At 43.9% G+C, this 243,793-nt stretch overlaps 3 protein-coding genes and 1 pseudogene across 11 annotated transcripts; all 4 read right to left on the bottom strand.

Annotated features, from left to right (window-relative positions):
* Positions 1-1,161: 1,161 nt before the first annotated feature.
* LOC119843004 lies at positions 1,162-45,798 on the bottom strand (annotated as a pseudogene).
* Positions 45,799-59,129: 13,331 nt separating this feature from the next.
* On the bottom strand, positions 59,130-87,217 carry LOC119842794 (myosin-1B-like). The gene is made up of 39 exons (XM_043496362.1): positions 87,082-87,217; positions 84,957-85,196; positions 84,728-84,871; positions 84,479-84,635; positions 83,627-83,654; positions 83,387-83,525; positions 83,228-83,320; positions 82,980-83,043; positions 82,786-82,884; positions 82,096-82,199; positions 81,794-81,932; positions 80,695-80,813; positions 80,447-80,596; positions 79,574-79,744; positions 78,400-78,706; positions 78,197-78,270; positions 77,229-77,316; positions 77,017-77,134; positions 76,629-76,752; positions 76,409-76,545; positions 75,228-75,483; positions 72,280-72,522; positions 71,996-72,172; positions 71,764-71,909; positions 71,596-71,686; positions 70,669-71,058; positions 69,702-69,828; positions 65,790-65,908; positions 65,327-65,523; positions 64,780-64,963; positions 64,534-64,699; positions 64,258-64,382; positions 63,700-64,008; positions 63,396-63,599; positions 61,855-61,980; positions 61,591-61,761; positions 61,402-61,506; positions 60,996-61,091; positions 59,130-59,462 (listed from the first exon to the last, which is right to left on the bottom strand). Exons 2-39 carry the CDS (start codon positions 85,158-85,160, stop codon positions 59,310-59,312), a joined length of 5,844 nt encoding a protein of 1,947 aa, XP_043352297.1. The 5' UTR covers positions 85,161-85,196; positions 87,082-87,217; the 3' UTR covers positions 59,130-59,309.
* Positions 87,218-103,760: 16,543 nt separating this feature from the next.
* On the bottom strand, positions 103,761-136,066 carry LOC119842795 (myosin heavy chain, skeletal muscle, adult). Of its 8 annotated transcripts, none has more exons than XM_038371398.2 (39): positions 135,863-136,066; positions 135,634-135,777; positions 135,385-135,541; positions 134,536-134,563; positions 134,326-134,434; positions 134,137-134,229; positions 133,876-133,939; positions 133,682-133,780; positions 133,478-133,581; positions 133,260-133,398; positions 131,012-131,130; positions 130,763-130,912; positions 129,896-130,066; positions 126,407-126,716; positions 125,988-126,004; positions 124,671-124,724; positions 123,233-123,320; positions 123,021-123,138; positions 122,049-122,172; positions 121,828-121,964; positions 120,483-120,738; positions 118,354-118,596; positions 118,070-118,246; positions 117,838-117,983; positions 117,670-117,760; positions 116,700-117,089; positions 111,235-111,361; positions 110,856-110,974; positions 110,350-110,546; positions 109,719-109,902; positions 109,473-109,638; positions 109,197-109,321; positions 108,640-108,948; positions 108,336-108,539; positions 107,547-107,672; positions 107,283-107,453; positions 107,096-107,200; positions 106,682-106,777; positions 103,761-104,018 (listed from the first exon to the last, which is right to left on the bottom strand). In XM_038371398.2, exons 1-39 carry the CDS (start codon positions 136,064-136,066, stop codon positions 103,866-103,868), a joined length of 5,814 nt encoding a protein of 1,937 aa, XP_038227326.1. In that variant the 3' UTR covers positions 103,761-103,865. The 8 variants fall into 8 exon arrangements, with proteins under 8 accessions (XP_038227326.1, XP_038227328.1, XP_038227325.1 ...); XM_038371400.2 differs by lacking the exon at positions 125,988-126,004 and adding an exon at positions 125,696-125,700 and having other exon boundaries at positions 126,410-126,716; XM_038371397.2 differs by lacking the exon at positions 125,988-126,004 and adding an exon at positions 126,089-126,108 and having other exon boundaries at positions 124,671-124,742; positions 126,422-126,716.
* Positions 136,067-147,056: 10,990 nt separating this feature from the next.
* On the bottom strand, positions 147,057-183,174 carry LOC119842793 (myosin heavy chain, skeletal muscle, adult-like). 2 transcript variants are annotated; one of them, XM_038371388.2, is made up of 38 exons: positions 182,971-183,174; positions 182,742-182,885; positions 182,493-182,649; positions 181,079-181,106; positions 180,870-180,978; positions 180,674-180,766; positions 178,011-178,074; positions 177,817-177,915; positions 177,139-177,242; positions 176,922-177,060; positions 176,437-176,555; positions 176,189-176,338; positions 175,107-175,277; positions 171,921-172,227; positions 171,740-171,810; positions 167,819-167,906; positions 167,606-167,723; positions 166,926-167,049; positions 166,704-166,840; positions 166,347-166,602; positions 163,812-164,054; positions 161,098-161,274; positions 160,869-161,014; positions 160,699-160,789; positions 159,826-160,215; positions 159,394-159,520; positions 156,084-156,202; positions 155,347-155,543; positions 154,716-154,899; positions 154,470-154,635; positions 154,197-154,321; positions 153,640-153,948; positions 153,336-153,539; positions 152,555-152,680; positions 152,291-152,461; positions 152,105-152,209; positions 151,868-151,963; positions 147,057-147,309 (listed from the first exon to the last, which is right to left on the bottom strand). In XM_038371388.2, exons 1-38 carry the CDS (start codon positions 183,172-183,174, stop codon positions 147,157-147,159), a joined length of 5,811 nt encoding a protein of 1,936 aa, XP_038227316.1. In that variant the 3' UTR covers positions 147,057-147,156. The 2 variants fall into 2 exon arrangements, with proteins under 2 accessions (XP_038227316.1, XP_038227317.1); XM_038371389.2 differs by having other exon boundaries at positions 171,740-171,807.
* Positions 183,175-243,793: the final 60,619 nt, after the last annotated feature.

Genomic DNA, 243,793 nt, shown 5'->3' with positions numbered 1-243,793 from the left:
TTCCAAACAATGCTTTCCCAGTAAACCCAGTCAAACGTTTGGTGGTGGCAGTGGAAGTCCAAGGGCAAAGGGTAAAATAGTTTGTACCTTGGGGAAGTTTTAACTTAAGCTGGTAAAAGTAAGCTTAGGAGGTTTTCATGCAGGTCCCCACATCTGTACCCTAGAGTTAAGAGTGGGGAAGGAAACTTGAAAGAGGTGGTCTGGCAGCACAGCTGGTGCACAGAGGCCACAGGTAACATGGGAAGAGTGTCACATAGGTGAAGGGGATTGTGTGATGGAACTTCCAAGGCATGTAGACAGCTACAGCTCCTCCTTCCTCATTGTCTCCTCATTACACATGTTAAAAACACAGAGAAATTGCCTTTGTACCAGCAGGTCACTGAGAGCGAATGATGCCATCCAACCCCCTCCTTGCCCAGGAGATAGCCATTAACCCACTGCAGCATTTGCCCGGCTTCTGAATACTGAGTGCCCACCCTTTCAGACTGCTTGTCGTGCTCCCTGACCACACCACCCGCAGCCTAATCCCCATTCCTCTTGCTCACAGGCGATGGGTAAGTGTGCAGGGTGTGATCCCTCCTTGCCTTTCTGACATGCTGGCAAGAGCAGTGAAGTTAACCATTTTGGTGTATGAGGTGTCTTCATTGATCTGAGGTAATGCTCCACTGAAATTAATGGAGCAGAATACCTCAGAGTTATTGTTTCAGGCTCTACACAAACTAAGGAAGGCATTGCTGTATCAATTACACTTGATTCAAGTTCTGAAGGTTTTCTTTGCATAGTCAGTCTCTAATCGCTAGAGACTGACTTTAAAAAAAAATGAAAGCTGGAGGACAATTGAGATGCCTGTCCAGGGCCCCCCCCCCAAACAGCCTTTTGTGCCCCTCCTTGGGGGCACATGCCACACTTTGGGGAACAGTGGCCTAAATACATCAGAGATCCCTCTGTCAGGTACAGAGATGTATACTGTTCATCCCCCTACAAAATCAACATTTTAGACACACTCACCAAGACAACCTTAATTTTGCCCTCTGTCTGATGCCAGTGTCCTTGCAAGATTAACCTTTTATTTCCCATAGGCCTTCTCCCAGATAATAACTCTTCTACACAGGGCAGAATAAAGGAGGCCAGAACAGAGATCACATGCATGCCCTTCCATTTATTTGAGTCAGCTAATGTACATCTACCCTGACTGCAGACATCCATATTGCATGGGAAACCTCTGCAGTCGCACTCTGGGACCTCATTCCTCCAATTTCTGTAGATAAATAAATAAAGATACTTTAGAAGTTACTGGGATAATGGAATTGCCACGGGGGCTAGAATCTCAACATGATTTTAAGTGTGCAGTTAGGGACAACAATGTGCAAAACTGCAGGCAAAGAAACAATGATTTCCAGGCCTGCAGCCGGCAGGCCTGCAGCATGACAGGAGGGGTCTATAGGCAGATCCTGGCTGAAGGCAATGCAGCTTGGGGATTTACAGCAGCTGACCGGCCCCATGTTTTGTGAGTGCTCTCCGTCCCCTTAGGTTGGCTGACATGGCACAGCAGACTGCCACTGTACAGATGAGCCAGTCCACCAGAAGCCCAGTGAGGTGCCAGAGGCAGCATTGTAGAGACAGCAGGGAATGCAGTGGGAACAAGTACATGGTGGCTCCCTCTAGTGGGAGTGACAGGACATGGGCCAGTGAAATGCCACACAGCTACTAGGGTAGGTGCCTGCTGAAGGACTCATTTATATGGCTTTTGGGGCTCATGTCTTGCCTTCACCAAATGTGCTCTCCATGCTGGGGTGAGAAAGACTGTCCCTGATAGAAAACAGACAGAAGAGCCTCACTGTCCATAGCACCTCCAGCTCTCTCCGTGGCCAGTTTTTAGTCCCTTTAATATGGGCTCCATTGATTTTGTACATTGCTAGTCTATTTATCTGAATGGCTGGTGGCGTTAAGTCAAATGTCTTACTGAAGTCCAGTATATTCCATGGGCACAGTTCCCTCTACCAACCAGCCAACCTTGAGAGCATGACAAAGAGCATTAATTCATTTGACAGGATCTATTTGCCATCAAACCAGGTTGATTGGCATTAATTACATCATACAGTCAGATTCCAAGGCCAGAAGGGACCATTGTGACCTCCTGTATAAAGCAGGCCCTCGGACTTCCCCAAATTAATGCCTACTTGAACTAGAACAGAGCTATTAGAAAAACGGCTAATCTTGATTTTAAAATTGCCAGTGATGGAGAATCCACCAGGACCCTTGGTAAGTTGTTCCAATGGTTAATTTCCCTCATTGTTAAAAATGTTCACCTTATTTCCAATTGGAATTTGTCTAATTTCAACTACCAGCTGTTGGATCACGTGAGACCTTTTTCTGCTAGACTGAAGAGGCCATTAGACGGGGACCAAATCACCCCTAAACCTTCTCTTTGTTTTGATAAGTCATTCTTCATTGATTGAATCCAGTATCAGCCTTTTCGTGACCTTGCCTAGGAATGATGCCAGACTAACTGGCTGATATTTATCCCAGGTCAGCCCTGTGGCAGGGTGCAATATGTCAGTATCAAACTATAAACTCCATTTTGTATTTTATGTTGAATACATGTGTGATGCAATAGGGAGCAGGGTGGTGTGACACAGCGGGGAGGGGGGAGGGAAGACCTGGGAATGTGGCAGGGGAGTTTCATTGGGGATGGGATACCTGAGAGCCTGTAACCTGAGCCAGGAGGGGGATGGGGAGGCAACACCTCTGCCTGGGAAACTGGACAAAGGCTGCAGGAGAGAGCCTGCAGGAGGGTTTTTGGTTTCAGTTTTGTGCTGGGTGGTGGAACGCAGGGAACCCCAAGGCTGGGGTCTAAGCTCCCTGCCCCCCGAAGAACTTGACTGAGGGGTACCCACAAGCTCTGTTTTAGACTGTGTTCCTATTGTCCAATAAACCTTCCATTTTACTGGCTGGCTGAGAGTCACAGTGAATCCCAGAAAGAAGGGTGCAGGGCCGGACTCCCCCACACTCCATGACAACATGTACAATGATAATAATAAATGTGCCAGGGCAGCTGCTTGAATTGCACTCCAGACAGCAGTCCCGACCCCAGAGAGTGTTTGACACCTCGATGGAGGACTATCACTGGGAATGACTCTTCCCTACTTGCCCATTGCTGTGGAACAATGGTTTTCTCTGCAGGTGACGGAGGGGGCTGCAGTGTGCAGGGAAGCACATGGCAAGGAGCCAGAGATTCTGTGAGCGGGGTGCTGGCTGCTCCTAGCAAGGGGCCACCCATCGCACCACGTAGCGGGACGTGCAGGAGAGGCTCCGAAAAGGTGACAAACCTTGAGCTGGGAGAAGGGGTGAGCTCAGGATGGGGGGAGGGCATGTCTCAGGGTTTTGTTATTTTCAGAGATCTGTAACTCTGAAGTGCTTTAGGAATGAAGTCACTGTGGATAAGAAATTTGGAGCCCTGTGATCACCTTGCTTCCGATGTCACGGCTCTTGGGCCGCAGCTTGTTGACCTGGGATTCAGCGATGTTGGCTTGTTCCTCAGCCTCCTCTAACTCATGCTGGGCCTTGCGACACCACGATAGGTGGGTGTTGGCCTGCTCCTCCTGTAGAGCCAAAAAGTAACGTCAGCACCATGTCCGCCCAGCATCCTCAGTACCCGGGCCCCGCCCAGCACCATCAGTGTCTTGCCCTACCCAGCGCCATCACTGCCTGCGCCCTACCCGGCACTGTCAGCACCATGTCTCACGAAGCACCCTCGGCTAATGCCATGTGTAGCCGCACTGTCCTGCCCAGCACCATCAGGGATGGTGTCCCTAGCCTCTGTTTGCCAGAAGCTGGGAATGGGCAACAGGGGATGGATCACTCGATGATTATCTGTTCTGTTCATTCCCTCTGGAGCACCTGGCATTGGCCACTGCCAGAAGACCAGATACTGGGCTAGATGGACCTTTGATCTGACCCAATGTGGCCGTTCTTATGTTCTTAGCAGTGCCTGCACCCTGCCCAGAGCCCTCTGCCTACCCCATCTGCACTCGCATTCTGCACCGTACAATCACCACCCACACCTGACGCAGCATGCTCAGAATCATGCCTCATCCAGCACCAGCAGTGCCCTGCCATGCCACACCCAGCCCCCTGCCAGCAGCAACCACCCCACTCAGCATCAGCAACGCCCTGCTATGCCGTCTCCAGCACAATCAACCCTGTGCCCCACCCAGCACCAGGCCTCAGAGAATATCACAGCTTTCCTAGCACCCTGCACAGCACTGTGCCCCACGCTGGGCCGGCTTTAGGTTTTTTGCCACCCCAAGCTCAGGTGGGGCTGGGGCTCGCAGGTGGCGCTGGAAGAGGAGGGAGTGATGTCACCTTCTCCCAGTGCCTGCAGGGCGTTACCCCCTCCCCTGACCAGCCACGCAGAGAAGCCCTGAGATAAGGGTAGCACAAGGCAGCGCAGCAGCCAGTGCGCAGATGAGGTGGCCCAGCCCTGGTTCCCCAGCAGGACTCGCCCTCTCCTCCCCAAGTAGCAGCTGGGCCCTGCCAGCTCAACATCCCACAGCTGGGGCTTCCCCTTCCCGCTGCGGCCAGGGGCGCAGCACCCTCGCCCCGTCTAAGTGGCGCAGCTCCGAGAGCGCAACTGCCCTGAAAAAAAAAGGAAGGCCAGAATGCCGCCCCTGGAAATGTGTCGCCCCCAGCATGTGCTTGCTTGGCTGGTGTCTAGAGCTGGTCCTGGCCCTGCCCGCTAGTTACACTTCCCCGAGTAGATGCGCCCTAAGTCTGTAAGCAATTAGGAACTTAGGCGGGGATTTCCAAAACTGCCTGTGGATTTGTGTCCTCACCCCCGTTCCATCCACATGAAAGGATTTGGGTGTCCTGAGGCCTAGGCAGCTTTGCAAATCTTTGCTCAGCAGATTGGCGGATTCTGCACTCATGGCCTCCTCCGCTTGTCTCTTGTAGGCTTTCACTTTCAGCTGCAGTTTGTCTACCAAGTCCTGGAGCCGGACAACATTCTTCTTGTCTTCTTCAGACTGCGGGGAATGCAATAGCAATATGGTCAGGCTGGGGAGGCCAGTGTCTGCGATGTGCTTGGAATGCAGCGGAGGTGCAATGGGAGCTGCTGTTCCCAGTGGTACCTGGTAAGTGATTTCCTTGAGCCTTCTTTTGTATTTGTGTACCCCTTTAATGGCCTCTACTCCTCGCTTCTGCTCAGCGTCAAGCTCATTTTCCAGCTCCTGAACCTAAGCACAGTAAGATGGTGAAGAGAGCAAACAGCAAAGGAAAGAGCTGCATGTGCATATCGGCCCTGGGCCCTGATGGCCAAGGTGTGGGTAGAAGACACCTGTTGTGCCTGTGGATGGGCCAGGAGACTTGGTGACTTCAAGTGAATCCTCTGGCCGTTGCTCTGGGGCATAGGGACCGATGGGGTCTGGCCCAGTCACAGTTATGCAGTGCCACGCCTGCTTGCATCTTACAGCCAAAGACAGCAATGGGCCCATGGCTCTATTGCAGCCAGAGAGGGCAGGGGAGGGGAGGGAGCAGGGGGTGAGGTGTTGGCAGGGAGAGCTCAGGCTGTATTTGCCGTTTTCGCTCAGGTTTTGCTACTGCAGTGCAGGTGAACAGGATACGTATGTTCCAGTAGATGCAAAAAAAAGCAAACGCTAAGCCCAGCCACTCCAGATGAGCAGCCCGCACCCAAGGGCCTAGACACATCCCCAGGAGAGACCTCCATGGCCTCATGCCAGCTTGAGATGGGATTCACATGAGCTCCCCCAAGATCCATCTGCGCAGCTCTCGAGGGCCACCCCACCCCTCTGGGCATGCTGGAGCACCGTGCTCAAGATTAGGAGTCCCTAACACCAAGTGGACCAGGGTTCACCCCAGAGGCAGAACAATTCAGCCCCTTCCCACCCAAGCAGAGGCGTCTGTGAGGCCTGCCACCACCACCTTATCACAGCCATGATGGAGTGGCCATAGTGAGGGACCCCCGCAGAAACCTCAAACGCGGTCCATCCCCTTCCTCAAACCCTGCCTGGCCCTGATTCCCAAATCCAGTCTGGCCCTGATCCGCAAACCCAGCCTAGCCCTGATCCCCAAATCCCCAAACCCAGACCAACCCTGATTCCCAAACCCCCAAATCCAGCCCAGCCCCAAACCCAGTCCCTCCAAACTCAGCTCAGCCCCTAACCCAGCCCCCGATACCCAAACCACCAAACCTAGTCTCTCAAATCCAGCCCGGCCCTGATGCCTGAATACAGCCGTACTCTGGCCTCCAGTTTCTGGATTTGCTTCTTGCCACCCTTCAGTGCCAGCTGCTCTGCCTCATGCAGATGGAGCTGCAGGTCCTTCACCGTCTGGTCCAAGTTCTTCTTCATCCTGTCCAGGTGGGCGCTGGTGTCCTGCTCCTTCTTCAGCTCCTCTGCCATCATGGCCGCCTACTTACGTGCACAATTATCCTATGAATGAGCATCGTCTCTCTGTGCTGCTAAGGCCATCATTGGGAGCTCTGTGTCCACATTCATGCTCTCTTCCCAGGATCCAGCTCCTCAGAGAAACCACTCCCACAGGGAGGATAAAACCTCAGCCAGTGAGCCTGGCCTGCTAAGGGGACTCATGCACTGACAGCCATGGTGGTTCTGCTCATCCACAGGACAAGCGCAGTGGAGACAGTATCAGTTTCCCAAATACTACCTCACCAGAAGGGAGTTCAACCATCTGACTCACGCAGATCTTGGCCTCTCTGTTGAGAATGCCTGCAAAGCAGCCAGTTCGCACTAGTTGTGGAGGGCACCTGGCTGCTAGGAAGTGCAATTAAGTAAAACACAAGAGATGGGGCCAGAACTAAACTGGATCCGAATAGCCCTGAGCACTGAGGTGGGTCTCATCAGGGCTCAGGGCTGCAATTCATAGCTCAGGCTTTTCTGCAATCCGCCTCATGAAAATCATCCACCTGAGGGGACCTGGTCGTGATCTGCACTGGGCATGTGAGCAGCATCTCACCGAGCAACATGGCAGGACAAAACTGAGGGAGGGGCCTAGGGTCTGACACGGGGCAGTCCCCTTAATTTGTGGCAATGATATGAATAGGCCTAGTCTGGCTGATTCCTGTTAGCCTAGTCTGGCTGAACGCTGCCAGTAGCGTGGGAGGTGCAGGAGGAGAAGGGAGAGGGAGCAGGATGGCAAAGACAAGGTTGGCACCCTGACTCCTCAAGGCCCGAGGAGGGTTGCACAGAAGAGCTGCTCATTGTGGCCCAGAGGCAGCAGGCTGGACCGCTGGGATGCAGCTCCAGAGTTTGGACAGTGGGAGCCAATTAAACACCAAAACTGGCAGAGCACATGCTGCCCTCTGTCATGTAGTGAGGTCAGCCATCACTCCTGGCTCCAGGATTCCTTTCTGGGAAAGACCTGACAGAGAGCTAGTTGGCACAGGGCTCATCCCTGAGGCCCCCCCCCCAATCTGGACTGCTGAACAGGGAGGGCCAATGTTGTTATTGCACCCTCCCAATGTTCCTTTCCTAGCACACAGAAGTGAGAGTGCGATGCAAGCAACAGAACTCACATCTGTAATTGATTTCTTGGCTTTCTCATCTGCATTTCTCGCCTCCTGGATGGTGTCATCTACTTCATTCTGCAACTGAGACATGTCTGCTTCCAGCTTCTTCTTGGTGTTGATGAGGCTAGTGTTCTGTTGGCACATTGGAAGACAGGTTATCCAACCTACATTTCACGACAATCCTATTTGTCAGCCTATTGAGAAGGGTAGGAGAAAGTATCTGGGAGTGCAGGAGCTGCACTTGCTCACTGGAATCTGTCAGCTCCTGCTCGGACACTTTCTGGGCTCACTCTGTCTGCTCCAGAGCTACTTGCATCTCCTCCAGTTCAGTCAGCATCAGGTTATTTCAATGTTCTACCATAGCCAGCTGCTCCTTCAGGTCCTCGTTCCTTCTAAGAGCATCATGCAGCTGGAGCTGGGAATTCTTTTGGGTGAAACACACAGTAAGACTCACAGCTAAACAAGGTAAGGTCCATGGTAAGGTATGAGAACAAACTCTATTGGTGCCCACCTTGAGCTGTCCCTGCCCATTCCAAAAGTGCTTCTGTGTCTCTACAGCCAGGGGGTTGGCATGGCCCACCTGGATCTCCGTTTCATTCAGATTCCCCTCCATCTTCTTCTTTAGCGTCAGGGCTTCATTTCTGCTCCTGATCTCAATGTACAGGGTGCTCTGCATGGACTCCTCCACCCGCTGGTGATTCCTCTTCAGCTGCTCAAGTTCCTCATCCTTCTCTGCAATCTTCCTGTTAGTATCTAACTTCACCGGGGTCATCTCCATCTGGACACGCAGGATCTTTCCCTCTTCGTGTTCCAACGAGCCCTAGTGGGGTTAAGAGAACATTGATTGTCTCAGTGCAGTGCCCCAGTAAACCTGCCAATCAATCTCCTATGGCAGTGTGGAACCACAGATACAAACTGCTTTGCCAGGCATTGGAACAGTCTCCAAGGAAGTAGTTGAAACCTACTTACCTGGGAAATTTAGAACTGGACTGGACAGAGCACTGAAGTACAAAATGTTATTCCCAGACCAAGTACTTCACTAAGCCTGAACTGAGCATGTGTCAGTAACTTAGAGGTAAAACTCCTTCCAGGAACATCCCCAGCACCCAAAACCTAGGACATTCAGCGATTAGTTTAGAAAGTATGAAATACGCAGATAAGGCAGCCAGGTTTCCAGCATGGAGAAAGCAGATGCTCATCTCCCCTCCACACCTGCATATAGTTAATGTCAAACCTCAACTCCCATTTAGCGACAGGAGACCCAGTGAGCTCACTAGCTGTCTCTCCTCTCCCACTTTCTGCCTCCTGTGGAAGGTCTGGCCAGAGACACTCCTGCCGCCTTCCCATCCCCAGAGCAAGTGCTAAGGCCTGTGCCTGTCTGAACAGCACACACTGCCCAGTGCAGATGCGTGTATCAGACCATGCACAGCTCTATGAATCCTCATTAAAGCATACAGCTCCCTGCATGCTCTAAAGTCTGGAGAGTCCTTGCACACTGAACAAGATATGGACCACAAGTCTTTCCCTGCTCATTACTCAATGAGGGGGAAAGACAATAACAGAAAATGTGGAAATGGCGGAAGTGCTAAATGACTATTTTGTTTCAGTTTTCACCAAAAAGTTTAGTAGCGATTGGATATCTAACAGTGACAATGAGGTAGGATCTCAGGCTTTGATTTTAGCAAGGCTTTTGACACAGTCCTACATGACATTCTCATAAGCAAACTAGGGAAATATGGTCTAGATGAAATTACTGTAAGGTGGGTGGAAAACTGGTTGAACAATCTTACTCAAAGAGAAGTTATCAATGATTTGCTGTCAAACTGCAGGGATGTATCTGGTGACGTTCTACAGAGGTCAGCCCTGGGTCTGAGACTAGTCAATATTTTCATTAATGACTTTGATAATGCAGTGGAAAGTATGCTTATAAAATTTGCAGGTGACACCACACTGGGAGGGTTGTTAACACTTTGGAGGTCAGGATTAGATTTCACACAAGCCTTGACAAATTGGAGAATTGGTCTGAAATCAATAAGATGAAATTCATTAAAGACAAGTGAAAAATATTTCACGTAGGAAGGACTACTCCAATGTAGAGCTACAAACTGAGGACTAACTGGCTAGGCAGCAGCACTGCTGAAAAGGATCTGGGAGGTCAAGTGGATCACAAATGGAATGAAAGAACTATGGGACGCATTTGCTAAAACGGGGTATCTTAACAGGCGTGTCGTATGTAAAACATGGTAGGTAATTGTCCTCCTCTACTTGGCACTGGTGAGGCCTCCGCTGCAGTGCTTTGTCCAGTTCTGGGCATGCTTTCGAAAAGACATGGACAAACCGGAGAGAGTCCAGAAGAGAGCAACAAACATGATAAAAGTTAAAAAAACGGGGCATGTTTCATCTTGACAAAAGAAAATGGTGGGGGCACCTGATAATAGTTTTCAAATATGTTAAGGGCTCTTTATAAAGAGAATGGTGATAAATTGTTCTCCATGCCCATGGAGGTAGGACAAGATGTATTCAGTTTAATCTGCAGCAAGGGAGGTTTAGGACACATTCTAACTGGAAGGACAGTTAAGCTCTGGAATAGACTTCCAAGGGAGGTTGTGGAATCCCTGTCAGAGGATTTAAGAACAAGGTAGACAATCACCTGCCAGGAATAATCTCGGTATACTAGGTCCTGCCTCAGCATGAGGCCTGGACTAGATGGCCTCTTGAGGTCACTTCCAGACCTATATTTCTATTATTTTAAGTGAGCCTGTCTCACTCTGGAACTGACACTGCCACCTAGCAGTCAGCAGTGCTGCACTGGTTGTGGATAAGAGGGAATTGTCTATGCTATTCTGTCCTGTTCAGGCTCTTACACTGCATCCCTCATGCTGGGATCTGGGGATGGGAGGGATACATCACCGCCAGGTCTCTTGCATCTCTAATATGCCTGAATTACAGAAATGCTTATCCAGGATACTTGCCTCTGCTTCTTCTAAGGCCGCTTGCAGGTCTGACCTTTCCTTCTCAATTTGTTTCTTTGCTTTTTCCAGTTCATGATTTGTTTTGCTGGCTTTGGCGATCTGTTCCGTGAGGTCTGAAATCTCTTTTGCGACAGAGAAAATGCACAATCTGCATGGGTTTTCACACAATGCCCGACACTCAACAATTGATTAAACTTAGGCTGTGTCTACGTGGTGTGCTAAGATGTGACTTCCACCTTGTGTAGACATACTAGTGCTAACTCTTAGGGAGCTAGCGTGCTAAGAGTAGTGTTCTGTGGTGGCATGGGCAGCAATGAGCAGCTGCATGGACTAGCCCCCTAGTATATACCCACAGAGTCTGGGCAGGTTTGTACTTGGGGCAGCTAGCAAGGTGCTGCCACAGCCTGTGCTAACATGAGCTGAAGTGAGCTGTAGCTCACGAAAGCTTATGCTCTAATAAATTTGTTAGTCTCTAAGGTGCCACAAGTACTCCTTTTCTTTTATTATTTCTAGCACGCTAGCTCCATGAGAACCAGTGAGAGTGTGTCTCTGTGAGCTAGGAATCCTATCCCCTGTTCTCATGTAGACATAGCCTTATATGCATGGATTTTCAGAGAGCAGTTCAGCTGTTAGCTGGCAAGAAACGAGAGCCTGAATGTTTTGTCATCAGGTCAGCACCAAAAGTAGTCAGTCTTCCCATTGAATTCAACCACGGCCTCCAACACCCAAGAGAAGGGCATGTGAGACGTGGCGGGACCATACACAAAGGATACTGCCACAGTTTGGCTTTAGGCTTATTTTAGTTAACATTGGCATTGACACTAACGTGACATCTTTTTTAATGAGATTTCAAGTTTGGTTGAGAAAGGTAATAGTATTAATGTAATATACACTTAGACTTCTAAGGCATTTGACTTGGTATCACACAACATTTTGATTGAAAAACTAAAAAGATATAGAATTAACATGGGATACATTAAATGGATTAAAAACTGGCTAATGGATAGGTCTCAAAATGTAACTGTAAATGGGAAATCGTCATCAAGCAGATGTTTTTCCAGTGGACTCCCGCAGGGATTGGTGTTTGGCCCTACGCTATTTAACATTTTTATTGGGGCTGTCAAGCAATTAAAAAAAGTAATTGTGATTAATCATGCGATTAATTGCACTGCTAAACAATAATAGAATACCATTTATTTAAATAGTTTTGGATGTTTTCTACATTTTCAAATATATTGATTTCAATTACAATACAGAATACAAAGTGTACAGTGCTCATTTTATATTTATTTTTATTACAAATATTTGCACTGTAAAAAACAAATGAAATAGTATATTTCAATTCACCTAATTCAAGTACTGTATTGCAATCTCTTTATCATGAAAGTTGAACTTACAAACATAGAATTATGTACAAAAATAATTGCATTCAAAAATAAAACAATGTTAAACTTTAGAGTCCTACAAGTCCACTCAGTCCTACTTCATATTCAGCCAATCACTCGGACAAACAAGTTTGTTTACATGTGCAGGAAATAATGCTGCCCTCTTCTTGTTTTCAATGTCACCTGAAAGTGAGAACAGGCATTCGCATGGCACTGTTGTAGCTGGCATCGCAATATATCTACGTGCCAGATGCACTAAAGATTCATATGTCCCTTCATGCTTCAATCACCATTCCAGAAGACATGCATCCATGCTGATGACAGATTCTGCTTGATAATAATCCAAAGTAGTGCAAATTGACAAATGTTCATTTTCATCATCTGAGTCAGATGCCATCTGCAGAAGGTTGATTTTCTTTTTTGGTGGTTTGGGTTCTGTAGTTTCTGCATCAGAGTGTTGTTCTTTTAAGACATCTGAAAGCATGCTCCACACCTCCTCCCTTTCAGATTTTGCAAGGCACTTCAGATTCTTAAACCTTGGTTCAAGTGCTGTAGCTATCTTTAGAAATCTCACATTGATACTTTGCATTTTGTCAAATCAGCAGTGAAAGTGTTCTTAAAAAGAACATGTTCTGGGTCATCACCTGAGACTGCTATATTGTGAAATATATGGCAGAATGCAGAAAAATTCAGAAAACTGAGCAGGAGACATAAAATTCTCTCCCAAGGAGTTCAGTCACTAATTTAATTAACACATTATTTTTTTAATGAGCATCATCAGCATGGAAGCATGTCCTCTGGAATGGTGGCCGAAGCATGAAGGGGCATACAAATGTTTAGCATATCTTGCATGTAAATACCTTGCAATGCTGGCTACAAAAGTGGCATGCGAATGTCTGTTCTCACTTTCAGGTGACATTGTAAATAAGAAGCATGCAGCATTACCTCCCGTAAATGTAAACAAACTTGTTTCTCTTAGCGATTAGCTGAACAAGAAGTAGGACTGAGTGGACTTGTAGGCTCTAAAGTTTTACATTGTTTTGTTTTTTGAGTGCAGTTATGTAACAACAAAATATCTACATTTGTAAGTTGCATTTTCACAATAAAGAGATCGCACTACAGTATGTGTATGAGGTCAATTGAAAAATATAATTTCTTTTGTTTATCTTTTTACAGTGCAAATATTTGTAATCAGATATAATAATAAAAAGTGAGCACTGTACACTTTGTATTCTGTGCTGTAATTGAAATCAATATATTTTAAAATTTTAAAACATCCAAAATATTTAATAAATATCAATTGGTATTCTATTGTTTAACAGTGTGATTAAAACTGTGATTAATTGTAATTAATGTTTTTAACCGTGATTACATTTTTAGTTAATCCCATGAGTTAACAGTGATTAATCGATAGCCCTAATTTTTATCAATGATTTGGAAGAAAACTTAAAATCATAACTGGTAAAGTTTGCAGATGACACAATAATTGGGGGACTGGCAAATAATGAAAAAGGCAGGTCATTAACTCAGAGCAAACTGCATCACTTTGTAAATTAGGTGCAATAAATAATATGAATTTTAATATGGCTAAATGTAAATGTATACATCTAGGAACAAAGGATGTGGGCCATATTTCCTGGATAGGGACTCCATCCTGGGAAGCAGGGACTCTGGAAGAATATTTGGGTATCATGTGGCTAATCAGTTGAACATGAGCTCCCACTTTGATACAAAGAAAAGGAGGACTTCTGCCACCTTTGAGACTGACAAATTTATTTGAGCATAAGCTTTCGTGAGCATAAGCTCAAATAAATTTGTTAGTATCTAAGGTGCCACTTAGAAAAGTCCTCCTTTTCTTTTTGTGAATGCAGACTAATACGGCTGCTACTCTGAAACCTGTCACTTTGATACAGTGGCCAAAAGAGCTAATGGGATCCTTGGATGCCTAAACAGGGGGATCTCGAGTAGAGCAGAGAGGTTATTTTACCTCTGGATTTGGCACTGGTGCAACCGCTGCGGGAATCCTGTCTCCTGCTCTGGTGCCCAGAATTCAACAAGGATGTTGATAAATTGGAAAGGGGTCAGAAAAGAGTCACAGTAATGATTAAAAGATTAGAAAACCTGCCTAACAGTGATAGACTCAAGGAACTCAATCTATTGAGCTTAACAAAGAAAAGGTTAAGGGGTAATTTGATTATCTATATGGGGAACAGATATTTAATAATGGGCTCTTCAATTTAGCACAGCAAGGCATAACATGATCCAGTGACTGAAAGCTGAAGCTAGACAAATTCAGACTGGAAATAAGGCGTAAATTTTTAATGGTAAGAATAATTAACCATTGGAAAAATTTGCCAAGGGTCGTGGTGAATTCTCCATCACTGGCAATTTTTAAATCAAGATTGGATGTTTCTCTTAAAAATCTGGTCTAGGAATTATTTGGGGGCAGTTCTCTGGCCTGTGTGCTATACAGGAGGTCAGACTAGATGATCACAATGGTCCCTTTTGGACTATAATGTATTAATCGAGTCCTGTTTCAGCTGTTTCACTGTCTTAACCAGAATCAATGTTAGGCTGACAGGTCTATAATCACAATGGTCCCTTCTGGCCTTGGAATTTATGAACTAAACTGGAAGGAGTTTCAAACATTAACAACAGAGAAAAAACAATGCAGAAAGATAGACAGGTCAGTAATATTGGCAGGAAATACCAAAGTGAGATTGATATTACGGGTATGTCTACACTGCAGCTGGGATTGTGCCTCCCAGTCCAGGTAGATGGACTCACACTAGCTCGAACAGAGCTAGTCAGCTAAAAATAGCAGTATGCATCTTGTGGCTTAAATGGCAGCTCAGGCTAACCACCTGAGCTTGGACCCTCAGGGTCTGATGGGCTTGGACTCAGGAGACTAGCCTGAACCATTGGCTATTCTGCAGTGCCCACGCAGCTGGTTTTAGTGTACTAGCTCATGCAGAGCTAGCATGAGTCTGTCTCCTTGGATTGGAGGCACGTGCCCAGCTGCAGTGTGGACATTCCCTAATACGTTCGGGGAAACGTGACTTAAACCACAGCTCTTGGCGATACTTGGCCAAGTCAGTGACAGCAGCAGCATGTTAGAGGAGCTAGTAATAGGATGTGGCAGTAAAGAAAGCCTATGAACTTTTTGGTCTGTATAAGCAGAGCACTCAAGTTACAGGACAGTCCTTGCCTTTTTTCAGAGTAGCAGCCGTGTTAGTCTGTATCTGCAAAAGGTAAAGGAGTACTTGTGGCACCTTAGAGACTAACACATTTATTTGAGCATAAGCTTTTGTGAGCTACAGCTCATTGCCTCCAGTTCAGGACACTCGCTGGAGCCAGTTCTTTGAGCCTTATTGAAAATGTGGGTGAAATTGGAGGGAATTAAGAGAACAACAACAATAATGACCCCCTCCCTATGTGTATCGCAGTTATGCCTCTAGGGCCAACCCTAAATATTTGCTGTGTTTTATTCCTGTTCACCCTGCAGATGCCACACAGCTCAAAGGTAGGGAGCTGAGTTCCTTCTTGTGAATCTTCAACGAACTTGTTCACCAAGTTCCGTCCCATTACACCAGGGAATGCACAAGAGCCACTGATGGCAGGGTCTGCAGACACAACAGCCTCCTGAACCTCTCTAACTGATGAGAAGAAACGATTCTTGCATGATACCCAGAACCCAGCTCAGTTTTCAGGATACCAGTTGGAGAGAACATCTGTCCACTGGTTGCAGAAATCCCCTAGTGGAACTCCAAAGGATCATTGATGCAGAGCCACTTTTCAGAACACAAATGTGCTTGGGCTTTTATAACACCCTGAAAATAGTTATTCTAAAGCTATGGAGTCAGTCCATATCTGGTACAGAAGCCTGACCTGTTAGTAGCAGCCCTGTAACCTACTGTGCACAGGGTGTACATGACATGATGTCAGAAGAGCCAGAGGAGAACAGAAACAGAAGGAAAACAGCACCAAAGGCTGCAAGATCTCATCACCATGCTACTCTTCAGTGTCCCAGAAAATTTCACCTTTGACAAACCTTCACAATGGACAGAGTGGAAGCCATATTTTGCATTGCTACAAAACTCCATAAAGAAACAAGATATTCAGGTATCTCTTTAATGTAGGCTATGAAGTAAGCACAGCATATCTCTAAGCCTTTTGTTTTTACTAAAGACAGTCACAAAGTTGACTATTACAGAGCTTGGGCTATGTTTGATGCACATTTTATACCTCAGAAATGCAGTTTATGAAAGAGTATGTTTTCACCAGAGATTCAGGAACAAAGAGAAAATGTTGATTCTTTTATAAGAGCTTTCAATGTGTTGGCTGTAAACTGTGATTTTTGGTACTGCAAAAAATGAAAATATCAGACAGAGGCTGGTTATTGGGTTAAGAGACAAGAACCTCTCACAACAATTACAATTAAAGACAGACTTTAATCTACCCATAGCTATACAGAGAGCAAAGCAGTCTGAACTAGTCAAATAACTGAACAAAAGGCAGAAGTAACATGAAAAATCTGAAACTAGCTGAGAAGCTGCAAACAGACACAGCATGAGTGCCAAAAGCCATCGTTATAAAAGCCCCAGGCTAAGAGGGACAAACTCCAGGCAAATTACAAACCTTTCAGACTAAGTGTACAAGATGTACAAGATATAGTGCCCATCTTTAAAAAGGAGGAGAAGAAGAAGAATCTGGGAAACTACAGATTGGTCAGCCTCACCTCAGTCCCCGGAAAAATCATGGAGCAGGTCCTCAAGGAATCCATTTTGAAGCACTTGGAGAAGAGGAAATGACTGACCAACCTGATTGCCTTCTATGATGAGATAATTGTATTCCACAGTATTCTTGCCAGCAAGTTAAAGAAGTATGGATTGGATGAATGGACTATAAAGTGGATGGAAAGCTGGCTAGATCATCAGGCTCATCGGGTAGTGATCAACGGCTCAACGTCTAGTTGTCAGCTGGTATCAAGTAGAGTGCCCCATCGGTCAGTCCTGGGACTGGTTTTGTTCTTCATTAATGATCTGGATGATGGGATGGATTGCAAGTTCCCTCAGCAAGTTTACAGATGAACTAAGATGGGGAGAGAGGTAGATATGCTGGAGGGTAGGGATGGGGTCCAGAGTGACCTAGACAAATTGGAGGATTGGGCCAAAAGAAATCTGATGAGGTTCAAGAAGGACAAGTGCAGAGTCCCGCACTTAGGAAAGAAGAATCCCATGCACTGCTACAGGCTGGGGACCACCTGGCTAAGCGGCAGTTCTGCAGAAAAGGACCTGGTGATTACAGTGGACAAGAAGCTGGATATGAGTCAACAGTCTGCCCTTGTTGCCAAGAAGGCTAACGGCAAATTGGGCTGCATTAGTAGGAGTATTGCCAGCAGATCGAGGGAAGTGATTATTCCTCTCTATTCAGAACTGGTGAGGCCACATCTGGAGTACTGTGTCCAGTTTTGGGCCCCCCATTACATAAAGGATGTGGAAAAATTGGAGTCTAGCGGAGGGCAACAAAAATGATTAGGGGGTTGGGGCACATGACTTATGAGGAAAGCCTGAGGGAACTGGGGTTATTTAGTCTGCAGAAGAGAAGAGTGAGGGGGGATTTGATAGCAGCTTTCAACTACCTGAAGGGGGGTTCCAAAGAGGATGGAGCTAGGAGGTTCTCAGTGGCGGCAGATACAGAACAAGAAGCAATGGTCTCAAGTTGCAGTGGGGGAGATCTAGGTTGGATATTAGGAAACACTATTTCACTAGGAGGGTGGTGAAGCACTGGAATGAGTTACCTAGGGAGGTGGTGGAATCTCCATACTTAGAGGTTTTTAAGGCCTGGCTTGACCAAGCCCTGGCTGGGATGATTTAGCTGGGGTTGGTCCTGCTTTGAGCTGGTGGTTGGAGTCAGTGACCTCCTGAGTCTCCTCCAACCCTAATCTTCTATTATTCTATGTGAAAAATGCATAGCCCAACAGATGAATGTTTAGCCAAAGGCACAAGGTGTAATAAATACACAAAATACAGACCTTTTGTAGCTGTTTGCTCTCACAATGCTGTCAAAGAACTGACTAATATTACATACAATCAAGAGCTAGGTTTCTGGGATCTATCGTGTGAAGAGACAGAGCCTGCCTCGAGAGTGAAACTGAATATTCATAGAAAGAGTATTAACTTTAAAATTCTCTCTGGAGCAGACAAGACAGTTATCTCAGAAGGGATTTTCAATCATCCCTTCCATAGATGAAATCACCTGACACAGCCCTGACTAGCCCTGGAGGTGCTCTGAACTGCATGGGCCAGTTTACCACAGAAACAACTTACAAACACAAAGCTTTACATTCAGAGTTCATGTGATCAAAGGATCAAAGACAAAAACCCTTCTCCGCTGCAACATTTCAGCCATGATGGGCCTAGTGAGAAACTCCAGAGTTTGGTGATAATGAAATTTTGAAAAAGATCCAGTACAAGTAACCTCAAGAGACAATGCTGAACCCTACAGTGTACAAACATCTCTACCAGACAGACCGTGAAATTCAGAGGACATCTTTACTTGCTTATAGTGGACTATTTTTTCCAGGTATATAGCAATAATGTACTTGAAATATAACATGTCACAGTATTATTGAGACACTGAAATGCAGTTTTGCTCACTTCGGTATTCCAGAACAACTAATGATGGACAACTGACACAATTCACTGCAATAGAATTTAAGTCTTTCCAAACAAAATATGATTTTCATCATATTGCTAGTAGCCCACATTACTCACAAGCGAATGGAGAGGCTAAGAGAGTTTTACAGACAGCCAAGAAAATCCTACAATAGGAACATCCATTCTTTGCTCTTCTGAGTACAGATCAACACCAATAACAGCTACTGGATATAGTCCAACACAAATCCTGATGGGAAGATGATTCAGAACTACTTTTCCAACTTTGGACAAGAAACTATCTCCAAAGTAGCCAGATATGATAAAAGTAGTCATATTGGCTAAAAAGGCAAAAAGAGCTTACAAACACGTTTACAACAGATGTCACTCAGCTGGAGAACGTCCAGGTCTAGAACCTGGTGACTGTGCTTGTGTCAAACTGCATGGAGAAAAAAGGATGGAGAACCCTAGATCTTGTAAAGAAAAATAATTAATCGCCCAAATTATACATGATCGAGACCAACAGTCTAGAGTTCAACAGAAACCATTGATATCTAGAATTCATTCCCCAGAAAGACTAATCAACAGAGCAAACTCTACAGCTGATGGATGCAGAACAAGAAGACAACTCAAAGATTCCAAACCGATCACAGCCAGTCATTACAACTAGTGGAGAGCCAGATGACCAAGTTGTAACGTGTTCAAGTCATGTAATCAGAAAACCAGTATGATTCAGAGACACTTAAAAGATTGATATGTACTGAATTTTGAAGATAGTGTATGTATTATAAAAGTTAGGAATCTACAACTTATATTGTTGTTATATTGTGTTATATTGTTGATCCATTAGATAGTGCCACATGTGACATACCTGACTTAAGCTCACAACAGTCATTCCTAGCGGTGTATTAAAGAATCTTATAGTTAACACATCTGATGGATCTCTCTAGGAAGGAACTAAGAAAGCTCTATAGCCAGTCCGTATCTGGTACAGAGGCCTGATTTGCTAATAGCAGCCCTGCAACCTACTATGCATAAGGTGTACATGACATGCCCCTCCTGGGCTACCTCTCAGCCCTGCTCTCTTGTAGAGTGCTGACTATCTGGACTTTCTCCCTGGAGTCCTTCCCTCAATCCAGTTCCCCGCATATCCTTATTCCCAGTCTTCATCTGGGCCATGTGCTTGGGGTTTTGCCCTCTCTTTTCAGGGCCAGTCACAAGAAACAACATCCTTCCGGCAGCTCTCATCCCGAACTAAGCTTTCCCAGCCCTTTATGGAAATCACTCGACTCCTTCCCAGGTGAGTCTGAATTGACCCAAGCCATCTGATCCCCAGTTGATCAGGATCAGCTGGGGTGTGGGGGTAGTTAATGCATCACAGGCAAGTCTGAGCCCAACTCCCCTTAAAGGACCAACCAATCTGTGGCAGCTTCCAAAGCCATAGGGCTGTGCCTAAAAGGTAAAAATTTGGCAATAAATCCTCTGCTGGTCCTGTGTGATTGTAGCATTACCAGGGCTATCTACCGTTTTGGGAGGAAACTGAAAAATTGTTTCACAGGCTCACTCATAGATGCTGTACAGATGACTGGAAGGTACCTAATGTAACACCAATTTTTAAAAGGGACTCCAGAGGAGATTCTGGCAATTACAGGCCAGTGAGCCTAAGTTCAGTACCAAGTAATGTAGTGGAAACAATAGTAAAGAACAGAATTATCAGCCCCCTAGATAAATATGATAAGTTGAGGAAGAGTCAATACGGCTTTTGTAAAGGAAAATCATGCCTCCCCAATCTATTAGAATTCTTTGAGAGAGTCAACAAGCATGTGGACAAGAGTGATCCAGTGGATATAGTGTACTTGGATTTTCAGAAAGCCTTTGACAAGGTCCTTCATCAAAGACTCTTAAGGAAACTAAATAGCCATGGGATAAGAGGGAAGGTCCTCTCATGGACCATTAAGAGATTGAAAGATAGGAAACAAGGGTAGGAATAAATGGTCAGTTTTCATAATGGAGAGAGCTGAACAGCAGGGACCCCAAGGATCTGTAGTGGGTCCTGTTCTGTTCAACATATTCACTAATGATCTGGAAAAGAGGGAGAATAGTGTCATGGCAAAGTCTGTAGACAATACAAATTATTCAGGATCCTTAAATCCAAAGCAGACTGTGAGGAATTACAGAGGGATTTCACGAAACTGGGTGACTGAGAAACAAAATGGAAGATAAAATGTAATATTGATAAGTGCAAAATAATACACACTGTCTGTTAGCTCAGATGGTCAGGGATGCAACCACATGCTCGGGGAGATCATAAACCTCTCACTGCCTGATGCCAGGAGTAGAAGACAGGGGTGGATCCATAATTGCCCTGTTCTGTACACTCCCCCTGAAGCTCTGGTACTGGGCACTGTTGCAGAGAGGATACTGGGAAAGAGGGACCATGGTCTGACCCGCTATGGCAGCTCTTATGATCTTATATAAGGCTCTGACCACTGCCATTTCCTTCGCTAGAGCTTCATGATTTCTAATGCCCTTAGTGTGTTGCTCTGTTTGTTTGCTGTGGTTTGAATTCTGGTCTCTTAGCTGGGGATAGATCGGCACTAATACATGATGCATCTGCTTTATGATATTGTTATTATTCCATGTATGTGAAGATGCCCAGCACCATGGTACCTGGACACACTTTACTTAGGCTAGACTGGGCCCAACCAAAGCTGTGAATAAAAGTAGAGCTTTCATAACTGCACAATAGCTTGTGTTGGGCTGTCAGAAATGTACACTACCCTCTTGAGACTCCAGGTTATTGGGAGCCAGTTTAGTCACTCCAATTGGGTGGGAACATCAGTGGCATTCTGTGATCTACAAAACCTTGCCTTTCTTTGAAAAATGGAATGAAAAATGGGATTGCTCTGAAAGGACCTTATCGAAATTCCTCTGCTTCTTATCAAACACTTCACAAGCTGCATTGGCTCTCTCCATATCAGTCATGAGGTCATCCACTTCCCTCTGCAGCCTCAGCTTCGTCTTCTCCAATGTGGCACATCTGGAACTGATGGCCTCAATCTGTTCCTCTGACTCCTGTAGACGGTGAGCAAGCTTCTTCGTGTAGGGCCAGACATCAGTGCTGAATGGAAACGTCCAGCCCCCTTGGGGAGCCCGTGTGAGGGAAGGGCTGGAAGGAAGTCAGGGGTGGCCAGAAGGGAGTTTGTTGTAAGGTGGGGAGAAGAGCATGTGAGAAGCTGGGACAGACAGCGTGGCTCAAGGGGCATCTGAGGGAGCCTAAGTTGGCTCAGGGAGGGTGCTGGCCTAGAGTTTGGGAGAGGAGAATGAAGAGCAAGGAGCAAGGGCATGTGGGTAGTTGTGTTCGAGGGATGGGGGAGGCTTGAGAGAAGTGAGGCATGGAAGAGCAGCTGCATCATTAACCAGAAGGGAGTCTGGTGGAGGAGAGATCAAAGGACTGGAGAGGATCCAGAAAACAGACTCTGAACAGCAAGGATATTGTAAACTCAGTGGGAAATAGGATGACACAGCTGCAGTTAACAATGGAATTCTAGGACATGAGAACTAGCACACTTCTCCTCATCCAGTCACAATCCCCAGAAAGCAGCCCGCAATCCATTACTGCCCACTCCAAAGCACACTGTTCCAGTCACTCCCTTCCCTAGCACAACCTTGCTTCTTCCATTTCCTCCCACATTCACATCCAGACCTACTTCCAGTCCTGCCCCCATCCCGGCACATCATTGGCCTCTTCCAGTCCTGCCCAACCCCAGCCCATCATTGGCTTCTTCCAGTCCTCCCCAACCCCAGCACGTACTTGGTCTCTTCCAGTTCCTCTGTGCGCTGAATGGCGTCTGTCTTATATTTGGTTCTCCACTGGGCAACTTCGTTGTTGGCCTTGGACAGGGCACATTGCAGCTCACCCTTGGCTTCCTGCTCCTCCTCATATTGTTCCTGGAGCAAGTCACAGTCATAACGAGCAGATTGCAAAGCGTGGGCCAGTGCGTTCTTAGCCTTGGGAGGTATAATGAAATTAATGGTGTCCAAACATCACACTAACAGATTTTTAAACTGCAGTCCTGTTGGATATTGTAATAAAAAAAGATCACATGCTGCCAGTGAGTGAAATTCACTAGAACAAGGGAAGAGCCAGTGTGCAGAGTGCAGTCCTTTTGAACATTACTCAGCAGAGGCCCTGCCAGTTTGGATCTAACTCATGCTCCATCTAGCTCAGGAGCCTGTCTCTCACAGTGACAGTACCAAGAATGTCAGAGGAAGAGACGCTGCAGCAGACAGATGTAGGATAATTTGCCCCTAGAGAAAGTTTGCCCTGGCTTCCTCATGTAGAGGTTGGCTCACAGCTGAAGCAGGAGAAGATCCCTTCAAACTTTTCAAATTCTGTGTATCTAAATTTGGGCATTCTTGTTATCCACCTAAACAGAGGATCCTTTCTTGAATCCTACAATGTTTTTTGCCTCATTTGTATCTTGTGGCAATGAGTTCCACAGACTAATTATACATCAAAAGGTATTTACATTGACTGCCTTTTAATTTTGTTGACTGTCCCCTTATTTTTGTGTTATGAAACACAACAATGAACAGAGGACTCCAGACCATTCATTATTCTGTACACATTTCTAATCTCCCCTTTGAGTCTCACTCTCAGACAAGGTTGGATCTCAGCTTTACTTATGTTATTGCCTCTTAGGTATGCTACCTATTCTAGAAAGGGACAGACTTCCTGACTGGTTCAGCTGGATTTTTAGCTCCAGAATTTGCTGAGCTTCAAGACATCACAGAAATCTATTAGGAGAAATCACCTTGTTTTCTTCCTCTAGCTGCCTCTTCAGCTCCTCTGATTGCTGAGTGAAGGCTTGTTTACCTCCAGTCAACTGAGAAATCAAAGATTCTTTCTCTTCCATCTGTCGAGTGAGTTCACCTAATGGAAAAAATTCACACAATCAGATTCTAGAGACACTAGTCACATGACATCTCCCTCAGCCCTTTCTTAAAACTTGCTTCTTCAAAGTGGCTTAAGCTCCTACAAACTAGCCAGGACTGAGATATATCTGTATAAGTCTCAAGGCATTTGTATTACTCTGCTCAGTGCAACATGGGATCTTCCCCGGCTTCCCCCCATTCAACCATTTCTGCTTGTGTTCTTTCCACTGTTGCTCACACCTTAACCTAAACTGTGAATTCTTCAAGGCAAGCGCTCCATTTATGTGAAGTCCCATGTACATCCATGGCACCATAAGAGTAGTACGTTATAAGATACACCAGGTCCATGTCCCAGGATTGTTCCCTATAGTTCATATGCTGTTGCTTGGTCCAAACTACTTTTAAATGGTGGTGGTGTTTTCACCACTTGCACAGGAAGAATATTCCTCAGTCTAAGCGCTGTGTTCAGTTACCATGGTGATGTACATGTTAAAAATGCATAGCTATTTAGACAGCATGTCCAGTATGTCAGCACAAAGAACTTTTACGGGTGGTCCCTGTACGTACCATTCTCGGTGTGCAGACACTTTTTCTGTGTGTTCAAATCATTGATTAGCCTCATATGTTCATCGTTTTTTGTCTTGGTTTCACTGAACTGGTCTTCGAGGGCTCAGCACATCTTCTCCAGGTTACTCTGTTAAAAAATACAAAATAGATGTTTTAGCTTATCTAACATTGTTGCAGAACAACTGCAGTGGGAAGAGTAACTCATTGTCCAGCTACCTTGGCTTTGGAGACAGTCTCCATGTTACTAGCCAGGTCATCAATCTCCACCTTCGCTTCACTCTTCTCCTTCTCCAGCTTCTGCTTGATTCGTTGCAGTTTGTCGATTTGCTCCCCAAGCTCTGCCGTGCTGTCCGTGTGTGTCTTCCGGAGGGCGGCGGCTGTGGCTTCATGCTGCAGAGTGGCCTCCTCAAGGTCTCTACGTATTTTCTGGAATTCTGCCTCAAGCTTCTTGTTCATCTCAATCTGAACCGCTGTGGCTCCACCAGCTTCTTCCAGATACTCACTGATCTCCTCGAGTTCCCTGGAGAGATCAGCCCGCTGCTTCTCTGCTTTCGCCCTAGAGGCATGTTCAGCCTCTATCTCCTCCTCCAGCTCCTCCGTATGGGCCTGTGAGGGTTAATTTGTGAAATCAATAGTTCTGAAGTTTGGAATTAGTATTAGGGGACAGCAGCACTTCCATTCCATGGTTGTAGGCACAAAGGATGAAGTTCATCCTTTAGGCCTCACCAGAAATTACACTGGCCTGTGGCCTCGGACAAACAATATGCATTCTGGAGCAGTGGCAGATTGAAGGCCTGATATTTCAAAAAGCTACATATCGGAACTCTATAGATTTCATAGAATTTAGGAGTAGAAGGGATCATTAGATCATCCAGTCTCATCTCACATATAACACAGGCCACTAAACTTCACCCAGATACTCCTATATTGGTGCAATGACGTTAGTTAGACTAAAAGATTCCAGGAGTCAGTAGACTAAATTATTGTGTGCCACAGGCAAAGAATAGAAGAAACCAAGATGCCACCAAGGCCTGAGGCCCTTGCAATGGCAAGAAGTTATATAATTAAAAAGCCAGCATTGCACCTTTGTAATGGATTAAGAGATTTGACTCTATCTCTTGTAAATCTTGAGATATTGCAACATTATTCTCGAAACTGTCAGACCAGAACAGACCAGTATCCTATCTCTTACAGTGACCAGTATCTATACTTCTGAACAAGATGAAAGAAATCCTGAATTGGGGAGTTATGGGATATCCTGCCCACAGCGGAAATATCTGCCTAACCCTGTTATTCAAAGGGTGATTTCTGTCCTGAATCATAAGGATTTATATCACTTTCATTTGTAACATTAATCTTGTCACTCTGGATGTTCTTGTTACTCTATAAATATCCAATTTGTTCTGGAAGCCTGCTAAGATCTTGGTCTCAACGATACCTTGTGACAATGAGTTCCATGGGCTAATTGCACATTACTTAACAACTATTTTCTTTTATAGGCTTCAAATTTGCTGTCTTTCAGTTTTAAAGAATGGTCCCCTAGTTTTGAAATATGACAAAGGATGAAAAGGAATACCTGGTTTACCTTCTCTGTGCCATTACATTATTTTGTATTTCTTCATATGACGGTCTTTCCTTGTCTCTGACAATTTTCAACATCTATCTCTGAACTGTCTCTATTTCTGCTGTATGGTTTAGATGGCCAGATCTTCACACACTATTCCAGAGGAGGTCATATAGTTGATTTATGTAATGCCATTAGAATATTTTCAGTGTTATTTTGCATCCTGTTTCTTATATATACCGACATTTCATTTTTTTTGTTAACCACCATGGCACACGGCAGAGGTCATCACTGAGCCATCCACAGTGATGCCAAGATCTCTTCCCTGAGTTGTTACAATTCATTTTGAGCCTGGTAAGCTACACAAGTAGTTTAAATTATTCCCTCCAATTTGCATTACCTGGCATTTGTCAGCACTGAAGTTCATCTGTCATTGTGTTGACCATTTGCCTAATTTAGTTAGGTCCCTCAGAAGTTCCTCACAGGCTTCTCCAGCCTTGACTAACCCAAATAATTTTGTATTACCTGAATATTTTGCTGCCTTGATGCTCATCCCCTTTTGAAGATCATTTATAAACAACACAGTCCTAGTCATGGAGCCATGGGATAAAGTGCACTTGGGTGAGTTATTAAATTCTGAGTCATGTTAATGTTTTCATTTATGTGCAGGGAATTCTTTCTACTAGAATACTTTAAGAATAAATACCTATTAATACTGCAGAGCATCTAATCAACTTTAAAGTGGGCTTTTATGAGCACAAAGACACGAATAGCTCTAAGACTTTACCTGCAGTTCCTTAATTTTTTTTTGTAGCTGAGAACTTTGAGCCTGTTCATCTTCCACTTTGTTTTGTAACTAACTGATTTCAAACTCCTTCCTGGTAAAGAAGAAAAATGTAAAAGTCAATGTTTTAAAGACAATTTTGGATCCAAATTCAGATGGATAAAAAACAGTGCTGTACTTCTTCAGTTTGTCATCCTTTTGCTGCTTGTCATTTTCCAAATCCATGATGGATGCATGAGACATCTTCAGATCCCCCTCAAGCTGTCTCTTTGCTCTCTCAAGGTCCATTTGAAGCTTTTTCTCTTGTTCCAGAGATCCTTCAAGCTAAAACAAAAAACACACTAGCACTTTGAGAAGAACAGATAAAAGACAAGCTGCCCCAAACTCAAACCACACCAGTGTGCCAATGGTTTTCTGAAGGCGTAAAAATTATTTGTGTGGGTTTTCCTGCTTTAAATACAGCTCATCCATCTAACCACACATAGTCCAGCCCTCCCCGAATCCACCACAGCATCTACTTATGGGGTTCACCCTCCCGAAAACCTTCCCTTATGTCATTCACTTGCTGTTCCGGCTTAGATTTTGTTTTGGACAACATATTGACTTTATCCTCCTCTGCCTGCAGGTTATCCAGTGTTTGCTGGTGGACCTCTTGGAGGGCTTTCTTCTCCTTTGTGAGCTTGGAGATATTTTCATCCAGAGCCGCCATCTCTTCAGTAAGATTTTTAATCTAGAAAACAACCAGCACCCATATTCTGAGGGGTAGGTGCAGAGTGTGGTATTTGGATGCATGGTGACCTGAAAGCACAGGGAGCACATAAGGAGGTGCCCTTTGCCAAACTCTTACACAGGAATAGCCAGTGTTCCCTCCAATGCAGCTCTGTAGGCAGTCAGGATGTGGGTGAGGGCCATACTCCTCTAGGCTTGCTATACTTGCTGGTAACGCTAGGCACCCCAGCATGGCATCCTTGTACTATCTGCAACCTGATTCTGCCTGTGCCCTGTCCTGGAGATCCCCTCCCCACAAGTGCCCCTGTAAGGACACGTGTTGAGGCCCCCAGGGAGGTTGCAGTCCATGCGAGCCCCCATCGTCCGCATAAGCCGGCTGTTCTGTCAGAAAGGGGCTATATTTTTTCCCACTGAAAAGCTAACATTCCTTCAGATGTGTCTTTTGCTGGTGAGTAACTGTAACCCCCGTCCCCAGCTCCTTGTATGTCAGTCTGATGTTGCTTCAGTTCAGCATACTTAAAATGAACAACAGTGTTCTAGAGCACCGCATGCCTTTAGTGAGCCCCCGCACACAGCATCCTGGGTAGGGTGACCAGGTGTCTGGTTTTCAACCAGAACACCTGGTCAAAAAGGGATCCTGGTGGCTCTGGTCAGCATCACTAACCAGACTGTTGACTGTCCAGTTGCCGGCGCTGCACAGTGGGGCTAGCAGGCTCCCTGCTAGCCTCCGCACTGCGCGGCTTTCGGAAACAGCATCATGTCCCCACTCTGGCTCCTATACATAGGGGCAGCCAGAGGGTTCTGCATGCTGCTCCCACCCCAAGCACTGCTCTGCAGCTCCCATTGGCTGGGAACAGTGGCCAATGGGAGCTGCAGGGGTGGCACCTGCGGATGGGGCAGCATGCAGAGCCGCTTGGATGCGCCTCCACGTAGGAGCCGGAGGGGGGACATGCTGCTGCTTCCAGGAGCTGTTTGAGGTAAACGCTGCCTGGAGCCTGCATCCTGACCCCTTTCTGGGCCCCAACCCCTTCCCCAGCCCTGATCCCCCTCCCACTCTCCGAACCCCTCCATCCCAGCCTGGAGCACCCCCCTGCACCCCAAACCCTTTATCCCCAGCCCCACCCAGAGTCTGCATCTTCAGCCAGAGCCCTCACACAGCCCCATACCCCAATCCCCTGCCTCAGCCCAGAGCCCCCTCCCATACTCCAAACCCCTCGGCTCCACCCCCCAGGCTGGAGCCCCCTCCTGCACCCCAAACCCCTCATCCCTGGCCCCACCCCAGAGCCCACACCCCCAGTTGGAGCCATCACCCCCTCCTGCACCCAGCCCCCTGAGCCAGCCTGGTGAAAACGAGTGAGTGAGTGAGGGGAGCGCGAGCGGCAGAGTGGGGGGGGATGGAGTGAGTGGGGTCCGGGCCTCAGAGAAGGGATGGGGCATGGGTGGGGCCTCAGAGGAGGGCAGGGCAGGGGGCGGGGCAAGGGTGTTCAGTTTTGTGCAAGTAGAAAGTTGGCAACCCTAGTTCTGGGAGCAGCAGGCCTCAGTGCTGGGCTGCCTCCCTGAGCTCCCGCTCACCTTGTTCTCCATCGCGTGCTTCTCCTTTTCCACTTTGGCCAGTGTCAGTTCCAGGTCGTCAATATCTTTCTTCAGCTCTGAACACTCATCCTCCAATTTCCTCCGCTTTGCTGCCAGCTCAGCGTTCATCTCCTCCTCATCCTCCAGTCTTTCAGTCGGCTCCTTAATTTTAGCTTCCAGCTGGATCTTGCTTTTGATGAGCCCTTTGCATCTCTCCTTGGCATCAGTCAGATTTTCACTTTCCTGAGGAAACATATTGGAGGCATGTTACATTTAGCATAAAAATGAAAGAGGCAACAGCACACACAGTGCTAATGAATCCCCCATGCCATGGGAACGGGCATGGCAGGATCCAGAACACAACCCCCCCACTCCAACCCCAACAACATGGGATAAGCCAGGCCCCCCATACTGACCCCCCAGAACCCCAATGACATGGGATCAGTCTGGACTCCTGAACTCCCCCCAAGCCCAGGGATGCCTGTTGCCAACTCTCTGTTATTTTGCAATGACTCTGGCGATTTTGGGTGGTTTTTTACTTGTCTCATGAAAACACAAAGGAAGGCACCAACTTGGGAGTGTTTGTGTGTTGCAATAGACCACCCTCTCATGTTCCTGTTGGAGGAGCTGCATCTAGCAAGGTGCCATTTCCCTACCCCGTCTGTATGCAGCGTACACAGTTGCCCTTTGGACTGACCTGTCTGACCTGGAAAAGGGCTTGGGGAGCTCGGCTGCTGACAGCTGTTGGTGCAATAAAGATCTCACCACCCCTCTGGCCTGTCTCCAAGCCCGGGCCCCACATGGTCATGATGACAGTGCAACCGCTCAGCAGAGATGGAGTGGGGCTGGGGGGGGGGCAGAAGGGACGGTTGTGATCATCTAGTCCCACCTCCTGCACTGCGTGAGCTGGGGAACTGCCCCACATATCCTAGCGCAGACCTCCTAGAACAACATCCCATCCTGATTTGGACATGGCCAGTGATGCAGAATCCACTAGGACTCGTTGGCTGACGTTTGTTGGATGCCAAACCCACAAGCAAAATGGCTGCCCTTCTATGATCCAGGGTATAGACAGGGCACAGGGAGGAGCAGCAGAGACCAGTGACGGGGGTGGAGAGAGTGACGAAGGGTGCAGGGGGATGGAGGAGACAGAGGGAGGCTGAAGGGGTTGCAGGGGGCAGCTGAGGGGGATGCATGGGGTGTGGCGGGGGAGGAGCAGGCTGAGGAGGGTGCAGGGGGAGGTGGGAGGCTTAGGGGCTGAAAGGGGTTACAGGGGGATGTGGGGGCAGGAAGAGGCAGCAACGGGTGCAGGGGGGTGTGAGGAGTGCAGGGGTGTGCGGGGGGCAGAAGGATGAAGGGAGACATGGGGTGCAGGGGGGCAGAGTGTAGTTGCGAGAGAATGTGGGGCAGAGAGAGCCTGAGGGGTTTGCAGGGGGCATGGGGGCAGAGGTTAGCTGTGAGAGGTGCAGGTGTGTGTGTGTAGGCTGCGGGCGAGGGGGGTCTGCGAGGGGATGTGTGGGGCTGAACTGTGTGCAGGGTATGTTGGACCAGAGGGAGGCTGAGGGGGCAGGGGTGCTGGAACAATTTGTACAGTGGGGGTGCTGAGAGCCATTGAACCAAACTGTAAATCCTGTATATAATGGAAACCACTCCCCATACCCCTAGTTCCAGCATCTATGGAGGGGGCGCAGGCATGTGTGGGGGCAGAGGGGAGGCTGCGGGGCCAGGAGGGAGGCTGAGGGGGAACAGGTGTGTCTGGGGGCCAGGAGGGAGGCTGCGGGGGTGCAGGGGCCAGTGATCAGGTAGGAGCTGGACAAGTTAGCATGCCAGTTCCCCCAGACGGGGGCCGTGGAGGGGAAGGGAAAGTCTGTGTCACTGGGTTGCCACTTCCTACTTGGAGGGATGTAGTTCAGCAACCTCTGCGACAGGGAGCAGCTCAGTTGCAGCAGCTGCTGTGGTACAGACATGTCCAAGCAAGAAGCCATCGCAGGACAGTCTAGGGCCAGCAGCTGTGATTGTCTCTCAACTGCAGCCCCAGCCCAATGAACTGTGGATTTTCTGCTCAGGGGACCAGCACATGGGAAAAGGAGTGAGTCTATTTTCGAGGAGGTGCCTCCTTGTGCAGGGGGAGCCAATTGTTGCCTCATCTAGGCAGGACTTGCAGCGGAAAGAGAAGGCAGGAGGGGCGATTCCCAGCCTGACGTGCCTATTACCCTTGGATGCAGCAGGGTGAGACCAGACCGTGGGGTGGGACGGGTCAGGAGTGGGGCTGAGTTTCAGGACTTTCAAAGCTCAGTACCTCTCCAGTGCTTCAAGAGTCAAGTGACTGTCATGTTGTCCCTGAAGGGGTTAAACTAGAAGACCAGAGTGACCATGGCCAAGGTGGGACTCTGAGGGAGTGTGTGTAAGAGTGCGTCTACACTGCGACACATAGCGTACATACCCATGCAGTCCCTTGAGCATGGGTATAACAGCAGTGAAGAGGATGAGGCATGGCTTGGGCAAGTACAGACATGCCTGAAGCCACTGGCTCTGTACATGCCCGACAGGCTCTGTACTCACTCACACCAGGCCTCCCCATCTGCACTGCTATTTGGAGCTGTGTGGTGTCCTGCTGCCTCACTTCTCCAGGGGGAAAGGCTCCAGCAGGGGGAAGGCAGCAGAGAAAGGGGCTCCGAGAGTGGGGAGGCAGCAGGAAAAGGCTCGGGGAGGGGGGAGGCAGAGGAGGGGGAAGGCTCTGGGACAGGGGAGGCAGCAGGGAAAGGCTCCGAGAGGGGGGAGGCAGAGGAGGGGGAAAGCTCTGGGAGTGGGGAGGAAGCGGGGCCTTTTCCTGCTTGAGCCTTTCCTCACTGCAGTGAAAGGCGGGGAGCTGCTGAAGCCTTTCCCCACTGTCTCACCCTGCCAGAGCCTTTCACTGCCATGTGTAGCTACACACCGCAGCATGGTCACGGTCTGCTTTTCACTGCGGCAAGTAGCTACATGCACCCTACATGCTGCTGACTGTGGTGTGTAGTGTAGACATAGCCCACGTGGCTGGGAGGCTCTGGAGGTCTGAGAGGCTGGTTTCAGGACCTGGGGCAGCTTAACCGCACAGTCCCATGGCCCAAGGAGGTGCTCAGTGAAGATTTCTGAGCCTGGGCTTGTGCACAAGAGACCAGGGCTCACAACGTTAACAAATAATTGGTCTGGAAATAACTACAAAGACTCTGCTTTACTGGCTCTTCACTCTACTAAAGGTACTGATCTGCGAGTGACAGCTGAAAAGCTTTTCCCAATACCTGGTTCTTTTCTTCTTGCTACAGACTTCAGCTTTGCTGGCTGCAGGCTTGTCTGGTAAGGCTGTGAACTGAGAACCTCTGAAGTATTTAGTACCTTTATGCACGGCTCTAGTGACACCTCATCTGGAATACTATGTGCAATTCTGGTCTTTTATGTGTAAGAAAGATTAATTCAAACTGGAACAGGTGCAGAGAACAGCTACTAGGATGATCCGAGGAATGGAAAACCTACCTTATGAGAGGAGACATAAGGAGCTTTGCTTGTTTAGCCTAACAAGACAAAGCCTGAGGGGAGATATGGTTGCTCTCTATAAATACATCTCAGGGATAAATGCCAGAGAGGGAGAGGAGTTATGTAAGTCAAGGGTCAATGCTGAAATGGATATGAACTGGCCATCAGCAAGTTTAGGCTTGAAATTAGATGAAGGTTTCTAACCATCAGAGGAGGGAAGTTCTAGGACAGCCAGCCAAGGGCAGTAGTGGGGGCAAAGAACCTAATTGGTTTCAAGACTGAGCTTGATAAATTTCTGGAGGGGATGATGTGATGAGATTGCCTACAATGGCATATTGGCAGCTGCTGGTAGCAAATATCTCCCATGGCTGGAGATGGGACACTAGATGGGGAGGGCTCTGAATTACTACTGTGAATTCTTTCACAGATGTTTGGCTGGTGTGTATTGCTGACACGACCTAACTGAATGCCATATTTGTGGTCAGGAAGGAATTTTCCTGCAGGTCAGATTGGCAGAGACCCTGTGGGGTTTTCACCTTCCTCTGCAGCTTGAGGCATGGGTCACTTGCTGGTTTGAACTAGAGCAAATGGTGGATTCTCTATAACTTGAAGTCTTTAAATCATGATTTGAGGACTTCAGTAACTCAGCCAGAGGTTAGGGGTCTATTACAGGAGTGGGTAGGTGAGGTTCGGTGGCCTGCAATATACAGGAGGTCAGACTAGATGATCACGATGGTCCCTTCTGGCCTTAAAGTCTGAGTCTATGAGTCTATAACAGTGACTAGACTCTGCCCAGACCTAGCAGGCTTGGAAGCACATGGGACCCAGTGATTGGGTACATTCGCGACAGACGGGTGGGTGACTGTACAGAGGGGGACTGGTCCACATTGTGACTGTTCTCAAGTCCACGTTCACAACCTTCTCCCTGGCTCATGAAGATTCAGTCTCTGCTGTAGAGTCCCCTCCTGCCAGCTGATGAGGATCAGTCTCTGCCCCATCCCTTCTCTAATGAGGTATCCCCTCCAGCATCTGCTGTAGGTTCTGCCCCAGCAGGTGTGGGAGCAACTTGTGCTCTATCTCACATTTCACAGACCCCAATGGAGAGTATGCTGTGTCTATGTGCCATGGCTGCAGGGGGGCTGGAACAATTTGTATAGTGGAGGTTCTGTGAGCCATTGAACCAAACTGTAAACCCTGTATAAGATGGAAACCACTTCAAGCCAGGGGGTGTGGCAGCACCCCCTGCACCCCTAGTTCCAGCACCTATGCATGGCTGATGCCTCCAGGGGTTATTTGCTGCTGGGTGGGAGCATTTTGTGCCCATATTATACTCACTTTGCTGAGGTGTAAGTGACAAGAGCAGGGGCAGAGCAGTGGGGAGTCTGGCCGCTAGTCTATGAGTGTTGTGGAGTAGGGAGGGAAGCAGGCAGGAAAGAGGCAGTTCATTGTATTTCAAGGAGTGGAAATTACTCACAGTCTGCACTTGGAGCTGCAGGTCGTTTTTCTCTTGCAGGGTCACCATTTTTTCCTCCAGTTCTTTCCTTTTTGCCTCAGACTTCGCAAGCTCCTCCTTCGTTTTCTCAAACTCTTCCTTCAAGTTGGCCATCTCCTTCTCAGCTTCAGCACTCTCCAGCAAGGGCTTGATCTGTGACTTGCTGGATTACACATCAGGTGCAGAGGACAGGGCATTTTCAATGAGGAGCTCTTGGCACTAAAATTCACTTGTACCACAGCGCCCAAGTCTGCTGGCTGTCAGTGCATGCAGCAAGAGTCATCTCTTTGCAGAAGCTTTGGCTGCAGGAGTGGGCTTGGCTGAGTTTCTTATGCTGGGTTATGGGTTTGATGCTGGCCAACTGTTACTGTGCTATGCAATGTGTGTGTATTTTTACATACACACTCAGAGATGTTTGATAAGAGCTATTTATACATCAAATTAATCACATTAAAGACTTTTTTTCACCTTCCTTTGAAGCATCAGTAACTGGCCATTTCTGCTTGGATGGACCAATAATCTGATCTAGTCTGACAGGATATGGGATACCAGACTAGGGAGAGTCTGAAGCGGTGTGACAGATCCTATTTACCTCTCATCCCAAATGGGAGCGGTCTCTAGACACAGCAGTAAGGATAAGAACTTGTCTGTTTCGTTCACCCATTACATCCTGTCTGACATGAACATGTCAACTGGGACAGGGACTGTCAGCTGTGTTGGGCCCTACGCCAATGGGCCCTGATCCTTGACTGGGTTATAGGCATTGCCATACTGTCACTCATAGTAATAATTAAAGACACACCTTTGTTTAAAGGCAGGAAATAGGATTCTGCTTGGGAACCCCTTCCTACAAATCCGGATGCCTTCCAGCACACTGTTACACCGCAGCTGGTGCATCACCAGGTGATGGTCCATTATACCTTAAACGAGATAAAACAGCAATGATGGTCAACACTTGCACACAGGCGCTTCTCATTCCAAAGGATCCCAAACTGATCAGCATTCGGAAATCTCTCCTTCTACTGAAATGCAGCCACCTCAAGGGCAAAAGACAGCAGCTGTCTAACAATGAGACTGCACAATGCTTAGGACAGGAAGTGAAGACGAAGGGAGGATCACACTGAAGCTGCAGAGGAAAGTTTGAGTAGCAACTGCTCAAGGTGGGAGTTGTACAGGACACTAGGGATGGCACAATCCTCCTCCCCCCCCTTGCAAAGAGTGGCTGGGAATCTCCATTGGCTGCGAGTTAATGGGGACTGAGCTCATCTCAAAGATAGCAGAACCAGGCATAGCCTAGAAACTGCCCTAACAGGCCAGCTGAGAACTCCCTACCTAGCATTGGGGTATCCCCATTTGGTGTGCAGAGCTGGCTCAGTGCCTTAATGTACAGGGTGTGTCAGGAATAAGGGTTGTGTGGGGAAGGGGGCATGACTGGGGTACACTGTGCCTTGGGAATTCTCCACAGAGTGGAATGGCCTGTTAGGGGCCATGGCAGCCAGTGTGAATGTGTAAGATTTGGTCACTAGTGGAGTATGACAATATGTGATCTCTGGTCAGTTTATTAGCATGTGTGTAGGTTCTTTTACTGTTTTTAATATATTTTCTCTGTAATGCTTTTATCTCAAGAATAAATGTGCTTTCTTAGACAGAGCTGGGTGGTAACTTAACTGTGGCAATTACACTGTTCGTAGCCTTCAAAGAGAAAGCAAAGCAGAGCAGGCTGGCTTAGGCAGTCAGACTTTGTTGGGGAGGTCACAGTATATAGAGAGAGCTAAGCAGCCTGGAAATACCCCGGTCAGGAGGGTCTGCCCAGGAGATGTGAAGGCTGGAGATCTGAAAACCTAGAATGGGTCCCTTGCTGGACCACAGAGGGGAAATACAGGTGCCATTGCCCTGTACGGTGACACACTCAATCCACTCCCCTATCCCACACCTCCTCATCCTGCTCACTCCTGGCCAGATACCCCTCCCTATATACACACATCCCTTCTGGTACACTGCTCAGGCCCCTGGCACCTAATGGAAGGAAAGGGATAATCCTGTCCCTAAGGCTCAACCGGAGACCAACTGCAGCATTCAGCCACATTTCCCTCCTTTTGGTTCCATTCCACAGCCACTCACACAGGTTCTGCACATGTGACTGTTCCCAGGGAGCTAATTTGTGGCCTAGAGATGAGCTTAATTTAAATCAAGAAACCAAACCATTTCCATGCCTAAATGGAATTTGTTTCAGGTGAAAGCTGAAGCCCATTAAAAGATGAAACTCACTGAGCAGGGAACAGAAACAACACCATGTGAGTTACATAACCAGAGTTTTCAAGTAATCCCAGATTGGAATGTGTTTGAGAAAGGAACCCGCCAAACAATTCTAAATGGTAGGAATGGTAAAAATTTGGAGGGAGCTGTAAAAGAATGTTAAACTGTATTGTAATGGTCAGCCACTGGGTGGAGCCTGTATAGCATACTTAATTTCATTGTTTGCTGTGTTGTTGTAGCCATGTTGGGCCCAGGACATTAGAGAAACAAAGTGTGTGAGGTCCTATCTTTTATTGGAACAACTTCTGCTAGTGAAAGAGACTAGCTTTCAAGCTACCACAGAGCTCTGCTTCAGGACCATGTAAGCTCAAAAGCTTGTTTCTTTCATCAACAGAAGTTGGTCCATGTAATAAATATGTTTCTTCACTTCAGCAGGTGAGCATTGTAGTTGTAAGAATGCATGATAGAATGCATGACAGAGCCAGAAGAGTACCCAGAAGTCACCTACTACAGGACAGGCCCAACAAAGAAAATAACAGAACGCCACTAGCCATCACCTTCAGCCCCCAACTAAAACCTCTCCAATGCATCATCAAGGATCTACAACCTATCCTGAAGGATGACCCATCACTCTCACAGATCTTGGGAGACAGGCCAGTCCTTGCTTACAGACAGCCCCCCAGCCTGAAGCAAATACTCACCAGCAAGCACACACCACACAACAGAACCACTAACCCAGGAACCTATCCTTGCAACAAAGTCCATTGCCAACTGTGTCCACATATTTATTCAGGGGACACCATCATAGGGCCTAATCACATCAGCCACACAATCAGAGGCTCGTTCACCTGCGCATCTACCAATGTGATATATGCCATCATGTGCCAGCAATGCCCCTCTGCCATGTACATTGGGCAAACTGGACAGTCTCTATGTAAAAGAATAAATGGACACAAATCAGACATCAAGAATTATAACATTCAAAAAACCAGTTGGAGAACACTTCAATCTCTCCGGTCACTCGATTACAGACCTGAGGGTAGCTATCCTTCAAAAAAAAAACTTCAAAAACAGTCTCCAACAAGAGACTGCTGAATTGGCATTAATTTGCAAATTGGATACAATTAATTTAGGCTTGAATAGAGACTGGGAATGGATGAGTCATTACACAAAGTAAAACTATTTCCCAATGTTATTTCTCCCCCCCCACCCCACCCCCCACTGTTCCTCAGAGGTTCTTGTTAACTGCTGGAAATGGCCTACCTTGCTTGTCACCATGAAAGGTTTTCCTCCTTTCCCCCCCCCTGCTGCTGGTGATGGCTCATCTTAAGTGATCACTCTCCTTACAGCGTATATGATAAAACCCATTGTTTCATGTTCTCTGTGTGTGTATATAAATCTCCCCACTGTATTTTCCACCAAATGCATCCAATGAAGTGAGCTGTAGCTCATGAAAGCTTATGCTCAAATAAATTTGTTAGTCTCTAAGATGCCACAAGTACTCCTTTTCTTTTTGCGAATACAGACTAACACGGCTGCTACTCTGAAACCTAATTAGACATGCATTAGATTCTGTTTTATTTAAATGGCTGATCAAATAAGTTGTGCTGAATGGAATGTATATTCCAGTTTTTGTGTCTTTTTGTAACTTAAGGTTTAGCCTTGAGGGATTCTATATGTTTTGAATCTGATTACCCTGTAAGGTATTTACCATCCTGATTTTACAGAGGTGATTCTTTTACTTTTTCTTTAATTAAAATTCTTCTTTTAAGAACCTGATTGCTTTTTCCTTGTTCTTAAGATCAAAGGGTTTGGGTCTGTGTTCACCTATGCAAATTGGTAAGGATTTTTATCAAGCCTTCCCCAGGAAAGGGGGTGTAGGGCTTGAGGGGATTTTGGTGGACAGACGTTTCTAAGCAGGCTTTTTCCCTGTTATATTTGTTAGAAGCTTGGTGGTGGCAGCAATAAGGTCCAGGGACAAAAGGTAAAATAGTTTGTACTTTGGGGAAGTTTTAACCTAAGCTGGTAAAAATAAGCTTAGGGGGTTTTTCATGTGGGTCCCCACATCTGTACCCTAGAGTTCAGAGTGGGGAAGGAACCTTGACAGTCCATTAAAATGATAGTACCTCACCCACCTTGTCGTTCTAATATCTCACAACAGCCATTCAAGGCAATGCATTAAAATGTCTTATACTGATCATATCTCTGGTATATCTTTCTGGAAAGGATGCCCTGTAACAAGTCCATATCTTGGACAAGAACCTGACCTGCTAGTAGCAGCCCTGCAACCTACCATGTACAAGGTGTCCATAACAAATCCTGACCCCACTGACAGCCTGGGACCTGACCTATTGACAGCCTTAGGACCTGACTTTCACCCTCTGTCCATAGAACAGGAAGCAGGGACAGCAGCAATATGCTTCTCTCCCATGCATCTGCCACATCCTGGAGAGGCCATGGCGATATGAGAGGAAAAGCATTCCCCATGGCCTCTGCTGATTGTTGTGCCAGGTGGGGAACATTGCTGCGAACATTCCCCCAGAGTATGTCAACCCAGGTGCCGCACTGCCTGACAGCTCTACCTTCTGTGCCATCCAGCTCCACCTGCTCTTCTTGTTGCTTCTGCTTGAACTTTAAGTTCCCATAGTGCATGACTGCCCCTGTCATCTTGTAGATTCCCACTTCTCCTCAGGGTTGAAGCCTAGGATTTCAATGGCACTCTGTGTAGAAGAACCAGGACAGTCAAACAGCACAAGGGTTCAAATAGACAGTTGCACTGTAAACCACTTGGGGCAGGGCTTTGACAGGAAAATGGGCCTTGCCCTAGGTTGGGTTCCCTGCACACAACCACCCTCAGCATCTTCCTTAGCCAATGCCTGTCCTGGCGCTTGCCAGGCGCTGTGAGGGAGGGAGTGCTGCAATTCTAAAAATATCTTTTGTTTTAATTCCAGTTCTCCTTGTGGTCAGGTGGAAGCAGCCTGACTCCTTACATTTCTGCCCTGGCAAGAGACAGCAGGGACTACTGTCAATCAGCAGTAACGGTGAAATTTGCTTTAGGGATATAATTTTCTCACTGCAATGATCATTAGACGCCACTGGGGGGCGAAAAAGGCTCTTCACAGCCAGGTTTTCCCGGGTAATACAGCAGTACTTCAGAGTTACGAACACCAGTGTTATGAACACCAAAGTTATGAACTGACCAGTCAACCGCATATCTCATTTGGAATGGGAAGTACACAATCAGGCAGCAGCAGAGACACACACACAAAACGCGAATACAGAACAGTGCTCTGTTAAAAGTAAACTACTAAAAAAAAAGGAAAGTAGCATTTTTCTTCTGCATAGTAAAGTTTCATAGCTGTATTAAGTCTATGCTCAGTTGTAAACTTTTGAAAGAGCCACCATAATGTTTTGTTCAGGGTTACGAACATTTCAGAGTTATGAACAACCTGCATTCCGGAGGTGTTCGTAACTCTGAGGTTCTACTGCAGCTGCCAAACTGGACAGTCTCTACGTAAAAGAATGAATGGACACAAATCAGACGTCAAGAATTATAACATTCAAAAACCAGTTGGAGAACACTTCAATCTCTCTGGTCACTCGATCACAGACCTAAGAGTGGCTATCCTTCAACAAAAAAGCTTCAAAAACAGACTCCAATGAGAGACTGCTGAATTGGAATTAATTTGCAAACTGGATACAATTAACTTAGGCTTGAATAGAGACTGGGAATGGATGAGTCATTACACAAAGTAAAACTATTTCCCCATGGTATTTCTCCCCCCCACCCCACCCCCCACTGTTCCTCTGATATTCTTGTTAACTGCTGGAATTAGCCTACCTGCTTGTCACCATGGAAGGTTTTCCTCCTTTCCCCCCCCTGCTGTGGGTGATGGCTTATCTTAAGTGATCACTCTCCTTACAGTGTGTATGATAAACCCATTGTTTCATGTTCTCTGTGTGTGTGTATATAAATCTCTCCTCTGTTTTTTCCACCAAATGCATCCGATGAAGTGAGCTGTAGCTCACGAAAGCTTATGCTCTAATAAATTTGTTAGTCTCTAAGGTGCCACAAGTACTCCTTTTCTTTTTTCATCTGAAGCAGTAAGTCAGCAATGTATGGGGCACTGGCAGCACTTCCCCTCCATGAATCAGAGACCCAACATCACACCCCTCCCCTTCCTGTGTCCCTGCCAGGTGCAGCAGTACTGCAGGCTGCACTGTAGATGGAGCACATGCAAACTGCCCATTGGGGCAAGACCATCTTCTCCGTGTTGTACAGGGCCTAGCACAGGGAGGTCATGGTCGGGACAGGGCTCTGAGGGGCTTTGGTAATACAAATCACAATGACTGGCAGAGCAGGAAGGGGATGGATCTGCACCTGCATTCTGCTAGTGCTGTTATTGCCTTTCAGACCATGCAGCTCCATCGCGTTCAAGTTACAGAAAGCCTCTCTTCCACGTATTGCTGAGGTTCCTGTGTGTGACTGCAAAAGGGTGTGTGGGAGATAGGGAACCGGAGGGCTGGGTGGCAACATTTCCCAGAACCTAGCAGCCCCTGCAGCTTTGGGCCAGCCCTCACTTCTCCAATCCATCATTCTCATGCACCGTGTAAAATGTCTATTAGTCAAACTCCTCCCTCGACTCAGGGGCTGTGCTGAGCTGTGATGCAAACTAAGGGCTTGTGCACATGCTATGTCAGGGGTGTCTTTAGCCCTGTGGGTAAGACACTTGCTAAGGATGTGGAATACCAGTGTTGAAATCCTAACTCTAAAGCAGCAACTGGAGCTCAGCTTTCCCCACTGGGAGCACCTATCTAGAAGACCATAGGCTATGCTCTTCTCAGTCTCACCTGCTGCAGGTGTTCCACTTTGTACAAGTACAGAAATATTCATTGCTCTAGATGTGAGTGAGCATGAGTCTATAGCCTGGTGACTGAGGCACTACAATAGCCCAGATCAAATCTGCCTAGAAGTTAGGAGACATGTGGATCCTGACCTGAGCTTCACAGCTTGGGCCCATGTATCATATTAACAGGTGCTGGGCCTTGGAAAAAGTTTGGTGAGCAAGATACGTTTTTGGATAAAACTGTAGGCCAAACAACGAATGAGTAACAATGTGTCCAGGTTGAAAAGGGTTTTGTCCTCTGAGCTGGTTGGGCAGCAGATCAATGGCACATCAGTGCAGCAGAAAGGGGACAAAACTCTGGTAGTCCCTGGGAATTACAGAGCAGGAAATAGAAAAGGAGTACTTGTGGCACCTTAGAGACTAACAAATTTTCCACTCTATACGGCTAAATTCAGTGCCTTGCATAATGACAGGTTTCAGAGTAGCAGCTGTGTCAGTCTGTATTCGCAAAAAGAAAAGGAGTACTTGTGGCACCTTAGAGACTAACAAATTTAAAATTTGTTAGTCTCTAAGGTGCCACAAGTACTCCTTTTCTTTTTGCGAATACAGACTAACACGGCTGCTACTCTGAAACCTGTCAGAGCAGGAAATGTTACTCTGGTATCAGCTGAGCAAGGCCTTTGTCAAAGTCCTTCTCAAGACGCTCTTAGCCTGTTAAGGAAACTGAGAGCCAGATGGTGGTCATGACTCCCCAAGGGCATAGGGTGTCAGGCTCCCTGGTGCCAGCTACCCACACTGCAGTGGAAGCCTGGGGGAGGAGAGTAGTCTCCTCTGGACCCCTGCCCCATGCAGTACATTCTTCACCAGGCATCATCACTGGCTGCTTCTTGGGCTACTCCTGGGGCAGCACAGCAGTACGTGGCAAAGAATGGACTGACCCTGGAGACGGGAGATAAACAAGATATAGAACACGATCAGGGGAAAGAAATAGTGCTCAGCAGAGAGCGGCAGGCAGGCTGAACAGAAAAGCCCATTTGCAAGCTACATGTCGGATGCTGTTATGCTAGCACGGGCCCTGGTATCGTTGAGACGGAGCCAGTATTCTAGTCCATCTAATAGGAAGATTTCAGACCGGAATAAACTCAGCAGAGGGCAGAGCAGGTTGTTGTGCATCTGAGAGGCTCCTACTTCTCCTTTACATTCAGTGCATGCTACACAGCCCCCAGCTCAAGTTGAGATCAGCTCCTACCTTGGGAGCAGCTGGCGAAAGCTGAGCTCAGGCAGGCCTGCAGTGATGCTGGTGGGAAGTGCTTCTGAAGAACTTGCTAACCTAATAACAGCCTGATGATCCAAGGCATCAGCCTCAGATTGCTAAGAGTCTCCTTGGACTCTGCCCTGCCTTTGGACACTCAAATACTCATGGAGCCAAAACCCCTTTGGACTGTGCCCCTTTCTCTCTGACCATGGCAATCCACATCCTGGTGCATCTGGGCCTGGTTAATGCAGTTCTCCGTATTTCCTAATACGCTGCTCTCTCACTGGCTCCTCACTGAACAGAATCCAGTTTGTGGTTGATGTCCTGACTCAGAAACCACAGGTGCCAACTCCATGGGTGCTCCGGGGCTGGGAAAAATTAGTGGGTGCTCTGCATAGGCACCGATTCCGTGGGGGTGGAGGCGGGGGTTAGCACCCAGTGGAAAGTGGGGAAGTCAGTGCCTATGTCTGAAACCCTGCATGGAATGGTCCCAGCTACCAGTGGTGCCAATCAGGGGCAGTTGCGGGGTAAATGCCCATGCCCGTTCAGAGTTCTGTAGGCCGTAGAGCTGGGGGGCCATGGCCCAACCACTTTTACATAAGGGTCCCATACTAAAGCAGTACAGCTGCTGCTGGTACAGTCCAGAGCATTGTTGTGTGGAAATTTGACTCAGCAACCCCTGCGTTGCAGCAGAGCGGGACTGAGCCAAATGGTGTTGTGACCTGGCACATGGGGAGTCTGTTCTTGTAGGGCATAGCATGGGGGGGTCTGCTGAGACCTCGACTCCAGGCAGCCTTGGCTCATGCACTATGTGGGTAAGAGGGGAGACTCCCCAGCCAAGGGAGACTTGGGGTCCCTGCAAGGAGGTGGATGAGCGGGGACTGAAACAGGGTCCCTCCCAGGAGCAGGGAACAGAGACCAGAATTTGCCTCCCTCCCACCCCTGAAATATCTGAATTGACACCACTGCCAGCTACCGCACAACCCTCCCTTCACAACCACAAGCTGACAAAGCAGCTATTTCCCTTCACAACCACAAGTTCCCAGAGCAGCTGCGTTTTGCTCGACTACAGATGGCCAACAACCAACAGAGGGCACCTGATGCTCTTGGGAGATAGCGCCTCCATGAGTAGAACTCACTGCCAGGGTGAAATAAGAGTGGCCACTAACCTCAGCGCATTCAGAGCTAAATGCAGCCACTAGAGAGTCCATACTGGCCCCCTAGCCCCAACTCTTCTGTTTTCCCTGGACAGGCATGTGCTGAAACAAAGAACTGGAAGCGGATGCTACAGATCTACCTGTATTTTGCTAGGCTGCTGATCTTTCTTCTTCTCCCCAGCAACTGCAATTGTTGCAAAGTACGGGATGACATGCTTGGTGTTCACAGTCTTCCCAGCACCAGATTCTCCACTGTTGGGGAAAAAAAGTATGCACTTGTAAAAAAAAAAATGAAATCTATTCTTCCATCTTACTCACAGGTACTGGAATATACTCACCTGATCAGGATTGACTGGTTATCACAGTCTGAAAATAAAATGGTACAAAGAGCTATCAAATGGGCCATAGTGCACATTGCATCTGAAAGCCAAACTCTGTCTTATCTCCACCTCCACAGGCTCCACCAAAACCAAGAGACTCTGGCTGGGGCAGTGATTTTAATGTTTCATTTCCAAAGTTGTGATCGAAGCTGAGGAAACACCACACTTGGCTGGAGCTTGGATAAGCAGAAGGGGCCAGTTACAGAGCTGACTGGGCTGGAATTAGTTGTTCACAAGACTCTGGGTTTTCTATCAATATTTAAAATATTTATTGACAAAGTCAAATTCCCTGCCCTGCTCTGTCCCTAGCTCCCATCTGGAATATGACATGTGTCTGCACTCAGTTGCAGGTCAGGCCCTTAGGGACAGCTGCCAACTGGTGCTGTTAGAGTCGTATCCAAGCTGTTCTAATCTGCACTGGAGCTAGGGCTGGTCAGAGAATTGGGGAGCTGTAACCAGTTCCTTGATGCCCCCCTTCTCTGCGGCACTGAATATTAACCCCTTAGGCCCTGATTCTGCCTCACTTAGATATGCAGAGCAGTGCCAAAGTCTGAACCGTCAGGATATGACGCAGACTTCAGTTTTTTCTTAGGAAGTCAGGATTTCTTGCTCTAGGCAGAAAATATCCTACCTAGTCTGTATTAATTTTGACCACTCCCAGAAAAACTAAACTTTCTGGCAGAGGGGATGGCTAACGTAATGATATTAGTGTGGTCTCAAGCCCATTGCCTCTAGGAGTCCCCAGGCAGCAGCCAAACACAGATGAGCCAAGATTCTAACTCCTCATGAGGGAAGCCATTATTTGTCTCCCCATTTTATAGCTGGAGAGACAAAGGTGAGAGAAGGGAAGTGACTTGTCCAAGATGACTCAGTGAGCTACTGGAAGCGCTAAGCCTAGAAACTAGAGGTGGGGGAAAATTTTGGACAAATAATTTGCCAAAAAATGCAGTTTTGGTGGACCCCAAAGTAGTCACAAACTTGACCTGATAGTTTCAGCTTGGAAAAAGGTTTTCAAACCATGAATCGATCCCACTTTATAATCTTTAGCTCAATGGTTACAGCAGTTGCCTAGAATGTGGGAGACCCAGGTCTGAATCCCCACTCTGGAACAGAGACTTAAGTGCACAGCTTCTGCCTCCCAAGTGAGCAGCCTAACCAGCAGGCTATACTGGGATTGGCACCTCTTAATCTTGCCTGTTGCAGCTGTTCAACTTTGAATACATTCTTAAATGTTTATTGGGCCAGAAGGAAAGAGAATGGCTCTATACCCTGGTGATTAAGTCACTCCCCAGGAAGGTAGGAAATATGGACTCAAATCATCTTGCTGCCTGATTCAGAGCTGAGTACCTTCATCACCAGGCTATGGTCTCTCACTTTGGTCCAATGAATATTTAGATCTTTTTGCTTAAATGCTGAGTTCCGTTAACTGGGCAGCCAGCCCTGAACATAGCTGCAAAATACTCGGCTTTTCCCCTCCAGATAAATGACTCACCAGTTAACATGAACTGATAGGCATTGTCAGAGATGGAGAAGATGTGGGGTGGGGCCTCTTAATGCTTCTTGCCCCTGTAGCCAGCCACCACTTCTGGGTTGTACACTGGCAGCCACTTGTAGGGTTGACAGTGACACAGAAGAGGCCTGAGTAGATCTATACAAAGAAGAATGGAAGGACTGTTAGTTCTCATGTGCCCATGAGAATTAAATATCTTTATTCAGAAAAGAAGTTTTAAAAATCTGTTTACATAAATCATCCAGGCCACATAACGCTCTTTGAGGTTATACAAGACAGCGGGCTCATGGAGGTGGGTCATCAACACCATGTCCTCGATTTTATTGTATTTGGGAGGATTCATGGGGAAGACTTGGTCATCCTTGGCAGTCACAATCTGGAAAACCAGAAGATAACAGGTGAAGAAAGCAAGCAAGGAAACTTTCTGAACTGCATGAAAATGACTTTAAGTGGATGGTTTAATTTCCTACTTACTCTGTCATCGTATGTTTTGACTGTGACTTTGTCACTCTCCCTGCTCTGGATGATTCCTTTCACATACATTTCTTTATCATCGATTACAAAGCAGGCTGCTTTAGCATCAAATGGGCGATTCTGGGCCTCAATCCTCTCCTTCTCAGGCTTCCGCATATAGGGAGCAGCATCTCCAAAGATTGACATCTCCGCATCCAAGCTCATGATTGAAGTTTGGCTGGGGAACCAAGGATGTGTTTGAAATTCAGCACTGTCTGTCAAAGGACAGTTTCAGTGCCAGGACTTCTGAACACACTCTCTTTTTTCCATATTTAGGGACTGGGCTGTGTAAACCATTACCAGAACTTATTGACAGGACTGGGGTCACTACAGGCCTAAGTTCAGTCTGGAATTAAAAGCAGATAAAAGAATACCTAGAAACAACATCTACATAAAGTCAGTAGTCCTGAATGATGGACATTCTAGGGCTTTTGAGGAATTAGCGAACGAAATAATGGAACCACTGATGATTGCTTTAGAAAGGGCTTGGAGAATTAAAGGTATCAGAGAAATGGGGAGAAAAGCAAAACTGAATCTATCTTAAACTAAAAACATGATCCTGAAATCCATCATTCTGTAGTCTAAAGGCTTGTCTCCATAGAGACTTATAGCATAGCAAGTCAGGGTGTGAATGTACAGGGCACTAAGGTGCTGCCAAGCACTAAATGTTCTGTAGTGAGTAGCTAGTGGAGTCCCATAGGATCCAGTACTAGTCAATATTTTCATTAATGATTTGGATAATGGAGTGGAAAGTATGCTTCTGAAATCTGTCGATGACACCAAGCTGGCAGGTGTTGCAAGCACTTTGGAGAACATGATTATAATTCAAATCAGTCTTGAAACATTGGAGAATTGGTTCACTATCCTGTTCACCAAAGCACCAGCATTTCCATGAGCATGAGGAAAGGAATTGCCTCAGGCTGCCCTGGCTCCATTAGCTCTGTGGGGAAGGTGGAGGGATTGGCCATGGCCATAACACTGGCCCCACTGGCCCCAGGACCTGTTATATGGGGAGGAAGCAAGATATGCATTGTTCTTCCTGAGGAAATCCTTCAAAGCTAATGCAGCCGGGGATTCACTTCTCGGTAGAACCTCCCGCACTGTGCTGCAAGCTCCTTTCAAAGCAGAGCTTCCTGTTCAGGGTCCAGTGGCGCTATTGAGGGACCCCAGCTTGCTCTGCTGAAGAGGGGTCATGGCAACCTCCACTCCCCCCGCCCGAGGGAATGACCTGGGGAAAACACAAACACAGGAACAGCATAGAGTTTTCATGGAAATGACCGGTCTGATCACCGGTGAATGGGGAGGTAAATTAACTATTTGGACTGCCAAGAATGTGCCCTATCTCCAGAAGGACCTTTCCATTCTCTTCAGAGCATTTTACTGAGGGACAAATGTGATTATTTTCTAAAAGCAAAGTGGAACCTGCGTGGAATAGAACTGCATTGTATTGGGAAGGCAGGTCACACGCTTCCACAAGCTGTATGGAGGCCGAGACCTCTAGCAAACACAATCAGCACCATTCTGAAGCAGAACAGGGGTGGGTGGGCTGGTGGGGGGTGGGGAAGACTTTAACAGGCTCCTCTCACAACAGTCAATGGTCTTTGCTGATCAACAGGCTGCAAACAGTTACACAGGTGCAGAATACCGTTGGCTGGTTTTGTTTACTTCATATAACAAACCTCTTACTTTTACTTAGCAAAACAGTGCGCTGGTCATGCCGGGCTCTCACAGATCATTTTGGGGTTTTGTTTCATTTCCGATGATGGGTTTTGTCATTTAAATTTATAACTCATATTTTGTATTCACCAAATGCGTGTTTGATGCCTGGCAGACTGCTTGTTGAATTCTCCTGACAGTTCTCTGCACCCCTTCTGCCCAGAACTGAATCATTCCTTATATTAAACACCATGGAACGCATTCTTGCCAATGAAAAGAGGACACACAATTCTGGGGTACTTGGTTTACAGCAACTTTATACTATTGGATCATCCATCTAGCGACTCGCTACCACATTTCCCTTGCATTTTGGGTCAGATCTTAAGTGTCTGCCCTATAACTGATCCAAGAGTCTGCCCTATCAGGGCTACAGTGCATGCCAAGCCAGGGTGTGACTCAACAGTGCGCTAGCCTGTGGGTACTGACCGTCCCTGTGGACCCTGCTACCACACCCTGAAAGATCTTAGTGCATTTTGATCTGCTGCTGTTTCAAAGTGGAGTCATTCAAAATGCACTAAGGAACTTTTAGTACAGGGTAGTAGGGTCCACAGGCCAGTTAGTGCAAAGCAGGTGTTCGTGCCCCACCTGCCATGTACTAGCAGACCATGTAGACAAGCCTTTACCGATCCATAAGACACTTTGCAATGGTCAGTTTGATTAGACTCTTGCAGAAAGATGCTAGCACTTGGCTGTAGTATGCTGATGTACTTACTGCTAACAAAACTCCAGCAAGTCTGTGTATTCCCATCGGGGCTGCCACCTGTCTCTCTGAGCAATATGGACCAGAGCTAATTAGCACAACATCTTACTTCTACCTTTCTAAGGTCTGCTTGCTCTGCTACAAGGTGGGAATTGCTAGTCTGGCAGGAAGGCTTTTGCCCATTCTGCTGACATTGGTAAAGCTAATCCTATTGGTAATTCATGAACAAATTTCCAGCTTTCCCAGGAGCTTCAAAGAGCAAGGGCAGCATGTGCTAGCTGGAGAGATCGGTCAGTACCGCACACCAGACAGCATTTCATCTTGTGTGTAAACTACACACATTGCTCAGGGATATCAGCACAGATATACACTTCATTTAAGATGACTCTTACCTTCAGTAACTCAAGGAGGCAAACTGTGTTCGGTATCTCCTTATGACGTTGAAAGGAAAGGACAAGAAAGTTAAATCCAAGAGAGTTCATTGTCTTGGTTATCTAGTAGCTTAATGTCTTTTACCATATACTCTGAGTATTACTGTACTACACAGCTGAATAATAGGATTGTGGAAAAGGGAGCATGTTTCCCATTTCATATATAATTGCTCTTAACCATTAAACTACATAGGAGTTCCTCTGGACTACCAATTTGGATCCAAGCCCCACTGAGAACCGGATGTATCCCACTATCTTACTGTAAACTGTTGATATTAGAATGCTGAACCAGCGAATTGAGGTGCTGGGAAAGGTCAGATGCATTAAATACATTGTCCTGCATCACTTGTAGTAACCTGCACTGTTAGCTTTTTTGTGCAGTTGGCAGGCTAAAAGGTGGTGAAGTGTGCTGAGGGGCTTCCTTCTGCTTTTATCACCACAACCACATGTGCACAGCATGGGACTGTTATCTCTTACACTAAATGTGAGTGTCTCCAGAGTGTCAGAAATGGGGAGTGGGGCAGATCTTGCTCTTTCCTGAACTCTCATGCTCTTCAGCTGAGCAACATCGAAGTCCAGGGCCCCAAAGTGTGGGCAGGCATCTGAGACTTACCTTGAGATGCTGAGCTGACAAAGAATAAGGGAGCCTTAGCCCTAGCCTCTTTATACACTGTCATCTGCCAACACAGCACTCTACCCCTCTATTTTTGGTGAATAATAATTTACTCTTTAGTTGTAAATGTGTTGAAGCTCTGATCTGTCACTCTCTGTTAATTACTGAGAGACATGATTGGCTGAAGGTTGCATGGAGTCAGCTGCCCTGAGATTTTTTCTTAGTCACACGCATTGCCCTCTGAAAGGCTGAGACTGGCCTGGGGGATGGAGGAAGCTGGAAAAAGGCCCTGATAATCCCAGATAAAGGAATTGTCTGCACACGACTTTGGGAGATTACTTCAACCGGCAAGAGATTTCTTTTCAAAATGTAGGTTTCACAGATTGTAGCTTTCTAGTGCAAATCACATCTATCTATCTATCTATCTATCTATCTATCTATCTATCTATCTATCTATCTATCTATCTATCATTTACAGTGATAGAGAAATAGGAAAAAAAAGCATGTAAGGCATGATTCTCATTTACACTATTCCCCCTTTTCACCTGTCTGCCAGGGTGAAGCACTTTGACTCATTCACTCCCATGTTAGGTTCCCTTTACACATACCACCATACCATGGCCCTGCCCCGCACTTGGAGTGATAGTGGAAGGGAGCCCCTCCCCTCCTGCAAATGCAGGAGTCTCAGCATGGGGTCCCCTCCTTCATCCAGGAGTGGCAGCAGGGCCCACCTCCCCTTAGGAACAGCAAGGGAGGCAACAAGGGGTCCCTTCTGCCCCTGGAGAGGCAGGGAGCTCCAGTATTTACCCCAGCTACCATGATGTATCTGCTTGGGTGAGTGAATGGGCCAGGCCTGCTGCACCTTCCCTTCCCACCCCACGCAAAAAAGTTTCTCTGCTGTGGCCCCCCCAGAGCATGAAGGGGGCTGTTTTCCCCTTACAGAGCTATTGTTTCAGGCTCTCTGCAGATGCAGGCAGTTGTCACTGCATCGGTTACACTCAGATCATAATCTCAAACTTTTGTTTGCAAACACAAGGGCTAGAATTTACTTTTTAAAAAAAGTGAAAGCTGAGATTCAGCTGGAATCCCTAGCCCTGTGTCTTAACCCTAACCTGAAAATATATGGAGAAGATATTTTCCTATTCCTATAATGTAGTGTGGGGAGGACCTTTTAGTAATGACATAAGAAAAAGAAAAATGCTTCCTTTATAATGTAGACCAGTAAGTGTGTGTGTGTGTGTTTGTACGGAGTGTGTGTGTGTCTGATAGTTTCATAGAGTTTAAGGCTAGAAGGGACCATTAGATCATTTAGTCTGACCTCCTGTGTATCACAGGCCACTACATTTCACCCAGTTACCCCTGTATTAATCCCAAAGATTTTAGTTAAACCAAAACATTTCAGCCTTTGGGAGACTAAATTGTGTGCCACAGGTGTAGATCAAGAGAGGCTGAGGTGCCAGCAGTGCCAAAGGCCCCACCAGTGGCCTAGGCCCCTGAAGTGTCAGGGAATTAATATAGTGAGTTATGCCCGTAGGGTCCAGCAGGCGAACCATGCTGCAGAAAAAGGTGAAAAACCCCAAGGTCCCTGCCAATCCAATCTGGGAGAAAATTCCTTCCTGACCTCTAATCTGCCAATCAGTTAGATCCTGAGCCCGTGAGCAAGACACCCCACCAGGCATCTAAAAAAAGGGATTGTCTACCATGTCACAGCATTGGCCCACCCTGTTCAGCATCCCATCTCCAGCTGTGGCCAGTTCTGATACTTCAGGGAAAGGCAAAAGTAACTAGAATACATCAGGTCAATCATGCCTCTGGCAGCGGGGAAGGACCCCTCCAAGCAACTGACTTAAGCCTGAAGCCTGAGATTTGATTATTGTCATTATCTTAAAGCAGAGATGCAAATGTTCTGAGCATGTTGAGGATAATACAGGCAATCCCATTCTCCCCACAGCCCATAAAGGAAGGGGATGAATATGGGGACTCATTGAAACACAAGCTCTAAAGCCAGAAGGGACCACCCAGTCCACTTACACACATACACTCATGCCGTAGAATATTTCCCAGAAACTCGATTAAAGTATATCTTTCAGAAAGATATCTTGTCTCATCTTGGACACTGAAAACAATAGTGAGTCAACCATCTCCCCTGCTAAGCAGTTCCAACCTTTAATTACCCTCACTGCTTGGAAATTGCATCTCATTTCATGGTTGAATTTGTCAAACTTCAACTTCCAGCCATTAGATCTTGTTTTGCCAATGTCACCAAGATTGAAAAGCCCCCTGCTCTCAAGTCTCTTTTCCCTGTGTCATTGCCTAGACACAGTGATCATGTCACCTCTCAGCCTTCTCTTCAATAAGCTGAATAAATTGAGCTGCTTAAGCCTCACATCATAAGGCTTGTTTGTTTTCCAGCATCTGGATCATTTTAGTAGCCTCTCCTTTGAACTCTCTCCAGAATTTCCACATCCTTCTTGAAGTGTGGTCAACAGAACTGGACACAGAATTCTAGTTGTGGTCCTACCAATGCAGTGTACACAAGCAATATCACTGCCCTTCTGTTACACAGAGACCCATTGGTGGTTCACTGCTCTGTGTCAGCATCTTGTGTCAGGCCTGACAGACTCACTACACCTCACACACTGGTGTCATGATATAGACCCAAAAAGTGGCCTGTAAGGTACCAGCTACAAACTAATAACATGCTGGTTCTGAAAATCCTTGCATGATTTATGTACGGGCTATGCACAAAAAGTTCTGGACATGTGCTGGAATTACATCCTTAAAATGTGTTTGGAAAGCAATGCCTAAGTGCAGTCTGCTCTAGACAAAGGACTATGGATATACTTGTCTGACCAGCCTCACAAAGACAATGAAAAAGCATTTACATAAACAAAGCTATCAAGCTAACAAGCAGGGGAGAAAAGTGCAAGACATCTCTTCCCAGCCTGAGTACAGGAACTTTATCTGAGAATACATGTAATGGGTTTACTGGTCTATAAAGGGTCTGAACCTCAGATGATAAGCAATTGAATAAACTGATTTTAAACAATATTAGTGTGTTTTAAAAGTATATTGAGTAAGGTCTTTTATGAAAGCCTATGACACACAAGTGGTTAATGTCATTGTGAAATGTCTGTATTAACTTTCTATGAGAATTATGGATACTCATTGATATTATGTTTAAGGTCTGTGACCATTTTTCTCTCAGACAGGAGGGAAGGCAGCTATCTATGTGTCTCCAATGTAAATTAAGCAGTGTGGAATCAAAACAGTGGAAGCCCTATTTACATACGAATCAAACAGGAAGAGAAGAGCAGCACGAAGCCATCCTGCTGCTTGGAGCTGGGTCAGTGAACTATGGGAAATGTAAACAGAAACAGAAAGCCTTTTTGGTATCCATCATTGGGGGATTAAAAGGGGCTAGAGCTCTTGAATTCACAGAATGTTGGATCCTTCAACCAAGGTGGTTGCAGTCTCTGGGAACTGACTACAGGTGATAAACCTGCTTTGTCAAAGATTGTAACTTGCTGAAATTAAGTTTTAGCCTTAGAAGCATATTTTTACTTTTGTTTGCTTGTCACTCTTTCTATCTTTATTCCTTATACTTGGTGTCACTTAAATCTATGATTTTTTGTGTAGTAAACTTGTTTTACTTTATTATAAACCAAATGAGTGCTATGATTGAAATAAGAGTGTTTGTCAAACCCCAGTTAAATTAATGAGATGCAGTGTAATGTCTCTTCATAGGAGAAATGAATTTAATAACTTCAGTAAGTGTTCAGTGAAAGGGCTGGATGATTTGGGGGAAATTCAGGACTAGGAAGGTGCTGGCATCATCCAGCAAAGAGTAACTGGGCAGTAGAAGCCTTGCTGTGACTGAATGCTTGTCTGCTGGCTGTTGCTGTCAGGAATGTGAGCTGCAGCAGCATTGCATTGAAGGTACCCAGAGTTGCAGGGCAGGTGGTGACATGATCCTTCACTGCTCTGTATTGAACCCCAAAGCGTCACACCTACTTCTACTCGATATTCTCTTTTTGTACATCCAAGAATCTCATTAGCCCTTTTTGCCACAGCATTGCACTGAGAGCTCATGTAGAAGCAATTATCTACAATGATCCCTTCTCTGAGGCACTGTTTTCCAAGATAGAGTCTCCCATCCTGTAGGTATAACCTGTGTTCTTGGTTCCCAGATGTATTATTATTTGGCTGTATTAAAAACCCATTTTGTTGGATTGTGACCACTTAACTAGGTGATTCTGATCACTCTGTAGCAGTAACCTGTCCTCATTATTTGCTATCCCACCAATCTTTGTGTCATCTGCAAACTTTAGCAGCAAAGGTTTTATATCATCGTCTAGATTGTTGATAAAAATATTAAATAGTGTTCAACTAAGAAACAATCCCGTGAAACCATGCTAGAAACAGCCAGACGTATTGATGTCTCCCCATTAACAACTACATTCTGAGATCTGTCAATGAACCAGATTATTTTTTATCAATTTATATGTGCCCAGTTAGTTTCATATAATGCAATCTTTTCAATCAAAATGTCATGTGGTACTAAGACAAATGCCTTGCAGAAATCCAAATATACTATACCAAGACAGTTACCTTTATGTACCAGACATGTAATCCTATCAAAATAAGGTTAGTTTGACAAGATGTACCTTCCATGAAACCATGCCGACTGGCATTAATTATATTTGTAGCTGCAGTGAGGCAGAGTGGCCTCCCTCTGGACTTAAGAGTGAGAGACACTACTTTCCCCCTGTTGGGTGGAGCCAAACTCTCCCCCCCTTCACCGGAAGTTCCAGGGTGGGACAGGAAGTATAAAGTTCAGTGGACCTTGCTTCTAAGAAGCCGAGCCTTCTGCAGGACCTGAGCAGACCAGCGCCGTACTGCCTGAAGAGACGCTGAGGCTCCCACCCTGTGCATCTTGGGGAATACCTGGGGAACTAGACATGGTGGGGAAGTCTCAGACTTGGGTGAGCCAATGCACTTGCCCAACTCCAAAAACAGGCTTAGGCAGCCAGAAATAGTTTTATCTGTTTGGGCACCTTTGACATGACTGTCCCATAATGTACTACAGCTTTGGCCAGGTGTGGACCGGGGAGTCTAGGGCCTGTAAGCAGCCCTTGGGTAAGGTGACAATTCCCCTCGATGTGGAGTGCTGAAGGCTCCCCTTGTCCTGTTGTCAGTGATTAGCACCTCATTCAAGAGGTTCACCATGGACCTCGTGGGGCTCTTCACAAAGAGCATCGTGAAGTTCAAATATATCCTGGTGGTTTTAGATTATGCCACCTGGTTTCCCCCAGTGATCCCCCTCTGAAACATCCTGGCATGAACCATAGATGAAAAAACATTAAATCAGTTTTTGGTCCAACAGGATTTAGTCAAATCACTGCTGATAAAGTATGTTGAAGACACAAAGATCATTGGGGCCCTAAATAATGATGAGAACAAACCTCTGATGCAGAACAATCTGGATCACTTTGAAAGCTGGGCAGTTAAACAACATGAATTTTAAGGCAGCCATACACAATCTAATAGATCTAGGAACAAATAGAGTAGGTCACACTGAAAGGCTGAGGACCTGCATCCTGGGAAGCAGAGACTTTGAAAAGAATGTAGGGGTCATGAACGTCTGGTGCGATACTGTGACAAAAAGACTTAATATGCTTCTTGGCTGTATAAACCATAATATCAACTAAGAACAGGGAGGTGATATTATCCTGTATGCAATGCAGGGGAGACTGTTGCTGGATACTGTGTCTAATTCTGGTATCCGCACTTGAACAAGGATGTTAAAAAACTGGAGAGGGTTATAAGAAGAGCTGCAAAAAACCCTCTAGCTTCTGGAGAATAAGTCTTATGACACGCGATTTAAGGTATTCAATCTATTTATCAGAAAAAAGGTGCTTACCAATTGCTTGCTGTTCATAAATTGCATAGTCAATTGCTTGGCCAGACGTTAGTTTGTTATAAAATATATTCATGAGACCAAATAACCAACATCAGTCAGGTTTATTGCTATAAGTCAGTAAAAATATAGTACAGGAAAAAGGTTCTATATGATACCAGTCTCCAGGAAGCTGTCTTATGCAGCGATGTTTCATTCACCTTACAGAGAAGGGGTGCACCCAGAGATACACATTTCAGTTGGTATTATTTATATAATGATTTTACAAGTTATACGTCTCTTTACGCTTCACTAAAATCCAACCCATCAGTTTATCCCAGTTACCTACATTGTTGTTACTTTCTTTTCTTTGTTTTGAATACTAGCATTCTAGGTACTGGTCAATATAGCTGTGATTCATTGAGGACCGAGGACTTTTGCTGCTGGATAGGGATAGTTGGCACAAAGAGGATTTTGCTTCCTTGAATGACCCCACTTGCTGAGGGACCATGCGTCAAGCTAAGCATCTTGGCATTATTTCCAACCACACCATTTCAATGGACACTGACAAGATGCAAAAAAATGTCAGCAGCAAACTTTGTGCACTTGTTTGTCCTACAAAGCCATTGCCCTTGTGGGCAAAAGAGCTGATCATTCACTTCCCGGTTTACAGGGCTGTCAGCAGGACTCAACAGTTGCTTGAAGATGGTGCAGAGTACAGCAGCACACCTGCTCGTAGCACGGAGCCGCTTTGATCACATTACAGCTACCCAGTATTCTTTACACTGCACACATGTGATGAGATGGCTGCTGGACTTTAAGTTGACCTTTTTTATTCTTAAAATGGGCTCTGGCACTGTCCAAGACCTCCTCTTAGAGCTTAGTCCTGGTGAGTATCTGAATTTTCACACACACACACACACACACCTTTCAGGTGTGTCATCATTCCACCATTGGAATTGCATCATTGCACCATTGCAGGTGCGTGTGTGATTACTGTGATGACACCTGAGGGTAGCACTGCCCTCCACCACATGTCCTCCTCCACTTGCATCTCCCCTGCCCAGTTTTTAACATAGTTGGAAAACCACATTTCTTCAGAGGTGTTTTCCATGTTCAGTGCTGTGGCCTCTATGTCGGAATCCCCCCACCCCCGCTCCCATTTTTAACAATTCAACATTTTTGGCCTTTTAAATAATTTATCTCTGTTATTTGTATCGTATCTAGCACTGCTTGTGAATGGGCCTGAGTGCCTCAGTGCATGCACTTTATAAAAAACATCATTGTTTATGGGGCAAATCAGTGCACTGTGTGTAAAGGAGCTGTGTGCTGGGGATTCTGTAGGATGGACTCAAGAGGAAGAACTCCTCCCCGCAGAACACAGCCCAGCAATATGACCTGACTGTAGCTTCAAAGCTGCAGTAGTCCTCACTGTACCACTTGGCAAAGTCCTGCCTATTGAAGCCTTAGAATCCTAGAACTGTCGGGCTGGAAGGGCCCTCGAGAGATAATCCAGCGCCCTTTGCCAAGGAAGGACCAAGTGTGGCTAGGGAGGCCCAGTTTCCAGAAGGGCTGAACACCTGCAGCTCCTGTCTGGGGCTTTATATAAAGTTGTGGGTGCTCAGCATTAATGAAAATCAGTCCCAAGTATCTGTTGTTGAGCACCCGAAATCAGCAGCAAGTTTTGAAAATTTGAGTCCAGATATTTGAGAGAGACAGGTGAAGAGCAAAGGGAATGGCAGATTAACCTCTGGCTCTGTGAATGGACAATTTAGGGCCTAATACAAAGCTGACTGTAATCAATGTAAAGACTCCCAGAGGTTTCAATGGGGTTTGGATCAGGCCCTAAGACATTTTAACCTCTGTTCTTAATGGTTATAATGATAAATTTATTTATAATGCTACTTGCCTTCTGCCGCCATGGGGTCATGAAATCCTGGCCCAGAGTAAGGAAGACAGAGAATAATGTTTATCTCCCCTGGATGCAACTCATCCTGCAGCAGTCTGCCAGAGAGAAGGTTAGTAAGAGAAGAGGAACCCAGACAGAGATGTAGTTTTTGCTTCTGCTGTTTCAGTTTCTGTGCTGTGGAAAGCAGTCACCCTTTGGAGAAACAGGAGACAATGAAAATGAGATGTGTCCATCAGAACATATGGGCACAGCCAGAGAGGTAAGGAAATAATCCAGGAACCATTTGTACTGTCAGATGTCAAGAATGACCCAACCCATCAGTTTGTCCCAGTTACCTACGTTATTGTAACTACATCTGAGCGCACAATGTCCGGTTTTGTGCCTGCAAATGTTCATTTTTCTGAACATAGTAGGAATGGCTATATTTTTCACAGACAGTTGTATTCAGCTTTGAAAATGTGGTGCTCAAAATTTTATCTGACATGAGAAAAGAATCTGTGTGTTTGACTTAAAATTATGATCTTTTTTCTTTCTGAAATAGTATTTTAAATTGCTCAAAGTTGGAGAGAAAATTAACCAATTTTGAAACCTCAATAGAAAAAGGTAGAGGTAATACAGGGTTGGCCCCGACCGGTCCACAAAAATCAAGTCAGAGCATTCCTAGGGATAGTGGGTTACTATCATAGATTCATCCCTCACTTTGCCATGAGGGCATGGCTGTGATGGACCTGATAAAAGCTCGGGGACCAAATATAGTAAAGTGGACCAATGTGGCAGAAGACGGACATGCATTTACAGATTTATCAATGGCCCTTTGCAGTCATCCAGTGCTCATAGCCCCAGCCTTCAAGAAGGAATTCATCCTACAGACAGCTGCCATCCTTTCGCAGATGGTGGGGGAGGAGGAGCACCCAATCCTGTACCTCAGCCGAAAACTCCTCCCCAGGGGGCATGGGACACCGTCGTGAAAAGGAATGTCTGGCAGTTAAATGGGCCACAGAGACTCTCCGATACTACTTACTGGGGCGGCAGTTCACTCTCATGACAGACCATGCTCCACTCCAGTGGATGCACAGAAACAAGGAGAAGAATGTGAGAGTGACTAGATGGTTCCTATCCCTACAACCCTTCCATTTCCAGGTCCAGGTACAGCATAGGGCCAGAAACCAACAGAGCAATGCTGATGGCCTGTCACAACAGCACTGCCTCTCATCCCAAGTAGCCCAACCCTGTGGAGTTGAGCGGGGGTGGGGGCAGGAAGATATGTGATACAGCAGGGCCAAAGGGAAGCAGGAGAGTGATAGATGGGAGATACATAAATCCCAGGATGATCAGAGCCTTAATCCCTGTGGACTGAGGAAAGGCTACTAAAGGTTAATTAGAGCACCTGGAAACAAGGCCCTGCCAGAGACCTAATAAAAACCCCTGCTTCGGTCAGACAGGGGAGGGGGAAGGAGAGCTGACTGTAGTTTGGAGGAGTACTGTTGTTAACCAGAGGATCAGCGTACCGGGGAAGGGAAACCCTGCTCAAGCAAAGCACAGGGACTCCCCAGGACACAAGACTGAGAGAAACCCTGCTCAGTCACTCCTTGTTCTGCACAAGCTGGCAACTGACAAGAATGACCCTCATTTGTGTGACTTCATTGAGGGCAGGAAGCCCACAAAGCTGAAGGAGCTGGGACCCGGAGCAGAGGACAGGCCCGGGTCCCTTCCCCGCTCCCCTTCTCTCTCGTACCAGGGCACTAGCAGAGCCCCCAATGCCCAAGAATAGGGGCAACAGGCAGCACCCTGACTCATCACACAAAGGGAAAGCAGGGGACCTACCATAATAGCATGGCCAGATCTGATTTGTGGGGTCAATTTAATGTAACACAACTTCAAGGAAGTTGAATTTAGAAAAATTCAAATTGGAAATAAGATACAACTTGTTAACAGTGTGAGTAATTAACCAGTGAAACAGATTACCAAGGGATGTGGTAACTTCCTCATTGCTTGGTGGCTTTGAATCAAGACTGGATGGGTTGACAGCATTCACTTACATCATACAGAAGAATAATTTCCTCTACTCCAAGAATTCCTGGGTTAATCCTGGGTTAATCCTTGTATTTGCATGAGGTCAGATTAGATTATTTTAATGGTGGCCCAAATTCTTTAAAAATGTAGGGATGACAGTTTACAAATATTTAGTGTATGTTTGGTTAGAAAAATATAAGTGCACAAACCTTAATAAGACTCTAGAGCTAATGAGTACAACACAAAAGCCACTTCTGGTTCTTTGTATGCAAAGCTCTCTATAATCTTTATTTACTAGACACTGAGGACAAAATAAACAATAATTACAAAGCAAAGTGACGGAGAGATTCACATTTTATGCATTTCTTCAGTCACTTTGCAGCATGGAGACATCCTCACTCTTCTCCTTCAATCTTCTTGTGAACCTCTCGGCTCTTCACCCGGAGCTTATTGACCTGGGACTCCGCAATGTCAGCCCGCTCCTCAGCCTCTTCCAGCTCATGCTGGATCTTGCGGAACTTGGTGAGGTTGACATTGGATAGTTCCTCCTGAGGATGGAGAGAGAGTGTTGTGAAAACCAAAAGGCTAACAGTTTTCCTTCTCCCACATTTGAGACTTGATTGGATGCAATTGTTTGCTGAAGGGAAGGCCCAGACTCTGTCACCCACTGACCACTTCTTACCTCATCATTTTCTAATTTAGAAAATGTATTTAAAACTAATTGAAATACCTTTGCAAACATTTAAGAGTTATGTATCTTTAGCTGTGTATGTTCACTGATAATGCTGGAGTCTTTTGCATTTGCAAAATGATGGTAAACATGATTGTTACTAAAAGTTTATCCTACGGTAGATGGGACAGTGAAGAAATTCAAATGCCAGATGCCACACCATTCTAGCTCATAAGCATTTTAAGGGAAACAGTTCAGATAAGCAGTCTAAAAAATCTCCTATTTGCTAGATTTTTTATTAGAGTCCCCAAAAAGTACCTTTCATACAATTAGAATGTGTACTCAAGGTTTTGCAAGAAAAGGGCAATTGGTACTTTCTAGTGAGATGCATCTTACAAGGAAGAGGAAGACAGAACTGAATGAAAGGAACAGATCAGTTGTGTTATATCAAAAGCACTATAAGCCTGTCACAAAAAATTCAAAAAACTTTTAGTTCCCTAGTGCAAATCTATCTATCTGTGTGAAACACAGACACACACACACACGGAGTAGCTCCTTATTTATGTGTATTGTTGCAGGGAAGTCAAAAGTATTCTAATAGATAGTGGGGATTTAAATAATGAGAAGAGCTACTGGACAGGTGATTTACATTCTGGGACAAGATAAGAGGGAATTTTATATTAAAAAGACTTTTTTTACATACATATTTACTGTATGTACTTAATATTTGAGTAGGTAGTGTATACTGTAGTTCAGGTAGCTTCCATTCTAACCCCTTTCTCAGTTGCTCATAACTTTCTGTTACAAATTCTTTTCAAGAAATGTACAAGCACCCCTGAAAAACAGGTGGAGTGTAAATATTCCACCAGACTGATAACACCATGCTAAAGAATGTATAAGAGTACAAACCGAGCAGGTACAGGCCAAAGGATGTGCAAGCTCTGCTATGATGTACACAAATCTTGATTTGTTCCAAGACCGAAGTACCTCAGCCATTGCCCCAGGGGAAGAAACATTCTTGGATAATGTGACAGCATTTTCTGGCTCTGGCAAAATTGCAACTTAAAGGAATTATTTGTATCTGAATGAAACTCTGTTTACTGCAGCCTCCCAGATCCATTGTTCTGGGTTGACACTGTGTTGTGGGAATCCCTCTCCCAACGATGTTGCTCTGAAGCCGTCCAGGTGTCCACAAGGGATGTTACAATGGCCAACACAAACTAATTCTCTGTGTAATTAAGCTGTTGTGCAAAAAACAACCACAAGGCATCAAACAAATTCCAGGGGCTTAGATAGGCAGACATACAGACAGACAATTAGTGGAAAACAACTTAATATCATTCTCCTCGAAGTAGCAGAATTTCTATCCTATCAGAGGATGAATATTCGCCCACCTCAGAATGATACTTACAGCCTCCTCAGCTTGTCTCTTGTAAACTTTCACTTTCAGTTGTAGTTTGTCTACCAGATCCTGGAGCCTGAAAACATTCTTGCGGTCTTCCTCAGTCTAGAAACAGTTTGTAATGGAAAAAAGTCATTTCATTTCCAAATTATTTGTCTATTTCCTTCATATTATACAGTGAAAGCAATGTTGCGTATAAAACATTTTGGTAAGTAGGATAATAAAGATTATAACATGGATATTTTAATAGTCTTTCAAATGATTTCCTGGTGAACTCTTTGTTTTTCCATAGTATTACTGTTAACAGTCTTGCTGTTTGAGAATGGCAATAAAAATTCTGCCCTGCAGGTTTACATGCAAACAATTCGTGCTCCCCGGAGAAGGATGTGACAGCACAAAGGGCCTCCCTCCTTACCTGATAGGTCAGTTCCTTTACTCTTCTCTCATACTTGCGCATACCCTTGATAGCATCAGCACTGCGTTTCTGCTCATTATCAACCTCACCTTCCAGCTCACGCACCTGGAATGAGAAATGCATTGTTGAGTTTTAGTGTGACTGGACATAGGAAATGCTCCTAAATGCACAAATATGGGGAATACGCACTCTGGCCTCCAGTTTCTGGATATGCTTCTTGCCACCCTTCAATGCCAGCTGCTCTGCCTCATCCAGACGGAGCTGCAGGTCCTTCACCGTCTGGTCCAGGTTCTTCTTCATCCTCTCCAGGTGGGCGCTGGTATCCTGCTCCTTCTTCAGCTCCTCTGCCATCATGGCTGCCTAGTGAGTAAAGAAAGGAAACTGGTCCAGAAAACCAGCCATTTCAGGTGCAAACACAGCCATGTTCTCCAAAGAAAGGTGCCTTCAACTCACATCAATGATTGCCTTCTTGGCCTTCTCTTCTGCATTACGCGCTTCCTGAATAGTCTCTTCCATTTCACTCTGGATTTGGGAAATGTCTGTTTCCAGCTTCTTCTTTGTGTTGATCAGGCTGGTGTTCTGTTTAACAACAACAGACAAGTCATTTTTACAGTTAGTCCCAAAATATTGACTCTGGAGCATGAATTGAATATTTGTACATAATGTACAGGTTACTATTAAAATTTTGTAAAGCAGAACTTTCCTCTAAATGAATTATCACTGCAGAACATTGGCAGATAGTTAGTAACGTGCTGTGAATATTTTGAGATAGAGCTCTCAAAAACATTACCCCTCCCCACCCAGTCTGTGAAAAACCCTGTATTCCAAGGCTGTGTGCTTGCAGGAGGGACAGAAGTAGTGAGTGAGTAAGGACTATATTAATACAAAGAAAAATCGTTCTCATTGCCTTAATAAAGGTAGCAGTAAGGAGTACTTGGGAAACAAACACAGAAAGCACCTCACATAGGTTTGATTATATTGCCATGTATTGACAATTTAATATAGCACATACTTCAATGTGTGTCATTACAGAAGGGTACAATGGGAAGATAATCTTTTAAGGTCTACCGGTGATATCATCCCTTGTGAAAATAGGTTGGAAATACCTGACAGGTGGTGCAATCTGGTCAACTACAGAAGCAAAATAATTGCTCTTTAGAAACACTTTCTCAGTCCCAAATATCATCTCTGGCAAAGATGATTTAACAGTATCCATCAACAGAAACTACGTCTGAGGCAGGAAACCCACCAGCTCTCCCTTCAGACTGGTTCAGAATGATTCCAAAAGGGTACCTGAGGCCCTTGATATCCCCCTCCATCACTCAACTTCAAGTAGTGCTGTAATTGCCTCTGACCTTCACAACCCCCGTGTAGCCTTCAACATGGACTTGCAGTTTTCTGCTTCCATTTCAGCAATGGTCCATTCTACTGAATATTGCCACAATGCTCATTTCAGAAAAGGTCTTTACTGCTTCTTAACACTGCCTATCTCTGCTCTTTGGAGAATATGCTGTGAATATTTTAAGAGCTCTCACAAACATTACCCCCATAGCTTGTGGCAAACCCTTTGTGCCAGTTGTTGTAAATCTGGTCCATTCCAAAACAAAATAACCACTGTGTAGAAATACTTCGTGAGCCCCAGGGAATGGCAGAGATGACTTAAAAGTATCCAGTGACGGAAACTGTATAAGAGGCAGGAAAGCCATTCCCAGAGCCTCTGAGACACTTGCCCCCCTCCATCACATCACTGCAATTATAACCGTTGTCATCCCTGTGTCACCTTCAACACAGCAACATGAGGGAAACCAAGGATGGCCTTGCAGCTTCTTGCTTTCTGTTTAACAAAGGTCCATCCTATAGACATTAGTGTAAAGGCCATTTCAGGAACAAAAATCTTCTAAACACCCCCTAGTGCTGCTCTTTGGAGAAGGATACCTACAGAGTAGTCTCCTGCTTAGGGATCTGTGGGATTTCTTTTTACACTAGACCCTGACCTGGGTGTGCAGGAGCTGCACTCGTTCACTTGCATCCAGAAGCTCCTGTTCAGCCACTTTCCTGGCCCTCTCTGTCTGTTCCAGAGCTGATCTCAGCTCCTCTATTTCGGCCAGCATCAGGTTAGTTCTGCGCTCAACCATGGCCACCTGCTCCTTCAGGTCTTCTTGGCTTCGGAGAGCATCATCCAAGTGAATCTGGGTATCCTGTAAAACGAGTGAGAGAAATTACCTGGAGGCGCAGACTCCTTGGCATGCTGAAAAGACCAGCTGAGCTATCGCACTAGGCATGTGTGGCTTAGTGTACCTTGAGCACTCCTTGTGTGTTTCGCAGATTCTTCTGTGCCTCTGCAGCCAGGCGGCTGGCATGGCTCAGCTGGATCTCCATTTCATTCAGATCCCCCTCCATCTTCTTCTTTAGCCTCAGGGCTTCGTTTCTGCTCCTGATCTCAGCATCCAGGGTGCTCTGCATGGACTCCACAATTCTGACATGGTTTCTCTTCAGCTGTTCAATTTCCTCATCTTTCTCAGCAATCTTCCTGTCAACTTCTGACTTTACCTGGTTCAGCTCAAGTTGGATGCGGAGGATTTTGCCCTCTTCATGTTCAAGTGAAGCCTTAACAAGAGCAAGTGAAGGATCAATAAAGGGACAAAAATAGTTTATTTCCTTCCAAATAATGTGTTAAATGCTCCCACAAACTGGAACATAGTGCTGTGGGTAGAATGGGCACTGAGTACATAGCTTCCAGCACAGCATGTGCTGTCCTCCTTTCCCTGTGAATTATCCCACCATGTTTACAATGGGATACAGCTCCAAGGTTTTCTGACTCCCTCTTTGTAAAGCAGTGACTAATGGCGTGCATACCTCAGCTTCCTCCAGAGCGGACTGGATTTCTGATTTCTCTTGCTCAATCTGCTTCTTCACTTTCTCCAGCTCATGCATGGCCTTTCCCCCTTCTGCAATCTGCTCCGTAAGGTCAGAAATCTCCTCTGTTGGGTTACAGACAAATAACGTAGTCAGAGAATGGGCCCAAAGAGAGAGAGGCTCCTTAGAAATGCCACAGGCACAGACAGATTCACTTTAGAGGGTTGACAAGCTTTCCAGAAGCCCCATGTTAGGAGAAGAAATCCAGGGACTTACGCTGCAAGTTCTTGTTCTCTCGCTTCAGAGTTTCAAGTTGATCCAAGGTTTCCTCATAAGCATTCTTCATCTTAAACAGCTCCGTGCTGAGCGAGCGAGACTCCTTCTGGGAAGCTTCCAGTTCAGCCTGCGTTTCCTCGTATTTCTGCTTCCATTCTGCCAGAACCTGAAAAATAACAGGACCTTAGTCTAAGCAACGGAGATCACTAGAGGATGCTCCATCCAACACCCATGAGGCTGAAATACCTTATCGAAATTCTTCTGCTTCTTATCCAGAGCTGCGCAGGCAGCATTAGATCTTTCCACATCAATCATCAGGTCCTCCACTTCATTCTGAAGTCTCTGCTTCGTCTTTTCAAGGGAAGCACATTTGGAATTCACAGCTTCGACATGTTCTTCAGCATCCTGCAGACGCTGGGCAAGCTTCTTCCTGGAAGATTGTAAATACAGCTCCCGCTTAGTGAGTAAATACAGCTCTCATTTAGTGAGCAATATGGGAAGAAATCTGTGTGCAGCTGCTCTGGGATTCGTGAGAGCATAAGTCACCTCTTCTAGTCTGTGACCCCAGTGCATACATAATATGTGCCCTCTCTTAATCTTGGAGACACTACTGCACTTGGACTTTCCCCCTATTGTTTCCCAGGAGATATATACACTTTAGTTTTTCTTTTTCTCTACCATAGATCACACCTGGGCCCCATATACTCCGTGTTCTGGGCATATTGTTGGCCTCTTCCCATTTCCACATTACATTCTTGGTTTCTTCCAGCCCTCCCCCCATCCCAGCATGTACTTGGCCTCTTCCAGTTCCTCTGTGCGCTGAATGGCGTCCGTCTCGTATTTGGTTCTCCACTGGGCAACTTCACTGTTGGCCTTGGACAGGGCGCGTTGCAGGTCACCCTTGGCTTCCTGCTCCTCCTCATATTGCTCCCGAAGCAAGTCGCAGTCATGGCGAGCAGACTGCAAGGCATGGGCCAGTGTGTTCTTAGCCTGGAAACACAACAGGAATAGCACAGTGATGTATCTAAATATCCTGGGGATCCTTCTGACAGTGTCCTCCATCAGCCGATGGAGTGGTAGAAACCCCATTGTAGGGGGCATTTAAAATTGATCTGGATAAATATAAATACAGTGTCTAGTTTCCAGACTGGTATGATTTTATTTGAGGTTAAAGCATCCTTTGTAGACGATGAATCAGGCATCAAATGAAACCTCCAACCTTCAGATGAAGACAATACTGTTACAAAAATCCTCACCTTTATCTCTTCCTCTAGGTGCCTCTTCAGTTCCTCAATCTGTTGGGTAAAAGCCTGCTTGCCTCTTGAGAGCTGAGAAACTAATGTATCTTTTTCCTCTACCTGGCGTGAAAATTCACCTGAAAAGGACAAAGTGAAATAGGATGGATTTAATGAGACTCAACTGAAAATGATGGAAACAATTTTTTTTTCACAAATGAAACAAAAACATGTTAGCTGTGAGAACTCCTGTTACATCATCCAGTCTATCTCTCTGCCAATCTTTTGTTCCCTACAGTACATTTTCTAGTCCAGTTTTCTAGTCCCATATAATTTTATAGACTCATCACCTGTGGAAGTCTAATACATCTCGCTGTCAGGAAGGTTTTCCTAATATTGAGTCTAAATTTTCTTTTCTTAGTTTCATTCCAGTAGTCTTACTTATACCCTTGGTGCATCACACTAAACATAGTCTTTCACCCTTCGTAAATTAAAAATAAAATAAAATAAATTAAAATAAACTAAGTTATCACTTAGCCACACTGTATGTTATTATCTTCTGAAATCATTTCTCATTACTAGTTCCTTCATCCCCTTGGTCAGGGTTGGATTAAAGAATTTTGGAGCCTTGTGCACTGTGGAAATTGGGGGCCCCTTATCTTCCTTAAACCCTAGACATAGCATGTGATATACAGTCTGTAAATATAGCAGCATGTCTCAGTTAGCTTGGCATTGTGCCAAGACTCGAAGAATCCAGATGTATATACAGAGGGAGAGATACAGACAACCTTCTGAGAATCAGGGAGAGAGCACCTGGATCCCAATCATTTCCCTCTTGCCCCTATTGATTTCAGAGTAGGACCATGGTTTGGTTTCAGGGCTCAGAGTGGAAGTACATCCCACTGTACAGCCACACAAGTTTGAGCTCAGTCTCCCAGAACTAAAATGAATGTCTGTGCCAGCCAAGCCCAATAACATGGTAGCTTTGCAATGAGGTTTGGTTGCTTCCTTTTACTCTTGACAATAAAGATGACTTCATAACCTCAGATCACCATAGGATTTAGCATTGTTTTTTTCACGTACTAGACATCAGAAATAATAACTTATCCATCTTGGGGGTCTGTGTACATTGCAGTGTAAGCCCAAGGTTAATAGAAGTCGAGTTAGAAGACCTTGGGCTTGTTAACCTAAGGTTTGAGCATCTACACTCATTTGTAACCTCAGGTTAGGAACTGTTGAATCCTGGGTCCCAACCTGGGGCTCCAATGTCTATGCTACATTGTGCGGGACCGAGTTCAGCCACCCATGTCCCAGACTTCTTAGTGCCATCCCAAAATGTGTTTTGTTCATGGTGCACTGAACAAAGAAAGTCAGCCTGTGGAGTTGTGTAGTAATTTTGGCAAACTCCCAGAGCATTAGTCCTGTGGGGCAGTGTCTACACTGCAAAGCAATAGGGCTTGGTCCCTGGGTCCTGGCTTGACTCAGGCTTGGACCCTCCATCCCCGTGGGGTCTTGGGACCCTGTGTCTGAACCCATGGTTAGTGTGATTTGTGTGTAGACAAAAAGGGGGTTAGACATGAGCTTGAACCCTGGGCTTCCTTTCAGCGTAGACATACCCTGAGAGATCGGATCTTGCCACCAGGACTTTCCCAAAATAACCAGATGAGATAACTATTCTAAACTGGTAGAGAACGTTCAGAGAAGACTTTTAAAAAATTGAATATGAAATATATTACTATTAATAGATCTAGAATATTTAATTTAAATATACATGGCCATTTATTAAAAATTTAATACCAACTCTCTGTCTCTTCTTTTGCTCTGGAAAACATTTGCTAAGTAAGCTAATTGCTGGGGTATATTTATGAAATGGGACTTAGAAATTAACGTGACTGTGCCCAGTTGGCTCTCCAGATACGGGGGAAAGTTCTCGATGAAAGCAAAACTTGCCAGAGACTATACAAATCAGAAAAGAGCAAGTACATTAGTGCATTGGAAACTGAGTGAGCCTCCTGAACCACAGATGCTTTGCTGCCTTTGAAAAACTGGCAGGGCTCAGAGAGGAACTTTGCCAGCTCCTCAGGGAAAGGGGCTCTGAGCCTCAGCTGGCTCTGGGCACATGTTGGATCCAAATCTATATAAATAAGGGACTGACTCTGAGACACCAATTGTGGGATTGGGCTTCACCAGCCGAGCAAGCAAGCAAGCAAGCTGGTTCTTTTCCCCTGAGAAGAAGGGTGGACTTGAGTACCAAGATGCCCAGCTCCCAGAACCCAAAGACGACAAAGAGGCAGAAGGAGACATGGACAAGCTGAAGACCAAAAAGCGACGCAAGAAACCAGACTCCTCCCAGAAGCCCTCTCCTCTTAGGTATCTCTGATCGCTATGGCCATTTGGGAGAGCACTAAGAGACCCAGTGCCTCGGGTGCCAGACCTGCCAGTTTATCTGCCTACAGTGCCAAACCTGGGTAGCCTGCAACCCCATACACCAGCTCACTACACCACTCACTGAAGTCTGGCCCAGCCACCTCCCCCGCTCCGTCATGACAGCGGGGACAGCCGGGCCAGATTTAAAGGGACCCAAAGGGGATTGCCATCACTGAGAGTCAGAAACACCAGCCACTGACCTCCGATCCCTGGACACACACGCCAGTCTGTCCCTCCTCTTCTTCACATAGACACCCCCCACCAGCCTGACCCCCCCCCCTTCTCCTCCCAGGTATCTCCCAGCACCCTGACCCGCCTCGTCCCCTCCCAGGCTTCCCCCAGTCAGCCTGATCCTCCTCTTCCCCTCCCAGACACCCCCTTCAGCCGGACCCTCTTCTTCCCCTTCAAGGTGCCCACCACCATACCACCCTGACCTCCCTAGCCCATGAGCCCCTAGACCCATCCCCTCCTACAAGCCTCAACCAGGTAACTTACTCTACCCTCCCAAGCGCCCCTGCCACCCCACCTTGGTCTCTGCTCCTTACCTATCCCTGCTTGCAGACTAAAGAATGCAGTGCTTTAAGGCCTATGGACTCTGGACAATTTGCATGGAATTGTGAGAAGTCTTTATTTCCTTGACAATAGTCATGCCAAAAGAATCTGATATACTCAAAGGCCTTGCATGTAGTTAATAAAGGTTTACATCATGTATTGACATTAAAAAGTTGAAGCCTAAAATGATTTTAAAAAACCCCAAAGTATAGTCCTAGCTCTGACATGCAAAGGAACATCCAAATTAACCCTTTGCTGTAAAAATGATCCCCACAATGTTCAATAGAGAGGGTTCAGAACCTCCCTGTTTTGTGACGTGATGCATTTGCCCATGCAGCACACAAAACTGCACTGAGCTTCTTTGTTGTCATATTAGTTGGCAAATGTAAATCTAGCCTGGGATCCAATGTGTCTCCCAGACCTCTCTCAACATTCCTGTTTCTCAGAGTTCCCCCACCCATCAAGTACATGTACTTTGGTTCATTTCCCTATAGATCTATTAGTTGTATCTTTCCAAAAAGCATCTTGTGTTATTATTTTCCTGCTCATCTTCCTAATCTTCCTAGGTTCCTTTCTATTAGTTTTATCCTTGCTGGGTTTTTTCTACTCTCCCCATTAAGTATCCTCTCCAAATTTCATTAGTGTTCATTCATTTCCCCTCTCTTCCTTATTATTCTTAGTAGGAGCAGCACTAGCAATGCATTCGGTGATGTGTTCAAAATAAAACAAAAATCTTTCAGTCTTTATTCTATTAGCATGAAGTATTCAAGAAGGGATTTCTACTTGGTAATGATCTGACATATGGTAATCTAGAGTGTTTATAGGCATCACATAGAATGGCAGGTAGATTCTAAGCCATAGAGAGATAAGTTCACCATTGTCAGAAGTATCCCAATTCTCAGGCAGAGACTGGTCAAATTTCTACCTTGAAGCAAACACTTATAAGTGTCTTACCTGCTTCTGTCTGTAGACGAGCTCGTTGAGTGCTCAGGTCATTGATCAAGCGCTGGTGCTCCTCTTCCTTTGTCTTAACCTCACTAAGCTGATCTTCCAGAGTGCGGCAAGTCTTCTCAAGGTTTGCCTACAATATGTGAAATGGACAAAAGGAAAGAGGCTACACAACTGGCTCTATTGTATTCTGAGATCACATGATCTGCAACTCTCATGGATCACAAAATGCTAGCCAGCATTTAAGCGTGAAAACAGTTCTATAGTAAGGATTTATATCACTAAGACTGCAGGATTATAGAAGATATGCACAACGATATGTAGTAGTGTGTGATAATGTATTGTCATAAATCATTCAAATATTATCTCACTTATTTAAATTAAGGAACAGATTGTCAGTTGAGATGCAGAGTCCTTGATTTTTATTTTAAATCATGATTTATTGTGTATTTACTATTCACAAAACTCATCACTTTACAGTGATCAGAGGGAGAGAAGGAAGGGCAGAAGAGAAAAAGGCAGGAAAGTAAAAAGAGTGATGTTGAGATAATTGATCTGTCACAAGTTTTAATGTTTTTCTTTTATTTTTAAATTTTAATCATTTAATTAAAGTTTCAGTGTAATAATAATTGTGAAGGTCTTTCCTGCTAATGTGGTACTAACCTGGACTAATAAAGGTAGAGGCCTTTGGATTCCAAGTTTCTTTCCTATCAAAACACTGGCCATCAGCCTTAGACTTTATTCAACCCTGCCTTTGGTTCTTATCTTATAAACCAAAAATACCCATTAGTTATCATTATATTAGTGCCAAAATTACTAAACACCAACTCATAGTAATACATGTACAGCTCTTACCCTTCTTTTACACCCTGCTTACATGTAAATTTGATATAATTAAATATAAATCCTCTGTTCTTCTCAGCTGCAATAACACTTAGGATAAAGACAGCACTTTCAATACACAGCTCTGTACCTTGGCTTTGGAGACAGTCTCCAGGTTACTAGCCAGGTCGTCAGTCTCCATCTTCAGTTCACTCTTCTCCTTCTCCAGCTTCTGTTTGACTCGTTGCAGGTTGTCGATTTGCTCCCCAAGCTCTGCCGTGCTGTCCGCATGCTTCTTCCGGAGGGCGGCGGCTGTGGCTTCATGCTGCAGAGTGGCCTCCTCAAGGTCTCGGCGCATTTTCTGGAATTCTGCCTCACGCTTCTTGTTCATCTCAATCTGAACCGCTGTAGCTCCACCAGCTTCTTCCAGACGCTCACTGATCTCCTCGAGTTCCCTGGAGAGATCAGCCCGCTGCTTCTCTGCTTTCGCCCGAGAGGCACGTTCAGCCTCTATCTCCTCCTCCAGTTCCTCAATACGAGCCTAGAGAACAAAAGGGAACACTAAGACTGTGGCTTCATTCTGCGGTCTATACCAGTATGGCTGTCAGCAGAGTACTGCTGGCATAACACCGTAGAATAGATGCAGCCTACACTGACAACAGGGGATTCTGGTGGCAAGGAAACACCAGCTCCCTGAACTAGGGTAGCTACGTCCAAACCCACTGAGAGAAATTTGGGTCCCTGGTACATCATGTTCACTGGGTCCATCTCTTTCCATTTCACTTTATTTACACAGATGTTAAGGATGTTTTGGGGGTCCCCTGAGCTCAGGGCCCTGGTACAACTGTCCCTCCTTTCTCCCTACTCTCATCCGCCTACATTGACGGAAGCTTTCTTCCACCAACACAGCTGGTGTGCATCTACACTGGGGCAAATCTATGTCAGTCAGGGATGTGGTTTTATCAAACCCCTGGCCAACATGACTATGTCAACCTAAGTTAGACCAAGCCTAAGAAAGATGGCTTCCTTTTAACTGAACTTGTTCTGAAGACCAGAATAGAAAGAATTAATGACTAGCCTGTAACTCTTTGATCTTCTTCTGCAGCTGGATGCCCAGGACTTGCTCATCCTCAATTTTGCTTTGGAACTGACTGATTTCAAAATCTTTCCTTTTTGCACAGGGAAAAAAAAAGTTAGTGCTGGAACAAAATGGATCTGCAGGATACCCCCTGCAAACCATACCTACTTCTTCAGTTTTTCCTCCAACTGCTGTTTATCATTTTCTAAATCCATTGTGGATTCCTGGGCCAGCTTCAAATCTCCTTCAAGTTTCCTCTTCGCTCTTTCAAGGTCCATGCGAATCTTCTTCTCTTGCTCCAGCGACCCTTCAAGCTAAACAGAAAAAGGTCATAAATTCTCTGCTAACAACAGCCTAATTTCACACTGGTTTTGTTCTCTTCATATGTTATTGTGCCTACATCGTCCACTTGCTGCTCCAGCTTGGTTTTAGCTTTGCTCAGTGTGTTCACTTTGTCCTCTTCTGCCTGCAGGTCATCCAGGGTCTGCTGATGGGCCTCCTGAAGGGCTTTCTTTTCCTTTGTCAGTTTAGCGATGGTCTCATCCAGGACTGCCATCTCCTCGGTGAGGTTTTTCACCTGCAGAGTTGAACAAAGGTAGTTAAAGAAAATGGATACAAAATGTTATTGTTTGTGAACCAGCAGTGTCATATTTTAGAATGTTCGTTAGAGATTCTGCCTTATACCTTGTTTTCTGTGGCATGTTTTTCCTTTTCAACCTTGGCCAATGTTAACTCAAGGTCATCAATGTCTTTCTTCAGCTCTGAACACTCGTCTTCCAGTTTCCTCTTTTTGGCTGTCAGCTCAGCATTCATCTCCTCCTCATCCTCTGCTCTTTCAGTCACCTCCTTAATTTTAGCTTCAAGTTGGATTTTGGTTTTGATCAGCTGGTCACATCTTTCCTCAGCATCAGCCAAGCCATCAGATTCCTACAGTGAATCCATTATTAGGATCTTTTCTAAAAGGCTGGTTTTTTTTAACTGGTGTGTATCTCATAATGACTTTTATTGCATTTTTATAGCATAGAATAGGTATTTTATAGTTATGGTTTTGATGACACTTCCACTTGTAGCTCATATTATCAGTTACTTAAAATTTTCTGGAAAAAAACCAACCATTTGGCCTGAAATTTCTCTAATTTCAATACAACTCAGAAATGAAAAACAAATATTTTTCAATTTCTGGCCATAAATGAAGCATCTCTCACCAGTTCATATTTTTGGCAAATATTTTTAGTGCTCAGGTATCTCAAGTATGGTTTAACTGAGAATATAAAATTTGGGGCTAGATCTTGAAAATGGAGCCCATGTCTTCCATATGACTCCATACAGCTGGACTCTGCACCCACACAGAGCCCCACTGACGTCAGTGAGGCTCCCTGCAGGCAGATCTGTATGCAGGGTCTAGCCTTGGCATCAACATAGTGTTCAAACTGAGGCCTAATCCTTCACAGGCCTGGCTATGGCTGAGAAATACTGGAGTTAAGCCAGTGCAAAATCATCTACTGAGTGATTTTTTTAAAGAAAAAAAATGAAATGTCCTTAACTTTTTATACACATCCTGTAGCTCATGCTCCAAAATTTTCTCTAATAGTCATTATTTTCACAGGGACAGACTAAGGCATAGGCACTAAAAGCCTGTATGTAGGGCTTCAACTCTGGACTCATGTGACTACAATAAAACCTCAGCAAACAGTCTGGAAAAAAAGGATGTTTCTATCCCATGGGGTTACGAAGAACAGTTTGAAAATGTGAGCCAAGTGTAACTGATGCAGTGACAACTGCCTGAGTTTGCAGACAGCCTAAAACAATAGTTCTGAGAGCAGGGCCATCCTTAGGATTTATGGGGCCACCCGCAGTATTATTAAGCTGGTGCCCCTATGCCTGACCTGGGGCACAGCCACCACCCCCGCCCGCAGACTCCCAGAAGATTCCCCCCTCCCATTCATATGCAGCAGATGCTGCGGCAGCCTGGGCTCACAGCCCGGTAGGGGAGAGACAAGGCAGCAAAGGATACCGAGCCGCCCGGCCTGCCTCACAGTGGCAGAGAGTCACAGTTCCCCTCAGAGACCCCTGTACCCTCTCCCTCACACAGAACACACCGCGCCAGTGCATTTAGCTCTGTGAATATGGCCCCTGCCAAAGGAGACTGCAGCGTGCACTGGGTGTGCAGGAGCCAACCCACTCTTACCTGCTGTCCTGGTGGTGCCCCAAATTTTCGGGTGCCCTATGCAGTTGCGTATGCTGCGTATGCCTAAGGACAGCCCTATCCGAGAGGGCAGAATGGCCCCAGTCATCTCTTTGGGGTTTGAGCTCCAAGCCCTGCTGCTTTGATGGGCTACAGAGACACCACCCAAGCAGAGGACTGTGTGGGGCCAGAGTGGAAGGATGCATGGATAGACACCCTGGATAGGGGCGTGTGCAGGAGTAAAAATGTGACCCTTTTGGGGTGGCACATTCTGTGCTCCTTCCCACTGCCCCTGGACCAGAGGAGCTTGCTCTCCCCCTGGGGCACCCCTGAGGACCCTGTGCTCCCCCCTCCTACCCAGCCCTGCCACGGGGTACCCTGTGCTCCCACCACCACCGTCCAGGAACACTGTGCTCACCCCTCGACTGATCCCTTCCTTGCCTGCCCCACCCCCAGAGGCACTGCTCACTATTGGTTAAGAGGATTGTCACTGCATATCATCTCAGCGCTAATTGATGGAGGCAGAGAAGGGGGTGGGGTGAGTGAGCTCCAGAGAACTCCGGCTCCTGGAAGAGGGGATCTGGCTGCCCAGTGTTGCAGCAAAGAACTCTGCATTACAAGCAGCCCTCCAGCATGAAACTCAGAGGGCAGGTCCCTACTCAACCCTGGAGCCGCCGGAGGAGTTCTGTGCCCCCACCAATTACTGGAGGGCCATGCCCCTGCTTTTCCCGCCTTGCGCACATCCTGGCTCAAAAAGCAAGTGCTCAGGGTGCTGCCACCTCTACTTCTGTGGAGCGAGAGAGGGAGCCCTACATCCGCCACTGCTGCTCCAGAGGAGAGGAGCTCCTTTCTGCCTCTTCTTCTGGGAAAAGAGGATCTCATACTGTGGCCACTGCTTCTCTGGGAAGGGAGGAGCTCTGCTGCCACTGCCATTTCAACTGTGTGTGTTGGAGGAGTGGGGGGGACCACATCACAGGGCTGGGGTTGTGGGGGTGGAGCCACAGACAGCCCTTGTCATGGTGTGTGTGAGGCTACAGATTGCCTTAATCCAGCCTGGGATGGCAACATCAGTGGCATAATACATTTAAAGGGTACAGCAGATGTGTAAATTCATCAGGGCTTGTGAATACACTGTCATTGTCACACTAAGTTGCCATGGATGAGGCAGGTGTACTTAAAGAGCATAACTTTGCTTCTCCGAATTTGCTTGCTCTCACCTTGTTTTAGGGCATGACCTGTCATATGTGACTGGGAGTATTGTTATTTATTTATACACCTATACTTTCTTTTCAATACTTTATATTTTAAACACGGGGAATATTTTATCTTGGCCAAACACTGACCCCAGTGCTATTAATGGGATGCTTCATGGGAAAGTTGCATTTGGAAGTTTCAGCTTGGACCTTTCTACTGTGCAATAAGGGTCAAATGCACTGGTGATACTCACAGACTGCACTTGGAGCTGCAGGTCGTTTTTCTCTTGCAGCAGGGTCACCATTTTCTCCTCCAGTTCTTTCCTTTTTGCCTCAGACTTAGCAAGCTCCTCCTTCGTTTTCTCAAACTCTTCTTTCATGTTGGCTATCTCCTTCTCAGCTTCAGCACTCTTCAGCAAGGGCTTGATCTTGAAGTACAGCTTCATCCAGGGCCAGTGCTTGACATTCATGAACGACCGAACATTGTATTGGATACAGAAGATGGACTCTCTATAATGTGATCAGAATATATGGTCAATGTTAAAGGCCAGATTCTGCAATGCTACTAATTGTGAATAGCATTTATTCAGCCAAGTAGCCTCATTTGAGTTCAAATGGGGCCATTCACATAAAAACATACTACTCTAAGGTTTACAGACTCTGGACCTGCTTGAGCCTCAGAAAGTCTAGGGGGAGTAAAACTCCACTGTCAGTCTCCTCAGTGTGCATGTTGAACTAAAGTCTTGACTCATGCTCACAAACCGGAATGAACTTTTGCTCCCTCTTTACACATCACATCTGTAACTGACCCACTCCTTCTGATGAGTGTTTTGGAGTCTAAGGGACTCTGAACTGGTGTAACTCACATGCTGAGGAGCCAAAGAGAATTTAGCATAAAAGTATCCAACTGGAAGGTGTAAATTAAAGTTGGCCACCCCTAGTCTAACACACAGACTTCTTCTACACCTTCTTCTTGCTCCTTGGCATACCAGTTATACCAATTTACACTCCCTGATAGAGCTGGGCAAATAATTGATTTGTTGGTTCACTGTCAGTTCCGAAAAATAAAATTAAAAAAATCAGTTTGGGTTGAACCAAAACTAACGTTGAACCAAAACTAACTGACAGGTATTCTGGGGCTCCTCCTCTGGTTGTTTTGTGAATGGCACCTAAGTCCCCTTGTGAATCTTGATCGGACATTTTCTTGGGCCTAAACAACCAGCAAATTCAATAATTGTTTTGGTTGACCTAAAACTGCATTTTTCAGCAAATCAATTATTTGTCTGAAAATTTTAATCCAGCTCTACTCCCAAGCGCTCACACATTGATACAGTGGATTAATGAGATCTAAATCAGACTGAGTCCATCCTATAATTTTGCTCATTTCACCCCTGTGGGGTTACACAGACCCAGCAGATATACAGTACATTGTTACCTTCTTTCCATCATTTTCTTGAATTCCACTCTCATCAGGAAGCCACGACACATGGCTTGTGTGCGGGTGATAAGCTGTGCCAGTTTATCATCTCTCATCTCCTCTAGAAGACCCAGAAGTCCTGCTTTGAAGAACACCTTGAGGAAGAGAATGTTAAAGACAATCACTTTCATTCGGTACAAAATACAAATAGACGGTGTTTGAATTAGAGTGTTTGTACCTTGGTGTGACCAAATTTATATTGGGTCTGATCAATATCAATGGACCCAAGTAGTTTCTCAGAAGCCTTCTTGCTGTCCATGAACTGTCCTTCTGGAACGGCACTTGCATTTAAAATCCTATATCTGTGGGAGAAAACAAAATATGAAGAAGCTCACATTGCTCACAATTCTGGCCACACTGGCCATGTCTCTGTCACTGCCTTTGTCCTCCCATGAAGCCCCTATTCTGAGGTCCCACAGACAGACCCATCATGAAATTCGGCGTTATGGTATTTAAAGAGCTACATAGTCACCTGGTGTGCTGCAGTGACTACAGTAGTTAAAGTAGTTAGAAAATGCAAGCTACTCAACAGAGAGAGAATGGAACAGGGATTGGAGGAGTCTGACCTCTGTTTAAAGTCTGCGTAGATGACTCTGCTAGGGAATCCTTTCCTGCAAATTCTGATCCCTTCCAGCACGCCGTTACACCTTAGCTGGTGTAGTACGAGTTCATGTTCCATGGCACCTTAACAAATCACAGCATGAATTAGTACCTTATTGTGCAGCCCAGAGGGAATGGCTGCATCTCACTAAGATCTCTGTACACTGGCGCTTCTTACCGGGTGTCTTCGTTTCATTGGGAATGATGCATCGCACAAAGTGAGGATGAGTGCTTCTTAGGTTGCTCATCAGCTTGTTTAAATTCTCCTGTGAGACCATAAGAAAAGATTTAGGTTAACCAATGTTACATCTATGAAGATATATGCAGATCTATGCACTGATAAATACAGTAAAATCTTTATAATGGGATCATGATTTAATGGACTGTATGTGAGGATAAAACACAGCCCTGAATGCAGACTCTCCACTGCCCATCACCTTGTCTAGTCATTGACACCTGAACAAAGTGAGTGCAAGGTGGGTGTCAGACACTGCCACTCACGAGAGGGAGCAAGGGAGGGAGGGAGGAATTCTGATTTGGGAGTGTTGTACACCCTTTTTGTACTCCTTTGCACCAGTGAAAGTGACACCCGAGGTGTCAGGCAGGGGAGAATCAGGACGATTAAGAGGATGAGAAAGGAAGGGAGCGAGAGACAGAAGGAAAGTGAGACACAAATGACACGCTCGTAACTTTGTCAGCTCTTCAGTTATAATCAGAGACATGAAGGGTGCCTACAGACCCGACCCCATTGCAACATCCACATTTTGGGGGAAGGGCTGCACAGTTTGTGGCCCTGGATCAATTTCCTCTGAAAGGGTAAGTAGAGGGAAGAAACATGTTAAGCCCATATCAGAGAATTATTTTGTTTTATATCATTTTTGACATCATCCAGAGGAGACAGTGACTCTGACATCATCCAGAGGCGACAGTGACTCTGGCCCTTATTCTCGTGTTGTTAATTAGGCAAAACTCCTAGTGACCTGCCTGAAAGTTTTGTTTGATTGAGGACTGCAGCCCTTTGCTCTTTATGAGCAAGGAGGCTTGTGCATGTCAGAACTAACTGGAAACCAGGCTTTGCAAAATTAAAGTGGGTCTTCTTTCCTCCTTCACGTAGAAAAGTGATTTATAATGACCACTGTACTGTACCCTGAAAAGAGCAGAGACGGTTTGGAAAGAAGAACCCTTCTTCTTGCCTCCCTTCTTGCCACCACCACCACTCTCTGAATAATACAAGAAAAGGATGCAATTAAAATGTAAGGATCTCATGAAGATGAACATTTTGCATATTTTTAATTATATAGGAGCCACCTACTGTGTGTCAAAGAAAATACTGATTTCACAGAAATTACCTGCATCTCCACCATACACGGCAAAGAGCAAAGCCAGTGTTTTCAGTGACGATTTCTGGTACAGCCCAATGACAGTTTCATTCAGGGGATCCTTATTCTTCTCGAGCCAACCAGTGATGTTATAGTCCACAGTGCCAGCATAGTGCACCAGGGCAAAGTGAGCCTCAGCCTTTCCTTTGGCAGGCTTGGGCTTCTGGAAGTTGTTGGACTTGCCAAGATGCTGATCATAGAGCTTGTTCTTAAAAGACACATCAGTTGCCTTGGGGAACATGCACTCCTCTTCAAGGATGGAGAAAATACCCATTGGCTGAAAGACACAGCAACAAAGAGAAGAGAGAGGAAAAAGAGATATTACAAATCAGCCTCCTAGACAATGTGAGCATCTCTTGGTTGCACTCAGAAGGGATATTGTGTCAGTAAATGTGCCTTCAACAAGATGAAACTAGGGTAACCTACCTATGGTATCTATTTGTAGGTTTGAAAATAATAAAGATATAGTACATGGAAAATCATCTTGCGTGTCCTAGACAGATTTTCTGTGTGTTAGAGAGTTAAAGTGAATGAAACAGGAATCATTCTAAACCTCTATGTCTAGGGGTGAGGCCGTGCAGTTCTTTAGATGTCCTTCAAATAGTTACTGTGTCCCAGTAACTGAAAAGAGTTCTAAAACTTACTCTGTCCTTTTCTTTGTAGAAGTGAACAGGGACAGGGATTGTTGCCATACAGTTATATGTGGCTGCCTTGTGACCCTATCCCAAAATTATGGATTGACAACTTTTCACAACCAATGTCCAATATATTTATAGGTTTCAGAGTAGCAGCCGTGTTAGTCTGTATTCGCAAAAAGAAAAGGAGTACTTGTGGCACCTTAGAGACTAACAAATTTATTAGAGCATAAGCTTTCGTGAGCTACAGCTCACTTCATCGGATGCATTCGGATGCATCGAATGCATCCGATGAAGTGAGCTGTAGCTCACGAAAGCTTATGCTCTAATAAATTTGTTAGTCTCTAAGGTGCCACAAGTACTCCTTTTCTTTTTGCAATATATTTATTTAATTATTTAGAGTATATTAAATAATTTACATGCACTTGAGCATGTATTTATTAATTATCTTAAATATAGCAAAATCATTTAGAAGCTAAAGAACCCTTGAACACATAAAGCATAAGAACCTTCTCAATGAGCTCAATACAGGCAGCCAAGTCCATCCCAAAGTCAATGAACTCCCATTCGATCCCTTCCTTCTTGTATTCCTCCTGCTCCAGCACAAACATGTGGTGGTTGAAAAACTGTTGCAGTTTCTCATTGGTGAAGTTGATGCACAGCTGTTCCAGGCTGTTGTACTACACAAAGGCAAAAAGAAGATATATCTTGTAAAATTCTGTGCACACCTGATATACCTAACAATGACTCTTCTTTCAACTCATCATGTCTGTGTAACTAACCTGGGCTTCAATGGGATTCTGAGTTCTCTTCCCTAAAACTAGCCAGATGTTTTGGGATTCGATCCTCAGCTCTTCATAGACATTTCTGCAATGTAAGGCCCAGGCTTGTCCAGCTATTTCTGTGCTCTGGGGCCCAGGCCTACTCAGGCATTTTTATGCTCTTGGTCATGATCATATATTAGGGTCTGGGCCTGCCCAGCTCCTTCTGAGCTCTCAGCCCTCCGGCCTACTAAAACATTTCCAGATACTCAGCTGCAAGCCTGCCTGGGAGTTAGTGAGCTGTCCTCTAGGTGCCATGAACACCTACAATAATTTGCATTAGGTGGAAGATAATTTCTTTGCTATTAGGCACCACCTGTTAACAATTTGAAGGCACTTTCAGTGTAGTTGCCATTTCTGCATGTACCAAATAAAATCTACCCAAAAATGAAATCATTGGAGGGTCATACTACTGTGGGGGAAGATCAAGAGACACCTGTTTCTGCAGAAAAGTCAGGCTTTTCCAGGAAATTATTTAATTTCTTTTTAAATAATCCTCAAAGTTCTCAGAACCCCTGAGCGTCCCTTCCAAGAACCTGCTGTCAAATCTCTGCTCCTTACATCAAAGATCTCAAAGCCAGCAATGTCCAGGACACCAATGAAGTACTGTCTGGGCTGCTTGGTATCCAGCTGCTGATTGATACGAATGACCATCCACAGGAACATTTTCTCAAAGACCGCCTTTGCCAGAGCACCCACCGAATTGTGCACCTAAACCAATAGGAGAGGGACTGGAGTTACCATACAAAGCAGAAGAAGAAACTCGGGTGTGTTAATTCAAACCAGAGTTCTAGATCACCAATTGTTACCTGCTGCACAGTTTGACCTTTGGTCACATATTCATTCCCAACCTTGACTCGGGGGTAACACAGGGCTTTGAGCAGGTCAGCTGAGTTCAGACCCATCAGGTAGGCAGCTTTGTCAGCCACTAAACAAAGAGTTAGAAGAATGAAGCAATAGCTCAAAAATAGACTTTGGTGTCTTTTATAATTACTAGAAAAGAGCAATGAGATCTGTTCGTGTTTCACCAGCTACCACATACTTTTAATAACTCCAGTAATTATGGAGTTTAGAGCTTCCTTTATTTCTTGATTTCTCGATTAATTGTTTTGCATTTGATTGAGAGGGTCTGTACATCAAATGATTGAAAGAATTTGTCAAAAAAAATCTCATATGGTCTGAATAAAAAATGTTAAAGGAGAAAGAAGCAGATGAACAGCCAGAATGAAAAGATAGTTTTGAAGCTCTTTCTTTGCCCCTTTACTGTGTAGCCTGTCTAGAGATTCTGATTTCTGAATGATCAGAATAAAGGACTTAGATTAGTGGCCATATTCCATGCTGTGCAACCCCACTGACTTCAACAGGATTACAAAGGAATGTATTTCAGTGCAGTATTTGGCCTAAAAACAAATGAGACTGTCTCTCTTCAGTTTCAAACCATGGCCCAAATTGTGTCCACAGAATGAACATGCAGCTTCCGTTGGCATAGGCAGGAACTGTGCATGCCTTCTGGGACAGAATGGAACTTCATGATGTTAAACTAGTATAACTACCCAATGCTGGCCCTCTCCTGCCATCACTTCCCTGCTGCCTGTCTCATCTCAGCACAATCCAGGGGCTGGTTAGGCAATAAAACACCTACATGGCCCCTTTCATATGTGAAGCCAAGCTGTTTTACAAAGATGGCCATTTTAGAGATGGGGAGGTTGAGATGCTTACACCGTATGTGTCATTTACACCCATGTTTAGCAGGTATGTTATAGTAGATATGCTATAACTTAGATCAGCCCTTATAGCCACCTCCCCCATGAGTTAAATTGTGCCAACACCCAGCTCAGCACAAGTGATGACTAAAGCTTCATTTTTTTGCTTGTATTATTGAGAGTTTGGCTCAGATTCTGCTAATACCTTCTGTGCCATCTGGCTCCGCCTGCTCCTCACGCTGCTTCTGCTTGAACTTCATGTTCCCATAGTGCATGACTGCCCCTGTCAGCTTGTATATGGCCATTTTTTCATCAGAACTGAAGCCCAGAATGTCAATGGCGCTCTGTCAACACAATCATGAAAGGAAAGATCTAGCACCTAGGTGATTTAGGAGCCAAAGCCCCATTGACTTACGATGGGAGTTCAGCTCCTAAAGCACTCAGACATTTTACCTCTTCCTCTGGTACAGTTAATAGTCCCTGTGCTAATTTCTTTGTGCTACTCACATCTGTGGCTATGAGTTCCTCCTGATCATCGATGCTGGCTACAGTGATCTCACCTTGACTCACAAAGGGGAAGTCATATGGGTTGGTGGAAATCAGAAGCATCTCTGAAAACAAAAACAGATCCCAATTTTTACCTGCTGCAGTTTGGTCTTTGGTCATGTATTTAGTCCAGACCTTGCCTCAGGGTAACACAGGGCTTTAATGATATGTCTACATTCCATTGTAAACCCTGGTCTGTGGGCCCTATGCCTACAGACTCAGTGTTTCCAAGCTTACATATGTGCATCATGCTGCATAGTAAACCCAGGTTTACAATTGAATGACCTAATTCTCAGAACCATGCTGATGTGTCTATATTGCTCGCAGACCCGAGTCAGACTTTCTGCTTCTGGGGAACCAGGCTTGTGCATGAGCCACACTGCAAAATGACAGAGCTTGGTCCCAAGTCACAGCAGGATTTGGGGCTGGACCTCCCACCCCACATGGGTCCTAGGACTCTGGCCCTGATGACTTACTGACCTGAGTCAGATAGATTTGAGCGTGAACTGTAGAGGAGTTGGGCTCAAATCTAAGTCTGAGCCTGGGTTTACAATGCAGTGTAGACATCCTCATAATTGCCCATGTAACAAAGCTTATCAGTTGATGTTATTCAGTGACCAGTTCCACCAAAAGAGTTAAAATATTTCATACCAATTAGTTCTGGCTTCTTGTTGGACATGATCTGATAAAATATGTGATAGCTTCTTTCCGCCTTGAGCTGGAAAGTGACTCTAGATTTCTCCAGCAGATCTGGCAAGGCAGGTAAAGTACAATTAGCCACAAGAAAACACAATGAGAAAGAAAGAGAGACAGAGAATTGTGACCCTTAAAGGGAGGTCCCTTACATGTTTCAATGTCAGCAGAAGCCAGTTTTCCTGTGGTACCAAAGTGGATTCTGATGAATTTACCCTTTAAAGGAAAAAAGTCAGTTCATTTAAAACCTTCAGAGGCAGACTCCAGAAGTGGGATTTGCAAAGCTGCTCTGGGGGTCCCTTCAGCAGGTTTGAAAACTCAGCCAAGATTCATATTATCAGAACATATATGGCCCATCATTGCACTTGTGACTAGGAACAATTCTGTCAAAAAGACTTACAAAACGAGAGGAGTTGTCGTTCCTCACGGTCTTGGCATTCCCAAAGGCCTCCAGAAGGGGGTTGGCACTGATGATTTGATCTTCAAGGGTCCCCTACAAAGTAACAATTATTGTCAAATTAAGGTTGTTTTAAACCAAATGGCAGTTTCAGAACAGAACATTTAATCCCTTCTCTAGTGACCAACTCACTTGCATTTTGCCTGGCTCTTCCTTCTTCTTCTCCGCAGAAACTGCAATTGTTGCAAAGTACTGGATGACACGCTTTGTGTTCACAGTCTTTCCAGCACCGGATTCTCCGCTGTCAAATCAAACAGAGAAGCACAGAACACATAACCAAAGGGTTTCTTCCTGTAGTGCACAGCAAAACCAACAAATATCAGGGCAGAGAAATATACATACGTGATGAGGATCGACTGATTCTCCCGATCTGTGAAAGAGACAGAACCAAAGAGACTTTTAAAAGAGTTACTGTGTAACATTGAACTCACTGAAAACTGAGTGGAACAAATAAGTGCTGGGATTTGCAAAGGGTCCTCAGGGCATCAGGCAACTAACTAAAGTCCGTAGGAATTCAGCATCTACCTCCCTTAGGCCTCTTTGAAAATCCTAGCCATAATAAATAATAAATATAAACTCATGCAGATCAATAGAGCCATCACAGGATACTTATACCCACTTCCCTTTCACAGAATTTCCTCTTACAGAAATCTGATGAAGCTACTTATATCTCTGGACAGCAAAGAGTTGTACAGAATAATGACCTGATCCTCAATTTATAACCATCTGCATAGCACCAGTGCAAAAAAAGTGCAAAGTGTGTGTGAATTACTGCTCAAGGTGTAAGGGAGTGGAGAATTCTGATGCACCACTTTGCACAACTGTAAATGACACACAAGATGCAAAGTCAAGAAGAATCAGGCTTCCTGAGAACAGAGTGTCATGATTTTTGACAGTTCTTCTTTGGGCCCAGCTAGAGCCAGAATGTGCAGAAGAAGATATGGACATTCTGTACTTTTTCCATTAACCACACGCTTGTGAACTTCCAAAAAGGTTTGCTTTGGGTTCTCTGAGAGCTGAGCTAATGTTTGGGTCAGGTTCAGTTTGTCTTTGGATGAATTCGTGTTTGCACATTGCTAGTTTTGAATGTTTTTGGTGTCTTCAGCTGCATGTCATATTTCCCGGAAAGAAGATTGTGATTCCTCATATGAAATTTTCACTCTATAATCACTTTTCAGGAGTTGAGCCACTCACCAGTTAACATGAACTGATAGGCGTTGTCAGAAATGGAGAAGATGTGGGGAGGGGCCTCTTGACGTTTTTTGCCTCTATAGGCAGTCACAACTTCTGGGTTGTACACTGGCAGCCATTTGTAGGGGTTGACAGTGACACAGAAGAGACCCGAGTAGGTCTGAAAGAAAGGGAGATAACGTGATTGGCTTCCACATGATTTAGTGTAGCTGTTAGTTTGGAAGTCCAGGAAAGACTTCAGCCTGTACTTACATAGATCATCCAGGCTGCGTAACGCTCTTTGAGGTTATACAGGACAGCAGGTTCATGGAGATGGGTCATCATTGCCATGTCCTCGATTTTATCATATTTGGGAGGGTTCATGGAGAAGACTTGATCTTCCTTAACAGTCAAAGTCTGGAAGGAAAGAAGAGACCCATTTCTATCAGCTAAGAACAGAGGAGGAACAAAATGCTGTTCCTTACTCCTTGTTTTTACTCACTTCTCCTTTTTCAGGTTTGACTGTGACTTTCCCTCCTTCCCGACTCTGGATTATGCCTTTCACATAGGATTCCTTGGGATGCATCACAAAGACCGAATTCTTAGCATCGAAAGGCTTGTTCTGGTCCTCAATTCTCTCCTTCTCTGTCTTTCGGAGGAAAGGAGCTGCCACCCCAAAGACGGCCATCTCAGCATCTGACGACATGGCTGCAGTTTATCTAGGGCAGCTCAGCAGTGAGCTCTGTTGGGGAGAAAATGTGTGACATTGATTCACGTGCTGTTCATTTCGAATACTCTGCCATGTCAGTTTCTTACACTTGTTTATCTGGCCACGTCACTCCCAACTGCCCCTCTTGTGATCTGAGTGAGAGGCTTTCCCAGCCATTTAGATCCAGACTCTAATTTTGGGCCTCTATTATCACACTGTTAATTCCTTCACGTATTTATACCTTTCCTAATCTATGGAACCAGAAGTCCTACAGTTCCAGTGGGATGTACACCATTGTCCACCCACCCATTGTACACATGCACACCATTGTTTATAGCAACAACGTAAGTAGATCCCTACATGAGGGACAAGAAAAAGCCAAAAACATACCAAGAATTTTGAAAGCCCTCTTAGGTCCTCTTTCCTGGGTACATTTTAGACTGTGTGTTGTGGTTACAATGAAAGGGTTGTTGGGAGCACTGGAAAGTGGGTGTGGGGAGAGGGACAAGATAGAGGCTGCTATTGTCAGTGCTTTTTTGCATTGAATAATAAAGATACTGGTTTTGATGTAATTTAAGCTATTCATTCAGGATTCCAATCCCTATCTTATAAGTATGACCGCCCTTCTTTATATTTGATTTTGTATTTGGCTATATTAAAACACAAGTTGTTCAAATGAGCTAAGATTTACAAGTGATCCAGTGTAGTCTATATAACTGACCTGTCATCATCATTTACCACTTCACCAATTTTAGTGTCATCTGAAAACTTGAGCATTGATCACTTCTTGAGATCTATTAGTTAACTAGTTTTTATTTCATAGTGCTTTTTTTGTTTTATCAGAATGTCATGTGGGACTAATTCAAGTGCCTTACTGAAGTCTAAGGATACTGGCTTGAAGTGGTTTCAATCATATACAGGGTATACAGTTTGGTTCAATGGCTCTCAGCACTATACAAATTGTTCCAGCACCCCTAGGCTAACCAGGTCATCTTGTTTTTCCTTTTTAAATATTGGCACAACACTGGCTTTTTTTCATTTCTCTGGAATTACTCCAGTGTTCCAAGATTTGTTAAAAATCACCATTAGTGGTTCAGCCAATTGTTTCAATACATTTGGGTACAAGTCATCCAGTGCTGCCAATTTAAGAATGGTTACTTTAATAGTTACTCTGTCTGCCTGCCTCTCCCATGCCAGTTAACCAAATATTATCAATATGCCTTGATTTCCCATTACTCCTTTTATAGTTTCCTTATTTAACTATACGGTACATTAGTGGCATTGTCAGACTGGTCAAGGAGTCAGTGTGAAATGGCCACTAGCTGCCTTAAACATTGCCTGAAATCCTCTTCCGAAGGCATTTTTACACATATAGCAGCTAAGTGCCACTCACTAAGCTACTTTGCACAGTAAGAGTTGAAAACTTGATTAGCATTTACCAGAGAAATGTGTCTCTTTTTCAACTGGGGCACAATAATTGTCAGTGATGTTTGGGGTGTGGGGAAAAAGCAAATTCTGGATACATGTTCATTAAAAGAATAGATTTATTCTGTGGACAAATAATTAAATTCTATCCCATGGTGGGTCTCCTCTTTTGGGCCACTCTGTCCTGGTTTATTAGGGACCTACAAGCTGAGGTGTCAGAGCTCACTGTGTACAATTATGTTGTGATGTGTATTCAGGAGAGGTACCTCAGAGAGGGCAATGGTCGGCCCAGCATTAGTGGTCAGTGGCTTCAAGTCCAGCCACTTTGGAGACCTGCCTGTCATGGGCAAGAGAGCCCAAGCGCAATATAAAGTGCATTTACACAATGGGCATAAATATTAGGGGATACAATGACTGCCTATGGAGCTATACAGATATCCCACCCTAAAGGGTCATTCACCCTCCCCTGGGAATTAGCAAATCAGGATCTTACCTCTTTTGTGATACCAGATGGATAGTATGCAGACTGGAAGCTGGTCAATATTCTAAAATAGAAATAGAAATTCCTCTCTTAGTGCTGCATGAAACTCCAGTGATAAACTGGAGATTGAAAATGTATAGATGCCTCGAAAAGTAGATTTAAAAGTCCTGCTGTCATAGGCAATCCCTCCTGGAAATGAGTGCTAGCAGCAGCAGGAATGCAGTGGGATGTGTGGAATGCAGAGTGGGCTCCCCCTCCCTTCAAACCCAAGTCCCTTACACTCTTACCGTAGAGCTTTCTGTGAAAGGACAAGGACAGACTGGTCCCAGGGGCTTAAATAGGGTGTGAGCTGCAAACACAGCAGTCGCCTCCTCTTTCTTGGTCAAAATATTTTCGGCAATCCTGTCTCCTAACCTAATTCCCATTCATATTAGATGTGAATGGATATAATTAGCCATAGGTCTGTGAATCAGTCTCCTATAAATACTTTGACAAGGGAGCTGGCAGGGGCAGTTGGGGAGGTGAAAGGGGCTGCCTGGAGTTTGTGCTTTAGGGGATCCTGAAATTAAGCAGAAGAAAAGAGACTGGGAAGAATCCAGTTCCTGTAATGGGAGACAGCCCCTAGCAGAGGGAGCGAGGAGCGAGACAGAGAGGGAGAGAGTTCCAGGGGCACGTAGCTGAAGAGGAAATTGGGGTTTCAGGGACAGGGATCTAGCAGTGGAAGAGGGTCCCTGGGTCTAGCAGGAGGGAGTCTGGGAATGAGGGCAAGGCTGAGAGGAGCAGGGGACCAGAGAGGATACAGATGTCTGGGGAGCAAGGGACCTGGAGGCTAAGGGATGGGGAAACAAAGGAGAACAGGGATCATTGGGGCAGTGGAATAGGGAGAAGAAGTAAATCCAGTACCAGAAGGGAGGGCAGTAAATGCAAGGGAATAGCGAGGAAATGGGGGCCAGTGGAAGGGAAAGAGCAGAGAAATTGAAGTCCAGACTCAAGAGACTGGAGCAGGAGTCTTGAAGAAGGAGGTCCCCACGTAAGTGGATGCAAGGGAAAGGACCCTGGAGATGGTGTGGATGGGGAATACTAAATGGATGCAAAATTATACATTCTCCTCAAAAGGGCAAGGAACAACTACCCCCAGACTGTGAGAGGTAGCCAGATTCCAACATCCCTGATATAGGGAGGGTACATGCATCCCACATTGTTATGGAGGGAGCAGGTGCATCCCAGACTGATATGGGAGAGCAGGAGCACCCCACATTGATCTGGAAGGGAAGGTGCCTCCTGATATTTTATGGGGAGATCATATACATCCTCCCATTGTTGGTGGAGAGTCAGGTGCACCTCACATTGTTATGGAGGGGCAGATGCTTTCCACACCATTCCTGGATGCACTGGGGTTCTAGGGCCACTTTTGCATACACCACAGAGTGATGGAGAGTCCCTCTCTTTTCCATCTGTCATTCCTCACTTTCTAGGTGTCAATTTCTATAATAAGCCAGGCAAACTGCTGTGTAACTGGGGTTAGTGCTGGGAACCGTATCATAGTACCCAGTACAGGGATCACTGCATACACCCCCATTAGCCCTTCCAGCTTGGGCTGCACACCCCGTTAGAGCTGCCTGCCTAGATGTCCAGCTATGAGGTTGAGGAAATGCTTTCCTCCTTTGCTCCCAGTGAGCTGTCTGCCTGGTACAGCATAACAGTGCTGGGGGTGGAGGATGGGTCCTAGGAGCCCTGCAGAGGTCAAGTTTCACATTTGGCATAAATCCATCTTGAAACTGTGCAGAAGATATTGAGCTCCAAGAACTTAAAGCCTAAGAGCCAAATTCTCAGCAGGTGTAAATCAGCATTGCTTCATTGACTTCAGTGGATTTATACCCACTGAGACTCTGGGCCTAAAAATGCTGTTGGATGTCAGCCAGCATATCAATCACTGTGAGCTGTCCTCACTCCTGTGCTGGAATGAAAATGATTAAAACCAAATGAAGCACATGTGTATCTCAGCACAGACCTACTGCTGACAACACCGTAATGCTCACACACCTGCAGAAACCCTACAACTGGGTGAAATTCTCCAGTCAAAACTTTCCTTTAAAACAACAAATTACTGTTTTCAAAGCCAAAACTTTCAAAAAAGCCTTCTGTTTTTCAAAGTTTGCTGGTTTTTCTTCAAACTGGACATTTTGTAAAGTTTCAAAGTTTGTTTTTGGGGTGGTTTTCCTCCATCCCTTATCACTTTTCCCCCCTTTTTTCCTGTGTCCCTTTTGCCACTGAATTCATTAGAATAAATTATATCTAGGGACTTGGGATCCGGGGGAGGGGAGGTATTTATTTATCTGTTTGTTTGTTTTTCTTTTTGCCACTCTCGAAAATTTCCACAAGAGCAAAAGGAAAAATTAACTGTAATTTTTTCCAAGTTGGAGAAGTTCTGAAAAGTTACAGAGTAGAAAAAGGAAAAACTGCAGGATGTGGGGGAATTAAAACATTAAATGGTGACACAGGGAGAACCTGGGTATCATTTTTTTTGTTGTATTAATGGCAAAAAATGAAATGTCATAAATTGGAAATTTCAGCTTTGTAAATTAAAAATTTCAACATTTTTCAATAAAATATTTCACAAAAAAAATCAAACAATTAAACATTGTTACATTTTGAACCCTGCAAAATAGAAACATCTTCAAAATTTCAAAATCTTTCACAAAACAGTATTTCGATTTTTCAGCTCACTCTCGTCATCTCCCTGCTGTCTTCTGTATGCCCTTCAAACCTCCCTTCCCACATCACCTACACACAGCCACATATACCGCTGCAGAGACCCACAAGGCCAAAGCCTCAAAAGGCTAGATTCACCCAAGGAAATAGACACGTAAGTCTGGGTTTAAACTCCAACGTCACAGCTTTGGCTCCCATGCAATCCACCAAACTCCTGCTGAACCCACCTAAACCCCCTAAGTTTTTGCAGTGAAAGTTCTCTAGGCACCTATCTTTCTGGCACTGGGCACATGCATTGCTGCCTCCTTCTAGATGTCTGTCTCCCACCTAAGCCCAGAATGATGCACAAACCAGGGAAGACAGATGGCTGGCCGCCTAAGGGCTTGTCTTCACTACGGCACTTCTTCTTCTTTCATATGGCTGGTGTAGAGCAGCAACTACAATTTCACCTGAAGTTGATTGAGCCAAATGGCTACATCAGGAGTAGCAGAATTTATTGCAGTAATGCCACCTTCATATTTATAAATTGGGTGGTAGGTGGTGATATGTTTGATGGTCTGTAGTGGAGAACCACACTCACACACCAGGCAGTCCTTGATTTTCCATTTGTGCATTAGATATCCGCATCCACCATGGCTGGTTCGAATTCAGTTCAGAGTTAACCAAGATGACCATGTGTCATAAACATACGGCTAAGGGTAGCCTAAAATCCTTCCTTTACCTGTAAGGGGTTAAGAAGCAAATAACCTATTTAGCACCTGATCAAAAGGACCAATAAGGAAAGAAGATACTTTCAAATCTGTGGGGAGAGGTTTAGTTTTGTGCTCTCTTTGGTGTTCTCTCTCGGACAGAGAGAGAGACCAGGGGAGGAAAAAACATCTCCTAACAAGATCCTGAAATGATAAATATAAAGTTATAGAAATTGTAAGTAATAGCAAGGAAATGCATTAGATTATCCTTTCTTTTAGCTTGTGAATTTTCCCTATGCTTCTTTTAAAAATCTGACTGATTTTCAGTGTCCTAAAGACCCAGGGGTTTGATCTGTGCTCACTTTGTAACCAATTGGTTAGTATATTATTCTCAAGCCTCCCCAGGAAAGGGGATGAAGGGACTTGGGGGGATATTTTGTGAGAGATAGGGCTCCAAGTGGCCCCTCCCTCAATGTTTAAATCCCTTGGTGGTGGCAGCAATATCATCCAAGGACAAGGAAAGGAATTTGTGCCATGGGGACATTTTTAATTTAAACTGGTGGAATATAAGCTTAGGGACTCTTTCATGCGGGTCCCCACAGCTGTACCCCAGAGTTCAGAGTGGGGAAGGAACCCTAACACCATGGAAGATCAAACCCAGGAACCTTCTGCGTGGGATCTGACACAAGGTGCTTCTTTTTTAAGTCTTGTTTAGCCCAATGTCCCAAGGTCGTACCTGCGAGTTTCTGGATTATGTTGGCTCTTGTGTTTATCTTTGCAGCTACCTTCTCAAGATGATCATAGAAGGAGAGGGTGCGGTCGAGTTTCATTCCGAGATATGTTGGAATGTAATCGTGTTGCACATTTTTACCACAGAAAGCTACTTTTGGTGTGTTTTTAGCATTCTTATTATCAAGATGAAACGCGCTTACTATTGTTTTTCCAGGGTTTGGTTTGAGCCTCCATTTTAGGAAATATTGTTCCATATTTTGGAGGTCCTCAGTTAATGCTTTCTCATTGTCATGGAGATTTGATGCTTGGATTGTCATGGCAAGATCATCTGCATATCCACATTTTCGTGATTTAGTTGGAGGCATGTCACTTATGTATACTGTATATTAAAAAGGGTTGGCGCAAGTCCAGAGCCTCATGGTAGCCCATTGGTTATGATATGGGGTGAGCTGGTCTTATTACCCAGGTATACCTCCAAGCCTCTCTTACTCAGCATGGTCCACAGCAGGTGAAGTGTTTGGTAGCAAGGTATAATTTTAGCAAGTTACTACGGCACTAAGTTAACGTAAATTATGCTGCTTAAGTTACATGAACTAAGTAACTTAAGTCAAGTAACCTACAATGACTTACTGCAATGTCTACACTGTGCCATGTCAATAGGAGATGCTCTCTGGTCAACATAGCTTCTGCCTCTCGTGGAGGTGGATTACTGAAATCGACGGGAGAATGCTTTCCCATTGACTTAGCATGTCTTAACCCGACCTGCTAAATTGCTCCTGCTGCATTGATGGCAGCTTCTTGTTAACAGCATAGGCACCTACTGCCAAGAGAAAGTTTGCAGCTGAGACTCGTAGGCAGACCCAAGACCTCCCTGCAGCCTGGACTTAGGTACCTATCTCTGAGAAAGGGACGGGCTTAAAACACATCCCTCTTATTGGCATCTCCCATTGGCCAGCTTAGGTGACTCCCTGCCTAGCTTGCTGCCTTTTGTGATTCGCAGTCTAAGATGTCTGCTTCTCCCCGTTCATTGTATAGGAGCTTAGGTGCTTAACTCAGCTTTCGGAATCACAGTGATTTTCAAGGCACCTTTTGTGCACTCAGGTCTCTATCCCTAGATGTATACATTTACTTTTGGCCATATTAAAATATCTATTGTTTACTCACTCTGTCAGTGACCTGTCCTCTTCATTATTTGTCATTCCCCCAATCATGGTGTCATCTGTAAACTTTATCAGTGATGATTTTATGCTTTCTTCTAAGTCATTGATAAAAATGCTAAATAGTGCAGGGCCAAGAACCAATCGCTGTGGGACCCACTGGAAACATAGCTACTCGATAATGACACCCTGTTTACAATTGCTTTTTGAGACCTGTCATTTAGCCAGTTGTGTCTGATGTTAATTTTATATCATTTTAGTTTTTTAAATCTAAATGTTATTCTGTACCAAGACAAAATGCTTCACAGATGCACTCACAAAATGCTGCACATCAACACTTACATCAATACTGTTATCTTTATCAACCAAACTCATAATCTTGTAAAAAAAATCAAGTTAGTTTGACAAGAACATTTTCCATAAATCCATCTTGATTGGCATGACATATATTACTCTCCTTTAATTCTTTATTAATAGAGTCCTGTATCAGACACTCCATTATCTTGCCCAGGATTGATGTTAGGTTAACAGGCCTATAATTACCTGGGTCATCCCATTACCCTTTTTAAATATTGGTACAACATTAGCTTTCCTCCAATCTGCTGGAATTTCCTCAGTGTTCCAAAACATATTGAAAAATCAATATTAAGGATCTAGTGAGAGCCTAAGTCAGCTCCCTTAAAACTCTTGGATGCAGGTTCTCCATACCTTCTGATTTAAATATCTAGATTTAGAAACAGCTGTTTAACATTCTTCTGAGTTACTATTGGAATGGAAATAGTGTTTCAGCATCATCATATGATGTGACTACATATACAGAACAGAAATATTTATTGAACACTTCTGCCTTTTCTATATTATTATTGACAATTCCACCATTTACATCTAGTAATGGACCAATAACATTATTAGGATTCTTTTTGTTCCTAATATACTTTTAAAAACTCCTAATTGTCCTTAATGTGCCTGGTCATAGATTTCTCTTCATGTCCTTTTGCTTCCTTATCAATTTTCTAAATTCCTAGCTTTTGAGTTATATAATTTACTATCAATTCTCCTTTCTTCCATTTGCTATATAATGAGTTTTTATTATTATTACTATTATTTTATAGATGCTTTCATTTCCTGTCTAAGCCAGATTTATTTTTTAACCAAAATGTCTTTCTCTGTCAATTGTGGGACTGCAGCTTTTTGGGTATATAGTAAAGTCTTCTTAAACAATTCCCAGTTATCTTTCTAATTTTTCTGTTTAAATACCCTTTCTCACATATTTTAGCTCATAATTGTTTTCGGTTTTGTGCAACTGGCCCTTTTAAAGCATCAAGTATGTATATTTCTAGTTTGATCTTTATTCTGCTTGCACATAACAAGTGTAATCAAATCATGATCACTTATATCGAAGCAATTGCTAAGTTTTAGAGCTGTGATCAATTCTCTGTATCTGTTAAGATGAGGTCTGTGTTAGATGTAACAATTTCAATGCCTCTTGTACCTGACTTCTAGTTTTGGTTACCCTGCCTTGTGTACAGGCAATTCAAGAATTTCTTCTCTTCATATCATTTGATTTCTTGATTCATTTTGCTCTAACATCTTGATTTTGTGTTAAATGAGTGCTCATTTCTTCCTTCTTTTTACCCTCCCCTTTTGTTTTTAGTTTAACATTCCCCTGACTACTCTAGTCAGTCTGTTCCTGAGAAGCTTGTTTCCCCTTCTACTGAGGTGGAGGCCATCCAAACTATATAGCCTCCTCTCCCATAGAAGATGGACCAGTGTGCCATAAAATCAAAGCCATCTATCATTTACCTACGCAATGGTTCACTTCCAGAATCTTCTGCCTTCTGTCCTCCTTTGCTTGTAGGACAGGAAGGATCTTTGAGAAGATTGCTTGGATGTTTTTCTCCTTCAATACCCTTCCAAAGTCAGCTATAATCTGTGAGATACCCCATGATGCAGAGATATAGAAAGACATCAAAGGTCATGATGTTCACATTAGGGGACATCAACCCCTAATTGTCGCATAGAGATTGGTTCCAGGCTCTCAATTTGAAGGATGCATGCTTCCATGTAGCCATCAAAAAGAGCCATGTCAAGTACCTCATATTCTTCATGAAACTCAAATACTAACAATGCAGGGTCCTCCCTATTGGAGTGTCCACAGCCATTGTATTATTACCAATAGCCTGGTGATGGTAGCTGTCCATGCAAGATATAGAAGACTCCACGTTTATCTTTACTTGGATGACTGGTTAATAAGGCCAGATCAAAACACAGCCACAGTCATCACAGCTGTGTGCAATGTATTCATACATTCATAGATCCCAAGGCCATCTAGTCTGAACAACACAGGCCATCAAACTTCCACAAAATAATTTCTAGAGTAGAACTTTTAGAAAAACATCCAATCTTGATTTAAAAATTGTCAGGGATGGAGAATCCACCACAGCCTTCAGTAAATTGTTATAATGGTAATTACTCTCACTGTTAAAAATTTACACTTTATGTCCAATCTGAATCAGTCTACCTTCAACTTCCAGGTATTGCATCATGTTAGTCCTTTCTCTGCTAGACGGAAGAGCACATTATTAAATATATGTTCCCTTTGTAGATACTACTGACTGTAAACAAGCCACCTCTTAACCTTCTCTTTTTCAAGATAAAAAGATTGAGCTCTTTGAGTCTATCACTATAAGGCAGGTTTTCTAATCCTTTCGTCATTCTCGTGGCTTTTCCCCGAACTCTCTACAATTAATCATATCATATCATATTGTTTGTTAACCAGGCCCCTAGCATTGATGTACAGAAAATTCAAGAATTTCTTCTCTTCATGTCCTTTAGTTTCCTGATTAATTTTTTCTCAGCATCTCAGTTTTGAGCTAAGTGCTCATATCTTCCCTCGTAAGATTTTAAGAATATAAGAACGGCCATACTGGGTCAGACCAATGGTGTATCTAGCCCAGTATCCTGTCTTCTGACAGTGGCCAATGCCAGGTGCTTCAGAAGGAATGAACAGAACAGGTAATCATCAAGTGACCCATCCCCTCTTTTTACTCTCCTCTTTTACTTTTAGTTTAACCCCCTCCTGACTACTCTAGCCAGGCTGTCCCTGAAGAGATTGGTCCCCCTTCTACTGAGGAGGAGGCCATCCAAACTATACAGCCCCCTCTCTGCATAGAATGTGGATCAATGTTCTACAAAACCAAAACCTCCACCCTACAGCAGTTACTTAGCCAGCAGTTCACTTCTAGAATCTTCTGCATTCTGTCTTCCTTCAGTCATGGGACAGGAAAAATGCCAGAGAAGATTGTTTGGGCATTCTTCTTCAGCATGCTTCCCAGTTCCCTGAAGTGATCTACTATTTTCAAGACATCCCACAGTGCAGCATCACCTGTGCCAATGTTAACTGTCACCAGTGGATACTTGCCCTTTGACTTCAGAACCCTATCTAATCTTAGAGTGATATCTCATGTCTTGGCTCCAGGAAGGCAGCACACTGTCCTGTTGTCCACCTATCCTTTGCAGAATGTTATTTTGTTTCTTTTTAGTACTGAATCTCCAACAAGGATCATCCCTTGCACAGCTGGAGAACACTTTGTGGGCAAGTTTGATTGCTTTACAGATTTGGCCAAGCTGCAATCAACAGATATGTCTTGTACATACCTCCATTCCCTTGGGCATGCTGGCTTTTGAGAGGTATCTTCCATGGTTTCCATGTTGGGGGCCTGGTATCAGTTTGAAACTTCCAGATGTTTGGAATTCTTCCTGGTCCTCTTCTCTCTGGTGGCCACAGCCTGCCCAACCTTCATCTGTCTGCAGCAGTGTAGAATGCCACTGTGACCTCTTGTTTTTGGTGTTTATAAACTGCCAGGCCTCCTCTTTGATTTCCTGTCTCTCCAATTCCTTGATGGCCAGCTCCATTCTTCATTGAACCTGGGGTACTGAGGTTTCCTGAACATGGCTGTCTAGGAACTCTTCAGGTACTCTGATTCTCAATAATGTCTCAATTTGCCCTTCTAATCCATAAGCCTTTTCCTCCAGCACACCCATCAACTTGCACTTCATGCACAGGAAATCCATTCTGGTTTCAAGCAGGAAAAAGAACATGGCACATCCTTTGCAGGTCACCACCGCTGGCCATTGTGATATCACAAGTAGTGCTGAACCTGAAAGGAAAGCCTTTCCCACACCCGCTCTAAAATCCCTCTGAAACTCTCCTGTTAGCTGCCTCTTTCTGTGGTTCTGGAATATGTCTAGCAAGTGACTTTTTATACCAATTTTTCCCTGCTTATCTCAGCTCAGCTCTGCCCCTTACCACCCAGGAATGATTAACCACTCAGAGACTCCAAACAGCTGGACTGATCTAAGCTCCAAGGTTTAGAGCCTCACAGTCTTTAGCAAGGCACCCTGCTTACTCGGGGGCCCATGGTATACCTCCATAGCCTGTACACAGAGAACAACAAGCAGTCAACCAAACAACTCACAGACAGACTACTCACCAAGTACTGCTACCTCCAAGCACAGAGTCTGCAGTTACTCCCTCCAAAACTATCCTGTTAACTGCCACTGTTAAGCTCCTTGGGATGAAAAACAAATTGAGAAAAGTCCATCCTGGGATGCACATTACATGGCCTGTAGAAGACCTGGTAATCTAAATTCCACACATACATGCCAGAGCTCAGGACAGTACGCTGGGCCCCCAAGGCCTTCCTCCCATCATTGTAACATCAAGAAATACAAGTTCTGACAAACAACACCATGGCTATGTACTACATAAATACACAGAGAGGAGCAAATTCACTTAAAAGCAATGAAGCTGTTGCTGTAGTATCTAAAACACTGGATATTACCCCATAGCTCTCCACATAGCAGGGAAACAGAATGTACAACAGACTCATTAAACAGAAGAACACAAGGCCAAAATGAGTGGTCCTAAAACAAGCAGTAATTGCTCCTCTATAGATGGGGACATCCAGAAACAGACCTCTCTGTGTCCTGGGCAAACATCAAATGTCCCTTATATTGCACCAAATCAGGAAGTGAAAAGAACTTCCTATCAGACACATTCCTCATGACTTGGAGTTCACACTTCCTGTATGCCTGCCCCCCAATACCTCTGATCCCCAATGTCATATGGAAGATTAGGACAGATAGGGCAAACGTCATGTGTCCTCATGTCCTCCATGTGGGGACCGACTGGCTAAGCAGCAGTTCTGCAGAAAAGGACCTGGGGATTACAATGAATGAGAAGCTGGAACAGTGTGCCCTTTTTGCCAAGAAGGCTAATGGCATATTGGCCTGCATTCGTAGGAGCATTGCCAGCTAATCGAGGGAAGTGATTATTCCCCTCTATTCAGCACTGGTGAGGCCACATTTGGAGGATTGCATCCAGTTTTAGGCCCCCCACTACAAAAAGCATGTGGGCAAATTGGAGAGACTCCAGTGGTACAGAGAAGGGCAGGAAGAATGATTAGGGTTATAGAACAGCTTCCATGTGAGGAGAGATTCAAAAGACTGGGACTATTCATCTTAGAAAAGAAGTGACTGCAGGGGATATGGTGGAGATATATAAAATCAGGAATGGTATGGAGAAAGCGAACAGGTAAATGTTATTTATCCCTTCAAATAACACAAGAACCAGGGGTCACTCAATGAAATTATTAGGCAGCAGGTTTAAAACAAACATAAGGAAATATTTCTTCACACAATACACTATCAACCTGTTGAAACTCATTGTGAAGGCCAAAAGTATAACTGGGTTCAAAAAAGAATTAGTTAAGTTCTTGGCGGATAGGTTCATCAATTACTCCTGGGGGGATTCTGCGCCCATGCGGTAGAGCAGAAGTCATATGACCCACAGTTTTCTGTACCCCCCATGCAGAAAAATGCAAAAAAAATCTGCCGGGGGACACGCGCTTCTTCCCCAGTAGCCCAGGCAGGGTGTCTGTTCCAGCATTCCTGGAGCAGCCTCAGAGATGGGGGGCAAAGAGGGTGGCTAGGCGTCTGCGTGATCAGTTTCGGGGGGGCGGGGTCTGGGCATATGTGCACACCAAAAGCGAGAGAGACTGTGTGCATGCCAACCTGGCATGTAAGGGTAGGGCTTTTTATTATGCACGAGGCAGGTTAGAGGCACAAATGAAGCAGCCTGTCTGAGTTAATTGATCTCATTCTCTGAGGCACAAATGTAGCATCCTGACGGTGTAGTAAAGTTGTTAAACTTGCTGTTGATGGTTAATTGATCTCATTCTGAGGCAAAAATGTAGCAGCATGCCTATTGTTCTTATTGTTAAGGAGTACTTGTGGCACCTTAGAGACTAACAAATTTATTTGAGCATAAGAAAATAACAGAACGCCACTAGCCATCAACTTCAGCCCCCAACTAAAACCTCTCCAACACATCATCAAGGATCTACAATCTATCCTGAAGGACGACCCATCACTCTCACAGATCTTGGGAGATAGGCCAGTCCTTGCTTACAGACAGCCCCCCAACCTGAAGCAAATACTTACCAGCACCTACACACCACACAACAGAACCACTAACCCAGGAACCTATCCTTGCAACAAAGCCTGTTGCCTACTGTGTCCACATATCTATTCAGGGGACACCATCATAGGGCCTAATCACATCAGCCACACTATCAGAGGCTTCGTTCACCTGCACATCTACCAATGTGATATATGCCATCATGTGCCAGTAATGCCCCTCTGCCATGTACATTGGTCAAACTGGACAATCTCTACGTAAGAGAATAAATGAACACAAATCAGACGTCAAGAATTATAACATTCAAAAACCAGTTGGAGAACACTTCAATCTCTCTGCTCACTTGATTACAGACCTAAAAGTGGCAATACTTCAACAAAAAAACTTCAAAAACAGACTCCAACGAGAGACTGCTGAATTGGAATTAATTTGCAAACTGGATACAATTAACTTAGGCTTGACTAGAGACTGGGAGTGGATGGGTCATTACCCAAAATAAAACTATTTCCCCATGTTTATTCCCCCCCCACCCCGCACTGTTCCTCAGACGTTCTTGTCAACTGCTGGAAATGGCCCACCTTGATTATCACTACAAAAGGTTCCCCCCCCTCACTCTCCTGCTGGTAATAGCTCACCTTAAGTGATCACTCTGATTACAGTGTGTATGAAACCACCCATTGTTTCATGTTCTCTATGTATATAAATCTCCCCACTGTATTTTCCACCGAATGCATCCGATGAAGTGAGCTGTCGCTCATGAAAGCTTATGCTCAAATAAATTTGTTAGTCTCTAAGGTGCCACAAGTCCTCCTTTTCTTTTTGCGGATACAGACTAACATGGCTGCTACTCTGAAAACTGTTCTTATTGTTAGTTAGCTGTTCCCATTCTCAGTCAGTTTCCCCAAGAGCATTAAAACCTGTGAAAGTTTTAAGGCCCCTACATTGTCAGAGTGATGTAAAGGAGTCTTAGGGCTTGTCTACACTTACATTTTATAGTGCTCTAAAAAAATCAACCCCCTTAGCACAGCAAGTCTGAGTGCTTTAAAGCACTAGTGTGAACAGGCTCTGAGCACTGGGAGTGGAGATGGATTACCAGGAGCGCTGGGAGAGCTCCCGTGCGACCACACTCGCCCTTCAAAGCACTGCCGCGGGAGAATTCCGACAACAGTGCTTTGCAGTTTCCAGTGTAGCCATGCCCTTGTTATAAATGACAGTAAGGCAATCCTCAGCTAGGAAGATCTATGTGCCGAAGAGGCACAATGGGGTTTGATTACAGCTCAGGATTTATTTTACTTACCCATTTAAAAAAAAGACTTTGAGGGCTGTCATAAATATAAAGGGAAGGGTAAACATCTTTAAAATCCCTCCTGGCCAGAGGAAAAATCCTTTCACCTGTAAAGGGTTAAGAAGCTAGGATAACCTCGCTGGCACCTGACCAAAATGACCAATGAGGAGATAAGATACTTTCAAAGCTGGAGGGAGGGAGAAACAAAGGGTCTGTATCTGTCTGGGTGATGCTTTTGCTGGGAACAGAACAGGAATTGAGTCTTAGAACTTAGTAAGTAATCTAGCTAGATATGCGTTAGATTATGATTTCTTTAAATGACTGAGAAATTAGACTGTGCTGAATAGAATGAATATTCTTGTCTTTGTGTCTTTCTTGTAACTTAAGGTTTTGCCTAGAGGGATTCTCTATGTTTTGAATCTAATTACCCTGTAAGGTATTTACCATCCTGATTTTACAGAGGTGATTCTTTTTACCTTTTCTTATATTAAAATTCTTCTTGTAAGAAATTGAATGCTTTTTTCATTGTTCTTAAGATCCAAGGGTTTGGGTCTGTGGTCACCTATGCAAATTGATGAGGATTTTTATTAAGCCTTCCCCAGGCAGGGAGTGAAAGGTTTTGGTGAGGATTTTGGGCGGAAAGACGTTTCCAAACAATGTTTTCCCAGTAAACCCAGTCAAACGTTTGGTGGTGGCAGTGGAAGTCCAAGGGCAAAGGATAAAATAATTTGTACCTTGTAGAAGTTTTAACCTAAGCTGGAAAAAGTAAGCTTAGGAGGTTTTCATGCAGGTCCCCACATCTGTACCCTAGAGTTCAGAGTGGAGAAGAAACCTTGACAAGGGCAAATAAAACATTTTACCAAGCAGTCAATAAAATGTCAGGACAATCATAACAAAGCACTTCCCAAAGTACCCAGCCAGGTCCAGGACAATGATTAGTTAAACTGTATGACTTTCATGTGTGAAAGTCTGAGTAATTTAAAATAACATTCTGCTTTATTTATTTATTTGTTTGTTTATTAATTTATTTTGCAGTTTGGTGTTCTGTAATGTAATTTAAATGAAAATCCAGGATTATAACTAGAATGCAGGGTATTAGTTACCAAGTGTTTGTAACTTAACTTTCATGTGTTTAGGAAATGCTGAATAGTTATTGTGCCTTTTTTCTGTATTGTAGTTTAAATAAATTATAAAACAATTGAAACTGATGTGATTATATTGCATTATTTTGACAAACAAAATATGCAGAATTTTTAATTTTCTGGCGCAGAATTTTGATTAATTTTTTTGGCGCAGAATCCCCCCATGATTAATCAATGGCTATTAACTAAGGTTGTCAGGGATGCAACCCCATACTCAGAATGTCCCTAAACCTCTGACTGCCAGAAGCTGGCCCTGGATGACAGGGGATGAATCACTCAATAATTGCCCGGTTCTGTTCATTCCTTCTGAAGCACCTGGCACTGGCCACTGTCAGAAGACAAGATACTAGGCTAGATGGACCGTTCTTATGACAGTACACAAATTAAAAGGACAAAAACCGACTGGTCAATAAATGAAGAGCAATAATGTTTCACAAACATAAAATAAAGAAAGATGATGATGACCAAAATTACTCAAGATGACTGAGTGATGACTGAACAGAAAAAGAAGTACAGGGCCAATCGCATACAAGAAAAAGAAGGACAATGACGACCAACTGAACAAAAACAGAATAACCCCAATGACTGGTTGCAGAAAAAGGAGGAGGATGACAATAACCACCAAAAGAAGAAAGGCTATGACAATGAAGATGACCAAGGCTAGAGAAAGACAATCAATAAAAGGACAAGGATGACAATGATGACTGAATACAAAATAGAAAATGATATTGGTGGCAGGCCACAAAGAGAAGAATAAAACGCATAATTTTGACCACTAAGCAGAAAAAGAAGAGAAAGGTGACAGGAAACTTTAGTGGATCATTGTGGAGGTTTCTGAAAGTGACATGGAGTGGGAAGGCAAAATGCATTCTGCTATAATTGTATAAAGCTTGGACTTTTCAAGAGTGCAATGATAGTAGTATGATCTTGTATTTCCTAGTTTGTGTGATTTTGACTTGGCTGCCATTTGTCCTTTGGAACTTTAATTGTTTTCTAAGGAATTTTTTGTGTAATTTTTGTAATATTGGATATTTGAACTACATTGTGTTGCTATTAGTGAGGACTGCTGAAGTGTTGCTGAATGGTTTATAAAGCATTTGTTATTGTTTATTAGGCAAGGGAGTGCTACCATAACTTTGCATTATTGCGTTAGGGTTGTCTGGACATCATGTTGGAAACCCTGGTTGCTTACTGTTGATTTTTTTGTAATAAGGATGATACGGAGTTGTGAGTGGGTTTGGGTGTGTATGTGTGAGAAGATGATATATGTAGCTATATGGCTTTCTGCTTTATTTTGTCATTTTTGTGGTTTTGAGCTGGACATAAATTACCCGTAACAACCTGAAACTGTTTGTAACAATTTTTTCTGTATGTTTGAATTTTGCTGGATTCTTTGTTTTAAAACTGAAGACACTGTAAAGAGGACACAGAGACCAACTGTAAAGTTTCAAGTTGCCCGCATGTGGTCCATCAGGCTGCTCCTCATGTCGCCATCCCCATCAGAAGTTTGGCCCAATAAATATGGATAGGTCAGACTGAGACTCTCAGGTAATTTGCTGTCTGGGTCTGCTGCACTTTTTCACATGACATAGCATTGTGATATCATTCGGTTTCTCTCCACTGTCCCCCTAGGTGTCTTTTGTAATTATTTCCTACAAGAAAATATCTGTTCTGTACTTTTATCCAGATGTGTTAGATTTCAGCCCATTGAATCTCATTTTGTTATTCCCTACCCATATTTCTAACCCTTCCAATCCTTTTGTATTGTAATCCCTCCCACATCAGTATCCTGTGTAGAATTCCATTTGCCCCATCTCTAAGTCATTAATAATCATGTTTAATAAAATCAGATCTTACACTGATCTCTATGACTCCTCACCAGCTACCTTCTCTTCCCAAAGTTACCAGGTTTAGCATCATGCTGCACTGTGTCAAATGCCACACTAAAATGCAGAATTACTGCATTTTTGTCTCTAATGCGGTACCTTATTAAAAAAATCAATCATATTTGTCTGGCATTCACTTGTACTTTATCATCTGTGCTGCTTATTATTATTGCACAGCAAATTCATATCCTTTAGATGTTTGCAAATTTTTTAAAAATATATTTATTCCATTGTTTTGGAGGAAATTATATTTTGCTTACCAGATGGTAATTGTCAGGAAAATTTCCATCCTATTTTAAAGCAAAACTGTCTCTATAATTCTATCTGGAGTGCTGCTTGAAACGGCTTGAAAGAATAAAGCCATGAATTATCTCAGAGGGCTTTGGCATCTTTCTCCATACAAGAAGTCTGATTCATTCAATTGACAGGAGTTCTGAAGCTAAAATCTGTGGAATTATTTGAAAATTTAGGGATAAGTGTTCAACTTAGGTTTGATTGTGCAAATGTATCTTGTAAATGTACAAACCTTCATAAAACTCCAAAGCTAATGAGTACAACACAAAAGCCACTTCTGCTTTTTTGTATGCAAAGGTCTCTACAATCTTTATTTTCTAGACACTGAGGACAGAATAAACAATAATTACAAAGCAAAGTGACAGAGAGTTTCACATTTTGTGCATTTCTTCAGTCACTTTGCAGCATGGAGATATCCTCACTCTTCTCCTTCAATCTTCTTGTGAACCTCTCGGCTCTTCACCCGGAGCTTATTGACCTGGGACTCCGCAATGTCAGCCCGCTCCTCAGCCTCTTCCAGCTCGTGCTGGATCTTGCGGAACTTGGTGAGGTTGACATTGGATAGTTCCTCCTGAGGATGGAGAGAGTTGTAAACCAAAGGTCTGAGGGTTCCCCTTTCCCTGCATTTGGGACTTAATAGGATGTGCTTGTTTGCTAAGGGGACAGGGAAAGCCCAGACTGTGACCCACTTATCATTTCATATCTAAAATCTAAGCACAGATCTTCACACTCTTGCCCTTTTCTGATTTTTTTTAAATCACTAAAAACTAATTGAAAATAGATTTCTAAACATTTTGGAGTGATTTTTCTTTAGGTTTATACATTCATTTATAACTCCTTTTTCCTAATTAGGCCACATTAATGCAGTAGTATATATTATTTTAAATACAGATAACTGACAGTAAACACATATTTGTTACCAACAATATGCTTGGTGATAAATACGGAAATGAAAGCATCCAATTTAGGAAAGCGACGGAATTCTAGTTTGTGAGTCTTTCAGGTCAGCAATTCCACAGGCTTAGAGTTCAGGGTTAGACAATCAGAAATTGTTCTTCCTCATAACAAAAAACTTAGGGCACACCCAGCTTCTACAATTGTAATGAGGTGCCCCATTCAAAGTGAGAGGGGAAGAAGGTGGCATTGAATTAATGGAGCTTGTACAGTATTAGAGGCTCTCTAACCCTATCACATAGGATGGAATTGAGCAAGGGATGTACATTTTAACTGTGCGTGTGCATGTATTATATAGAAAAATAATGCTAGTAATTTAATTGTAATGTGAATTTATTATAAGGGGGTTTCTCCATCCCATGAGTACAGAAACCCTGACCATGGGCAATGAGTTACCACAAACTAGCAGGGCTGGTATCAGTTGAGCTCAGTCTGCTGGTGGGGCTTGTCCCTGCTAATTGGTATGAGCATATCCCTTCCCCAGAAAGCTTTCTCTTGGGATTGGGGTTCAGTGGATCTTTTTGATGGTTCCCCAAAAACTGGGAGATGGGGAATGTAGCCAAATACCCGCTGAAGCCAGTGGGCTGGAAGCCGAGAGGTCATCGGGTCCCCCAGAAGAGCTGTGTGGTCAGGGGGAACTGGGACCTGGGAGTAGATGTGAGACATGGGACAGACAGCAGCACATCAACATGGGTCATGGGACATCATACCAAGAAGGGTAGAGGCAAGACATAGGGTAAATAGGGGTAGGGCCATATGGGGGCAGCATATGGGGTTAACAGGGGGGCGGCAGTACTTTGGGAGAGAAGCCGAAAATGAGGGAACAAACTCTGTATACATCAGCAATCTGTATCAGTTAGTCACCAAAACCATGGCCACGGTCATAGCAAAAGCTATTAAGAAGTCAAATCAGCATGATCAAAATGGCCAGCTAAGTTTAATCACTCTCTTCCTCTTCTCCACCCACCCCAGCTAAATTTAAAAGATTCAGTGGAGTTCTATTAATTATATAATTATATACATTAATATAATGAGCAGAGGGATGCTGCTCTTCTCTTTGGTGAAGAGATCCCTGTGAAGCACTTGGAAAACACCAATATTATTTTATGACCATTATACGTTCATCTGTTTGTTTGGTTGTGTTTGTGTTGGTTGCTATATGATTACTAAAGGCTTAAACCAGGCCTGGCTCACATGTAAGCAGGATGAGTTTCAGCACCATTCACCAGTATTTAAAGTGGGTGTCAGTCCCTTTGAAGTTTCCCTCTGACCATGCTGAGTTCAACATCCTGGCTTGGTACAGAGGAGTGGGTAACCCAGACAAGAAATGGAGGCAACAGAACTTAGGAGTGGGGGAGGGAGGAATGAGTAACTGCAGCACAGGGAAAGAGGGTGACACAGGGATTGTGGGAAATCAGGCTGTGCCCACTCCTATGCCTAGAAAAGGGGGTATCTGGATAAGCTAAGCCTATGTATGTTTTGGGTAACATAGCTCTGCGTGTAGACTATTGTGTTAATAACCATTTGCTCTTGTTACTTTGTATTCCTTCTGCTGAGATTAAACAATATATTGTTTTGAAAAGGCTGTTTTATGTCCTTTGTGTTTGCACCAATCACAGCTCCTGAAGAAAAGACTTGCAAGGCAGCTGACTGGGTCAGGCCTGATGAGGACTCTGTTGGTTGCATTACTGTACCCTGGGACCCAGTCTGGGAGCAGGAGAAACTTGCAGTTCTGCTGCAGAAAGGCAAAGTTTCAAGGCCTGTCACGCAAGGGGCTTGCACTCAGACAGACCAAAAGGGGTCAAACATGCAGTTAGCCCTGAACTGTGACAGTCCAACAGCTGTGACATCTGAGAAGATTCCCAACCAGCCTATCAGACTGTAAGTTTGAACTAAAAAAAAAAATCCATATCCCCACCTCCTGCATTTCAAGTAAAAGAGGTAAAATAGCTGCTTCCTCATCTCTCAATTCTACGTGATTTGTAGTAGCAAACAGAGCCTGCATCTCCAACCATGTCTAAGTGACATATGCAGATCCAAGTAGCGTGTCACTATAGAATTATGAAAACTGTTAAACTTAGTCAGATCTTTTATTAACCTATAAAAAAGTGATAGAGAAATAGTCAGAGTTCCTCACTAAGCTCTGCACATGTAAGTATTTGTTAATGAAAGCCAAGCATTTTTACCAAAGGAGACTTAGAAAAGGTGTATTCTGATATCCCCCAAAACATTCTGCAATATCAGAGGATGCATATCCTCCCTCCTCAGAATGATACTTACAGATTCCTCAGCTTGTCTCTTGTAAGCTTTCACTTTCAGTTGTAGTTTGTCAACCAGATCCTGGAGCCTGAAAACATTCTTGCGGTCTTCCTCAGTCTGGAAACAGTGTGTAATGGAAAAAAGTCATTTCATTTCCAAATTATTTGTCTATTTCCTTCATATTATACAGTGAAAGCAATGTTCCATATAAAACATTTTGGTAAGTATAGAAGATGGATAATAAAGATTATAATGGATATTTTAACATTCTCTTTCAAATGATTTCCTGGTGAACTCTTTGTTTTTCCATAGTATTACTGTTAACTGTCTTACTGTTTGAGAATGACAATAAAAATTGACCCCTGCAGGTTCAGGTACAAACAATTTGTGCTCCCAGGAGAAGGATGTGACAGCACAAAGGGCCTCCTTCCTTACCTGATAGGTCAGTTCCTTTACTCTTCTCTCATACTTGCGCATACCCTTGATAGCATCAGTGCTGCGTTTCTGCTCATTGTCAACCTCACCTTCCAGCTCACGCACCTGAAATGAGAAACAGATCATTGAGTTTCACTGACTACACATAGGAAATGCTCCTAATTGCACAAATATGGGGAATACACACTCTGGCTTCCAGTTTCTGGATTTGCTTCTTGCCACCCTTCAGTGCCAGCTGCTCTGCCTCATCCAGACGGAGCTGCAGGTCCTTCACCGTCTGGTCCAGGTTCTTCTTCATTCTCTCCAGGTGAGCGCTGGTGTCCTGCTCCTTCTTCAGCTCCTCTGCCATCATGGCTGCCTAGTGAGTAAAGAAAAGAAACTGGTCCAGAAAACCAGCCATTTCAGGTGTAAATACGGCCATGTTCTCCAAAGAAAGGTGCCATCAACTCACATCAGTGATTGCCTTCTTGGCCTTCTCTTCTGCATTACGTGCTTCCTGAATTGTCTCCTCCATTTCACTCTGGATTTGAGAAATGTCTGTTTCCAGCTTCTTCTTCGTATTGATCAGACTGGTGTTCTGTTTAACAACAATAGATAAGACGTGGTTACAGTTAGTCCCAAAATATTGACTCTGGAGCATGAACTGAATATTTGTATTTAATGTACAGGTTACTATTAACATTTTACTGCTGCAGAACTCTCCTCCAGATGTATCATCACTGCAGAACTTGACAGCTATTCAGTAATGTGCTGTGAATATTTTAAGAGCTCTCACTAACATTACCCCCCGCCCTCCCAGCTTGTGACAAACCTTATGTGCCAATTGTTGTAAATCTGGTCCATTCCAAACAAAATAATCACTGTGTAGAAATACTTTCTGAGCCCCAGGGGATGGCAGAGATGACTTAAAAGTATCCAGTGATGGAAACTGTATAAGAGACAGGAAAGCCACTTCCAGAGCCTCTGAGACACTTGCCCCCCTCCATCACATCACTGCAATTATAACCGTTGTCATCCCTGTGTCACCTTCAACACAGCAACATGAGGAAAACCAACGATGGCCTTGCAGTTTCTTGCTTTCTATTTAACAAAGGTCCATCCTATGGACATTAGCATAAAGGCCATTTCAGGAACAAAAATCCTCTAAACACCCTCTAGCACTACTCTTTGGAGCAGGGTATGTACGGAGCAGTCTCCTGCTTAGGGGTTTGTGGGATTTCTTTTCACACTAGACCCTGACCTGGGTGTGCAGGAGCTGCACTCGTTCACTTGCATCCAGAAGCTCCTGTTCAGCCACTTTCCTGGCCCTCTCTGTCTGTTCCAGAGCTGCCCTCAGCTCCTCAATTTCAGCCAGCATCAGGTTAGCTCTGCGCTCAACCATGGCCATCTGCTCCTTCAGGTCTTCTTGGCTTCGGAGAGCATCATCCAAATGTATCTGGGTATCCTGTAAAATGAGTGAGAGAAATTACCTGGAGGCACAGACTCCTTGGCATGCTGAAAAGACCAGCTGAGCTATCGCACTAGGCATGTGTGGCTTAGTGTACCTTGAGCACTCCTTGTGTGTTTCGCAGATTCTTCTGTGCCTCTGCAGCCAGGCGGCTGGCATGGCTCAGCTGGATCTCCATTTCATTCAGATCCCCCTCCATCTTCTTCTTTAGCCTCAGGGCTTCGTTTCTGCTCCTGATCTCAGCATCCAGGGTGCTCTGCATGGACTCCACAACTCTGACATGGTTTCTCTTCATTTGATCAATTTCCTCATCTTTCTCAGCAATCTTCCTATCAATTTCAGACTTTACCTGGTTCAGCTCAAGTTGGATGCGGAGGATTTTGCCCTCTTCATGTTCAAGTGAAGCCTTAACAAGAGAAAGTGAAGGGTCAATAAAAGAACAAAAATAGTTTTTTCCTTCCACATAAAGTGTTAAATGCTCCCACAAACTGGAATGTAGTGCTGTGGGTAGCATGGGTACTGAGTACATAGCTTCCAGCACAGCATGTGCTGTCCTCCTTTCCCTGTGAATTATCCCACCATGTTTACAACAGGATACAGCTCCAAAGTTTTCTGACTCTCTCTTTGTAAAGCAGTGACTAATGGCATGTGTACCTCAGCTTCCTCCAGAGCGGACTGGATTTCTGATTTCTCTTGCTCAATCTGCTTCTTCACTTTCTCCAGCTCATGGATGGCCTTTCCCCCCTCTGCAATCTGCTCCGTGAGGTCAGAAATCTCCTCTGTTGGGTTACAGACAAATAACGCAGTCAGACAAAGGGCCCAAAGAGAGAGAGGCTCCTTAGAAATACCATAGGCACAGACAGGTTCACTTTAGAGTCTTGATAAGCTTTCCAGAAGCCACATGTTAGGAGAAGAAATCTGGGGACTTACGCTGCAAGTTCTTGTTCTCACGCTTCAGAGTTTCAAGTTGATCCAAGGTTTCCTCATAAGCATTCTTCATCTTAAACAGCTCTGTGCTGAGCGAGCGAGACTCCTTCTGGGAAGCTTCCAGTTCAGCCTGCGTTTCCTCGTATTTCTGCTTCCATTCTGCCAGAACCTAAAGAACAACAGGACCTTAGTCTAAGCAATGGAGATCACAAGAGGATGCTCCATCCAACACCCATGAGGCTGAAATACCTTATCGAAATTCTTCTGCTTCTTATCCAGAGCTGCACAGGCAGCATTAGATCTTTCCACATCAATCATCAAGTCCTCCACTTCATTCTGAAGTCTCTGCTTCGTCTTTTCAAGGGAAGCACATTTGGAATTCACAGCTTCAACATGTTCTTCAGCATCCTGCAGACGCTGGGCAAGCTTCTTCCTGGAAGATTGTAAATACAGCTCCAACTTAGTGAGTAAATACAGCTCCCATTTAGTGAGCAATATGGGAAGCAAACTGTGTGCAGTTGCTCTGGGATTCACGAGAGCAGAAGTCACCTCAGTGACCCCAGTGCATACACAGATCAGGTCCTTTCTCAATCACTCTTATCCAATTCATATACAATACATTGTCTCTGATAATCCATCTGCCATCAACTCACATGCATTATCGACAGAGTACAGGGTCTCTCTCAGTCCTTCTAAACCTAATGAGCATATTTGCCATTTTCCAACCCATACCACTAAATGGATATACTGCATCTCCTCTAATCACCCTCCCCAAAGCACATCCTTGGCCTCTTCCAGTCCCATCCTGAGCATATCACTGGCCTCTTCACATTTCCCCATTTAGTTCTTGGCCTCTTCCAGTCCTCCACCCAGCACATACTTGGCCTCTTCCAGTTCCTCTGTGCGCTGAATGGCGTCCGTCTCGTATTTGGTTCTCCACTGGGAAACTTCACTGTTGGCCTTGGACAGGGCGCGTTGCAGCTCACCCTTGGCTTCCTGCTCCTCCTCATATTGCTCCCGAAGCAAGTCACAGTCATGGCGAGCAGACTGCAAGGCGTGGGCCAGTGCGTTCTTAGCCTGGAGACACAACAGGAGTAGCACAGTGATGTAGCTAAATATCCTGGGGATCCTCCTGACAGTGAGCTCTGTCAGACTCTGGAACGCTATCCTGGGGAAGTGGTGCGAGATTTGATGGATGGCAAATTTAAAGCTGGGACGGAATAAAATATTCTTAAATATACTGTAGGGAACAATCCTGCATTGGCAGGGGCTGGGGAGGACCTTTCCACTCTATTCTCTAGGGTGCTATGGTTTCATTTGAGGTTAAAGCATTTTGCTCTCAACAAGAATCCAGCTTCACAGAAAAGGCTGTTGGAAAAATCCTACCTTTATCTCCTCCTCTAGATGCCTCTTGAGTTCCTCAATCTGTTGAGTAAATGCCTGTTTGCCTCTTGAGAGCTGAGAAATCAAAGTATCTTTTTCCTCTATCTGGCGTGCAAATTCACCTAAAAAAGGTGAAAATGAAATAGAAGGGATTTAATTTCACTGACTGGAAAATGATATAGTCATTTATTAACTACAAATGGAAATACTTTAAGGAAAAGCAAATAACTTGAGTTCTGAATTCATCCAAGTCATCGTTCGAGAACTTCTAATAGCAGGTGGATATGCAGTTTTTCCATAGAATGGCAATTTCGTCCCTTTTGCACCTCATTTCTCCTCCATACACTCAAATATCTACATCAAAAATATGTATACATCTTACCTGATTCTGTTTGTAGACGAGCTCTTTGAGCACTGAGGTCATTGATCATACGCTGATGCTCTTCTTCCTTTGTCTTAACTTCGCTAAGCTGATCTTCCAGAGTGCGGCACATCTTCTCAAGATTTGACTTTGTGTAAAATTGACAACAAGAAAGAGGATAAACACATGGGCTCTCCAGCATTCTGAGATAATTGAGAGCTTTGTCATGACAAACACATGTGGGCTCAATTAGTGAGGAAACCTCACCCGTCATAAATTTGTGTGCAAAAAAGTGTGCAAAAGGTAAAATGAGATGTACTTCGTAGGGGAAGGGAGCAAAGAGGAGCCCTGGGGAGAGAGGGACAGGCTGAGACCTTAGTGAAATGGGACAGAAAGTCTGGTAATGGGAAGCAGACACAGGATGGTAGAGGTTGCGTCAGCCCTATCACCACCCCAGGAAGGTTCCTGGCACCTCTCCTCTGCTGACTGCCTGAGAAGCCGCTCCAGCCATTCCCTCTGATGTGACAAGTAGGCTCCTGCCTCCCTCCACCCCATCCCCAGTGCTCTGGGGTGCCCTGAGGCTAAGTGATTAAATAAGTGACTATTTCCCACTGGCAGGAAATGTCACATGGAGCCACACAGAGCTTGACAATTGTGGTCAGGGCTATGGGGTGGGGTGCTGATCTGGGAGGCAGGAGCAGGCCATGAGTTCTAGTTCCAGGTCTTTTACTGACTGAAGTTAATGTTCTATGCACTCCATAGCCCTTATTATTGAACAAGGATTCATGCCCTGACTTTGGGAGTCAGGCAAATATAATTTCCCCCCATTTTACAGATGGGAACTATTAGGTTGTACAAGTCACTTCCAGCAGACCATGGCATGGAATCCAGTGTGCTAACATGGAAAATACAAACTCCAGCCACTCTGCTTTGCAGAATGGATGTGGCAAGCCTATATGGTTGGCTGTGCTATCTGTAACTGCTAGCCCACACTCCCCTCCAAAATCAGGAATACAACCAAGAAATCCTTACACCTAAACTTGGAAGGATTTGATTTTTATCAGTAAATGTCAATAATCTTTGATGTCACCATGCACACAAACCAACAAAAAAATTTCCATTGATAATAAATGAAATTTACAGATAGGAAAAGTCAGGAAAATGTTGCCTGAAAACTTCTTAGAGTTTGATTTAAGGCTTTTTACTTTGTATATTTTGACATGTGATGCTGTCAGTTTGTGTTTTAACATTGACAAAGCTTTAACCTTTTGAATCTTAACCTCTACTGTCATTGAAAAATTGTCTGATCCCCTACGTTGTCTGACCCTTCATAATTTTGTGAAAATGTGAAAATCTAAATACATAAAAATGCTTAAAACCCACAATTTTGTACAACTGTTAAACATTAACTAAATAAAAAAATTTTAAAAATGCTTCAAAATAAACATCAATATTATCCATCAAAATTATTTAAAAAATATCAAATTCTGCCAACCCTACTCATACTTAACATTCCTCAGTTGTATCACAAAGTTGTATGACCCACTGATAAAACGTGTGTGTCATCCCTCTCTAGAGGCTGGTCCACATAGAGGATAAGAGCTTACTATTGCTACCAGTTATTCATTTAGCTCAGGTTGCTGTGGATCTAAAGGTTTCAACACTACTGATGACCATTTTAGGGGGATCAACATGATTACACTTGATGAAATTTCTGGTTTTTCAGTCTGCTTTATTTAAAAAATCCCTAAAATTTTGCATAACACCATCTCTCTACTTTAAAAGAGCTTTGCGATTGCAAACTGAAGCACTCAAAAGCTAAGTGATACCAGAATTAAGTTTGCCTCTCCATGGGCAGCAATAATTCTGGCAAATTCACTGCTGTTAGAACATACTGAGTCAGACCAAAGGTCCATCTAGCCTAGTATCCTATCTTCTGACAGTGGCCAATGCCAGGTGCTTCAGAGAGAATGAACAAAACAGGTAATCCTCAAGTGACCCATCCCCTGTTCCTCATTCCCAGCCTCTAACAAACAGAGACTAGGGTAACCATCGCTGCCCATCCTGGCTAATAGCCATTGATGGACATATCCTCCGTGACTTTATCTAGTTAATTTTTGAAGCCTGGTATAATCTTGGCCTTCACAACATCCTCTGACAAAGAGTTCCACAGGTTGACTGTGATTTGTGTGAAGAAATACTTCCTTTTGTCTGTTTTAAACCTCCTGCCTATTAGTTTCATTTGGTGACCCCTAGTTCTTGCATTATGAGGAGTAAATAACACTTCCTTATTTACTTTCTCCTCACCAGTCATGATTTTATAGACCTCTATCATATCCTCTCTTAGTCATCTCTTTTCCAAGATGAAAAGTTCCAGTATTATTAATCTCTCCTCATACAGAAGCCGTTCCATATCCCTAGTCATTTTTGTTGCCATTTTCTGAACGTTTTCCAATTACAATATATCTTTTTTGAGAAGGGGTGACCACATCTACATGCAGTATTCAAGATATGGGTGTGCCATGGATTTATATAGAGGCAATATGATATTTTATGTCTTATTATCTATCCCTTTCTTAATTATTCCCAACATTCTGTTTGTTTTTTTGTCTGCTGCTGCACATTGAATGGATGTTTTCAGGGAACTATCCACAATGACTCCAACATCTTTTTATTGAGTGGTAATAACTAATTTAGACACCATCATTTTGTAGGTATAGTTGGGATTATGTTTTCTAATGTGCATTACTTTGCATTTATCAACAGTGAATTTAATCTGCCATTTTGTTGCCCAGTAACCCAGTTTTGTGAGATCCCTTTGTAGCTCTTCGCAGTCTGCTTTGGAATTAGCTATGCTGACTAGTTTTCTATCATCTGCAAATTTTGCCACCTCATTGTTTACCCCTTTTTCCAGATCATTTAGAATATGTTGAATAGGACTGGGCCCAGTACAGACCACTGGGGGACACCACTATTTACCACTCTCCATTTTGAAAACTGACCATTTACTCCTACCCTTTGTTTCCTATCTTTTAACCAGTTATTGATCCATCCTTCCCTCTTATCCCATGACAGCTTACTTTGTTTAAGAGCCTTTGGTGAGGGACCTTGTCAAATGTTTTCTGAAAATCTAAGAAAACTTGTTGACCCCCTCAAAGAATTGTAGTAGATTGGTGAGGCATGATTTCCCTTTACAAAAACCATGTTCACTCTTCTCCAACAAATTATGTTCACCGATGTGTCTGACAGTTCTGTTCTTAGTTTCAACTAGTTTGCTTGGTACTGAAGTCAGGTTTACTGACCTGCAATTGCTGTGATCACCTCTGGAGCCCTTTTTAAAAATTGGTGTCACATTAGCTATCCTCCAGTCATCAGGTACAGAAGCTGATTTAAATGATAGGTTACATACCACAGTTAGTAGTTCTGCAATTTCACTTTTGAGTTCCTTCAGAACTCTTGGGTGAATATCAGGCAACGTATTACTGTTTAATTTATCAATTTGTTCCAAAACCTCGTCTAATGACACCTCAGTCTGGGACAGTTGCTCAGATTTGTCACCTAAAAAGAATGGCTCAGGTTTGGGAATCTCCCTCACAGTCTCAGCCCTGAAGACCAATGCAAAGAATTAATTTAGTTTCTCCGCAATGACCTTATCGTTCTTGAGTGCTCCTTTAGCATCTCGATTTTCCAATGGCCTCACTGATTCTTTAGCAGGTTTCCTGTTTCTGATGTACTTAAAATTTTTTTGCTATTACTTTTTGAGTCTTTGGATAGCTGTTATTCAAATTTTTATTTGGACTTCCTGATTATATTTTTACACTTCATTTGCTAGAGTTTATGCTCCTTTCTATTGTCCTCACTAGGATTTAACTTCCCCTTTTTAGAGGATGCCTTTTTGCCTCTCAATGCTTCTCTTACTTTGTCGTTTAGCCATGATGACTCTTTTTTGGTTCTCTTACTATGTTTTTTAATTTGGTGTATACATTTAAGTTGAGCCTCTATTATAGTATCTTTAAAAGGTTTCCATGAAGCTTGCTGGGATTTTATTTTTGGAACTGTACCTTTTAATTTCTGTTTAACTAACCTCCTCATTTTTGTGTAGTTTCCCTTTCTAAATTAAATGCAACAGTGTTGGGCCACTGTGGTGTTTTCCCCGCCACAGGAATGTTAAATTTAATTATATTATGGTCACTATTACCACGCGGTTCAGCTATATTCACCTCTTGGACCAGATCCTGTGCTCCACTTAGGACTAAATCAAGAATTGCCTCTCCTCTTGTGGGTTCCAGAACTAGCTGCTCCAAGAAGCAGTCATTTAAGGTGTAAAGAAACTTTATCTCTGCATCCCGTTCTGAGGTGATATGTACCCAGTCAATATGGGGATAGTTGAAATCCCCCATTATTACTGAGTTTTCTATTTTTATTACTTCTCTAATCTCCCTGAGCATTTTACAGTCACTATCACCATCCTCAGCAGGTGGTTGGTAGTGTATCCCTACCACTATATTCTTATTATTCAAGCATGGAATTACTATCCCATAGAGAATCTATGGTACAGTTTGGTTCATTTGACATTTTTATTTCATTTGATTCTAGGCTTTCTTTCACATATAGTGCCACTCCCTACCAGCACGACCTGTTCTGAACTTCCAATATATTTCATACCCTAGTATTAGTGTGTCCCATTGATTATCCTCATTCCACCAAGTTTCTGTGATGCCTATTATATCAATATCCTCATTTAATATGAGGCACTCTAGTTCACCCATCTTATTATTTAGACTTCTAACATTTGTGTATAAGCACTTAAAATAATTGTCAGTTTTTAGCTGTCTGCCATCACGTGATGTAATTGAATGAGACTCTTTTTCTTTTGACTGTATCTCATCAGATACTACCTGTATTTTATCATCTTCTATTCTCTCTTCCTTACTAGGACATAGAGACTCTCCATTAATAGATTCTCCCCTAACTGATGTCTCTGTCTGAACCACATGCTCCTCTGCACCTGTTGGTTTCCCCCAGCCCTTAGTTTAAAAACTGTTCTATGACTGTTTTTAATTTTGTGTGCTTGTGCTCGACTCTGCAACTTTAATATTCTTTTAAGCTAGTTTATAAGATGTAGACTTGCATATTCAGTACTGTATGGTAGAGTAATATGTTTCATATAAATTTTAATAATTCAATTTAAAAAACAATATTATGCTAATTATTATCATCCTCTAAGTGTGATGGCTATTTAATTCAGTAATAACGGTATTTGGAGCTTATAAACTTCTTGGTCCTGTTTGAGATTTTATGTATGTTTTATACAAATTAAACTGTAAATAATTCTGTTAGAATCCAACTTACAGTCAGCTCATATCCTGCTCTTACAATCTTTTGTATAATTAAACATGATAAAATGATGATTAAAAACCTTTCATTCTTTTACACTGCAATAACACTTAGGATAAAGACAGCACTTTCAATACACATCTCTGTACCTTGGCTTTGGAGACAGTCTCCATGTTACTAGCCAGGTCATCAATCTCCATCTTCAGTTCACTCTTCTCCTTCTCCAGCTTCTGCTTGACTCGTTGCAGGTTGTCGATTTGCTCCCCAAGCTCTGCCGTGCTGTCCGCATGCTTCTTTCGGAGGGCGGCGGCTGTGGCTTCGTGCTGCAGAGTGGCCTCCTCAAGGTCTCGGCGCATTTTCTGGAATTCTGCCTCACGTTTCTTGTTCATCTCAATCTGAACTGCTGTGGCTCCACCAGCTTCTTCCAGACGCTCACTGATCTCCTCGAGTTCCCTGGAGAGATCACCCCGCTGCTTCTCTGCTTTCGCCCGAGAGGCACGTTCAGCCTCTATCTCCTCCTCCAGTTCCTCAATACGAGCCTGGAGAACAACAGAAAACACTAAGACTGTGGCTTCAGTCTGGGGTCAACACCAGTATGGCTGTCGGCAGAGTTCTACTGGCATAACACCATAGAATAGATGCAGCCTACACTGACAACAGGGTTCCAGTGGCAAAGGAACATCGTCTCCCTGAACTGGGGTAGCTACATCCAAAGACCCATTGAGAGAAATTTGGGTCCCTGGTGCATCATGCTCACAGAGTCCACCTCTTTCTTTCCATTTCGACAAAAGCTTTCTTCCACCAACACAGCTGCATCTACACTTGGGGGTAGGTCGGCAAATCTATGTCAGTCAGGAATGTGGTTTTATCAAACCCTTGGCCAACATAACTCTGTCAACCTAATTTAGACCACTTCCCCCATCTGGTTAAGAGTAGCAGCCGTGTTAGTCTGTATTCGCAAAAAGAAAAGGAGTACTTGTGGCACCTTAGAGACTAAAAAATTTATTTGAGCATAAGCTTTCGTGCCACAAGTACTCCTTTTTCTTCTTCCTAAGAAAGATGGCTTCCTTTTAACTAAATTTGTTCTGAAGGCCAGAAAAGAAAAAATGTATGACTAGCCTGTAACTCTTTGATCTTCTTCTGCAGCTGGATGCCCAGGACTTGCTCATCCTCAATTTTGCTTTGGAACTGACTGATTTCAAAATCTTTCCTTTTCACACGAAAAAAAAAAAAAGTTAGTGCTGGAACAAAATGGATCTGCAGGTACCCCCTGCAAACCCTACCTACTTCTTCAGTTTTTCCTCCAGCTGCTGTTTATCATTTTCTAAATCCATTGTGGATTCCTGGGCCAGCTTCAAATCTCCTTCAAGTTTCCTCTTCGCTCTTTCAAGATCCATGCGAATCTTCTTCTCTTGCTCCAGCGACCCTTCAAGCTAAACAGAAAAAGGTCATAAATTCTATGCTAACAACAGCCTAATTTCACACTGGTTTTATTCTCTTCATATGTTATTGTGCCTACATCGTCCACTTGCTGCTCTAGCTTGGTTTTAGCTTTGCTCAGTGTGTTCACTTTGTCCTCTTCTGCCTGCAGGTCATCCAGGGTCTGCTGATGGGCCTCCTGAAGGGCTTTCTTTTCCTTTGTCAGTTTAGCGATGGTCTCATCCAGGACTGCCATCTCCTCGGTGAGGTTTTTCACCTGCAGAGTTGAACAAAGGTAGTTAAAGAAAATGGATACAAAATGTTATTGTTTGTGAACCAGCAGTGTCATATTTTAGAATGTTCGTTAGAGATTCTGCCTTATACCTTGTTTTCTGTGGCATGTTTTTCCTTTTCAACCTTGGCCAATGTTAACTCAAGGTCATCAATGTCTTTCTTCAGCTCTGAACACTCGTCTTCCAGTTTCCTCTTTTTGGCTGTCAGCTCAGCATTCATCTCCTCCTCATCCTCTGCTCTTTCAGTCGCCTCCTTAATTTTAGCTTCAAGTTGGATTTTGGTTTTGATCAGCTGGTCACATCTTTCCTCAGCATCAGCCAAGCCATCAGATTCCTACAGTGAACCAATTATTAGGATCTTTTCTAAAAGGTTTTTTCTTTTTCTTTTTTTTAACTGATGTTTGTATCATAATGATTTTTACCACATCGGTTGGGATGAAACTTCTATTTTTAACTCATACTATCAGTGATTCATAATATTCTTTTAAAAAAACAACCAATTGGCCTAAAAGTTCTATGTCTTCAACACAATTTAGAAATGAAAAATGAATATTTTTCAAATATCTCACCATAAATGAAGCATCTCTTACCAGTTGACATATTTGGCAAGTATTTTTAGTGCCTCAAGTATGGCTTTACTTTTAAGATCAAATTTGAGGCTAGATCCTGCAAATGGATCTACTCTCATGAAACCCACGACTTTATAGGAGTCCACACGGGTGGACTCTGCACCCACACAGAGCCCCACTGAAGTCAATGAGGCTCCTTGGGGGCAGATCCATTTGCAGGGTCTAGCTTTTACATTTACATAATGTTAAAACTAAGGACTAATCCTTCAAAGAACTTGCCTGAGAAATAATAGGGTTACAGCCAATGCAAAAATCTACTGAGCATGCACTCATCTACCTTCCTTAACGTTTTATGCACATTCTGTGGCTCATGTTTTAAAACTTTCTCTACAGTTCATTGTTTTCACAGGGTGGTAACTGAGACAGATTAAGGCATAAACACTATAAACTCATGTATAGGGCCTCTACTCTGTCATATGATTTCAGGAAAATCTCAGCACACAGTTAGGAAAATAAAGTAAGTTTCTAGCCTTCATGGTTATGAAGAACAGGTTGAAAATGTGACCCAAGTTTATCTGATGCAGTGTCAACTGCATGAGTTTGCAGACAACCTAAAACAAAAGTCTGAGAGGGCAGAATTGCCCCATTCCTCTCTATGGGGTGTAAGCTCAAAGACCTGCTGCTCTGGTGGGCAACAGAGACCCTGCCCCCAGGGAGTAGCCTCCCTGCTGCTGCCACTCTAAGTGTGTTTGTGTGGGAAGACCACATTATGGGGTGGGGATGTAGGAATGGAGCCACAGAAGGCTCCATGTCATGGTCTGTGTAGGGTCCCCAACTGCCTTAATCCAGCCCTGAATGGTAACATCAGTGGCACAATAAATATAAATAGTACAGCAGATGTGTGAATTCATCATGGCATGTGAATACTTTGGAATTGTCACAGTAAGGGTATGTCTCCACTGCACGCTTCTTTCGGTAGCCCCTAGCATGGATAACAAATAGCAGTGTAGACAGTGAGGCCAGGCTGAGGCAAGTAGAGTACAGACATGCCGGAAGGGTGTGGGTATGTCCTCACACACATACACGGTTCTCTACTTGCCCAAGCCGGGCCTCCCTGCTTACACTGCTGTCCTCTGCTTTCCCCACACGGAAAGACTCCACCAGTGGGGAAAGGCTCTGGTAGAGGAGTGGCAGCTGAAACTTTTTCCTGCTGTCTACCGTCTGCCAGAGCCTCACACGACACATGTAGCTGCACACTGCAATGTGGCTGTAGCCTGCTTTTCACTGCCATGGGTAGCCACGTGAACCCTACAGACCACCAACCATAGTTTGTACTATAGATGTAGCCTAAGTTGCCATGGATGAGGCAGGTATTTAAAGAGCATAACTTTGCTTCTCCAAATTTGCTTGCTCTCACCTTGTTTTAGGGCATGACCTGTCATACGTGGCTGGGAGTATTGTTATTTATTAATTTATACATCTATACTTTCTTTTTGATACTTTATATTTTAAACACGGGGAATATTTTATCTTGGCCAAACACTGACCCCAGTGCTATTAATGGGATGCTTCATGGGAAAGTTGCATTTGGAAGTTTCAGCTTGGACCTTTCTACTGTGCAATAAGGGTAGAATGTACTGGTGATACTCACAGACTGCACTTGGAGCTGCAGGTCATTTTTCTCTTGCAGCAGAGTCACCATTTTCTCCTCCAGTTCTTTCCTTTTTGCCTCAGACTTAGCAAGCTCCTCCTTCGTTTTCTCAAACTCTTCCTTCATGTTGGCCATCTCCTTCTCAGCTTCAGCACTCCTCAGTAAGGGCTTGATCTTGAAGTACAGCTTCATCCAGGGCCAGTGCTTGACATTCATGAATGAGCGCACATTGTATTGGATACAGAAGACGGACTCTCTATAATGTAATCAGAATGTATGGTCAATGTTATGGGTCAAATTCAGAGGTGAGTCCAAAGGTCAGATACTGCAATTCTACTAATTGTGGGTAGCATTTATTCAGCCAAGTAGCCTCATTTGAGTTCAAATGAGGCCACTCACATGAAAAAGTTCTATTCTAAGGGTTACAGAACCTGGACATGCTTGAGTCTTGAAAATCTAAGAGGAGTAGAACTCCACTGTCGGTCTCCCCAATGTGCATGTTGAACTAATGTCTGTTCTCTGTAGACTCAGGCTCACAAACTGGAATGAACTTTCGCTCCCTCTTTACACATCACATCTGTAACTGACCACTCCCTCTGATGAGTGTTTTGGAGTCTAAGGGACTCTGAACTGGTGTAACTCACATGCTGAGGAGCCAAAGAGAATTTAGCATAAAAGTACCCAACTGGAAGGTGTAAGTTAAAATTGGCCACCTCTAGTCTAACACACACTTTATTACACCTTCTTCTTGCTCCTTGGTATACCAGTTATACCGATTTACACTCCCAGATAGAGCTGGGCAAATAATTGATTTGTTGGTTCACTGGCAGTTCCGAAAAATAAAATTAAAAAAAATTCAGTTTGGGTTGAACCAAAACTAACGTTTTTCTGAATTTTCAGTGAATTGAAAACGGCGGAAAATTTCATTTAAGATTGAATAAAACTTTTTGGTTTGAGTTCAGGCTTTTTAAACTTTCATTTAATAAAAGCAAAGGAAAAGAAGGGCTAGATTCCCAGACCACAGGAGAAGGTGGATGTGGTGCTATGTCTCTACCTTCTCCTCTGCTTGTCTATATATCGCGTTTAAGTTTCCTTGTGACTCTAGCCCCAGTTTTTGGGACTAAACTATCAGCAATTTTGTGACTAGTTTAGGTCAACCTGAAACTGCATTTTTCAGCAAATGAACTATTTGTCTGAAAATTTTCACCCAGCTCTACTCCCAAGTGCTCACACATACAGTGGATTAATGAGATCTAAATTAGACAGAGTCCACCCCTCCAATTCTGTTCATTTCACCTCTATGGGGTGACACAAACCCAACAGACCAAATGCAGTACATTTCTACCTTCTTTCCATCATTTTCTTGAATTCCACTCTCATCAGGAAGCCACGACATCTGGCTTGTGTGCGGGTCATAATCTCTGCCAGTTTATCATCTCTCATCTCCTCTAGAACACCCAGAAGTCCTGCTTTGAAGAACACCTTGGGGAAGAGAATGTTGCAGAACATCACTTTCATTCTGTACAGAATAAAATAGATGGTGTTTGAATCAAAAAGTGTTTGTACCTTGGTGTGACCAAATTTATACTGAGTGTGATCAATATCAATGGACCCAAGTAGTTTCTCAGAAGCCTTCTTGCTGTCCATGAACTGTCCTTCTGGAACGGCACTTGCATTTAAAATCCTGTATCTGTGGGAGAAAATAGACTATGAAGATACTTACATTGCTGAAACCATAATCACATGTGGAACTAAGAGGCCCCATTGTTAGGATTCTCAACAGTAGAATCAAGGAGTGAATGGATCTGTGAAGAATGAATTTCCTTCTCATGCTTTGAGATGACATTCCAGGTCAGAAGGAAGCACATTTTCAGGGCAAAGTGAAAAAGCTTGCACTATGACTGCTTGCAATGTATTTATATTAACTACTGTCAATGCATAGAGGAGATTGGTCTCCAGGGATGTCAGTCTGATATGTTTCACCATCTCCAAGGGTAACAGTGTCATCCCCAAGTAAAGAACCTTGTGTGCAGGGAACTATGCAAGCATGTAAGTGGAGAGAAACCAAACCCGAAATAGGAAACAGTGCATCAGTGCAATCTAGCTGCTAATACAGCCCATGAGAATTAGTAGTAACCATGTCCCACTGCACCTACATTATCCACAGCTGTGATTCAGTGGGCCATAGAATTGTTGGCCACACTGGCCATGTCTTTGTCACTGCCTTTGTCCACCCATGAAGTCCCTATTCTGAGTTCCCACAGATAGTCCCATCATGAAATTCAGCTTTATGGTATTTAAAGGGCTACATAGTCACTTAGCATGGCCACTCCAGTGACCATCCAGCCCATTCGCTTCCTCACACGCAGGAAAAGTGTGGCATTTTTGCTGCTTTTTGGACTATACCAGTTTGGTCCTAAATTTCTTCTATACACACAGCATGTGTGGGCGCTGCAGTGACTAAAATAGTTAAAGTAGTTAGAAAAGGCAAGCTATTCCACACAGAAAGTGAATAGAACAGGGATTGGAGGGTCTGACCTCTGTTTGAAATCTGCGTATATGACTCTGCTGGGGAATCCTTTCCTGCAAATTCTGATCCCTTCCAGCACGCCGTTACACCTTAGCTGGTGTAGTACGAGTTCATGTTCCATGGCACCTTAACAAATCACAGCATGAATTAGTACCTTATTGTGCAGCCTGGAGGGAATGGCTGTATCTCACTAAGATCTCTGTACATTGGCTCTTCTTACCAGGTGTCTTCGTTTCATTGGGAATGATGCATCGCACAAAGTGAGGATGAGTGCTTCTCAGATTGCTCATCAGCTTGTTTAAATTCTCCTGTGAGACCGTAAGCAAAGGTTTAGGTTAATCAAAGTTGCATCTGTATCTGCACCGATAGACACAGTAAACCCATAACCAATGTAGACAGACTAGCTTGCAGAACGTCCCAGCTGGGGTCATTCTTACCTAAGGTGCCCTCTTTCTTTGGATCTTGAACACGGTCATTAAAGTGACATATAAAACTTTGAAAGTAGCACTACTTGAGCAAGCTGTAAAAGGCTACTAAGACAGGACCAGAAACTAATGGGAAATGGCCACAAGGGCTGTTATGGAAGCCAAAGGAGGAAATTTTCAGAGAAAGATGATTATCTGCAAACATCAGGCCATCATTCTGAACAAGGTATTTCTTTCTGTTGATTATATTGGAAAAGGCAGAGGGAATGGGAGAGGAAGGGAGCAGATGCAGTGGCAGAAGAGGCTAACAAATGACACACTTCTGTGTTTTCAGGTGTTTGAAATGTAGGCAGTATGGGCCATTAACATCCCTGAAATCCAGAGCTGAGTGGAAGGCTGCACATGACCCTGTAACAATTTCCACTGAAAGCGAAAGAAGCAGGAAGGGGAATATTAAATCCTATAACAGCATCTCAGGGGCGGGTCTCTCAAGACTAATTTGGTTTGACATAATTGTTTCTGACATCTTCATCCTGGGAGAGGAGACAAAAGGACAGACTCTGCTTTCCGTTACACCTAGATATATTCAAAGTAACTCTGCCATGGAATAGAAATGGAGTTACTATGAGCTACCTCCTCAGAGCTGACGCTGCTGCACTTGGCACAAATCAGGAGGGAGGCTGCATTGTTAGCTATAAAGGCTGCCCCAAGATACAGTTCTAAGCAATCCCTGGGCAGTTCTAAGATGTGCCTACTGCCCATAGCACCAACAGCCAGTTCTGGCTTCCAGACATTAGCTGGACCATGCCGCTTTCCCTCCACCGTATCCCCTGTGCCAGTTGCTGGAAAGCTGTGGTCTTGGACCCACTGTGCTGGCCCTACTCCTTCTGCACATTACCCCATGCTCGGCAGGCAGCCAGCCTAAGGTGGGCAGCCACACCTACTAATACTAGTACATAGTAGCCACAGTAGGGGGTAAATTTAGCCCTATTGGTTTAATCATGTGTAAATGAGAACAGAATCCATCCCTAGTACTTTAGACATCATCCAAAGCTTGGTGTCTTTCTACTGATTTCCATAGGCTTTGGATCAGGTCCTTTAAGAGCAACTGAAAGAGGCTTTTTGACTTAAAAAGTTCATAACTGAGACCACTGGGAAAATAGACTTTTTAGATATAAAGGGAATTTCCTACCCATTGTCACAGAGAATGCAATAATGAACAATGTACTGTACTCTGAAAAGAGCAGAGACGGTCTGGAAAGAAGAACCCTTCTTCTTGCCTCCCTTCTTGCCACCGCCACCACCCTCTGAAACACACACAAAAAGGACAAAATTAAAAGGATGCACTTTGGGGTTTGAACAGTTACTCTCACAGGCTGGTGGTGTTTGCCTGTAACAGCCAATCCTGTTAATAAACATTGGTCAGGCTGAGAAAGGGCTAATGGTTTCTGCTACAGCAGACAGCTCATTATTAGGGCTGTCGATTAATCATGGTTAACTCACTCAAATAACTCAAAAAATTAATCACAATTAAAAAAATTAATCACGCTTAATCACAGTTTTAATCATAGTGTTAAACAATAGAATACCAATTGACATTTATTAAATATTTTGGATGTTTTTCTACATTTTCATATATACTATATTCTGTGTTGTAATTGAAATCAGTGTATATTATTTTTGATTGCAAATATTTGCACTGTAAAAATGCTAAACAAAAGAAATAGTGTTTTTCAATTCACCTCATAGAAGTACTGTAGTGAAATCTCTTTGTCATGAAAGTGCAACTTACTAATGTAGATTTTTTTGTTAGATAACTGCACTTATAAACAAAACAATGTAAAACTTCAGAGCCTACAAGTCCACTCAGTCCTACTTCTTGTTCAGCCAATCGCTAAGATAAACAAGTTTGTTTACATTTACAGGATATAATGCTGTCAACTTCTTATTAACAATGTCACCAGAAAGTGAGAACAGGCATTTGCTTGGCACTTTTGTAGCTGGCATTGCAAGGTATTTATGTGCCAGATATGCTAAACAATCATATGCCCCTTCATGCTTGGGCCACCATTCCAGATGACATGTTTCCATGCTGATGATGCTCATTAAAAAAATAATGCGTTAATTAAATTTGTGACTGAACTCCTTGGGGGAGAATTGTATGTCCCCTGTTCTGTTTTACCCACATTCTGCCATATATTTCATTTTATAGCAGTCTCGGATGATTACCCAGCACATGTTGTTCATTTTAAGAACACTTTCACTGCAGATTTGACAAAACACAAAGCATGTACTAATGTGATATTTCTAAAGATAGCTACAGCACTCAAAAATAAATATAAAGTGAGCACTGTACACTTTGTATTCTGTGTTGTAATTGAAACCAATGTATTTGAAAAGGTAGAAAACATCCAAAAATATTTAAATAAATTGAAATTCCATTATTGTTTAGCAGTGTGATTAATCACACGATTAATCACAATTAATTTTTTATAATCGTGCGATTAATCACGATTAATTTTTTTTATTGCTTGACAGCCCTACTATCACACCCATATGTAAGGGAGGTCGGAGTAACTGTCTGGAGAAAGAGGATCTAGGGTGTACAATGCACAGTCTTGACAATACAAAGGAGGAGGCTTGAACTACACTTGATCAGATTTTTTATTTCCTTGTTAATAAAACCAAGCCACAGACAGAAGATGACTTCTCACTCTCTACAGTGTGCCACTAGATTAGAACTGGTAGGGATTCTCGGGGAATCAGTAGTGGTTTGAGCATTGGCCTGCTAAACCCAGGGTTGTGAGTTCAATCCTTGAGGGGGCCATTTAGGGATCTGGGGCAAAAATTGGGGATTGGTCCTGCTTTGAGCAGGGGGTTGGACTAGATGACCTCCTGAGGTCCCTTCCAACCTTGATATTTTATTAATCCTATCTATGAAACAATTAAAATATGGATTTCACAGAAATTACCTGCATCTCCACCATATGTGGCAAAGAGCAAAGCCAGTGTTTTCATTGATGATTTCTGGTACAGCCCGATGACGGTTTCATTCAGGGGATCTTTGTTCTTCTCGAGCCAGCCAGTGATGTTGTAGTCCACAGTGCCAGCATAGTGCACCAGGGCGAAGTGGGCCTCAGCTTTTCCTTTGGCAGGCTTGGGCTTCTGGAAGTTGTTGGACTTGCCAAGATGCTGGTCATAGAGCTTGTTCTTGAAAGATGTATCAGTCGCCTTGGGGAACATGCACTCCTCTTCCAGGATGGAGAAAATACCCATTGGCTGAAAGACACAGCCACCGATAAGAAGGGGGATGGGAGAAGAGAGAGAGATTACATGAGGATTTTCTGGATGTGACCATCTCTTGGTCTAGTTAAAAAGAGGATATTACTAGTGCGGTAGAGGACAGGTAATAGTGTTGATCTAATATACTTACATTTCTGTAAGTCATTTGGTTTTGTACTCATGACATTTTGATTACAAAACCAGAAAAATTTAAATTAATATGGCACACATTGAGTGGATTAAAAGCTATCCAACTTGATAAGCCTCAAAAATCTAAATGTACATGGAGAATCATCATTGAATGGGTGTGTTTCTAATGGGAACCCACAGGTATTGGTTCTTGGCCCAACACTATTTAACATTTTTATCAATGATCTGAAAGAAACCATAAAGTCATCACTGAGAAAGTTTGCAGGTGACACAAAAATTGAGGGAATGATATATAATGAAGATGACAGGTCACTGACACCGAGTGATCTTGATTACTTGGTAAGCTGGGCTCAAGCAAACACTGTGCATTTTAATATGGCTAAACGTAAATGTATCCATCTAGGACCAAAGAATGTAGGCCACACTTACTGGATGGAGGACTCTATCTTGGGAAGCAGCGACTCAGAAAAAGATTTGGGGGCCATGGTGGATAATCAGTTGAACATGAGGTTCCAGTGCAGTGCTGTGGCCAAAAGGGCTAATGCGATCCTGGGATGCATAAACAGGGGAATCTTGAGTAGTAGTAGAAAGGTTACTTTACCTCTGTATTTAGCAGACCTGCCCAGAGATTGCTTAGAACCGCTGCTGGAATACTGCACCCAGTTCTGGTGCCCACAATTCAAGAAGGATGTTGATAAATTGGAGAGGGTTCAGAGAAGAGCCATGAGAATGATTAAAGGATTAGAAAACCTGCCTTATAGTGATAGACTCAAGGAGGTCAATCTACTTAACAATGAGAAGGTGAGGAGTGATGCAATTACAGTCTATAAGTATCCACATCAGAAACAAATATTTAAGAATGGGCTCTTCAGTCTAGCAAAGAACAGTATAGCACTATGAAATGGCTGAAATTTGAAGCTAGACAAATTCAGAGTGGAAATAAAATGTAATTTTTTAAAAGTGAGGGTAATTAACCATTGGAACAATTTACCACAGGTCATGGTGAATTCTCCAGCATGGATAATTTTTAAATCAAGATTGGATATTTCTCTAAACAATATGCTCTAGGAATCATCTGGGGGCAGTTCTCTGGCCTGTGTTACACAGGAGGTCAGACTAGATCATCACAGTGGTCCTTTCTGGTCTTGGAATCTATGAATCTGTGAACTTTAATTCAATGAAACTGACATGCACAAAGCAAAATTAAACCAACTAAATACTGACATATTTTCAGCTTTGCATGTAAGATATAGAACTGAATGAAGAAATTTTTTTAAATCGTCAAATGATTCGTTTGAAAAATGAACATTTGCTGAATAAATTATTCATTTGATATTTTTCAGTCAACCCTAGATACATTAATGGAGCATGAAAATTTATTTTATTTATACTAGAAAGGATATGAAAAATAAAATAACTAAATTATGACTTAATTGGAATCACAGAGGCTTGGAGAAATAAATCTCCTGGCTGGAATATTGGTATAGAGGGTTATAGCTTGTTCAGGAAGGACAGGCAGTGGGGAAAGAGAGAAGGTGCTGACAAGAATATATCCATTTGTCCTGAGGTCCAGAAGTAGGTGGGAGGCAGAACAATTGAAAGTGTCTAGTAAAAACAAAAGGGGTAAAAATAGGGATGATGTCATGGTATGAGGTCTACTATAGACCACTCAATCAGGAAGATGAGGTGAATGAGGCATTTCTAGAACTAAAAACAGAAATAACCAAAACACAAGACCTGGTAGTAATGGGAGATTTTAACTCCCCAGCCATCTGTTAGAAAAGTAATACGGCAAAACACAAAATGTCCAGTAAGTTCTAGGAATGTGCTGTGTACGACTTTTGGTTCTAGAAAGTGGAGGAAGTAACCACAGGGACAGCCATTTTAGATTGATTCTGGCCAACAGGGAAGAATTGGTAGCATATATGAAGGTGGAAGGCCATTTGGGTAACAGCAATCATGAGATGACAGATTTCACTATTCTAAGGAAAGGAAGGAGTGAGAGCAGCAGAATAAGGACAATGGACTTCAGTAAAACAGACTTTAAGAGACTCAGAGAAGTGGCAGGGGAGGTCCTATGGGAAGAAAATCTAAGGGATAAAGGAGTTCAGGAGAGATGGCAGTTTCTCAAGGAGACATTGTAAAGGCACGACTGTAAACTATCCCAAAGCAAAGGAAAGACAGGAAGAAGAGTAAGAGGTTAATATGGTTCTTTAACAACCTGAAAATCAAAAGGAATCCTACAAAAAAGTGGAAACACAGACAAAATCCTCATCTTCACATCCAAAGAGGCCATAGAAATGAAAGAGCATCTATATTGACCCAGGCTGATTGTCACCTTATGTATATATGGTATAAGATACCTAGCATAGTAGGATCCCAGTCAGTGACCTGGGAGCTCCTGCACTACAAATAATAATAATGATTAATAATTCATGTGCATTACAAACATTCAACTTGTCAAAAATGATTACAGTATCTGTGAAGAAAGACGTCAAAATAACCAGTATATATTTCAGTGTGAAAATTGAGTTCCCAACAGGTTAGCTGTCCTATTGACAACAACACAGACCTTTCATCACGTAAAATTGGCATAAAGTTCCTGGTATGTGTACAATAATCACATCAAGACAGAAAAATTTACATCTTTTTCAGGAATTACTTCTGTTTTTCCTGAGAAGAATTATATATACTATTGACAAAAAGTAGAAAAATTTAACTTCCAGGATACTATCTCTTTGCGTTGTGATACTGCGGTTTTCAGGGTATGCTTTAAAATTAAATCTGTGTCCAGGATTCTGAAAAGAATCTTGCTAAAGGTAAATGATGCCATCTTTCCACTCTTGGAAAAAAGAGGGTGTCATAAAGCTGTGTGTGGTCTTCTTAATGCTTCAGAGTAAAAAATTAGAACATTATGGGTCAAGATATTTATGGCCCTGAGCGTGGAAAATCCATCTAAAATTCAATGCAACCCACAGTAATTAAAGAATTCTTGAACATATAAGGCATTTGAATTGAAAAGATACCTTCTCAATGAGCTCAATGCAGGCAGCCAGGTCCATCCCAAAGTCAATGAACTCCCATTCTATTCCTTCCTTCTTGTACTCCTCCTGCTCCAGCACAAACATGTGGTGGTTGAAAAACTGTTGCAGTTTCTCATTGGTGAAGTTGATGCACAGCTGCTCCAGGCTGTTGTACTACAAAAATGCAAAGAATTACTTTCAGTGTGTATGTGAAAAAGCTAAATTATGAAGAACAATGCTACTATTGTGCAGCAAATCCTGGGATACTTTCTGAATTCCTCTCCCTAGAGCCAGCCAGATGTTTTGGGAGTTCTATTCTCAGCTCTGCCAAGACATTTCTGCAGTGTCAGGCCCAGGCTTCTCTAGGTATTTCTGTGCTCTGGGACCCAAGCCTACTCAGGCATTTCTCAACTCTTGGCCCTGATCCTTGACCAGGCATTTGGGTCTGAACCTGGCCAACCCCTTCTGAGCTCTCAGCCCTCTGGCTTATTGGCACATTTCCAAACCCTCAGCCCCAAGCCTGCCTGGAAGTTAGCGAGCTGCCCACTAGATGCCATAAACACCTACAATAATTTGTGTTAGGTACACAATCATTTCTTTTCTATTACGCACCACCTGTTAACAATTTGAATGCACTTTCAATGCAGTTGTCATTTCTACATGTACCACACATGTCTATCAAAAAATGGACTCATTAGAGGGTCATGCTGCTTTAGTGTAAGATCAAGAGACACCTGTTTCTGCAGAAAAGTCAGGCTTTTCCAGGAAATTATTTAAATAAAAAATATACAATGTTAAAAAAACCCTTTAAGTTCTCAGAACCCCTGAGTGTCCCTCCCAGGAACCTGTTGTCAAATCCCTGCTCCTTACATCGAAGATCTCAAAGCCAGCAATGTCCAGGACACCAATGAAGTACTGTCTGGGCTGCTTGGTATCCAGCTGCTGGTTGATACGAACAACCATCCACAGGAACATCTTCTCATAGACCGCCTTTGCCAGAGCACCCACCGAATTGTGCACCTAAACCAGTAGGAGAGGGACTGGAGTTACCATACAAAGCAGAGGAAGAAACCCAGGAGTGTTAATTCAAACCAGGAGTTCTAGATCACCAATTGTTACCTGCTGCACGGTTTGACCTTTGGTCACATATTCATTCCCAACTTTGACTCGGGGGTAACACATAGCTTTGAGCAGGTCAGCTGAGTTCAGATTCATCAGATAGGCTGCTTTGTCAGCCACTAAATAAGGAGAGGAATGAATTAGTAGCTCAAAGATAGGCTTTGGTGTCTTTTATAATGATTAGAAAAGAGTAATGAGATCTGTTTATGTTTTACCAGCTACCACATCTATTAATAACTCCAGTAATTATGGAGTTTAGAGCTTCCTTTATTTCTTGATTTCTCGATTAATTGTTTTGCATTTGATTGAGAGGATCTGTACATCAAGTGATTGTAAGAATTTGTTCACAAGTACCTCATAAGGGCCAAATAAAAACAATTTTTAAGGAGAAAGAAGCAGATGAACAGACAGAATGAAAAGATGGCTTTGAAGTTCTTTCTTTGCCACTCTACTGTGCGGCTTGTCTAGGGATTCTAATTTCTGAATGATCAGAAGGAAACAGGCTAATGGCCAAACACTGTCCTGACCTAAACCTGTGCAATTCCGTTGACTTCAGCTCCCACAGCTCCTATGGCCTCCAGCATTGGCTAAATTACTTAAATGATTTTATTATTAATAACAGCATGTAATGCCATTATTGAATATATCATGACCAGGTCTATAACTATCATGTTTCCTTACAACTGTTTTCTTTAGTTCTGTTTGCATTTGGCCTTAGATACTAATCCTCTAAAGAAAGTGAAGCATTTTCACTCTGTAAAGAGCAGTTAGCTTTTGACAAAGTGAACAACTGACCTTGAAATAATTTCTATTTATAGAACCACTCCTATATTCCCTTCCAGAGACATACATCTTAGAGAGAGGAAGATCAGAATCCTGGGCAGAGCACAGACTCTCACTCTTCAGAGACAACAAGTGGCTCCTATCTTTTTATCTAACGGAAGGATCTCAAACCCTAGGGCCCCAATTCTGGCCCCAGCTGCTTTGCCTTTACACCACCTCTGCTGAAATAAAATGCCATAAACCAGACAGTTTCAAGCACTGGGAAATATCCTCAGCATAAGGGACTTCCTTGGAAGGTATAAAGCAGCTGGAACAGCTCTTCTGTGCCCCCCTTGTAGCCCATCAGCTATGGGGTGTCCCAGCAGTGCTCCCGACAAAGGGATTATGGCAGGACTATTGCAGGATCGTAGATATTCTCCACTGAAAAAACAGCCCCTGGGGGCTGGTATAATTGAGCATACATTACAGCAGCTCTCTGGCCATACCAGCTTATGTTAGTCAGCAGGGTTGGCCCCAGCAACCTGGAGAATCCCAGGGACTTCAGAGGTGGTGCACTGCCAACCTTGCCCTTCCTGAGATCTGCCAGGCTCAGCCCAAATGAAGCTCAGGGTCAGTGCCTAAAAGCCTCATTCTCCACTGCGTGCCACCTCATACAAAGTGAGTACAAATTGGATGCGACACACTGCTAGTTCAGAACTCTCTGCTCACATATCCTGGAAGCAACATTTTATACACACTTTGCAAGGCATAATCACAGAAGGTTAGGGTTGGAAGAGACCTCAGGAGGTTATCTAGTCCAACCCCCTGCTCAAAGCAGGGCCAATAAATCATCCCAGCCAGGGCTTTGTCAAGCCGGGCCTTAAAAACTTCTAAGGATGGAGATTCCACCACCTCCCTAGTGAAATAGCTTTTTTCTAATATCCAACCTAGACCTCCCCCACTGCAACTTGAGACCATTGTTCTTTGTTCTGTCATCTGCCACCACTGAGAAAAGCCTAGCTTCATCCTCTTTGGAACCCCCCTTCAGGTAGTTGAAGGCTGCTATCAAATCCCCCCTCACTAAGTGAGGGACTAGGTGCCAGGCCATGTAAACTTAGGCCCTTTGCTTCTGTTTCTTCATCACCACTGGCAGAGACTTTGGAAGGATTCTTCACTGCATTACTTTAGCTTTACACCAGTGCAACACCATTGACATTAGTGGATTTACATCAATGTAAAACTGATGACGGAGTGGCAAATCAGTGTCTAATATAGCAGCAGCCATAGGGACAGATTCACTAGCAAACTCTGGCTGTTATGTGCTGTTCCAGTGGTGCAAAGCAAGCTGGAACTCAACTGAATTATCTGCTTAAAACAAATTAAAGTTGGATTTGCAATGCCAGAGTTGCACGAAACATCTAGAACATATCTGTAAATCTGGCCCTGAGTTATTGCTTGAGAGTTTAGCTACAGATTTTGCCATTACCTTCAGTGCCATCTGGCTCTGCCTGCTCTTCACGCTGCTTCTGCTTGAATTTCAGGTTCCCATAATGCATGACTGCCCCTGTCAGCTTGTAAATGGCTGTTTTTTCCTCAGCAGTGAAACCCAATATGTCAATGGCGCTCTGTCAGAAGAATCAGTAATGTAAATATCTTCTCTAGTAAAGTTAACACTCCACATGATAATTCTCGTGTGTTACTTACATCTGTGGCAATCAGCTCTTCCTGGTCATCTATGCTGGCTACAGTGATCTCACCTTGACTCACAAAGGGGAAGTCATATGGGTTGGTGGAAATCAGAAGCATCTCTGAAAATAAGCATAGGATATACATGGATATAATTTAATTGACCATGCTACCGAATGCATCAGTGACCAGTTCCACCAAAAGAGTTAAAATATTTCATACCAATTAGTTCTGGCTTCTTGTTGGACGTGATCTGATAAAATATGTGATAGCTTCTTTCCGCCTTGAGCTGGAAAGTGACTCTAGATTTCTCCAGCAGATCTGGCAAGGCAGGTAAAGTACAATTAGCCACAAGAAAACACAATGAGAAAGAAAGAGAGACAGAGAATTGTGACCCTTAAAGGGAGGTCCCTTACATGTTTCAATGTCAGCAGAAGCCAGTTTTCCTGTGGTACCAAAGTGGATTCTGATGAATTTACCCTTTAAAGGAAAAAAGTCAGTTCATTTAAAACCTTCAGAGGCAGACTCCAGAAGTGGGATTTGCAAAGCTGCTCTGGGGGTCCCTTCAGCAGGTCTGAATCTCAGCCAAGATTTATATTATCAGTCTAATGGCAGGAAAATATATGGCCCATCATTGCATTTGTGACTAGGAGCAATTTTGTCAAAAAAAGACTTACAAAACGAGAGGAGTTGTCGTTCCTCACGGTCTTGGCATTCCCAAAGGCCTCCAGAAGGGGGTTGGCACTGATGATTTGATCTTCAAGGGTCCCCTACACAGTAACAATTATTGTCAAATTAAGGTTGTTTTAAACCAAATGGCAGTTTCAGAACAGAACATTTAATCCCTTCTCTAGTGACCGACTCACTTGCATTTTGCCTGGCTCTTCCTTCTTCTTCTCCACAGAAACTGCAATTGTTGCAAAGTACTGGATGACACGCTTTGTGTTCACAGTCTTTCCAGCACCGGATTCTCCGCTGTCAAATCAAACAGAGAAGCACAGAACACATAACCAAAGGGTTTCTTCCTGTAGTGCACAGCAAAACCAACAAATATCAGGGCAGAGAAATATACATACGTGATGAGGATCGACTGATTCTCCCGATCTGTGAAAGAGACAGAACCAAAGAGACTTTTAAAAGAGTTACTGTGTAACATTGAACTCACTGAAAACTGAATGAAACAAATAAGTGCTGGCATTTGCAAAGGGGCCTCAGGGCATCAGGCAACTAACTAAAGTCCGTAGGAATTCAGCATCTACCTCCCTTAGGCCTCTTTGAAAATCCTAGCCATAATAAATAATACATATAAGCTCATGCAGATCAATAGAGCCATCACAGGATACTTACACCCACGTCCCTTTCACAGAATTCCCTCTTACAGAAATCTGATGAAGCTATTTATATCTCAGGACAGCAAAGGGGTATATAGAATAATGACCTGATCCTCAATTTAAAACCATCTGCATAGCACCAATGCAAAAAGAGTGCAAAGTGCGTGTGAATTACCACGCAAGGTGTAAGGGAGTGGAGAATTCTTGTGCACCACTTTGCACAACTGTAAATGACACACAAGATGCAAAGTCAGGAAAAATCAGGCTTCCTGAGAACAGAGTGTCATGATTTTTGACAGGTCTTTGGGCCCAGCTAGAGCCAGAATGTGCAGAAGCAGATATGGACATTCTGTACTTTTTCCATTAACCACACGTTTGTGAACTTCCAAAAAGGTTTGCTTTGGGTTCTCTGAGAGCTGGGCTAATGTTTGGGTCAGGTTCAGTTTGTCTTTGGATGAATTCGTGTTTGCACAGTGCTAGTCTTCAATGTTTTTGGTGTCTTTAGCTGCATGTCATATTTCCCGGAAAGAAGATTGTGATTCCTCATATGAAATTTTCACTGTATAATCACTTTTCAGGAGTTGAGCCACTCACCAGTTAACATGAACTGATAGGCATTGTCAGAGATGGAGAAGATGTGGGGAGGGGCCTCTTGACGCTTTTTGCCCCTGTAGGCAGTCACAACTTCTGGGTTGTACACTGGCAGCCACTTGTAGGGGTTGACAGTGACACAGAAGAGACCCGAGTAGGTCTGAAAGAAAGGGAGATAATGTGATTGGCTTCCACATGATTTAGTGTAGCTGTTAGTTTGGAAGTCCAGGAAAGACTTCAGCCTGTACTTACATAGATCATCCAGGCTGCGTAACGCTCTTTGAGGTTATATAGGACTGCAGGTTCATGGAGATGTGTCATCATTGCCATGTCCTCGATTTTATCATATTTGGGAGGGTTCATGGAGAAGACTTGATCTTCCTTAACAGTCAAAGTCTGGAAGGAAAGAAGAGATCCATTTCTATCAGCTAAGAACAGACGAGGAATAAAATGCTGTTCCTTACTCCTTGTTTTTACTCACTTCTCCTTTTTCAGACTTGACTGTGACCTTCCCTCCTTCCCTGCTCTGGATTGTTCCTTTCACAAAGGATTCCTTGGGATGCATCACGAAGACCGATGTCTTAGCATCGAAAGGCTTGTTCTGGTCCTCAATTCTCTCCTTCTCCGACTTTCGGAGGAAAGGAGCTGCCACCCCAAAGACGGCCATCTCAGCATCCGATGACATGGCTGCAGTTTATCTAGGGCAGCTCAGTATTGAGCTCTGATGGGGAGAAAATATGTTATCTTTTTGACTCAGGACCTGGAATGAAAGAAATGCCAGAGCTGGGTGATAGGCTCTCTCACTCACTTTAGATCTAGACACTCATTTGGGGCTTCACTTTATCACACTTTTCATTCCCACCCCTTTTTCATCTTGCCTGTTCAGATCTCTATGACTAGGGGCCATGCAGTTCCATTGGGATGAATTCCATTGTCCACCGCATTTGTTGATAGGAATAGCTTAAGCAGATCCCTACATGAAGGACCAGGAAGAGCCAAAAACATACTAGGAATTATGAAAGCCCTCTTACATCCTCTCTTCTAGCTATGTTTTAGACTGTATGGTGTGCTTACAATGAGGGAAAGACAGCAGGAGGGTGGATATTGGGAGAGGTGCAAAGGGGAGGCTACTATTGTCAGTGCTTTTGATAAAGAATTTTCGAGAATAAAGCACTGGGTTCTCATGTAATTTGAGTCTGTCTGTCTCTCCCACTCCAGTTAACCAAATATTATCAATATACCTTTATTTGCCATTACTCCTTTTATAGTTTCCTTACCTAACTACATAAGAACTATACGGTGCATTAGTGGCACTGTCAGACTGGTCGAGTCAGTGTGAAAGGGCCACCAGCTGCCTTAAACATTGCCTGAAACCCTCTTCTGAAGGCATTTTCACACATGGCATCTAAGTGCCACTCACTAAGCTACTCTGCGCAGTAAGAGATGAAAACGTGATTAGCATTTACCAGAGAGATGTGCGTCTCTTTCAGCTGGCACACAATTATTGTCAGTGATGTTTGGGGTGTGGGGGAAAAGCAAATTCTGGATACTTGTTCATCAAAAGAATAGATTTATTCTGTGGACAAGTAATTAGATTCTGTCCCCTGGTGGGTCTCCTCTGTTGGGCCACTCTGTCCTGGTTTATTAGGGACCTATGAGCTGAGGTGTCGGAGCTCACTGTGTACAATTATGTTGTGATGTGTGTATTCAAGAGAGGTATCTCAGAGAGGGCAATGGTCGGCCCAGCATTAGTGGTCAGTGGCTTCAAGTCCAGCCACTTTGGAGACCTGCCTGTCATGGGCAAGAGAGCCCAAGCGCAATATACAGTGCATTTACAAAATGGGCATAGATATTAGGGGATACAATGACTGCCTATTGAGCTGTAGAGAAATCCCACCCTAGAGGGTCACTCACCCTCCCCTGGGAATTAGTAAATCAGGATCTTACCTCTTTTGTGATACCAGATGGATAGTATGCAGACTGGAAGCTGGTCAGTATTCTAAAATAGAAATAGAAATTCCTCTCTTATTGCTGCATGAAACTCCAGTGATAAACTGGAGACTGAAAATGTATAGATGCCTCGAAAAATGGATTTAAAAGCCCTGATGACAGAGCCAATCCCTCCTGGAAATGAGTGCTAGCAGCAGCAGGAATGCAGCGGGATGTGTGGAATGCAGGGGTACTTTCTCCTCTCTGCAAGCCCAGATCCCCCCATACACCTACCTTGAAGCTTTCTGTGCAAGGACAAGGCAGATTGATCCTAGGGACACTTTTATAGGGTCTTATCTGCACGTGTAGCAGCCTCCTCCTCTTTCCGAGGTCAAGGCATTTTTGGCAAAGTATTGTTTGGCAAACTTGACTCAGAGCATGATTGTCATTCATATAAGACATGGATATATATAGAAAGATTTGTTGTCTTACCAGCTATGTGAATAAATCTCCTATAAATATTATGACTGGGAATTTGAAGAGGAAGTGCTCTGTAGTAGTTATAGCAGGGCACTGCTGGGACTGCTAGCTTCTAGTTCTGGCTGAGCCACTGACTTACTATGTGACACTTTAGATTTCTATGTCATAGAGCTCGATAGAGATTAAATGGTTTATCATTTATTATTAATTATTATTAATTATTATTATTATTATTATAAAGGCTTTTGGCAACTGTGGTCTGGGAAATCCTGCAATAAAGCAAACAGAGAGAGGTTTGGAATAGTCCTGATCTCAGAAATGACAAACAGTATATCTACAAAAAGAAAAGGAGGACTTGTGGCACCTCAGCGATTAACAAATTTATTTGAGCATAAGCTTTCATCTGATGAAGTGAGCTGTAGTGCCACAAGTACTCCTTTTCTTTTTGCGAATACAGACTAACATGGCTGCTACTCTGAAACCTGTCAGTATATCTACATTTTGAGCTGGAGCTACAAATTCCAACTCGAGGCAATATACCCACACTAGCTTGGCTAGCGCACTAATCAGAGCAGTGTTTAGCTGTAGCTATGGCGGCCAAGTGGCAGGAAGGGCTAGCTACCCAAGTACATGCCTAGTGTCACAAACAGATATGTACATAAGAAGAAGAAGAAGAAGAAGAATATTGTGTGTAGATTTTGAGCTTTATAAACATTTTTTAATTTTTCAAAATACAATTTAAGAAAATTTTGAAACAAAAAAATGAAACCTTTTGTTTAGAAAACATCAAATCAAAACATTTCTGATTTTTAAGGGTTTCTTTTGACCAAAACAATTCAGAAAAATCTACATGAATTCACAAAATGTTTGGTATCAAAAAACCTGCATTTTTGTGCCAAAAAATCCCCGTTTTGTTAGCAACATTTTGCCTACTGTATTTGGGAGCCACTTGCAAACACATTGAAGGGTGACAGTAACTTTATTTTTAATTCCACGTATTGTTCCTAACTTTTTAGGTGTCAGTCTCTGTAGTGAGTTGCATTGCAGAGACCAGCCATGGAACAGTATCACATCCCAGGTGCTCATATTACCCAGTAAAGGGTATGACATATAATTAACTGATCAGTCATGGCTAATCTCTTCTCCTGTCTTCATTCTGTCTTTCTGAAACTAAACTCAGAACGAAAGTGGTGCTCTTGTTCTCCCAAGACTTTCACCTCACTGCACATGGCGTGGCTCCGTTGTATCCAACTATGCCATCATGGCATCTCATGTGTTCTCTTGTGACTGTATAGTCTGATCTGTAGGGAGCAAGGTCACGAACAGATGTCACATAGGAATGTGAAGGCTCCCACTGAAGACTTTGCATGATGCTTGGCCCTTTTTTCAATCAGTTTTTCATGTCTATCTTTCTTAAACTGTTTACAGCCTTTATTAATGGTTGTTTTCCATTCAGGCCTGCCCTCAGCTGTGTCTCTACAATTATCATGGACTCTACATGCACAACCCCCACATCACTCCATACCCTCCCAGGCCTGTCAGTATAGGCAGGGCTTTGGATGTGCCATCTTTCCTGTCAGCCACCATTGAGGAGGTATTGCTGTGAGCCACCCTGTAGCACTGGCTTGAAAGCTCATCTCAGCCATGCTGAAGCCTACAATCTGTACCACCTGTGCCCTCTTTCATCAACAGACATACCTGTTAATGCTGAAGGTCCAGAAATCTGGAGACTTCATGCAAATGACTAGTATATTAATTCACATATTTGGAGAATATGCTTGCGCTCTTTTACATAAACAGCAGAAAGAATGCAGGTTATAATCCACCAGAGTTCAGAATACACTGCTATCTATCTATCCTCAGATGTTTCTATCTCTCCATCTCGGATTAAATTTAATAGTGAGAAGTGTAAGGTTATGCCTTTAGGGATTAATAACAAGAATTTTAGTTATAAGTTGGGGACGCATCAATTAGAAGTAACGGAAGAGGAGAAGGACCTTGGAGTATTGGTTGATCATAGGATGACTATGAGCTGCCAATGTGATATGGCTGTGAAAAAAGCTAATGCTGTTTTGGGATGCATCAGGAGAGGCATTTCCAGTAGGGATAAGGAGGTTTTAGTACCGTTATACAAGGCACTGGTGAGACCTCACCTAGAATACTGTGTGCAGTTCTGGTCTCCCATATTTAAAAAGGATGAATTCAAACTGGAGCAGGTACAGAGAAGGGCTACTAGGATGATCCGAGGAATGGAAAACTTGTCTTATGAAAGGAGACTTAAGGAGCCTGGCTTGTTTAGCCTAACTAAAAGAAGGTTGAGGGGAGATATGATTGCTCTCTATAAATATATCAGAGGGATAAATACAGGAGAGGGAGAGGAATTATTTCAGCTCAGCACCAATGTGGACACAAGAACAAATGGATATAAACTGGTCACCAGGAAATTTAGACTTGAAATCAGACGAAGGTTTCTAACCATCAGAGGAGTGAAGTTTTGGAATAGCCTTCCAAGGGAAGCAGTGGGGGCAAAAGATCTATCTGGTTTTAAGATTCTACTCGATAAGTTTATGGAGGAGATGGTATGATGGGATAATGGGATTTTGGTAAGTAATTGATCTTTAAATATTCAGGGTAAATAGGACTAATCCCCTGAGATGGGATATTAGATGGATGGGATCTGAGTTACTATAGAAAATTCTTTCCTGGGTATCTGGCTGGTGAATCTTGCCCATATGCTCAGGGTTTAGCTGATCGCCATATTTGGGGTCGGGAAGGAATCTTCCTCCAGGGCAGATTGGAGAGGCCCTGGAGGTTTTTCGCCTTCCTCTGTAGCATGGGGCATGGGTGACTTGAGGGAGGCTTCTCTGCTCCTTGAAGTCTTTGAACCATGATTTAAGGACTTCAATAGCTCAGACATGGGTGAGGTTTTTCATAGGAGTGGGTGGGTGAGATTCTGTGGCCTGCACTGTGCAGGAGGTCAGACTAGATGATCAGAATGGTCCCTTCTGTATCTATGAATCTATGAATCTACGAATCTCATTCATAAGCTTTTTCCTTACAATGGGAGGCATTCAAAAGTTCTGAGGAGGAAGCTACTGCTCCGTGAGCAGCTCATGTCCTCTCCTGCACCTGGCCAGTTTTGGGGTGGGAATTGTGACTTGTTCAAAACACAACAAAACTGGATCGCAATTATACACCTCAAAAATATGTCTATGTTGCCAGGTGAGACATAAAACCAAGATGCTATGCAGCTATGTGGGATGTTCAAAGATCTTGTGTGGCTTTTAACTCCTTCCGTACAAAAATCAGGGCATGAACATAAGTGTCCTGGCCAAATCCCAGTCTCAGCAAGTCTTCCATATTCCCACATTTCCTTCAGATTTCCTCTGTGGTTAGAATAGTAGTTACCTTCCACTTGCCCTCCTGCTGTGCCACCTCTGCTCTGAGTGACCACCATTTCCCCTCAAGCCACCCTTGTTGCACACCAGCTGACCTGCTTGGAATTGCTGATTTGCAGAAACCCTCTCCCACCAGTAGGGGCTGCTCTCCCTGTTTCCTCACCCAGTATGTGTCTTTCCTGCTGCAGGGACTTTGCTGCGGTTGCTCTCTCCAAAATCAGTTGCTCTGTGGTTCCCTAAAGCCGCTCCCCGTCATGGGAGTGAGGCCACGGTGCGGGGCTGGCAGTCACTGAATGGTGTCCCGCAGGCAGTGCAATTACCCGTTACAGTAATGGACAAAGAAGGGCAGCCCAATATGGGACCTAGTGAGCCTCGGCCTGATAAGATCCTGGTGGGACAGCCGTCACCCGGTCCATGCCATTGGCAGCCTCCCAGTGGAGGCAGACTGGGGCGTCACCCTTTAGTGCTGCTTTTCAAGTTGCCATGTGACAGAAGAAGTCACTGCCTGCCAGTAGCAACGAGAGAGGCAGGCGTCTGATTGGGAGGCCTAGAGAGGGAGCCCAACCCCAGGAGTCTCCCAGGAAACCCAGACTCTTCGACTCCTCTCCTCCCCACATGTCCTAGCCCACTTCTCACTTTGCTGTCAGACAGCGAGGTTCAAATAAGTCGATCTGAGTATAACTCTTGCCAGGCTACACTGCCTGGTGGTTGGAACCAGCATCACTGCCTGAGCCCCTGCGCCCTGGCCAGAACCAGCGTCACCACTCACCTGAGCCCCTGCCCTATGCTCAGAACCAGCATCACCTGGTGCTGGTCACCTGGTGCTGGTGTCTCTATCTTATTCTTGTCTGCTACATTGCATTAAAAGAAGCTAAAAATATATGACATTTTTTCTACTATTTCTCTTCCCTGTCAGCTATTGCTGTAGTTGCCACAAGACTGTTATGCAATTGCAAAGAGGAGACAGTACTTGTGGTTGTGAATGTAGAGGGAGGATTCACTATAAAATTCTATTAATATATGACTATGAAAAAGTTTAGCAACTCTTAGTCTAGGAAGAAGCTTTGGAGTGAATCAGAGAGAGGGGGAGGATATCAGGTTTTTTTCCTTATTCTAATTAAAATGTATTGTTCAGTGTTAAAAGAACATGACTCTGTGTGATTCTTTGTCATTGTCACATGACAGTAACATTAAGTGGACTTTGTAATTTCTTGTATAAACCCACATCTAGACTTTTGATCTAATTCCTGTTCAGGTCACATTAGAATTGAAATTCTCCAGCACTGCATGAAGACTATAAGGAATAACTTCCACTCTTATTTTAATTTTGGTGAGGTGCACTGCAGTGCTCGTCTGTCCGAAAAAGCATCAGTATGATTTTGTTACAACGAGATCACTAGTCTCCTCTTACACTCCTTCTTGGGTGAAATGGTTGTTAATCTGTGGAGCTCCGAAGCTATACACTTTGGACTGCTAATCTGTACTCTACCTTTATGTTTAGTTTTAGCTAGAAACTGTCTCTTATTTTTAAGCTTCACTTCTGGATTCCCTATGATAGACATAGTGTGTGTTAACTGAGGAGGATTATTCAGATTCCACAACACTGATTCAGAGATCCCACTTATATATCTTCTATGTCAATTTTAAATCTGATATGTAGCTTTACCTCCCAGAGCTAACTAAAATAATCAGGGAAGGCAACAGTTCCAAGAAGGAATGATGGATGCCTTGTCATTTTCTTGTGCTCCTACTCTCCTTCTGTGACACATGATAACAAAATGGGCATATTCTTGCCTGGAAACCAGCACCTTGTGCATGTTCCTTGTACAGTGAGGGCATTAAAGAATTTGCTGTTAATTTTAGCTGGCTTACTACGCTGTGATCTGCAGGACGGACTTTTCCATGCTATCACATCTAGTCCTTTCCTGGCTCTGTGGTTAGATATTTGGCTATTCATTAGCTTTGATTTACTTGCAGTGATTTATATATGATTTAGGTATGACCCTGAGCAGATCAGCAATGACTACAGGGCTCTGGGACCAAGGGTGAAGGAGTTGGGAGCACAGGTTGTGTTCTCATCCATCCTCCCAGTTCAAGAAAAGGGCCCAGGAAGGGATATGTGCATCCTGGAAATTAATGTATGGCTGCGCAGATGGTGTTGACAGGAGGGCTTTGGCTTCCTCAACCAGGGGTTGCTGTGCCAGGAAGGATGACTGCTGGAAAGGAATGGGGTCCACCTGACCAAGCAGTAAAAGATTTTTCATGTGCCAACTCACCAACCTACTGAGGAGGGCTTTTTCTTAGGTTCAAAGGGTGCAGGTGATAAAAGCCCACTGTAAGCATAAAAAAGGCAACTTTAACAGACAGCTAGATGTTGGGGGAGAAATGGAAAATTACAGTAGGGTCATAGGAGCAACAAGAGTGAAATCAATGGGAAAATCTGCTCAACATCTTAGATATCTACACAAATGCAAGGCATATGGGGAATAAACAGGAAGAACTGGAAGTATTAGTATATAAGCTAAATTATGACTTAATTGGTATCACTGAGACTTGATGGGATAAATGTCATGACTGGAATATTGGTACAGAGGGGTATAACTTGTTCAGGAAGGACAGGAAGGGAGAAAAAGGGAAGAGGTGCTGCATTGTACATCAAGAATATATCCATTTGTTCTGAGGTGCAGAAGGAGGTGAGAGGCAGACCAGTTGAAAATCTCTAGGTAAAGATAAAAGGGGAAAAAATAGGAATGATGTTATGGTAGACCACCAAGCCAGGAAAAAGAAGTGGATGAGGCATTTCTAGAACAAATAACAGAAATATCCAAAACACAAGACCTGATAGTAATGGGGGACTTCAGCTACCCAGCCATCTGTTGGGAACGTAATATGGCAAAACACAAAATGTCCAGTAAGTTCATGGAAAGGATTGTGGACAATTTCTTCTTTCAGAAAGTGGAGGAAGTAACCAGAGGAACAGCCATTTTAAACTTGATACTGACAAATAGGGTGGAATTGGTAATGAATCTGAAGATGGAAGGCAATTTGGCTGAAAATGATCGTGAAATGACAGATTTCATGATTCTAAGGAAAAGAAGGAGTGAGAGCAGCAGAAAAAGGACAATGGACTTTAGAAAAATTGACTTTAACAAACTCAGAGAACTGGTAAGTAAGGTGCCATAGGAAGAAAGTCTAGGAGATAAAGGAATTCAGGAAAGCTGGCAGTTTCTCAAGGGGACAATATTTAAGGCACATCAGCTGAAAAAGACTCTGTGGCTCGAAAGCTTGTCTCTCTCACCAACAGCAGTTGGCTCAATAAAAGAGATTACCTCACCCACCTTGTCTCTCTAATATCCTGGGACCAACACAGCTACAAATACAGTGCATACAACTACCTCAATGTTAAGGAAATTTAGCAGGAATAGCAAGAGGCCAATCTGACTCCATCAGGAGCTATTTAATTACTTGAAAATAAAAAAAAATCCTACAAAATGTGAAAACATGTACAAATTGCAAAGGAGGAGTACCAAAGAATAGCACAAGCTTGTAGGAACAAAATCGAAAGGCTATGCCACAAAATGAGTTATACTTAGCAAGGGACATAAAAGGCAATAAGATGTTCTTTAAACACATTAGGAGCAAGAGAATGACAAAGGAAGTGTAGGTTCTCTACTTAGCAGGTAGCAACGCTAACAACTGATGACATCAAGAAGGCTGATGTGTTTAATGCCTATTTTGCTTTAGTCTTCACTAAAAATGTTAATGGTAACCAGATACTCAGCACAGTTTAACGTTAACAACAAGGAGGAAAGAAAGCAAGCCAAAATAGGCAAAAAACAGGTTAAATAATTTTTAGATAAGTTGTGTGTAGTTAGTCAGTGGGGCCTGATGAAATTCAATTTAGGGTAATTAAGGAACTAGCTGAAGCAACCTTGGAACCATTAATAATTATCTTTGTGAACTCCTGGAGGCTGGATGAAGTCACAGAGGACTGGAGAAGGACAAATATAGTACCTATCTTTAAGAAGGGTAACAAAGGGGACCTGGGGAATTATAGATCAGTCAGCCTAACTTCAAGACCTGGAAGGATACTGGAACAAATTATTAAACAATCAATTTGTAAAAAGAAAAGGAGTACTTGTGGCACCTTAGAGACTAACAAATTTATTAGAGCATAAGCTTTCGTGAGCTACAGCTCACTCGAAAGCTTATGCTCTAATAAATTTGTTAGTCTCTAAGGTGCCACAAGTACTCCTTTTCTTTTTGCGAATACAGACTAACACGGCTGCTACTCTGAAATCAATTTGTAAGCACCTAGAGGATAAACAGAGTTATGAGGAAAAGCCAGCATGGATTTGTCAAGAACAAATCATGCAAAACCAACTTGGTTTCCATTTTTGACAGGGTCACTGGCCTAGTGGATAGGGGAGAAGCAGTAAGCATGATGTATCTTGATTTTAGTTAGGCTTCTGTCACAGTCCCCAGTGACATTCTCATAAGCAAACTAAGGAAATGTGGTCTAGGTGAAATTACTATAAGGTAGGTGCACAGCCAGATGAAAGACTGCACTCAAAGGGTACTTATCAATGGTTCAATGTTCAACTGGGATGGTGTATCTCTTGGATTCAGTCTTGGGTCCGGTGCTCGTCAATATTTTCATTAATGACTTGGATAATAGAGTGTAGAGCATGCTTATAGAATTTGCAGATGACACCAAACTGGGAGGGGTTGCAAGATCTTTGGAGGACAGGATTAGAATTCAGCATTACCTTGACAAATTATATAATTGGTCTGGATTCAACTAAATGAAATTCAATAAAGGCAAGCATGAAGTACTTCACTTGGAGAGTAAAAACGAAATGCACAACTATAAAAAGGGGAATAACTGGCTACGCGGTAGTACTTCTGAGAAGGACCTGGGGGTTCTTGTGGATCTCAAATTGAATATGAATCAACAATGTGATGCAGTTGAGAAAAAGGCTAATATTTTGGACTGTATTAACAAATGTGTCATATATAAGGGAGGTAATTGTCCCACCCTTCTTGGCACAGGTGAGGCCACATCTGGAGTAGTGTGTCCAATTCTGGGTGCCACACTTTAGAAAAGATGAGGACAAATTGGAGAGAATCCAGAGGAGAGCAACAAACATGATAAAAGATTTAGAAATCTGACCTATGGGGAAAGGTTAAAACCCTGGGCATGTTTGGTCTTGAGAACTCCTGGAGGAGTGCTGGTCCCGGACTGTGGAACAAACTCCCCCATGAACTAAGCACCATCACACACATCCCCACCTTCTACTCCAAGTCCCAGAGGCACTTCTCCAGCCTGTTTTACCTAATGTAAAAACACCACCAACAGAAACCCTACCAAAAGTAGAGACTCCTCTGCAGAACAATTCCTTCCTGGAGAGAAGCTGAGAGAAAGAACAAACCACACGTGAGCAGAGTAAATCACATTACTTAATACACTCCTGGAAGGTGCTCAGATACCACGTTGATGAGGATGGTATAAGAACCTGAATAGAATAGAATAGAATAGAATAGAATAGAATAGAATAGAATAGGGGTTTAGGCTGAACTTTAAACATTAACTTTTGGAATTTCTTACTTTTGAGCACTTACTTTCTCAATCTTTGTGTCACATTTAACACTATTTGTCCTCTCAGCGAATAAAGTAATAATGTATAATGGAGAAATACTATGTGATCAGGTAATTAAAGACTGTGTTGTAATGGATGCATGCAAAGGACAAGAGTTAAAATTAAACATTCAATAGGCACAAACCTTAATAAGACCCCAAAGCTAATCTGTAAAAAACAAAAGCCCCTGCTAGTTCTTTGTATGCAAATGTCTCTACAATCTTTATTTTCTAGACACTGAGGACAGAATAACCAATAAATACAACAAAGTGACAGAGAGATTCACATTTTGTGCATTTCTTCAGTCACTTTACAGCATGGTGACATCCTCACTCTTCTCCTTCAATCTTCCTGTGAATCTCGCGGCTCTTCACCCGCAGTTTGTTGACCTGGGACTCTGCAATGTCAGCCCGCTCCTCAGCCTCTTCCAGCTCGTGCTGGATCTTGCGGAACTTGGTGAGGTTGACATTGGATAGTTCCTCCTGAGGATGGAGAGAGCGTTGTGAAAACCAAAGTGCTGACAGTTGCCCTTTGTCAGGAATCAGAGCCTGCAGCAGACCCACTCTGGAAGCAGTGCCTACAGTAGAGCCACTCTCCAGGCAACCTCAATGAATGCAGCTGGCCTAACGTAGGCTGCCTGATTGCCTACACACCCTGTCTGGTTGGAACAATCAAAAGACCTACTCTTTAGCCCAGCAGCAGCAGCAGTTCAGCAGTTGCTCACAGCATTCACGTATATCTATGATATCTCCTGTTCGTTCCCAGCCCTGCTCCTGCCTTGCCTCACTCCAGGTAACCTGGACCCTTGGCTCTGATTTCTGACCTCTGACTCTGGCTCTGACCCTGGACTCCAATTCCTGGCTATCAAATGCTGTTCTAACATGACTCTTGCTCTGACCACTAGGCAGCGACTGCTCATATTCCAGTCACTGATCGTTTGAGCAGCCCAGCACAAAACAATACAAGAACTAGAGCTGATACAGGGAGCATGAATTCCACAAAGGCCAATATCTCTCTGAGCGAGGGAGTGGGAGCCCTATACCTTGCAGGCCCAACTTGCCACCCTGTAGGTTTAGCATGCAGTCCTGCAAGCTCAATCTGTGCTGTCTTCAGCTCCAACCCCCACTCCCCGTGAGAGCAACCTCCCTCTGCATGACAAGTTAAATGGCAATTGCAACAAATTTTGTGGATTTCTAAATCAGTGTCAGCTCCTATTTCTGCTATGCCCACAGTTGTACCCCACTGACAAAGCCTCTCACCTACACCAGGTGCACCAGGAGCTCAGAGAATACTTCCAGTCTGCCAATAAATATCATGCTGACTGAAGCCATCAGGGCCACCCCCAATCTGGTCATGGGGCAAGGTGTGGTTCTCGGCCCAGAACTTTAAATTTAGCTACCCATCTGCCAGAGTACCAATACCTGAGCCCCTGCAGTGTTATACAATGTGTGAATCCAATGCCTTTCAGGTTATGGCTGCCCAAGTCCTTGAAGATACATGCTTTCACATCACGCTTTTAAACCCCTACACTGAGAACCCACACAGAGCAAACCGCTCTGACCTTCCACTGCCCACTCTCTGGACAGGCGGAGTACTTGGTCCCCTGAATCCTCCACTCTTGGCAAGTTAGGGGAAGGCTCCAGTAAGGGGTGGACTGGGAAGGCTACAGAATGGACTAGTGGTCATGGGAATAAACATCCACACCCTGGCCTTATTGCAAGAGTTTTTCAGTAGTCCCCTGGGAAACCAGGCCCTGGGCCCATAGGAGATGCACTCGAAAGGGTGGTACTGTGAGGAATCAGGGCTTGTAGCAGAGCCAGTCTGGAAGCAAGGCCCAAAGCAGAGCCAGTCTCTGGGCAATCTTAACGAGCAAGCTGGCCTATAGAAAGCTGCCTGATTGGTTGGCAGGTTCAGCAGATTGGCTCTTAAACCCAGCAGCAGCAGCAGCAGTTCAACTGCTCAAAGCATGTACCCAGAGCTGTGGTAGTGTCTGCTCCTGCCTTGTTCCCAGCCTTGCTCTTGCTTTGTTCCTGCCCTGCTCCTGCCTTGGCTCCAACCTTGTCCCTGCTTTGCCTCACTCCAGGTAAGCCAGTTCTGCCCCTGGATTCCAGCTCCTGACTGATGACTTTGTCCCTGACTATTGACTCTGGCGTCTGGACTCTGGCTGCAGCTCTGACCCTGGGCTCCAATTTCTGGCTACCAACTAGGCTATCTAACCACTAGGTCTAACATCTGCTCTGACCACTAGATGTGACTGTGACTGACATCCTTTTCCTGCATTTGGAACTTTATGAGATACAATTGCTTGATGAGGAGAAGGCCCAGACTCTGTCACTTGCTTGCCATCTCTTATCTAAAAACCAAGTACAGACCTTCTCACACTCACCATTTTCTAAGTTAGAAAATTCATTAAAAGTGAGGTGAAATCCTTTTTAAATGTAAAATGATGCTGCACATGTAATTGCTACTAGAAGCCTATTCACTTAGGGACAGGGAAGTAATGAAAATCCAGAAGAAAAGTGCCATCCATTCTAGCTTGTGAGCCTTTCAGGAGACAGTTTTAGGTCTGCAGTTTGTATAATCTGAGTTCAGGATTGGACTATGAACAAACCACCTTCATTACATCATAGAACCAACAACAAGAGTGCATCCACCCTGAAGCTGAGTTCCAGGAGACACAGCCTTGATAACACAGTGTGTTTTGGTGAGCAGGACGGGGAGTTAGTGTTGCATCTGCACCATTAATCTACCATTTGAATACTGAGCTCCACAGAGTCAGATTGCCCTGAACAGAATGAGAAAATGAGCAGTTTCACGAGAAAAGTAGGAATTTCTCATTCTGTCACAATCCTTTTCCTCCCTAAGAGCCTGATCCAAAATCCATTGAAGTTAACTGGAGCCTTTCCAGTAATTCCAGTGAGGTTTGGATCAGGTCCTCACAGAGGAAGCACTTGCCTCCCACTCACTTTCCCTCTTCCCTCTCCCAGTCAGGCAGCATAGACTGAGATCAGACAGCTCCCTATTTCCTTCCTTCTCTCCCAGCCAGGCAGCTCCCTTTCAGTTGCTAACTATCTTCAGGCAGCTGTCTGGGTTACCAAGGCAGCAGCATAATGCTCTTTCTTAGGAAGGATGGCTCTCTGCAGAGGAAAATTAAATTTGATTCTTTGTTTAGAATGAAAGTTGAGAATTTGCATAAAATTGTGGAATGATGAAAAACATTCACAGAGAGCTTAAATCATGGGATCCTCCATTCTGCTTAACGTTATTCTCCTGCTGCCCCTGAGGTGAAGGCAGGGATTTGAAGGAGTTGGTGAGTAATGAGATGCTCACCATCTCCCTTTTGCAAATTGCCCCATCAGCAGAGACCGGACATTCTTATCTGTACTGGGCCGGGGGCAGGCAACACAAGGAGCATGTTCACAGAGGCAAGGCCTTATCAGGCCAAGCTAACAACTTTGGCAGTTGAGTTGCCAGCTGACTCAGGTGTACACTTCCAATCATTTAGCACTTTTTGTTATTTTTAAACTTCCCTCCACAAACCCAGCATGAAGAATCTGCTTCATGGTGGCCTAGGCACATGCTAAATCTGGAAGATTTTTTGTGCAACTGCGATTGAATTATTAGTAGAGCTAAGCAAAGTATTCAGTAGAGTTGCTAGATTTTTTTCATTTCAATGAAAAATAGTCTTTTTTCTAAACAAATTATTTCACAGATACCTTTCAAAACACTTTTTCATTGAAACTGAAAATTTCAAAATTTTGAATTTCAAACTGTTTCACCGCATCCTATCCATTTTTCCCCCATTTTCCCTTTTGCAAAATGAATGTGATCAAATGATGGCTGTTTCATTTGTCTTTGTTTTCTTTTTCCTTTTGACACTAGGTAACTTTTTTCAAAATGTTCTCAACTTTGGAAAAGTTGCACAATAGGAAATGGGAAAAGGAGCTCGGTAACTTTGCATTCTGTAACTTTTCCAAGGTTGAGAAGATTTTGAAAAGTTACAGAGTAGCAAAAAGAAATTTTCAATGAGGTGAGAGCTCTTTTGGGGATAGATGAAAAATGCATTTGCCTAGCACATAAGGTTTTCATCTGCACGAGTCAGTGATTACTGATTTACGCACAGGTCCCTAACTGGCATATACAAAAACCAGCAACATTTCTCCACTTTCAGCAAAAATGTAATTGCAAAATGCTGTAGAATTCTTATATTGCTCAGGTTTCAGAGTAGCAGACGTGTTAGTCTGTATTCGCAAAAAGAAAAGGAGTACTTGTGGCACCTTAGACTAACAAATTTATTAGAGCATAAGCTTTCGTGAGCTACAGCTCACTTCATCGGATGCATTTGCATCTGATGAAGTGAGCTGTAGCTCACGAAAGCTTATGCTCTAATAAATTTGTTAGTCTCTAAGGTGCCACAAGTACTCCTTTTCTATATTGCTCAGTTTTCTTATAATTTATTAAATCCTCTATATAATGTGCTATGAACTATGAACCTAAACACTGACAAACTACACTTATCACATGTACTTATATATATTATTCTTTTATGATTTTTTTACTGTTTCTTTTCTTACTCTTTCAGTAATTAGTTCCTCAGATATAAGCATGAATTATCAAGTTTCTGTTGATCCTTAAACCTTGTTATGCTAAACAAATGCAACTTCATAATTTCTTATATCCACTAGTTAGCATGGGCGGCACGTGAACTTCCCTTTTGGGGAGGCTAGCCCCTGGCCCCATCCCAGCTGCCCTGACTCCCACCGCATCACCCAGCCCAGGCCACCGGCCACCTCATCCTAGCCAGCCCGCCCCGAGTCCCATGCTGTTCGGGGAAGTGGAGCAGCCTGGGCTGGGACCGGGGGGGAGAATGGGAGGCAGGAGGGGGCCTTGGAGCGGAGTGTGGGCAGGGCCACGCCTGGCTGTTTGAGAAGGCTTAGCCTCCCCAAGCCTACGATACCCCCCGCCCACATCTTATGCTAGTTAGTACAATTCCCACCTCATTAGCAGGTAACTATCATTCCTCCTCCGACTGATACTTACAGACTCCTCCGCTTGTCTCTTGTAAGATTTCACTTTCAGTTGTAGTTTATCAACCAGATCCTGAAGCCTGAGAATATTCTTCCGGTCTTCCTCAGACTGAAAGCAGTTAATAAAGCAAGAAAGAAGTGAGTTCATTTGCCCATATGATAAAATAAAATTATCCCCTGCAGGTTCACAAGCAAACAATTCGTGCTCCCCAGAGAAGGATGTGACAGCACAAAGGGCCTCCCTCCTTACCTGATAGGTCAGTTCCTTTACTCTTCTCTCATACTTGCGAACACCCTTGATAGCATCAGCACTGCGTTTCTGCTCATTATCAACCTCACCTTCCAGCTCACGCACCTGAAATGAGAAACTGATTGAGTTTCACTGTGACTAGACATAAGAAATGCTCTTAAATGCACAAATATGGGGAATACACACTCTGGCTTCCAGTTTCTGGATTTGCTTCTTGCCACCCTTCAGTGCCAGCTGCTCTGCCTCATCCAGACGGAGCTGCAGGTCCTTCACTGTCTGGTCCAGGTTCTTCTTCATCCTCTCCAGGTGGGCACTAGTGTCCTGCTCCTTCTTCAGCTCCTCTGCCATCATGGCCGCCTAGTGAGCAAAGAAAAGAAACCGGTCCAGAAAACCAGCCATTTTAGGTGAAAACACGGCCATGTTCTCCAAAGACAAGTGCCTTCAACTCACATCAGTGATTGCCTTCTTGGCCTTCTCTTCTGCATTACGTGCTTCCTGAATTGTCTCCTCCATTTCACTCTGGATTTGAGAAATGTCTGTTTCCAGCTTCTTCTTCGTATTGATCAGACTGGTGTTCTGTTTAACAACAATAGATAAGACGTGGTTACAGTTAGTCCCAAAATATTGACTCTGGAGCATGAACTGAATCTTTGTATTTAATGTACAGGTTACTATTAACATTCTTCTGCAGCAGAACTCTCTTCCAAATGTATCATCGCTGCAGGACATTGACAGCTAGTCAGTGATGTGCTGTGAATATTTTAAGGGCTCTCACAAACGTTGTCCCATAGCCTGTGACAAACCTTATGTGCCAATTGTTGTAAATCTGGTCCATTTCAAACAAAATAATCACTGTGTAGAAATACTTCCTGAGCCCCAGGGGATGGCAGAGATGACTTAAAAATATCCAATGATAGAAACTATATAAGAGGCAGGAAAGCCACTCCCCCAGCTTCTGAGACACTTGCCCCCTCCATTACATCACTGCAATTACAACCTTCATCATCCCTGTGTCGCTTTCAATGCAGCAACATGAGGGAAACCAAGGATAGCCATACAGCTTCTTGCTTTCTGTTTAACAAAGGTCCATCCTATAGACATTAGCGTAAAGGCCATTTCAGGAACAAAAATCTTCTAAACACCCCCTAGTGCTGCTCTTTGGAGCAGGGTACATACGGAGCAGTCTCCTGCTTAGGGGTTTGTGGGATTTCTTTTCACACTAGACCCTGACCTGGGTGTGCAGGAGCTGCACTCGTTCACTTGCATCCAGAAGCTCCTGTTCAGCCACTTTCCTGGCCCTCTCTGTCTGTTCCAGAGCTGCCCTCAGCTCCTCAATTTCAGCCAGCATCAGGTTAGCTCTGCGCTCAACCATGGCCACCTGCTCCTTCAGGTCTTCTTGGCTTCGGAGAGCATCATCCAAGTGAATCTGGGTATCCTGTAAAACGAGTGAGAGAAATTACCTGGAGGCACAGACTCCTTGGCATGCTGAAAAGACCAGCTGAGCTATCGCACTAGGCATGTGTGGCTTAGTGTACCTTGAGCACTCCTTGTGTGTTTCGCAGATTCTTCTGTGCCTCTGCAGCCAGGCGGCTGGCATGGCTCAGCTGGATCTCCATTTCATTCAGATCCCCCTCCATCTTCTTCTTTAGCCTCAGGGCTTCGTTTCTGCTCCTGATCTCAGCATCCAGGGTGCTCTGCATGGACTCCACAATTCTGACATGGTTTCTCTTCAGCTGTTCAATTTCCTCATCCTTCTCAGCAATCTTCCTGTCAACTTCTGACTTTACCTGGTTCAGCTCAAGTTGGATGCGGAGGATTTTGCCCTCTTCATGTTCAAGTGAAGCCTTAACAAGAGCAAGTGAAGGATCAATAAAGGGACAAAAATAGTTTTTTCCTTCCACATAATATGTTAAATGCTCCCACAAACTGGAATGTAGTGCTGTGGGTAGCATGGGTACTGAGTACATAGCTTCCAGCACAGCATGTGCTGTCCTCCTTTCCCTGTGAATTATCCCACCATGTTTACAACAGGATACAGCTCCAAAGTTTTCTGACTCTCTCTTTGTAAAGCAGTGACTAATGGCATGTGTACCTCAGCTTCCTCCAGAGCGGACTGGATTTCTGATTTCTCTTGCTCAATCTGCTTCTTCACTTTCTCCAGCTCATGGATGGCCTTTCCCCCCTCCGCAATCTGCTCCGTGAGATCAGAAATCTCCTCTATTGGGTTACAGACAAATAACGCAATCAGACAAAGGGCCCAAAGAGAGCGAGGCTCCTTAGCAGTGCCACAGGCACAGACAGATTCACTTTAGAGTGACAAGGTTTCCAGAAGCCCCATGTTAGGAGAAGAAATCTGGGGACTTACGCTGCAAGTTCTTGTTCTCACGCTTCAGAGTTTCAAGTTGATCCAAGGTTTCCTCATAAGCATTCTTCATCTTAAACAGCTCCGTGCTGAGCGAGCGAGACTCCTTCTGGGAAGCTTCCAGTTCAGCCTGCGTTTCCTCGTATTTCTGCTTCCATTCTGCCAGAACCTAAAGAACAACAAGACCTTAGTCTAAGCAATGGAGATCACTAGAGGATGCTCCATCCAACACCCACGAGGCTGAAATACCTTATCGAAATTCTTCTGCTTCTTATCCAGAGCTGCGCAGGCAGCATTAGATCTTTCCACATCAATCATCAGGTCCTCCACTTCATTCTGCAGCCTCTGCTTTGTCTTTTCAAGGGAAGCACATTTGGAATTCACAGCTTCAACATGTTCTTCAGCATCCTGCAGACGCTGGGCAAGCTTCTTCCTGGAAGATTGTAAATACAGCTCCAACTTAGTGAGTAAATACAGCTCCCATTTAGTGAGCAATATGGGAAGCAAACTGTGTGCAGCTGCTCTGGGATTCACGAGAGCAGAAGTCACCTCAGTGACCCCAGTGCATACACAGATCAGGTCCTTTCTCAGTCACTCTTATCCAATTCATATACAGTACATTGTCTCTGATAATCCATCTGCCATCAGCTCACATGCATTATCGACAGAGTACAGGGTCTCTCTCAGTCCTTCTAAACCTAATGAGCATATTTGCCATTTTCCAACCCATACCACTAAATGGATATACTGCATCTCCTCTAATCACCCTCCCCAAAGCACATCCTTGGCCTCTTCCAGTCCCATCCTGAGCATATCACTGGCCTCTTCACGTTTCCCCATTTAGTTCTTGGCCTCTTCCAGTCCTCCACCCAGCACATACTTGGCCTCTTCCAGTTCCTCTGTGCGCTGAATGGCATCCGTCTCGTATTTGGTTCTCCACTGGGCAACTTCACTGTTGGCCTTGGACAGGGCGCGTTGCAGCTCACCCTTGGCTTCCTGCTCCTCCTCATATTGCTCCCGAAGCAAGTCGCAGTCATGGCGAGCAGACTGCAAGGCGTGGGCCAGTGCGTTCTTAGCCTGGAGACACAACAGGAGTAGCACAGTGATGTAGCTAAATATCCTGGGGATCCTCCTGACAGTGAGCTCTGTCAGACTGTGGAACGCTATCCCGGGGAAGTGGTGTGAGATTCTATGGATGGTAAACTTTACGCTGGGTTTTGATAACTGCATTAGCCTCAGGCATTAGCGGACCTCGATCTCTCCTATTCTCTGTGTGTGGCACACAATAGTTTAGTCTCTGGAGGGTTGTAACACTTCAGTCTAATTTTGGATGATGGGTTTAGTATGTGGTTGCTGATTTGTGTTGGGGGCCTTTGATATATAGGCCAGATTAAATGATCCAATGGTCCTTTCAGGCCTGAAACTCTGTGACTCTATGAAAGCATTCATAAACATACTCTAGGAAACAATCCTGCATTGGCAGGGGCTGGGTTAAGTGACCTTACAGGATCTTTCCCCCTCTATTCTCTAGGGTGCTATGGTTTCATTTGAGGTTAAAGCATCTTGCTCGCAACAAGAATCCAGCTTCACAGAAAAGGCTGTTGAAAAAATCCTCACCTTTATTTCCTCCTCTAGATGCCTCTTGAGTTCCTCAATCTGTTGGGTAAATGCCTGTTTGCCTCTTGAGAGCTGAGAAATCAAAGCATCTTTTTCCTCTACCTGGCGTGCAAATTCACCTAAGAAAGATTCCAGATAGATTATATTAAATGGCAATTAAGTGAACATAATAAAGTAATTTATTATTTTAAAATAGATTAATTTAGGATGGTCTTCTAGAGGATGATAATCTGATATAAGCAGTGCTAACAACAGTCAAGTAGAAACTTTTTTCATGAGAAACAGTCAAATGAAAAAAAGTCTCATTCAATTACATCATGTAACGGGAGACAGCTAAAAAGTGACTTGTTTTTAAAGTGCTTATATACAAATACTAGATGTCTAAATTATATGGGTGAACTAGAGATCCTCGTATTAAATGAGGATATTGATATAATAGGCACCACAGAAACGTGATGAAATGAGATAATCACTGAGACACAGTAATACCAGGATACAAAATATATCAGAAGGACAGAACAGGTTGTACTGGTGGGGGAGTCGCACTCTGTGAAAGAAAGTGTAGAATCAAATGAAGTAAAAACCTTAAATGAACCAAACTGTACCATAGTATCTCTACGGATAGTAAGTCCATGCTTGAATAGTAAGAATATAGCGGTAGGGAAACACTAACAACCACCTGACCAGGATGGTGATTAGAGAGGCTATTAAAATAAAAAACTCAGTAATAACAGGGATTTCAACTATCCCCATATTGACTGGGTACATATCACCTCAGGACAGGATGCAGAGATAAACTTTCTTGACACTTTAAATGACTGCTTCTTGGAGCAGCTAGTCTTGGAACCCACAAGAGGAGAGGCAATTCTTGATTTAGTGCTAAGCAGAGCTCAGGATCTAGTCCAAGAGGGGAATATAGCTGAACCGCATGGTAATAGTGACCATAATATAACTAAATTTAACATCCCTGTGGCAGGGAAAACACCACAGTGGCCCAGCACGGTCACATTTAATTTAGAAAGGGGAACTACACAAAAATGAGGAGGTTAGTTAAACAGAAATTAAAAGGTACAGTTTCAAAAGTAAAAGTCCTGCAAGCTACCTGGAAACCTTTTAAAGATACCATAATAGAGGCTCAACTTAAATGTATACACCAAATTAAAAACCAAAAAAGAGTCACCTTTGCTAAACGACAAAGTAAGAGAAGCAGTAAGAAGCAAAAAGACATCCTCTAAAAAGTGGAAGTTAAATTCTAGTGAGGAAAATAGAAAAGAGCATAAAATCTGACAAATGAAGTGAAAAAATATAATTAGGAAGGCCAAAAAAGAATTAGCAAGTAATAGCAAAAAATTTTAAATACATCAGAAGCAGGAAGCCTGCTAAAGAATCAGTGGGGTCACTGGACAATCGAGATGCTAAAGAAGAACTCAAGGACGATAAGGCCACTGCGGAGAAATTAAATGAATTCTTTGCATTGGTCTTCATGGCTGAGAATGTGAGGGAGATTCCCAAACCTGAGCCATTCATTTTAGGTGACAAATCTGAGGAACTGTCCCAGATTGAGATGTCATTAGACAAGGTTTTGGAACAAACTGATAAATTAAACAGTAATAAGTTGCTTGGACCAGATGGTATTCACCCAAGAGCTCTGAATTTCAAATGTGAAATTGCAGGGCTACTAACTGTAGTCTGTAACCTATCATTTAAACCAGCTTCTGTACCAGGTGACTGGAGGATAGCTAATGTGATGCCAATTTTTCAAAACGGCTCCAGAGGTGACCCTGACAATTGCAGGCAAACCTGATTTCAGTACTGGGCAAACTGATTGAAACTATAGTAAAAAAACAAAATTGTCAGACACAATTTGTTGTGGACAAGTCAACATGTTTTTTGTAAAGGGAAATCATGCCTCACTAATCTATTAAAATTCTTTGAGGGGGTCAACAAGCATGTGGATATAGTGTACTTAGGTTTTCAGAAAGCCTTTGACAAGGTCCCTCACCAAAGGCTCTTAAACAAAGTAAGCTGTCATGGGATAAGAGAAAAGGTCTTCTCATGGATCAGTAACTGGTTAAAAGATAGGAAACAAAGGGTAGGAATAAATGGTCAGTTCTCAGAATGGAGAGTGGTAAATAGTGGTGTCCCCCAGTGGTCTGTACTGGGCCCAGTCCTATTCAACATATTCTAAATGATCTGGAAAAAGGGGTAAAGAGTGAGGTGGCAAAATTTGCAGATGAGACAAAACTACTCAAGATAGTTAAGTCCCAGGCAGACTGCGTAGAGCTACAAAAGGATCTCTCAAAACTGGATGACCGGCAATCAAATGGCAGATGAAATTCAATGTTAATAAATGGAAAGTAATGCACCTTGGAAAACATAACCCCAACTATACATATAAAATTATGGTGTCTAAATTAGCTGTTAGCACTCAAGAAAGAGATCTTGGAGTCATTGTGGATAGTTCTCTGAAAACATTCACTCAATGTGCAGCGGCAGTCAAAAAAACGAACAGAATGTTGGGCACCATTAAGAAAGCAATCAATAATAACACAGAAAATATCATACTGCCTCTATATAAATCCATGGTATGCCCACATCTTGAATACTGCGTGCAGATATGGTTGCCATATCTCAAAAAAGATATATTGGAATTGGAAATGGTTCAGAAAAGGGCAACAAAAATGATTAAGGGCATGGAATGGCTGCCATATGAGGAGAGATTAATAAGACTGGGACTTTTCAGCTTGGAAAAAAGATGACTAAGGGCAGATATGATTGAGGTCTATAAAATCATGACTGGTGTGGAGAAAGTAAATAAGGAAGTGTTATTTACTCCTACTCAATACACAAGAACTAGGGGTCACCAAATGAAACTAATAGGCAAGAGGTTTAAAACAAACAAAAGGAAGTATTTTTTACACAACACACAGTAAACCTGTGGAACTCCTTGCCAGAGGATGTTGAGAAGGCCAAGGCTATAACAGTGTTCAAAAAATAACTAGATAAATTCATGGAGGATAGGTCCGTCAATGGCTATGAGTCAAGGTAGACAGGCAGGATAGGCTGTTTGGCAGAAGCTGGGAATGGGTGACAGGATGGATCACTTGATGATTACCTGTTCTGTTCTTTCCCTCTGGGACACCTGGCATGGGCCACTGTCAGAATAGAGCATACTGGCCTAGATGGACTTTTGGTCTGACCCAGTATGGCCGTTCTTATGGTGGATCAGATGATGTGCATATGATGGAAATTTCCTCCTATCACAGCATCTTCTGTATGGGCTCACAGTTGTACAACATGTATGTTTTACCTGATTCTGTCTGTAGTTTAGCTCTTTGAGCACTGAGGTCATTGATCATACGCTGATGCTCTTCTCCCTTTGTCTTAACCTCGCTAAGCTGATCTTCCAGAGTGCGGCACATCTTCTCAAGGTTTGCCTTTGTGTGAAATGGACAAAGAGGATTAAACACATGGGCTCTCCAGCATTCTGAGATCATTGGGATCTTTGTCATGACAAACACATGTGTGCTCAATTAGTAAGGAAACCTCACCCTTCATAAAACTAAATAGTATGCAAATAGCAAAATAAAATAAAAATCATATTATATATGTGACATAACAGCAATAACATCAGTGAATTTTTCTTCTTTATTATTATTATTTAAGACTACCTCTACAAAGTGCAAATCTGAAGATGCAGTCTGTTTTCAGCAATAAACATATATATATTTTGTTTCTGTACCTTGGCTTTGGAGACAGTCTCTAGGTTACTAGCCAGGTCGTCAATCTCCATCTTCAGTTCACTCTTCTCCTTCTCCAGCTTCTGTTTGACTCGTTGCAGGTTGTCGATTTGCTCCCCAAGCTCTGCCGTGCTGTCCGCGTGCTTCTTCCGGAGGGCGGCGGCTGTGGCTTCGTGCTGCAGAGTGGCCTCCTCAAGGTCTCTGCGCATTTTCTGGAATTCTGCCTCACGCTTCTTGTTCATCTCAATCTGAACCGCTGTGGCTCCACCAGCTTCTTCCAGACGCTCACTGATCTCCTCAAGTTCCCTGGAGAGATCACCCCGCTGCTTCTCTGCTTTTGCCCGAGAGGTACGTTCAGCCTCTATCTCCTCCTCCAGTTCCTCAATACGAGCCTGGAGAACAACAGGAAACACTAAGACTGTGGCTTCAGTCTGGGGTCAACACCAGTATGGCTGTCGGCAGAGTTCTACTGGCATAACTCCGTAGAATAGATGCAACCTACACTGACAACAGGAGTTCCGGTGGCAAAGGAACATTGCCTCCCTGAACTGGGGTAGCTACATCCAAAGACCCATTGAGAGAAATTTGGGTCCCTGATACATCACGTTCACTACGACCGATGCCTTCCTTTAAACTGAACTCCCTCTTGGGCTGGAACAAAGATAAACTATGAATTGCCTGGTTTCAGAGTAGCAGCCGTGTTAGTCTGTATTCGCAAAAAGAAAAGGAGTACTTGTGGCACCTTAGAGACTAACAAATTTATAAGAGCATAAGCTTTCATGAGCTAGTGAGCTGTAGCTCACAAAAGCTTATGCTCTAATAAATTTGTTAGTCTCTAAGGTGCCACAAGTACTCCTTTTCTTTTTATGACTTGCCTGTAACTCTTTGATCTTCTTCTGCAGCTGGATGCCCAGGACTTGCTCATCTTCAATTTTGCTTAGGAATTGACTGATTTCAAAGTCTTTCCTTTTCACACAAACGAAAAAAAAGAGTTAGTTCTAGAAGAAAATGTATCTGCATGATACCCCCTGCAAACCATACCTACTTCTTCAGTTTTTCCTCCAGCTGCTGTTTATCATTTTCTAAATCCATTGTGGATTCCTGAGCCAGCTTCAAATCTCCTTCAAGTTTCCTCTTAGCTCTTTCAAGATCCATGCGAATCTTCTTCTCTTGCTCCAGCGACCCTTCAAGCTAAACAGAAAAAGGCCATAAATTCTCTCCTAACAGCCTAACTTCACACTGGTTTTGTTCTCTCCATATGTTGTTGTGCCTACATCGTCCACTTGCTGCTCCAGCTTGGTTTTAGCTTTAGTCAGTGTATTCACTTTGTCCTCTTCTGCCTGCAGGTCATCCAGGGTCTGCTGATGGGCCTCCTGGAGGGCTTTCTTTTCCTTTGTCAGTTTAGCGATGGTCTCATCCAGGACTGCCATCTCCTCAGTGAGGTTTTTCACCTTCAGAGTTGAATAAAGATGGTTAAAGAGAATAGATACAAAACATTTTGTGAAATGACAGTGTCATTTAAAATTTAGATTTATTAAATTTGATGTTTTTATCCAAGATTTTATAAGATTCAAGGAATAGATACTGGCTGCATGAAAATGTAACATAATAAGCAGAAAGAACTGTCATGTCTGAAATCATAGCTACTTCATGATCTTTTCTCTGAGTGAACTCAGAAAAAAACAGGAAGAGATTCTCATGAAACTGCCATCACTTACAGCTGAAAGCTCCCACCTCTGCCCTACTAAGGTCTGGACTTGTCCCATTTCACTCAGTTTGTTCCCTCAACAATAAGAGACCAAATAACAGGCTGTCAGGCTGGAGGGAGGTTACCAGTGGAGTTCCTCAGGGATCGGTTTTGGGACCAATCTTATTTAATCTTTTTATTACTGACCTTGGCACAAAAAGTGGGAGTGTGCTAATAAAGATTGCAGATGATACAAAGCTGGGAGGTATTGCCAATTCAGAGAAGGATCGGGATATTATACAGGAGGATCTGGATGACCTTGTAAACTGGAGTAATAGTAATAAGATGAAATTTAATAGTGAGAAGTGTAAGGTTATGCATTTAGGGATTAATAACAAGAATTTTAGTTATAAGTTGGGGACGCATCAATTAGAAGTAACGGAAGAGGAGAAGGACCTTGGAGTATTGGTTGATCATAGGATGACTATGAGCTGCCAATGTGATATGGCTGTGAAAAAAGCTAATGAGGTTTTGGGATGTATCAGGAGAGGGATTTCCAGTAGGGATAAGGAGGTTTTAGTACCATTATACAAGGCACTGGTGAGACCTCACCTAGAATACTGTGTGCAGTTCTGGTCTCCCATGTTTAAAAAGGATGAATTCAAACTGGCGCAGGTACAGAGAAGGGCTACTAGGATGATCCGAGGAATGGAAAACTTCTCTTATGAAAGGAGACTTAAGGAGCTTGGCTTGTTTAGCCTAACTAAAAGAAGGTTGAGGGGAGATATGATTGCTCTCTATAAATATATCAGAGGGATAAATACTGGAGAGGGAGAGGAATTATTTCAGCTCAGCACCAATGTGGACACAAGAACAAATGGGTATAAACTGGCCACCAGGAAGTTTAGACTTGAAATTAGATGAAGGTTTCTAACCATCAGAGGAGTGAAGTTTTGGAATAGCCTTCCAAGGGAAGCAGTGGGGGCAAAAGATCTATCTGGTTTTAAGATTCTACTCGATAAGTTTATGGAGGAGATGGTATGATGGGATAATGGGATTTTGGTAAGTGATTGATCTTTAAATATTCAGGGTAAATAGGACTAATCCCCTGAGATGGGATATTAGATGGATGGGATCTGAGTTACCCGGGAAAGAATTTTCTGTAGTATCTGGCTGGTGAATCTTGCCCATATGCTCAGGGTTTAGCTGATCGCCATATTTGTGGTCAGGAAGGAATTTTCCTCCAGGGCAGATTGGAGAGGCCCTGGAGGTTTTTCGCCTTCCTCTGTAGCATGGGGCATGGTTGACTTGAGGGAGGCTTCTCTGCTCCTTGAAGTCTTTAAACCATGATTTGAGGACTTCAATAGCTCAGACATAGGTGAGAGGTTTTTCATAGGAGTGGGTGGGTGAGATTCTGTGGCCTGCGCTGTGCAGGAGGTCGGACTAGATGATCAGAATGGTCCCTTCTGACCTTAGTATCTATGAATCTATAAACAACTTAATGCCTGCGTTTCAAAAGAGGTCACATCTCAATTTTTAGGCATTGAAATATATGTTCATGTTCAAAAAAATATATTTTTAAAAATACTAAGTACTCAGCAACAACCTTTGTTCTGAGTTGACAGTTTAGAGTTATGAGGGCTTTAGAAATGTCTACTCCAATTGGGGGTTCTGGGCAGTTTTGAAAATCTGTCTGTTTACCATTGAAATATAAATTAGAATGGCAGCTCTCAATTGGTGGCATATTATACCTCATAAGTGCACTAATGTATTATTCCTTGCTTGGAGAGTAAATGATAAAGATAAATAAATACATTATTATGTATTGATCTTTTTTATTAAATGAATGCAAAGTATAAACTAAATATGTAAATTAAGAAAGTGTGTGTACACACACACACACACACACACACACAAAAACAACGTTCAAAGAAAAGTAAGGTTTCAAAGTCAAGCAGTCCAAGGTTAGGAAATTCCTGAATTAAGGTTGCCTGTGCAACATATCCATTATGATAGAGTTTTTAATTACGTGATTACATACTATTGCTTACCATAGGACCTCCTAGGAATCCTGCCTCATTCAGTACACAGAATAGATGGTGTGCTGTCTCCTTGCCAGCCAGTCCCATTTCTTCCCTTCCCAGTTCTTCATCTGATCTGTCTTTCCCTCACCTCCTTGTTCCTCCTGCCCATATTCCTAATCCTACTGGCTGCCAGTCCCAGTCTCCCTCCAGGCATACATGCACAGATCTCTCCCTCATTTTTATTTTTATATAATATATATATATATATGGCCTTTACCTTGTTTTCTGTGGCATGTTTTTCCTTTTCAACCTTGGCCAATGTTAACTCAAGGTCATCAATGTCTTTCTTCAGCTCAGAACATTCATCCTCCAGTTTCCTCTTTTTGGCTGTCAGCTCAGCATTCATCTCCTCCTCATCCTCTGCTCTTTCAGTCACCTCCTTAATTTTAGCTTCAAGTTGGATTTTGGTTTTGATCAGCTGGTCACATCTTTCCTCAGCATCAGCCAAGCCTTCAGATTCCTGTTGGAGAAATGTAGTTTTTCCATTTATTTGTGTTTTGGTGACTTTTAGCTCTATCTTGTATCACACTAAATAGTGGTATTGTAATAAAAACTGAAAAAAATTATATTTCATCTCAGCACAAAATATGATTGATTTTAATTGTTTACTTGTTGTTGAGAGGATAGGTCCATCAATGGTTATTAGCAAAGATGGTCAGGATTGCTATCCCATGTTCTAGGTGTCCTAGCCTCTGATTGTCAGATGCTGGGATTGGATCACAGGGGATCGATCACTTGATTGCCCTGTTCTGTTCATTCCCTTTGAAGCATCTGGCATTGGCCACTGTCAGAAGACAATATACTGGGCTAGGTGGATCATTGCTCTGACTCAGTTTGACCATTTGTATGTTCTTATGAGATGTCTGATCATGAAAAAAGCAACTAGATTAATTTATTTTAGTCTATTAGACAATTAGACAAAAATTAAGGTAACTACATATGAATATATATAATCTGTCCCTAAACCATTAAGGCCCAGATCCTGCAAAAAATTTTGCACATGTTCAACCTGAAGTATGAGTATTCCTCCTGACTTTCCATTGCTTGTATGGTGGTTTATGTTAAGCATGTGAGCAGGGTCAGAGCCTAGACATGCCTATAAACATCCTATATAACTGCATACGCTGATTTGTTTTTAATTTTATCTTCTCATCACTGGTTTCTTACCCCATTGTTGGTTGGTGTCACCTGTTGTATTTGCATATGATTTGGATTTTAATGGCCTAATTTTCTAAAATGCTGGGCACCCAGCAACATTGATTATTCTCAGTTCGAATGTTGTCAGTTGAGAACAATGGGAACTGTTTGAATACTGAACTCTTTTGAAAATCTGTCTCTTTGTGTCACGAGTCTTGCATTTTTTGATATGTTTGTAAAGTACTTCACTCATATTTTAGCATTGTATCAATAAAAATTACAATTTTACCAATTAAAAAGTATGTAGACACTTTGTTGTGTGCTCAGACATCTCAAAAATGGGTATGCTTTAAAATATCATACTTGACATATACTGTACATAGTATTGTTTGAAGATGAAAGATTTTGTTGTTTTTAAAAGAATTTAATTTAGAAATAACTAAATTACAGCTACATAAAATTACTATACTTGATATCTGCAGTGTTGTGGTAGCCCTGTAGGTCCTGGGATATTAGAGACACAAGATGAGTGAGGCAGTATCTTTTATGGGACCAAATTCTGTTGGTGAGAGAGACAAGCTTTTGAGCTTACAGAGAGCTCTTCTTTAGGACCCAAAGAAAAGCTCTGTGTCCAGAAGTTGGTCCAATAAAAGAGATTACTTCCCCCACCTGGTTTCTCTAACACACTTGAAATAGGTGACTTTCTCTTTTAGCCACTTACTTATGTTTGATGTTCCCAATATGTAGTTTTTATGGGACAGAGGTTGAGTTGAACTATGCATTTTCTTAATGCTGGGCATTTTGGTTAGTATTGTGCTGATGCATCCCTTAAAGAGCTTTGCCATTTCACTCATTGTGAACAAAGCAAATAATTTCTTCTTGTAAAAAAACAACAACAACAAAACAAAAACAAAAAACGCCACCCTTCTTAGCTTTCAAAATGCTACCTGTCTCATGGTCTATAGAGTAGTACAACAAATAGAACTAACAGTACAGCAGAAGTATAAAAATCTAGGATAAAGTTCCAAAAGTTATACCATCCAAAACAAAACTAGTTTAATTGGTTTGCATCAAGAAAATAGAAAGGATTCGGAAGTCCCAAGTTCCAACCCCACAGATGACCCACCGAGGGGCATCATTATATATGCTTACGTATGTGTATACTCCAGATATTTGGACCCATACATTTTGGATAATCCCCAAATGAACAAGCTTAAATTTGAAAATGTAACATTTAATCCTTGTATTTTAATTTGACTTGCAACATTTTTCTAAAAAAAAAGAAAAGGAGTACTTGTGGCACCTTAGAGACTAACAAATTTATTAGAGCATAAGCTTTCGTGAGCTACAGCTCACTTCATCGGATGCATTGATGAAGTGAGCTGTAGCTCATGAAAGCTTATGCTCTAATAAATTTGTTAGTCTCTAAGGTGCCACAAGTACTCCTTTTCTTTTTGCGAATACAGACTAACACGGCTGCTACTCTGAAACCTAACATTTTTCTAGTGGAAGGTAACCATCAGTTTGTGATTCTCTTGCTGGGAAAGTTGCATTTAGAAATGTCAGGTTTAGTTTCCCCTGTGCAATAAAGGTTGAATGCACTGGTGATACTCACAGACTGCACTTGGAGCTGCAGGTCGTTTTTCTCTTGCATGAGGGTCACCATTTTTTCCTCCAGTTCTTTCCTTTTTGCCTCAGACTTAGCAAGCTCTTCCTTCATTTTCTCAAACTCTTCCTTCATGTTGGCCATCTCCTTCTCAGCTTCAGCACTCCTCAGTAAGGGCTTGATCTTGAAGTACAGCTTCATCCAGGGCCAGTGCTTGACATTCATGAACGAGCGAACGTTGTATTGGATACAGAAGATGGACTCTCTATAATGTAATTAAAATATATGTTAAGTGTTATGTGTGTGATGAATATAGATGCAATAGCCCAAACACAACAAGTCCCATGCAAGATGACATATTGCTACCTCCTTTCCACCATTCTTTGATACTCTACTCTCATCAGGAAGCCACGACATCTGGCTTGTGTGCGGGTCATAATCTCTGCCAGTTTATCATCTCTCATCTCCTCTAGAAGACCCAGAAGTCCCGCTTTGAAGAACACCTTGAAAAAGGGAATATTACAAAACATCACTTTCATTCTGGACAAAATACAAATAGATGGTGTTTGAATCAAAGAGTGTCTGTACCTTAGTGTGACCAAATTTATACTGAGTGTGATCAATATCAATGGATCCAAGTAGTTTCTCAGAAGCCTTCTTGCTATCCATGAACTGTCCCTCTGGAACAGCACTTGCATTTAAAATCCTGTATCTGTAAGAGAAACCCGAATATAAGGATGTTCTTATCACCAAAACCACCATCACCATTGACACTAATTGGCTCCCGGTAACTGGAAGCCTGAAAAAGGGCTGACTGGACCAGTTCTCATGCCTAGAGGCTGTTCATCTGTTTGGCTGAGGAACAATTTTAGGATAGTCTGAGAAAGCTTGTACTGCAATTATATCCTACCACATATGTTCTCTGAAGAGAGGACCTTAGACTCCAAAGATATCAATCTCATTGTTAACCTACAGTAAATTACTTTAATTTGGTATTTACAACAGAGTAAAGAAAATATATGCTAAATATTTCAGTGAATATAGTATTTGAAATAATTAGGAAATACAAGCTACTCAGCATAAACATAATGGGGATAGTATAGGTTTCAGAGTAGCAGCCGTGTTAGTCTGTATTCGCAAAAAGAAAAGGAGTACTTGTGGCACCTTAGAGACTAACAAATTTATTAGAGCATAAGCTTTCGTGAGCTACAGCTCACTTCATCGGATGCATCCCCATAGTATAGTATAGTATAGTAGAGCTCTCTGACCTCTGTTTAAAGTCTGCGTAAATAATTCTGCTGGGGAATCCTTTCCTGCAAATTCTGATCCCTTCCAGCACGCCGTTACACCTTAGCTGGTGTAGTACGAGTTCATGTTCCATGGCACCTTAACAAATCACAGCATGAATTAGTACCTCATTGTGCAGCCCAGAGGGAATGGCAGAAATCTCACGAAGATTTCTGTACACTGGCACTTCTTACCGGGTGTCTTCGTTTCATTGGGAATGATGCATCGCACAAAGTGAGGATGAGTGCTTCTCAGATTGCTCATCAGCTTGTTTAAATTCTCCTGTGAAACCATATACAAAGGTTTAGGTTAACCAATGTTACACTGCATATACACTGATAAACGCAGTAAACTCATTATAATGGGATCATGCACATTACTCCTGGGGGAAGAGGTATTCTCTGCCAAAAAATTTAAAATTCTGCCAATTGTATTTGTCAAAATAATGAAATATAATCATACCAGTTTTAATTTTTTTAGTAAGTTATTTAAACTACAATACAGAAAAAAGTCACTAACTATTCAGCATTTCCTAAACACATGAAAGTTAAGTTACAAACACTTGGTAACTAATACCCTGCAGTCCAGTAATAATGCTGAATTTTCATTTAAATTACATTACAGAACACCAAACAGGAGAAGGAAGAAAAAAAAAAGGCAGAATGTCATTTTAAATTGCTCAGACTTTCACACATGAAAGTCATACAGTTTGCTAATCATTGCCCCGGACCTTAGGGAAGTGTTTGCTTCTAATTGTCCTGACATTTTATTGACTGCTTGGTAAATGTTTTATTTGCCCTCAAAGTCTTTTTTTTTTTTTTAAATGGGTAAGTAAAATAAATCCTGAGCTGTAATCTGACCCTATTGTGCCACTTTGGCACAGGAAAAAAGTGAGAGAGCACATAGATTTTCCTAGCAGATTCCCTTACTGAGATGTATAAGGTTTTACATCACTCTGGCAATGTAGGGGCCTTAAAACTTTTACAGGTTTTATGCTCCTGGGAGAATTGACTAAGAATGGGAACAGTTAACTAACAATAGAAATATTAACAATGTTACTATGCAGGTAGGCTGGTACATTTGTCTCTGGGAATGAGATCAATTAACCCATCAACAGCAACATTAACAAAATGTGTTTTTATTTATAAAAGCAATTTTTTTAATTTAAAAACAATTTTCAGTAACATGACACTAATATTTAATTGAATGTTTTTTCGATTCTCAAGAAGATACAAACATATTACTAGGCAGGCACGTTGCCACATTTCTGCCTCAGAGAATGAGATCAATTAACTAGCAGGGAGACTGCTACTTTTCTGCCTCGGAACAGAGCTTTCCTCATGCATAATAAAAAGCCCTAACACCCCACACAGAGTCTCTCTTGCTTGTTGGACAGCCCTGCCCCCTGATAGTGATCAATGTCTCCCCCAGAGGCATGCATGCCCAGGCCCCTTTCCCCCGCAGAGATTTGCATCTCTGAAGCTGCTCCAGGCATGCTGGAACAAAAGTGCTGCTGGGAAGAGGTGCATGTCCCCTGCAGAGTTCTTTTGCATTTTTCTGCATGGGGGGAGCACAGAAATATGCAGACCATATGAACTCTGCGCTCCCACAGCAGTGCTGAATTCTGTCAGGAGTAGCACATAACCATTGTAGGTAGAGTAGCTTGCAAAACATCCCAGCTGGAATCATTCTAATCTAAGTTCTCTTCTTCCTTTGGATCTTGAATGTGATCATTAAAGTGAGATATAAAACTGTAGAAATAGCGCTACCTAGAAGTGTGGAATGTAATGTTCCCATCTCACAGTTTTATCATGAGTCTCACTATATTTGGTGTTTTTCTTATGCCCCAGTTCCTGGAATCAATTGATTTGGGGGAAATGTCAGTTTTTAACTGAAAAATAAAAGTAAGTTTCTGAACCTCAAGGTTGAGGAGAAAAGCTGGAAAAGCTCAGAGAGCAGAGGACAAGGAAAAAAGCCAACACTGATTATTTCTTGAAATCATATTTCACTCTCATGAGTTTTGGGGGCCCAACTTATGGCTTTTGAATGCCACAGGTTGGCAATACTGAAAATGTTCACCAAGACAGGACAGGACACCAGTGTCAGAAAGGGCATCATATCCTGGGAGCCCTGGAGATCCTTTGTTTTTTTTGGGACATATGTGAAGGAAAACACAAAGAGTATAAGAATGGAAAGGGGCAGAGCAGTGGGGGAAGTGAGACATTTCTAAGTTTTCAGGTTTAAATGTAAGCAGTCTGGACCTATAACAATAGGATGCTCCTGGGGCACATGCATGTGTCCAAGTATCCTGGTTCAAGACTTTGGCCAACAGATGAGCCAATGTCATATGATGGTGGCTTGTGAGTGGTAATTAAGAGGGAGCGAGTTCATACAGAGGAGTGTGATCCAGAGCCAGGAGAAGGCCCTGGCAGGAGACATCTGCAGGGAGAAGGAATAGAAGCCTTAGCTGGGAAAAGCTTTAGGAAAGGCCAGACAGCTGAGGCTGACATTGGGAAGGAATAGTAAAGTATTTGGGGAAGATTTGTGGTGAGTTGAGTTGAAATGATGTGTTATAAACCACACCTCAAGAAGGAGATGAATTTGAATCACATAAGTCTACATGCATTCTTCAGGGAGCAGAGTCAGGGAAACTAACCTACAAGATCTCTATCAAGCATTCTTAAAACTACAATACCCACCTGCTGAAATGAAAAAAAAACAGATTGACAGAGCCAGAAGAGTACCCAGAAGTCACCTACTACAGAACAGGCCCAACAAAGAAAATAACAGAACGCCACTAGCTGTCACCTTCAGCCCCCAACTAAAACCTCTCCAGCGCATCATCAAAGATTTACAACCTATCCTGAAAAATGATCCCTCACTCTCACAGATCTTCGGAGACAGACCTATCCTCACTTACAGACAGCCCCCCAACCTGAAGCAAATACTCTCCAGCAACCACACACCAAAAACACTAACCCAGGAACCTATCCTTGCAACAAAGCCCGATGCCAACTTTGTCCACATATTTATTCAAGTGACACCATTATAGGAACTAATCACATTAGCCACGCCATCAGCTGCACATCTACCAATGTGATATATGCCATCATGTGGCAGCAATGCCCCTCTGCCATGTACATTGGCCAAACTGGACAGTCTCTACACAAAAGAATAAATGGACACAAATCTGACATCAGGAATCATAACATTCAAAAACCGGTAGGAGAACCCTTCAACCCTTCTGGCCACTCCAGTAAAAGATTGAAGGGTGGCAACTTTGCAACAGAAAAGCTTCAAAAACAGACTCCAATGAGAAACTGCTGAGCTTGAATTAATATGCAAACTAGATACCATTAACTTGGGTTTGAATAGAGACTGGGAGTGGGTGGGTCATTACACATGTTGAATCTATTTCCCCATGTTAAGTATCCTCACACCTTCTTGTCAACTGTCTAAATGGGCCACCTTGATTATCACTACAAAAGTTTTTTTTTCTCCTGCTGATAATAGCTCATCTTAATTAATTACCCTCTTACAGTTTGTATGGCAACTTCCACCTTCTCTGTATGTGTGTGTGTGTATATATGTATATGTGTATATATATATATATATATATATATATATATATATATATATATATATAAAATCTTCTTACTATATGTTTCATTCTATGCATCCGATGAAGCGGGCTGTAGCCCATGAAAGCTTATGCTGTAATAAATTTGTTAGTCTCTAAGGTGCCACAAGTACTCCTGTTCTTTTTGCGGATACAGACCAACACGGCTGCTAGTCTTAACCAGATTGGGGAAGTGAACCCCATTACAGGGCCATATACAGCCCTGAATCCAGAGCTGATGCAAGGAAGGCCTGTAACAATCTCCTAGCAGCATTTCTTAGAAACTTCTTTTGTTTTGTTTTTTATATCATCCTGGGGAAGGGAAAAAAGGACAGACTCTGCACTCAATGAAATGGAGATACAGCAGGTTAACTTCCCATAAGAATCAAGGGGCTTTTACCACAACTGAGCCAGCTGGAAAATAACCTTTTCAGATTTAAAGTGAGATTTCTCATTTTTCTTCACAGACAACGTGATAATGAACACTGTACTGTACCCTGAAAAGAGCAGAAACGGTCTGAAAAGAAGAACCCTTCTTCTTGCCTCCTTTCTTGCTACCACCGCCTTCTGCACAATGAAAGAGAAAGAAAACATGTTTTAGATTTTTTATGTTCCCTTTTGTGATTCTGGAAAAAGTATTTCTGTGTATATTGGATATTGTGGATGAATACAAATACCTGCATCTCTACCATACGAGGCAAAGAGAAGAGCCAGTGTTTTCATTGACGATTTCTGGTACAGCCCAATGACAGTTTCATTCAGGGGATCTTTGTTCTTCTCGAGCCAGCCAGTGATGTTGTAGTCCACAATGCCAGCATAGTGCACCAGGGAGAAGTGGGCCTCAGCCTTTCCTTTGACAGGCTTGGGCTTCTGGAAGTTGTTGGACTTACCAAGATGCTGGTCATAGAGCTTGTTCTTGAAAGACACATCAGTTGCCTTGGGGAACATGCACTCCTCTTCCAGGATGGAGAAAATACCCATTGGCTGAAAGAAACAGCAACAAATAAGTAGAAAGAGGGAGAGATTGATTACAAACTGCTGTCCTGGACAATGTGGCCAACTCTTGACAGACAAAAAAGACTGACAATGTCCAGAGGTTGAGAAACAGGTGAGAAAAGGATGTACTCTAAGTACATCTCCTGACAAACTGGGAGATTAAACAAGCTGAATTTCATCTATTTCAGCTTTGAATGTAACGTAATGGCTCATAGAAATTTTATTTTTTTGCAACAAACATTTTGACAGGTGCAACAGTATTGTCATATTTACATAAAAGTCCTTACCCAAATGGGCTCACAGAACATGGAGATATCTTGCTATAAGAGCCTGTTGTTCTCCAGAAATGTATACTTTTAGCAAATGTTCTGAATTCTATGTGCCCTACATTCAAAACCACCACCTCCTCATTGTTGCACTCAGAAGATGTATATATTAGAGAGAGAGAACATATTTGCCCAGAATTGTATTTTTCCATTTTCTATATTCACCATGCACAAAATTTCTTAGCTATAACTGTTGAAGATGATGTCAAAGTGATCAGAATATTATATTTCTGCCTTCCTCACCAATCTACCCAGGAAATGATTAATCACTACCCCAGGAACCTATCCTTGCAACAAAGCCCATTGCCAACTCTGTCCACATATCTATTCAGGGGACACCATCATAGGGCCTAATCACGTCAGCCACACTATCAGAGGCTCGTTCACCTGCGCATCTACCAATGTGATATATGCCATCATGTGCCAGCAATGCCCCTCTGCCATGTACATTGGTCAAACTAGACAGTTTCTATGTAAAAGAATAAATGGACACAAATCAAACATCAAGAATTATAACATTCAAAAACCAGTTGGAGAACACTTCAGTCTCTCTGGTCACTCGATTACAGACCTGAGAGTGGCTATCCTTCAACAAAAAAACTTCAAAAACAGACTCCAACAAGAGTCTGCTGAATTGGAATTAATTTGCAAACTGGATACAATTAACTTAGGCTTGAATAGGAACTGGGAGTGGATGGGTCATTACACAAAGTAAAATTATTTCCCCATCTTATTTCTCCCCCCCACGCCCCCCACTGTTCCTCAGACATTCTTGTTAACTGCTGGAAATGGCCCACCTTGATTATCACCACAAAAGGTTTTCCTCTTTCCATCCCCCCCCCCCCCCGCTGGTAATAGCTCATCTTAAGTGATCACTCTCCTTACATTGTGTATGATAAAACCCATTGTTTCATGTTCTCTGTGTGTGTGTATAAATCTCCCCACTCTATTTTCCACTAAATGCATCCGATGAAGTGAGCTGTAGCTCACAAAAGCTTATGCTCAAATAAATTTGTTAGTCTCTAAGGTGCCACAAGTACTCCTTTTCTTTTTGGATATGACACTGAGAGCCTGTAGAGCACAAATGTAGAACATTCTTTTAATGAAGTTATCATACTGATATAATCTTCATGTTACTGAGGCAATAATATCAAGAAACCAAAATATACTTCTTTTTCAGATTTCTTCATGGTTTGCTTTGAAGAATGAATCCTTTCAGTACTAAAGAATACAGAAGCATGCTTTAAATTGGAAACTGTGTCCAGGTTTCTGAAAAGGGTCCTGTTATAATTTAGGTCATCTTTCCATTCTGGAGAAGGATAAACCTACAACCCATCTTAAAAAGGGGACCAAAGAGGACCTGGGGAATTGCTGAACTGTCAGCCTAACTTCGATACCTGGAAAGATACTAGAACAAATTATTAAACAATTAATTTGTAAGCACCTAGAAGATAGAAGGGTAATGAGTAATAGCCAATAAGGATTTGTCAAAAAACATCATGCCAAACCAACCTCATTTCCCTCTTTGACAGGGTTACTGGCCTAGTGGATCGCAAGGAAGCTGTAGACAGGATATATCTTGATTTTAGTGAGGTTTTGACATTATCCCACCTGACATTCTCATAACCAAACTAGAGAAAAGTGGTCTAGATGAAATGACTATAAGATGGATGCAAAACTGGTTGAACAACCATTCTCAAAGAATAGGTATCAATTGTTCCTTGTCAAACTGGGAGTATGTATCTAGTGGGCTCCCATAGGTGTCAGTCCTGGGTCTGGTACTACTTAATATTTGCATTAATAACTTGGATAATGGCATGTATAGTATGCTTATAAAATGAGTGGATGACACCAAGCTGGGAGGGGTTGCTAGCACTTTGGATGACAGGATTAGAACAAAAAATTACCTTGACAAATTGGAGACCTAGTCTGGAATCAACAAAATGAAATTCAATAAATGGTGCAAAATACTCCATTTAGGAATTAAAAATCAAATGCACTATTAAAAAATGGGGAATAACTGGCTAGGCAGTAGTACTGCTGAAAAGAATCTGGAGGTTATAAGTGGAACACAAATTGAATATAAGTCAACAACATAATGCAGTTGCAAAAAAGGCTAATATTCTGGGATGTCATATGTAAGACACAGGAGTATCATAAGCAAAACAGGAGTATCTTAAGTGGGAAGTAATTGTCTATTGTCTATGCCACTCTATTCAGCATGGTGAGGCTTTAGCAGGAGGCCCACTTCTGGGCATCACACTTTAAGAAAGATGTGGACAAAATGGAGAGAGTCCAGAGGAAAGCAACGATAATGATAAAAGGTTTGGAAAATCTCACATGTTTAGCCTTCCAGCCTTAAATTTCTATGATTCTATGATGTTTTTACCCCAAAATATATTCAATTGTGGGTCAAGGTATTTTTAATAACTAAGGCTGAATGTATCGACCTGAGCAGGGAAGAGTCCCTCTAAAATTTAATATGACCCCCAGCAACTAAAGAATTCTCAAATGAATCAGGCACTTGAATTGAAATGATACCTTCTCAATGAGCTCAATGCAGGCAGCCAGGTCCATCCCAAAGTCAATGAATGTCCATTCAATTCCTTCCTTCTTGTACTCCTCCTGCTCCAGCACAAACATGTGGTGGTTGAAAAACTGTTGCAGTTTCTCATTAGTGAAGTTGATGCACAGCTGCTCCAGGCTGTTGTACTACACAAAGGGAAATACAAGTGTATGTGTATTAAAGATTTGAAAGATGTAACAGCAACTGTGAAGCTGTGATGGCACTTCTAATCCTAAAGTGGGCTTCACAGTGTAAATGTAAAGGGTTTTATTGACAGGGAGCCACCAGCTCAGGCCCTGTGTGCAATTCCCTCAGTGCAATTTGTGCATGAATATGGGAGAGCAAAAAGACCTTGAATTCATTGTTCCCAGAAGAGCTCTTATTATCCTTTGAAGTCAATAGTAAGGTAAAATCTATTATTTATTATACTATCATATCTCCTGGGACATTTCAACATTTTCAGTGCCTGCCCACACTGGAATTTCTGTGCTTTCAGATCAAGGCCATGCTTGTTTTTAGGCTCTGGCCCAGATAAGCTCCCTGCTGACCCAGCATTTCCTCACTTTCGCTGCAGGCGGTTTGTGGGGTCTGGCCCCCAGTACTCAACTATCTGACCCCTCTGACCAGGCATTTATGCACTATTGACTTGGCCCACCCAGGAATTCCCATATCTTGGCCCAGGTCTGAATGTGCCTCAGCCCTTGGGCTTGCCTTTGTGTTCATTGCCCCACGGTTACTCAGGCGCTTCTGAGCTTCACCTCATTACAACAATAGTTTCTTTGATAATAAGCTCAACCTGTTGAAAAGTTGAAAGCACATAATGCTGCAGTTGCTTTTTATTTCTACATACAAAACCTAATTCCATCTTTTTAAAAGTGAAGCCCTTCAAGTGTCATGCTCTGCAGAAACTGAGACAGGGCACTTCTCCAGAAAAGGCAGGCTTTTCCAGAAAATTGTAAATGACTTGAAAAGTTCTAAGATCTTCAGAAAAACATATTTCTCTGAATTTTCACACCCCCTCAGTGTCCCTTGGTTCTGTCAATTCCTTGGTCCTTACATCAAAGATCTCAAAGCCAGCAATGTCCAGGACACCAATGAAGTACTGTCTGGGCTGCTTGGTATCCAGCTGCTGGTTGATACGAATGACCATCCACAGAAACATCTTCTCATAGACTGCCTTTGCCAGAGCACCCACCGCATTGTGCACCTAAAACAGTGGGAGAAGGACTGGTGTTACCATACAAAGCAGAGAAAGAAACCTGGTGTGTTAATTCAAACCAGGAGTTCTAGATCACCAATTGTTACCTGCTGCACAGTTTGACCTTTGGTCACATATTCATTCCCAACCTTGACTCTGGGGCAACACATAGCTTTGAGCAGGTCAGCTGAGTTCAGATTCATCAGGTAGGCAGCTTTGTCAGCCACTACAAGGGCACAATCAGAGGAATCAATTATTGAACAAATATAGAATGTGGTGTATGTGAGATTCTCTCAAAAGCAAATGTAACGTTAAATGTTCTATTAATGCAATTCTATTAATGTAATCTTATCGTAGAGATTTTGTAGCCATGAAAGACATGAAATTCAAAATAAGGCTTTTTTAAAAGTCAGTGGGAGTTAAGCACCCAGTGCCTTTGAAAATGTACCCCTAAGCACCTAAAAATAAAGGATAGTTTTAAAAGAGATTCCTCAACCAGAACTGAAAGCTAAAGCTTGACATTTTGACATAATTCACCTTCTATGGATTGATTTATTGCTTGCATTATTGAGAGTATAATTTCTGCTAATACCTTCTGTGCCATCTGGCTCTGCCTGTTCCTCACGCTGCTTCTGCTTGAATTTCATGTTCCCATAGTGCAATACTGCCCCTGTCAGCTTGTAAATGGCTGTTTTTTCCTCAGAACTGAAGCCCAAGATATCAATGGCGCTCTGTCAACAGAATAGTAAAGTAAAGATCTTATCTAGTAAAGTTAATACTTCATATAATAATTATCATGTGTTACTCACATCTGTGGCCATGAGTTCTTCCTGGTCATCGATGCTGGCTACAGTGATCTCACCTTGACTTACAAAGGGGAAGTCATATGGGTTGGTGGAAATCAGAAGCATCTCTGAAAACAAGAATAGATCTCAATTTTTACCTGCTGCAGTTTGGTCTTTGGTCACGTATTTATTCCAGACCTTGCCTCAGGGTAACACAGGGCTTTAAGGGTATGTCTACACACCATTGTAAACCCTGGTCTGTGGGCCCCATGCCTACAGACTCAGTGTTTCCAAGCTTACGCATATGCATCATGCTGTATTGTAAATCCAGCTTTACAATTGATGGACCCAGTTCTCAGAACCATGCTGATGCGTCCATACTGCTTGCAGACCCGAGTTTGACCTTCCACTTCTGGGGACCCAGGCTTGTGCAGGGTCCACACTGCGAAATGACGGAGCTTGGTTCCAAATCACAATAGGATTTGGGGTTGGACCTACCACCCCATGTGGGTCCTAGGACTTACTGACCCGAGTCAGATAGATTTGAGCGTGAACTGTAGAGGAGGGGTTGGGCTCAAATCTGAGTCTGAGCCTGGGTCTACAATGCAGTGTAGATATGCCCATAATTGCCCATGTAACAAAGCTCATCAGTTGGTGTTACTCAGTGACCAGTTCCACCAAAAGAGTTAAAATGTTTCTTACCAATTAGTTCTGGCTTCTTGTTGGACATGATCTGATAAAATATGTGATAGCTTCTTTCCGCCTTGAGCTGGAAAGTGACTCTAGATTTCTCCAGCAGATCTGGCAAGGCAGGTAAAGTACAATTAGCCACAAGAAAACACAATGAGAAAGAAAGAGAGACAGAGAATTGTGACCCTTAAAGGGAGATCCCTTACATGTTTCAATGTCAGCAGAAGCCAGTTTTCCTGTGGTACCAAAGTGGATTCTGATGAATTTACCCTTTAAAGGAAAAAAAAGTTATTTCATTTAAACCCTCAGAGACAGACTAGGGGTGAAATCCTGGCCCCATTGAAACAATGGGAGTTTTGCCTTTTACTTCAGAGGGACCAAGGCTTAATAAGTAGTGAGATTTTTATCCTATGTCACTACTAAATATTTAGGTAAAGACCTATGCTAAATTATTAACATCCATAGTGACCAATATAGCCAAAATTGTACAGTTCATATAAGTTGCATGCATGGGAGGAAGGAATGCCTGAATGCACAAAAGTACCCAGGCACCTTAGTCCATTTTTTAGGCACTTAAGTCCTGGTTTCATCAGCGCTGTGACACACAAAACTCTTGCTGAACCCTGTCGGTGCCTAAACTCCCTTGACACCTATGTTTTTTCAGTAAAAGTTCCCTACATCTATGTTCTTGCCTCTGGGTGTGCACACTTCTGCCTCCCCCTAGCCATAGCTGCCAATCTCCTGCCTAAGCCCCAGAACGATTGATGTACCTGGGAAGACAGGCATTCAGCCACCTAAATCGCATGTGGGGCCTGATCCTGCAGGCATGTTCAGAGGACTCCTCCTGTATCTGGCCCCTCAGCTGAGTTAACACAGAACAGCTAGGGATGAAGGACTTCCCTCATAATATTTAACCCAGTGGTTAGGGTGCTCACCTGAGAGGTAGGAGACCCTCCTTTTCCTGAGGGAAGAAGAGTTTTGAACAAGTACCTCCATTCAGGTGAGTATGTTAACCACTGAGCTGGGGACTCTTCTGATGTGGAGCTTCATCATCTCTCCTGTTGTCGCTGTTGCACTCTGGATAAAATTAAAGAGTCACTAGAACAAGGGGACTGGATCCTGGGTCTGCCACCTCCCGGGTGAGTGCATGAACCACCAGGTTATAGTGTCATTCTCTCGCTTCCTCCTGCCCCACACAGAGAGCAGAAGCATGAGAATGACTCAATAGCTGGGTGATTACTGCACTCACATGAAAAGAGGGGAGACCCAGGGTCCCACTCCAATGACTCTTTTTAATTATTAAATTATTATTATTTTATTATTATTATTATTATTAATTAAGACAGCTTCGACAGGAGAGACTGAAGGAGCCCCACATCAGAATAGCCCCAAGCTAAAAGGTTAGGGCTCTCCCCTGAGAGGTGGTAGGTCTTGTTCAAATCCCTTCTCCTCATCCAACAGTGGTGGGACTTGAACTGGGGGTTGTAGTAGGAAAAGAGCATGAGACATAAGCCCTTGTATCAGAGGCCTGGTATGTGACCTGAGGCCTGGGCGAAAGTAGCGGTCAAAGCTTTGGGGATATCAAGCAAAGTAAGGCTATGAGCTAGAGGCAGGGCGTGCTCACAGAATCTGGCAAGAACAGAGCTCACATTGCAGAAACACGCATTCCTAAGAAGTGCTACGCACAGGCCATGCACACAAACACATTCCAGAAGGTGGTACCAGAACACTTCAATACCAAACACATTCAGCAAGATAACAGGAACATGCTGACCCATCCTAAAGATAACATCAGGATGTCAGCATGATGAATAGAGATGTTTTGATTGAACCAACAGGTACAAGGTGGTGGATAGCTATGTCAGTGGGCAGTATCTAACCACGTCAGAGGGGCAATACGTAACTTGTATGTATTGGTGTATAAAATGGAGTCTCAGAGGGAGTATCTTTGGCCAGCCTAGGGGGGAATGGAAAGTCCTGCCATTAACTGAGCTGCGTCCATTGCCATGGGCATATATGCACTGAGTGTACTTGTAGCAAGTATAGGGCACCAATACCGTGCTTTGTCAACAATAAACCTGACTGGGTGCCTTCAGAATTTAACAGATCTTGTGGTCATTGGGCGGTTTGCTCGAGGTCTGCTGCCCCAGCTCTGTGCACTAACTGCCTCAATAACAACTATGTGGATGAAACCAGACAATCACTACCTGTCAAATGAACACTCACAGGAAAATGATAAAAGACAAAAACACTCTATCACCTGTGAGTGAACACTTTTCACAGAGTGATCACTCTATATCTGACCTCTCAATGCTCATCCTCAAAGAAAACCTGCACATCACTTTCAAAAGATGAGCCTGGGAGCTTAAATTCAACACTCCGCTAGATACTAAAAACCATGGACTGAACTATGGATTTATGGCTTATTACAACAATCTGTAACCCACTAACCCCCATTTTTTCCTATGACTGCAGAGGTATTAATAGGCGTCTCTACCTTGAATGGGTCCTTACAATATGTGTTAACTACTTATACTAAACAATGTGTTCCACCTTGCATTTAGCTGTGATACTCAAAGTACCTTTCCCAGACCTGAAGAAGAGCTCTGTGTGACTGGAAAGCTTCTCTCTCTACTCAACAGAAGTTGGTCCAATAAAATATATTACCTCATACACCTTTTCTCTCTACTATAATTTCTGTTATTTATATGTATGTTTAATCTGTCGTTGTTTGAAAACCAGTAAAGACATGATAAAAAATTCTAATTATATGAACATAAATTGTCCCATCACTGCACTTGAGTGAGTGACAGACACCGTACCCTCATGTTTGCCTAGAACTAAGAGCATTTCTGACAAAAAGACTTACAAAACGAGAGGAGTTATCATTCCTCACAGTCTTGGCATTACCAAAGGCCTCCAGCAGGGGGTTGGCACTGATGATTTGATCTTCAAGGGTCCCCTACAAAGTAACAATTATTGTCAAATTAAGCTTGTTTTAAACCAGTATATACGTGGCAGTTTCAGAAAAGAGCATTTAATCCCATCTTTAGTGACCAACTCACATGCATTTTGCCTGGCTCTTCCTTCTTCTTCTCCCCACTAGCTGCAATTGTTGCAAAGTACTGGATGACACGCTTTGTGTTTACAGTCTTTCCAGCACCAGACTCTCCACTGTCAAATCAAACAGAGAAGCAGAGAACACATAACCAAAGAGTTTCTTCCTGCAGCGCACAGCAAAGCTAGCAAATCCAGGGCAGGGAAATATACATACGTGATGAGGATCGACTGATTCTCCCGATCTGTGAAAGAGACAGAACCAAAAAGACTTTTAAAAGAGTTACTGAGTAACATTGAACTGACTGAAATGTGTTTGAAGTAAATATGAGATTGTCAAAATTTTTATCTGAAATTTTTTCAACAAAAACTAGCCTTTTTTCAAAACTAGAAACTTTCTTTAGTAGCTTCCGATTTCTTGATATTTTTCTTTTTAATCAGAATTGGGAATTTTGGGGTTTTTAGGAGATCTTTTTTTTTCCCTTTTGTTTTCTTTTTTGTCACTGAATGCCAATAGAATGAATTATGTCCAGAATGGGTTCGGGGAGTTTCTGGTCACTTTTTTTGTTTTCTTTTTCTCTTTTGTTCATTTTAGTACTAGTCTTACTCTTTCCTTCATTTTACCTATTCTGTAAGTTTTCAGAGTTGAGGAAGTTTCTAAAAGTTACAATGTGGGAAAAGGAAAAAACAAAATGCAAATGTGAACATAAAATAAAGCTATGGGCATCTTCCATTCTACTGCATTCAGTGGTAAAAGGAAAAAGAGAGAAAAGAAGAAAAGAAAACCAATATTTTAAAAATCTTTTCATTTTGTAATGAAATTACTTCAAAATTTTGATTTTTTCATGAACTTCTCTCTCTCTCTCTCAAAAAATCAAGGTATCCGTTCCATGATATTTAAGTTTTGAGTTAAATTCACATGGATTGAAAGAACCACAGGACACATGGACTTCAGATCAACTTATACACATTTTCCTTTCATCAAATTTTATTATTCAGAAATCTGAAGAAGTGACTTAAATCTCTGAAGGGCAAACGATTATAGAAACAATACTCTTAACTAAAAGACAACTAAAAGTTTGTAAGTTCATCTGAACCTCTTGGAGCTGAAATTTCATGAGATCATAGTAGTTTCTGAATCCAGCTATGCTGGACATACCATGAGATCAACATTTTATCAAAGCATTTTGCATTTTTGTTCTAGGCCTGGTTGAAACCTGGGAACAAAGAACAGTTATTTTTTTAGAAAAATTAACCAAACTTTCCAGAATATCAAAAAGGATTTGTGTGAAATTTTGGGTCAGTTTTAGATTCAAGTGCTGGACAAAGTTTTGGGTCAGTTTCAGTGTAGGTTTTGATGAATTCTTGTTTCATCTGATCCATTTTACCTAGCACTATTCTTAGCACTTTCAATGTCTTTGGCTATATGTTATGGGTTTGATTTTTAGAAAAAATATGTGTAAAAAAATATGTGTCATTTGCACTGGTACTGATGATATCTGTGAAGGAAATTAGGTTCACAGATATTTGCTCACCAGTGCATGCCCCTGATACTGCTAAAATTCAGCCACTGTGATTCCTGATATGAAATTTTCACTGTATAATCACTTTTCAGGAGTTGAGACACTCACCAGTTAACATGAACTGATAGGCACCATCAGAGATGGAGAAGATGTGGGGAGGGGCCTCTTGACGCTTTTTGCCCCTGTAGGCAGTCACAACTTCTGGGTTGTACACTGGCAGCCACTTGTAGGGGTTGACAGTGACACAGAAGAGACCCGAGTAGGTCTGAAAGAAAGGGAGATAACGTGATTGGTTTCCATATGATTTAGTGTAGCTGTTAGTTTGGAAGTCCAGGAAAGACTTCAGCCTGTACTTACATAGATCATCCAGGCTGCGTAACGCTCTTTGAGGTTATACAGGACGCCAGGTTCATGGAGATGGGTCATCATTGCCATGTCCTCGATTTTATCATATTTGGGAGGGTTCATGGAGAAGACTTGATCTTCCTTAACAGTCAAAGTCTGGAAGGAAAGAAGAGATCGATTTCTATCAGCTAAGAACAGACGAGGAACAAAATGCTGTTCCTTATTCCTTGTTTTTACTCACTTCTCCTTTTTCAGTCTTGACTGTGACCTTCCCTCCTTCCCTGCTCTGGACTGTGCTTTTCACAAAGGATTCCTTGGGATGCACCACAAAGACCGAATTCTTAGCATCGAAAGGCTTGTTCTGGGCCTCAATTCTCTCCTTCTCTGACTTTCGGAGGAAAGGAGCTGCCACCCCATAGACGGCCATCTCACTATCCGATGACATGGCTGCAGTTTATCTAGGGCAGCTCAGCAGTGAGCTCTGATGGGAAGAAAATGTTAGACTGATGAATCAATAATATTCTGCATCGGTTGGGACATCTCTGACATTTTCTACCCTTGGGATGGTTTAGTGGGGGTAAATTGTAAGGTATCTGTGGAAAATCAGTGGGAGTACAGCTCCTCATGGGTGTGAGGAATGAGAGAGTAAGGTTCTGAACTACAGTCCTGAAGATTTGAATCTTGCCTGCCTCACAGTAAAAGACCACCTTGAGTTCACTTAGCTGCAGACTAATTCCCCATTCCATTGGGTTGGTGTACCCAAAGGTAATCAGACATGATGCTGCTGCATTGCTCCCTTGTGTACTGTTAGCTATGAAACTAGCATGCCTTAACTACATCAGCCTGATGAGCCATTGGCTTGCAGGAGTTTGACTCCTAATTCAGTTAGGCATTTCAAAGCAGAACAATAGTTTAACAATCTGGGCCTAAATCTATGGAGAAGACGCTTGCTATTTTGCACTCAGTGATTCAAACAATAAAAGAAAGTGAACAAACAATAAAAACCATGGATAACACAACTTTTTAATGAATTGCAACTGTTCAATTTTAATTATTTATTTTAACACTTAGTACAATTTTAAATGTGCTGAAATATAATTTATAAAAATAACTAAGCAAGATTTTCAAAAATAGGAGTTGGATTTCTAAACCCTTTATTAGGCTCTTAAATAAACTATGGATTTATAACAACAGGGAACTGCTGAGTTCTCCGCAGCATTGAAAATGAGGCCTTTGTATTACATGTTACAAAATGACTTGTATGTTCAGATGACAAACTTCTTCAATAAAATTTGGTTCAGCAAATTCCTGACAAAATGATCATTACAATAATACATATGTGTGAGGAAAAAGAATAAGATTTTGCAATATTCTCTCAGCTGGTGGGCTATGGATACAATCATATCAAAGACCTAAGTCTAGAACTGATCAAACTGATTGGTTAGAAGTGAGGATCCAGGACAGGGCACTGGCTGGCCCAGCATCATCAGGCACTGGCTTCAAGTTCAGTCACTGTGGAGACCCTGACTGCCATAGGCAGCACAGCCCAAGCACAATATGTAATGCATTGGGCATAAATATTGGGGGATACAGCAACTGTCCATTCAGCTATACAGAAATCCCACCCTAGATAGTCTCTTACTATCCCCTTGGAATTAGTAAATCAGGATCTTACCTCTTGCGATGCCAGGTGGATAGTATACAGTCTGGAAGCTGATCAATACTGTAAAATAGAAATAGAAATTCCCTTCTTATTGCTGCATGAAACTCAGGTGACAAATTATAGATTGAAAATATATAGGCACCTTGAAAAGCAGATTTAAAATCACTGCTAACAGAGCCAATCCCTCATGGAAATTAGTGTTAGCGGCTTCAGAAATGTAGCTGGATGTGTGAAATGCAGGGGAAATTTCCCCTCTCCACAAACCCAGATCCCTCCATACGCTTACCTTGAAGCTTTCTGTGCAAGGACAAGGCAAATTTTTTCCCAATGGTCCTTTTATAGGGTCTGATCTGCATCTGCAACAGATCTTCAGTCAAAGCATTTTTGGCTAACCTTTCTCTGGCAAAGTATTGTGTGGCATACTTAACTAAAGGCATAATTTTCATTTGACATGACTAGATATAATTAGAAATTTTTGATGTCTTACCGGCTATATGAATTAATCTCCTATAAATAATTTGACAAGGGAATCTGGCCTAATGGTCAGCTAGAGAACTGGATCCAAGGCTCCAAAATTCTATTGCTGGCTTTCCACTGACTCTTGGAATGTCCTAGGGGAGATTATTTAGTATTGCTTTGCCTCAATTCCTCTAGCTATAAAAGTGCCATAATAATATTTATAGGTTTCAGAGTAGCAGCCGTGTTAGTCTGTATTCGCAAAAAGAAAAGGAGTACTTGTGGCACCTTAGAGACTAACAAATTTCGTGAGCTACAGCTGTAGCTCACGAAAGCTTATGCTCTAATAAATTTGTTAGTCTCTAAGGTGCCACAAGTACTCCTTTTCTTTTTGCGAATAATATTTATCTACATCAAAGGCTGCTGTGAAGATTATGAAGAAATGCTTTAAGACCCTTCTGGCCTTAACCTTGAAACTCTCATAATCTAGGTGTTCCTGCTCCTGGCATTGTGCTGAGACCTCCTTTCTTTCCCTTGTTCTTCCCCCCCTCCCGCCCCCCCCCGAAAACATTCCTGGAGATCTCTAAAGTAAATAGAGCAAATACTTGAGTTACAGAGCTCAGCCCATAGAAATGTATCACATCCTAAAAGCTCATGTTACTTACTAATGGAGGATGTTACACAGGGACCATATCATTCAAAATTCTTTCTGCTGCCTCTCCTCCTATCCTTGTATTGTCTTTCCAGAGGAAAATCGATTCAAGCATAAAGATGACTCATGCAATAGTACAGACAGTCCTCAAACACATGCTTAATCCACAAACATATAATAACATAATCTCCTCCTAACACACACAAACACACCTACTCCCTAAACCTCCATCTCACATATCTACACTCCCACTGTTAATCCACACAAACAACTCCCTCAGGCAAATCACCAAACACCAAAATCACATATACCCAGTCCCCACACCCAACACTCATAAACACCTCATCCATCCCTACATGCACACACACAAACACACAACTCCTTGTATTAATACACCCTCAAGCCAACACTTCTGCCCCCCACCACATATAGCTTGCAGACTTACTCCCAACTTCACACAATCCCATAAACACATACACACATAAGAAAGCTTGCCATATTGCAGGAGTATACTATCTAGAGAGCAGGATTAGAGAGTAGCACTGATCCTTCAGAATCACTGATCCTGTAAGAAAGGGGCAATTTGAAGACAGAACATGAGAGTACTGCTGTGGTTTTAAGAAAATGGCAGATTCACTTGAGTGGTTGTAATTCCTGTCAAGCTATAAACAAGTTGTTCTCCTGCTCATTAATTGTTAGGTTATTAAAATAGTTCCAAAACAAAACACATACAAGATCAGAACAATTATCTATCAAATCTAGTACAGTATTACAGTGCTTTAGCCCTACGTTTCAGAAAAACCTCCCACATTACTCACTTGGCCAATTATCAAATGCTGCACATAGGAATGGAGCTTGAGAACTCATAGGACCATGCACTGCTAGGTTTAGAACAAAATTAAATTAGCTATAACTATGAGCAGTGCAAAATTCAATTAATGTCAAGATCTACACTTGAAGCTGAATGTGGTGTCTATCTGTGTACAGTTAGTTACGGTATTTTTGTGAAATGCCTGTAAACTGAGCTCAGTTAAAACTATGAAGGCACCTTGTAAAAGAACACACCCTGCTGCTTCCTCCAAAAGCCTCATAGTGTGTACAGGACAGCACTACCACTGGGGTCTGACCTTGAAGTGAGTCACTTGCTGGGTTAGGCCTTGGGGGCTGAGCGAAATAAGCAGCAGGATCCACTGTTGCCAGGACCTAACAGAGGCCAGGCAGGGAAAGGAAAGAGCAACTCACTCTCTCTCCACCCCTCTCCCTGCTATTGCTGGACCTCTGCTCTATTCCCACGCTGTGTCAGAGGAACTCTTCTCTTACCCTTCTCCCCATCCACACACCACACAACAGGGGAAGCAACACTTCCGAGTAGATACGTGTGACTGCGTAATCACAGCAAGTCTTTACAAAATTATTAGTGACTAGCTAATGGTAAAATAAAATAGAAATGAAGCTTCTTTCATACAGCAGGCACAAAATGAGCCCAAGTGGCAAAACTACTGGGCGCACTGGTGTCTGTCAAGGACAGATGCCACTTAGTAAAATGTGGAAGAGTGGAACTGGGAGCTGCTTAGATTGAAGAGCAGTCTGCAAACAGAGGTAGAACGTGTCTACAGCATAGGACACAAAAGACAGAGACTATGATGAGGTGTTAATTGACGGGGTTGCACTAGGGATATGATTCATCCTATTGAGGCAATCCCCCAAAATACATGTGCACTTCAGTCAGATTAGCACTTAAAGAGAAAATAAAAACTGAACCTGACCAGGTAAAATTAGATATTAGTGAATGAATTCAAACACTCGCTGAGTGGGTCTAACACTATTGTCATTGTAATAAACTCAGAAGAGTTAAGGATTAGTATAGATCCAAATATTGTAAATAAGGCTATCAAAGTGAGTGCCTGTCCATAAGAATAGTTGAGGAGGTCATACCAAGGCAACACAATGCAAGAGTATTTTCAGTTTTAGATGTAAGGGTTTAGACATGTCTGACTTGACGGAGAAAGTCTAATCCTGTGAGCCTGGACTCCCCTTTGGATCTATGTGAGTGTGAAAAGCCCCTTGCTCCGCATGTCAGCAGCAGTGCTGTGAAGACCTGAAACCCTGATTGGTCAGGGGATGGGCCTCTTCCCCCAACCCACCCCTTAAGCCCCTGGGTTGGCCATGGAGCTAGCAGGAAATTCCACTCCTAGCTCCTGCTGCCAGCTTCCCGCCCCCATCCCCTGCAGGATAGGAAAGTCAAGCTAGAAGAGAGGGCAGGCATGAAGCACAGAACAGATGGACACTGGCTGTGCCTCACACACCTCCAGCCTGACCCTCCTCTTCCTACTCAGGTGTCCCCACCACCACCACCAGCCTGATCTTCCCCGCCCATGAGCCCTACATCCACGCCTTCCCAGGATCCTTAGCTCTTGAGGGAGCCCCCCTACTACTGGGAGGGCATGCTAGGGGGCTCCCTTGAAGGCTTCAGGAAGTGGATCGACCTCAGGCTTTCCAACAAGGAGCGGTAAGGAGCTGGATCGGTGAGACTGGAGTTCCAGAGGCTCCTTGCCCCTGCTTTGGTGAGCCTTGTCCCACTTCCCAGAGCCCTCAAGGGAGCCCTCTCTGCTGCCATCTCCCACGAGCCCCCACCTCCTCCATCCTGCTCCTTACCTTACCCTCCCTGCTGGTGAGCCTCGCCTAGGGTTGCCAATTTTCTAGTCACACAAAATCAAACACCCTAAATCCGCCCCTTCCCTGAGGCCCCACCATCGCTCACTACATTCCCCCTCTCTCAATGGCTCGCTCTCCCCCACCCTCACTAACTTTCACTGGGCTGGGGCAGGGGGGTGGGGGTGCATGAGGGGATGAGGCTCTTACTGGGGGTGTGGACTGTGGGGTGGGGCTGGGGATGAGCAGTTTGGAGTGCAGGAGGGGGTTCCGGGTTTGGGGGGGCTCAGGGTTGGGGCTCGGGGTTGGGGCATGGGCTTACCACGGGCAGCTCCCGGTCAGCAGCGCAGTGTGGGGGCTAAGGCAGGCTGCCTGCCTGTCCTGGTACCACGCTGCGCATGCCCCAGAAGCAGCCAGCAAGTCTGGGTCGTAGGCAGGGGGGCCAGGAGGCTCCACGCACCACTCTCACCCACAGGCATTGCAAGCCCCCCAGTTTGGAGCTGGTGCTCGGGGCGGAGGCAGCGCATGGAGCCCCTGGTCTCCCCTGCCTAGGAGCTGGACCTCCTGGCTGTTTCTGGGGTGCAGCACACTGCCAGCCAGGACAGGTAGGGACTAGCCTCCCTTAGCTTTGCAGCACTTTGTGGTAGGTACACCACAGAAAAGTCATCTAGGAACAAAGAATACAGGCCATGTCTACGGGATTGGGGACCGCATGCTGGGAAGCAGGGATCCTGAAAAAGATTTAGATGACATAAATGGCAAACCCAGTATGTTGCTATGGCAAAGAGAGCTAATGCGATTCTTGGGCCTATAAATAGGGGAGTAGTGGGTAGGAGTAGGAAGGAGATTTTACCTCTGTATACAGCACCAGTGAGACCAATACTGCTATGCTGCACCCAGTTCTAGTGTCAACATTTTTAAAGGGATGTTTAAAAATTGCTGAGGATGTAGAAAAGAGCAACAAAAATTTTCTGAAGGCTGGAGAAAATGCTGGGAGATGTACAGACTACAATCTGTTTAGTTTATCAAAAAAAGAGATGGAGTGTGACTTGATGACAGTGAGTAAGTACCTTCAAAGTGAGAACCTATCAGGTACTAAAGGGCTCTTTAATCTAACAGAGAAAGGTCTAACACAATCCAATGGCTGGAAGCTGAAGCCAGACAAATTCTGATTAGAAATAAGACACAAATTCTTAACATTGAAGGTGATTAACCATTGGAACAAATGGCCAAGGGAAGTGGTGGATTCTCCATCTCTTGACCTCTTTAAATCCAGACTAGGTGCCTTCCTGGAAGATATACTTTAGCCAAACTCAAGTTACTGGGCTTAATGGAAGGGTGTCTGGTTGAAATTCTATGGCCTATTTTGGACAGAAGATTAGACTAGATGAAGATCTTAATGGTCCCCACTGGCCTTAAAATCTATGAATTTATTAATCAGATATTTGGGCATATTAATATTTCTGTGCAAATTTGTAAAAAGTTGTCAGAAACATTGGCAATGTAGTGCTGGGGAGTGTGGGACCGAGGAGATTGCCATTTGCAAGATGTCAATTGAGGTTCTCACTGTAATATCTGACAACTCCCAAGAGAGAATCAACAAAATCATCAGTCATTCACCAAAATCACCAAAATAACCCAGTGATCTAATTTTCAATGCATTGCTGCCTTCACACAGTAATTAACCCACTTGCCTGCTCATCAATAGGCTGCTGTAACTCTATTCACAATTAACTAGTATCTGTCCTTCATGGACTTCATTCTAGAAACATGCATTTGGATGCAGATAGCATGCTCATTCAGTAAAGTGGTAGGAAGGATCCCAGACTGTTCAACTCTTCTTCACCCTTATCAGAAGGCCATGTCCTTTAAAGTCAGATCAGAATTGAAAACCTGCTATTGATATGACCATAAGTCAACGCTGAGTGCTGGGTGGTGGTTAATTAACCCAGAAACCTCAGGAAGCACCAAAGGCTTCAAGCTGATGAGTGCCTGAGGAGGGTACTGGAAACCTTGATGGAGGAAATGTCTTCAAAAGGCGGATGAGCAAATTCACTAAGTGTTTTTGCCAACGACATCCACACAGGACAGATTGGGCCCTTCAGCTGTGGCTGAGAACTAATCTAGGAGTGGAGCTCTGGACGGCAGGCAGATGGGAGATATCCTTTGCACTGGCAAGTCCTGCAGCGTAGCTGGTTCCAAATGTATCAACTCCCGTCCTTCCTTAGGTCCAAACCAGTGAAGTCAAGAGGGGGATGCTGACACATGGGCAAAGCAGCATCTCCATATCAACTGCCCAGGCTATTGCAGCCACATTAGATGGAGAGGACACTCCATCCTTGCAGGCAGCATGGACTCAACATGGAAGGTGGAAGTTACGGATTATAAATTCTTACTTGAATGGCGTAGAGGAGGGTGCTCTGGGTCACTTTCGATGGTGGGAGGAATCACTGCATTCCATTGGTCAGCCGCTGCGCACAATAGAGCCGGACAGCCCCTGGACAGTTAGGTGCTGACCCGCCATGATCTGTCCACCTCATGGGGTGCATGGGGCTAGACCAAAAATTGAAAGGCAGACAGAAACCTTTCACCTGGCAAAAATAAGAAACCAAGAACTTTCTGGCTTGGAAGCTGGAATGTCAGGACCATTTGTCCAGGATTGACAGGCAATGAGGACTTACAATACATAAGCAGCATATGGAAGTCAGAACAACAATCCATGAAACAGCTTTAGCTTCGTTTGGGAGAAAGAGACCATCAAAAAAGGACTGGTTTGAAGAAAATGAAGAGAAACTATTACCTCTCATCAACATTAAGAACACAGCCTTTCTGGAACAGAACAAAAAGCCAACAGAGAGCACTAATGTGAGACTTCAACATGCAAAAACCAATATACAGCGAGCAAGCAGACATTGTGCAAATCATTACTGGATTAAGCTCTTGCAGAGACACAGACAGCCTCAGACACAGGAAACCTCAAAGTCATGTATGATGGCCTGAAGAAAGCTCTCGGTCCCACTGTTAGCAAGGTTGCCCCTCTCAAATCGCACAGCAGTGAAATCATTACAGATAAAAGCAAGCAGTTGTCTTGCTGAGTTGAACACTATTCAGAGCTATACACACAAGAAAGAAACATCACTAGTGAATCACTGCACCAAATATCAACTCTACAGGTCATGCCAAAGCTAGATGTGGAGCCCACTGTAGAAGAGCTAAGCAAGGCCATGGATTTGCTATAAAGTGGCAAGTCTCCTGGAAAAGATGGCATCCCAGCGGAAATCCTCAAATGCGGGAAAGACAGCCTATTACCATATCTTCATCAGCTGCTACTTAAATGCTGGAAAGAGGGTGAGGTACCACAAGAGATGTGTGATGCAAACATCATCACTTTGTATAAAAATAAAGGTGAAAAAGGCGACTGCAACAACTACAGGGGTCTCTCGCTACTAAGCATAACAGGAAAAGCTTTGGCAAAAGTCATCTTAGTATGCCTACAACAGCTGGTGAATTGTGTCTACCCTGAATCACAGTGTGGAATCAGGGCTGGAAGATCCACTATGATATTTTCTCTGCGTCAACTCCAAGAAAAGTGTAGAGAGCAAAACCGAACCTAACCAAATCATTCGACAAAGTCAGCAGAGCAGGTCTATTTGCAATACTAGAAAAGATAGGATGTCAACCAACCCTGTTAAATCTTATACGTTCATTCTACAACAACATGAAAGCAATTGTCCAGTTGGATGGGTCCACTTCAGACAGCTTTGAGATGCAAATAAGAGTGAAGCAAGGATGTATTCTTGCCCCTACACTCTTTGGAATCTTCTTCTTGGAACTCTTGAACTGAGTATTTTCATGAAATATGGAGTGTATCTCCACACAACCTCAGATGGGAAACTCTTCAACCTGCCCTGACTTAAGTCAAAGACCAAAGTAAAAAAGGTGCTAATCAGGGAACTTCTATTTGCTGATGATGCTGCCCTCATAGCCCACAATGAATATCTACTACAAGAACTCATGGATCGCCTTTCAAGTGCCTGTTAGGCATTTGCTCTTACCATCAGCATCAAAAAAATGGTTGTATTAGGATATGGGGTTCCACAAGATCCTTCAATTACCTTAAATACAAACTAGCTAGAAGTAGTCCAAAAATTCAGCTATTTAGGTTCTACAGTGACCACCAACCTCTCACTGGATGAAGAACTAAATGTTCACATTGAAAAGGCTGCCACCACCTTTAGCAGACTAGCTAAAAAAGATCATGAAACAACTCAAAGCTTACCATCAAGACCAAAATGCTAGTGTACCCAGCTTGCATCCTCAGCACTCTCATGTATGGTATGGAAACATTGACAACTTATACTCATCAAGAGAAAAGGTTAAACAGTTTCCATCTACGGTGTTTACGCCACATATTCAACATCAAATGGCAAGATAAAGTCACCAATGCAGAAGTTCTTCAAAGGGCAAATTTACCAAGTGTGACAGCCCTGCTCAAGCAAAGACAACTGTGTTGGTTGGGCCATCTGAGTAGGTTGGAAGATGGACACATACCCAAGGACATGCTATACAGGGAGCTATCAGAGGGAACAAGAACAATAGGACGTCCCAAGTTTTGCTATAAAGATGCATGCAAGCATGATATGAAGGAATTTGGAATTGATCCTGACCAATTGGGAAATCTTGGCAAGTGATCATAACAAATGGCGCCATTGTCTCCATCAGGGTATTAAAGTCCATGACAGAAGCTGGCTCCTAGAGCTTGAAGAGAAAAGAGCATGTAGGAGGCAAGCAGCTCCCAATCAAGATACATATATTTGCAATAACTGCCAAAGACCATGCAAATCTTGGATTGGACTATTCAGTCACATGAGACATTGCAAACCATCTACATCATAGGTTGCAATTCCTATCGTCTCACACAGACGAAAGGATGCCAACAACATCCTTTAAGTAACACATTTTGCTTGATTCCTTCAGCCATTAACTTAAGACAGTTGTCTCTGTCTAGTTGGTTGAACTATTCTCCCAAACAAGGCCCAGGCATTCTTTTAAATTATCCTATCTCTTAGATTTATGTGTAGCAGATAAGGGCTTGTCTATAATGTGTGTTAGGGCATGGCAAGCCAGGGTGTAAAATTACAGTACACAAGTCTGCCCTGCAGTAACTCACTGTGTGGACACTACTCCAGTGCAGTGAAAGACCTGGAGTGTGGCTTCTAGGTTAAGCTGCACTCTGGGACTTTCCCTGAACTGCAGCAGAGTTCAAATGGGCCGTTACTGCATAGGCAAGCTGGTGCTCAATAGATTCACACCATGGCTTGCCACATAGTAACTCACCATGTAGACAAGTCCTAAATGAGCTGCAGCATCAGATTCTGGAGAGACTTGATCCATACTTCATCCCCAGTACTAAATCTAACATGTTTCCTGCCTATTGTAATATTGAATTGACTTTGTTTAGACATATGAGATATTTTCATTTACTTTATAAATCATTACATTTAAAAAAAGTCTGATGATGCTCACATGGACTCATATGGTGGGGAGTGGAGGCTACTGTAGTGTGTCCAGACTTTGTGTTGTGTGATTGTATAAGAATGGAAAAAGGAAAGAAAAGTATTAACAAAGCAAATAGAATAGACGCAAGAAAAAATGCTTTTGACCAGCCTGAGGGAAACTCTTCTCTCCAGAAGTGCTCAAATAACCAGAAAATGGATTTGTGAGGATTTTTCTAAATAAAGGTCTCGTTTAGGCTTGCTCTAATTTGTGTAGTGATATTATTTGTTTTTACAAGTATTTGGAGAGCTGCTGAGTATTTGTGAAAGTCGCTGTGAATCCTGAAACCTTCATTCCTCATTGCCATAGCTAAACTGAAATAGCCTCATTTAACCTGGAAACAGAGCATCCACCCAGGGATAGGTGTCAGTGTCAGAAACCAGGTTTAAAATCTCGCCTTTAGCTAAACAAGTGCAACTTTTTCATGTAGCCCCAAAACGGAAGGACTCAGCATGTCCACGTGCCCTCTTGGCCCCGGGGAGAGTTATGTTACCCTCAGTGGGGAAAGTGCAAAAATAGCTGGAGTGGATGAAGCAGTGGGGTGAGACAGTCACATAAAGGTGCCCCTAACCAGTCTGCCACCATGCTCATCATGTGCAAAGCTGGTGAAAGCATAAAATCCTGGGTGGATGTAGCTTAACTGAATGAAAATGTTTGTAGGACAAGACTCATGTGCTTCACTGTTGATGACATGTGGGCTCAGCTGGCAGGAGCAACCAACTTTATTAAAGGAATTGCAACAGTGGGGGCTTTTTCAAATACCGCTGCACAAAGAGTCAGAGCTGCTCATTACACCCCTCTGCCAATAGCATTTCCACCTGTGCCCTGACCCCACCTCCAACTGTCATCTCTTCCTTGGTCCAGTTTTGTCAGCATTTCCCCAGGTGTTTGCCCACCATAGCCCAACAGTAACACAGCTCATGGGAAGTGAACATCTTTGCCCAGGCCTTAAAGGAGAGTAGGGATTCAGGCTCCAGAACCTCTTTTGCCTTCTGTTCTGCTCTTTTCAAGGTTGCCAGTGGCTTCTCTTCTCAAGTTTGGACTGGATGAAGCTTCTACACACACAACAGCATATCTCTTAATAAGAACAAGATTTATTAAAAACAAAGGAAATTGAACAAGAACAAAATAAACAATGTGCTTAACATACCAACCCTCACTCTGTATTGGAATAGCCACCACAGAACTAGGAAATGCAGAATTAAGGAGACATTTTGCACCCAACATGGCTTTAACAAACTTCTTGCTGAAACAACATGTGCTTTCATATGCCCTCTTCTGCTGCCTGCACCACAAGAGAACAGCTGTCTCTTCCCTCTCCAGCCTCTTGTACTGTACCTCGTCCTTTTCTCCAGTGAGAGCCCACCACCAAGCACTTGCAGTGCTGCAGTTACACAGCACAGCTTTAGTTTAACTAACCTTCATAAACATGTACAAAGAAAATACTGAACTACCGAGCTATGTAAATACCAATACTAAGAAATCAAGTGATCTCTATTGTATCCTTTACTGTGACTGCTCTATTACTCCTGCAAAAATCACCTGGTTCACAGTCATGTATGACCTGTAAAAGGGTTAGTTTGTTTTGTTAATTTATTTCTCATTAATTATGTGACCAATTGTCCTTATGATGAAAAATTAAAGTATTTAAAGATTAAAAATAGCTTGTGGGAGCAACAAGTAAAGAGTGGGCATGCCAGTCTGCAAGTACTGTATTAGAAAGGTGCAAATCCAAAGGAAGGAGAGTAAGTATGTAGTGTGAGATATGGGATTGAATTGAGAGTAATGGGATGAAATAAAGGAGGGGAAAAATTAGGCTGATGAAAAGCATTGGGGTTAAAAGAGTATAAAGATTAGTATAAGCAATTTTCATTAATATTTTAATGTCATATTCATTGTATTTCAGGTGACAGTGCAGGCTTGGGTACAGGCTCGAAAATTCTAATAAATCTATGTGTTAATACTCAGAATTTCAAGTTAAATAAGAAATTACAGAAAATAAAATAAAAATGGTTATATTATAGTGTTAAAAAGCTGCAAACCTATTAATTTAACATTAACTGTTAAATTGTGTCAAGTACTAACAGATCAAATTACAGTAACCCTAAGTCTTAGCACAGTGGTAAATTAATGCTAATTCTATACTGTTTCGTTCTGGAGAGGTCATTTGATACCAATATGGAGCTATGGATCTTTAATACAGGCCTATATGGATATGCCAGTCATACTTTATCATAATCAAAAGTAATGAGACTGTCAGTTACAGTTAAACCAAAGACAATACTAAATTAGAATTTTAGAAATTAAACTAATTACCTAATGACTGGGATGTCAGTCTAACCCAGCATTGCCTTCCCAGATAATTGCACAGAGTCCAGCCTTTCTCATTCCCCCATCTACCTAAACATCACACACAACCTCCAGCTGTGCACTTACACCTGGAGCCTACAAAGATATGTACACATGCTGAACTTTATGCACGAATACAGTCGCTGAAGTCAATGCACAAAGGTAAGCACACATGTAAATCTTTGCAGGACTGAGTGATACAAACCCACCTCCAAATTGTCTTGAAATCCACCAATAGGTGTATCTGTAGGTAATTTTTAGCCTACCCAAAGTTTTCTATAAGATCTTATGATTACTGTAAACAAATGATAAAACAACAGGGAACTCTTTATCTTGTAGCTCATTATACACTAATTCAAGCTTTTTGCCTGAGAACCTCTCAATATCATGTGACACCACAAAGCATGCGTTAACCAAAAATCTGTAGGCTCCAGTGTATATAGGCACTTATGCTTTCTTCCAGCTCGCTTTTTACTGCATGTAAACCTGTGGAAGGGATGCCATGCTGAACAGTGAGATAAAGCTTCTCATGTCAGCACTCTCAACTGCGTATGGATAGTTGGGCAGCTGGGGGAAATGTGTGAGTGGAACACACGTAACCATTGGGGAAGGGGGGGAGGGGTGGATTTGCCAAAGGTTTCACCCTTAGCCTATCTGCTCCCACTGAAGTCAATGGTAGATCTCCCATGGACTTGAATGGCAGCAGATAGGCCGATGCTGCACACTTTGGAGAATCCCAGCCTGTACACTGAAGGCAGTTATAGGCTGGTTGCAGCTCAGGAACACTCTTTGGTTCAGTTAAAGGTATTTGTTATTCATTCCCATCCCATCAGCCAGGGGAGAGGGGTGGCCCAGGGAAATCACCACAAAGGCTGTAGAGAGGAGATGGAGTTATAGCATCCCCCCTCTCTGCATCAGTTTGCAGAGCTGGATCACCACAGAGGGCACAAGGTGTGCTATTAGAGGAGCGGGGGCAGCGGGTGTACTCCTGAAGGGCACTTGGTCCCATCTCTCCCACCGCTCACCCTATGGTGCAGCTTGAGTCTGCACTAACCCTCACACAGGCACTGTGTAAAGTAAACAGCCCGGCCCAATGCAGGGAGATTCTAGTGCCTCATCCCCTTACCCTAGCCACATTCTTACAGACCCACCTCTGTTACCTTGCCTCTGCTGATGCTGGTTCATTTGTAGATACATCATTTATAAGCTGTCTATTTTTATACCTCTTCCCTGAGCTCTGCCTTTTGATTGTGACTCCTCAGAACAGGGACTGTCCTTGATGGTTTGAAAGTGCCCTGTGCATAGTGGGCACTACGCAAATACATAGTAAATAATGTTCATTTTACGTTCTATTTGACCTAGTGGTTTTGATGGTAGCTGTTCTCTGTCCATTGCAAACTGTCGGTAACTCCGAACAGAAGAAACTGATACTTTAGTTGGTTGCATTGAACTTATCTTGGGTGAAAGCTGTTGACCTTTTATTTCTGAAAATTTATTTTAGCTCCTTGTCAGTGTCTCTCACTAAATTGCTATAAGTTACTGTGCATCTTATCAGGTGTCCATGGCTATGCTCAAGTTACCCAAAGCCAAGTTACGCAGAGAACCTAGGAGATCTGAAGAGCTCCTTTAGTTAGGGACTTTGAATGTGTCCAACCAGTTTAAAAACCTAAGGCAAATTTTCTGATAGAATCTCTTCTCCCTTTGAGCGAAATACTCTCAGTCACATTTGCTGGGATAATTTTTAGTTGAAATGGAGACATTCTTCCATTCATTAAGAACAGCACCAGGCACACTGAGAGTGGAGCAGCAGTTCAGTATCATCGCAGACTAGCATAATTATTTGTATTGGCACACACTGTGATAAAAGTAACAGCATTAGATCTGTTACTCACTTCCAAATACTACACCTGCTAATTAGAAGCTGATGTTTTAGCAGCTATACCATTAGTCCAATACGAATGGAAATGCATTTAGAAGGCACCATCTGTGTCTATCAGTTCATTGCACTTTGAAGCAGACTAGAAAAGAAGTTAGCTGTTATTCAAAATATTTTAAAAGCCTAAGAAAACAAATTCCAAACCCATCAGAAAAATGAGTGCCAAGGTTATGGGACTTCCTTTAAAGACTGACCAGTTTGGCCCTTGATGCAATCTGCTTGCTTCCCCACCACAGTGAGAAACCCAAAATGCAGCTCACTCACCCTATTGATAAATCTTCTCACAGCTGTCTGTCCATTGCATAAACCTCCTCAAAGTTATCCCCACCCAAGCAACAAGATTGCAGAACCCTTCATGCTTCCATCCATCCCTGCAATACCACTCGATGCTTGGTTGAAATCTCTTGCCTGTTTTAAAACAAACAGACTACCTGTCAGACCACAAGCACCTTGCTGAAACAGTGTACGCTTGACTTACTAATAACAATGTGTAGATTGTGCACTTTCAAATGTCCGTAATTTTATTTCAAAGCTGATGCTTTTTAAGCCTTGCAAAGACCACACTGTTCAATGAGGTTCCAAGGCAAAGCCATTTTTGAGTCATCTGAGAGGAAAAAATATCTGTACAATTGGGTTCTAAGTAGGAAATTCTGCTGCACCCTTTCTCGATTAATTCCATTTGGAATGAGACCAAATATCTCATCCTAAAAGAGACACCTGAAACAAATGCATCAGAAGCTGAAAATAGATATTTAAACTAGAAAGAATGGGCTCCACCTTAGCTATAACAACACAACCAACTGGGCTGTCTATAGGGCACCAGGGGAGAACAGGACTTTACCATTTTTCATGAGGGGAAGGCAACTGGAGACTCTGGACTCTCTCAATTCACAAGAGGGACTTTGGTGTCTAATTGCCCCTTTAAGTGCCTAAGTCCAACATCTAGGTGCCACTAATGTTCACAAAACCTCTGCTCAGCTTCTGATTAACCCTTTAGGTGCCTACATTTCTACCTATAAAGTCCCCCAAGTGCCTAAATTTCTGTTGGTGTGCATATGCAGATCTGCCTAAATCCTGATGGCACCATCTCATCTCATAAGCCTTTACTCTTGCCAGTCTCCTCAGCAGGGCCCAATCTGGTAGACATGCTGAAGACCACTTCAGAGCATGCCTAATAGATTGGGCCCCATATCAAATATAGTTATCATAGCAGAGCCCTCCCCTTCCCCCTGTAGCCCAGTGATTAGTGCACTGATACATGTAGACCCAAGTTCAAATCCCTATTCTGGCTGATGTGGTGCAGGGAGTTGAATAGATAAGCTATTCTGAGTGGGGTCTCTCTCCGCCTTTCATGTTGAAACTGTTCCAACTTGTATAAATAACTAACTATTCGTTGAGCCAGAGAAAGATTGACTCTATCTATCAGTGGTTCAGGTATTCACCTAAGAGGTCAAGTTCCTACTCCAAATCAGGAAGAGTGGGGTTTGGAACCCAGGTCTCCCACATCCCCAGAGAATGCATTAATCAATGGGCTATTGGGTGTAAGGCGGACACAGTCACCAGGGCCTCAGTTTTGTGAGAGTGTGAGAAACAGCTGATCTGGCTTAGATGCCTACTCCAGGAGAGAGTTCATGGCTGAGAATCCCACGTAAGTGGTGGACCTCCCTTTGGCCCAGATTTAGGCACCTAACTCACTTAGTCCACCCCTCTCCTCGGCATTTCCTACTGGCTAGCTTAAGTGGCTCCCTGCTCAGTATGCTGGGTTCTGTGAATACCCTCGCAACACATTGTATAGGGAGCCTGTGTGCCTAACTTGGGGCTGAGGATTCCACTGAAAAGTTAGGCATTGCAATGCTGAGTCTGAGTCTCCTTTGTGAATCTCAGCATGGACAGATAAGTAGGAACAAGTTCTGTGGTCAGGGTCAGCGACTATAAAGCTGCTTAGTCCAAGTTCCTCTTGCACTTGCAAGAGATTTAGCTCAGCAACCTCTGGTCAATGGAATTGCAGATTCCCTTGGGGTGATGTTCAATGCAATGTTAGTGGGTAGTAAGACAGACCCTCTGATCTGGATCAGACTCTCATATCAGCTTGGACATGCTTTGGGCTAGTACTGGCACATCTTAATCTGGATAAGTTAATTCTTCATCAGACAAGGGGGAATTATTTGGGTAATGGTGCTGCTGTGGTTTTCTTCTGAATACAGCCTTATGAGACATGGGACCTAAAGAATACAATAGCCTCGTAAAGCTCCTAAGACAGGTTTGTATTCAGAATGCTTTTGCTGTACCAACCTGTTCAGTTCACCTCAAATTTCATGAAGATATCCAGGAGCTACTTTCTGTTTTGATTGTGGAGCCTCCTGGGAGACTGTGACCTTTGTGTAGCTGACGGCTCATCTTCATTGGCCCATATGTTTATGAATGCCATGCCTTCATGCACCGTGATTGGCCAGGATGTCCCTTTTTCATGGCCAGCTCATTGTCTCACGTTGATAAAAATCAGGACATCACAACTCCTAAAATGCTGGCTTTTGAGCCAATTCTCAGGCACCTATCTCTTGCCCCATAGGGAACCTGGGTGCCTATCTCAGCCTTTATGGATCCCACTGATTTTCAAGGTGCCTAAAAATTAGGTGTGGCAATGCCTAAGTCCCTTTGTTGACCCAGAGCTCAATGTTAGATTATGCTGGACATGAATATATATATAAGTCTTTGGTCTTTCCTATGGAGGAGATGCCACCTAGGAGCTCCTACCCTTCCTTTAGCCTCTGAGAAATCATTGGTACAGCAACAGGAGATGAATTTTGGGACAAGGTGCTCAAAAGATAGTGCAATGTAACTGCTCAGAATCTGGTCAAATACTCTGTTTCAAGTCCATGCAGATGCATTTGTGTGCAATGTGTCTAACTGCTTATGTGCCTGTCAAAGATTTTTCTATATTGATGGTATAAATGTGCCATGAGAATGTCTGGCCTCTTCACAAAAAGGGCAGTCGTCCATCTGGCATGTCTGTTTTGAGCTCTGTGCACTCTGCTCAGTCCCAGCAGCTTGTGGTCTGGGCTCTGAGACTCACTGCCGTGGGCTGCCACTCACTGTGTACTTTCCCACTCTGAGAAAATAGTAACTGGTCAGCTCCAGGAACATCCAACTTAGTGAGGACAGTTTTTCTAATATCTTTTGAACAGTCTGCAGCCTGTGCCATGGCACTAGGAGCCCTGATTCACATGGCTATAAATCCCTGAAGGCAATGGCCAGTAAAGAACCTGCTTCCATTAGCTGCTTCCATTAGCTATTTCTGCACTCTTCAGTACCATTGACTATTGGGGGTTGATAATAAAATGGGAGTCCGTGCCAGGTGATCATGGGGCTGTTCTCAAGTGGCTGTGCTCTTTCCTGGAGGTGGGTATGGGTACTTGATAGATTTCACCTTGGGAGTTTTTTCGGTGCAAAGTGGTGGGGTTAGAGTAGTAGAAATCTTTTCCACAGAAAATTCCCACCAGTGCTAGCAGAGGTGCAGTTGTGCTGCTGGAGTAGAGAAGGTGCCACTAGTGGTTTTACCATTGTGTTGTCTAACTCCAGCACTCTTACCAGGGCTGCACTAGGGGGAGCAATATCTAGAACAGAAACTTTGTGCCACAAAAAGTGGGGTGTTCAGTCATGTGGCCACTCTACTGAGGATCACCCTGGGCTGCCAGGCTGCACAGTCCTGCTGTTTTCCAGGCCTGCTGATTCTCAGCAGGGAAGAATCTGGCCCAGTGTCTCCACATAATGTATCCAGATGAGGGATGTGCCAGTCACTGCAGAGCTCATCTCTTAGGTAGCAAAGGGAATGCAAAAACAAAAGAGGCATGGTTCCTGACAGCCATTTTTTGTGTTCCAGTTCTTGTTCCCTTATGTCCAGGCCAGATATTGATGCTCTGCTGATGCTGGCACTCAAAGCACAACAAATGTTAAAACAGAAGTGGCAGAAGAAAGGCTATGTCTAGCTGCAGAATGTCCAGCAAAGCAATGCCATGTGGGCAAGTGGCTGGAATGCTGACATTCTCCACAGAGGAGAGGGGATTCAGATGCGCTGAAAATAGATCCTTCCTTGAGACGGAGATCAGCCAGCTGCTTTGCTTACTGCCTGCTGTAAAATGAGAATTCCCCCTCCCCCGAGCCTTGGGATTACAAGGGAGGCTAGGGGAAAGTCACGCTTGCTAGCATGGAGGCAAAGCATAAAAGGAAAGGTGGATATATCTCCAGATTCCCAGTCTGTGGCCTTCTCCTCAGCCCTGGCCCACCCTGTGTGTTTGTTAGGTATCATTCCCATCACTGGAAGGAACCCCTCTATTGATAATACACCATTATGGAAGGAGCTTTCAAACACTGATACTGAGGGGATGGATCAGTGTGCCACAGCTCTAATGCAGTGGTTTGCCATATTTTCCACACCAGAACCTTGCTGGTGCTTCCAACTCTTATAATCAGGACCTCCGTCCCATTTAGCACCATGGGAAGGGTAGGGCGATCACAACTCTATGACTCCTGTTTGCAGCCCTATGGCATAGTCTTTGCCTGGAGAGAAGTATTTGAAGTAAGCCAGCACTGAGCAGTGATGCATTCAGCAAGGGAAGAACCTCATTCAGCCAGGGAAATCCTTGCAATCTTCAAATATGTGGTTCAAGATTCTTCCCTTGAAAGAACTCCAGTGTGGAAAAGAAGCTGCCAATGAGCACCCATTTCTTCTCATCTAATAGTGCAGCGGTGGCATGCCTCAGGCTCAGTCCCCCAGACATCCTCTTCCCACCAAAGCTTCCTGGAGAATGGATTGGAAAAAGGGACAAATATTTCACAAAAATGTTTGTGAGATTTTGTTTGTTGGTGGGGTTTCTTGCCCAGTGGACATCCTGTCAGTAATAGCAAAACAGGAACATTTGGGTATGTCTGCACTACGAAATTAGGTCGAATTTATAGAAGTCGGTTTTGTAAAAAGCGTTTTTATACAGTCGAATGTGTGTGTCCCCACACAAATGCTCTTAGTGCATGTAGTTGGCGGATTGTGTCCACAGTACCGAGGCAATAGTCGACTTCCGGAGCTTTGCACTGTGGGTAGCTATCCCACAGTTCCCGCAGTCTCCACCGCCCATTTGAATTCTGGGTAGAAATCCCAGTGCCTGATGGGGCTAAAACATTGTCGCAGGTAGTTCTGGGTACATATCGTCAGGCCCCCGTTCCCTCCCTCCCTCCGTAAAAGCAAGGACAGACAATCGTTTTGCACCTTTTTTCTTGAGTTACCTGTGCAGACGCCATACCACAGCAAGCATGGAGCCCGCTCAGCTAACCATCACCGTATGTTTCCTGGGTGCTGGCGGACATGGTAGTGCATTGCTAAACAGCAGCAGTTTATTGCCTTTTGGCAGCAGACAGTGCAGTATGACTGGTAGCCGTCATCGACGTAGTCCTGGGTTCTCTTTTAACCGGGCACCTGGGCAAACATGGATGTGACTCAGCCAGGTCATTTCCCTTGTTTCATCTCATGGCGATTGAGTCCTACCGGCAGTGCACTGTCTTTTAATTTGCAGCCAGTAGAAGATGATGGCCAGTAGGCCGAGCACCCAGGAGGTGACGATGGCTAGCGGTCATACTGCACAATCTGCTGCCAGCATGATGTATAAAGATAGATGAAGTGGCTCAAAACAAGAAATAGACCAGATTTGTTTTGTATTCATTTTCTCCTCCCTCCCTCTGTGAAATCGACGGCCTGCTAAACCCAGTTTTGAGTTCTATCCTTGAGGTTTTGAGTTCTATCCTTGAGGCGGCCATTCAGTTTCTCGCAAAGTCACCCCCTTTGTTGATTTTAGTTCCCTGTAAGCCAACCCTGCATGCCATATTGTCAGTCGCCCCTCCCTCCATCAGGGCAACAGCAGACAATTGTTCCGTGCCTTTTTTCTGTGCAGATGCCATACCACAGCAAGCATGGAGCTCGCTCAGATCACTTTGGCAATTAGGAGCACATTAAACACCACACGCATTATCCAGCAGTATATAAAGCACCAGAACCTGGCAAAGCGAAACCGGGCGAATAGGCGACATTAGCGCGGTGACAAGAGTGATGAGGACATGGACACAGACTTGTCTCAAAGCACGGGCCCTGCCAATGTGGGCATCATGGTGCTAAAGGGGCAGGTTCATGCGGTGGAACGCCTATTCTGGGCTTGGGAAACAAGCACAGACTAGTGGGACAGCATAGTGTTGCAGGTCTGGGATGATTCCCAGTGGCTGCGAAACTTTCGCATGCCTAAGGGCACTTTCATGGAACTTTGTGACTTGCTTTCCCCTGCCCTGAGGCACAAGAATACCAAGATGAGAGCAGCCCTCACAGTTGAGAAGTGAATGGCAATAGCCCTGTGGAAGCTTGCAACGCCAGACAGCTACCGGTCAGTCGGGAATCAATTTGGAGTGGGCAAATCTACTGTGGGGGCTGCTGTGATGCAAGTAGCCAATGCAATCAAAGATCTGCTGATATCAAGGGTAGTGACCCTGGGAAATGTGCAGGTCATAGTGGATGGCTTTGCTGCAATGGGATTCCCTAACTGTGGTGGGGCCATAGACGGAACCCATATCCCTATCTTGGCACTGGAGCACCAAGCCAGCGAGTACATAAACCACAAGGGGTACTTTTCAATAGTGCTGCAAGCACTGGTGGATCACAAGGGATGTTTCACCAACATCAACATGGGATGGCTGGGAAAGGTACATGACGCTCGCATCTTCAGGAACTCTGGTCTGTTTCAAAAGCTGCAGGAAGGGACTTTCTTCCCAGACCAGAAAATAACCATTGGGGATGTTGAAATGTCTATAATTATCCTTGGGGACCCAGCCTACCCCTTAATGCCATGGCTCATGAAGCCATACATAGGCAGCCTGGAGAGTAGTCAGGAGCTGTTCAACTACAGGCTGAGCAAGTGCAGAATGGAGGTAGAATGTGCATTTGGACATTTAAAAGCACGCTGGCGCAGTTTACTGACTTGGTTAGACCTCAGCGAAACCAATATTCCCACTGTTATTACTGCTTGCTGTGCACTCCACAATATCTGTGAGAGTAAGGAGGAGACATTTCTGGTGGGGTGGGAGGTTGCGGCAAATCGCCTGGCTGCTGGTTACGCACAGCCAGACACCACGGCGGTTAGAAGAGCACAGGAGGGTGCGGTGCACATCAGAGAAGCTTTGAAAACCAGTTTCATGACTGGCCAGCTACAGTGTGAAAGTTCTGTGTGTTTCTCCTTGATGAAATACCCCGCCCCTTGGTTCACTCTACTTCCCTGTAAGCTAACCACCCTCCCCACCTCCCTTTGATCACCGCTTGCAGAGGCAATAAAGTCATCGTTGCTTCACATTCATGCATTCTTTATTAATTCATCACACAAATAGGGGGATAATTACCAAGGTAGCCCAGGAGGGGTGGTGGAGGAGGGAAGGACAAGGCCACACAGCACTTTAAAAGTTTAAAGCTTATTGAATGCTAGCCTTCTGTTACTTGGGCAATCCTCTGGGGTGGAGTAGCTGGGTGGCCGGAGGCCCCCCCAACACGTTCTTGGGCGTCTGGGTGAGGAGGCTATGGAACTTGGGGAGGAGGGCGGTTGGTTACACAGGGGCTGTAGCGGTGGTCTGTGCTCCTGCTGCCTTTCCTGCAGCTCAACCATATGCTGGAGCATATTAGTTTGATCCTCCAGCAGCCTCAGCATTGAATCCTGCCTCCTCTCATCACGCTGCCACTACGTTTCAGCTTCAGCCCTCTCTTCAGCCCACCACTTACTCTCTTCAGCCTGCCACCTCTCCTCCCGGTCATTTTGTGCTTTCCTGCACTCTGACATTGTCTGCCTCCATGCATTCATCTGTGCTCTGTCAGTGTGGGAGGACAGCATGAGCTCAGAGAACATTTCATTGCGAGTGCGTTTTTTTCGCCTTCTAATCTTTGCTAGCCTCTGGGAAGGAGAAGATCCTGTGATCCTTGAAACACATGCAGCTGGTGGAGAAAAAAAAAGGGACAGTGGTATTTGAAAAGACACATTTTATAGAACAATGGGTACACCCTTTCATGGTAAACCTTGCTGTTAACATTACATACATAGCACATGTGCTTTCGTTACAAGGTTGCATTTTGCCTTCCCCCCGCACCCCCCCCCCCCCGCATGGCTAAGAGCGGGGAACATTTCTGTTCAGCCATAGGCAAACAGCCCAGCAGAAACGCGCACCTCTGAATGTCCCCTTAAGAAAAGCACCCTATTTCAACCAGGTGACCATGAATGATATCACTCTCCTGAGGATAACACAGAGAGATAAAGAATGGATGTTGTTTGAACACCAGCAAAAATACACTGCAATGTTTTGTTCTACAATGATTCCCAAGTACGTTCTACTGGCCTGGAGTGGTAAAGTGTCCTACCATGGTGGATGGAATAAGGCTGCCCTCCCCAGAAACCTTTTGCAAAGGCTTTGGGAGTATATCCAGGAGAGCCACGAATGCCAGAGCAAATTAATCATTAAACATGCTGGCTTTTAAACCTTTTATAGTATTTTAAAAGGTACACTCACCAGAGGTCCCTTCTCCACCTGGTGGGTCCAGGAGGCAGTCTTGGGTGGGTTCGGGGGGTACTGGCTCCAGGTCCAGGGTGAGAAACAGTTCCTGGCTGTCGGGAAAACCGGTTGTTTGCAGCTTGTTTGCTGTGAGCTATCTACAGCCTCCTCATCATCGTCTTCCTCGTCCCCAAAACCTGCTTCCATGTTGCCTCCATCTCCATTGAAGGAGTCAAATAACACGGCTGGGGTAATGGTGGCTGAACCCCCTAAAATGGCATGCAGCTCATCATAGAAGCAGCATGTTTGGGGCTCTGACCCAGAGCGGCCGTTCGCCTCTCTGGTTTTCTGGTAGGCTTGCCTCAGCTCCTTAAGTTTCACACGGCACTGCTTCAGGTCCCTGTTAGGGCCTCTGTCCTTCAAGCCCTGGGAAATTTTGACAAATGTTTTGGCATTTTGAAAACTGGAACGTAGTTCTGATAGCACGGATTCCTCTCTCCATACAGCGATCAGATCCCGTACCTCCCGTTTGGTCCATGCTGGAGCTCTTTTGCGATTCTGGGACTCCATCATGGTCAACTCTGCTGATGAGCTCCGCATGTTCACCTGCAGCTTGCCACACTGGCCAAACAGGAAATTGAAATTCAAAAGTTCGCAGGCCTTTTCCTGTCTACCTGGTCAGTGCATCTGAGTTGAGAGTGCTGTCCAGAGCGGTCATAATGGAGCACTCTGGGATAGCTCCCGGAGGCCAATACCGTCTAATTGCATCCACAGTACCCCAAATTCGACCCAGCAAAACCGATTTCAGTGCTAATCCCCTTGTCGGGGGTGGAGTAAGGAAATCGATTTTAAGAGCCCTTTAAGTCGAAAAAAAGGGCTTCGTCATGTGGACGGGTGCAGGGTTACATCGATTTAACGCTGCTAAATTCGACCTCAACACCTAGTGTAGACCAGGGCTTTGTGTATGGATGCATCCCATTCAGACTGGGCAAATATTAAAAGTTAGGCAGAAGAAGACATCTGCAGTTTCACCCCAATGCCTCAAGAAGTACTGGCTCTACTGAACATCGGTACCTATGGCATCAATTTGTCACCTGACTGTGAAGAAGAGAATTGATGTGTCTTGACTAGCAGCAGCAGACCCCAGCATAGCACTGATTGTGCCCTGTGTCTCAAATGTCATATCACCACTTTCCCTAATTACAGTCACACTTGGTGGCTCTTGCCATTCATAATAACACCAAGTCTGAGCTCAGAGGACCTTCCTGTTTGCATCATTGCCACAATAAAACAGTCTCCTGATTTTGAAAACTTTAAGATTTTGCTAGAGGAATTCCATGGGTTTTTGTGCAAAGATGCTTGGGCTCAAATGACCTAGAGTCCCTCCTTCTAATGGCTGCATGAGTATCCTGTGCCAGCTACAACAACAGCCCTTTGAAGTGCAATGTGGCTGACAAGCATTCTGGGGTGTGTTTTGATCTAATCCACCAGGTAGGAAAATCAGGCTGCAAGCAGTGGTCCAGATCCACAAAAGTATTTAGGCTCCATTGATTCTATGATGTATGATTTTGGTGGAAGTTCAGAGGCTAAATACCACCTTTGTGGTTCTGGTCCATCGGAGAGGGAAGAAAGGGTAAAATAGGGAAAGTAGAGGTGACTCAACCTGCTTCTGGTTTCATGGATCAATGCAGGGAACATGCATTGTAATACAGTCAACTCCCCTTGTGGGGAAAGCTGGAGGGCAAGAGTTGGCTGCAGGCAGGTCCCAGCAAGGCAGGGAAATAAATCAAAATGTTGGGCTCCCAGTACAGAAAAGTGCCACATTCCATGGCAAAAAAAAAAAAAAGCTCAGTTCCACATAAATGAAAAATGCCACATTTTTTGGCTGCAAAATGGTAGAGTCCACAGGCATTTGAGTGAAAAGAATGGAGCAGTTCACATTTCTTAGAACTATTGTTTTAGGCTCTCTGCAGATTCAGGCAGGGATCACTGCATATTGAGAGTACTTATCAGTAACAGAAAGGTAAAAAAACATGATAGGGCTACTGTTTTTAATCACAAAACAAGCATTACAGATGCAGGAAATTCACAGATATGGTTACACTTAAAAGAAACCCAAACAAGTTAAGCTTCTGAAATGCACAGTTACAGTCTCCAGATTAAATTAACTCTGCCCTAGAGTGATGCCATACAATAACTGTATGATTAAGGCATTATTTTGTTTGTGGACCAAGAGTACATTAAACTAGTTTTTCAAGACAAATATGGTTGTTTAAAATATGTTTCCCCTTAGAGTGTTACAACAGGACTCCCATGTTTCCCCTGGGGGCCTTACTACAGAGTGCTCATGATTCCCCTGGGGGGTGACTACAGGTCAGCCATGATTCCCCTAGGGGGTTTACTACAGGGTTCCCATTGTTCCCCTGAAGGTGTACTATCAGGCTCCCATGGTTCCCATGGTTACTAAAGGGCTTCCATCATCCACATCTGCATCTCTGTTCAGTGCAGCCCTCAAACCGAACTCTGTATGAATAGCAGCTGCCTTCACTACCAGCCCCATACTGGCTTCCCCCCACTCTGATGATTCACTGGATACCGAGGGTGCAGCTCACCACATCCCAAGCCTCTGCCATTCCACTAGCATTGCACACTGGCCTCTGCCACTACCTGCCTGCTGCTTCCTCACTCATTAGCATCTACTGCTCCTGCCAGACCTCTTGACTCTAACTCAGCATCTGGGGGAGAGAGAGGGGCCTGGCTCATGCCCATACCCTCTTTCCACACCCCCTGGCACTGCTGCTTCTGTTGCTGTCGAACACCCTGTTCCACAATAGAATTCAGAGCAGCTGCCCTGAGTGAGAATGGTTTCCCCCACCCCAGTCCTGTGACTGTTACTGCTTGACAGTGCTTCACCCTCTCCAGGGTCTCCTTCCCCAGCCTCTCCAGGCTACTAGTCCTCCTGAACCCCAACATCGTGCCCTATCCCCTGACCTACTCACTCCTCTCAGGAGTCCTTTGGTTTACTGGCTGCAAGAACTATCCCTGCCGGGGCAGGCTCCCAAGAGAAGTCCTTCTCCCCACTCCCAGGGTTAGGAGATGGGCACCTTCTCCCCTGCCCCAGCCCTCCTGGGCTGCCCCAAACTTCTCTCCATAACCTCACCAGTGTGCCCTTCCATTACCCCCCGCCATTCCTAATGCCTCCTCCTGCCCTCCTCCCTTCTTCCTCCTCTTCCTTCTTTTCCTTCCCTCTCCTTGAGTAAGAACATTGCAGGAGGGGACAGACCTTCCCTGCAGATCTCCCACCACCCTCGAGCTGCAGGGTGACTGCAGGCCCTCTTGACTCAGCAGCTATCTTGCCCCTCTCACCCAAGTCCTCAAGCACCCAGCCTAACTGTGACAGGCTCCACTAAGGAGAATGAGCCACCTCTGAGCCACCTGTGAGTAGTTAATTGCCTGGGTGGCTGGGTGGAAGTCAATTAGCTAAGGAACATCTGGGCCTAAAGAAATGGTTATGAGAGCTCAGGCAGAAAGCCTGCAGAAGACAGGAAGCTCCTGAGGACAGGGGCTTCTCAGGGAAGCTGGTTAGAGAGCTCACCAGAAAAAGGGACCTAGGAAAGGTCCTTCTGGAGAGAAGAGGTTCTCAAAGGGGAGAGCTATGAATGTCAAGCCCCTAGGGAAGCCTGGTCCCAGCGAAAGGACCTTACCAGAAAGCAGCAGATGATACAGATCACAGAGGACTTTCACACAACTCTGGAAAAGAGCTTCGGAGGTTTGACCTCTGCAGGAGCTCTGAGTCCAGAGAGGGAACCCTTCCCACTTGATTGCAGTGGCCTTGCTCCAGAGGAAGTCCTGAGTTGAGAGAGCTTTACTGGTAAGGAGCCTGGACTGAGGAGATGGATGGACTCATGGGAAGCAGACAGACTAAGTTTAACTCCCCCACCTCCAAGCTAGAATGCTGGGACAAATGCTTGTTTGTGTACCGTATTTTGGCCTTTGGTCAAATAAATCAGGTGCTTGAAGGGGCACTGTTCACTATGTAAAAGCTTCATTGAACGTCCTCTAGGGGAAACTGGAATGCAGGAATGCAACTGCAATTCTGCACTGGGCGACAAAGGGATGCACTATGAGTGATTGCCCACCATATCAGGGTGTTACCACAGGGCTCCCATGGGTCCCCTGGGGGGCGGGTTACAACAGAGCTTCTCCCAGTGGCTTCCCACCCATTTCTCTGAAGTCATGGGAAGGCCAGAAGGAGCTAGAAGGAGGACCTCACATCTGGACCCTATAACAAAGTCACCATTGACGATATGATAGTTGGGCCCAGATGCACACAGGGAGGGTTGCGGGAATTCAAAAATTTAACTTCTCTGAGAAAGGAGGCAAGAGACTTTGGGGGACAGCCTCTGGGAGACAAACTGAGACCAGGCTGGCCCCCAAGAGCTCCTTGGCTTCTGAAAAGAATGTAAGTTGGCTGTGTTCTGCTCCTGTAACTTCAGAGGAAAGCTTATCTAATTTAGCTTGCAGGGAAGCATAAAATTAGATGAGATTAAATCTGCGTGTTGATTGTTGTTCTAAACGCCTTTTTCTCTAATGCTTTGTTCCAACAGCCTTTATGTCAAGGAAGCTGCTAGTCACTCACTTCACAGGTTCCCCAAGCCGAAGCCCAGTTGATGATGCAGATGATAAGTGGCTGGCACACTATGTAGCCAGACCCAAGTTCCAGCTGAAGAGTGGAAGAATCAGAAGATCCACCCCCAGACAGGTAAGGGCGAGAGTCCCAAGGCCTGAGCTTGGTGCACTAGAAGACAAAAAAGGGATGGAGGTGCTGCCGCTAGCCCCATAACTAACTGAACATTAGAAATAGGGCACAGAGTGAGTACCAATCAAAGTGAATCTGCTGGCTGCTGCTGATTCACGTAGCTTTTACTTGCCTGGTTTCAAATCTTAAAGACAGATGTACGTGGATATCTGTAGCATTAGAACATTGCATTGTATAATGGGAAATCACTGGGTTTCCTTAACATCATCTGATAACTTTTATGAAACACAGAAAGAATTGTCCCAGGAGCTCAGAGATCAATTCAGCCATCTCCACAGCTCTCACACAGCATTCTCAGAGACTCATTGATTTGTAAGTCTGGAAGGAACCATTGTGATCATCCAGTCTGACCTCCCATATAACACATGCCAGAGAGACTCGCACAGTGATTCCTGCATCTAGCCCAGAATGTAAAGACTCCCACTGATGGAAAATCAGTTCCTAGGTAAGCTGATCCAATGGTTAATTACCCTCACTTTGGACTCATAGACTTTAAGGTCAGAAGGGACATGGTGATCATCTAGTCTGACCTCCTGTACATTGCAGGCCAGAGAACCTCACTCACCCACTCCTGATATAGAATCCTAACCACTGGCTAATTTACTGAAGTCCTCAAATCATGGTTTAAAGACTTGAAGTTAGAGAGTCCTTCATTACACTAGTTTAAACCTGCAAGTGACCCGTGACCCATGCTGCAGAGGAAGGCAAAAGAAAACCCCAGAGTCTCAGCCAATCTGACCTGTGGGAAAATTCCTTCCCAACCCCAAATATGGTGATCAGTTAGACCCCAAGCATGGGTGCAAGACCCATCAGGCAGATACATAGGAAAGAATTCTCTGTAGTAACTCAGAGTCCTCCCCATCTAGTGTTCCCTGTGCAGCAGTTGGGGATTTTTGCTACTGTCAGTCACCGATGGGCCACATGCCATATAATCATAGAATCATAGGATTGGAAGGGACTTCGAGAGGTCACCTAGAGGACTGGAAGGAACTTTGAGAGGTCACCTAGTCCAGTCCCCTGTGCTCATGGCAGGACTAAGTATTATCTAGACCATCCCTGATAGGTATTTGTCTAATCTGCTCGTAAAAATCTCCAAAGATGGAGATTCCACAACCTCCCTAGGCAATTCATTCTAGTGCTTAACCACCCTGACAGTTAGGAAGTTTTTCCTAATGTCCAACCTAAACGTCCCTTGCTGCAATTTAAGCCCATTGCTTCTTGTCCTATCCTCACAGGTTAAAAAGAACAATTTTTCTCCCTCCTCCTTGTAACAACCTTTTATGTACTTCAAAACTATTATCATGTTCTGTCTCAGTCTTCTCTTCCCCAGACTAAACAAACCCAATTTTTTCAAAAAGAAAAGGAGTACTTGTGGCACCTTAGAGACTAACAAATTTATTAGAGCGTAATCTTTCGTGAGCTACAGCTCACTTCATCGGATGCATTTGGTGGAAAAAACAGAGGAGAGATTGATATACACACACAGAGAACATGAAACAATGGGTTTATCATACATACTGTAAGGAGAGTGATCACTTAAGATAAGCCATCACCAGCAGCGGGGGGGGGGAAAGGAGGAAAACCTTCCATGGTGACAAGCAAGGTAGGCTATTTCCAGCAGTTAACAAGAATATCTGAGGAACAGTGGGGGGTGGGGTGGGATGGGGTGGGGGGGAGAAATAACATGGGGAAATAGTTTTACTTTGTGTAATGACTCATCCATTCCCAGTCTCTATTCAAGCCTAAGTTAATTGTATCCAGTTTGCAAATTAATTCCAATTCAGCAGTCTCTCGTTGGAGTCTGTTTTTGAAGCTTTTTTGTTGAAGGATAGCCATTCTTAGGTCTGTAATCGAGTGACCAGAGAGATTGAAGTGTTCTCCAACTGGTTTTTGAATGTTATAATTCTTGACGTCTGATTTGTGTCCATTCATTCTTTTACGTAGAGACTGTCCAGTTTGACCAATGTACATGGCAGAGGGGCATTGCTGGCACATGATGGCATATATCACATTGGTAGATGCGCAGGTGAACAAGCCTCTGATAATGTGGCTGATGTGATTAGGCCCTATGATGGTGTCCCCTGAATAGATATGTGGACACAGTTGGCAATGGGCTTTGTTGCAAGGATAGGTTCCTGGGTTAGTGGTTCTGTTGTGTGGTGTGTGGTTGCTGGTGAGTATTTGCCTCAGATTGGGGGTCTGTCTGTAAGCAAGGACTGGCCTATCTCCCAAGATCTGTGAGAGTGATGGGTCGTCCTTCAGGATAGGTTGTAGATCCTTGATGATGCGTTGGAGAGGTTTTAGTTGGGGGCTGAAGGTGATGGCTACTGGCGTTCTGTTATTTTCTTTGTTGGGCCTGTCCTGTAGTAGGTGACTTCTGGGTACTCTTCTGGCTCTGTCAATCTATTTCTTCACTTCAGCAGGTGGGTATTGTAGTTGTAGGAATGCATGATAGAGATCTTGTAGGTGTTTGTCTCTGTCTGAGGGGTTGGAGCAAATGCAGTTATATCGTAGAGCTTGACTGTAGACAATGGATCGTGTGATATGATCTGGATGAAAGCTAGAGGCATGTAGGTAGGAATAGCGGTCAGTAGATTTCCGATATAGGGTGGTGTTTATGTGACCATCGCTTATTAGCACCGTAGTGTCCAGGAAGTGGATCTCTTGTGTGGACTGGTCCAGGCTGAGGTTGATGGTGGGATGGAAATTGTTGAAATCCTGGTGGAATTCCTCAAGGGCTTCTTTTCCATGGGTCCAGATGATGAAGATGTCATCAATGTAGCGCAAGTAGAGTAGGAGCATTAGGAGATGAGAGCTGAGGAAGCGTTGTTTAAGTCAGCCATAAAAATGTTGGTATACTGTGGGGCCATGCGGGTACCCATCGCAGTGCCGCTGACTTGAAGGTATACATTGTCCCCAAATGTGAAATAGTTATGGGTGAGGACAAAGTCACAAAGTTCAGCCACCAGGTTAGCCGTGAGAGCCGTAACTCTCAGTGGGATCAGAGGGTAATGGCTTGTAGAAAGTGGTGTTGGAGAGCTGCCTGATAGCCTCTTGTTCATACTCTGACCTATTCATGATAACGGCAGCACCTCCTTTGTCAGCCTTTTTGATTATGATGTCAGAGTTGTTTCTGAGGCTGTGGATGGCATTGTGTTCTGCATGGCTGAGGTTATGGGGCAAGCGATGCTGCTTTTCCACAATTTCAGCTCGTGCATGTTGGCGGAAGCACTCTATGTAGAAGTCCAGGCTGCTGTTTCGACCTTCAGGAGGAGTCCACCCAGAATCCTTCTTTTTGTAGTGTTGGTAGGAAGAGGCTACCAGGCAGCTCTCCAACACCACTTTCTACAAGCCATTACCCTCTGATCCCACTGAGAGTTACCAAAAGAAACTACAGCATTTGCTCAAGAAACTCCCTGAAAAAGCACAAGAACAAATCCGCACAGACACACCCCTAGAACCCCGACCTGGGGTATTCTATCTGCTACCCAAGATCCATAAACCTGGAAATCCTGGACGCCCCATCATCTCAGGCATTGGCACCCTGACAGCAGGATTGTCTGGCTATGTAGACTCCCTTCTCAGGCCCTACATTACCAGCACTCCCAGCTATCTTCAAGACACCACTGACTTCCTGAGGAAACTACAGTCCATTGGTGATCTTCCTAAAAACACCATCCTAGCCACTATGGATGTAGAAGCCCTCTACACCAATATTCCACACAAAGATGGGCTACAAGCCGTCAGGAACAGTATCCCCGATAATGTCACGGCTAACCTGGTGGCTGAACTTTGTGACTTTGTCCTGACCCATAACTATTTCACATTTGGTGACAATGTATACCTTCAAATCAGCAGCACTGCGATGGGTACCCGCATGGCCCCCAAAAGTAAAACTATTTCCCCATGGTATTTCTCCCACCCCACCCCCCACTGTTCCTCAGATATTCTTGTTAACTGCTGGAAATAGCCTACCTTGCTTGTCACCATGAAAGGTTTTCCTCCTTTTCCCCCCCCTGCTGCTGGTGATGGCTTATCTTAAGTGATCACTCTCCTTACAGTATGTATGATAAACCCATTGTTTCATGTTCTCTGTGTGTGTATATCAATCTCCCCTCTGTTTTTTCCACCAAATGCATCCGATGAAGTGAGCTGTAGCTCACGAAAGCTTATGCTCAAATAAATTTGTTAGTCTTTAAGGTGCCACAAGTACTCCTTTTCTTTTTGCGAATACAGACTAACACGGCTGCTACTCTGAAACCAATTTTTTCAATCTTCCCTGATAGGTCATGTTTTCTAGACCTTTAATCATTTTTGTTGCTTTTCTCTGGACTTTCTCCAATTTGTCCACATTTTTCCTGAAATGTGGCACCCAGAACTGGACACAATACTCCAGCTGAGGTTTAATCAGTGCGGAGTAGAGTGGAATAATTATTTCTCATATCTTGCTTACAACACTCCTGCTAATACATCCCGGAATGATGTTTGCTTTTTTTTGCAACAGTGTCATACCGTTGACTCATATTTAGCTTGTGGTCCATTATAACCTCCAAATCCCTTTCTGCAGTACTCCTTCCTAGGCCGTCATTTCCCATTTTGTATGTGTGCAACTGCTTGTTCCTTCCTAAGTGGAGTACTTTGCATTTGTCCTTATTGCATTTCATCCTATTTACTTCAGACCATTTCTCCAGTTTGTCCAGGTCATTTTGAATTATAATCCTATCCTCCAAAGCACTTGCAATCCCTCCAAGCTTGGTATCGTCCGCAAACTTTATGTGTGCTCTCTATGCCATTATCGAAATCATTGATGAAGATACTGATCCCTGCAAGACCCCACTCGTTATGCCCTTCCAGCATGACTGTGAACCACTGATAACTACTCTCTGGGAATGGTTTTCCAATCCGTTAGTAGGAAGTCCCATTATACCATCCTCTCCATAAAGTTATCAAGTTCAGTCTTGAAGCCAGTTAGGTTTTTTGGCTTCACCATTCCACCACTCCCCTTGGAAGGTTATTCCAGAAATTCACTCCTATAATGACTTTTTAAGAATCTGGGTCATATTTCACATCTGAATATATCTAATTTTTACTTCCAGACATTGGATTTTAATATGTCTTTGTCTGCTACATTCAAGAGCGCTCTACTATGAGAAATCTCTTCCCCGTGTAGCTACTTATAGAACATGATCAAGTCACCACTTAACTTTCTTTTTAATAGGTAAATAGATTCAGCTTCTCACATTCATCATAGTAAGGTGAGTTCTCCAGATCTTGAATCATTCTTGTAGCTCTTTTCTGAACCCTTTCCAGTTGGTCAACATCCTTTTTGAAGTGTGGACACCAGAACTGAACACGGTATGCACGAATAGTAAATTGTTTCCACTTCCATGCATTGGATCATGTTAGACCTTTCTCTGATAGATTGAAGAGCTCATTAGTAAATATTTGTAGATTATGTAGATACTTGCAGACAGTAATGAAGTCTCACCTTAACCTTCTCTTTGTTAAGCTGAATAAATTGTGCTCCTTGCGGAAGGGTTCCTAATCCTTTAATCATTCCCATGGCTCTTCTCTGACCTGTCTCCAAATTATCAGCATCCTGCCTGAATTGTGGACACCAGAACTGGATGTATTGTTCCAGGAGTGGTTGCACCAGTGTAAAATACAGAGGTAAAATCACCTCCCTGCTCCTACGCGAGATTCTCATGTGTACACATCCCAGGATCACATTAGCTTTTTTAGACCACAGCACCACAGGTGGAGATGGGGGAATACAGGGCAGAAGCAGCAATGGAGGAGTGTGGGTGGGTGGGGGGTGAGAGGATAGCAATGGAGGTGTGTGGGGTGGATTGGGGTGAGGAGATAGCAATGGAGGAGTTTGGGATGGGTGGGGGTGAGGGGTTAGCAATGGAGGAGTGTGGGTTCGGTGGAGATGAGGGGATAGCAATGGGGGAGTGTGGGGTGGGTGGGGGTGGGGGATAGCAATGGGAGAGTGTGGGGTGGGTGCGGGTGGGAGATAGCAATGGGAGAGTGGGGGATGGGTGGGGGATGAGGGGATAGCAATGGGAGAGTGTGGGTTTGGTGGGGGGTGAGGGGATAGCAATGGAGGAGTGTGGGACTGGTGAGAGGGTATATGGATCAGAGGGATGAGGAGGTAATGATGGGGGAGTGTGGGGCAGGCGCAGGGTGTTGGGCATTAAGGCTCTAGCTCCAATTTGGTGTGTGGAGGTCTCTGAGAGGTAGATTGGTTACAGCACTAGTGGTTCTAAGATGGAGCAGGAATCCTCTCTGCAACTCTCTGGTTGTTTCCCTTCTATTTCCCAAGGAACAGAAATACCTAATGGAGCTGAGAACCTGCCCTGTTTAATGTGTGAGTTGAAAGCCTGATGCAGCTCACACATCACATCAGTGTCACATCAGTGACCTTGAGATCAGCGCTGCCTGTCCCAGCAGTGCGGCTGCCAGAGTCTGTTTAAAAGCTCCTTTACCTGGTAGGAGAAAATGAGAGAATCTTCCCTGAAATGAGGAACCAGGTCCTGAAACTCAGTGTGCCTCTTCCAGAAATCCGTTTCCTTCAGTGACCTACTGTGCAGTATCCCTTTCACATGCCCCTCTGCAGTTCCTCTCCTGATATGTCCGAGCCCAGGAGCACTTTGCAGAGCATTTTCCAGTGGGGCTGCAACTACACTCACCTCTGAGAGCTTGGGGCCCTGGCGCAAGAGCGGCCACTGACACCTGTACAGAGTGCCTAGGAAAGGCTGTTGTGGTTGTGAATGAGGAAGGAGCTCTGCTGTGGGAGCATTTTATGCCCAAATTGCTCAGGTGTCAGCGAGTATACAAACTAAAAGCCAGATGCAAATCAGGCCCTACATGTCTCAGGATGCAATTGGAGAACCTTGATCAAAAGGGACAGAGCTGTCTGGTCAAAACACACAGCCTCTAGAGGCCACCACTCCCTATTAAAGTAAAGGGTTGGCTTCCTTCTGGCCCAAGCTATGCATATCGGGCAGAGCACTGAGGCTGCTGGACAGCTGTGAATGCTCTCAGTTGGGCTAAGCTTGGGCAATAGATAATGAGCAGAATGATAAACACCTCTGCTGAAGATGTTAATTCTCTGTCTGTCCAGGGTCTGTGACAGCTGCCCTCAACCATGCACTCAAGGCAGTGAGAGGCTCAGCACAGAGAAAGCAGTCAGAAAAGCAGATTCCAGGTGTAAGAAGGTAGTGGGGTAAATTGTATTTTCCCTGAAAGGCTTCCAGACTCTGGGTCTGGGGAATTTAACCCCCTCTTCTCTATCAGGCCCTATCTACACTTCCAGCTTTTGGCATGGCAAGCTGTGGGTTTTTGACCCTACCTCCCCAGCAACCACACTGGAAGCCCTTAGCCACACATCCATGGGCATGTAGAAAGTGAGGTAGCATACCTGCCCGGGGTCTGGGTAAGACTGCACGTCAGCATCAGTCCCACCTCTGTACCTGCCCATTTTGTGATGTGGACATAGCAATGAGGCAGTGAATTGTTCTCTATTCCCCGCAGTCCTCCATCGTCACTCCCACAATTCCCTGTCCTGTATCTTTATGCCTCCCACTTTTTCTCCATGGACTGGAAGTTACCTGCTGTTTACATTCTCTTGAGCATGGTGAAGCCTTTCCTTTTATACAAGTGGATTGCTCCAACATCTGGCTCCTACTATTACCTGTCCAGCCATTTACAAAAAGATTCCCATCCCTCAGCATGCTGCAAGCTGGCTGGAGAGCCATATGAGGGGGCTGGTGACCCTGTGGGGTGACTACACCCAGAGCCATGAGTCTGGCAGGAGTTCCCATAATCCTCATCTCTACAAAAAAGATTTTTGTGGCTGCTAGCTGAGCAGGACAGCCACCTAATGCCAGTGCAAACCATGCATGTCTTTAGGGTTTGTGGGGGAAGAAGGGAGATCATACTGTGTGGGGCTACTGCCGCCCCAGATCCCAGCACACCCCCTGGGTTCCCTTTGTGGCTGGACACACCCCAATATGCACTGTCTTGGTGGATAATGGATTGATGGCTCCTCCATCTATGAAGTGGGCAGTGATGTGTGCAGGCAACTCACAAAGTTGTGCAGGTGTCTAGTGACTGGCTTCGCATAGGGCTCCATGTATCATTTCTTCCTGTGTGATTCTGAACCCCTTCACAATGATCCCTGAGTTCTCTTGCTGTCCATTGCATGTTGGGGTGGGCTCACCCTCAGAGAGAACCCAGAGTGTGTGCTAGGCTCTGGAGTAGCAATAGCCCCATGCAGTACTGTCTCCCCTCCCTCCCAACTAACCATAAAGAAATGCATGGATTGGTAATTAACACTGTAAAACTGACAACAGAAGTAACATTAATTAACAGAGCAAACAGTGTAGGACATCATCAAATGTCAGTAAATTCACTGTGATGTGCACAAATGAGGGCCCAGAGGCATCCCTTACTTCCCTTGCATGCAGGGAAGCAGACCTAGAGAAGACAGGTGCCTTTTCTGGTTACATGTATCCGGCGTGCACACATGTGCTGTCTTGAGTCCACTCCATATGCATCCAAATGGTTCTGTAATCTGTGGGAGCCTGCCTTCAGGCTGACAAAGGCACACTCCACAACTATCCTGCAGCCAATGAGCATATGATTGAACCTTCTCCTGGCAGATCCTGTGTTGCTGGGGTATGCTGTCATGAGCCATGGTAGCAGTGCGTAGCCAGGGTCCCCCAAAACAACAACAGGCATCAACCTCTCATTGATGATGATATTATTAGGGGGAAATAAGTCCCTGCTTTGCCCAAGAGGTACAGTCCAAATCTCCTGAAAACCCTTGTGCCATGCACCTTGCCAAAACAGCCCATGCTGGTGTTCATGAACCTGCCTGTGTGGTTCCCAAGGCCTGCAGAATGACGGTGTAGTACGCTTTGCAGTTTATATGTTTGCTTGGTCCTTGTGGTGGGCAAATTACAGGCACATGTGCCATTGATGCACACTTGGGGAACCCCATTCTCAGAAAGCCAGCTATTATTGTTGGCACACTTCTAATGGCAATCACACGTGGTATGTCACAGTAACAATCACTTGGCAAACCTCCACTACCACAACCCTCACAGCTGACTGGCTAGCTAGCCATGGACCTGAAGCAGTTAAGGGTATTGTAACCTGCTTCCTCACTGATATGGCCTCCCTCAAGAGAGGGTGGTGGTGGTGGAGGGTCAGGACAAACTCCTCACGCAGTTCCAGGAAGGTCTGTTCCCTCACGTGGAAGTTCTGGCCCCGTGGCTGGTCATCCCAGGCCTGATGAGATCCCACCACAGTATGCTAGTTATCCTGAATCAGAAACACCACTCCACACATAGAAAATAAGCTGTAATTGCTGCATTCAATAGGTCTATGCAGTCAATGTGAAAGGATCCCGCCCCTGAGTCCTTCTTTCTCTCAGAAACTGTTCCTGAAATGCTAGCCACCGTCTCGTCAAACATCGGTGCTGCTGCATAAACCATTCACTTGCAAACGGGAGCAGCTGATCAAATGGATTCATGGCTCATCCCTGGGTTAGAAGTAACAAGCTGAGCACATTGCACAGGCAGAAGATACCTACAGGATGGCAGGCTGAAAGCAGTTCTGCACAGGTGTTGGAAAAGCACAGACAAGTTGTAGTAATAGAGTGGCTCCACGGAGCGAGGATGCTAAGGACTATGGGATAGGCACCTACAAAGCTAGGTGCAGAACAACTTGAAGCTCCACTGTCAGCGTGGAATGTGGCATACATAGGTCTCTGCAGTGTGGACTTGGTTTAGCTGTTAGCTAACACATGGATGCATGCCCACAAGCCAGGACATGGATATACTCCCAGTGTAGAAATAATGGAGTGACTTCAGTCCCCACACTTCCTTTGACACTTGATGATATTCTCATATCCCAGCCACTTTGAGAGTGAACTCTTCCTTCCAGGACACCAGTGATCCCACCACGTAGCTGTCAGAACAACACCAACCCAGTTCTGCAATGGATATTGGCACTCAGGGCTGTGTGCATGGGAGCAAACACCTTCCCTCCCAGTTCCTCTTCCCTGGAGCCATTGCTAGAGAGGGGACAGACTGTGCAGTACTCGTATTGTGTCTCTGAACCATCCGTGTCCTCCTGGAGACCCCTCTAGGCCCTGTTCACAGGATGGCAGACACAGCAATTGTGAACAGAGAGTTTTGACATGGGTCTGTGCAGGGCTGGCTCTAGCATGGTTTTACCACCCAGTTACAATGGGGTTCTCAGTACTAGGAGGTCTGCAGGTCAGTCTTGGGGGAGCTGTCTGAGGCTGCCAGTAGCACATGAGGACTGAGGAAACGTGCATTAGTTTTCCCTGGTTGTCACAATTGCCCTTCCCTTCCCATATCTAACACTACAGCAGTCTTCTCCCCTCTGCCACTTGAGCTTGGTACAGATACAGTCTGTACAGTCTATCACAATATATGGGTTTGGTTTAAAAGTAGAGTAGGGGCTTGTCACAATGAAGAGTCTACTCCCGTTTCAAACAGCAGTACATCAAAGATTAGTAGGCAACTTTTAGTGCATGGTCTCAGAGGCCACGCAGCCAGCTAGTGCACAGCAGGCTGGCGTCCTGTAGATTCACACCTCAGCTGGCTGTGCGCTAATTCTCTGTCTAGCCAAGCCCTTACAGTGGCTTGTCTGGTTTCCTAACATACCCGAGCAGGCACCATGGCCCTATAAAACAATGAGCAGCAAACTCCACTTTTCTCAGCTGGGAACCTGGGCTTCGAAAGGGAACAAGACCAAATGGCTTTTATCACTGGCTTCCACCATAAAAAAAAATAATTATGATATGAAACACTAAAAAAGATCCACAGAATGAGGCCACCATGTTGTAGGTGACGAGTGACCTAGCTTTGCTCTTGTCTCTCCACAGGCAGCTGGGGGGGGGAGGACAGATGTGACCGGCTTTTGGGGGGGATGGTTTCAAGACAGCTGATATCATTCCCCCTAATGATGAAACAGTGGTCCTTGTTAGAAAAATAAATGAACAACTCTTTTCCAGTGGGAAACAAGGGTATTGTTCTCTCTTCTGTGGCAGCTCTTCCCCCGCCAGGGCTGACAGACATGCAGAGGGCTGTGCTTAGCAAACAAGCAGGAAAAGATGAAGTGCTCAGCCTGAGATAAGAGCTACAGCTCCCAGGCATGCGCGCACACACACGCATACACACACACACCCGCACTTCATCATGAAACTGAAAACTCCGCATGGATGCCAAAATCTGGGAAGGAACTGTTCCTCTCCACAGCCCCAGCCCCGCGTTCCTTCCAGCCACTCATCACACACACATGCAGAATCCCATCATCTCGCAAGTAATCAGGAGGTATATCTTTAACACCAGTAAGTGGGAGAGCATTACCAGAGAGGCTGTCTGAGCATGTGCAGAAGATTAATTCAAACTGGAAGAGATGCAGAGAAGAGCTCCTAGGATGGTCAAGGAAATGGAGGGCCTGTCTTATGAGAGGAACCTGGAAGAGCTTGGCTTATTTAGCCTGGTCAAAAGAAGGCTGAGGGGAGATGGGATTGCTCTCTAGAAATACTTTAGGAGGGTAAATACCAGCAGGGAGGGTGAAGAGTTATTTCAGCTAACAGCCAATGTTGGCACAAGAACAAATTTAAACTGGCCATGAACAAATTCAGGCTGCAAATTAGAAGCTTTCCAATCATCAGAGGGGTTAGGTTCTGGAACAGCCTCCCAGTAGCAGTTGTGGGGCAAATAACTTAAGTACTTTTAAAAGAGAGTTGGACAAATTTTGAGTGCAATTGTTTGACGGGGTTGTTCATGATGATGGGGGGGTTGTATGTATTATGTTCCTAAAGCTTATGTTTCAGGGTGTCAACTGGCCACCAGCACGGGTCAGGAAGGGACTCTCCCCCAATGTATTCGGAGAGGGTATTTTTTATCTTCCTCTGCAGCATCAGGGATGGCCATGGCTGGAGATGGGACATTGGATGGGGATGGCTATTGCTTTGAGGTGGCACTGTGCATCCTCTCTCTCAGGTGCTTGGCTGGTTCTACTCACAAGCTCAGGATCTAACTGATTGCCACATGTGGGGTTGGATGGGAATTTCCCCAAGGTCGGAGTGGCAGTAACCTTGAAGGGGATCCGCCTTCCTTTGCAGCATGTGGGTGCGGGATACTTGCCAGGCTTATCTGGGTTCATCTCACTTAATCATTTCCCTAGCAGGGGCCTGGCACACTGGTGCACCTTGGTCCCTCCTATTCACTGCCAGTGGCACATACTAGTCTAGTCTCCCATGGACTGCGATACTTTGGTCTCATTTCTATTGTTGGTTTTAGTGTGTGGGGGCTGGGCAGTGGTGGTGACCTGTGATTCACAGGAGGTCAGATTGGATGCTCTAGTGATCCCTTCTTGCCTTAACTCTATGACTCTATGAGACGGCCCCTGGTTCAGACTGGTACTGGGGTGCCTGGCTCCTGGCAGCTGGTTTGATCTTCTCTGAACCCCAGATGCCAGCAGAGGAGCTTGGTGGGGAAGATCTGGGCTTAGTGTGTTTGTGCTGCCTGCCCGCTACACAGTGGAATGTCCCACCTGCCCAATGGAGTGTCGAGTCGTTTGTAACTGCCTTGCCCAGTAGGGTACAGCTGTGCCACAGCGGGGATCGAGCCTCCCAGCCTGGTGGACAGATACATGTTAGTGGGGTTTGAGCTAGAGCACTAAGAGTACCAACGTGGATGTCGTGGCTCGGGCTGGTGCATAGGAGGTGGGGTGGACTTAAGAACCAAGTTCCAGCCCGAGCTGCAACTGCTATTTTTAGCACACTAGCTCGAGCCCTGTCTATTCAGGCTGCCAGCTGGAGTGCAGACATAACCTTAGTGGCTGGAGGCCCAGGTGGGTATAACCGTGTCCTGCATAGGAGCTTTTAAACACTGGGTTTGTGTCCCGTTTTGCTTCTCTGAAGCTCAGAAAGGGGTTAAAGGCAATGGGGACGGAGAGATGAAACCACTACAATCTACTCAAGTCGTTCTGAGATTTCACGAGTAGCAAGCCTGGGCTATCAGGTGGTTCTCTGAGGATGCTCTTGGGACCTCCCCCACAGCAGAGCTGAGGAGGTGCTGAATATTTCTGAGTCATCATTTCGTCTTCACCTCTACTGGGCCCTTCAGTGCAGTAGGTGTTAACAAAACCAATCAGTCCCCAAGGTGTTAAAGAGTCTGACAGCAATCCCTGCCCGCTCATGTCTCAGCCTGCACTCTTTGCACGTTTGTGGTGTTAGAATGTCACTGGCTTTCCAGCTGCCAGAGAGCCATCCAGCACAGGCCAAACCTGAATTGTGAGTAGATAGCTTTTTAAAAACCTTTCATACGGCAAACACCACAAGGAAGAAATAACGAGCACAAAGCCATTTTTTTCTTTCATAATACCACCAGTGCATGCATCTTTCAGCTCAGGTAAAAGAGGCCTGTCTTTTTGGAGCAGAAAGTCATGTCTAATGCGCACAGTTAGCTGACAGCCAGGGTGTCTGACTATGACAACATAAATGATGGGTCCCCTCATGTACACACCTGCACACATGTGGAAATACTGAATTTCCAGCTATAACCGGAAGTGATAAAATAGCTCTGGCTCCCAAAATAAAGGCAGGGGAGGGTGGGATTCTGACAGAATGAGAGGTGACCATAGAAATATCTAGTCTGAATTCTTCAGAAATATTTGCTGTGGGAAAAACCAACTGGTATGTTGGTATTTGCTCCACATCTGTTGTGTTATTATCCTGGTTAAAAGACAGGAATTCTTCATCATCTTAGCTACTTTCTGCAGTTGGCGAGAATAAGAGAAAGCTGCCCTGTTTCTCTCACAGAGTCATGTGGCTATGGGCCCCCGGATCTGTGCATCATGTATTCCATCTCACAATGTTTACACCTCACTTGGAGCCATTCACAGCCGCTGTGTCTAGACTCAGCCTGTTCTCTCTGCCCTGTCTGCATGCCCCAGGAAAGGGGAAGTATATTCTGTCCTTGTCGGAAGCCCAGTGGAGCAATGTCTCCCTCAGACTAATGAAACAGCAGCAAGTAGATCCTAAGCTCTTTGAGTCTATCTCTTTGTCTGTGTTTGCCTAGGGCCTTACACTGGGAGTGGAGCTTGATCCTAAGGAGGGGGGGCCATTGAGCACTGCTGCAGTGTTAGCGGTAATATTAATAGTAATATTAATACAGCAGGGGCATTTTCAAGGGAAATAATATTTGTCAATACTCCATTGTTGCCCCACTTTCCACGGACATCTCCTCTGTTGGCAGGATACACACCCTGAGTGCACCAGAACCACCAGCATTTTGACTGGGGTGCACATTGAGACATGAAGGAAAGCTGCCCTCCGTCCCCAGCATGGGGGGATGTGCAGGGATCTCCCACACAGGGAGCATTCCAAGATCAGAGGGACCCACCATAGTCTGATTTGGTATGAAAATCTGTGTTCTATCCTGGGCTCAGCAATTCCTTCATAAGCACGTCTCCAAGGAACCAGAAAGCTATTTTTATGTGCAGTGGTATCCCTGCTCCCTGGGGTTAGGTTTCAGCAGAAAGAAGCTAGTTTTTCGCTGACATCTTAGTACTTGTGGGAGAGTTTGGGCCTCTCAGGGGAGTGAGTGAGTGCAGCATATGGCTTTGCCAACTGCCGAGGGAATATGAGCTGGGCCAAATATATGAACTCAGGGATTTATACATTTGTTTTAAACATTACAAGTTCTTTTTAAGTAACGAGTCTCTCTTCACTCACACACGCACCATTTATGGGGCTTCCAAGTATTCCCTTTGACTAGACCTTGCTGGGTAGTGTAGGCTGTGGAGCCGACTTGAGGAAGAAATCTCTTAACAAACATTGCAGACAACAAATATTCCTCACTCCAGGCAGCAGCACTGACTAGCAGAATTTATTTCTCTAATTCAGGTCCCCATTTCTCATTCCTGACTAAACACCTGAAATGAAATGTCCAAAACCAAAACTTTGGAGTCAAAGTGTGTCCCTTGTCTCAGAGAAGACAGCTTCCTGGGATGACCTGACCAGAAGATCTCTTAGAGACATTTTTGATCAGCGACTCTCGAATGTCAGAAGGATTTATCTTCTTTATTTGAGAAGGGTAGAAAATGTCACCCCTACAAGCTTCTACTGAGGACCAGGGAAAGATATAGAATGTTGGGTCAGTGGTAATTAGGAAGGCAAGATAATTATCTATTAAAGACAATATCAGTGCCAGAGACAAATTGCTGCAGTGGCTAATCTGTCATTCTGAGCTCAAATGTCAAGGTCCTTGCCCCTAATTTAATAAACATTAACTAAGTAAAATGCTATGGAAAGTATTTTTTATTTCAAAATGATAGACTTCAGTTATTGACCTGCCTCAGGAGACATGCGTGTCCTGCCTCTCTCCGGTGGTTACACCATTCACTCCCTCAGTGCTCTTTTGGAAGAGAAGACATGGGGCTAGGGAAGTAAGGGAGTAAGGGAAATCAGAAAAACCCTTTGCCCCCTTGTGTTGGCTACCAAGACCTTGGGTCCAGATGTGCAGCACCCACTTACTCCCACTCACCCAGAGCGAGAGTGGGCAGGGAATGTAGGAGACTTGGCTGCTTCTTCCCTACCCCAGCACATAGGACAGTGCAGCAAAATCCATGCAGGATTACCTGCTCCAGGAGCAAAGGAGAAGCAGAGAAGGCAATTGTGCATCAGAGGAGTGTCCGACAGCTTGTCTACACTTAAAACACTACAGAGGCACCACTGCAGCTGCTCTGCTGCCATGCTTCAGTGTAGACAGTGCCTACACCAATGGGAGGGGGTCTGTTAGCATGCGTAATCGAGGCAAACTGCTCCTCTGACCCCCTCCTGGTCTCTCTGAGCATGTCCCCTCTAGCTCTCAGGCCCCAAGTGGTCACCTGTTTCTCAGGGTGGGACCATGTGACTCTTGCCTTCACAGACCAGGCCCTGGGCTTCAGTCCCTGTGTATCTCAGCAGGTCTGATTGTCTCCTGCACCTACAGGTCTGTTCACTCTGGGGCAAAGGCAGTAGGATCCAGTAATCAAACAGTTTCTGAGAGCAAAGTATTATTCATTTAGCATAAAAACATTTCAGAGAAAGAAGAAGTTACAAGCAATAAAACTGACTGTATGCATGCCTGCCCTTCCCTAAGGCTTAGCATTCCCTGGACTGGGGATGGCTCTATGGCTAAGACACTGTCCTCAGAGGGTCAGCCTGTCCCCTAGCTAGCTTCTGACAAGTAAACCCTTCGCTCCCTGAGAAGACCTTTACAACTGGTTAGTGGTTCTTTTGATCTCCAGGCACTCAGCTCTGGCAAAACTAGATTTTCAACCTGTTGGAAACAGAGGACAGGATTCTTGAAGCTAACTGGTTGACCCATTGTCTTTCAAGTGTATACTGGGGTCCTTATCTAGCTATATTGTGTTGCTTTCCTGTTTGCTCTTCCTGCATCTATACATTCGTACAGAAAATTCTAATAACCCACCATAGGAATACAGTAACTTTACCTCACTCACCAGATCACTAACAATATTCATTCCATTATTATATATCAGTCTTCAGAGATTAATACATAGCAATTCCCTGTACATCACACATACATCTAGGAACAAAGAAAGCAGGCCATATTTACACAATCGGAGACTCTCATGGGAAGCCATGCCTCTGAAAAAGACTTGGGGTCATGATAGATAATCAGCTGAACAGGAGCTCCCAATGTGATGCTGTTGCCAAAAGGGCTAATGTGAGCCTTGGATGCATAAACAGAAATCTTGAGTAGGAGCAGAGAGGTTATTTTACCTCTGTGTTTGACACTGATGCACCTGCTGCTGGAATGTTTTGTTCAGTTCTGGTGTCCACGATTCAAGAAGAATGTTTATGAATTGGAGAGGGTTCAGAGAAGAGCCACAACAATGATCAAAGGACTGGAAAATCTGCCTTATAGAAATAGATTCAAGGAGATCAATCTATTTAATTTAACAAAGAGAAGGTTAAGGGGTAATTTGAACACAGACTGTAAGTACCCACATGAGGAACAGAATCTGATAATAGAGGGCTCTTCAAATTGGCAGATAAAAGTATGTAACACATAACACAAGGACCCGGGATCATTCAATTAAATTAATAGGCAGCAGGTTTAAAACAAGCATAGGGAAGTACTTCTTCACACAACGCACAGTAAACCTATGGAACTCATTGCCAGGGGATGTTGTGAAGGCCAAAAGTATAACTGGGTTCAAAAGCAAACTAGATAATATCATCATCAATGGAGTGTTGGTGCCTGCTGTTATTTTGGGGGGATCCTGGCTACTTGCTGCTACCATGGCTCATGAAAGCATACCCCAGCAACAAAGGACCTGGCAGGTTCAATTCAGTTACATGCTCAGCAGGTGCAGGGTGACTGTGGAGTGTGCTTACAGAATAGTTTGGATGCCAGTGTTGCCAACTCTGTCCGTATGATTGTAGCTTTCTGTGCCTTCTACAACATCTGTGAGGCTAAAAGCGAACATTTTCATATGGAGTGGATGCAAGACAATGCTGGTTTGCAGGCCAAGTACATACAACCAGAAAGTTCCCCTGTGCTTTCTGAGGCTGCTTTCTAGGGTGCAAGGGAAATAAGGGATGCCCTGTGTGCCCACATGTTTGCAATATGGGGGTAAAATTAATGACATTTGATGATATAATGGGATCCAGAACTGTTTTGATTGTTAATAAATGCCAGTTTTTCCATTTACATATTACATCAGTATATGCTTTAATTGGTACATGGTTGACACTCTAATGCAGGGGAAGGTGCATGCACCACACATCATGGGTTCATGCGTGGATGACCAAGCAATGTGCACTGTGTTGGTGGATAGATGGCACAGGTGCTCAGGAACCTAAGTAGTGAACAGTGATGGATGCATGCACCACACACATGGTTGTGTAGGTGTCTGGTGACTTACAGGATCTCAGATGCAGCCTTATGTGTAATTTCCCTGAGTGTGAATCTACACCACTTTATTATGATCCCTCCAATGTCTCACTGTTCACTGCAGTAAAGCACAGGTGTGAAATACTTCCATCAGTGCCAAACTACAGCTTTAATAGATCTTTAGCGGGATCCTTCCTGTTCCTAGAGAAGGGCAACAAAGGTGTGACAAGATTATGACTGTCAACAGATGGCTTAGGCAGTGGTGCTATAAGGAGGGCTTTGGGATGTATGGCCACTGGGAGGCATTCATGGACAGAGGACAGTTCTCTCGGGATGGACTTCATCTGAGTAGGGAAGGAAATAGACTTCTAGGATCGAGGCTGGCACAACTGATAAAGAGAGCTTTAAACTAGGAATTAGGGGGAGATGGATGGGAGATGTCCAGGAAATCTCCACACCAGATTTTAGCATTGAGAGGGAAGAAGACGAAGTAAGAAAGGATACAGCCGTGGGTAGGAGAATGTATATAAGGAGCGAGGGCGGTGTGGATACTAGTCTAATAGGTTATACTGGCTGTAGAATGACTGTGCCTAATAGGGTACAAAATGTGAGCAAGGCCAAACAGCAAAAATTAAGATGTTTATACACCAATGCGAGGAGTCTAGGTAACAAAATGGAGGAACTAGAGCTACTGGTGCAAGAAGTGAAACCAGATATTATAGGGATAACAGAAACATGGTGGAATAGTAGTCATGACTGGACTACAGGTATTGAAGGGTATGTGCTGTTTAGGAAAGACAGAAACAAAGGTAAAGGTGGTGGAGTAGCATTGTATATCAATGATGAGGTAGAATGTAAAGAAATAAGAAGCGATGCAATGGATAAGACAGAGTCCGTCTGGGCAAAAATTACATTGGGGAAGAAAACTAGTAAAGCCTCTGCTACGATAGTGCTTGGGTGTGCTATAGACCTCCGGGATCTAATTTGGATATGGATAGAGCCCTTTTTAATGTCTTTAATAAATTAAATACTAATGGAAACTGCGTGATCATGGGAGACTTTAACTTCCCAGATATAGACTGGAGGACCAGTGCTAGTAATAATAATAGGGCTCAGATTTTGCTAGATGCGATAGCTGATGGATTCCTTCATCAAGTAGTTGCTGAACCGACTAGAGGGGATGCCATTTTAGATTTAATTTTGGTGAATAGCGAGGACCCCATAGAAGAAATGGTTGTAGGGGACAATCTTGGCTCAAGTGATCATGAGCTAATTCAGTTCAAACTAAATGGAAGGATTAACAAAAATAAATCTGCAACTAGAGTTTTTGATTTCAAAAGGGCTGACTTTCAAAAATTAAGGAAATTAGTTAGGGAAGTGGATTGGACTGAAGAACTTATGGATCTAAAGGTAGAGGAGGCCTGGGATTACTTTAAATCAAAGCTGCAGAAGCTATCGGAAGCCTGTATCCCAAGAAAGGGGAAAAAATTCATAGGAAGGAGTTGTAGACCAAGCTGGATGAGCAAGCATCTTAGAGAGGTGATTAAGAAGAAGCAGAAAGCATACAGGGAGTGGAAGATGGGAGGGATCAGCAAGGAAAGCTACCTTATTGAGGTCAGAACATGTACGGATAAAGTGAGACAGGCTAAAAGTCGAGTAGAGTTGGACCTTGCAAAGGGAATTAAAACCAATAGTAAAAGGTTCTATAGCCATATAAATAAGAAAACTAAGAAAGAAGAAGTGGGGCCGCTAAACACTGAGGATGGAGTGGAGGTTAAAGCTAATCTAGGCATGGCCCAATATCTAAACAAATACTTTGCCTCAGTCTTTAATAAGGCTAAAGAGGATCTTAGGGATAATGGTAGCATGACAAATGGGAATGAGGATATAGAGGTAGATATTACCATATCTGAGGTAGAAGTGAAACTGAAACAGCTTAATGGGACTAACTCGGGGGGCCCAGATAATCTTCATCCAAGAATATTAAAGGAATTGGCACCTGAAATTGCAAGCCCATTAGCAAGAATTTTTAATGAATCTGTAAACTCAGGAGTAGTACCGAATGATTGGAGAATTGCTAGTATAGTTCCTATTTTTAAGAAAGGACAAAAAGTGATCCGGGTAACTACAGGCCAGTTAGTTTGACATCTGTAGTATGCAAGATCCTGGAAAAAATTTTGAAGGAAAAATTAGTTAATGACATTGAAGTCAATAGTAAATTGGACAAAATACAACATGGTTTTACAAAAGGTAGATCATGCCAAACCAACCTAATCTCCTTTTTTGAAAAGGTAACAGATTTTTTAGATAAAGGAAATGCAGTGGATCTAATTTACCTAGATTTCAGTAAGGCATTTGATACCGTGCCACATGGGGAATTATTAGTTAAATTGGAGAAGATGGGGATCAATATGAACATCAAAAGGTGGATAAGGAATTGGTTAAAGGGTCCTACTGAAAGGAGAACTGTCAGGTTGGAGGGAGGTTACCGGTGGAATTCCGCAGGGATCGGTTTTGGGACCAATCTTATTTAATCTTTTTATTACTGACCTTGGCACAAAAAGTGGGAGTGTGCTAATAAAGTTTGCAGATGATACTAAGCTGGGAGCTATTGCCAATTCGGAGAAGGATCGGGATATTATACAGGAGGATCTGGATGACTTTGTAAACCGGAGTAATAGTAATAGGATGAAATTTAATAGTAAGAAGTGTAAGGTTATGCATTTAGGGATTAATAACAAGAATTTTAGTTATAAGTTGGGGACGCATCAATTAGAAGTAACGGAAGAGGAGAAGGACCTTGGAGTATTCGTTGATCATAGAATGACTATGAGCTGCTAATGTGATATGGCTGTGAAAAAAGCTAATGCAGTTTTGGGATGCATCAGGAGAGGCATTTCCAGTAGGGATAAGGAGGTTTTAGTACCGTTATACAAGGCACTGGTGAGACCTCACCTGGAATACTGTGTGCAGTTCTGGTCTCCCATGTTTAAAAAGGATGAATTCAAACTGGCGCAGGTACAGAGAAGGGCTACTAGGATGATCCAAGGAATGGAAAACTTGTCTTATGAAAGGAGACTTAAGGAGCTTGGCTTGTTTAGCCTAACTAAAAGAAGGTTGAGGGGAGATATGATTGCTCTCTATAAATATATCAGAGGGATAAATACAGGAGAGGGGGAGGAATTATTTAAGCTCAGCACCAATGTGGACACAAGAACAAATGGGTATAAACTGGCCACCAGGAAGTTTAGACTTGAAATCAGACGAAGGTTTTTAACCATCAGAGGAGTGAAGTTTTGGAATAGCCTTCCAAGGGAAGCAGTGGGGGCAAAAGATCTATCTGGTTTTAAGATTCTACTTGATAAGTTTATGGAGGAAATGGTATGATGGGTTAATGGGATTTTGGTAAGTAATTGATCTTTAAATATTCAGGGTAAATAGGCCAAATCCCCTGAGATGGGATATTAGATGGATGGGATCTGAGTTACCCAGGAAAGAATTTTTTGTAGTATCTGGCTGGTGAATCTTGCCCATATGCTCAGGGTTTAGCTGATTGCCATATTTGGGGTCGGGAAGGAATTTTCCTCCAGGGCAGATTGGAGAGGCCCTGGAGGTTTTTTGCCTTCCTCTGTAGCATGGGGCATGGTTGACTTGAGGGAGGCTTCTCTGCTCCTTGAAGTCTTTAAACCATGATTTAAGGACTTCAATAGCTCAGACATGGGTGAGGTTTTTCGTAGGAGTGGGTGGGTGAGATTCTGTGGCCTGCGCTGTGCAGGAGGTCAGACTAGATGATCAGAATGGTCCCTTCTTACCTTAGTATCTATGAATCTATGAATAGCAAACAAACAAAAGGAAAACAAATACATAACTAAGTGTTCAGTAAAGCATAAGTGCAACATAACTTCTAGCTGTGCAAAAAACCCAAATAATAAATAACTAAGTGAGCAATATAAATATTCAACTGTGCACAGAACAACTTTTATAACAATCAAAGACAGGGAAAAAACTAATAATACAAATTTTTCAAAGGTTCAAAGTAAACTCCTAACAGTCACTATCAGTGATGATACCCATTGTCTGTAGTGCTGTTTCTATTCTCTTTTCCTCCTGTTCACCTTGACCTCCTTCCACATGGTTGCACAAGGGTTCAGGTTTGTACAGGAATCAAATCGATGGAGTGGTCATGATTCTCCAACATCTGCACAACAGCAAACTGAATTCAATCCAAAAATCAACCAAAACAGCAGTGTTTTCTCTCCCGTGGTTATCACATAGCAATCAGCAGTCAGCACTGCATTTCAGCTTAAAACTTCCACCCCATCCCAGCTCTGACAAACACCACAACTGACGTCTGGACCAGTGGATGGGCTTGTCACCAGGGTGGTTAATTACTGGAGAACTACACGATTATTGGATTCAGCTTCCCAAATTAACTCGATTCCTGGAGAATCCTGAGTGCTGAAGGGGAAGAGAATCATTTCCACAGGAGTAAAGTAGGTGGCCATTAGCAATTGGCCCAGGAGAAAAACAACAAGTTCAGCATATTAAAGAATACTTCGTAGCAACAATTATTTCTCATGTGGTTGCTCTGAGAGCAGACTTCAGAGCCCAGCACAAGAGCCTCTGAGGTATTAATGACTCAAATCTCGTCTTGGACTATAGGATCTTGGTAGGTAGAGATGTGAATCCTGGGGTGGGGGGACATCTCTTGAAGCCTTAGAAGTGCCCCGCCATCCTAACAGTGGACAGTGAATTCCTCCCTGTGGTGGTCTTGAGTAAATGTGTAGCCAAATTATTATGCACTAGTAGCTCTGACAGTAAATAATGGCTGCAGTGAACCTGGACAAATGTTAAAGCTCTAAATTTTTAGGCCCATCTGCTACAGACAAGAGCTCTGTTTCAAGCAGAGTCATGGGAAGGGTTCTGGGGAAGAACAATACGTTTGTCTGATACAGCTGTTCAGCTGGTGAAAAACCAGAACCTGGGGACAATGTCATACAGATGCTGTCTCACATCCTCTGACAGAGGCAGAGGCTAAATGCTGGAAAGCAGCACACAGAGCAAGATTCGGGGTCAACTTGATGGAAGACTTGGTGAAAACGATGGAAGAAGGAAATTAGAACTGTTGCTTCTATAGCATGGCACAGTATGTAAGAGATAATAAACAGCTCAACTGTGTAGTTGAGAAGATAGAGTTGAGAGCAGTGTTAGATTGTCTTTAACTCAGGGAGTGTAATACAGCACCCATCTCAGATAGCCCTGCCATATCTGAATGAGAAGCTACTGTCATGAGCTGGGTGAAATATTATGAAGATTGATAGGTGTGTGAATTCACCCTTCAGTTAACATAACTGTAAGCATAAGACCCACCTACGAAAGGCATGTGCGAACCCAACCAGAAGTATTGTTTTGGGTAGTGTGTGTGTGTGTGTGTTTGTGTGTGAGAGAGAGAGTGAGAGAAGGCAGAACACAAAGAAACTGAGAACAGACAAGAAAGAATGGAGAGAGAGAGACAGCTGAAAGCACAAGCTGAAAGCTTGGTGGCTGACCCTGGAAGAAACTTGGAAGAGATTTTTGGGTCAGGGTGCCGGCTGAAACGCCAGCTCTTGGCGATGTGGGCAGAAGAAGCTGTTTCTTTGTATTTGATTCCTTCTGTGTTCAGAGGCACAGGACTTTGCAGATCTTTGTAAATAAACACAATGGAATCAAAGAACACATCAGACACCATCAGTTTCCACTTCCAACTGGAATATCCCACAGAGCCCCCACCCTTGACTAGTCACTCGGGTCGAAAGTGGCAACATTGTTGTTTGTTAAAGGATGGTTTTACTGAGCATCTACTTTCTCCAAGCATCTCCAGCCATTATAATGGTCAGAAAGTCTAATACAGACCTACGTATCTGAATTAACTATAGGAGACTTAATAGCCAGACAGCTTTATAGTCACTAACTTCCTACTGCAGCTTCCTAGCACATCTGGGTAAGGTGGAAAGAGTACTTTATTTTAGTAGTTTATATGGCATCCACCTACCATCATGCTGCAGTGGAAAAAGAAGACTGAGGGGAAATTGCTTTTGTCACCTGGGAATGTTACAGTATCAGAGAACATGGGCTCCCTCAGAGCCTTGGATGGGCGTTCTATCTATAGAACAGCTGCTGGGTGGTCCCACCACATCAGCAACCTAAGGACTCCCTGCTGATTTCCCTTTGACTGAGTTTCTAGTGGTCTTTATCTCCATATTGTCTGCAAATGTCTTTTGACCTGAAAGCTTCTTGGGGGAAAGAAAGTAGTCTCCCCCATCTGATCCCAGATATAACATGAATAGTTTCCCTACGTGTTCCTCCAGGTTTAAACCACTTCACCAGCATTCCCTGCTGCCGTTGGTATCAGCAGCTTTTAAGGTAACAGCAGTTTCTACTCCCACATTTACAATTCTGTGGAAGGTTCACCCATTGTGGACTAGCTTCTGATAACTTTACTCTTTCTGAAGTACTGCCCTCATTGGGGCTACATGTGGAAAAAGATGTTACCCGGCATGAGTAAGGGCATCAGAATCAGCCCTCTGTGAAATTCCTTCACTCTGAGATCATGAACTTTCCCTGCTGAGCCAGTTATAATAAGGGCCCCCTTCCTAAATTGATGAGGAGAGTGTAGCAGCTTCTGCTTCCTTTGGGTCATCTCCTATTTGGGGCAAAGGCAGGAGAAGCTCTGTAAGGCTCTGGCTACACTGGGAAGCTTACAAAAAGTCCCACAGACCCTAACATTGGTTCAAATGAACTGTCATTAAGCCAGTGGGAGCCACAGTGAAGATAATTCTCTGGCAGCCAGACTTGTGTTACCACCACTTTAGTTACTCCTACTTAGAGTGACACAGAGAGCAAATGTGAAAAATTGGGATGGGGATGGGGGTAAGAGGAGCCTATATAAGAAAAAGACCGAAAAATCAGGACTGTCCATATAAAATTGGGACATCTGCTCACCCCACTCCTACTGAACAGAAAGTCAGAAAGCAAGGGTAAAAAGGGGTTCAGCCACCAGAGCCTCATCAGCACTAGGATCCTCAATGGCTTTAGCACAGCTTCAGTTGAACCAGTTTTAGTTCAGTCCCATTACATAGAGTTCTTAGAACAGGGTCTGTATTTTCCCAAAGTTCAGAGGGATACATATTGGGCATTCTGGTTCAGGCTTCTCTCTAAGAGAAAATCAGTAGCACATCAGACTGTGTACAGAGGGTCTAGGTCACCGAGTGGCAGCCTCACCCCAGGCCAGGCTGTCCCATTCTAGGTAATGTTTATCAGGAATCACTTTTAAATACTTGTAATCTGACCCTGGATCCAAATCACCCAGTTCCACCTCTATAAAGATCTTGGATTTTAAACTTATTATATTTAAATCTGTTTAAAACAATTGTTTCAGTGCTTTGACACTGACCCAGCAACAAGAATTTCCCGGTGAAATCAAACTACAAAAAGTCTGAATTTCTACTCATTTGGGCCTGATTTTGCTATCCTTCCTGACCTGGAGTAATACTTTATGCCAGTGAAATCAATGGAATTACCCCTCATCATGAGCAATGGGATCAGGAATGCTTCTTTCCAACTACAAGAATAAAACCATCATCCAGTAAGAGCAGAGGCTGGAACAGCATCACCCCTTTATCAGCATATACTAAAACATCACCGAAAACTGAGCAGAACTTCCCAAGGTTTCCAGTGAAACTCTGAGACGCTAACCAGATTTTGTACTGCTTCAGGATTAGCTGGTACATTAATTATTTTCTAAAAACATTCCCTGTGGGATTTTCAGCTTGCAAATGCTGCTGTCTGCCATGCTGTCAATATTAGTAGGGCATGCCTGTAGAGATTTCTTTGCCCTCCAGGTCCCCTATGGAGAGCATGAAGAGGAATACACAGCCTCAGATTGCAGCAGCATTTCTGCTGCTCTCCTTGTAAAATTAGAGCTACCAGGAATCTTGGCACAAGACAAGCAAAAATGCTGGCACGATAATCCTGCCGGCAAAACGTCTCATCCCTAAATTTCTGCTAAAACATTGCTGGGCACTGGACCCTGGAGGTGGTAAGAATACATTTTCCATACTAAAAGGCTCTATTTATGCTGCTGAGATGTCCTGAGGCAGATTAAGTCATATAAAAAGAGTTCTCTGTGTATTCCATGCAGCACTAAGCTATTCCGTCTGCTGCCAGGATACTGTATTTTCTAGTTAAGAAATGTCCTCAAGGGGTCTGATCTCCCATTATGAGTCGAGTCCCATGCTGGTGGGGTGAGAGCAGAGCTGGAAACATTAACTGATTTCAGAAGACAACAAATTGATGCTCATAACTGACAAGAGACTTCAACTAATCGTCCTGACTGAATTTCAGGGCAATTTGGGCCAGCCACTGCTCTGGCTTATAGCACATGAAAGCTAAGGGTTCTGAGGCTAAATGTAATCCCATGGAGTGTTTAGCTGTTGAACCCTTGCTTGTGTCAAATGGGCTGGGCATGCAGGGGACTGACATTGCCGCCTTCTCTTCTAATTCTGTCCCTGGCCCTGCGGTCTCCCAGGAAAGGGCCGTGAGCTCTCTGCCTCGGCCCCACAGCCAGGCGGATGAGGGATTTTCATGTGAGTGATGTCTTCTGTTTCCAGTTATGACATCTGAGAGGTTCCCCTCTGGAAGTCATAGAGTGGGAGAGAGTGAAATGCCAGGAGGGGCCCAGTGGCAACTTTCTGAGCAGGTAAAAAACCCAGCTGACAGGGATTTTAGGGTAGGCAGCTCTCGATCCTGCATCAGAGTTTCCTGTTTAATCAAACTTCTCCTATCTCTATAGTAAATACCAGAGAAAGCTATCTGGGCAGCGAGTCTAGCAGAAGAGGATGAAGTTCCAAAATGCCCTTCCCATCACACAGCAGAACAGCTGATAGGCTCCAGTTACAGAACAGGTGAGTGAGAAGCCTATGGGTAGGAGAGAGAGTGCAGACAAGGAGAAGAAGGAAGAAGGAGAGAGACAGTGAAGTGACAAGGAGCGTAAAGGAGGCTAGGAGTCTAATATTAGCAACAGCAGGTGCTGGCAACTGGCTTCTAGAAAAAGAGTGAGTAGATGACACACTCCTTCCCTGACACTCCATCTGGGACAGAAGGAAAGAGATCCCAGGATAAAGAAAGCTTAATTCAGCTTTGATGTCTGACTGTGGATGCTGTTAATGGATGGATGTTAATTAGTCTCTAAGGTGCCACGAGTACTCCTTTTCTTTTTGCGAATACAGACTAACATGGCTGCTGCTCTGAAACCTATACCTACACTGTAACTTATACAGGCCTTTAACATACACTTGGCCATTCTGAATCATAGAGGGAAAATACCTGTTATACTACCCAGGCCACTTCCGAAGTGACAGAGTAGATTGGTCCCGATAGTATATTTTCTAATGTTTGCTGCAGTCTAGTTTTTACAGTTGCAAGCAATGGGGCCCTTATCACTTCCCTGGGAGACTCATTCACAGCCTCATACTTCACGCTGACAGGCTGCATCTCCTGGTATTCAGCTTAGATGTTTCCTTATTTAACTTCACATCATTATACTCATTGTATCACCAAAGAATTTAATGCCCACGCCACTTAGTCATCGCTTTGCCAAGCTGGACACATTTCTCTCTTTCCCTCTAAATCAGTCACTCTGGCTTTGCTCTCTTCAGAATTCCCTCCAGTTTGTCACAATCTTTCTGGAAGGCTGTGCCTAGTACCGAGTTTAATATTCCATTTGAGGCCACACCAAAGTTGCATTGTGAAGGACTCAGAGCCTCCCAATTCATGAAGGATGTTTCATAGATTCATAGTTTCCAAGGCCAGAAGGAACCATTGTGATTATCTAGTCTGACTCCCTACAGGCCATAGAACTTCCTCAAAATAATTCCTTTTTGAAGCAAAGCAGATCTTTTCAAAAAATATCTAATCTTGATTGAAAAATTGCCAGTAATGGGAAATCCACCAGAGCCCTTGGTAAATTGTTCCAATGTTTTATTGGCAGGATGCAGCTCATCTTGGAGCTACAAAATGAAACTTAGGTATTGGGTGCTGTATACCCAGCTTTAACCCCTTGAATGCAAAGAGAAAGTACACATTCAGAAACCACATTTGTTTCCAAATGCACCACTCATCTGAAGGCAGGATATGAATCCAGACATCATGGTGATGGGTGCAAAATAAAGGGTCAGAGAGACAGTATAGCCAAAGACCCAGATGGATCCACTTGCCCAGATGTAGAGGACCCCATGGGCAGATGTTCCTAAAGATTCCTCTAGGTTACTGGGCTCTCGCAGTTACACATTTTGCCCTTCAACTTTGCCCATTAGGGATGTGATTCAGTAATCTCTTCTTATACTGAATAGCATTTATTCACACCAGTAACCCTATTGACTTCAAAGGGACTACTCACATATGTGAATGCTACCAAATATGAGTAGGGACAACTCTAAAGTCAGACTTCAACAGCTTGACAAGCCTTTCTTTCTTTCTTTCTTTCTTTCTTTCTTTCTTTCTTTCTTTCTTTCTTTCTTTCTTTCTTTATGCATGAGAGAGAAATCAGCTCTTGCAGCAGGCAGGTTTGCTGAGGTACTAGCACACTGTTTAGGCAGTGTATGGAGAACTGAGTCATTGAATTTGGCTTTGTAGACTGGAAGCCTCTGAAGGAGAATGTCTTTCTTCAGCCCAGGGGCATTTTGTGAAATTCTGATGATATTAGTGGGAATGATGCTTTGGTGCATCAGTAAATACACACCACTCTCTCTCGTTGACACTGTTTAAATGCTTCTGTAGTGCAAATGGTGCAGCAGCTTTGGGTGCAGCACATTAGCTGCATCTATTTTAAACCTTCTCCCAGTGATGTTCCTTTATGGCCATTATGGATCAATGTTTTCTCAAGCTCAGTTACCTTTGCATCAGCATTTACCAGCTGACGCACAGCCTCAGTCCAGAAATAGTGTGTTGATGCAAAGTGACTCTTCTCCTCCATGTATGGCAGCAAATCACAAACTAAGGAGAAATTAATTTTCCGTTCCCCTCTCATTAATGTTCCACTTTGATCCTGATAATCCATCATACATTATGAGATCCTCCATTCAATGGCACAACCAGCTCAGCACAGCAAAACACATGGGACTAGTGTGAATTTTCTAAAGGTGACATTTAGCATAAAATATCTTGACTGAGATTTTTAGCTAAAGTTAGTGAAACTACAATATTTATATTTTCCAAGTTAAAAATTATAATGAATTTCTTCTAAAACAATCACGTTCTGAAAAATAAAAGATCCTACATTTTTCCAAGTCAGATTTCAAGATAATTTAAAATTGAAGTCACATATCTGTCAGTTCATCAACTCCAGTTGGTCACTGAAACTTTATCCAAAGTTAATATGAATTAATTTGTCTTAAAATATATTCTGCAAATTGTAATCAGTATCTTTTGTATTCAACTAATTAAATAAATATACCCCTGAAATGAGAACTATTTCCTCACTAGGAATTTTTACAGATTCACAACAGCAACCCATACAGAACACTCCAAGATTAACATTCGCTGGGAACAGAACATCCCTATTATTTGGGATTATCAGGCACAGTGAGACATTTACAGCCTCCCACAAACAGGAACACTGGTACCATTCAGGACTGAGATCTGGCTGTCAAATATTGTCACCGGTGTCTTAACAGATGTGAACTTTATCATTGCCTTCTTTTTGCTATGTTTTTCCTTAGACAAAAAGCAAACCTGTACATTCCAAGAGGATTAGTCTTATTTTAGATTCAGGGGAAACAACAACACAAGAAAAAACTTGTATAAAGTCTCTGTGAGAGAGCACAGTGTGTGTGACTCACTCTGTTATAGCAGCCATCTTAAACAGACTCAGTGGGTAGTGTCCCTAAAGACTGGCTAGTGTGTCTACTTTATACTTAAAGTGAAGTTAATAGAAAATAGCCTTATAGTTAAACAACTAAACACACCAGACATCACAACAAGTTCAGTAGCAGCCATACAAATTTCACAGCTGGAGATGAAAGCTAAAACTAATGTAATTTCTAGGTATGGAAAACATGTCTTACAATAAGAAGCTAAAGAAATGTAATCCATTTAGTTGATAAAAGAATGTGAATGTAATTAACCATCGAACAGACTATCAAGGGAAGTGGTAAATTCTCCTGTTACTTGGAGTCCAGCACTAATACAAGCAAGGGCTATTTTTATAATACAATTTGATTTGTATTTTGAGTAATTGGCCTGGTATCTCTTGAACAAATGCATTAGCAATGCTACGTGCAATATCCTTTCTGCCATTGAAGCGGGGCGGGGGATCTCCACGTTAAAAAAAATTACTAAAGCGGAGCATGATTCAGAAAAGGTTGAGAACTCCTGAATTAGAGCAGATTGTTTAGAACAAGAGCCAATATTGGTTTAAAAGTTGCACTAATGAAGAATCAACCATGATCTTTGTTCTCAGAGACTGCCTACTTGATCAGGTCCCTTTCAGAATCTAGAGAGCTAGAGAAGGAGGAGATGGCACCAGCCGCCCTCTAACTTTTAGCCCAGCAGTTAGAGCACTCACTGGGGATGTGGGGGACCTGTGTTCAGTGACCCAGAAAGGAAGAAAGGTTTAGAACAGGGGTCACCTGCATCTTTGAGGTGAGTGCTCGAACCACTGAGCTGTGGGGCACTCTGACATGGGAGCTCCCTCAACCCCTCCTATTGAAGTGATTCCACTGTGGATAAATGATAGAAGCATCACTGGTCCAGTGAAGGGGGAAATAAGTCTGTAGCCTGGTGGTTAGGGCCCCCAAGTAGGAGGTGGGGGCCAGTCCGTTGCTCCACCGACTCTTTAATTGTTTATCCCCAGTGGAACTGCTTCAACAGGAGAGATTGCTATCTCGTAGCTCCGCGGTTAGCACATGCTCCTCTGAGCCCCTGTTCCAATCCTTTCTCTCCTTCAGCAGCAGAGGGAATTGAACTTGGGTTTTCTAGGCTCCAGGTGAGCATGCTAGCCACTGGGTCAAATGTTATAAAGTGGGTTCCTCCTCCAGACATGTTGTGTGGAGCTAGGCACCTCCCTAGCTTAGTCTCACAGCCTAAGCTGCCTGACTCCAAGACAGTCATTCTCATTTGCAAATCACTCGCAGATATTGGCACCTCCCTGCCGCCTGGCCTCCATGAGAGGCAGGGCTTAGCACACACCCTTCTCATCAGCATCTCCGATTGGCTAGCCTAGGCAGCTCCCTGCCTGGTGCAGCTGTTGTGAATGGCAATCTAAAGCACCCTGTCTCTCCTCACACATTGCATAGGGAACCTAGGCTTCTAACTCAGACTTTGTGAATTGCAGTGCATTCCTGTGATTTTTTAGGTGCCTAAAAGTTAGGTGCTGCAATGCTGAGTGTCACAACACTAACTAAAGCCATTGCAAAAGGCCTTACGTATCTGTTAGAGAAACTGCAGACCCACGGTGCAACATCTCTTTGCACTTCCACTGCTCACTGAAGACCACCAACCAAGGGATAAAAGGTACAGACTAATCTAGGCTTTGACCAACAAAGCAGATCCTTATGTGGATATCACCACCCAGCACAAGTCAATGCTTTATACAGGGAAACATTTTCTTGATGAAGAGAATGGTCTGCATGAGATGACTTAGGGCAGAAAGAAGGGGGAGCACAAACCCATTGCATCTATCTTCAGGGTTTTGAACTCCCACCCCGCACTGTGGCATCTGGGCACCTTCCACATAAAATCAATTAGCAATAGTGAACTCCTTCATGAACTTGATAGTCTTTGGCTCTTCTCTCTTCATGGAATGAAAACTCTGCTTGTGCTATGGTTATGGTTTTCTCTGGCTGGTTGTTTGGATAGTGTTCTGGGGGAGATTTTTTGTGGGGGGTCAGTTTTTTGTGAGGAACAAAGGTGTTAGTGTTGTGAGTGTAATTTTTGTTCTGGTGGAAAAGAAGGCTTTGTGACCTTCAGCAATATCTGGTTCTCATTGGAAGCCCTGTTGAGAGTTCACGAGTTATTCCAAACCTACATCTTGGAAATTAGTTTTTTCCCCCTGCTGATACTCACACCTTCTTATCAAGGTGTTTGAAATGGGCCACCTTGATTACATTGGCCTCATTAGCACTACAAAAGTGATTTTTGTTCCCTTGGTATTCACCCCTTCTTGTCAACTGTTGAGAATAGCCCATTTCTACCTTAATTGAATTGGCTCATTAGCACTGACCCCCCACTTAGTAAGGCAACTCCCATCTTTTCATGTGCCGTGAATTTATACTTGCCTCTGTATTTTCCACTCCATGCATCTGATGAAGTGGGTTTTAGCCCACAGCTAAACTCCCTCACAGCTAACAGCTAACGAAGGCTTATGCCCAAATAAATTTGTTAGTCTCTAAGGTGCCACAAGGACTCCTCATTGTTTTAACTGTAGT

This window comes from Dermochelys coriacea, chromosome 14, assembly GCF_009764565.3.
Source record: "Dermochelys coriacea isolate rDerCor1 chromosome 14, rDerCor1.pri.v4, whole genome shotgun sequence".
NCBI lineage: Eukaryota > Metazoa > Chordata > Testudines > Dermochelyidae > Dermochelys > Dermochelys coriacea.
Note: the sequence above shows the minus strand (reverse complement) of the source record. Positions and strands in the feature narration are given on the sequence as shown.

Excerpts from the sequence above, each read along its gene's own strand:
- LOC119842794 (XM_043496362.1), bottom strand. The coding sequence starts at position 85,160 with ATGTCGTCAGATGCTGAGATGGCCGTCTTTGGGGTGGCAGCTCCTTTC. Across the intron at positions 84,872-84,956 it reads TCAAACCTGAAAAAGGAGAA|ACTTTGACTGTTAAGGAAGA; the intron begins GTGAGTAAAAAC and ends CTTTCCTTCCAG. Across the intron at positions 77,317-78,196 it reads CCGTCTCTGCTCTTTTCAGG|GAGAATTTAAACAAGCTGAT; the intron begins GTACAGTACAGT and ends ATGGTCTCACAG.
- LOC119842795 (XM_038371392.2), bottom strand. The coding sequence starts at position 136,066 with ATGTCATCGGATGCTGAGATGGCCGTCTTTGGGGTGGCAGCTCCTTTC. Across the intron at positions 110,547-110,855 it reads ATCTAGAGGAGGAGATAAAG|GCTAAGAACGCACTGGCCCA; the intron begins GTAGGATTTTTC and ends TTGTGTCTCCAG. Across the intron at positions 109,903-110,349 it reads GAGGAACTGGAAGAGGCCAA|GAAGAAGCTTGCCCAGCGTC; the intron begins GTATGTGCTGGG and ends ACAATCTTCCAG.
- LOC119842793 (XM_038371388.2), bottom strand. The coding sequence starts at position 183,174 with ATGTCATCGGATAGTGAGATGGCCGTCTATGGGGTGGCAGCTCCTTTC. Across the intron at positions 171,811-171,920 it reads CTCGTATGGTAGAGATGCAG|AAGGCGGTGGTAGCAAGAAA; the intron begins GTATTTGTATTC and ends TTCATTGTGCAG. Across the intron at positions 164,055-166,346 it reads TGCAGCTCCAAGTGCAGTCT|GAATCTGAAGGCTTGGCTGA; the intron begins GTGAGTATCACC and ends TTTCTCCAACAG.